General features: G+C 42.2%; 7 protein-coding genes and 1 pseudogene across 17 annotated transcripts; 7 read left to right on the top strand and 1 right to left on the bottom strand.

The window, feature by feature from the left end:
* The first annotated feature begins 19,538 nt into the window (after window positions 1-19,538).
* On the top strand, window positions 19,539-43,695 carry LOC149868943 (serpin B10-like). Of its 2 annotated transcripts, XM_090039402.1 has the most exons (9): window positions 19,539-19,678; window positions 32,071-32,209; window positions 34,645-34,822; window positions 35,731-35,844; window positions 38,402-38,536; window positions 38,852-38,969; window positions 41,399-41,541; window positions 41,958-42,125; window positions 43,217-43,695. In XM_090039402.1, exons 3-9 carry the CDS (start codon window positions 34,655-34,657, stop codon window positions 43,619-43,621), a joined length of 1,251 nt encoding a protein of 416 aa, XP_089895528.1. In that variant the 5' UTR covers window positions 19,539-19,678; window positions 32,071-32,209; window positions 34,645-34,654; the 3' UTR covers window positions 43,622-43,695. The 2 variants fall into 2 exon arrangements, with proteins under 2 accessions (XP_089895528.1, XP_089895529.1); XM_090039403.1 differs by lacking the exon at window positions 32,071-32,209.
* Window positions 43,696-53,995: 10,300 nt separating this feature from the next.
* On the top strand, window positions 53,996-61,703 carry LOC149868942 (heterochromatin-associated protein MENT-like; annotated as a pseudogene).
* A 6,017-nt stretch (window positions 61,704-67,720) lies between these two features.
* Window positions 67,721-82,885, top strand: LOC149868941 (heterochromatin-associated protein MENT-like). The gene is made up of 8 exons (XM_090039400.1): window positions 67,721-72,119; window positions 74,090-74,276; window positions 74,790-74,894; window positions 76,074-76,211; window positions 76,735-76,852; window positions 80,307-80,449; window positions 81,489-81,656; window positions 82,339-82,885. Exons 2-8 carry the CDS (start codon window positions 74,109-74,111, stop codon window positions 82,741-82,743), a joined length of 1,245 nt encoding a protein of 414 aa, XP_089895526.1. The 5' UTR covers window positions 67,721-72,119; window positions 74,090-74,108; the 3' UTR covers window positions 82,744-82,885.
* Window positions 82,886-88,632: 5,747 nt separating this feature from the next.
* LOC149868940 (serpin B6-like) lies at window positions 88,633-110,413 on the top strand. 4 transcript variants are annotated; one of them, XM_090039396.1, is made up of 8 exons: window positions 88,633-88,770; window positions 94,238-94,358; window positions 96,240-96,417; window positions 100,129-100,266; window positions 101,584-101,701; window positions 101,902-102,044; window positions 107,861-108,028; window positions 109,030-110,413. In XM_090039396.1, the coding sequence occupies exons 3-8, from the start codon at window positions 96,250-96,252 to the stop codon at window positions 109,432-109,434; spliced, it is 1,140 nt and encodes a 379-aa protein (XP_089895522.1). In that variant the 5' UTR covers window positions 88,633-88,770; window positions 94,238-94,358; window positions 96,240-96,249; the 3' UTR covers window positions 109,435-110,413. The 4 variants fall into 4 exon arrangements, with proteins under 4 accessions (XP_089895522.1, XP_089895525.1, XP_089895523.1 ...); XM_090039399.1 differs by having other exon boundaries at window positions 88,728-88,770; window positions 94,266-94,358; XM_090039397.1 differs by lacking the exon at window positions 88,633-88,770 and adding an exon at window positions 91,142-91,164.
* Window positions 110,414-114,377: 3,964 nt separating this feature from the next.
* Window positions 114,378-128,675, top strand: LOC149868939 (leukocyte elastase inhibitor-like). Of its 3 annotated transcripts, none has more exons than XM_090039392.1 (7): window positions 114,378-114,667; window positions 116,704-116,880; window positions 122,104-122,241; window positions 122,555-122,672; window positions 123,471-123,613; window positions 125,337-125,504; window positions 126,404-128,675. In XM_090039392.1, the coding sequence occupies exons 1-7, from the start codon at window positions 114,440-114,442 to the stop codon at window positions 126,803-126,805; spliced, it is 1,374 nt and encodes a 457-aa protein (XP_089895518.1). In that variant the 5' UTR covers window positions 114,378-114,439; the 3' UTR covers window positions 126,806-128,675. The 3 variants fall into 3 exon arrangements, with proteins under 3 accessions (XP_089895518.1, XP_089895520.1, XP_089895521.1); XM_090039394.1 differs by lacking the exon at window positions 114,378-114,667 and adding an exon at window positions 114,964-114,985; XM_090039395.1 differs by lacking the exon at window positions 114,378-114,667 and adding an exon at window positions 115,138-115,158.
* A 6,514-nt stretch (window positions 128,676-135,189) lies between these two features.
* WRNIP1 (WRN helicase interacting protein 1) lies at window positions 135,190-167,273 on the bottom strand. Of its 4 annotated transcripts, none has more exons than XM_090039389.1 (7): window positions 166,625-167,270; window positions 156,407-156,598; window positions 155,226-155,470; window positions 146,874-147,103; window positions 139,914-140,069; window positions 137,876-137,923; window positions 135,190-135,954 (listed from the first exon to the last, which is right to left on the bottom strand). In XM_090039389.1, exons 1-7 carry the CDS (start codon window positions 167,003-167,005, stop codon window positions 135,770-135,772), a joined length of 1,437 nt encoding a protein of 478 aa, XP_089895515.1. In that variant the 5' UTR covers window positions 167,006-167,270; the 3' UTR covers window positions 135,190-135,769. The 4 variants fall into 4 exon arrangements, with proteins under 4 accessions (XP_089895515.1, XP_089895514.1, XP_089895517.1 ...); XM_090039388.1 differs by having other exon boundaries at window positions 137,844-137,923; window positions 166,625-167,267; XM_090039391.1 differs by lacking the exon at window positions 139,914-140,069 and having other exon boundaries at window positions 166,625-167,273.
* On the top strand, window positions 155,394-260,044 carry MYLK4 (myosin light chain kinase family member 4). Of its 2 annotated transcripts, XM_090039387.1 has the most exons (16): window positions 155,394-155,532; window positions 163,581-163,678; window positions 176,095-176,293; window positions 235,155-235,245; window positions 235,768-236,188; window positions 237,098-237,399; window positions 240,805-240,910; window positions 242,300-242,393; window positions 243,371-243,480; window positions 244,882-245,023; window positions 246,805-246,875; window positions 247,615-247,743; window positions 248,448-248,600; window positions 249,140-249,218; window positions 252,098-252,173; window positions 254,414-260,044. In XM_090039387.1, exons 3-15 carry the CDS (start codon window positions 176,150-176,152, stop codon window positions 252,143-252,145), a joined length of 1,890 nt encoding a protein of 629 aa, XP_089895513.1. In that variant the 5' UTR covers window positions 155,394-155,532; window positions 163,581-163,678; window positions 176,095-176,149; the 3' UTR covers window positions 252,146-252,173; window positions 254,414-260,044. The 2 variants fall into 2 exon arrangements, with proteins under 2 accessions (XP_089895513.1, XP_089895512.1); XM_090039386.1 differs by lacking the exon at window positions 163,581-163,678 and having other exon boundaries at window positions 155,400-155,532.
* On the top strand, window positions 222,884-224,728 carry LOC149868937 (uncharacterized). Its single transcript, XM_090037169.1, has 2 exons — window positions 222,884-223,546; window positions 224,591-224,728. Exons 1-2 carry the CDS (start codon window positions 222,884-222,886, stop codon window positions 224,726-224,728), a joined length of 801 nt encoding a protein of 266 aa, XP_089893295.1.
* Window positions 260,045-265,552: the final 5,508 nt, after the last annotated feature.

The raw sequence follows: 265,552 nt of genomic DNA, 5'->3' as shown, positions 1-265,552 counted from the left end.
AAATTCCTGTTCCCCCTCCACTCCCCACTGCTCCTCTGGATCCTCCCCTCCTCCCATACCCCAACAAAAGACTTACTAGACTGAAGCTTTCCAAGAACCATTTTGCCTTCTAGGACCTCATCACGGAAACATGATCAGCTCAATTGAACTAGTCCAACATGCCTGAAAAACACTCTTCCTGCTCACTAGAAGATGCAGAATAGTGTCTGGAGATGTATTATCTGGGATGCTGTAGATGAGGAGCCCCACCTGGCCTTCAATATCTTCAAACACCTTTTCACAAGTGTTAAGGAGATTCTCAAACATGTCATGCTAATACCACTGAGTTAAAGTGATAAAGAAATACGGCTTTTGGTCTGTCAAGACACAGCCCAGGATAGCTCCAGGATAACCATAGCTATGTTCCATGAGGATAATGGATCTAGATAGAGCCATGCTTTACCTGTCAGATAAGGAACATGTCATTTGAGATGACAGAACAGTCTGTGTCAAAACAGCTAAGACTAAACCAAGCCTGATGACCTGAACCTTTTTGGATTAGCTTTTCTCCAAAATCAAATTCTTAACTTAGTGACAACTGCTTTATCAGTAGTCCATAAATTTCAGTGGCCCACAGACAACACAAATGAGCAAGTAATGCTCTACAAGCTATATCATACTTTTGTTCTCCCTGTCCACCGTGGAGAAGCATGTGTCCCTGGAAAGCAACATTTCCATTTACTGTGAGCAACAGTGAAGGATATCATAGACAACAGGTGACTTGCAAGCCATGTGCTGGGCTCATTGTGCTATATAAAAACTTTAGGCCTGGTTGGTCAAAATACTCTTCTCCACAGAAGCCAAGATCATAAAAACTGTCATGTGTTTGATTCACTGGACCATATCAGAGATGAGTCTGAACAGGAAGCCTGGAACATCCTGGTTTGTGTAGGTTGGGAAGCAAAAGTTGAAATCTGAACCTCAATTTGTATCTAAATCATGATCAATCCCAAAGAGTTACAATATGTACACAGAACACAACTAGATTTCCACCTCTCTCCCCCCACATAGGTAAATATCTGACCAATTAAATGCTTTCTCCTCATACTTGCAGAAAAAATAATTACTAAATTGGTATCATCCTATAACATCTTCTCTAGAGTGACTGACCATAACTCCAGGCCTGACAGTTTCTAATTTTAGTCTCTTTAAGGGCTGCAAAAATAATTAATTCCTCTCCTTTCAAAAGGCCAGAACAGTTCTCTAATACAACACAGGCTGATCTGAAACAGATCCCATTTCTATTCTAAACAAGGCAGGGTTCACTGAGCCAAAAGTTCTAAACACCATTTGTTTTTAAAAACAGTTTTCTCTGAAAAAATGAGTTGGGAACATGGCTGTGCATTTATTAAAATGAAATGAGTTCCTTCACATATTTTTCACCTTTGTGATGTGATACTGTAGTATGCGAATAGTAACTTACAATTTTTAAAAACTCCATAGAGAAAGTGGTTTACTGTTAAAGTTAAATCAAAATAATATAGACTGAGAGGTAAATCATAGCCATGTCTATTGCACAGAACCTAGCTGCACAACAGATTCAGTAGCATGACTTTCATATAGGTTGAGCATTCACAGCAGCAGGTGACCTCAGTAGGAGCTGTAGATGCTCAACAACTTTACAAGCAGCAGCATAACTAAGATGGGTGACTGGGACCTCAGTACACGGGAGTGCCAGAATGGAGTCAGGAAGGCTCAAGGCTCCAGCCCCATAGAGTAAAAGAAGAACAGAAGCCCCCTGCTCAGCCTCTCAGACCCTGCAGCCACTGCCAAATTAAGATTTGTGTATGTTTAATCACCGTATAAAACTAAGCAGTTGCAGCACCAGAGGAGGTGGCAATATGGCTGCTAGCAATGACACCTCTCCTCAAGATCAGTATCCTGCACCCTTCTTTGCTCCATGTAGTTGGAGCCACAAGCCCCCCCAGCCTCCATTCTGGTGCCCCAGAGTACATGAGTGCCACGTACCCCTGGAGGCTGGCAGGGCATGGCGAGCTCCCACGGGCAGCAGCGGCACTGTCGGTGGTGGGAGTGTGGCAGCAGTGAACGGTGAGCTCCTACAGGTAGCTGCAGCACTGTTAGCAGCTGGGGGGTGGCAAGCACCGACCAGCGGTCAGCAGCCACCTGCAGACTCTGCCAGCAATGTCAGCGGTGGCCAGGAACAATTGGTGACCACCTGCAGACTATGCCAGCAATGTCGGCGGTGGCCAGGAACAATTGGTGACCACCTGCAGACACCATCAGCGGCAAGGTGGTGGGGGGTGGTGAGCAGCGACTGCCCACAGGTGCCGCCAGCAGTGTCGGCAGCACCTTTTTGCAGGGGATGCACATGCACCTGTGTGCATCCCCTATGTGTTGCCAGCATGCAAAGCTGCATCTTTTCTGCCCAGAATGGAAACTCTACCTGGTATGCCTCTGTTTAAATGCATATTACTTTTCGGCCAACAGGAATCCATTCAGGGATGGATCCAGAGGGGGTGCAGAGACACAGTAGCAGCCACCTTTCTGACCATGCTGCAGGAGAAGCAGCTGAGGACATAAATCCCAAAAAGGGTAAAAATCCTGTCCCCCAATCACTTCCCCTCTGTGCTCAATGGCATGTCTCCTCCCATCCATTCCTCCTTCTCCAGCCTACTGCTGTCACTGTCCCCACTGTCCCGGAGATGAGAGTAGCTCAGTTCCTCCAGCTGGACCGTGCAGGGGCTGGACTCAGCTTGGGACTATGACAGTAGGAGCAGGTGGGCATATTCCACCTCCCTGCCTACTCCCACTAGCCTGCAAGCAGGCTTTTTGTGCAGGAATGCACCCACCCACTGCTGTGGTCCTGGGTGAGTGCAGTTCCCCATACATGCCCAATTGGAGTGGGACAGGAGTTCCCCTTGCCCCAGAACAGCACAGGCACCAGTAGTTGAAGGCAAGAAATGGGAGGCAAAGGAGAGGGCAGGGATTGCATAAGTCCCCAGCTGCCGCTCCTGAAACATGGTCTGTCAGCCCCAGTAGGTGGGGTAAGGAGAGGAGGGCTGGGAGTAGGGGTTGCAGCCAGTTCTGCAGCACTAGTCACTGCAACACATCTCCATTTGTAAAATCCTGGATCACAGATTCTGAGCCCATGGTATAACTTCGCCCTGATTCTGCAAAGCATTCCAGATTGCAAACATAAGGATTTGCCATGGAACTACACTGAAGTCAAAGTTAGAGTGGTTCCACCTGTATAGATACATTTGCAAGATTATATCTGTACAGAAAGATAGTTTCACTCACCGAAATGCTGACTGCTCTGGGGTGGAATGCAGCAGCTGTTCAACAGTATCACAAAGCTTTTCTGTATTTTTCATCATGGTTAAAAAAAAAAACAAGTTCCCTTTTGCTAAATAAAGGCTAACTGGAAAAAAAAAATCTTTGCCTGTAATCCTTTTGACCACACTAGTTATTCATTATATTACTGCACCTAGATAATTGAATAATTCTGAGAACATCTGGGTTCTGTAGCAGGCTTATGGTCACACAGATAACCATATGCTCCCTGGTGGCCACATGGGTCCTGCTCAGTTCTCACTCTAGTATTGCCCTCCCTACATTACTCACTCACCACACCTTGTTCTTATTGAAAGTTGTTTGGGGGAGGCTGCCCACAGGCCTTAGAGTGAGCCTCAATCTTGACAAATCCCACACTGGGTCTCTCCTGGATGCTACTGGTCTTAATCCAGCCCTCAAGTCTAATAGGCCCTTCTTAGCCTGCCTACACCTCTGCAGAGCACTTGTAGCTTTAAGGGCAAATTGTGTGTGTCCGTTCCTCCCCTACACCATGCCCCAAGCCTTGCAGGTGTTCTTTCTCTCCCATGTCCCCTGATCTCAATACTCAGCCTCTGACCTCCTGGCCACACACTCTGCTCCTCTCTAGGCCTGAACCCTCTGGTCCCCCTATCTGCCTTTCTCTAGGCTCCTCAACTCTCTGGTTGCACCAACAGCCCCTGCCTGGGCTCATGGGTTTTCTGAGCTACAACTCAATGGAGTAGGCCTTGAGCCTCCTTAAATGAGAGTCTGAAACTTTCTACTCCTTTAAAATGAAAGCTGAGATTCTCATTAAATGGCACAACTGGGAGCAGGGGCATTCTTTTGCAAGTCTTAACAGTAAAGTCACAAAAATTGTCAGTGCTGCTGAACCAATGCATGATCTTGCAGTGGTTCTCTTACCTGGTATCTTTGCATGACTAAAAATTGATTCAAACTTGGAGGATCTGACCTAGTCACACTATTTTGTTACCTTAGGGATAGACTTCTAAAAAACTCAAGCTTCCCATTTCTTTGAATACCTGTGTTAGTAAACTCTCATTATAAATGTTGTCAGTCTCTGCTTTTTCTTCCCTTTTGCTGTAGACCATTGATAGTGCACACTTCATCCTTTGCTGATTTTGCTGCTCCCTGAATGCCCAAGTATTCACCCTCTTCAGCTGAACATTAGCCTCTGCTATTCTATGAAGAAGCAGTTAATCATGTGAAGTGATAAGGCCAACACACATAAAAACCAGTTAGTGGAACAGACTTAATTAATGAAAGACTATTAATTGAACCTAACCTTACATATTAAAGAAAGCTCTTACCTGAGTAAGCCAAATTAAAGTTGACTGTTAAAAATGCAAAGATGTTGGCTGCTGAAAGAAATGCCTGGTTCAGAGGAATCATTTGTATTAGGAAAGGTCTGGAAAACAGGATTCAAATAGGAGACATGAAATGTAATGCTTCTGCCAAAGGCATTACTGTTGGAAGTCAAAAAATCCCAATCATATTTCTGTTGAATTAGCTCGCTAATGAGAGCAGTCCTACTAAATAAACAGGGTCTAGCTAGGAGGGTCTATAGATGCAGCAAAACATTTTCTTGCTCATTCTGTGTGTGGCCATCTTTTCTCATGAGTCAGTACTAACATTATATATTAATCTGTTTTTTGATGGCATGGAGCTGTTGGAGATGCTATTCTCTGGTTATTAAATTCTAGGACTGCACATGGGCACCACTCCTAGACAGATTATCTTATATATATTTAAGGGTCAATATTTTCAAAACTTACTGGTGATCTTTGGTGCCAGTTTGACACTTTAAAACGTCCTGCCCTCCAGACAGTGGTGTTCTATGCTTCCTGAAAACTGGTTTCCATTAAGGAGTCACAAATTAGACACTCCTGTAAGGACAGACTCATAGGTGATCTGATCTATTATTTAGGGCAGGTGTTAGAATCCAAACTACCAAATCCAAATGCAGAATCCAAATCATGGGACGCTTTCTAGAAAAGGTTGGATAAGCATTGGTCAGGGGTTACTTCAGAGTGCTAATGGCTGGAGAGTGCTTTAAAGAGCAAGCACTGGAAATCCAAGAGACCCCCCATACACAAATCGTTCATATCCTGAAGAGCTCTGCAGCCCTGATCAGGTAGAAAGTGGAGTGGATCCAGCTTAGCAACAGGAAAATAAAGCAGAGCTCCACAACCAGATTGGCTATAAAAGATTTAAAAGAGCTGCAATAAGTTTACAGGGGGTGCATCTACATATGTAATTAATGTGCCTAAACAAACTCTGGTAAAGATCACACCAGTTTATTGCTCCTTGTCACAGCATTTACACGTGCATCCAGGACCACAGCACATTAAACCAGGGAGGTACAGCCAAGGTGGGGTTCAGCCTGCCAGTCCAAAGCTGCTCTGCCTCAGTTCAACATGCTGCAGAGGGGCTGGCTGGGTCACAAGGGTGTTACAGTGTGGGGATAGCCAGCATGCAGCCCCTATACCTTGTGCCCCAGTCAGCTCTGGTTACTGTCTACATGTGCAATGCAGTGGAGTAAATAGCAGTACTAATGTACAGCAGGGTTAATTAGTTTACTCCAGCCTAAAAGCTCCACACATACAGATGATGATACTTTACTGTGGAGCTAATTAGACAACTCCGCAGTAAAGCGCACATGTAAATGCCCCCAGAATGGATCAGATAACAGAAAGGGGAGTTTAAGCTCTCCAGTCAGGTTTCATGATGCATAGAGTTATGTTTATAGCCCTCAGATGCAGAATGCAGGGTGCTGTACCTTAAACACAGTGCTTCTGCACTTAGCTGGTCACCACATGTTGCTGAGATTCATTTTCCTTTTCTCCTCCTCTTGTTACAGGTGTTTTGCACAAGTGTGCCTTTTGCATTGCCCTGATCCCTTGAGGAATACCAAATAAGGCATCCCATGGAGAGGGCTTTCTAGTCTTGGCTCTCTGTAGTATAGGAACTGGGCTTTCAACCTGTTCCTATACTACTTGTCTGGGTTGCTCTTTTTCCCCCATATAAGCCTAGCTGCAAGTTTCCAAGCCCACCTGACTACTGGCACCTCTGTGGGACATATACAAGGTAGAAGAGATCCTTCAACACAGGTTAATGCCTTACCAGGTATGCACCCTTGGCACCAAGAAGTTGGGAGTCAGCAATTTGGAAAAAAATTATGGAGTATTAAATCAACACCAGCATCTGTAGTAGGATTGCTGTGTAGACGCTTTTTTAAAGATGCATATGAATGAACGTAGTGCCCAATTCTTCCATCTTTATTCAACAGCAACCTGCTGAAGGACATTGGCTCTGTGGCATCCTTCCAGGAGTTTTGGCTGACCTGGCTGGAGTAGTGGCTGACCTTTTCCTTGGCATAGAGATGGTGGAACCTGAGGAAGGTACATGTAAGGCTCTTTTTGCTGTAACTACAGCCTGAAGCATACCCAGAAGAGGGACATTGTCAGAGAGGAGTTCAAGAAAGGCACTGGAGCTGGAGAAGTGCCTCACCGCTGACCTGGACACCCCATTCCTCTGTGGCATCTCTGGAGAACTGGGAAGAGCTCCAAGCCCTGAATGAGTGCTGCATCCACAACACATTTATCTGATGGTGGACCCAACTCCTCCAAGAGATAGACCAGCTTCCACTTCTTCTATCCCTGGAGAAGAAGTGCATTGCCCAATACATCACACGACTCCCGGCAGAGGACAGCACCCCTTCACAGATCTCAGCAACCTGTGAGAGAATGAGGGCCTTCTATGCCAGACTTTTCTTGATGGATCTGAGCAATGCTGATGCCTGCCAGGCCCTGTGGGAGGAACTGCTACAAGTCAGCTGGGGCAACCAGGACCAGCTGGAGGGTCCTCAAACCCTGGCCAAGTTCTGGGAGCCCTTTGTCTGGTGCCCACCAAGAAGCCTCCAGGCATCAACAAGTTGACAGTGGAGTTCTACCATGCCTTCTGGATGCCCTCAGTCCAGACCTCATCATCTGGGTCAAGTCAGAAGGGGACAGAGAGCTCCCCCTGTTATGCAGGAGGGCCATGCTAACTCTGCTACCCAAAAAGGGGCCCCTGCAGCGTGACAAACTGACACCCAGTCTCACTCCACCACACAGACTACAAGGTCACAGACAAAGCCATCTTGCTGTCACTGAATTACAGCCTGGTAGGTGTGATCCACCTCAAGTGGATGTACACGGTTCCATGGCACACCATTTTCAACAACTTGTACCTGCTCCAGGACCTCCTTGAGCTTGCTCACAGGGATGTCATTCACCCTCCTGACCCTTGATCAAAGAAAAAAAGTGTTTGACAAAGTGGATCACAAGTGGGCACTTCGAGGATGTTTAGCTTCAGTCCCTGCTTCTACAGTATCTCCAGGTGCTATACACCTCCACAAAGCACATAGTCAAGCTCAAGTGGATGCTGACAGATCCCATCCTCTTTGGGTGAGGAATGCATGATAGTTGGTTCTTGCTGGGTCAGCTCCATGCCATTAGCTTCCAGTACCATGTGTCCTATGCAAGCAGATGACCAAGTTGGTGCATGCAGAGCCAGCCATGAGAGTGGTCATCTTGATGCAAGCCAACAACACACACAGCTCACCATCCTGTACCTGGTACAGGTGAAGGCTTCCCAATCCATCTACTCCATAGCCGCCACTGCCTGAGTCATCTGGATTCAGAGCTCTGATCGCATGGTGGGTGAGAGGTGGCAGGTAGGCCTGCTCCTGCCCATGTTGCAAGGCATCCAGTAGAGTGTGGGCTCACTGCTCTATGTGAGGGAGCATCCCTCCCTGCCAGAGAAGGGAAGCCAGGGTGTCCGAGTAGCTACAGGCATGGATGGGTTTTTCTAATGCCTTTCCTTTCTAAATAAAGATAAGAAGGAAACATCATGTAACAAGTAAGAGTATAAAAGGGACAATGAGAATAACAAGATGGCATAACTGACCATTTAGTATTCAATCATGAACATATAGCATACTTAGTGATACTTAGTGATTTCATGAGACCATACTTAGTGATTTCAGCATACTTAGTGATTTCATGAGACCATACTAGTTTCCCTTATATCTTCCCTTATTATTATACAATCAATGGTATGACTTAGCAGAGAAATCTCCTTTACCAAAGACTTCAAACCTTTTTTCAATTTTTCCCTAATCAGATCATCCTTCATTATCAAACCAATTCACATACTAAGGATCAATAGTGTACCCTATGAACTTTTCCTTCAGTTTCTCAAATTTATACTGCTTGTATATAATCAAGAAAATGACTTAGTACTAGCACAAGGTGGCACTTTTGAGCACATTTAACTGGGGGGGTTTTTCTTCTAACTGGCTGTATCATTGAAGATCTTTGGGAGGGCAGATTTTGTTTGCTTTATTATTTATCAAATTATCCTACCAATAATGCTACTAAAATAATTATGTATATGATTTAGAGCTGAAAGAATAAAATTATTATTCACATTCACAAACTCCTTAGAGCAGTAATAGATACTTTTAAGCACCACATTCCTTCTAAACTCTGTGATCAGCCTACCCTTAATTTAATGGGACTAGGTTGTGTGTGTGGTAACACACATGTTCCTTTTTCTATTTTTTCATTTAAAAAAATAAGATTTAACATATTATATTTTTAAAACCTAGTCCTATTAAAGATACTTACATTGATGGGCTGATTTCAAGGTTTAGAAGGATATCCTCCTTATTGTTTCAGCTTCTACTGAGAGACTCAGCAGCTCCAGCACCTCTCCCAAGATCCTTTCAAGGGTAGTACACAATGTTAGCACTGTTAGATTTACAAATACGATTTACAAAATAAACCAAGCGGTTTCAAATAGAATCCAAAGTTGTGGTCTGAGTACTTTTTAAGAGAAAAAAAATGCTCTATTTTTTGTCTGGAGTCAAAAACCAGCCAATGAAAAGTAAGAGATGGCATTCTCCAAGGGGTGCCTTGAGAATCACCGATCCAGCTAAAACAGCAACCTCATATATTAAGAATTTGGATGGTAGACATTGCTGACTTCTACCGCAAACATGGTAGAGAAGCTCGAATCTCCAAGATGTTATGTCAGAATCTAAGGACAAAAAACAATAGCAATGCCCTGATCATTGGTCCAAGCTTGTTATAGAACAGGCAATTTGGTTTGCATAAACTATTTGGAGGCAGGCAGGGGACTGAAGATGCTTAGTGTAAATTGAACATGTTCAGGCTGAAAATATTGTGCTCTCTGAATGTCCAAAACCCAGCCAGCTTGCTCTGGCCATGCTTCTTTCTTTTCCCATTCCACCCCTGCTTGTTCTGACACCATTACCAGGGATGTGCAAGATAAACAGCTAAAGCTAGATTTAACCTCCAGCTCATAGTGGCTCCTGCAAGTGCTTTCATTTGAGCACCTTCCACCTCATATTTTGTGAAGCAGGAAAGAATATCTAGGAAATAGCCTCAGTCATTTTCAAGGGTCCCAGGCCTAGCTGCTGAAGTCTGGCTGAAACAGAAGGCCCCAAACCCTGTTTCTGAGTGACAGTAGAGTGAACCTTTGTAGACGTGATAACCAGCACAGTCAGCAAAGTAAAGGGAGCCATCAATATGTCCAGCTAAACCAGTAATGTGATAAGATTAAAAGAGTACCTGAAGACTGAAGGGAGACAATTAAAAAAAGAGAGTCAGGTATAGCTTTATCTTTAAAATGAAGTGAGTAGATGTAACTTTGTTATAATAGATTTGTATAAGTTTTCTTAGGTAAGGATGCACAAATCAAATATGCATAGTTGGTCTTAAGGTTAAAATCTCAGGTAGGATACTAACTTTAAGATGGGTCCAGGTTCAGTTTGAACCTAATCAGGAGGAAAACAAAGAGATGTAGTAAGTGACTTTGGAAAAACTATAAGTACTACAAAAGTGGACCTTTATGGTGTTCAAAAATACATACACATGGATTTCAGTAAATGACAGCAGCTTTGCAATCATTCCCTTCCCCACAGAAGGTGCCAAGTCACAACCAGTTTAATTTTAGTTAGGCCCCCTGTAGCAGGGCACTAGGGTGCCTGCTACTGAATGGTAGTGAATGGGCTAAGCTGCCACTCAGCAGGGCAGCAGGTGAGAGTTACCATGGTAACAGAGTGGGTCAGCTGACCACCAAGGGGCAGGGCCTGGCCTTTATAAACAGAGAAGGCTAAGGTCAGAGCCAGTTCCCTCCTGGCAGGGGCAGGGGCAGGGGCAGGGGCAGGGGCAGGGGCAGGGGCACGGGCACGGGCAGGGGCACGGGCACGGGCACTGATCTGATCTGATCAGACAGAGTCCAGGGTTACAGCCTGGCTGCCCTGACTGGCCACATGATGAGATGGGGTCTGGTGAAGAGCTGAGTGAGTACGGACTTTGGGTTACAAGCCAGGAGGCTTCTTGTGTTTGTGTTATAGCCGTTTGGCTCATGGTTTAGTTATGGTTATACCGGAGGACCGGGTGAGGCTGTAGGGGAGTGAGGAGGCCTCACAGGAGCTCCCCAATAATCTGGGGATTCCTGGTGCCCATTAGGGGCACAGCGAGCGGTGTCAGGGTGGCACGGCGTTTGGTGCCACAGTGGGCACGGCGGGAGAGCGCCAGAGAAGCGCTTGGTGTGTGGGGTTAGGACCCCAGCCTGCAAGGGTGGTTGCCCAGTAAGGCGCACGACCCGGAGGAAGGGTCAGGGGGCCAGGCACGGCTGTGGACCACCTGAGCACAAGAGGCATGGCGCAGCGCGGGAAGCACGGCATAGGCCCCGAGAGGGCGAGGGAGCGCGGGAAGCGTGGCACAAGCATGAGAAGCACTACACAGGCCTCAGAGGGGGTGAGAAGTGTGGGAAGCATGGTACAGGCCCAGAGGGCGCGCGGCACAAGCACGAGAGGAGCAGCATAGGCCCAGAGAGGGCGGGAAGCCCAGAGGGGGCGAGAGGCCCCAGAGAGGACAAGGAGCATGGGAAGCGCAAGACAGGGCCCAGCAGGAGCGTTGCCAGGTGCATGACCAGCCCAGAGGTGCCGGTAAAGGGGCGCAGGTTGCGCAGCAAGCCCAGAGGTGCCGGAAAGGGGCACCAGTGAGAAGCCCCGGAGCCAGGGGGAAGCAAGGAGCCCCGGAGTTGGGGGGGGGTAGTGAGGAGCTCAGAGTGAGGAGGGGCGACAAGGAGCCCTGAGAGGGAGAAGGGATGGCAAGGGGCCCTGAAGGCAGACAACGGGCCGTGGCATAATAACATGGCCCAGGACAGATTACACCAGCACCATCAGCGAGGCTTGGGCTGTGGTGCAGGGGAGGAAAAGGAGCCGCAGACAGTGCCCCCCATCATCGGGCCACACACGAATTGGCAGCTTCCCACTAATTCCAATTATCCATTGTTTATAAATAAGATCAAGGCATGGCAGGCGAGAGTAGGCGGGCAGTGAGCCCATTAAAGGGGGGCAAAGCCACGTGTCCGGAGAGGCTCTGGAAGTGGCACCCCTGTCACACTCCCTCAGGATGGAACACCAAGCCCTGCAATTCTGAGCCTTACTTTGATCCAACAAATTAGAGAGTCTATGTCTATGGCTAGCCAAGTCCAGCAAAAATCTTGGGCTATTAAGCAGGGCCTGAGGTCTGGCCCATTTCCCTGCAAAACTGTTGGACTGACTCTTACCTTCTTTGGGGGCTTAAAGTCCCCGGCCGCGGCTCCCACATCATGGTCTGGAAGTAAGGGCACAATCACACCACCACGGCCCCTCTGGATCTGCCCCTGCTTAAAGTAGTCTCTCTCCATACTCCTCCTGCCAGTCTCTTCTAGCTCTGATCCCCTTTTCAATAACTTACAAGATCTTGTGGCTTTGATCTCCTTTTATTTTCTCTGGCATTTTCCTCACCTTTCAAACCAGTGTGTCTCTATGCAGGGCCAGCCCACAATTTTTTGGTGCCCCCTGCAAGAAATAGTTCTGGGGCCCCATGACATGAAGAAGCCACCAGCAGCAGCCAGGGTGTGGTGAGCAGCCAAAGAAGCCAGTAGCAGCATCAACAGTGTCTGCAGCAGGAGGGGTGGCAAGCAGACAGATGTAAAGCTGGCAGCGGTGTCAGCAGAGGGGTAGCGGGGTGGCAAGCATTTGGATGCAGGGGGCCCGTAGGCTGCAGGGCCCCCTGCATCCACAGGTTTTGCAGGATAGGACGGGCCGGCCCTGTGTCTAGGTTCCTATATCCTGTCTGTGAGACAAGGTGTGCTGTTTCTTTAGCATTCCCGTCATGAAGCCAAGTCAGGAAGATTGAAAAGGTTCTTGACAGCATATCTGCAATGAAAGAGAGAAAGAACACATTGTTAGACTAATGTTGTTTTCCCTATTTAAGATAACTCCTTTCTTAATGTAACCCTCCGCCAGCACCAGGACCAGTCGCTATACCAGATTCAAGACCCTCAGGGTGTCAATAGTTTTGGGCTCTCCCTCAGGCAACTCAGCTGGGTGAGATGTCCCACCAAAAAGAAGGGTGTGCTCCTCACTCCCACCTTCCCAAGAATCCACTCCAGCCTAAGTAACAAATAGGGTTCTTTATTTTTAGCTATAACTATTTACAGACAAGAATAGAAAAGTTTAATAACAAATATAATACACATATATAAATATATGCATTACATAGGTTCAACAACACCCATTAAAACCTATAACCAAAATATTATCTATAAACCCAACATTAGGGAATAGTCCATCCAACAAGTGATCCCACATACAACAGACCTATCAATATGTCCATTCATAAATTAGTTTATAAACCTCAGTTCCACTAGGAATGCAATAAAAATGAATGACAACACTGCTGTTGGTCACCAGATGGCAGTGTGCAGCTCCTACAGGCATCTCGTAGAGTAGTGTGCAGGTCCCAGTGTTTTTTTTCAAGCAGAAACCTCTGTTTAGATGGCAGCGGGGTGATTCCTTCCCTGTAAATAAATTTCTTACAAGCACTAGGAGGCTAATGCCTCCCCACATTCCCTTTCCTTGTGAAGCTAGGACTGCTTCATAGAGACTGCCTCCCTTTACAGGCAGGTCCCCTGTTCCTGTAGCCTAAACTCTCCCACAGTTCCCACCCAGCTGCAAGCACAGACTTCCCACCCCCACACCCCCTTCCCAGGGCACCTGAGTTTGCACAGCTCCTCTCTAAGGTAAGGGACTCAGCTCCTTAATGAGCACCACAGGCTGTCTGTCTTTCCTGGTGTGTTGGCTCCCTGGAGCAGGTTTTCAGTCCCCCACCTGGTTGGAGAGACTGTCCCAATCCTCTCCCTCCTCTCTTTCCTGCCATCTGCTGTGTTTATATCCTAGACTCAGCCAAACAAACCCCGCCATTGTGCTGGCAATCCAGTCAGCTACATGCATATCTTTAGGCTTGCACCTTTTCAGAGCTTCTGCATGCAAGCCCTTCCCACCCTTTCTTTGGGCATTGGCAGCTGTTACATTAGCAGTACAAGAAAGCATCTGTTCATAGCATTGTTTACTATTGTTACATGATGCTCTATGCCAATCTAGTAGCTTACCTAATTCAAGTGTGGGAAGGTTGGACCTTTGATGTTTTCTTTTTTCTCTTGGCTATATTGCTTTATAAAGAAATGACTTGCGACCCAGAGTGAAGGAGTACTTTCAGAACCATAGCAAAAGCAGAAAGTTATGATGTACATTTTATATTACCGTATAACCTCATAAATCCAGCATCCTTGGGACGTAGCACCTGCCAGAAATTTGAAAATTCCAGATTTTTGAAACTATCCTTAGGATAGGGAGTTTTGTTGTGGGGGGAGGGGGGGTAGTAGCAGACGGTCCTGAAGCAGTGGCTGCACACACAGCAGCAAACTTCCATTTCTGCATGGGGGGAGGGGGGTGGGTATCAGCAGGCAGTCTTGGAGCAAGGATGGGAGAGAGTGAAGAAGAGTAGCAGTGGCAGGTCCCAGAGCAACAGCTGCACATGAAGCGGTGGCACAGGGTGATGGATGGCAACAGCACCCACTGCATGCAAGCTTCCTTCTCCGCATCTGGCTGGCCGGCCGGTGCCTGCATGGCCCACAGAGGGGCACTACTGGCCTTGTCTCACTGCTGCTCCATGATGTGGCATATTTTTAAAAAGTGCTGGATTTTTGAAAATTCTGGAATTTTGAAAAACAGATTTATGAGGTTATACTGTACTCCTCCTTGAGCTGAGAGGTCTGCACACCTGATGCAGCGTGCAGGGCCATGCTCTTCTGCACACCAGGCTCCCCATTAGTCCTAAAATTTGGCATCAAAGAAGATGTAATTAGATGTTCACACTGCTCCCCCACCACTAAGTTTTCAGACTCATGGGAATCCCTGTAAGCTGGATGAGATGGCTCTATGGACCAGATCTAGCCTAAGGGGGGGGTGATTGAGCACCCTGGTACAAGAGATCATTTTTCTCAATGTTCAACTGATAGTCCCTTAAAAGGAAAAAAAGGTTAAGTAAAAAAGTGTAATACTATTTGCAATCATTAAAAACAAGGAATGTCAGAAAGTAAAGTAGAGAGTATGTAGTCCAAGGAGAGTGGGAAACCCCTCCAAATACAGACCAGCCTCTGGCATTAGCTTCACTTCTGCAAAGCTTAAGGTAAGAATTTCTCCAAGTTTTTTGTTGTTGTTGTTTGTTTGTTTGCTTTAATACGCCCCAACCATATTTAATTAAAATGTCAGTGAATTATGTTTAAGATCAGTACAGTAAAAATAGTTGAAGTGATACTGCCTACACAGACTTCCCTTCATCTTCCTTGTGTATATTGTACATTATTTTATTCCTGTGCATTGCAGTGTTTCTTGTCTGCCTGTTTTTGGGAACTGTGAGTTTCTATTCATTTAAAACTTCAGGTAGAATGCTAATTTTAAGATAGCTTTTCTCCCAATATATTGCCAGACCTAAGAAAAAATACATACTGGACACTCAGATTCAAGCAAGTTCATTTGGAACATTAATTTGTGCTTGCCATGTAATATTCCAAATCCAAATAAATGTAATTAAGGTAATTTTAAAGTTTTATTTTAATGCCAGGTCTAATTTCAGGCTCGTCTGGCCAAAAAAACAAAATTCCCAAAAAACCCACCCCTGAAACACAATATTTAATCTATATGTATTTTCAGAGATTTTTGAGCATCTACACACTTCATTTCTTTCATTGCAAGATAAGCCACCTTGAAACAAAATGTTCCTAAGGCATCCTGTCACAAGGACTGCTCTTCCCATGATGAGACTGGCAGTATGGGAACTGTGTCACTTTTCCCTTAGTAGCTCATCGACTGACTGTAACAACCACTTAGGGAACAAAGTACATGTTTGTGTTAAGTTGTGAAACCCCTCTGTGTGGGCAGGGGGAATTCCATCTCTTCAAAAAATTCTGTCTGCTTGCAATTTGAGCTAAGCCATTTGGACAATGTACATACTTTGTACAGTATTATTTTTGGTAATACTGTATTTTCCATTAATTTCTTACTTTACAAAGTGGATCCTTTTTTCATGCATCAGAGGTTTTTGTAATAACATTTTGAAAAAAAATCATTTACATTACATTTTTATCCCTTTTGCAAAGAATCTACAAGACCTTCCTCCATATAAACAGTGAGAATGTGTGAGTTCTCAAAAAAAATTTCTGAAATAAACAAAGTATTAGAAAATGCACATGCAAGTTATTACATTTATTTAAAAATTAAGGTCACAGGAAGGCAATTATAAAATTTGAGCTAAAAAAAGTTTAAAAATAAAATTAAGAACAATATTAACAGCAGGACAAATTAATTTGAATTATACATCCATCTACTTTCCCATCTTAGCTTACCACAGACAAGTTATTTTTCCACTCTGCACCCCAATTTCTCCCGATTTTTATAAGAGGAGGATAACAAGGCAGATGTCTTATGCAAGCTTGAAAAGTTTTTTCTAAAACATTGAGTTCGCAGTGATCACGAGTCGCACCCGCTATGCTGGGGTGCATGAAGTGTTGCACAGGTGTGCGGGGGGGACCTCTACTTGCTCAGTGGGGAACCTGGAAGTGGACCAGAAATATTTCCAGTCCACTACTGGGTCTGCCAGGGAGTGCATGCTGGGCCCCGCCCCGCACCTCCTCGGCTCGGCAATCAGCCACAGGGGGACGGACCCCAGGTGTCCCCCAGACCCAGGTGACACCAGTCACGGAGCTGGGGAAAGCATGTTCCTACTGGGCCAGAAGTGCTTCGGGTCTACTTCCAGGTCTGCTGCTGAGTGTGCTGGGGAGCCCCCCATGCTTCTTTGGGACACTCCATGTGCCCCAGCATTGTGGCACTCGTGAGCCCCTGCTACCTGAGGTATGTAGAAAAAAACATTTAAAGCTGTCTCTAAGTCTCAATCTTTCCAAATTGATTCTGAGGGTTCCAATTCGATTTGGAGAGATTAAAGGGTCCTCTGAATCTATTCAGATTCAGGGATTCAGCCACTGAATTGGGCTGAATCTCCACCAAATTGAATCAGGAACCAAAGCTTCACACAGCCCTAGTGATCAAATCTTCCTGCTGTGTCCTCTGGCCTCCTCAGCACCCTCCCATTTCCCACCTGTCATGATGTTAAGTGTTCTGATGACTTTCTGGGGGTTGCCTATACAGGCTGGAGGACCCCTTCTAGGTGATTTATCTCTTGACACAGTCCATCTGGGCTATTTGGTGCTTGGCACAGTCCCTCTAAGATTCTTGAGCCCTCAACACAGTTCACTGGGCTCTCAGGCAGCCTGCTATCTCTGTCATAAGGTCTTAGGCAGCTTGCTACTTCAGTCTGAGCCTCTGGCAGCCCACTGTTACTGCTTTGGGACTTCTAAGGTCCCACTACCCGTCACTCCATGCCTTCCTGACATTAATTGTAGCCTCCAACCTCCCCCATAACCAGGCATATGGGTGTAAACAGTCAGCAACATAAAATGTGAATGAAATACTTATCAATCGAGCAGTCCTTTGCAGCATCTCTTTGACTCTAGGATCTGCAAGGCTTTCTCCTCCTTCAAGATATGTGAGCCCCTAACCCCCCCCCCCCCCAAGTTCTCAGGTGCTTCTTCCCAGGGCATGCAGAGTCCTGTTCCAGCCCAACCAGAGCACACATTGGTCATCCTACTCCTGGGCCTGGCTTATAAGCAGGGATCCTGGGTTTTCTCTGATTTAAAAATATCCCCAATTTTTGATTAGGAAAAAGTAACCCCAAATCCACATTTTTCCATGATTTAAATAGAACACCACTAATAGATATATAGTGGTGTTTCGTTTTAAATTAAGTGTTTCAACCAGTGACATAGCAACTGATAATCCATGGATATACTTCAGGGAGAAGTTAACATACTCCAGAGATGGGCTTCAGTCAAACATTAAAAACTCTGTTCTGAGATTTCTAAAGCTTGAGGTCATTCCAAGGCTTATGGTTTTACTTGTCATAGAAATGGGCGTGTTGTGTAGTTGCATGGTTGGGTAAAGCACAAAGTGGGTTTTAAGCAAATCCATTTCTGGACTTGAAAGTTGCCTAGTAGAACAGATGAAATCTAAACACAGGACCATAATAAAAAAAAATCTCAGAGTTACTTGTAGAATAGAAGGCAAGGATTTTTAAGGGCAGTATATTTTATTGGAGCAACTGTCTGGTTGAATAAAGTTAGATAAGCTTTTGAATGCAAGACATTTGTCATCAGATCTGAGAAGGGAAGCAAGCACAGTGGTTAAGAACAGTAGGTAAAACTGTAAACTTGGAGGGAAGGAAAAAAAGACAAGAATTAGCTTGATTACTAGGATATCAACACCAGTCAGAAGGGAGGAGGGCATTAGCACCTTTAGGGTGTAGGAAGAAATTCAAGAATCAGGTAGATAATTGTGTGTCCAAAAAAAATTCAATATTAGTCTTCAGTATTTGGTTCTAAGCATCCAGGTAATTTATTAATTTGTTCCCAAACTCATTTTTTAAAAGCTTTTGACAGATTTCCTTTGAGCACAAGAGTAGTGAGGTCAGAAAGGAACTTTCAATTTATACTGATACCATAACAACCCAGTAAATGATTACCACTAACAAAAGGCTTTCTATAAATTTTAACTTACTCTAAAATCATCCTCAGAGCTAGATAAGCATTATCACTCCATTTTACATAAGGGAAGGCAGGCTCAGAAATTATTTGAGAGGCAAGGACTACTTGGGGTTATCACAGCTACCTAAAAAAACATCATTCTTAACACTTCTTCAGTATCTACTAATACTCTACAAGTGTGCCATGACAATCTCTACTCTGAAGCAACAGTGAACCTCCTGATAAAATGTTTTATTTCCTGCCTGGATTATGTCCTACACTCAAGCTAAATCACATCTGTGTAGTATTTTTTCTTCTCTTCTTGGGAATTTGGTCTACTCTTCCTAAACCAGAAACAGGAGACAAAAAGATACTAACAGTATACAACATGCATGTACTCAGATTACTCAGTGATAAGGTCAGTGCTAATAGAGACAGCAAAACTTGAGACAGCACCAACAAGAGAAAATTATTCCATTACTTTATGAATTAATGAAGCTGGTAAAGAGAATTAGATCAAAAGCTGACAACATCTTCAGGGTATCTGAACACAGGATTTCATCTTGACCTTTCAAAAGAAGTTGTTAATAAAGCCAGCCAAACAAAACAGACACTATGCATTTCCTTTCATCAGAAATTTAAGTTTTCCTGGGAATAGGAATTGCATCAGTGAAGTATCATTAACATTATAATAAAACACTCTCCAAGTAAGGAGTCTGTCTTATGTGAGACAGGATGAGTGAGAGAAATATTGTTTCCAAGAAAAATTAAGTGAATAACTGCTGTACCCTCTTAGCCTCAGATAGATACTTATCCTCTCAAAAATGGCGAAGTTGTCTGAACTGGAAAGCAGGCAGTCTGTATGCAGGCAGTCTGTATGAAGACGTGTTTGAAACAAATTCATTTCTGAGACCACGAGCGAAGGAAACAAACTAATGTACTGTGTGAATTGGATACATAATATGAATGTGTAACAGAAGGGGGTAACTCTATGGAGTCCTGTGAGCTGCAATTCTGGACTACAGACCCCAAAGCCTCCAGAAGGGGAAAGAGGAAGTGATAAGACGTGACAAGCAACCCTCTGAAGTCCTGCTGGCTGTGACATTGGACTTTGACTCCCAGAGGGCTGGGGTGGGGAGACGGTTCCAAGGTCAGCTGGAACCAACTGGAAGACTGGAAAGGGTACAAAAGACAGAGGGGGAAGAGACACAGCAGCACAGCTGAGCTACAAACTGAACACGTGGGACCGTCCCCCCCAACTTGGAAACCCGTACACAGTGACTCTGGAATAAAGACTGGTTCTCAGGTACATCTCGAGAGGCAGGGGGAGGGGGAAAAACTTTAGGTGCTGAATGCATGTGTTCTAGTGGTACTTACCACTCGAGTATATGTTGTTATACCATTAATATCTATTTATCCGCATTTGTTCCTCCCCTTTGGCCCATGAGTCATGACCCTAATCCCTAGGACTTTCTACAAAAATGAGAAAACCCCTTTCAGCTGTGGTGCTCATTCCTGACACTGCAAGGATTTGGGACAAGCCTAGCTCCCTTGTGGGGCTAGGGTTTCTGTCCTGTTGTTGCAGCCATCAACTTCTGGGATACCAGGGTCTAGCTCTTTAGATAATTAGGTTTGCTGTTTTTTTTAAAAATGGGTTGATTGCATCACCCAAACTTTGCAATTGCAATAACACATCTCGATTGGGTAGTTACATTGGGATGCCACTACAGGACCAGAAATAGGACCACCCCTAAATCGTGCAAGCTGGTGCATATAGATCAAGGTGAAGTTCCCCCAGGTCCTTTTAGCATTCTGACTTAGTAGCTGGTACCTGGAAAAGAGTTATATATAATAAACAGTTGATCACTAGGAGTAGTTCTCTCTGTGAGCTGCTACCAAAAAAAAAATACCTCACACTCCAGTCAGAAATTCCTGATTCTCTACAATCTTAGTTTCTCTCACCTACATCATCCTCTTCCATTTAAACCATACTGTATCTTTGTCTCTTGCAGAGACAGGGGCTGCTTGTGAAATACCAGTTTAGCTTTGGACCTACACACCATGTTTGAACCAATTTTTCACTATTTCAGCATACACAATTTCATCAGGTCTTCTGAAATAAGAGTAGACAACAAGTTTAGGAAGAAGGCTATATACATAGTACATTAGATGTTATTCCTAATCTTGATATTTTTCCCAGCGCTTATAGTTTTTCAGGACTTATATTTAGAACTGTTCACGTTTTTTATATTAAAAATGAATCCCTTGTTAATTCAACATTTTACACACTACATTCCTGAAAAAGGACAAGAACTTTATATATGCACTAGCGAATTGCCCATCAAGAATGACATGGGGAGGGGGGAAGCAGGCAGGGATGGAGCGCCACTACCCATCACCTTGCACAGCCGCCGCCTCCCAGAAGCAGAGATGGTGGAAACTTGCACACGGCAGCTGCCACCACCACTCAGTGCTGCTGCTGCTCCATGTCTGGTGGCGCACCCCCCACCCCTGCATCCAGGCCTGCACCCCACTCTGCATCTGGCCCTCCACACCCCACCCCGGCATCCGGCCCTGTGCGCCCTCCCTCCCCACCACTCCATGTCTACCTGGCCCACTATGCTGGAGCCATACCCTGCCCATCATTCTTGATGGGCATTCCTGACGCAGCACTGGCTAGAGCCACACCCCCAAGTGCATTACAGACAGATCAACCAACCGACCCCTTATGTGTGTATGTATATATTTTACACATACACACACACGTAAACTGGCAAGGTACTTCCTAATGATTTTTCGTGAATTTTCAAAACAGCTCTAGAAAGTGTTCCCATTAGGGCAAAGAACTTTAAAAGGAAAGAAGTTCAACAGGTTATAATTTCAGTCTTTGACTGGCAACAAAGACTGTTGACTTAGGGTGAATTATCCAATTAGACCAGCAGAGATGTAGTGAAGAAAGTTAAACTGGAGATGTATCACTACAGAATCCAGCTGGGAAACACAGTTAAGAGATCAAGCAACTCAGCACTGCATACATTTGTGAAAGATGCTTCCAGTCTACACAGGGAAGATTTCAAAAGGGAAGAAGATTTTTGGTATAATATAGTTTAGCCAATTGCTTCTTCTCTTCCTCATCAGATTGAACTTGAAGATTGTCTTTTCTGGCATTTACATAGGAAGTGTAACTGGCTGTTATCAAACAGGATCTTACAGAAATAGGAAGGTACTATGGGGATATCTTCTTCAGTGTCTAAATATTTTGGGTATTTTGCCTTAATTTTTCTGCATCTTGGTCAATCAAAAGTTAGAACCGAACCTTTTTGTGCATTCTTATCTGCTATCTTCCAAGTTGTGAATCTCTGTTAAATCTGAAACTATTTCAAAGTGCACAGTCATGGGAAGACTGATGCTGACAGCTTAAACACTGAAACTTCCAAACACCTCAACACATTGAATTTCATGTTTCGTCTTGGAAGGAAGAGCCAGAGAGAAGCCTGAGGGCATGCAGTCATGCTGCCTAATTTGTTGCTTGATTTCATATACTCTTATGTATCCAGTCATTCAATTCCATCCTACTGAGCTCAGCAACTTGAATTAAACAAGGGGCAGATCTGGAACTGCGGGGAAGAGGGGGTGCAGAAGGGCAGAGGCACCTCCCTTCCCACCACCACTGCTGCTCCTGGCTGAGCAGCACAGGGGAAGCCACTAAGCTGCTCCTGCCCCATTCCACCAACAAGCTGCAGCTGCACACAGTGCCAGGCTCAGCTAGAGACAGCTGTGGTAGCAAGTGGCATAGGTGACTGGTAGAAGGGGCATGGGCGGAGGCACATGCTCCCCCTGGCAGAGCCATCCCCCACTGCTGGCAGCTTCTGTGGGTGCTCACCAGCCCCATCCCTACTGGCCAACGGTGGCTTCTGCAGGTGTCCCCCCCCCCGACTCAGGAGGCACCAGTCACCCAGGGCAAGTGGGTTTCTTTTTCCAGCAACTGTCTCCCACTGGCCAGAAGCAGTTGCTGAAAAGAAGAGTCTGCTCACTACTGCTCTGTCTCCCTCTCCCCACCCCCGCTAAGGCAGCCAGGGACAGTGGTGGTAGCAGGCAGGCTCCACCCCTTTCATATACCTGACTCTCTACCTGGCACCAAGGTGTTCTCCACTGGCCCAGGGGCTCCAGGCATACTTTGCTCCCACATTTTCATTGTCTAAGAGGTAGTGTGCCACATCCCCATTTACCAAATTCTGGATCTGCCCATGGATTACTGTAGCATTATAAACAAAGGATGATTGTGGCATCTCCTAGTGGCTACCCTAATCCTGCTACTCCTCCAGACTCTCAGTGTACTCTTACTGTCATACCTTGATGTATATAAACTGGAAGGCAGCCTCTGAGGCCTGGAGTGCTCCTAACTGACCAAGCTGGATGCCTGGCCCTGTTCATCTCTCTCTGGGCTCACAGTCTGACACCACAACCAGTCTACACCATTAGCAGTTGTCCTGTCCTCCAGGCATCCCTCATGGTCTTACTAGCCCTATCCATGGCTTAGGGCAGCATTTCTCAACCCATGGGTCACAAGAATGTGTGAAAGAGTCACAAACAAACTCTAAAGGAAAAAAAAAAAAGCTTGGGAAACTGTGGCTTTTCCCTTGCAGGCTGGCAGAACTCCAGCTTGCAAGGGGCTACTTGCCACACCCACACCTCACACAGAGGGTCTGGGGGTCAGGACTAAGGGGCACTAGATCAGGACTGGCCATGGATGTTTACAAGTGGGTCCTGGTGCAAAAAAAAAAAAAATGTTGAGAATCACAGCTTTAGGGCATCACATTGCCTTGGGGGCATTAAACTTGGCCTCCAGCTCTCCCCATAACCATACCTATGCCTCACAGATCTCACTCACTCCTTCCTTTGGACCCTCTGGCTCTGTGTTAGCTTCCAGTCACCCAGGGCCCTGGTCCATTTCTGTCAGTATCAGCCCACTCAGGCCTCTTTTGCCCTGCCTCTTTACACTGGACCCCCCTGACCCTGTTCTCCCTAGCTCAAGGTCCTTTGTAGGGGAATGAACTCACTGCTCCTGCATGGCTTGGCTTCGGCCTGTGCAACCCACAGGTCCTGAACTCTTGCAGGCTTCTGCCTTGACCTCCACCCTTGACAGTGGTGACTGCCTGCCAGGAACCCCACCCATAGCCTCCACTTCACCTGTAGGTACAACTCAGTCTTCCAGCTCTATGCCAGAGAATGATCAAACATACCCCTCCCCCCACATCTCTATGAGACCCAGCAGACTCCTACCCTTTTGCTGATGACTCTCTGCAGCTTCCACAGGTGCCTGCATTGTCTGGATTCCCCCCCTTGCAGCCCAGACTAGCAGGACCTGTGCCCTTAACAGAGGTCAAAAGCAAATTGCTTCCTTTAGCTCAGGAGATGGGTTTTTAGTAGGCTGGAGCTCCACCTCTTCCAATCACATGGCTTCCACCTTGTCCAGAGGTTTCTAATCAACCCAGTACTCAACATCCTCTGATTTACTGCAGGCTGGCCTCAGGTACAGCAGCTTCAGTCATTTCCCTCTTTCTGCCTAGACCCCTTTCTGCATATGCCCTTGCAGCTAGCACTCCAGCAGTCCCCCGCTGCACTTTAACTCCTGTCTGTAGCTTCCCCTGGCTGCTTACTACTCTGCAGTTGACCCTTGCTCAGCTGCCTACTTAATTGCAACTCTGATGCTGGCTTCCTATTCTCCAAGTAAAAGGGGTTAGTGGACCCTGCTCTGATTATGCTATGGTATTTCAGTCCCCAAAAACTAAACTGCTGTGATCCACAGACTGAAAACAGAAGAGACCAAAGTATGTCTAATGCCTGGGCCCCCGCAACAGCAGGGAACTGAGTAGGCAAGATACAGTTAGATGAGCCTAGCAGCTGATCCACACTCCTTGCTACAGAGGAAGGAGACAACCCCCAAAGTCCTTGCTAATCTGACCAAGGGAAAATGTCTTCACTGATCCCAAATTATGGTCAAACTGACCAAAACACAATAAAAAAGACTCACCAGCCTGCATCCAATTCAAAGGATCTTCAATCTAACCTTGGAGCGCTGCTCCACTCAACACGTCTCAACTTTACCTGTGACCAATACCAGATGCTTCAGAAGATAGAAAAGTCAGAATATCTCTGGCCAATCACACAACAGGTTAATACCTTCTCTTCTCACTCTTGAAAGCAGCCAACTGAATCCTCGAAGCACAAAAGTTGATTAGAATGGTTGTCTTAATTCTTATAGGTCTGCATTAATGGGATGTTGAGGGCAATGGAGGAATCCTGTTCTCTCTGCAGCTCGTAAAGAAAAAGCATAAATAGTGAGAATTCAGAGATTCTAAAGCCAGAAAGGATCATTTAAATACAGGCCATAAAATCTAGCCCCCAAAACTGGATTAAAACACATTTTAGAGTCTAAATGAGGAGATTAGTTAACTGTCTAAGTCATGGCAAATCTACCTTGCTCCCCTCAGTAAGGTCTTTCAGCATCTAATTACCCTCACAGCTAAAATACAGTATCTTACTACATCTGTCTAGCTCCAGCAGTCCTTGGGTCCTGTCATACTTTTGTCAGCAAAATTGAAAGCCCCTCTCCCCACATGCAATTACTCTGTTCTAGGAAGATAATGCGAAAATATAACATGGTGTACACTAGACAGTTGGAAGGAGGTTGACACAAAGTAAAGGCTTTGAAGTGAAAGCAGCTGGTAGGCTGGGGGCATTTTCCCTCTCTGAAATTCTTGGGGAAAAAGCAAAAACCTGCCACTACAAAAAGAAAAAGAAAATCCATCTGTTTAATGAAATCCAGTTTATTCTAAAAGGCAAAAGTGTTTGCCCTCAAGGAACATCAAGACAAAACCAGTGTTTTCTCAGCAGGGCCCCAGAAGACCTCTTTCTGCCATAGGCTCTGAGTATGAGGGGGCCTGAGGCCTCTGGCCCCCCTCAGAAAGATGGTCGGGTGACTATCTGTCCCTAATTGAGTAGGACAGTCCCAAAATGGGAACATCAGGTCCCAGTCGTGGGCTGCATGACTCCATGACAGCATTTGTCCTGGATTCCCAGCATCATGCAGGGATCCGAGTTTTCCATTCATGGCACAAAAATAGAGGAAATGGTGAGTCATGCAGGGTGGTAAAGTTCAAGCCTGGAAGGGGTTGCAGGAGGTGGGAGGCAGGGAGCACCACATGCATATGGCCAGGAATATAGCCCCAGGCAGCGATGAAGAGCAGCTCCCCCAGCTGCCTGCAGGTAAGTCGGGGTGGGGGGGGCAGATTGAGGCACCCACAGTGAGGGAGGGAGTGGGAGTGGGGCTGGGGCCAGGGCTGCTGCCCAACCAGGAAAGTATAGCAGGCCGAAGGCTGGATCCAGGAGCAGGACAGAGCCACAGGTGGCTCGGCGGATGGCAGCTCCCTGTCACTGCACATACTCCCAGAGAGGGGGAAGTGGGGAGGCACACGCCCTGCAGATTTGTGCATGGGGTGGGGGCGGATGCAAGCTGCCCACTGTGGGCTCAGGGGTCCCCAACCTTGTTGTCCTCTCCCAAGAAGCCCTGTGCCAGCCATGCCACCATGGCGTCGCACCCCCTGTCCACCCAGAAGCAGCAATGGCAGTGGTGCAGAATTGTACCCCTGCTGCTGCTGGGTGGGCAGGGGGTACCTTGCCATGGTGGCACAGCCAGTATAGGGCTCCTGGGAGGGGGAGGGCAACAGGGCAGGGAGCCCTGAGACCGCAGACTGCATCCACCCCCAACCGGCTATTTGGCTCTGCCCTGCCTGTGCTGCTGGGGGGGGCATCATCTGAGGCCTGTCCCCACAAGCAAAAAATAAAAGTCAATTGCCCATGCTTCCTACTCCTCAGTTGATCCTTATATATATATCCTTATATATAACCAGCATCTATTTCATATTCTCCGAATATTGGACAGATTATTCTTAAGGTCTGGACAGGAAAACAACTGACCAAGAGGTAAAAAGGGAAGAGAGGTTTATTGTCATTTTCTCCACAGTTGATATAAGTGGGTGTGTACTTCTATCTAAACTGTGATAGTTTAGCTCTTTCCATGGGGTACGAATATACACACAGACAGTTACCACAGGGCAGCTGAGACGTGATAAACCTCCACTCCCTCTTTAACTCACATACGTAGGTCATCTTCTCATACCCATTCTTTGACTAGATAGTCATGCTTTTCACTTTATTACACAGTGAAACTCAAGGTACCCACATATTAGGAATGTTGCTCACTTATAGAAGCAGAAAGCTTTCTGATTCAGTGGTAGGGCAGCTGGCACCAAAGTTATAACCTTTGAAAGATCTGTTCAGATGAGTATCTGTCACATTTCAGTACACATGTAGGACCAGCATGCCTGTCATTAATCCCAGTGCATTTTAGCCTTACTCTGAGCTGTTCCTGAGAAATGCAAGCAGCCCCTCCTACTTTTGGCATTAAAAGTTACCTGAAAAATGTCAAGACTGTTAATTGGAGTCTGAAACATAGCTGGGTAAACTGCATTTTTATGAAAACCTAAGAGAGGTATGTGTATATCAATTAATAATTCATTTAGTATTGCTTAGATATAGCTTGAAAACAATGCACTTCTGGGGAAAAGTGCAAAATTGAATCCTTCAGAACAGCAGTCAACAACCTTTTCTGTCTTATTGTCATTGTCAGTGTTCTTATATCCTACCTAACAGTTATTTCTGTGAATAAAGTCACCTAAAAGCAACAGTGAAGCATGAGGTGGTGTAATGGTCCTGTCCAATTCCACCACACCTTACATAGTTGCTAGTGTGAAACAAAATACCCCTAAGCCTTGGTGATGTTTGCACAAAAGAATCACCACACCCTGCAATGCCTCACTGCATGAAAGAGTAACATACGTAAGGAGAACACGTAAGTGTGGATAGCTCCAAATAGGTAATCACTTGCAGATACATTGGTAGGAAGCTATCTTTTCTGTTCTATGTATGGAAAACAAACAAAACAACAACAAAATCAGTTTTCTGCCAAAGTTTTAAAAGGTCTAAAAGCTCATCCTTTCAAGGCTAGACACCACCCCGTGAGTTCCTTATAAACACAAAATTATCTTTCTTAAAGTTGTTATAACATGGGAGTGTGCAGAGTAGTTCAAGCATATACAGTACAGTCTTACAGAAGGAGGACTGGTACAGCTACAAAATGTCACAGCTTTCTTTGAATGCCATGATTATATTCCCAAAATAAGGGTGAGTTCAGCAAGCCAGCAGAGCAGACTCAACAGTATGCACACCTCAAGAAACTCCCTTCACTCGCACACCTCCTCCTCTCTGCCTACCCCCCAACTAAGTCTGAGTGTCCAACTTCAATAAATATTGTTAGTGTGTGAAACCCAACATAAAATTTTAAGATGACAGATGACACAGATTTGAGAACCATCATGGTATATGTTCAGAACAGCAGTCTCAGATTTCATAATATCCCAGTCTTCCTAGCGTCTCTGAAAAGGTTTTCTGAGCATTTACAGTCCTTGTAATTTTTGAGTGCAATGGGAAGCACTAAAGAGAATAATCTCCACATAAGTGTCAAAGTTTAAGATTCCAATTGACAAACAAAACCCCACAAAAAAGTGCTCAGACAGAAAGAAGCATGACTTGTTCTTTACCTCTAACTAAAATCCACAATATAAGTCACTGTCCCCCGAATCAGCCAAATCCAAATCTGAAGCAAATACTAGCTGCTTCGCACAGGCCTACAGGGTAATACTATCCAGTTTAGAAAAGGAGGGACAAGACTACTGAATGTAATTTAATTGCAGTAGGATGAAGTACACAGAATGCAGTTACTCAGATGGAAATTTTATCATGGCATTGAGCTTGTTAACATTAGATCTGCTCTAAGTGTAATGGAAACATGACCACACCATGAACCCCCTCATTTCCCTCCTTCCGAAAAGACAGTGCTTCTAATAATACAGTGCCTTCTTACAACATGCTGGTGTGTTTACTTACTAGTTGCTAAGAGTACCCCAACAACTGACTCACCAGTATCATTTCCTACTGTTATCGTGTTTTCCTTTAAGGGCTTAAGCTTGTGAAAATATTCAAATAGTTTTTAAAATTTAATTTCTCATTCCAAGACACAGGTTAAATATACGTTTTCCTTTCAGCCAGTTGCAATTTTGTGAAACATCTATAAACTTCTAGTCAAGTGAATTTCATAAGATAATAGGATTTTTTTTTAAACCAGCTTTAAAATATTACTCAACTACACAAGCCTTTAATTAAGGTTTATACTACACCTGTGTATACAGTGCACTTTGACTACTTGCCATGTACTGGCAAATAGATTTACAGGTCAATAGACCAAACATCCTGGTTGTAGCACAGAAATCACAAGAGATGGCATATGTAGATTTACCCAGATGACTGAATCAACTTATTTTACACTTCTGATACCACACACAAGAGAAAAAAGAGTATAACTTTCCAAAGTGTAACCTAGAACTACTGACACAGCAATCACATACAGTAGGACTTCTCCCACACTTAAGTTCTGTGGAAGTAATAAAAGAAAGCTCAGAGCTTTGCATCCTGAATACAGCTTGCATTGACTCAGCTTGCATTGACTCAGCTCCTGGTAAATAAATATTGCTGGATTTTCAACATTTGAGGTTAGCAATGGGTGGGGGTGAATGATATGCAATAATAGCTGCCAAAGATAGGCTGATGCTCTCTTATAACAGGTTTGGAAACAGGAACAGTTTTTGAAAATCAGTTACCATTTTATGAAATACAATAGTGTGCACATACTCGCTGAACTTGTGTCTGACCCCTAGGCAGAGGAAGGCCTTGTGTGTCAGGAGGAACTTTATATTTAAATCACAGGGGAAAAGCTCCACAAGACTTCACAAGAACTGAGAGCCCCACAGGACTGGTAACAAGGGCATGGCCTGGTGTTGCAATTGTTTCAGGGGCAACAGACACAGATGGAAGAATTAATTCGAGTACAAACCAAGGAAGCAGAGGCATAGATTATGCTGCTGACCTGACAGCAAGACCTGAGCAAGAAAATAGAGGCTCAACAGGCAGCAATTCTTTGAGCCACCAAGAGTATAAAAATTCCAAAGATGATGCCAGAAGATGATCTGGAAGCTTATCTGGAGTCCTTTGAAAGAGCTGCCTTGGCAGTTGAATGGGCTTGGACTTGTTGGTCCAACCAATCAGGCTCCCTGTTGATAGGTCTGGCCCAGCCTACCTACCAGGCCTTAGCCCAAGGTGGAGCTATGGATTACACAGAAGTAAGGAATATGATACTATATCAACTAGAGATCTCCCCAGAGCATCAGCAGCAGAGGGTTCAGGCCAAGAAGAATCCAGAGGAGCAGAGACTGGCTCAGACACTAAAGGACCTGTTGTAAAGATGGATCCAACCTCAGGGAAAGACCATCATGGAAGTTTTGGATCTATTCAGTTTAGAGCAGTGCCTCACTTATCTGGAGGAGAACTCAAAAATGGGTCCAATGACACCAGCCCCAAACTATGGTAGAGGGTTTACATTTGGCCAAGTCCTTTACTGTAGCGGAAGAAGATGCTGGAAGGGGGAAAGTTACAAGAAGCTGTGAAAACAACAATCACCAGATGGAGAGAATGGACAAACACTGAGTGAAGCACGCATCATGTGGGATGTAAAAGAGTAAATACGAGGTAACCCCAACAGACCATCAAAAGATGGGGAGCATGTAACAGGGAGCCACTTCCCAGCCCCTGTTACTAGAGGTATCCCATCTACAACTGGGGTCTCTGCTTCACTCACCTGGGAGCCATGCCGGGCTTCCACAATTACTAGAGGGCTCATCCAGATGTCGCTGGGAGCCGGCCACAATACCAGGGACAAGTGGAACCCAAGAAACTATGGGGTCCCTACCCAACCCAGTCAGGAGCCACGCCAGGTTCCTGCCATCACCAGCCAGCTTGTCTGGGAGAGAACCCAGAAGTGTTGGCAAACCCCAGCTCCTGGCAATCATGTGGCTGGGGAGCTGGATGTGACTGGACCCCGAGTAACCCAACAGATTGAAAAGTAAGAGGACTAAGGCCTATAAACCCCCAGAGAGGGGAGTGCACGGTCTCCTGGAGGAGAGAGGTGCATTTCTGTGAGGAGGCACAGAAAAGGACCAGGAGCATGGTGAATCTGGGTCCCAGCCCAGAGGCAAGCCTCAGGTAGTTGGAATGAACTGGTGAAGAGAAGTCAACCACTTAACCTACTGGCGCCAGGATTGGGACACTGAGGAATGCCTCTTCACATAGGGAGCAGTTGTGAGGCTTCTCAAGAGTAGCTGATGGATGGAGCCGATGGGCTGGTGATAGTGCTGCTAGTCGGTAGGATACCACCAGGGAAGGTGCAGATTCAATAAATCTGTAGGGCAATAAATACATAACTGATAAGACATAAATAGGAACTAATTGATTGATGAAAAATCCCTCCTGAAAAGGGCACACAGGAGTTAAACAGTTGGTGCTTGACTCTCATGGTGAGCAGCCATAAACAAGGGCCCTTTTGATTGAGAGCATGCATAGAAGGCATTCATAAGAGTGGAAAGGGGCATAAACTAGGACTGATTGAGCCCCCAGAAACTCATGATTCACAAGGGGCTAAATACGTGTTGAATGACTGGGTGAGCTACTGGTAGAGACTCAGGCACACCTGGTAAATCATAGGTCCAACCCAGCAGATGAGACAAGGGCAGAGTATAGGGGAGGTAGACCCCTGTGAAGAGGACATACTCCCATTGAAAGAATGTTGTTTCAACATTCAGCTTCTCTTTATTTGTTTAACATCAAGGTGTGGCAGGTGAGCATCCTCCACAAGGATATTTTCCCTTTCAGCAAAATAATTACAGCATTATGAGTAATCTATCCATGCAGCTTGCTCCATGGGTGAACAGTAATAAGCCTCAGAGATGCAGTGAGTGCTTGACTGGGTCATCTTTGGGCAGAGGTTAAATTAATCATGATTACAAATCTGATAAAGAACCAACTTCTCCATTTAGATCTGCTTGCCTAACTGTGGAGTGTGGCAGGAAGGACATGAATGCAGAAGAAAAAGGAACCTTGAGCAGGAGTTCAGAAGGAGTGTTAGGACATAGGGGGTGCATCTCCACAAGATGTTTACTATGGAGTTGACCAATTAGCTCCACCATAAAACAGCACTGCCTACATGTGTGGCGCTATTAGGACGGAGCAAACTAATTAACTCCACCATAGAATAGTACTGCCAGACACAAGTACTATCCCATGGCAGAGTTATTTACTCCACCGCAACAAATGTGTAGATGCTGATAGGGGTGGCTGGGGCACAGGGGTGCTTCAGTATAGGGGCTGCCTCCCAACTAGCCACACAATGAAGCATCCTCATGCCCCAGCCAGCCCCTCCACAGCCTGTTGAGCTGGAGCAAAGCAGTCCCAGGCTGGCAGACTGACTCCCAAACCCTCCAGCAGCCGGGGCTGCTCTGCCATGACTCAATGTGCCATGGTCCTGGGGTGACTAAGGAGCAGACGTGATGCCTGGGAGCAATAAGCTTCATCCACAGGACTATCGCTGCAGTCAATCCTGTGAAAGTTTTATATGATTTTGTTCCCTCAATTCTCTGACATCCTCCATTTGATGATTCAACACCTCCACAAGGATATTTTCCCTTTCAGCAAAATAAATTACAGCATTATGAGTAATCTATCCATGGAACTGGCAAGGCACACTATATATTCAGCTTGCTCCGTGGGTGAACAGTAGTAAGCCTCAGAGATGCAGTGAGTGCTTGACTTCATCACTGAGAAAGACAAGGTACTGTACATATTTCTAGAGATTATTTATTGTCATTCTTATTTTTATTTTTGCACTGCTGTGTTGGCAACTGTACAGTAAGTATAGACAGAGGGGATTTGAATAGGAAGTAATGTATTTCATCGGTATGATGGATACTGTCAAGTGAGGGTTCAAGTTTATTTATTTCTTAAAGAAGAAAAACCACAGCAAGGTCAAAAATAGTCAAGGTTTACTCCAGACAGTATAATGTAATGCAGGCTCAGATATGGATACACACACACACTCTCAAGTCACAGTGTTCTTTCACAGATCTTTTGAAGTTTCTCTTTATTTTGCTGATATTTGGAAGTTTGTCTTTATTTTGTAGTTGTGTGGCTTCTAGCACATTGGGTCCTTATTTTGGCCTGGGATGTCAGGTTCCTTTGCAATGAAAATATAAATAAAAGTTCTATCATTATCAGTTAAACAACCCGCAACAGAAGCCTTGCTCTGATAGCTGAAAACTATGTCTGTGCGATAAAGGTGCTTGCTGAAGGCTCTATGAAGATTAGATCAAGTGTTTTTCTGTATTTGTTTAGATATTAAGCTGTATGTTGTTGCTAAAAGCCTAATTAAATTTTAAGATGTAGTAAGGGCTTGTATAAAGTAAGGCCTAAGGAATTTAACAAAGCCTTGAAGTAGTAAGGCCCTGTGGTGTAGTTAAAAATTAACCTTATCAAAGGAAAGCAAGGCTTCTACTGATATTGGTCAGTACAGGGACAGTTGAAGTAAAAAGAAGCTGATTGGCTATATCTTATCAGTACCATTCAGAAGCTATGACTTGGCTGGAATATCCGGAAATCATAATCATTCTGAAGGAAGATAACAGCCCTGTAAAAAGGGTTAGTTAGCTGTTAGCCTGGATCTGTGGAGCTTGAGGAGCCCAAAGACTAAATTCCAGGGTCCTTCCCAGTACCTCTCAGAGACTGCTGATCAGGGAAGTCGGACTTCGCTGAACTTTGCGGAAAGAGAAACTTGTTGTACATCAGACATCAGAGGGAACTGTCGCTAAGTTGCCGACACTAATTGTTCTTGTCTGTCAGTGTTTGTCTTGTTATTACGTGTAGTTGTGTTTTTGTTAAGTCAATAAACCTTTCTTACCTTTCTACCCCCAACCATACTCTTAATCCCTAACTCTCTGCAGGTGGCTGATGCACCCTGCCATGAAAAAAAGAACTGGAAATCTAGTGACACAAGTAAATACTAATCAGAAAAACACCTTTCAGAGTTCAGACGGTGTTTCAGATTGTTACAGGTAGAAGGTTTCACAGAAGGAACAGGCTTTCAGGAGGGAAAACTGCAGTACAAGGCACTTGACATATATTAGTTCATAGTACAGCCTGAAAAGACTAGAAAGAGGGTTCATTATCATCTGCCCATATTCTGATGGGTTGATTAGTTTGACCATGTTTATTTTCACTCTTAGACAAATGTCCGAAGTGCTTGGATTTGCACAAATAGGAACAAATAACAAACCATGAAAGATCGTATAGGTTTTGTTTTGTTTTTACCTGGTCTGGTACCTGGTGTCTAACAAAGGCCAATATCAAATGTTGAAAAGGCAGGCAGACATAGGTTAGACATAGTACAACCTGCACTAGCCTCTTCCTAACCCTGAAAATATCTGATTAAATCACCTATGATAAAAATATTTTTATTCTAGGTAAGTTAACTAATTTTCTCAGTCACCACAATCACAACTAATTCTCTTTTGAATCATAGTAATCTCTTTATGACTTCATAATAACTTTTGACAATGAAGTCCACAAATTAATTGTGCTATGTGTATTTTACTTAATTCAGTGTAATTGAATTTTCCTTTCCCCCCTCCTTTTATAAGGAAGGAGTTGTTCTTTATGCAAATACCTATATTCACAAACACATTAAGGTATTCTCTCTAGAAAAAGAAATGCTGTGTAAATTAGAGTGGCTAATCATACTTCTTGAATAACAAACAACAAACAGTTGGTTGAAGTGAACAGTCCATAGAGAGCTGACAGACCAAAATGTATTCGCCCAAATCCCAGAAGTTTTCAGATATAAAATACTTCTTTGAAAGGCACAATTAGTCTTTGCCACAAAAAAGATCAAGTTAACTATATTTAGAAAGATAGTGCTGTATCAATGATCGTTTAAAAGGGAAAGTTTTTTTTTAAACATTTTTAAAGGATTTTAAAAAACAAAAAAACAACCCACATACACAACAACAACAGCTGTACAAAGGAAAGAAGCAATCCTCAACCAACATCAGCTACTAAGGTCCAAATGACTATTTAGCTGCCTGTACTATAAAATTTAGCCCTTCAGGGTAGCTGTGCCTCAGCCATTTTCAAACCAAGTAGGAAATAGCTTATCATAATCATTGCCCAAGCCTGTCATCTTAACGTATTTTTCCTCCCTATCTTTTCAAGCAGATTCAGAATAATGGAAGCTTTGAGCATAGCAAACACTGGGTTTGCTCTTGACTTTTTCAAACAGGAGTGTAAGATGCAAGCCAACAGAAACATCTTGTTCTCCCCTTTGAGTATTGCATCTACTATGGCCACGGTGTACCTGGGCGCCAGAGGTAGCACGGCAGCTCAGATAGCAGAGGTAAGTCAGGACTACAGGAGCTCTCTGAAAGAGCTGCTACTGTTTAAGGAGAGAAAAAGCTAACTTAGCCAGAACCATACAAAGCAAGCCAGGTGCTGGCTTTTGAGGTGTACTGCCCTGTCACTATGCTTAAAGATCTGCCTTTCCTGACCCGCTTCTCCCTCCAGCACATAACTAGTCTCCTCCAAAATCCAAATGTCAGGCTGGGACCGTTTCCCAATTGGCCCCTAAAGGCCCAGGCAAGGTCCCTTTTCACCAAATTCACACCATTTCCTTTCAATAAACTGTGTCTAGCTCTGCTGCATAGTGTTTGCAGAGCTATAGGTGTTTGCAGCATGCGAATAAGAGAACCAGAGGCAGAGACCAATACGTCAAATCAGGCAGGAGCATCAGTTAAAGGTCCAGAAGTAAAAACTCAAAAATGAAATACTGTCACCAGGAGGTAGGAGTAGGGGCTTCCCAACTCAGCATGTTGCTTACCACTTTCCTTCTATTTCATTGTTCAACTTTAGCTCTGATCATATTCACAACACATTGCCATAAGAAGTCATTCCAAATCAGAGCAAGTACTGAAGGCCAAAAGTACATGCCTCTTTAGCAACCGTGTGTGTCACATGTATTGCAGAAGACTGGAGCCTGGGTGCTTATTTTAGGGCTGTTTGATTCTGTTGTGGAAGTCAGGCACATTCAGGTTAATCAGGAGAATTTTCAGCGTCACAGCACTTAGGTTCACAAATTAGAAGCGGTGAACCAGAGTTTGGGAATATATAGCAGGCTAGTGGCAGAGGCAAGAATAAAATCCAGGTGTAGGTCTCCTGCCCCCTAGTTCCATGAGATAATCACAATATCTGACATGTAGAGCAAGTCATCTGCCACAGCAATTATTCTGTTTGCAATTTTGATTGTAGGTGCTTCACTTTAACGAAGTCCAAGGAGTTGGAATGGCCACTACCACTACAAAACCACAAACCTATTACAAGATGGAAGAGCTTCTGACAAACCAGTGTATCAGCCTCCAGAAGGTACCATGTCCAAACAAATATCTATAGTTTCCAAGCTATAAAGCAGGCTTACGTCTTTGCTAGGCTTCCCTTCCTTCCACGTTTGCATTTGCTTTAGTTTGTCTTGCTGGCATGAAATATTCACAGTGGGAATACCTACTTGTGCCATTTACTGTGGAGTAGCCTAATTAGCTCCACAGTAAAAAGTGTCACTGTTAATGGCAATGCTATTAAGCCACTGTAAACCACTCGGCTGTAGGATAGCACAGTCTGGAACAAGTACTGTCCTACAGCAGAGTAGTTACATGCAGCAAAATGGACGTGTGGATGGTAATAGAGGTGGCTGGGGCACGAGGGTGCTACTGTGTAGATACTGACTCCTAAATAGCCCTGCACTGGAGCACCCTCGTGCCGCAGCCAGCTCCTCCACAGCACATTAAATCTGGGTCAGAGCAGTCCCAGGTGGGCAGGCTGACCCCTGGGTCCCTTGCCAGCCAGAGCTGCTCTGTCCCAGCTCAATGTACTGCAGTCTCAGGCGTATATGTAAACGCTGTATCCAGAAGCAATAAACCATGGTGCAAACTGTTCCAGAGCTTATTGTTACATGCTAATTGCACATCCAGTCACTGGGTGCATCTACATACAGTCTTCTGAGAGGTTTCCAGTAAATACTGCCTTCTTTACTGCAAACGTTAAGACAAACTTCTCTTTTTTTAAAAACTGAAAAATAATGCTGTTTTCTCATCTGACTCTGAAGAGCTATAACCATCCTGTGCTTCTCCGACTTCCCTTCTCTCTTTAGAGTTTTAGTGGATTTTCTCTTGCTTACTACTTTCTGCTTATTAAATAGCTCATTATTAAAAAAAAAAAAGAGAGTATGCTTTGTCCTGCTGAAGACATAATGCATACAACAATTAGGGATGATCCCACATGAAAAGAATATTGGTTTATACAAGCTGCCTGACACATTTTAGAGAAGGAGGGTTAGTTCACGTCTACATGAGAATGCTCATGGATATACTGAAGTGCTGAAATTCTGACATAGATCAAATTCTTGTTGTGGGAGTAGAAAAGCAAATAAAGCACTTAACTTATGAAATACTTTCCACATGTTAAAGGAATATTGCCCAACAGAAATGTTATTTCACCGTTGATTTCAGTAACATTGTTGGTGCAAGGGAGAACTAATTTCAGCTCCCCACAGAACATCTACACAAGATGCTAACTGTGCAGTAGTTGAATAATACTGCACAGTAGCACACAGTACTAACATGCTACTGTGCAGTATTATTCAGCTACTGCACAATAGCATCACTAAAGAGGTGTTAACTAGTGCTACTGTGCAGTAACTCCAGTTACTGCTCATTTATTTAGTACTTGATTATACAAGTACTAAATAAATGTGCAGAAACCACTGTGTTAGCATCTCATGTAGATGTGCCCCCGAATCAGTAAGGGCTACTATATCATGTCCCCATAACAGCTTTAAAATGTATTCTCTCCTAACAGAGAAGAACACACTTGGGTTCTGATGAATCAGTACAAACCAAGCCAAAGCCATACTCTTTCAAAGATAGCAGCACTCACTATTCTAACTGCCTTCACAAGCCACAGGCTATGCTAGTGGAGCAGGGACTGTTAACTTTCTGCCTAGAGGAGCCTGCCATAGTGACAAAGCATCAAGCCCAGTATTGAGTTCTAAGGTTCCCCATGTGCAGTTGAACAGCGGTCATGTCAGATTCAGTGACATGTCTGCATTTGAAAGCTGTGGCAGCTCTGTGGCTGGGCTGAAGTGTTAAGGAATTTCAAATAGCTTCCAACTGCTTTGCACCCAATATAATTTTATGGGGGAGTACAGCATGGGCCCAAGTTGTACCTTCACCCTGGAGCTTTTAACTTGGGTGCAATCCTGCCATTCATTTTCTCTAGTAGCTTTCTGTATAGTACCTAAACTTTTGCCTCAACTGCCATAGTTCATTACTGCCTTTTAATACTGGGCCCAAAACTACTAGTTCTCTGATTAATTTTCAGTTCATGCAATTTTAATGCACAATGTTTCATGTATACTAGCACAAGCAACTTTCGAGTTTACAGTATTGGTAGTGATGGGTTTTCAATACTGGAATCAACAGGTCTGTGTATTAAAGGTCAAACTTTTAAATGCAAGAATTTTTCAGTATTAAGTTTCCATGGATATTAAGAGTCCTGCAACCATATTGCACAAGCTGTGCTATTACTTTCCATGCGTCTCCGCTTTGCTTTGTATAATTTCTGTAGATGCGTGTAATTACAAGATGTATTTCAGCCCTATTCAAACCGTTAGTAATGATTTTGCATCTCTTAGCTGCCTGCTGGCTATGTTCATCCACTAAATGGAGATTTTCCTATAATGCATTAAGCATGTTGGCAAGAATAAGGTAAATGCCTAAGACACAGCTGACAAAGAATAGCTTAAATGATGCAATATTACCTGTAATTATCACCATCAAGACTATGTGCAATGTGTCATATGTGAAGTATTGAATCACTTGTCCCAAGTGACAGGTAAACAACCAGAAGTTCTCCTTTTTCTTTCCAGACTAATCTTGATAAATCAAGTAATATCCATGCAGCATTTCAAGAACTTAGCTTTGAAATCAACAAACCCACTAAAAATTACCTGCTTAGAAGTGTCAACCAGTTATATGGAGAAAAATCATCACCTTTCAATACAGTAAGTACAGAATCTGTTTCAACTAAGAGAGACCATTTAATTTTTATAAGTACTGCTTGTATTGTATATTGACAGTCTAATAAATATGCTAATTTCAGCTGCAGATTATTTTGTTCTTTTAATATTTATTTCCTACTGGCTTTTTGTGGAAATTTATATCAAGTTCACAAACCTTTTATGGTCTGTACAGTATCTCAGTTCACTTGTTTCTTTGAGCATAGCAGAATCTATCATAATTTGAATTATTTTCTTTGTTGGCCCATATGTACGGCAAAATATTATACATGTAAGACCTTTATCCATCTTGCCTCACAGGAATATTTACAGTCAGTCAAGAAATATTACAACACAGATCCACAAGCTGTAAATTTTGTGGAAGCTGCAGAGGAAGTCAGAAGAGAAATCAATGCCCAAGTTGAATGCCAGACTGAAGGTGAGCCCAAGGACGTTCCTTTTACACATATTACAAAGAGGAACACAGGTATTCTTCCATCTTCAGTATTTGTGACTGGAGAGAGAAAAAACACAAAACACAAAAACACCACACACACTGTGACATTCTTCACTGGAATCAAGTTACAAAATGGTTGCCATCTGTTTGTCAGAAAAGTTATTTCTGTTGCATCACAAAAGGGGGGAAAAAAAAAACAATGACCATTAACCTCCAGTCACACTAATATGTATGATAGCAGTTTGACCTTTCTGCTCCTGAAGACCATTACCACAATGGTGGGTATAAACTTAGATAGCCAAGTATGCCTCAGAATGGTGTGTTACCAGATTTGCCCATTACTTTGGGATGTGCTCATTTATTAGGGACGTTGTTTAGGGTCTTTGTAATTTTATCAAATGTGCTGCTTGTGTTTTTATATGGAGCTGTATAACTCCCTTCTACAAGTCCTCACCCCCAATGGGGCCATCTTGCAGGACTCTGTTTCAATGGGGCTGGGTTCCTCCAGTCACCAAATCAGTCATACACACAAACACACAGAGATTAACGTGACACACCTGACCCAGCTGGGTTGATCAGCATGGAGAGGCTGACACCCTCATATGCCAAGAATCAGTTCATCAGAGCAACAATAAACTGCAGTCAGACAAGCATACAGGTAAACAGAAAACTTCTGAATCCATCTGGGTGTCCAGCTGACACCTGCATGGGCCAGCATTCAGTTCATTAGGGCACATCTGAGCCAAACGGGTCAATCAGCCTGTACAAGCTGATTCCCTTATGTGTTTTGAACTCAGCACATCCCAGTCTTTAGCTTCTTGATGAGCAGACCCCACAGGATTTCTGGGCTTCACAGGGATCTTTGGCTTAGGTAAAAGAAGGGTTGCTGCAGAGCAAGTGGGGAAGGAGACGTAGAGAAGGAAAAATATACCCAGTTACTTCCAGTTTAACTATAAAAGTTATTTATTGCCAAGTATATGAAATATATAACGGTACTAGTAGTAATAGACATGCAAAGGAAAACAAACAATTACAATACTATCCTGGTTTCACTAAGTATTTGGGGAAACTTAGCTCAAGCTTAACTAATACAATTCAGGTTCAGAAATGTATGCCGAGAGAGAGAGCGAGTGAGCTTTGTAAATCCAGATTAGAATTGGTCTGATAAATGCCAAGCTGGGTGTGTAAATGTGGGTTGATTAGCATTTGGAGCACAGATTCCCCATCATGCAGTGCTCCCCTGCTTTCCTGATCCCAGAATTCACCATGGTCTTTGCTTCGGGCTTTCTGTTCTCCATCTTCCATGTAAATGAATTGTTCCATCTCAGATGCAAGTGAGACCTAGGGCAGTTGCTCCCTTACCTGGAGGGCTTTAGGTGCGTCTCCCACTGTATCTTCATTGTCTTTCGTAGTTAGTTTTTGTTTAGGTGGTGTTTAGGTGGGGGGGGGGGATTCTTTGCGAGTCAGACAGGCTGTATCCAGTGCCAGGGCTCATTTTCTGTGGTAACTAATATTAATAGAGTATGACCAGGGCAACTCATGGACTGGATCCGACCCTCTGAGCCATACCATCTGGCCAACAGATCCAAAAGTGTGGTGGGGTGACAAACAGCAGTGTTAATTGCCATAGTTCATCCCACCATCAAATTTCTAGCCCCATGGACCAGGTCTGGAACAGAGCTGTATTGTCTTGGCAGAAGGATGAGCAATACCTGCTGTGCTTCTAGATCTGGCTCACAGAAAGCCATGCAGTGCTCACCTGACCCATGGGACCAGATGAGCTTGATACACTTGGAGTATAAGCAAAAGAAAAACTGTTGACAGAAAACTGTTTTAGCATGTACATCTCCTTTAAAATAGAAAGAGGTAAAGATATTTCTATTCCAGCTTGGGTTTCTGGAGTCATTTTAATAAACCCTAGGTTTTTTATCTCCTTATGCTTTCATTGTCTCATCTCTCCCATACTCACTGTTGTATCTGTGAGTTTGTTTACATGTACAGGGGTTTAATGCTGTATAGTCCACTTAAAATTAATCTGAATTAAACTTTTAGAGTGAGGATTTATCTACCTCAAGTCATCAGGAAAGTTAGTTTCCTTTCTTTGAGGCCAATGGACATTTTTTTTAAAACCCTCCTTTATCTACCTCTTTCCTTCAGGTCATTTTTCACACTATTATGGTAGAAAAGTAGCTTTAATATTCTGTCACTTAGGGTTCCTATTAGCAAGAAACACCTTGGACAGTAAAAGTTACTCTAGGGAATTACAGAATCCTGATGCATACTTTTGAGGATACTGTTGAGAAGTCACTTAAGACAAGAGCTTACCATAGACAATATATTCTCCCAATGTCTATTTATAGCCAAAACAGGAAAAAGCTGTATAAATACACATGTCTCATTACTTCCTGTAGGCAAAATTCAGAATCTGTTGCCTGAGGATTCTGTTGATTCACTTGCCCGGCTGGTCCTGATAAATGCACTTTACTTCAAAGGAAGCTGGGCAAAGAAATTTAAGGATGGTGTTACAAGAAAACAACCTTTCAGAATAAACAAGGTATGGGCATACCCTGCAAAATATGGCTGGTGCAAAGGGGGTGGTGGTGGTGGTGGTGGGGGGAAATAAGCTCTTTTACTCCTTTCAAGGTTGACAGCTCTAGATATGTTAAATGATCACAGTGTAAAAGTTATTTAAACCATAAGCAGTCCCCTTCTACATCTCCAAAAAAAACCTCTCACATTGTTAGCTTGCAAGAGCCAGATGTGAAAGACACAGAAACCAGCAGTTAACAGTAGTAATCTATTCTCAGTGCACAATATGTAAACAACCTGATAAACAGTACAATTAAAACTAATTCTAGATATTTTCATTTATAAATAACATAGGCAAAAAAAAAATGTTATTATTTGTAACCTGATCCTTTAAAATTTCAGTTACCACACGTGTAATGTTTGTCCTTTTGCTTGCTACAGACTACAACAAAGCCAGTGCAGATGATGTATCAGAGAGGAAAACTTAACTGGAATTACATACAGTCATTGCATACCCATGTCCTTGAACTTCCATATGTCAACTGTGATCTCAGCATGTTCATTCTGCTACCAAAAGACATTAGTGATGACACTACTGGCCTGCAAATGGTAAAGAACATAAGCTCTTGATCACAGTAAAAAGATTTTTTCTTTATAAAAATTAATATTAATCTCCTCCATCAGAGCTGTCCAACTTCTAAATCCCCTGGGATCACATGTTGCATGGGCCATAGCAGCACACCATGCAGATGCTCCTTCCTGCCACTCTACATGCTAGTACAGGCACTCCCCACCCCAGTGCTGCCTGTACATGGACCCAATCCCCTCTTCCCCCACCCCTGGCTCAGACTGACCTGAAGAGCAGGACTCACTTGAGGGCAGGAAGCAGCAGATGGAGCAAGGAGGGGTAGCCTACAGACTTTGGCTGTTGTTGCAGCCAGAGCGATGTGGGGGACAGTGGGGGGGAAATGGCAGCTGGGTGATAGCCCAGGCACCTCAATGTAACCCCTTGTGGTTTACACACAGCTTGCAGGCTGCCATTTGGATAGCCCTGCCCTAAGTGTTCAAACAGCTATAGTCTGATGCTAAGTCAAACTGCTTTCTTATATTCAGAATGTGCAAACTGAACTGGTTCAGGAACAAATGAGGGTAGGCCCCAAAACTTTATGTAATTTGCAGCAAAGCTGCACCTTTTCCAGCTGTGGCTATATTTCCATAAAACTTTCATGGTATCATCCAGTCCTAGAAGCTCCAGACTCTTGGCTGATCAAAACCAGAGAGTACTAGAAACCTCGGCAGAAAGCCAGGATCTACTGAAGTTTCTAATCCAATACAGATAGATGTGACCTAGGTGAGTTTCAAACCTAGGCCAGGTCTGTACTACAGTGTTGCTAGGAGAACACAAGTAGTTAGTAGCTTCTACACTTACAGCAACTATGTGGAGGCAGAACCTGTCTTTCTTCCAGGACAGTATTATCAGCTCTGTAACAAAAGGCTTTTGCTACCACCCATACCTATGCTTTCTGCAACTCGCAACAGCAGCTTGTACTTCCCATAGTCCACTAGGCAAGGCACACCCTGCTGGCACAGCTACTATAGAGATGCTAAACAATACCATTGGCAATTTTTCTATAGAGTTTGATAAAGCACTAATACTAGGTTTTTCATTGTGTGATTTTCCTTTTATTCACTTACCGTAGCTTGAAAGAGACTTGACTTATGAGAAGTTAGCTGAATGGACCAACCCCAAAATGATGGAAGAAACTGAAGTGGAAGTGTTTCTGCCCAGGTTCAAGATGGAAGAGGGATATAATCTCAAATCCACTTTGAGCAGCATGGGGATGCCAAATGCCTTCAGCATGGGCAAAGCAGACTTCACAGGGATGTCAGAGAGAAATGAGCTGGTTTTGTCACAAGTTTTTCACAAGTGCTTTGTAGAGATCAATGAAGAAGGCACTGAAGCAGCAATCGCCACTTCAGCTACTATGATAGCACGAAGCCTTATGTCTACTGTTCAGTTTGTTGCAGATCACCCTTTTCTCTTCTTCATCAGGCATAATAAAACCAAGAGCATCCTCTTCTTTGGGAGGTTCTGCTCTCCCTAGAAACCCAGATACCCATTATTAAAACAGGATCTTACAGCAAAGTAGCTTAAATAAATTAATCTCAAGTTTCCAAATACTTTGAGTAATTTTTCTTCATTTTTCTGTACCTTTGGCCAGTCTCTGCTGGGCTTGGGGAACAGCCAGTAGGGCAATAGACCAGGAAGTCTATTCTCCTATACATGCAGTTAAAGGACCAGATCATGGTGGTGGTAGGCTATCACACAAGTGCCTGGTAAAAATGTATAAATTCCTTTCTACAAAAAGCCACCAGTTGTATTCTTTTTCTAGTGCAGTTGTAAAGCAGAAAAACAAATCTAATACAAGGAATTACATCTGAAGAATAAAATTAAATGTCTGTAATGGAATACAAAGATAGCATTCACATGTTGGGATAGATCCTTCAGCTGAGGCAAATTGAAACATTTCCCTGGAAGCCAATGGAATTATCCTAGATGAGGCTCTGATCCACAGTCTTAGTGTCCGAGCCATCCATGTATGCCGTTCCAAAATCTACATATACATACTGCAGGATCAAATAAAATGCAGACTGCTTGAAGATATTCTGGTTTGCCCTGCTTATATCATGTCAATGGGCACAAGCTGTGCAGGAAACATTTGAGAGACAAGCAAAATGGAACACAGGGAACACATGCTGGGCATGGCACAGAAGGCGTACCACACATGGCACCTCTTCTGACCAGTCCTAGGCACATGCCACTCATTCCAGAGCGCACCATAGTCCTGGACTAGGTGAGGCAGCAACATGTGTGGCAAAGGTCCTGCAATGGATGCTGCATGTGGCACAGTCTGGCCAGGCCAGGCACCACTTGTCACATATGGTATATTCTCCTGGCCAGTTTGGGACCCTTCCAGCATGTGACACCCACCTTGACTGGACTATGCTGCCTGCAGTACATACTCTGACCACTCCGGGATCTGTATCATGTGCCTTGGCCAGTATGGAACACATGCTGCATGCTGTGCCCACTCCAACTGCTCCAGGTCTCATGCTGCAGTGCAGCTCTCAGACCAGCTGGAGCACGTGCTGTGTGCAATGCATGTCTTGGGACAGTGGGAATGGATGCCATGTCCCATGGATCCAACATGAAGGGGTAAGAGAGGTCTGTGGCCCTGATCCAGCCCATGTACTAGCCCTGTGCCACGCATCTGGCCCACAGTGCTTCAAGAATTTAACACCCTAGGTCTAGTGCCATGTCTATTTAGAATCCCCATCTTCACAAATATGGTTGGACTGAAACATTATTTGAGCCAGGAGTATAAACACTTGAAACAGAGCTTTCTGGGCAGTTTTGTAGCTTTGGGAGATGCTACAAATTCAAAGAATTTGGAGGAGATGAAAAACAGAAGGGACACCAAGTAACCTGCAGATACATGTTCAAAGTATTGCCATCTGTCAGCAGGCACTTCAGAAGCTCAGTTTCCTAGAGTGGGCCACACACCTGTTCTTATCTTTTCCTCTTTGGTGAGTAAACATGCCAGCTTCGTTTAGGATCCCAGTCAGCAAATAGCAAGTGTGAAATGTCATAAAATAGACAAAACCAAACACACTCCCTCTTAAATATGGTCTGGTTCAATATGCTATGATAAAACTGTATGCTAAATGTAATTCACAGTAGTCCCTATTCTGCTGTATGTCCACAAAGACAGAGGCACCCTCAGGAAAACTACTCTTTTGTACAGCCGATAGCTTTAGATTTTCAGAATACAAGGCTAGCATATGTGGGATTGTGTCACAGGGCACCATCTCCAGGGGTGGCTGTAAAGCCCCACGAGGCCAAAAAGAGTTCTGTACCCTGCTCTATGGGCAATCTGTCCTGCTGTCACCCACCATGCCTTGATGTTAATCGTTATAAATAATGAGGGAGGCTGCTCTGGTCTTATCATAATAAAAAGGTTTGTGGTGAAGACTTTGAGCTGTTGCATGGCTCCATTCCACCCTACACTGCACCCCAAGCCTCACAGGTATCATCCTCATTGATGTTTTCTCTTACTGAACACAACCTCTCTCTGGACCCTCAGACCCCCTCCCCCTGCTCCCAGCTTTGCTTAACTCCACTCTGAGTTGCCAAACCCTTTGGTCTCCCAAGCGGCCCCTCAGTCTCTTATACAACACTGTCCTGGGATGCTAGGCCTCTCAGTCTCTCCGTACCCCCTCTCTGGAATGCCAGGCCCCCTGTAGTCTCTTCCTCAACCCTTCTGGTCCCCCAGTTTTCCCCAGCAGCTCTCTAGGCATCTGGCTGGGCCTCGCACTGTTCCCTGGCCCCTTGCAATCTCACTCTTTCCTGGCCCTTCTTATCCCACAGTTCCTTTTTGCTCAAGCTGGCGCTTTCTGCCCACACCTAGGCACTTCAATCCTCATGACTGTTCCCAGATGTGGCCTTGGATCCCTGCTCCTCTCTGCTTCCACCTGGGCCAATTAGCCACCCTCTCTCTATCCACACCCTGGGTGCTTCACCCATCAAAGCTACTCCTAAGTGCAGCCTTGGGGCACTGGTCCAATCCCAGCTTCTCAGGCACTTTACTCATGGATCCACTGATCCTTTCATCCTCTCTAGACCCTTGGATCCTCTGATCCCACTCCTTGGCCCTTCTCTGAACCTGCATGGTCCCACTCTTTCTTAGCCTATCAGGGCCTCTGGACCCACATGGTCTCCCTCTTTCCCCCTTACTTTTCTGTTAGGGTGTGGTCCCTTACCCTGGGGAGGGTAAAAGCTAACCCACAGGCAATGGGAGCCAAGGCTTTAAGGTACTCTGTACTTGCCTTTCACTAGGTGGCCCATGCATGGCATTTCACAAAGGGTGCCCCGCTACTGACAACCCCACCATGCTAACCAGCCCCAGTAGGGTGCACTTCTAAGTCATACTCAGGACTAAGGTCTAAACCATCTTGCCCTAGGCAATCCTGATGTTACACATCTGTCCTGGCTCATGGGCTTCCAGCCCCATTCATTGTCCCTCTTGGACTACAGACCTTCAGGCTCTCTGGCCTGGCTCCGGCTTCCTCTCCCCTCTGGGTCCCCTGGTCCTGGCTCAGCCCCTAGTCTCTCTGGGGTTACCTTAAGCCCCCATCTGGACTCGACTCCTCATTTGGTCTGCACATATTCATCATCTCTCTAGGCTCCTGGACCCTTCATCAAGTCTCCCCTACTCAGCCATTCTCTAGGCCCCTTGGATTTACTGGAGCCCTCAATAGGTCCCTTATATCCAGCCCCTCTCTCTGGGGTCACTCAGACCTTTCACTGGGTCCTCTACATTTGGCCTCCCTTTCTTGGCTCTGGACCCTTCAGGTCCCATAGATTCAAACACTCACTGGGTCCCCAGGAATCTCCTCTAGCTCTTTAGTTCTTACTCCAAGCCTCCAAACTGCTTTAGGTATTACCTTCCATGTCAACTTTCCGGAGCTGCCACTATCCTGCTGAAGTGGTGCCCTTTCGGCAGGCTCCAAGATGTTACTTCTGGATTTGTCTCAGAGCCTGGGCTTATACTGCTCTCAGTCCAGCCCTCCTTCTGAGTCAGATGACTGTCTCCATCAGGCCTAGCCTCATCTGCAGGCTCCCTGGGTCAGCCTATTCCCAATTAGCCCACACCTGCTGGTGGTTTCACAGGACACCTTACCTCTTAAAATAGCATGCATCCCAAATGCTCTGCCATAAAGTTGCACATTTCAAAATCCCTTGTCTGCCATTTCTTGGCTCCACATCCATTATGAATTCTAATCTGCTTTTTTCCTTCATGAATAAGATGACTTAAAATCTATTTCAGAAGGTAGCGCAATAAGCTTGGATCATTTCATGCATTAGCAGTCATTTTCCAGCTCAACATTAAAACAAAGAGCATGGTAGATGGCAGACTGATATTATTAGTCTTCAGAAGGAGACACGGACCACAAACTGCTTTGGTTTAGAGAAAAAAAAAATCCTACATGGGAATGTTGGACCATAGGAAAACATTCTTCTGCAAGCCCATTATGAGAATCTCACACAATTCAATTAAGGTTCTAGTATTGCTTACTGCTGAAGACCATGTTAGATTGAATAGGTCTGATCTGACATTCTGCTTCTTTCACCCTAGAGCATCTTTGCAGACACTTGGAGCAGTACAGCACTGTTATTTATTCCTGGTCCAGCACTTAAGCCCAGCTCAATCATGTCTTTGTGCAAGATGTCCAATCAGCTAGTCAGTGGTTGGCCTCTAAAGCTGAACTCACTGTAGTCATGTTTGCAAAGTGTCCTTTGACACAACATCATTGGTCTTTGACAGCATTTCCACCCTTTAACCTTTTCAATTGTACTCAATCCAGTACTTTAGTTGTTCATCCTGCTCTTTAAGACTTTTAAATTTGTCTTGGAGTCATTCCACTTCATTCATGCCCAGCTTTTGAAGGGCTCTCATCTCAACCACCTTCACTTTTCAGATCTCCACTCTCCCATTTCAGGGGGCTGCTTCCCCTCCACAAAGTGTTGTTGAGGGATGTCCGCACTGTAGCAGCAGCAGCAGCAGCATGTTCCAGCTGGGAAGTTCTTGAATACACACATCTGCTCCCACTCCCACACCTGGGAATGCACTGTTTAGGCCATTCTAGGATCATCCTTAGGAGGTCACTATCAAGTACACCAGAGGCTTAAGAGAAACACCTTCAAGAGACCTCACTAGCCAATTTTTACTTTTGGAGTATGTGATCAGGAATGAGGTATGCTAGAAAACATCTTAGGTTGGACATGTTGCTATCATTGTGGTTTGAACTTTGCTTAGTTACCAAAAGCAGGACTACAGTGATGTTGCTATGATTGTCCAGGAAACAGAAGAAGAGGTTAGTATTTTTAGTTATAGTTGGAAAAAATCGGGGGCATCAGGTGTCAGCTTAGACTTGATGCCCAAAAGCTTATCCAACAGCTCTCCCAACTATACAGCTGATCCAGTACAAGATATCACTGAAAAAATCCTCACCTTATTACAAGTAGTGTTTCTATCAGTCCATAATGTCATGAGTTGCACTCTAGCACTTGATGCTAACACACACATCTCATTTTATACTCGTTCTTGATGATCTTGAGTTTCCAAATACTTTAAGTATTCTTTCTTCATTTTCTTGTACCTTAGGCCACCTCTGCTAGGCTTGGAGAAGAGCCAGTAGTGCAACAGATCAGGAAGTGCTGATCAAGGGTCTTGTGCACACAGAAGGATGTAGGACTTCACTGCTTCTGAATTTCAACATTTTATCCATTGGTCCTTTTCTGAGGAACAGCCACTTCATCCACTTGATGTAGTCAATCTTGTCTTTCAATTAAAAAAAAAAATTTTTTTTAATTAACAAAAAGAGCTGGCCAAGAATAACCTACTTAATTCAATGTTTTACCAGTTGTGTGATGTTTACCACTTTATATTTAGGAGCTTATTCCATATAATTTATTGTTATGTTCTCCAAATCATCTAACATTCTAAAAGTCCAATTTAAGAACATGATAAAAAGCCATGGTGATTCCATGCCCCACTGGCTTAAGCCAAACATTCTTTTAAACCCACTGCTTTGTTTTCCAACAGTTAATATAGAACCAAGAGAGTCTTTGTATTTAGCTTTTAAAATGACATTATCTTATCTAAAATGCTGTATGGGTTAGGAGCCATAACAGGCATCCTGGTTGCCCAAGTGAGACAGCAGGGTCCATAATTAAGCCCGCCTTTGGAAATAGTCTGAGACAAGTTTTGTTGAAAAGCCTGCAAAGTGCCAACAATCCTAGTTTTGGACATTTCTGCTCTTGACCCAAGATCCTGGGTTCCAAACCTTGGATCTTAGTCTCGGACTTCCACACCCGATTTGATTTCATTTCCCCTCCCCTCCCCAAAGCCTGTGCAATTCCAATTTCAAATCTTTACTGTTGTCATCAGGTCTGGCTGCCATGTCCTGATAATGTAACAATATAGTTTGTGACTTTCCATAATGCTTCTCTTAAAAAAAAATTGCAAATCAAATGCCTTTATAAAATCAATTAAAACAATTAACATTTTTAATCCCTGTTCTTAGTTTTATCGTTTTATCAAGAGTCTCAGCCTAAGTACCTGATCAATGCAATTTTGGCCTAATCTGAAGCCATGATCTGTTGACAGTTACTTTCAATAGTTTGCCAGTATTGACAATAAACTTGTCTCACTATATTTTCTCACATGAATAAGATTTCCTTCTTTCAAGATCTGAAAAACAATTGGTCCTGATCCTATTCCATCTATGAAATGCTTAAGTGGATTTAGGTGCCAAAGTGTGACCCTATTCTAACCTGCTTGAGCAACTATAACAATTATTAAGTACTTATAACATTGCCTGACTGTTTTCATACAACTCAAAGGATTTTTACTATATTGTTTATCTTAACTATTGCTCTTCTTCTTTCCAAAAACTTAAGCTTGTCTATCTTTTCTGATTTCTTCACTACCTTATTTAATGCTGTTAATTCTTCCATTTTCCCAGCAGCCTTGGATCACTGATGCTTCTCTTGTCAAAGGAAAGACATAGGTTTCTTTTGCCTGCTGTAAACTTAAATATTCATTCGAATTAATTTGAATTGGTTTGTCACTGGCAGTGAAGAAAAGCTATGATGGACAGCCTGAACATCAGTCCTAAGAGTGAATCACTTAATTTTACTGTCCTTGCAAGTACAAACCCAATAATATTAGTGTTTAAATTCATTTTCTCCATCTCCAAGATGGCAACCCAGAAAGCAAAGAGCATATCAACAATCCAGACAAATATTACAACATAAAATTTTGGCAAATGATGGGGAGGTGGGGAAACAGAGGGTGGTTAGAAAGGGAGGTACAAACTATTTATATTTCTAAATTATGTATTGCCTAAAATAGGCACAGAACCTGACACAAGACAAATGAATTCTTCTTTGACACAGGAACTCAAGGTAGTGCGAGTATTTCAATAGACCCAATTAGCTTTGATGGAATTTTTTTATTTAGACCCTGCAAGATAAAGGCAAACAAGTGTAATTGCCTGCATTAAACCAGAGACTGCTAGTTTTTCCTTAGAAGGTATGCTTGGAGTTTAGCTCTTAGAAACCATGTGGCTAAAAAAAGATGCTGATATATGCAAATTTAAGGGAGAAAGAATTTTCTTGAGCAGGTGACATTTTACTTGTTAAAGTCCTAAATAGGATAAATTAGCATTATCATAAAAATCTCTGCAGATGGCATTTTTCCTGTGACATGACACAGCACAGGTTAGTGTCCTGGAGACTAAAATGGGTGCAACTAGGGGAATCATTCAATTTGCTCTACAGCCTATCAGTCAGATATATTCAAAATAAGTCTAGAATCATTGCTACCTAGCTGAGTTTTCCAGGCCTTCTAAGAAAAAGTATTTTGTCATGATACAAAGATGCAACAAGCTAGAGACCGGGGCAAAGACTTGGCTTCATTAATGTCAATAGGAATTTGGTCTTTAAATCCAACACCAGGATTTCATTCCAAATCCACTCCAAACTCTGACATTCTTATTGAAACAAAAAGAGTAACTCAGTCCTTGAATAGGACTCTACCTGGCATAAGATATTATTTGGTGTCAGAAGAGGCCTTTGAAATCAAATGGCCTCTGTTAAAAGCAAGGTTCCCTTACTGTAGTCTCGGTGTAGGTATTACAAATCTAAATCCTAGTATTTATTTAGGGATAAATTCACAAAGGGCAGTAACAAAAAAAGTGACTTTTTTGTGCAATCAGCCTCCAGAAAGTGCTCTGCAGTTATCCCCCAATAGAAGGGCATGGCTGCAGAGTGCTTTACAAAAAAAAAAAGTGGCCAATCATGCAACAAATTCAGAAAATTCTGTCAACCCCTCATGTGATTGGGGCTAGGCCAATACCCCCCAACATCACCCCCAGTGGTGTCTGCAGGAAGGGAGGAAGAAAGATATAGGCTTGGGTTTGCCTAGCCCCAGCTGCAGGTGGGGATGGTGAGTGGATTGGAGCCACCCCACCTCATGCCCCACCCCCAACCTCCTCCACCTCAGGCTGAACAAACCCTAGCCTGCCTCCCTGCAAATAGCCTAGCCCAGATCCCATAAGGGACTGACAATTTCCCCAAGGTGCTCTACTTCAGAGCACCTTCATCTGATCCCTCATTAGTTGAGCTAGGGTGGGGGCAGGGCTAGTGGAAAGAGGGTACAGGTAGGCTTCTCCACTGGATCAGCTCTGAAGTGGAGCTTTCTGTAAAGTGCCATGAGTTAGAGTAGGGACCTGCATAGCTGTCAGCAACCAAAGGGAATTTGGTGTCACAGCGTAGTACAGCATCCAATGTTTACGTTCCTTGCCACTATAGGAGAGTCCACAGCCCTGAAGTGCCTAGATTCCCTCAAAAAGTCCTCAACTCTTCATACATATTGTAAAGGGTGATATCTTCTGTTGGACCAACTGCATGGTTAGAATAAAGTTAGAGAAGCTTTCAAATGTAATGTATTCTTCATCAGATCTGAGGGAAGAGCTGAACAGATAAGAACAAGATTCACAATAGTCCTTTCTTTCAAAGCAATACTGGAAGAAAAAGTACATTTAGTCCTCTCTATAGTTCATTCCCTGGGAAGAAGGTATACCTCTTGGACGCACAATCCAGCTGCTTTGGCCTTTCCTGAGCAAGCTGCTCAGACAAACTGCCAGTCTCTAGTGCATTTTAGAGAGTACAAATAGGGGTTGATTTTTTCAGTAGTGAATGTGAGGCTGGGAGGGAAGAGAGAGAGAGAGAGAGAGTCCAATTCACTTTTAAATTTACGGGTAATGTGCTAAAAATGCCCAATTACAACGTTCCATACATTTAGCTCAGCTGCCACAATCTCAGAGGGACTTAAAATCTCTAAGTTCCCATTTTGGCCATAAAAGCACCCAAGACCCATGAAGATCTACTTCTGGGCATGTCCAGCAGTAAGTCAGCCTTTATGGCTCTAAGCATCTATGAGCCTAGCTAACATACAAACTCTGTCAAGTGCTTCCAATTAAGTGTTTTTCTCTGTGGGAATGTTAAATTAATGCACTTGAATAAACTCTGGCACAGTTCATGCCAGAGTTTATTATTCCCAGGTGCAGCAGCATTTACGTGTGCGTCCAGGACCACAGTATGTTGAGCTAGAGCAGTGAAGTCCTGGCCGACAGGATTTCCCAGGGGTCAACCTGCCAGCCGGGAGCTGCTCCATCCTGGCTCAACATGCTGCAGAGGTGCTGGCTGGGGCATGAGGGTGCCACAGTGATGGGCTAGCCAGTGAGCAGCCCCCACACTGTAACAACTCTTGTAGACAATGACAGAGCTGGCTGGGGCACGTATGCATTGCAGCACACTTGTGTCATGCACGACTAGCCTATAGCAGCATTAATTAGTTTACTGCAGCCTATAGAGCTGCATGTGTAGACAATGATACTTTACTGCAGAGCTAGTCAACTCTGCAGTGAAGCACACATGCAAATGTTCCCCCCTCTGTGTTGCATACAGAATCCAATCCACTGGGCCTTCTCAGAACACAAGCAGTGCAATGGGCTCTGCCCCAAAAGGAAAGAAAAGGGAGGTAGTAGTTCTTCTGCCACCTATTTGTCTCCATATTCACCTGTTACAGTAGTCCCTCAAAACATTGGAGACTTGAGTTTCTCCATCTGAGGAAATACATACCTACATCTCCCACCTGCCAGAAGAGCACCCAAACTACCAGGCTATTATAGGTGGGCTCTCTTCTTCCCTCACTGCCTCTTGTAAAGACTGCCATTTTAATGGATTAAATCAAAGCTTCATAGACTCAGAGAAAAAGGTAAAGAATTCACAGGGTTCTACAATGTCAAATCAGCAGGAAAAACAAAACTAAATCATAGCTGGGTAAAAGAGGAACCATTTGACCTCAAGAACTATATAAAGCTGGAGGCATTAGCTGCTTAAAAATAACCAACTTTTTAGATGGGTATCAGGGTAGAAAGGAAGATGGGAGGCCCAAAGAGGAAAATAAGAGTTAAACCAGCATATTCAAGAGCCCTCTTAGAATCAATAGTCAAAGTTAACTACGCCAGGAAAAAGAGCAAGGGGTTTCTTCAAACCACCTACATTTTCATTTAATCTATTAGAACATCTTTATTCAAAATATTGCAAGTTGTTTAAAGGAAAGAAGCGAGCCAAATCAGCTAGAAGAAACACTTAGGGAAAATACTGACAGAATTCTTTGCATGTCTCTTTACACAAAATATACAGTATTTGTTTTATATCATATCTACAGTTTTTTGCATGTTACATGAATATTAATAAGTCATATGGGAGCCAATACATGCCACCCCACAGCAGGTGTTCTGCCTGCAGCTCTTTACAGTGAAGAACAGAAGAGATAGTGACAACAATGGACTCACTCTCTGCATCAAAGGCAGCTTTGCCCTTGACCTTTTCAAGAAGCTAAATGAGATTCCTAAAGGGGCAAACATTTTCTTTTCCCCTTGGAGCATCTCCACTGCTCTGGCCATGACCTACCTTGGTGCAAGAGGTAACACTGCAACCCAGATTGCTAAAGGTAGGTTTGGAAATTTGATTATCATTATCCACAGTATGCTGTGACATATATAGGAACCAGCTATAATGCAAACTAAGTATTAAACAGGATGCAGGTACACACAAATGCAGGTAGACTATAGAGAGTAAGAAACTAACTGGAAACTTTTCATACTTTATAAAAGATACCTTTTTCCAAAGTGACAAGAACCTCTTTGCACACTATGCTGTGCAGTTGTCTGTATTCTGGGCCAGATTCTGTCCATTGATGGAGTCACAGGGTGCATTCAACAAGTATAAGTAGCTTCTAGGTCCATGAATGGGGTTTACATGGGTTAAAAAGGACTTGTTCAGAGCACACGGAACCTGGGCCACTTAAAGTTCTCAGGAACTTCTCCTGATGCTGTGTTACTTTCCCTGGACAGAGCTCTTTTCTATACTTCATTTAACTACTTTTTGAGCAGTGTAAAGCAAAGGAAAAATAAAGGGTTTTTCATTTATGCAATGATCTCTCCACACCTCGGCTGGATCTTAGAGATAACTTGGTCTTGTACCTCCCCAAGAGCAAAGTAAATGATCTACCATGTGACAGCAAAAGGCAAAGCAGGGTGCCACCTTAGAAATTAACCAGAGAGACATAAGCTTTTGTAGGCAATGGTTATTCAGTCAAATGCCATCAATTCATCTGAGGTTACATCTAGAGTTTAGCATATGAATGAAGAGATCACTGGGATCTTCAGCACAAGTGAGGAACTCTGCTTTCCTTCATTCAATTCATGGCAGCTGATATTGATTTCACAGCATTTCATAACACACACTTAAAAAAGTCTTTCTAAGCTAGTTAGTTTCCAAAGTCAAATGCCACGGTACCTTCTGCTGTCTGGCTTTAGATTAGCACAGCTAAATACCTCTCTACTCATGCAATAGCTGCAGTAAACAGTGCCCACCAATGGCCAGTTAGCAAATTTATTTTTCTGTTTAAGTAAAACATTCTGCATAGGACTAATTTTAAAACATGCTTCTCAGATGTCAATAATCACTATTCTATGCATAAATACATGCCTATATTGGCATCATGGCCTCATTCTTCCATGGTCCTCCTCAAACAGTCCACTAATTTTTACAACTGTTATAATTGTCCATCTATATAAAATCTTATTGTTGGAAGACCTTAAATTTGTTACCCACCAGCATTAGTGGGGAAAGCAGCGATAGGGAGGCATTGGAGAGACAGAGGGGGGGAAGGCAGTGGGAGACAGTGTGGGGGACAAGAAGACTTGTCCCCTGCCCCCTCCTCCCCACTGTCTGTCCCTTTGTGCCTGTGCCCCAAGCTCCTAACAGTCTCAGTAGATGCTGCCACCACTGCTACTGGACCAGTCTGGCATGCCATGTCCCAGGTTGGCGCAGGGATGCAGCCCTCCAGCCCGGGAGCAGAGGTAAGTGAGAGGGACAGGGAATATGGCATTTTCCAATTTTATAATTACACTTTCATAACTTAATTCAGTGTATACTATGTAGCCAAAGATACTGTTTTTCTAATTAGGTGGTAAGGTGATGGGGTAAACACTATATTTTTATGATTTGTGCAGCATGAAGCACAGCAATTATTCCAATAATACTTAAAAAAAACAAAAAACAAAAACAAACCTAATAAACAGTTCCATGGCCTGAAAGAAAATTTCATATAGCTAGCCATAGGTTCACCTTAAGTGCAAGTTAATTGTGAATTAGATAAAAATGAATAACTAGTGACTAATCTGTCATTTAGTCACTGCTGTGGAGGTCTTAACATATGGCATTGCTCTCAGTTGTGAAATCCAAGTTGAAAAATCCTAAATAAAATTCTAAATATTCCTTTCATAAGCAAGTTAAAGCATAATCAACATTATTGATTTAATACAATAAAGCAGTAGATATTGATAACTGTCAATGGAAACAGATACAGTGTGCATTTGCCTTTTTTAAAAGTTTGTTTACCTACATTTACCATCTTTGTAAATTTGTATTGCAGGTTTTTCATTTTAATAAAGCTACAGAAACTGATGGCATGTCTCAAGCAGCCAAGTCTTCTCATGGGAGACCAAAGAAAAGGAAAGTGGTATTTATTAGAATACAGAGTCTCAAGGAAACAAATCTCCTCTATTGATAAGGAGTTAAACCCTAGCACGTATTTGTATCCAGCTACTGTTTGTTTGATTTCTACATTTCTCTCCTTCTCCCCACACTCCCAAAAAAGGGGGGGGAGGGGGAGAGGGGAGAAAGAGACCGCAAATGACTTGCCTCACTATTTTCTAGTCCAAAAAACTCAGACACTGAAATCTTCAAAAGCAGGAAGATGTACAGTTAAGCAAGCAGACAATCTTTATGTTCACTATTGGTCTGTCAGACCTTGCTAGCTAGAACAACAGTTGACGATTCTCTATTCCTCCAATAATTATTGCAACAAAACCTCTGCTTTTCCTGTCCTCTGCTTTGCGAGTGCCAGTCAATGGAAAGATAAAGTTGTTCACCTTGAGGATGTTTTAGGAAACGTAAGGCTAGCTCCTGAACTTCCTCAACAGGCAAGTTCCAAGATTAAGCCTGGCCTGTCAGCACAGCCCTGCAGAATTTTATTAAGGAAATTAAGTTTTCTATTTCCTCCTTCTAAGCCTCCTATCCTGCTCCATATTTCAGTCCCCTGGTAGTGGAACCTAGTACTATCAGCTGAGGGAAGCCCTGACACAGGATATTCATTAGAGAAGGCAATCGCCACTCCTAGAGCTATGATCCCTGTATTCATGGTCTTTCTCCAATCAAAAAACTGGCTCAGACACACATTTTAGACTCCAGGCTCCAATCTTACTGATGCTGTAGCTGCTTCCCAGCTGAGCTTTAAAGATTTTCATAGTAAAAGGGAAAAATGACTGGTCTCACTAGACAGTGAAAACAACTCACTTTATACTCACCATGATGCAAGTGCTACTCAACAAAACAGAAAAGGAAGGAACTTACCACCACCCTACATTAATTCTGTCAGCTATGCAAGTAGACTTGGCAGAATTTGATATTTATTTTTTTAACAAATTTCAATGGCTTAAACATTTATTTTTTTTTAAATAACAAAAATTATTATTTCCAAGCATTTATTTTTATTATCATCTATTTAAGTTAGCAAACACAAAGATCTTTCACCTCTAGGACAGTGCACGTGTGCACACAAAAAAACCACAACACACCAACAGAAAAGTCAAGAAAACAACAGAGCATATACCCTTCTTAATTAGATTCTTTCTCTCCACATACCATAGTGGCTCCCTGCTGCTTTGCCTCTTTTTATAATCTCTCCCCTATTCTCTGCAGCTGAGTTGTCCCACTCAGGCAGCAGGAACTTCCTTTGTCCACAGCCACAGCTTCTAGCCTAGTTTGAATAATCCATGAACCCTTTGGGTAGGGGTTTGAGTAGCCTACTATCTTCCTCCAACCCTGTTCATGGCACCTGTGAACAAGTAGCTAACTAACTGCTTAACTGAAAGTCATTAAGCCACCTGCTGCTTTCCTCTTTAAAGAAACCAGCCCTCTATATTCTGGTCTGTGACTCCCTTTTGTTCTTCCTTTCTTTTTGATTGTTAGCGGTGGAAATATTTTTTCATTGGGCTGTGGGGGTGAGATGGAATTGATGTTTTTCAAAGTTTACCAATAAAACATCAAATCCTGCCACACATGTATAAGTTATACATGTATATACATTATATAGCTTAGAAATATATGAAGTATTTATTTTGTGTGTGTGTACAAGTTATAAGGAGCTATGTAGGGTATCAAATTTTCTAATAAAAGTCTGAATTCCAAGTTAATAGTTTCCCTTTTGAAGGAACCTGAACTGAGTGAAGCTGAAGAAATCTATGCTGGGTTCAGAGCACTGATAACTGCAATCAACAAACCCAACAAAAACGATAAACTGAATATTGTTAACAGACTGTATTATGAAGAATCATTTCCTCTGATTTGTGTAAATTGGACACTTTTAATTAAGTTGAAAAGAAATTGTTTTGATAGTGTATGTGGCAATAGTTCAGATTATTAACAGACCTCACTTTCAGCACTGTATTCACCCTGATCAATACCATTCACTTCAAAGCAAAGTGGAAAACGAAGTTTAACAAAGAGACATCTCAGAAAACCTTCAGGATAAGCAAGGTATGTTCCAGTGTCCTTGTTAATGAACAGCAAGAGCACAGTAGTCTTCCACTACATTCTGGTAGCTAGACACGTTATCTGAAGTAAATTATAGCAACAGCATTATTTCTACTCCATCAACCATTGACTAAACAAAGGTTTAATAACTGGGTTAACTTTAAGTGGTGTTGGCTAGCTTCCAGAATAGTAGAAATTTTTAGCAAACATGCTAAGCTCTCTTTCTGGAAAAATCAAACAGTTCATTTGACTATGGTTATTATTTTCAAGAGTACGTAAGTGACACAAGTCTAAAATGCAAAAGTGACCCGTTAGGTAGTTACGGACAGATATTTAAGCCAACCCTTGGGAGCCTAAACCTTATTGACAGTTAAAGGCTGTTTGCAGTTGTTTAAAAAACAAACAAACCACACTTTACCAAAAGAAGCAACGTGTTACTTCAACCAGGCGCTACGGCATCTGTATAGATTGGACACTTCAGCCGGGCTTTTTAGCTCTTTTAGCTAAAGCTGATTTAATCTGCTATCAGATAAAAGTGCCAAAAATGCCCCATTAGAGCATCCAATCTTTACAGATATTGCAGAGCCAAAATGAAGTAATGCATTGCCACTTCTGGGCATGTGTAGGCCTCCGTGTGGGAAAGTGCCTAGTTTAAAGTGCTATTTATTTTTTTAATATTGACAAAGATTCTTGGGCTTCTCAGTGCCTGGGCCACTTTTGACAACAATATTTTGGCTCTTCTAAGTACCTGCTTATTCACTTTGGAAAATTATTTTCTACCTGCAGGGTCATTTCCTAGCCTAAACTTTATACTCTGCCCTTTTGCAGCAGGCTCTGGGTTTTGGATTTTTACAGGACTTTCCCCCTGTTGCTTGTTCTAAGAAGCTAGTCAGGGGCACAGAGAGCTATCTGCAGCACATAACAATAATAATTTATTATATTTATTGTTTATTTATTTGCACTAACTGGTGCATGGAGAAACTGTTGTTCAAGGAGGCATTGACTCAGGAGGGTTTCAAAGTGGTACTTGAAATAGGGTAAAAGTAGGATCTTCAGTTTAACAGAGGTGGGTGCAATGTGCAGAGCCAAGTGGATGGATAGATGATAGCAATTTGAACCATTCTAGGATTTGAAAGCTTGCATGTGAATCCTACAAAAAGGATTATTTGGTATAACGTTTGGTATAACGTTTGCTGTTTACTGCTTTGGATTTTACTATTTTAAGTTTTTGGGTTCCTTTACATACAAAGGAAGGGAAATAGTGAAGAACTTCATGAAACCCCTGCAAACCCAACATTGCATTGTACCCTTTGCCCGGCACTGCTTTGTACTTGGAACAAAGTGATTTTCCTCCGTTAGTACAATATTTCAGACACTGAGTTGTTACTGATAAGGCATCATTAATGCATGTGGAGTCCATTTAGTTGCTGCTGATAAGCTACAGGAGAATGAGCCAAAGTCAAAATGGCCCTCTCTGGTAGGGAACCAAAAATGAACTCTCCCACTTACTCCTCCCCAACAACCTCTGTCTCCTTGTCCCTAGGAGTTCCTCGCCATCTGAACTGTCAGAAAGCTGTAGTCCATACCCACTCCATACCTAGAAATTCCCCTAGCTAAATCTTCTGCAGATGTATATGATATACTGGGTGCATCTATGCAAGATGCTAGCTGTGCAGTAACCTAATAACACTGGGCAGTAGTGTGCTGGGCGTATTACTGTGCTGATATATTACTGAGCAGCAGTATTAGGCGACTGTGCAGTTAGCATATGTAAAAACCCATGCACTGACGCTACTGCGAATAGCACCAGTTACTGTGTATTGATTTAATACTTGATTATCCAAGTACTAAAACTTAATGTGCAGTAACTGCAGTGAATTAATGACTTTGTAGACACACCCACTGAGGAGGAAATGGAGGTCAGTCCAAGTCAAAAGAGAAATGGATCCTGGGGGGCAAGGGGGGGAGGGAGCAGGACAAATATTAGTCCAAGAAAATAACCTTGAAGAAATCAGGCAATCAAATTTGATGCTTAAAATCTTTTAAACTTTTGCTCTTAGCTTATCTGAAATGAGTCATTTTTATTGGTAACACATACATTTCAAGGAAAGTAACAGTAATATGCATCTTTCACAGACCAAGACTAAACTGGTACAGATGATGTTTGTGAGAGATTTATTTCAGGTATTGTTAAAGGACGAAATGCATTTCAAAACCATTGAGCTCCCATACATAAAAAAGGGAACTCAACATGCTCATCTTGCTACCAGATGACATGAGTGACAGTACTACTGGCTTGGAACTGGTAAGACCATAGATATATTAAGGTAGAAGCCAGGATTTATTCATGGTAGGAAATACTCTGTCTTATCTTAGCAATCTCCTCCACATCGGGACATGCAGTTATAGGTATCTTTATAAAAGGGATATTAAGCTGAGTTGTTCTGAGATACTCTGTTAGTAATGGAACAACCTAAGCGATATCACAAGGTATTACATATTGTTATTTATATAATGCCCAAGAGTAAAAAGTATTTTCCAGAACAGATAGAAACACCAGGCTTGCATCCAAAAGAGATTTTGATGTAATTGCAGTTGTAATGCAAAGAAAAAGATAAACCAAAAAGGGGAGAAAGGGCAAAGTTTGCAGCAAAAGGATACGTTGCTACGAAATGCACTCAGAGGTGTGTCCCCCTCCATGCATATTTCTTGTTTATTATATTAATAGGAGGTAATCTTGTGCAGAACAAAAAATGTCCCATTATCTGTTGAAATAACAGCAGATAAAGAATTGTTCTATCCATCCAGTTCTGCAAGGTCCAATGTAACCTTACCTGTTATTGAACTAATTGGGAGCAACATCACTGAGTAGTTTGTGGGGTTAATAATGCATTTGTAGCACTTTTCCGATTGTGGGTGGTAGCTACGGTATATCTTATGCTTTTTATGACAAGTCTGAGTTTATCTAATTCACTTTTTTCTTTTTTTGACTAAATGTAGCTAGAAAGAGAATTGACTTATGAGAAATTAGGTAAACGGACCAGCCTAGACAAGATGATGACAGAAAAGTAGATTTGTATCTGCCCAAGATCAAGTTGGACAAGAAATATGATCTCGGTGATATTTTGAGGAATATGGGGATGTCAGATGCCTTTAGCCAGAGTGCAGCAGATTTCAGAGGAATGTCAGAAAGAAAAAATCTTTTTTTGTCTAAGGTTATTCACCAATCTGTAGTTGAGATAAATGAAGCAGGCACTGTAGCATCAGGTGGATCTGCAGTTATTCCTGGGTTTGTAGCACCATCTATGATGGCAGATCATCCTTTCCCCTTCTTCATCAGGCATAACAAAACCAAGAGCATCCTCTTTGGAAAATTCTGCTCCCCCTAGAAGGCTAGCAAATAGCATCAGAAGTTCACTCTGCTGCTGGAAAATACCTGGCTACCCAACTATTGCCTTAATTATAATCTTACTCATAGACCTGTCCAAGTGCCCTCTTCAGTTCCAACATGGCAGCCTCAGGAGCTACTGTGCCTCAGAGACAACTGCTGAGGAACAATTCCTCCTGAGCTCCTTTGTTGTTCTGAGGAGACCTCCTACCATAGCTTCTGGAAGAGTGCAGTATACCGTGGCCTTGCATCAGGCCAACTCTCCTGGCCAGTGTTTGGGAAGAAAATTACATCTTGGTCCTTCTCCACTCACCTGTTCATAGAGTGGGTTAGAAACTGGTGAGCTCCCAGGTCGTAATCTCACTCCTGTGCTTGGAGCCAAGATGTGATCACGTCTAAGCCAATCATGCTAAGTATATTAATAAAGGTCTTAATGGCTGCAACTATACTGAAGGGACACACAAAATTTAACCTGCATCTAGCACTTGAAATTACCTCTTCTTGTGCCTCTAAATAGAGGTTGATTGCATATTGTACATCAAGTGCACAGTGTGTTGCTTTAACAGGTTTTAAAATAACTTTAATCACAGTATATAGTCAGCACATACTTTGGGATTATGTCCTTTTGTCTGAAAAACAAACACTGGACCCCTTGGCGGTTTGTTGCATGTACCATGTGTATCCATACGTACTGAAAGAGTTAGTAAAACAGAAATAAAAATGCTTACAAGGAAGCTGACACAGAGCCGGATGTTTTTGGCTTCACGGCAGTGTAGTTTTGCCACAGGAAATCTTATCACACAGAACACAGAGGGTGCTTCCCGAAAAGCATGCACATGAGGTTTGTCGCACCTCAAAGCAGTTTGAGGTACTGCAAACTGCATGTGGCGCACATAAACCTATTCGCCATGCTGCTAATTTGCAGCACGGGGAGGAGGGATTGACACTGGAGGTTTGCACCGTCAAAAAAAATCCACTGCTGAAAAAAGTGGCATAGCGCATGTAGCAGCAGCCTGCACTGCCACAAAGAGAGCCTGGAGAGCCATATTCTGGCTGCCCAGGACCCCAGGTAATGCTGCTGGGGCTGGCACGTGCTGGGCCCAGCCTCCCCTATGCCACCTGAGTCACTTTGCCACATGCTGGAGTGAGAATGCAGGGGTGTACCTGGGGACAAAAAGCAGCCAGCCATACAAATATGTGCCACTGCTACTTGTCTTGAGGGAAGTGCATGTCCCTGCATGTGCATATTCATCAGGACAAAGCCAAGAGTTCTTCCAGGATATTCTTATCTGATATGTGATAAATGTGGAAGTAACAAAAGGATTACATTTCTTCTTTTAAATTTTCTCTTTGCAAACTGTGTGAAATCAGTTGTCTCTAAAAGTTCTCAGAACTGAACACCTCTGTTTATTGAGACCATCCTTCATCATCTTAAGAACCCCAGGTAATTTCACAGATGTCAAAGGAAAGACTGGTTCAAGCCCTAACATTTTGCCCATGTCCTCTGATAACACTGGTGGTGAGTCAGAGAAGTAGGGCTTAAAGGTCTAGTCTGGCAGGTCTAGTCTGACCACCTGCCTCATTAAAGCAGTCTGGTTTATGAGACTAGGGAACAGATCATCCTTCCCTAAGGTGCAGTTAATTTTTTGTCACTCATAAGTTGCTGCTATTTTTATATAGATACAATAAGCTGCCACTTTGCTTATATTCAGTTTTGTTCTTGATGCTAATCTTTTGATAATTTTTGCATGTTAGAATGGCTAAGAGTTCTGCTTAGCCCAAGTGATATGAAAATGATCACCAGAATACTTACTATCTGGTGGTAGGACTTGGTCATGTGCTCTAAAAACTGCATTTTTCAAAACTTTTATATTATTAATGTAATAAATTGCTGGCTGTGATTTGTACCATTTCCTTAATACAGTTTTAACAAAGCAGAAAAATAAAATTTAATTTCATTAAAGCAGTTTAGCAAAGATGGGCCTGTTACTAACACAAATCCCAATTTGCTTTTAGGTCATATTGTACTCCCCAAAAAGCTACTATATGTGCGTGTCTACACATGCAAATAAGCACAACTAAATTTAACGGGTATTAAGCTAATGGGCATTAAGCGATTTTTGGTAGGTGTCTACATGTGCAGGAACTTGGGACTAAAATCAGTCCCAAGTCCCTCCAGTCCTGGTATGTGCCCTAGTGGCCACAGAGCGGGGAAGCTCCAGCCACCTGGCTGGCAGCATGTGGCAGCCATGTTGAAGCCAGACCCAACTGCCAGCAAACTTTGGAAACTCTGATCCCTGGTTAGCCCCTTCCCTGCCGAGATGCTGCATGCCCAGCATAGGGGCAGCACATGTCAGCTCCCTCACCCACTCTGCCTCCCCATGCTAGGGCTGCCCTTACCCCTGGCTCTGCAAGAGATGCCCAGCACTCTGCTGCTCCAGCCTGGTCCCTGCCAGTGATGCCCAGCACACCACACTCCCTGTCCGCGGTGCTGGCTCTAGCAGGCCCCCCACTACCCTGGCCCCAGGACAGCCATGCAGCTGCTAGCAGGGGCCTGCCCCACCACCCACACACCCCCTGCCCACCCCCAGCACCATTCTCAGGACATGAACATGGATAAAACAAAAAAGCTTTATTTCCATCACAACCCCCACGCCCATTTCTCCTCCCTCCCCCCTCAACAGTGTCTCTCTACCACACTCAACACCCACCAACAGTAAAAACCTGCTTATAAGTGGGAAACTATATAGAGAGTAGCCCAGCCCTGGGGGAGGGGAGGGGCCAAACCAGGAGCCCTGGGGCTGGATGCAGGCCACCTCCCTAGTGACTGGGCACTGACACTAAAGTTAGTGTGGAGTCATGTCTACCATGTGTTAATGCACTGTTACTAATCATGCCTAAATTTGATACTTGCATTTGCAAATTGAAGTGTGATTAGCCTAATTTTGCTAGTTTTAATGAGCATTAGGGATATGCATGTGTAGATGCACGCCCATAATCTGAACTAAATTAGGCTAATGCAGCTCACATAGATGCACGCTATGATTTGTGTTTAAAGCAAGAAAAGTATTTTAAGATGATCTGTCCAAAATGCAAAGCTGTGATTTAGTAGGTTCTAATTTATCCAGAAAGAGTATCTATTCTGCTGTGTTATGTGATTCAAAGCACTTGGTCTTCACAGGTATTTTCATTCTTGCAACTACACGTTGATTGTGGCGGACAAGCTATAAAGCTTTTTATCATACCACTGTGTTGACTCCATTTAGTAGCAAAATGGCATTTCAAAATCTCTTTGGTAATATGTTAGCTGCTCTGTTGTATGCATCAGACAGGAAATTTAACCTGAACAGAACAATTCAAATCAACCAAGGATGACCAAGTGCAAGCTTCCCTGCACCCAGGTAACTCACCAATAGAAGGAAAAGTACTCTTACCAGTTTTTGCATCTACCTAGGTACATATGTTTAGAAAAGATTACGGACAGCAAAGAGGAGGTATGGAATTCAAACTTCGCATGGGTCAGAGGGTGCTTCTACACATGCACTTAAATGTTCCGTAGACTAATTTGCTGTAGTGTAAAATGTCACAGTTTATATGTGCGATGCTATTAGACTACAGCAAACTAATTTTCACCACCATAAGAGAGTACTGTTGTGGACAGTACTACCTCACAGTGGCAAAAATAACTGTCCTGCCACACCAACCATATACCTTGTTCAGTCTTCTGCTCTACAGCACACTGATTTGGCAACTGGAGAGAAGGCCATCCTGCAATGCAATGGCAGAACTTGGAGCACTTTCTGTGTCAGAAATTCCATTCTAGGAGCCCTGCAAGCATTGCTGGAAGTTTGTCATGCTCTGAGTGCCCTTCCCTATAAAGGGAAGTAGCATTTATGACTTCTTATTTGGAACGTGCTGTATTTTTGTAACAGGGACATGTGGATAGCTTAAGTTTTCTACAGGACATGGTTCTGTTAAGGGACAGCTGAAAAACAGGAATTTCTTGGAAACAAAATGTTTATGGAGCTACTGAAAAGATGCACAAGATCTTTTGGCCAGATTCACCCTACCAATGCTGTGCTGATTTTCTGGTGCAAAAGGTTTCCTCAAAGGTTCAATACGGAATACCTGGAAAGCCACAGCAAGGCAATTATACTATGAATTAGGCATCTGAATTTTGTACACAGGTCCAGACAAGCTCTGTTTCCAGCACCACTGGTAGTTGTGCACAGCTCTGCCTGCCCACATCTCTGATTTCCCACTTCCTCCTGTGCTTCATCAGCCCGCGACTCACTGAAACCCTCCCCCCTGTTTTCACAAATACTGTGGAGCAGGTAGGCTGCCACTATAAAGGCCATTATGTTTTCTGGCTCCAACTCAAGCCTGCAGTTCACCTCATGCCTCACGCTTTGAGGCAGTCAAACGTGCATTCAACAGCCATCCTGCATTTGCTGAGATAGCAGTCGAAAGCCATTTCTGCAGATCACTAATGTGCCCTTCATAAGACTTCATGTGCCATGGCTTGAGGGGGTAAGCACCATAGGCTGTTATAAGTGAGGAGACAGGAACACCATGGATCACTCTGCCAGGGACTCCGGTTGCATAGTGTCCTTTCTCCATCAGTCCAGGCAGCAGAGCATTTCTAAATGCACTTGTGTCATGCACACTGCCTGTCCATCCTGTATAAATGTTAGTGAACTGGCCCTGATGATCCACCACAGCCTGCAGGATTACCGAGGCAAATCCCTTCCTGTTCGTGAATGACCAGCTCACCAGTGAGGGGGATTGCACAGGGATGTGTGTACTGTCTAAAGCTCCCATGCCATTAGGGAACCCTATGGCATTGAAGCCATCATTGACTTTGTGGGGGTTATTGAGGCACATGAAGCTGTGTACCATAACATCCTGCAGCAACGGGCATATTTTGTAAGTCGCCAGCCCAGCCGTGCAGGGAGCCACGCCGAACTGGTTCACGATGTAGCGGAGGCTGGTGGCAGTGTCTAGCCTCGGATACAGCATGTGGGGTTGCAGTGGGGAAGGAAGAAGACTAGGGATAAAGTATTAACACCGCCCCTTTCAGCTACTCCTGTTGCTGCAGTGGGAGAACAAAGAGAGGGAGCTCAACCTAACTGAGTAATAATTGTACTCTTTGAAATATGAAATGGTTGGGTAATATCCTGCATCGACAAGGAAAGGCCCAGCCCTGAAAGCATCAGCAACTGGCAATCCTTTGACAGAACAGTGAACATAGAAACAGTTTTTCTTCTATATATTTTCTTAATTAAACATAATTTCTATATACAGCAGACATAGGAAGCCTGAGAATGATGCCCAGACAGATAGGATTCTCAGCGCCATTAGTACCTGCACGCTGTGATTGTAGGAAGTAGAAAGATAGGCATGCCAAATGCGTGATGCTGAGTGTGTGACCCCTGGCCACTACCAGGGCCAGGGGTGCCCTGGTCACAAGTTAGGAACAGGTGGATGGCTCAGGGTCCTGAGTCCTACAGTGAGGAACCCTGGCATTCTTTCAGGGGCAGGGGGAGAATACGGGGTGACAGTCCATTGTCACCCTGCGCAGGGCATGGCTGGGGGAGTGAGTGGCGGGGGGTGCAGGCATGGGTCTGACTGTGTGGGGAGACAGTGCAGTCATGACTGGCTACGGGCTACTTGCAGTTGGGCACCAGTTTCTCTAAGGGCATCTTGCCTGCTGCCATAAGTCTCACTGCAAGTGGTGCAGCAGCCACAGCCAAGGGAAAAGAGCAGCATTCTTTCAGCGGCAGAGGCAGCAGGTACAGGGTAATGGTGCCATTGTCATCCTGGCCGGGGGCATGGCCGGGGGAGTGAGTGGCAGGGGTTGCAGGTGTCCACAGGTACACAGATGAACATAGATAAAATAAACACTTTGGGTTGGGTGGGCCACAGCATCTGGCATGCAAAACACCTGGCGTCCAGAGAAACATATTACACCCAGTTATCAAAACAGGTCAGCTAACCTCATCCATTTATCAGTGCAATTCAAAGTGACAGCCGCTGGACAAAGGGGTGAACTACAAAAATGTTGCAGCGCCATCTAGTGGATAAAGGGGCTCATTACATGGCTTTGAGTGCATTTGTGTTTGCAAACAAGGTTCTTACGGTGAATCTGGTATTTTTTATTAGACGAACTTAAAATAGTTGGAGAACAATTTTTAAGCAAGCTTTCAGGTTCAGAACCCCTTTTTCAGGCTAAGAAAGCTTCAGAAGTTAGTGTGTGCTCTTTCTGGATGGAATGAAAAGTAAAAAAGCCAGAGGCCAGGCTGGTATGCATATAAGATAGTCAGTCAGTGAAAATGTAGATTGAGGAGTCAATGGGTGAGAGACAGGCTGGGTGCAGGGGACAGAAGATGGATGAATAGTGGAGAAGTACCTGGGAAGTCAGCTGTCAGGCAGGTTATAATGTGTCATAAATCCAATGTCTATATTTAGTCCATGATTTTTAGTAACCAGGTTGATGAAGTGAAGTTCATAGGCTCATCTCTGAGAAGTGTTTTGTAAGTTTCCTTTGAGGATCAGGACTGAAAGATTGGAGAGCGAGTGGTTTTCTTGTGAGAAATGTGCACCCACAGGTCATTGGGTATTCCTGTCTTTGATAGATTTTCAGTGTGCAGTCATTCTGGTGTGCAGTTGTTGTTTGGTCTCTCCTAAGTATTTTCCATCAGGGCATTTGGTGCACTGGATGAGATATATTACATTTCTGGAGGTGCAGCAGTAAGATGCAGGGATGCTGATGGCTCTGTTGTGGAGTGTAGTAATTGTGGGGGTGAAGGATATGTGTTGGCAGGTTTTGCATTTCTTGTCATGGCACGGTCTGGATCCATTCAGTGTGTTCTGGGCCTGAGGAAGTTTGCTTCTGGTGACGAGGTAAGTGAGGTTCAGTGCTTGTTTGAAGGCTAGGATGGGTGGCTTTGGAAGATCTCTTTAAGAATAGGATCTCTTTCTAGTATGGGTTGCAACTGTTTGAGGATTTTCCGTACGAGTTCGAGGGAGGGGTGATTTGTGTTTGCAAGTAATGAATCCATAGACGCGAGGCTTTAATTCCTGGCAACCCAAAGTAAACTACGTCCTGATGAATTTTACTTTAGTGCACCAGAAAGACTTTTAAAGTGTCAGGAAAACCCATATGTGCAAACAGTAATGCCACTGGAATGCAAGAAAGGACAAAAATTATGACGTGACAAGAGCCCATTCTGTGTACATTTCTAGCTCTTTTCAAGGCAAGGCTGGGTGAAAGAAGTTTATGTGCCAGGACCTCCCCAGAAAAGTGGGGAACAGACAACCCTGTGCCAAGAAAAGTGGTATGTAGGTAAACAGGAAGGAGGCAGCTCTGCCAAGGGTGGGGAGAAGCTGTTAGTAAATAAAAGCTGGATTTGGTGTATGCTGGTCATCTAGAAGGGTTGAGATAATCTGGATGAGAAGCAATACTCTGAAGCTTTGGAGTTGGTCTATCACTAATTAAGGACTATACTTTTGTGGGACACTTTCTCCTTTCTCTGTCCATTTTAGTGCCACCTCTTCGTAACCTTATTCCAACCAGAAAATATCTAATTTATCTTTCCCCCCTCTGCTGACTTCTCCAGTTTCCCTGTCAAGAACTGCCCAGTAGACAATTGAGTGGGTGAACACGTTTGTAGCAATGTTATTCATCTGAAGATAAAAGGGGAGATTACTGTCTTCTGGTTGAAGATGAAACCTTATTCTGGTAAGATATTCCCCTATTATAGCTATGACACAAGTAACCAACTGGCACAGAAACCAGCAATAAGCAGACAGGAAATTTATCGTGCTAGAGCAAGGGTGGCCAATCTGCAGCACAAGTGCCACAAGTGGCAACCTATGTGGGGGTGGGGAGGGGTAGGAGCCACAGTAGCAGATAGGTCAAAGGGCACAAAGCAAAGTAACAGACTGGGGAGAGAACATATAAAAGGAAGCAGAAAGTAGATCAAGCAGAGTAAGTGAATTGAAATGGTAGGGTGCAGGGCTAATGTGTGCCAAGTTTGTCCTCCACTGTGCTAGAGCATTCCCCATGTCCAAAATAAGGGATGTCATAAAGCAAAAAAAACCAACAAAAAAAACCAGCAGAAAGAGTAAAATTAAAAGTCCAAAGAAAATCTATCTGACTTTGTAGCGAGGCTTTCTTAAAGTGCCTTGTGGAGTGCTGTGAAGGAGTAGTACCTGCTACTGGAACCATCATGACAAAGCAGTTTCTCATTTCTATAGCTGGTCATTCTTTCTTCTTCTTTTTTGACATGTTCTGCTAACCCCAGAATCCCAGCTGTCTGTTACTAAATGGGATCTTGCATCAGCAAGAGAAATGTACCATAAAGAAATCATCTTGAATGTCTAAATACTTTGGGTAATTTTTCTTCATTTTCCTGTATCTTTGGCTAATTTCTGTTGGGGTTGGGGGAGAGCCAACAGTGCAAGTGACCACGAAGTCTGCTTGGGGTGGTGTTTTAGGTATAACTCTCAAATATGCAATAGAAAGGTAGAGTTCTTTCCTATATAAACTGTCAACTGCACTCTTTTCCTAGGGCAGTTACAAAAAAAAGTCTGATGTAAAGAACTGCTTCTGAGGAAAAAAATAAAAAATCTGTAATGGACTAAAAGAGTTCATATGTAGGGACAGGTCTTCAGCTGGGACAAATAGGAACACTTCCCTGGAAGTATCATTCAATCATTCAAAAAGATTCTTGCTTTCATAACATACATGCATGACTGCAATAAAAAAATTAAATTTAAAAACTGCTTCATGGTCTCTATTTTAATACTGGAGATGTTTCCCCTGTATTAGGGTTGCTTGCAGGTATTGTCTTTGCATTATGTGACCTGTTGGTAGCTAACTGCTGTACAAGTTGTGTAACACAGAATGTAAATAAAACATGTCTTTTCTTGCAGCATTCTCCTTTATAATGTTGAAATGTCAACAGTCTAGTAGAGTTTGATTCTCCGTTGTTTTCTCTGTTCCAACGATGGTTACAAGCAGCTATACTGGTATAAAACAAAGTTACAGAGAATCCAGATCTAAATATTTTCTCATAACTGTCTTGTAGTCTGGCTGTGCATAATCCCCATCTCCATACTTTTTCCTGTTGCATTGTTTGTTCTATTGCAACCAACAACTTCAATGGACTAAAATACTTAAACCGAGTTTTCTAAATGGTTTTGTGGTTTGGGGAGATTTCTAACTTCTTGAATACAGAGGATAAATGAAATAGTGCAGGTATCTTCAAAATATATCCACCTGTCAGCATATGCTTTAGAACTCCCATCCAATAGATTATTTATCATGTTTGCCTCTGTGACTATGCTTCTTCCAGGCTTTATTCAGGAAGGGGTTCCTGATTGGGAAAGGTGAGCTATCCTGAAGTAAGTATTTCATTTGACTTAATAGCTATGAGGATTCAAAGATATTCCTCTTAAAAAAACTGCCTTGTAGAATAAGACAAGGAAAGGGCAGTGCATTTAGGAGAGGTGTACACTTTAAAATTCCTTTCTGCCCTCTCTGAGAGAGGGAACTCTTGGCTACAATATATTTTCCTTCATGTGTCAGTGTGAACAATCTGGAGCTTTAAAGTTTGCTTTAATACTTCGGTAGCCTGTGCAACGAACCTGGATCTTCTTGTGTAACAGCTGATGCTTTTCAGTTCAAATATTTAAAGAAAAGGAGGAACAGGGACCATGAGCGACTGGTGCCTCCTTAGTCAGGGGGGCCACGTGCCCCCCCCCCCGTGACCAGTCCCACCAACGAGGTGGGGTCCCCCCACAGGCAAGCCTGCGGACCGGGGGGGAGGGCAAGAGAGCCTGCGGAGGGGGGGTGGGGGGGGTTGCGTCCAGTACCGCAGCCAGTACTGGCAGTGGCTGCAGTGATCATAGCAATTGGCCAGCACTTGCAGGGGGAGCACCGGCACTTCTGCCTGCCCTCCCTGCCCATCACCTAAGCAGTGAGCACAGCTGGTCAGGGGGTGCACTGGTACTTTCAGGGGGTGCACATGCACACCTGTGTACCCCCTATATATTGCCACTGATAGGAACATTTGCCCTCCTCCTTCTGTATGTGTTGAAAGCACAAACAACCTTGACTTAGAAAAGCTTCATTGTTTGCACTCATCCATTAAATCTCACAGACTGCTGTTTAGATGTTGTTTAGTAGGCCAACAAGCTATTCAGACTTGCAACAGAAGCTCTGAAAATTGGTGGGGAGGAGGAATATTGCTAGTGGGGAAAACATCCAGGGAAATAAGGGTGGAGGATGTAGGGGTAGAAGGAGAGGGAGGTGCAAACTGTTTTATATTTCTAAACTTATTCGTTGCCTAACAAGCAGACCCAGAACGTGACTGAAGACACAAGTTAACTCTTCTCGCTCACAGGATCTAAGGTAGCGTAAACATCTGTATGGTTCTATTTAGCTTTAATTGAAACCTCTTCTTAATTAATCCCTACATGATAGGGCAGACAACTGATACATTTTATGCCATGCAATGCAAGAGAGAGAGAAAGAGAGAGTTTTATTTCTCAGGAAGTTTATTTAGATTTCAGAGTTCTTAGAAAATAGTGAGCAATAGTTCAGTGGAAGTTTAATGTGCAAGTCCTGGCTTAAATTCCCTCTTCTACCTTTGAGAAGCCTAGCCCATGTTGTCCACCTGCCAAAGGAGAGCCCCAACTCCTAGGAAATGTGTTATTCTGGGGTAGGAAGATGGGTCCATCCTTCCTGTTGAAACATGTTCAATTTCAGTGCAATAAATTGTGTCATACAGAGTATGAGTGGATGACTACAACCAAATGAACAGAATATTCACTGGGGAAGGGGGGATGACATGGGGTCCAGTAAATTTAAGTATTTTATGTTAAACAATTATTGTATACAACTCTTAAATTGCTCCCTGGTCTCTCCTCTTCTAGGGAAAACTATTCTCAAGCTTGCTTCCTCTCATTGAATCTATGAAAAAGGAATAGCTTCCACATCCAAAGGGAAGGAAGGAAGAAATCCCACCTACAGTAGTTTAGTGATTTCAGTACTCTTCTGGTGGGTGGTAGATGTAAGTCTGAATAATCTCAAGCAGAGGACCCCAATTCTCCAACATCTTGAGGGAAAGCTTCAGCTACTAAGTATGGGAATTAGTGAATGATGGTAGCACCTCCTGCACCTGCACCACCTTCACCTCCCTACTTCGGGCACAGACCAATCTGTCACCTGTGCTCCAAGAATGTGCATAGGGTCAGGCTCCCTGGACAATATAAGTGGAGGAGCAACTAATTTGAAGCACCTGCCAGAGCCCAGGTGTCAGTTTGGCTCCTAGTTGCTCAGCACCATAAGAACTGAAGACAGAAGCATAACTTTATGGGTCTGGAGAATTTTTATGACAAAAACTGAGGCACTTGGAGATTTTAAGTACTTCCAATAATACATGGCAACTAGCCAGGAACTTAAATATTGTATTTTTTAATTTTAATGTCCATAGTGCAAGTTAAGAAAAATTTAGGACCATGAATCCTTTGGGGATGTAACTCTATTAAGCAACACTCACACTCACTGCAGTGAGTTTTGCTTGGGCAAAGGAAGAGCCTCAGAATTCAACCCAGGATTTCTTTCATAAAACTATAAGATTCAAGAGATGGTATATATGTTGATGGGGAAAAAGTAAAAATGTGGTGAATTCATGTATGACGAAATTATTTTTTAAAGTCATGTGGATATTATTTTAGGAGGTAAAGAGGGCACAGGGGGAGAAATAACAAGCTAGAGAATTTATTTTCCTACAAACCTAAACCAGGAAGAAAAATAGAACTAAATCATGATGCCTAGAAGCTAGAAGTTCACAAGACAGGAGGTGTTACTTGGTTTAAATAACTAATAAACCCAACTGTTGTTGTTAGGTAACTCACCATGTCTGTATGGAGAATGAGAACATATCATTCATCAAACTGATGGTTCCTTTAGCAGGTATTGAGGTAGCAAGGAAGTTATGAGGACTAAAGAGGGAAAAAACCTAGCCCATTCATGAATAGTCCTCCTCCTATTCTGCCATCTCAGAATCAGGAGTCGAAGAGAATTATTCCAGGAATCAAAAGGAAATGGTTCCCAGTTAGTCTACTGGAACATCCTTGGGCAAAAAAATAAAAAAGAAGAAAAAAGCAAAATCAGCTAGGATAATACTTAGAGGGGAAAAAAATCTGTTGGTGTGTGTCTTCACAAAAGTTTGTATTTGTTTTATTTCATGCCTGCACAATATTTTGCATATTATATGAATATTAATACACTACCTCTAAGAGGAAGCATGGTACTCCACGGCAATGACTCAGCTGGTCTTTAGAATTAAGGAGTAGTGACATCCTGTCTGTCATCAGTTTGTCCTAGGTTATAACAATGAATTTACTTGCAATATCCAATGGCAGTTTTGCCCTTGACATTTTCACGAAGCTGAATGAGTCTTGTAAAGGAGAAAACATTTTCTTTTCCCCTTGGAGCATCTCCATTGGTCTGGCGATGGTCTACCTGGGTGCAAGAGGTAACACTGCAACCGAGATGGCTGAGGTTGGTTCTGAAATTTGACTACATACAGTACATACATAATAGCGGTTCCTAAATATGCTACAGCAAGCTGATTGTACAGTGTTAAACAGAATGGTGAATAAAATGCATGTAGACTTTAGGGAATAAATTGACTGCAAATGTAATTTATTTCATAGAGGTTCCCACCTTGTGCCACTAGGAGAAAATATCTTGTAGGTGTCATATACTATGCATATTTCTTGACACTCTGAGCCAAATTCTGGTTATAGATGAGCCAGATTGTAGGCCAGCCGAAGGCCTCCTGGGAACTGCCAGGTTATTACGTGGTTCCCATCTAAACTGAATGATTTAAGATAAAATTGCTAAGTAGCTCTTATTAGCAAATTAAGAAATAATGGGCATTGAGAATTGATTATAATAAGTAAGATTTTAACTCATGTCACTAGAAAGTACTTAATATTCATTTTACTCTAAAATAAATACTGTGTATGTGTGTGTGTATGTATTTATTATCTTTGCAAACTTTGCTTACAGGTTCTTCATTTTAACAAAGAGGAAAAAACTGTTGTTTCCCCTCGGTCATCGAATCCCTCTTGTGGGAGACCCAGGAAAAGGAAAATGGCATGCATTAGAACAGAGGTGGGCAAAATCCGGCCTGGCAACTGATTGTATCTAGCCTGTGGGTCAGCAGCCACAAAGCCATAGGATCCAGCCTGTAGGGAGCCAGCAGTGCCGGCTGCTGCATCGTGCTGGGCAGGCAGCCCCGTTCTGGCCCCATCCACAGCTTACGCTAGCTCCCACCCCATGTGCCAAAAGCAGCGCCAGTTGCATCCTGACATCAGGTGTGGACACTGTCTGCAGATTCCTGGTGGGGACTGGGCAACTGCCTGGGATCATAGCTGATGTGCTGATGCAGCAGCATCACCTGCAGACCTGAGAGGATGCCCCAATCTCCAGGGGGAAGCTGCTGCCTCTGTCTGCAGCTGATTCTGCTTCCCACTCAGCACTGCTTCCGGTGCATGGGCCAGGAGCTGGTGTAAGCTGCAGGGCTATGCTGGATGTATGGGGCAGTTGGGAGGGAAAGGGGAGACAGAGAAAGAAGTGGCCCTGCCCAAGATAAGCAGCAGCGGCTGGTGCTGGGTGCTAGGCAATTGCTGGAGGACCTGGCAGTGGGTGCGCTTGCTGCTTCCAGGGCCGTTCTGGTTGGGTTGTCCAGAACCTGTTCTGGGGCTGCCCTGCAGCTCCTTCCTCTCACCCTCACTCTATGATCTCTTTCTCAGTTATAAAATAATAATTAAAAACATTAAAATATAATAAATACTTAATTACAAAACGGAAAGAAAAAATGTTTTAAAATATGTGTATTAAATTATGACATTAATGAAAGTACTGAAATGACAATATAATTGACATATGATATGACATATGATTGACAATGTCAATTACACCTTAAATTTGTCAATCAAACTAAACAACTGTTGCTGATTTGCACAGATCAGCATTGTGTGAGCTATAGGTGACCCCTACGGTAATTTAGCAATAAGAGATCAGTGGTGTTGAATTGTTATGTGGTGCCCCCTACCTTATTTAACCTTGAATAGTGCATGGAGCAGTTTTGGAGATTTTTGACCTGTCACATATACACACTGACGGCATAAATTGACATCCAGCATGTCAATTTAAGGGATACAGATTGAGACAACATGGAAACCCCCTTCCCCCCGGTCATATGTTCACGTGCCCTTAGATGTTACAAGGAATTAGAGGAGGTACAACATTTTCAGATGCAAACATGATTTCCAGGTGTCTTCTTTAAAGGAACCTGAACAGAATGAAACTCAAGAAATCCATGTGGGTTTTAAGACACTCTTATCTGCAGTCAACAAACCTAACAAAAACTATGAGCTTAAAACTGCCAACAGATTGTATGAAGAAAAGACTTATCCCCTGGTTCAGGTAAGCTATGGAGCATTACTAAGCTGAAGGGAAAGTTCTGAAAAATGCTTTTGGTATTAACACTTTATATGGACAAAATTTTTCCAGTGGAAGCCTTTTATTTCAATAGTGTTAAAATGTTTTCTTTCTTCTTTATAATTCTGACTATTATATTGTACTGAAGCCTACATTGTAAAGCAGCAAGCAGCATAAAGTTCCACATTATCAATAAGTTCATTTTCAAAATTCATTCAAAATAGCTGGATTTTTCATTCCATAGTACACATCAAAATTTTGACTTCTTGGCTCTAATTAGTGATTAAAAGAAATTTTGAAATGACAGAATTTCCCATTGTGTAGATGACCTTACTGTTAAGGTGAATATTTTTTTAAAACACTGCTTTTAACATAAATTGAATTGTGCTTCCTTTAATAATGTAATATTGTTATACAACAATCCAATTTCTTCAGCAACACTAACTTGAATTTATTGTAGTACCTATTTTAAATGGAAAAACAACATTTTTCCTGTTCTGATTTTCAGAGGTACTTACGGCTTGCTAAGAAATTTTACTGTGCAGAGCCACAAGCAGTTAACTTTAGGACAGCTGCTGAACAAGCCAGAGAAGAGATCAATTCCTGGGTCATGAACCAAACCGAGGGTAAGCTAAGGGGCAAATCCAAAACCTCTTCTTTCTGCCACCACAATCTGCTATGCCCTGCAATGGATAGCTTCATTTCTAATATATACAAATACCCAAGTAGCTAATATGGAAATAGCAGAGAGAGAGGTAGCAGGCAGACAGATAGGCAATTGAACAGCTTCAAGTACTTTATCAAATAACTTACTGAATACAGTGGAAAGACTCCCATAGGTAGGAATGAGCCATGGGGAGAACTGCTAGAAGACAGCAGCATAGCCCTCTAACCTTGACTTCCAACCCTGCAAGGTTCCTTTCTTCACAGGCCCCAGTCAACCCCAGAACTACAAGCACAGGATTTTACCCCAAGAACTCTCCATTTCACTGTCCTAATTCCTTGCAGACCTGTTCACTTGTGTTATCAGTTACTCCAGATCAAAAGGCTGTAGAAGCGGGAAGAAAATCATGCCACTCTTGACATTTATGCCTACGTTCAACAAATAAGACTAGCTTTTACAAGGGAAAGGCAGTGAAGTATCAGGCATCAAGTGTTATGTTTTGAGGCTCTTTTTATGAACCTTTCACACTGTAACTCCTCTCCAGCATGTCCTTGAGTAACAACATTTTTTTTAAAAGAAGGAAAGAAAAAAGATTAATTTGAGAGTTTTTTTAAAGGGAAAATGAATTAGGCCTTAAAAATCACTTGGTGAGAACAGATGCCTGTAGATGTTTGTGACTCGTGTTCTGATATGCTGTAATTACTGTGTGTTGGAGCAGACTCGATTGATTAAATGATAAATTTAATTGAAGGATGGACCTGTCACAGGGCAGTGAAGTGCCCTGCTCCTAAAGAAGGACAGGTGTGGGTTGCCGGGGCAACCCCAGAGGTCAGCTGACCGGAAGGGGGCAGGACCTGGCCCATATAAACAGCCTGGGCAGGGGAAGAAGGCAGTTCCCCTCTGGCAGCTGTGAAAGAGAGAGCTCTGCTGGGAGAAGGCAGAGGTGGGAGGCCTGATGACTGGAGCAGTTCATGGGTGAGAATACCCAGCAGAGGAGCCCTGGCAGGGATGGAAATAATGATGAGCCAGAGGGCTTTGGGTTTACGTTTTAAGCCAAGTTTGAGTTGGGGCCGATTGGCTGTACGGGTTGGAGGAGGCCTCATAGGAACTCCCCAGTAGCATGGGGGTTTCTGGTGCCAGGGAGGGCACAGCAATCTGGTGCCAGAGAAGGCACAGCAATTTGGTGCCGGAGAGCGGTGCTGTGTTTTGGGGTGTCCAGACCCCGGCCCAGTGTGGGCGATTATCGGGAGGAGCCCAGTGTGGGGGTAGGCAAGAAGCCCCAGTGGGGCGTAGGACCCAGGAAAGGGGTCTGGGGGCCAGGTAAGGCTGAGGCTGCCTGACCCCCAATTGGGAGAAGCCCAGTGGGCATAGGACCTGAGGAAGGGGTCTGGAATTGTGAGCAAGGCCCCAGTGCGGGCAGGGAATCGCATAAAGGCAAAGGCAAGCCCAGGAAGGGCGATTCGTATAAAGGTAAAGGCCCTGATGGGGGCAGGAGCGTGAGCAAGCTCCCAGGAGGGGGCGAGTACATTGAGTTGAGAAGCCCCCAGGAGGGGGCGAGGGCTCGGAAGGGCGAGCGTAACAAGGACAGTTAGACCTAACAATGTCCAGGACACCTGAGAGGCTTGGGGCGTGGTATTAGGGGTGGTAGGAGCCACAAGTAGCCCTGTGGCAGGGGTACACAGAATCAGCGGTAGACGGGGTACCAGCGGGAGTATGCCAAGGGGTACTGTGCTCAAGCGGGTAAAAGGCAGTCTCTCTTACAATACTTTCACCATCAAAGTCGTGGCAGGAGAGATAACGAGAGTGCATGGACACCCACTTGGCACGGTAGGGGGCACCAGGAGAGATCACGGCCGCTCCTGGGTCCCCGCCCTGTGACAGGACCCATCTTCCTACCCTAGAATCACACATTTTCTAGAGGTTGGGGCCCTCCCATCAGAGGTGGGAAACATGGGCTAGGCTTCCCAGAAGCAGAGGAGGGAATTTAAATCAGGACTTGCACATTAAACTTCCACTGAACTATTGCTCAGTATTTCTTAAGATCACTGAAATGTAAATTAACTTCCTGAGAAATAAAAGTAATGCCACTCTCTCTCTTGTTGCATAACATAGAATATATCAGTTATCTGCCCTATCATGTAGGGATTAATTAAGAAGAGGTTTCAATCAAAGCTAACAGAACTATACAAATATTTATGCTACCTTAGATCCCATGAGAGAGAAGAGTTAACTTCTGTTTTTGGTCGCGTTCAGGGAATTTAAGCTCATTAGCATGCTCCAGCAGCCTTGGTATTCATGTATTCAGTGTCCCCATGCTTCAGAGTGGCGGTGAGGGCACTTTAACTAAAGCTGATTAAACAAGCTTTAGTTAATGCACCCCCCCACTGCCATTTTGAAACGCAGGACACAATACATGAGACACTGCAGCTCTAATTAAAGTGCCCTTGCCACCTGTTGGCAATAAAAACCTAGGATTCTAGACTAGCTCAAGGATTGACACACCTTGTTCAATGAATAACAGAAAGGCTTTCTTTACTACAAGCATTTAAAATCAAGTCAAGTGAGCCCAAACCAAATCAAAGTCCAGTAATTAGCTATAAGGTGATGATTTCTCACCAAACAGGTGACGAAGAGGTGGTCTGTTTCTCTTCAACTTCTCAAGTTAGTTGGGTGCATCAGCAACTGGTGTCAAAGAGATTTCTCACTCTTGAAGCGTGCACACGCTGTTTGCTGTTTTACTGCCTTTTTATACCTTTAGTTTAGCATCTTCAAAGCATTCTTTTAGTTGTGTAAATCAAGAAAGAATCCCAAGCAGTAATTGACAGGAAAAACCTGCTCATTACTGGTTATCAGAAATTTTTAATTTGAATGAGTTATCTTCTTCGGTAACAAGAGCTTATCCAGTTTGAAACATATCAAGAAACTGATTAATAGCCAGGGAAAACTTACTAAATCATGAGGAGACATCTATTACATATGGAGAATGTCTCTTCCTGCACATAAACACGAGTTAGTTGCAAAAGAAATATTTACCATACTAATTAATCAAGGATAGACATTTCATATGGTTACACACCAGACAACTAAGAGTCTGCTTGAAATCATTCTGAATATAGCGAGATGAGCTGGAAGAGATACTTCATTATTCCTTCTTAGATGGCCTAGCCATGAACTCGCATCCTGTTGCAATATGCAGTTAGCATTATTATTCTGTATTTTAATTTTTGTGAGTAGGCCCAAGCTTAGCATGAGTTTCAGAGTCATCACCCCCCACCCCACAGCACATGTAAAGACACAGTAGGGTTTTGAGACTCAGACACTGGATAATTACTTGGGCAAAGAAGAAACAAATTTATAACAAGTCACTTACCGTATCATATTGGAATAAAAACCTCAATTTTTCTGATATTTGAAAGGGAGAATCCAGGATCTGCTGCCTACAGGATCTGTTGACTCGCGGACTGCATTGGTCCTGGTAAATGCCATTTATTTCAAGGGAAAATGGGAAAAGCAGTTTCTAAAGGAAAACACATCTGAAAGACCCTTCAGGGTTAGCAAGGTATGTTTCCCAAAATTCCTTGTTAACTAACTGTAGAAAACATCCAAAGAGCACAGTAGTCATTCACCTGGACTCTATATGTATTTATAACTGTATGGGCATGTCTACATGGGGCCATATGGTGCCTTTGTTACTGTGCTGTCATTTATTACTTCCTTTTGGAAGTACTAAAAGTAACAGCCTATACTACACAGTGCCAGCCGCACACTGTTATTTTTGGCTGCTATGTCACTGCAGCAACATGCTATGTGGGAGGACATTGCTATGGCGAAATAGCAGCAGCATCATGGTTTTGCCAATGGACACTGCGGCACCATAGTATCTTGTGTAGATGCATTATCTGCATTTAAAAGTACTGGTAGCGTTTAAGTAATTTGGGGTGACAACTTTATTACCAATTCCATCAGCTGTATAGGTTAGGTCAGTGTTTGAAACGTGTTTTGCCTTCAAGGAGTGGCTGCTGGGTACCAGAAAACTAGGCAATTTTAATGAACACACTGTGACACTTAACTGGATGACAGATGTGAACAAATCTGGGCTCCATTTCCAGAGAGTATGTAAAAGACTATGTAAGGGTCAAAGTCAATGGCATTGTATCATTTCCATTGACTTGACAGCTTTGTCTTGACTTTCCCTTTAAGAATTTGTGTTCCTTCATTTATGTTCCCCTGGAACTCAGGGGTTATAAACAAAAAGTGAAATAGAAGAAAATATTGTGAAACCCCTGTAAATTTCTTAACACCCCTTGAAAAGCACTGCTTTGTAATGGAGCAACTTTTCAACACTGAAAAGAGATCTCCCTTTCTGCCAGGGTGGGGAAGGGAATGAAAGGAAACCCTCCCCTCAGTGACCTCTGACTCGTGCCTAGGAGTTCCCTACAATCTCAGTGTCAGAGTGCTGTAGCATTTACACATGCCTGAAAAGTTCCCTCTCATTATGAGAACAAATGTCATGGTACAATGAGGTGAACCTTACAAGTCAGCCTTAGTGATAATGCAAATGTTTAGTAATTATTTCCTTTTTTATATATCTCTGACAGACCAAGACTAAACCAGTACAGATGATGTTTTTGAAAAGTATGTTTAAAATACTTTGCATGGACACAATGAAACTCAAAATCATCGAGGTCCCATATATCAAAAACGAACTCAGCATGTTCATCCTCCTACCAGATGACATAAATGATAATACTACTGGTCTGGAACTGGTAAGACCATTATACCATAGTTCTGATAAATTAAAATGGAACTTAATATTTCTGCCTTGCAGGGAAATGCTTATAGTTTGGCAATATTTTCTATATCAGTACATGCAGTTGTTGGTGCTTTTATAGCATGTAGGAGCCTTCTAGAGCACAGGCTGAAAACGGTTAAATAAGGCTGACCTATTCTGATGACAGTATTAGCAATGGTACAACAGAAGTGGTATGATTGGTATCATGTATTGTTAGTGATACAGTGGCTATGACTGAAAGGTATTTTCCAGATTAGATGGAAACAATAGCCTTACATCCAAAAGAGCTTACAATATAATTTCAGTTGTGATACAAAGAAAGAGATGAACAAAAAATTGGGGGTGAAGGACAGGACAAAGTTTGCAGCAAAAGGATGTCACTTTGATAGGTACACATCTTACATATGTTAGGACAAGAGATATGGGTCCCTGCCATGCATATAGATTATTGTTAATTGTTATGATTATTATTAATATTACATGAACTCAGATATTTCTTTATTTGTGAAAAATATCAACGATAAGGAATGGCTCTGTGGATGCAGTTCTTCAGGAAGCCAAGTAACCTCACCTCCTATTGAAGTAAATGAGAGCAAAAGTCACTCAGCAACTTGCACCTTAAGTTTTTTAATAAACTTTTTCTTGATTCACTGTAGCTAGAAAGAGAATTGACCTATGAGAAGTTAGCTGAATGGACCAGCCCAGACAGAATGGCAAAAGTTGAAGTGGAAATGTATCTGCCCAGGATCAAGCTGGAAGAGGGATATGACCTCAGATCAACTCTGATTAGCATGGGGATGCCAGACGCCTTTAGCCCAGGCACGGCAGATTTCACGGGGCTGTCTGACAAAAAGGATCTGTTTTTGTCAAAAATTTTTCACAAGTCTTTTGTTGAGGTCAATGAAGAAGGTACTGAGGCAGCAGCTGCCACTGGAATTGTTATAGCAGAGAGAGCACATCTAAAGGCTATAAAATTTAAGGCAGATCACCCTTTCCTTTTCTTCATCAGGCATAACAAAACCAAGAGCATCCTCTTCTTTGGAAGATTTTGCTCCCCCTAGAAGGTATTACTTTCTGCTAACAAAAAGCATCAGAAGTTCACTCTGCAGCTGGAAAATACCTGGCTCGCCAACCATTTGTGTTGATTGTAATCTTACTCATAGCCCTGTGCAATCGCCTTCTTTAGTTCCAACATGGGCAACCTCAGGAACATCTATGTCTTGGAGACAACTGCAGAGGCACAATTCCTGCTGAGCTTCTTTGTTGTTCTGAGGAGATGCTCATCTATCACAGCTTCCGAAGGAGTGCAGTATACTCTGTCCTTCCATCAGGCCTACTCTCCTGGCCAGTATCTGTAGAGCAAATCATGGCTGTGTCCCTCTCTACCCACTTGTTTATAGGGTGGGGTAGACGTTAAAGGATCTTGGGCCACGTTCTTACTCCCATGCTTGGAAACAAGATGTGATCAGGTCTAAGCCTGGCCTACCAAGTATCTTAGTATCATAATTGCTGCCAGCATGCTAAAGGACCATTTTACTTCTAACTACCATGTAGCACTTAATTATTAGCTCTCCCGGTGCCTTTAAAGAAAGGGTAATTGTTAATAGATTATGACCTGTCTACAAATGCTAGGCACAGCATAGCCAATTAAAGATAAACATCCAGCCCTAGCTCTGAATGTAAAAATATTTCCCTTCAGGCTTTTATGAAGTTTTATGCTATTCCCCATGCATCTTCTTTTGTTTCTTTGGCCACTTTGAAATATGAATTACATCTTGTTTACACAGAACCACTTTTGGACGTTGCCATCCTGTTGAAACAACAAACAGTAACTGTTTGTGAATGAGCTGCACCTAAGCACCAAAGGTGTTTAAGACCCTTTTATCCTTTTATTTTTTTTAAACCAACTGAAATTTGACAGATGCTTCCCCTTTTGACTTAACACCACTGTGGTTTGTCCACATTGGGTGCATCTACACATACTCTTTACTGCAGACTTGACTAATTAGCTCTGCACTGATGTGTCACTATCTACACATCCACCATTATGAGGGTGCAGTAAATGAACTAGCTCCGTTGTAGCTTGGACATGATCCTATCTTATGTTGGAGTACTTAACTCTGTCGAAACAAATGTGTAGATGGTGACAGGGGCCAGCTGGGGCATGAGGGTGCTAGAGTGAGGGTGACTGCCTGGTGCCTAGCCCCGCACTTTTTAGCACTTTTGTGCCTGAGTCAGCCTTTCTGCCATCCAATGCCACCACCCAGAGCCTGGAGATGACTCTCTGGGCTCCTCCCCAAATCAAGCTGCTATGGTCCTGGGTACACATGTAGATACTGTACTCAGGAGCAGCTGGCTCTGCTACAAACTGCACCAGAGTTTATCACATCACCTAAATACATATCTAGATGCAGCCATTAAGTCTTACCACATGAGCCACATGAGTTCTTTCAAGCTCTTCACATCAGGTAAGTGGTGAATGTGAAAGAATACAAAAATATCAAATTTCTTATTACAAATGTTCACTTCGGTAAATATTCATGATTTCAAGCAAAGCCAAACCAAAACCATGTGAAACCCCATCCTTGACACAGCTTCTCTAAGTCAAGCCTTCCATTTGAAGATCATCCCTCACATCCTTAAGAATTCCATATAGTCTTACTTATGTCAAAAGAAAGACTGGGAGAGGATCTAACACTCTACCAACACCCACTTATCACACTAACAGAATTAAAAAAAAACAGTCTGACCTCTCAGACTAGTAAAAAGATCACCCTTTCCCATGGTGCAATCAACATTTTATTTTTTGTCATTCGTGTCCTGCCAGTATTGTTATGAAGCTATATATGGAATGTCGTATTACTTGGACTCATGCTTGTTCTTGGATCTAATCTTCTAACAGTCTTTGTAAGCCAGAAAGGCTAAGAATTATAATTAGCAGAATTGATATCAAAATTGTCATTGATGTGTCCCGTTTAACGGTCATGCTTATGAAAATATGGTATAAAAACTGCAATGCTCATACCTACTTCTTTTAAAGTATTGTTAATGTAATTAATAGCTGGCTTTTAATTTGTACTCTCTCCCAAATCCTGTTTTTAGTAATATAACAGAAAAATAATGTATAATCTTAAAGAACACAGTTTAGCAAAGATGTTCGATACTAACATATATCCTAATGTGCTTTTAGCCCATATTTTACTCCACAGAAAGAATACTGTGTGTCTTGAATTCAAAGAAATAAAAAAATTGACATGAAAATTCTAATTTGTGATTTAGCAAATTATACTCTATTCAGGTTTGTCTGTTTGTTGTGTTTTATGATTCAAAATGTTCTTGATACTTGGCATGCTTTCCTTCCTGCACTTGCAAGTTGACAGCCCTCTCCTTGGTTGACCACAACCAGTTAAGATTTTTTAATATATTACTCATAACTCCATAGGGTAGCAAAATGTTTAAGAACCTGTTAGTTAATGTTAGCTGACTCATTTGCTAGAGGTTATTTTTTCTGAGCATATCGAGACCCTACAGATCTGCTGCTAGGAATCCGCTGCATGCAACAGATAGAAAATGTAACCTGAATAAAGTAATTCAAATTAGTCATGTATAGGTTTCCCTGTACCCAGGTAATTCACTAAAATAACTTGTTTCTACATATGCATATTAACTCCCTCCATGCCCAGTCCCCCAAAACAGACCAAATTCAAGTGTGGCATGAATCAGCATGTGCATTCTGAGGTCAGTGCACTTGAATACTGTTACAGTGCTAAATTTAGCCCAGGTTAACTGCTGAAATCAGTCTGGTTTGTGCCCATTGTTTGTGGCTCTGCTGGACTTGATTTTTGATTTGCTCAGCTGCCAAATGTGCTGATTTTTATATTGCGGACATACTGGTAATACAAATGTTGATCAAAATGATTTGGCTAAGGCAACAGAGGCTGATTCAGATAGAGAGAAGGACTATAAACCTGTTTGCTCCAAGCAAAACTGAAATAATGTACTTGTGCAGAAGGGTGCACACCTAAAATTCCACTAGGATAACTTTGTACCTCTCCTCCATGAAAAATTATCTCTTGGTAAATGCAACCAATGCCTTCTCATATAACCCATTTGCCTCTCTTTTCCAGGCCAGGCATTATGCTGCTAGTAAAATTCTTCTCCAGGTCTCTCCTAAAATAACATGCTACCCCCATCACACTACTTGGCAGGGGAGATCCCATGACCACGATGGTGGTGGGGGAAATACCCTGACCAAGGTAATACAATTAAAATGGCACTGTGTAGTGGAGGGTTGCACCCGTGTCTGCTTGCGGACAGGACCCACTATGAGAGTCTCTATAGTTAGTGTCCCACTGGCCAGCTTCTAGTGGGAGGATCTTGGCTACATACCAAGTTTATGGAAATGGGAGACTCCTCCCTAACTTGCTTCTGCGACCCTCTGGCTGAGGGCAAGTCAAACTCAGGGGCATCCAAACCCCAAGCTTTTGGGCTTGGGACTGCACAGAGGATGCCCGCCAAATGGTTTGGAAGCATCTGAAGCTCCAGGCAGAGGTGGAGGATGTTTGCCAGTAGTAGAGCCACATTTGGTTCTTGAATGACTCACAGATTTGGAATTGATTTGACTGATTTGACTTGGAACATGAAAAAGGCTCCTGATTGGAGGATGGAGCTGAGCATCCTCAGTATAAACCCAGGCCCTGAGAGCTGAGCAGGCAGTTACTTCAGGGAGCCAGGAGAACATCACTTGCTGAAGCTGCTGCTCCCAGAACACCTGGAGGTTCAGGGTAGGAACTATGGAGATGGAGGAGGTTCCTGGTCCTGGGGAATGACCTAAAAATACAGCCTTCTGGGGTTGGATGGTGTGGTAGGGCTGCCTGTGGTGGAGTGGTCCCCAGGAAATGCCACAGCAGTGCCTCCCTAGTGAAAGGTGAGTGTGGGGTGCTGTATAGCCTCACCCCCCATGACCCATAGAGGGGACAGGTGAGGGGTCCAAGCATTGTTGGACCCAAGGGGCTTAAGGCCTAGTGACCCTGGTGAAGGCGTGTGAGAAAGCTGCATTGAGTAGGGTCTGCATGGGCGGGCTTGCAGGACTGTGCGTAGACTAGCCTTAGAGACTGACTGAGCTGGGTATGGAGGGCCCGAGAAGACCCGTATGAGAGAGAGAGAGAGGGCGAACAGCTCATTAACCTGACTAGAGAAACCCTCGACTGGTCAGTGTTGGGGCCAGGACCAGAATGGTCGGAGGGCCAGAGCGCCCATCATGAGGGATGCCAAGAGCCAGGGGTCTGGGGCTCTGACTGGCCTAGAGATGAGGCCAGGGTCTGTGTGGCCAGAGATCCCAGAGGGGTCAGAGAAGGGAGAAGGGATCAGGGAGCTTGGCAGCCCAGAATGAGGAAGGAGTAGACTGCCTGAGAAGGAGGGATCCAGTTGGGGTCCAAATGCCAGGCAGGCATAGAAGGAGGTCCATCGTGGGGCTGGAGCCATTTAGTGAAGCCATCTGTGAGGCATAGGACACGGTATAAGGGGAGGTTTGGAACTGTGTATTACATACACCCTTGGCATCAGGCAGTAAATGGGCAGCCTCTTGTCTTATAAACAACTACTAATTAGTTACATCAAAGGTGTGGCAGATGAGGCAAGTGGGAGGACTGCCCTAGGCAGGTGGGCAGGCCAAAGATTAGACCAGCTGTGAGGCAGCCCCTGTAACAAGGATGGTCCCTGCGTGGTCCTTCCAGGGTGGTGGAAGGCTGGGGCGAATGGGGCCCTGACTGTGAAGAAGTTTTTCCTAGACTGCAGCCTGAAGCGGTTTTCCAGGAGTTTGCGGCCATTACTCCTGGCCCTCCCCAAGGGTGCCCTGGTGAGCAGTTGTTCATTGACTTCTCCAAAACACTTAGAGGTTTGATCCCTCTAGATATGAATAGCCTTTGCCTGTCTTTGACTTCACGTGAGTGGAGGAATACATCCATATCAAACACCGTAACTCATGAAAACATACAAAATGAGCTGTTTATAAACATCAGATGCCCTATCTCAGGAAACCTAATTCAGGGACACATGGATGACCTTCTGTGAACACCTCAAAATATTGTGGGTTTGCAACCTATATTAAGATATACCTAATTTACATGCAGTCAGGTATTTGCAAAACTAAAATTACTGATCTGGTCCTGTACACCTATTTTTTCTATCCCAAAAGTTTCTTTTCATCCCTTTCAAATATTGGCAAGCCTGAGTGAAACTACATCAGAGCCTCTGTGTAAAAAGAATGAGATGCTCGGGGGCGGGAGAAAGGGCATACAAGGAACGGCATACCTTGAATGAAACTGGTATTTCTTGTCCTCTTCTTTCCTGCCCTCAGCAGGGAGGAGAATAAATGGTAAATAGAGTTCAGAGGAGCCCTCAGCACCGGGGCAGATTCATTGTGTGTTAAGTCTGCATGTGTATGGGTGTTGCATTATTGCATGGTAAATCCGTGTGCGTGAGTATGGAATTGTCATGTGTTACGTGTGTGGCATTACTACAGGTTAAGTTTCTGTGTGTGTGGCACTGTCATGTGTTAATTCTGTGTGTGTGTGTGTGCGTGAAGGTGGGTATGGAATTACTGCATGTTAAATCTGTGTGTGAAAATGGGTATGGGATTATCACGTGTTAAGTGTGTGTGGCATAACCGCAGGTTAAGTCCCCGTGTGCGTGTGTGACGTTGTCGCATGTTAAGTCCGCGTGTGTGCGTGCGCGCGCGCGTGTGTGAATGTGGGTATAGAATTATCACGGGTTGAATCCGTGCATGTGTGAACATGGGTACGGGATTATCACGCGTTAAATGCGTGTGGGGGGGGTGGCATTACCGCAGGTTGAGTTCCCGTGTGTGTGTGGCATTGTCGCGTTAGGTCCGTGCACGTATCCCCGCGTGTGTACGTGTAACCACCGCGCGAAAACCCGGCGCGCGGCCCCTGCAGCCCGGCGCTACGCGCTCCTCCCCCGCCCCGCCCCGCCGCTCGGCTCCCGCCGCTTCCGGGAGCGGGGCAGTCCCAGCTTGCAGCCGCCGCGGCCGCCCCTCCTACTCCTCCTCCTGCTGGCTGGTCGCAGCGGTAGGGTCCCGGGGCGAGGGGGACTCTTGTGGCTGCAGGGGCGGGGGAGGCGGTGGCAGACATGGAGGGGGCTTCCGAAGGTGTCCTGGGGAGAGCTGCTCTCTCTGGCATGTAGCAGGGCCTTGTTGGGCCCGTGCGATGGTGCTGCTGGGCACCGAGCAGGTGGGCACGAGGTGGCACTGGCCCCTGCTGCTTGAGCCGCCTGGCGCCCTGCTTTATCTGCGTCCTGGCTGGGCAAGCGGCAACCTAGCTGCCGTGCATGGGCAGCCTCCGTGGCAGGCGCTCCTCAGATCTGGGTGAGGACAGCCACAGATTGGAGATCAGGGAGTGAAGAGCAGAGCAGCAGATCAGACAGGGGGTAGGGGGTTGAGTGGCACTGGGGAAGGCATGGGGCTTCATTTGTGACAGGCTTGCCTGATAAGTAGAGACCCCGACTGCTCTAAAATTGAAGCCTGCCGTGCTGAAGCATAGGTGGCAACCGACTCTTGCAGTTAGCTTTCTTCCTTGGTATAAATCTATGGTAAGTCTTAAAAGGCTTGCCTTAAGGTAGGATTTCTCTGCTGATGATTTTGCAATCCAAATCCTGGCAGCAAGCTATCTCACCTGGAATTTCAGGAAAGTCTGTAGGCTGACAACTGTACTGGAAGATATTTTTGGGGGGGTGGGCCCACATGAGTAAAACTGCACTGGAAACTTAGAGGTTAAATTTGGACTCACTGCATGCCTTGCATGTCGCCCTGGTTCCCCAGCTTCTGTTTTCCTCTGTTCAAGCAGAGTTGGGTGTGTTGTTGACAACATGGAAGGTTCAAATACATCGGTAGTCTCTGGTGTAAGTGCGCACAACGAGAGAAGTAAGGTAGCCACAAGTACTGAGAGGTGCAGAGTGGGCCCCCATACAAAACCCTGCTGAATTACAAAGCTGTGTTGAACTTGTTGTAGGATCAGGGATTTTGTTATCAAAATGTTTGTAGTGTAAAAACATTTCCATTCAAAGGAAACAGATGCAGAATTGCATATACAGTTCTTAGTATCAGATGACTGTTTAAGATACAGAAGACACTGGAGTACAGAAAAGAGAGTGGCTTTGACTTTCATCCAAGAGAAGATGAATGTGAATTGTTTGTTACAGTATTTGTTGTTCGCTTTCGACAGCACTGTTCTAGGGTAGGCCCTTTTTATAACCATCAAGGGGTGTGATGTGTCCCATGGTGGATTTTTATAATGCAGTAGACAAGAGGCTCTAACAGAGTTAAGTTGTACGTCTTTTTAACCAAAGAATTTAAGAACACAATGGCTTTCTTGTTCATTTCCTTTTTTTAAAATGAATATATTCTCTCTCCTTATGTACGACTTCGACATAATCATACAAACTTAGATGGTGAGGCTGGGAGTGCAATGCAGAATCTGAAAACAAATGATCAGTCAATTAACTGGCTTCAGCAAGACAATATGGTAAAATAGACCTTTGGAAAGGATTTAAATATGAAAACTGTGAAAACCTCTTGTTTTGCAAGAGGGATAACATGGGGAAGGGGAAAGCCATGTTCAGGAGAAGATTTTTGGTGGAAGTGTCTTTAATCTGGCAGACAAAAGCATGGCAGGATTCCACGGTTGGAAGCTGGAGTTTGACAAAATGAGGCTGTGGGTAGGATGGCAGTTATGAAGCTGGGGCTACGCAGAAAAGGAAAAGGAACTGTTCAGGATGTGAAATTATTAAGGGACAGACCTCAAGAACAACAAGTCTCAACTTAGCCTGGTTTGGAGGAGGAACAGGTTTTCTCCTTAATGGAAAAGTCTGCTTTGTGCTCTAGTGCTACTCCAAATACCTCTCATTGCTTTTTGTGGATTTCTTTAAGGGTTGTGACTTCATTAACTGTGGTATTTCAGCAGAGGCCAGGATTTTATCACTGACTGCCTGTGCTATGCTGTAATGTTGTTCTAGCATTTTAGAATCTCAGTGTGTATTTTTTTTTAAGTATCTCAATCCTAAAAAAAAAAAAAAATGGTGGGGGGTATTATTTGTTATCAAGTTAATTCTAAAATGGATTTGATTTTTGGTTTTGGTGTTATTTTTGGGGGGTTTTTCCTAGCTCAGTGCTTGGTGAATGGAAGGAAAATATACTTTTATGAGCAAAAAGCTGGTGGCCGTTGTCAGAATCCATTCTGCAGCATTTCCTCCAAAATATTTACTTGAGACCCCAAAAATAATTCTAATATAAGCAGCTCTCAGGAAACTTGCCTTGTGATGTACTCCACAGAACAAAAGGAAATATGATATTGCTTTGGAGGAGGTCCCAATACCTGTCTTTCTGAAATGTTTCATCCTCTTTTGGGTTATGTACAGACTTGCTGTTTGACCAAGGAAGAGGAGCTCCCATTATGTTGCTGTAGCAGGTATCAGATTAACCAGATCTAAATGAGCGGGGGACTAGTATGCCTAACTTCCCATGGCACAGAGGCAAATGCTCCAGTGTTTTGTTTTGGTTTTCCCCCAACAACTATAAAAAAAATTATGCTTAAATGGAAATTTAAGTTTGATGGAAAAAGCGTTCTTCTAATAGGATTATTGTAAAGAGGAAACAACCTAGGATTGTTACTTCCTAACATTTGCCCTCAAGTTGTTTGAAGGGAGCTTTTAGTACATATTGTTAATGGTTTAAAAATAATTTCAAAATCAAATAGCATCAAATATTTCTACTACTTCTAAATGACTGGCTCATTCCTAGGACTGTGAGTGTCATTCGGTAACTTGCTTACCCAAAATATGGAGGGTTTTGACAAACTTGTTTTTCCTAATCAAAAGGCAACGTGATTGATGGGCTTTGGGGAAAAAATTGTCAGTGAGGCTTAAGGTCAAACAAGCCTGTAATTTGCTGTCTTGTGTCTTCTACTTCCATGGAAAAAAGAGCAGGTACCAGCACTGAGATTTTCCCTTTTTTCTGCACTCTCACTTATATCAAGCATGTATCATTTTGTATAATGGCAGAATAATATGTGACCCCAAAACCACAGGACTTTAAAATGGTGACATGTTTATCACATTCATTCTGATGGTAGGGGCTAATTCCAGTCCAGGGACTAGGGGAAGTGGCTTGTACATCCTGCCTTCTCTTGCTGCGCAGCATAGATTACAGTATTCTATAGCAAGTCCCTAGTTTGTGTCCTGTCTACTCTGGACACACAAGATTTGTGTCAGCTAGGGAATTGCTTCCTCCCACCACCAGCATGCTATTTTAATGCTGGAACATCAGTCTCTTATTCTTTATAGCATGGGTGAGCAAAATGGCAGATTTGGCTGGTGGCTGGACTCCATTTCCCAGCAGCCCCTGACTCAGCATGTCTCCCTTTAGACCCTGGAAGCAGTGGCGCTGTGACATCGCCTGGCCACAGAGCTGGAGCTGTGCCCCAGTCCCGCACTGTCATGGCCCTGTTGCTCCTGGGATCTCCATGGAGAGTGTCCCAAAGTGGCATGGACAGGGCAAATGGCTGAGCAGGGAGCCATTCTGGGGCTGGGATCTTGCAGTGGTGACAGCACAGGGTCAGAGCCGTGATCTGCTGCCTGCATGCCCCTGCCTGCGGAAGCCGCATTTGTCACAGTTTTATAGAAAGTGGATCATGACTCTGCCCTGGCCCCCTGCAAGATCCCAGAGGATCCTGGCCACCTGCCTCGCTCCAGGCTGTGACCCCATCCTGGCTGCGTGCTCCTGCTGCATGGGTTCCACCCCCCAGCAGCAGGTGCAGGGCAGATGGGCTGGGCTGCCCAGGCGGCGGGGCTGGGTCTGGTGGTGGCAGCCGGAAGGAGCTGCCACCACAGACTGCTGGGAAATGGAATCTGCCGCAGGCCCAATTTGGTGCATAAACCGGCATTTGCCAGCCCTTGCTTTATGGTAGAAAGTAAATGGAAGATACATTCTCTGGTCCTGCCTCTATTTCCATAGACAAGACAGGTGTGAGCAGCCCGTTTGAAAGGAGTGGAGTGCTTGCCCAATGTACGCACTGCTATAGGATGACTAACCATTTCCTAATCATGATTGCTGAAAGAGTATGAACCAAGAGCTGTTGTAATGGAACTTTGGCATTCAGCATATGGAGTGAATCATGGCAGATGAGTCAAGCCAGATTTATATTAGTGATTTCACCCTGTACACGTTAACCTCTGTGTGTTATTGGCCATGAACTGTAACTTTTCAGTCTGGCACTAAGGGTTTTCAGAACCTTCTAGGAAGATCTGTTCCATAACTATTTTGCTGCAAGTAGTGATAATGATGGGTTGGGCAGTAAGTGTCTTGCAAATCATAAGCAAGAAGTTTCAAACTTGGAATCAAGTGGCACCACAAAAAAACCCTATCATTTGCCCTGTTCTAATTGTTTCTATTAAAACTTCTCATTTTAAACAAAATAGCCTTCCTCACAGTAAGCAGCTAACTCCTAGGACAGCCAGACATGCTGATGATGAATGTGTAAGCCTGAAATTCATGTCATGGCCCTGTGGAATGCACTCCAGGACAATGAGAGACCTTCTAAAAGACTAAATAATCTTTGCCTGACTTAAATTTATACTTTTTTGTCATGACAAGTTTGGTAATCTGGTGGGTTTGGCAGCTTTTTCCTCACCTTTCAAGATTTGCACCTTGCGCTTGATTCTCACGGTATGGTATTAAAACTGCCTTGCTGGCATAGCAGGATACCTATTAGTACAACAGCTGTCGGGAACATAACCTAAGAATCCCAGAATGTTAATAAAAGACTGGGAATAGGTAAGTTAGTTTCTGGTAAAGGACTAGTTAGTGCCAGTAATTAATAATTTCACTGCAGTTGTTCTTTGTTGCAAACAATTTAATGTCAAATGACAATTAATAACACTTAAATAGCCCTCTTCAGATTTTGGTTGCAGGTTTTTTCTGGAGTCTTGTCTGCTTTCTTAAAGAAAGTATCCAAGGAAGTTCGGACAGATGTTCTCCAGGGAGATTGGCAACGCAGCGAACTTGTTCGCTGGCGTGGCATGGTGATGGATCAAGCATCATAAAGTCGAAACTGATGTCAGGAAATCTAAACAGGGTGTCAATTTATAAACGTTGTAAGTGCTGTTCATTGTAACTATAGACATTATAAGTCAAGCACTGCCTGTAATAGGTTGCCTGGCTCCCAGCCACGTGCATGAATTCCTGAAACAACAGGGTTTTTTAACTGAGTTAAACTAAGCAGGATCTAACTCGGGTGGGCAAAATATGGCCCATGGACAGACTTTGTCCAGCCTGCAGCGGGTCCCTCAGTCCCACCTGGCCCAGGCACCCTCCAGCCCATGACACATCCTGCCACCCCCTGGGCACAGCCAGGCTAGGGCACCTCCGCATCTGGATGTGATGCTCTCAGTTATGAAACATGGACTGGACTGGATTTGAGTTTTTCCTTAAACTGCAACCAAATTACTAAAAAAACAGTTTATTTTTTCGTATGTATCCAATAGGGTAACTTATTCCTGCTGACTTCTGTAGAATCCCTGGCACAGAGGCTTGTATGCAACACATCTTGTGTGAACACAAGTGAGCTGAAGATACACGCAGCTTATAAAGAGCTATTTATATAAGGTGAGAATTCATACTTCTGCCTGTTCATAACTAAACTTTCTCTTCTTAGACATGTAAGCAGTTGACTTGGTGTACTCAAAGGAAAGATTTCTTTCAAAATGAAAGCAATTACAAACAAGGTACAGCAGCATCTTTTGGGTCTTAAAAGCTATTTGTAAGTGTGTGAGACAGTGTTCTTTTCCACCTGTGAAGTCTTAATGGCTCCATCACCAGAGCCTGCAACATTGTCAAAACCTCTAAGGTATTCTTCAGTACCCCTGTGAGGTAGGTCAAACCTACTCTTGCCATTTTGCAGATGGGAACCTGCAAACAAAATAGTAAGGATTAGATCCACCAAAGGACTTGGATGCTTAAAGCAGGATTTACTTCTTTAAGAACACTGTGAGAGGAGGTAGGACTCCCCTTCTACTGACCTGCTCAGTGGTCAGAAAATTTCCCCAGGATGTAGGACACTTGGGCTTAATTCCCTTCTCCTCTTCCTTTGTCCTCCTCTGACTAGGTGCGTCTTTTAATTCTCTTCTTCAAAGTGGAACAGTTTTTCAATTGGAGGGGTAGAGAGTGCCCCCACTCCAAACTAAGCAGCAGACTATATAGGTTGAGCACAGCTTTGAGGCAGAAGATGTGTGTTTGAACCCCTCAGGAAAAGAAACTGTATTTCCTGAGCTAGTGGATAAAGGGGGCACCACCTCCTCCATTTTGAAAGGAAGTAATGGTTACGCTTTACTTCAGCTTTTGAACGAACCAGCTTGAGTAGATACCTGCAGAAGGGGGTGGGGTTCAGGGTTATGAATCCTGAACAAAGGAAGATGCTGACTAGTAAGACACCTAAGTTTTCTCCCCCTTTCCAAGGCTTTTAACACATCCTCAGCATTTTCTTTGGAGTCCTACCTCAGTATGCTAATAGATCTCATTCTGAAACTCCCAGCTTTCCAGATGAAATATATATATAGCCTTGGTGTCTGACTCAGGTTGGAGAGTTCACTCTCAGGACCAGACCCCTAACCAAGCTTAGTTGTGGCTAGAGCCTAAATACCTTGCCCAATCCTGCACAGGAAATCTTTGAAGTATCTCTTCCCAGGAAAAGCAGGGAGCTTAAACCATGTATCCTGGCTAGTGCTGTCTAAATAACGTTCTCAGCTCTGCAGCTGAACTAATAAAAATAGGGCTGTTTTGGGTCAGATGAAATATTTCATTTTACAGTGTGTGTTACCTTTAAAATTAAACTTAGCTGCTGTTGACAGACATTCCTCTAAAGGGACCTGATCCACAGTCCCAACAATTGCACCTCCTGCCACGCCACATGTGGAGACATTAGTCCCCAGTTGCGCCTTACTTGCCAGTGCTGGGGGAGCCTGGATCATTCGCTGACACTGCCAACCCTAGTCCTGTCTGGCACTCTGCACAGCTGCTAGCCACAGTTGAAGCAGCCAGGCCAGCAAGGGAAGGAGGAGAGGGAGGGACAGGAAATAAACCAAGACATTGTGCTGGCCTGGCACCCTGGCATTCCCTGCAGCCGTCAGCCTGAGTGGGGCAGGAGCAGTTTTGGGGCTTTCCCTGCCTCTGGGCCAGTTTGAGCCAACAGCTGCAGTGGGCACGCCCCCCCTTCTTGCACAGAGGTAACCCCTGCTGGAGCAGGGAAGAGAGGGAGTTGGGGGGGCAGTGCTGGCACTGGAGTGGGGGTGCTGGTGCCAAGATCAGTGGCAGTGCTGGGAAGCCTTACCTTTTTTGAGGACTCTAAAAACTCCCTGACAACAGCTGCCATGACTCAGTCTGTCTGCAAAGGAGTGGGTAAGGGTATCCATATAAAGTACAGATTCAAATAATCATGTTTTGCCATTTGGATTAAAGCAAAATCCATTCTTTTTTTATATTCTCTTACAGGTTCTGAACTATGGATACCCTCAGTGCAGCTAGTACTTCTTTTGCACTCAGTCTCTTCAGAAAGCTGAGTGAAAATGCCAGCACGAAGAATGTATTCTTTTCTCCCTTTAGTATTTCCTCAGCCTTGTCAATGGTTTTTCTGGGTACAAAAGGTAATACTGCAGCCCAGATGAAACAGGTATGTTTGGAAGAACTTGAAACACTAAACAAACTTTTGTATTTGAATCTGAGCAGCAGATCCTCCATGTGCTCTGTACTTATGTAAAGCTCTTGTCATCCTAGTGTCCCTGTATTCAGAATTCTGCATTTTGTATCTCATAAGCACTACTTTGTAGAAAAGAGCTCCCTAGTTGTATTGGATACTCTCTTCAGCTTAGTCCTTTGGATATGTTCTTCATCTTGGTATCAAATTGCACCAATAATCCAGAAATGTAAATGGGCATAGCATTTTCTGGAAATCTATCCCTTTTTAAGATGTTAAGATGAACAAATAAAAATAACTACTTGCTTCTGCAAATCGTGGGTGGATTACTAAAAATGTAATGGCAAATCCTGATCTAGTACTCTAGGAAAAAAAGAGGGCCTAAAGCAAGAAGAGCAGGGGGCCAAGTATGGAGCTCCAAAATTCAGCTGAGCAGGTCAGCAAAGACATGGGCAGAATTCAAGACTTAGAGTTAATAAGACATAGAAAAGACAAGCATACTTGAAAGTAGCAGGATCAGTTGAGGTCAGGGATAAGGCCAATCTGCCAATCTCTCTACAAAAGGCTATTAGAGAGAGGGAATTTGGTATTGTAGGTATGTGCAATGTAAACCATGCCTCAGGTAATTTTTGCATTTTGGGATTCTCTTAATGGGGATTGGGAGTGGAGAGGGGGGGTTAACATAGTCCCTATAGGTTTTCTGACCTAAAAATTATGGCTGCTTGCAGAGGTTTAAAAAAAAAAAAAAAAAAGCGGCAGTTTATTTGGGCCCAGCTCACCCAGTGTCTTTACAGAGCACTTCAGCGGGGCTTTTTTGGCACTGTTATCTAATAGCTGATTGACTCAGCTTTAGCTAAAAGGGCCAAAAAGCCCCGCTGAAGTGCCTGAACTGTACAGATGCTGCAGAGCTGGGCCGAAATAACACACTGCTGCTTCTTGTAAGCTGTTTTTTGTTTTAATGTGTGCAAGCAGCTTATAAATTTAGAAATTAGATTTCAGGCTCTCCAACTAGAGCACTATTCAATACTTGGCTTCTGGGAACGTGTCTAAACTTTCACCTTCTATAATGTGCATTTTAACCCCACCTGAATTCCTTAGGATTTATCCCCACCTTAATTCCTAAGAACTGATGCTCATTGTATTTTGTAACGATTCAGTTGCTACCATGCTTGCAGATTTTGCTGAACTTTACGTGTCCTTGTAGTAGAATATTCCTACTCTCATAGTGGAACTTTATTCACAATATTACTTGAAGTCAAGCTGAATTTGAACTTTAAGTACTGATTCCAAATAATAATAAACACAAAGGCACTTTGCTTTTTTAATACTGCTATAGATCTGAAATTCTTCCTTACACTTTGTGGGACTCGCCTCAGATTGACACCTCACTTGAAAGCATAGACATGCAGGGTACCTGATCTAAATCACATTAGTTTGGAATCTTGCCAGTGCTGTTATGTCCTGTCACAGACCACATTTGATTGAAATGGGTGATTAAATGCCCTGTGAAGGTCATTTCGCCACTGATCTGTCCATCTCCCTTGTTGATAAAAAGGGCTCTTTGGGAAGCCTCCTTAGGTCTTTCGCTCTTCTGACTATTTTGGCAATCTACTACATCCCAGTGCAATGAGCTGTTTTTTTCCTTTGAAAAGCCTCTTCAGGATGTTTTCATTCACTAAAATGTTTAATACTAGGAAACTTGCTCATGAGTTCTGTTCTATTAAATTCCGATTATGTTAAAAAAAGAGGGAGGTGTCAGAAAAAAAATGTTCTGGAGTATTATTTCAGCTTGTAGCATTTTTATGGTACTTCAGTGCAGTTGTCTAAGATGAAATGACAGCCAGAGCTATTCTTGAATATATTCCCAAGAGACTTGCTAATTTTTTGCAATATCAGCTGCTCCTTTTTATTAAGGAGAAGATGGACTTGGGGATGGAACAAAGCAAATACAAAATAATGTTACAAAAAGTTGCTTTTAGAAGGCTGAGACTGACCCTCTTTGAAAGAAGCAAGGACAATAGTAGAGCCCTATGGTAATAGTTAATTGTAGGCTGGGTTATAAAATGAAGCTGGAAGCTCTAGGTGAATGACTGCTTACAAGCATAATGTAAATAAATCTCATACCTTGGTTAAAAAGAAATCAACCTACTAGTTTTGGAAAGTAACAATTATGATTACAAAGTAAAAAAATAAGGGATGTTTGTCCCCCACACTATATATAATAAGCACCTTTTTCTTTCCTCCTGCAAGATGTCACTGTCCTTGTTTATGTCTGTCTTGTGGAAAATTTACATTGTCTTTTTACATTTGTGTGTCTTTTTTTTTTTTATTGAATGTGGTGACATGCTTGGTGTGGATATGAAAAATTATTCTGTGTTTCTTTTTGGAAACGGAATAATTTTCAAGTCTATGACAGTTGGTTAAACTGGAAGCTGGGGCCTAATTAGAGTAGTGGAAAATCCCTGAAACATAGATGATAGCTGAATTGCTGCAGCAAGCACTCGCAGACCCTGAATTGCTGAACCAAGTAGTACCTAATAAGGTCCACCTTGGAGTGTAATAACTACCTGAGAGTTGCCTTAAAAATTAGAACCAATTACTCTGTGCCTGGCTGATTTGGTGTTGGATAAGATGCTCTAGAATGTAATAAATGAATGATGTATGTATGTGTGTAATGTGGAAAGAGTTAAGTTACCAGAAGACTCCTGTTTGGAGCAGGACTGCCAAACTTCTAAGTAGCCATGAGCTACACCACAGGTGGGGGTCATGCGCCCTGTTGGTGCTGCATCCCATACGCAGGCACCGTACCCTCAGCTGCAGCTGTGAGCTCCCATGCTGCACTGTAGGTGTCCCAGCTCCACCTTCAGCTGTGCCAGGCTTCCTGAGCTCTGGGTTCTCTGAGTGTTGTGGGCTGTGCCACATGGCACTGCCCCACCCTTTGGGGCAGAGGCAGGAAGCAGAAGCTCATGGAGGACAGGGAGTCTGTAGTCCTGGGCTACTACTACAGCCAGAGCAATGGGAGGAGTGGCAGCTGAGTGGGAGTCTAGGGGCTGCAAATTAACCTCTCATGGGCTGCATGCTGCCCTTAGGCAGCCAGTTGGACAGCACTGGTTTAGAGCCTGATTGATAATTTGGGTAGTATCTGCAGGAACAGAAGAATGTGTCTGTATGAGTAAGTGTGGATAACGTTGATTGGAATCGTGTAGATAGAAAATGCATTTTTTTGGAAGCCTTAAGATCTTTGTGCCCTTGCACTGATCCCCATATCGGTTGGTTTAGTCACCTGAATGATAGCGAGTAAAAGCTATTTGGGTTTATACTTGGTGCATTTATTCAAATCCACAGCATTGGGGCTGCATTAAGTGTCCACGGAAGTTGCAGAAATGCCTTCTCTTTAAACTGTCCAGAAATGTTAGGCTTTATTGCCTGAAAGTGCATAAACTCACTCTGAGTGAGCCGAGCCCTCATGTTGCTGACCCTTCACAATGACCGACTGTATAATGCTTTATAATAGTGTTTCCTTTTCCTTACTGGGAAAGCTTCTCTCTTTTTTTATAGGGCTTCCTTGAATGTTCAAACTACAACTTTCAACTGTTACATTGGTGAAAGGATTATATTGACTTCTAGATAAAGTAGTGCCGATTAACTTATGAGCCTTTCCAAATACAAATCTCTCTCTTTCTCTAGGTGCTTTGTTTGAGCAAAGCAGAGGATATTCACAAGAGTTACCAGTCACTTGTCTCAGAAATTAACAAACCAGACACTAAGTACATACTTAGAACTGCCAACCAGCTCTATGCAGAAAAGACATATGAATTTCTTGCAGTAAGTAAACATTCATTTTGTGGGTCTTGTACTATTAGGTGCATGCTATCCTTCTGCTTCTGAGTGCAAATAAAGGTGCTGCTGTTTGGCTTGCTAAAAATGAAAATTGTCTCCAAGCATTATCCAGACATTTCAGTTTAGCTGAGGTGTCTCTGTTTGGTAATGCATAGATCTGAAGTCCTCAGAACTGGAGCAAAGTGCTCTTGGTGAAAGAGTCCAGGTATTCAGGATTCCATTAGTATTTGTTATATTTTTGGCCTGGGTTCTGGATTGAAGGCTTTTTCCCAGTTGGTGGTTGAGAAGGATTAAATAGGGAAATGGATATTGTTGTGGGTTATGAGAAGTATTGTGTAGTTTTAGGATTATTTTACTTAACTTGTCTCACTCAGGAGGCTCATCAAGGGCATGCAGTTTTTAGCAAGACAGAAGAGGGACTGAAAAGTTTTTGAAGGCTTACCTAAAAATGATGTGGACTCTGATTCTCATTTTAAAAGGGGAACCTATATAGCAGAGGCACATTTCTGAACAAATGTTACTCTGTTTTATTGTGCCCAGAAAATTAAGAAGTCCTTTGAAAATTTCTAAAGATGTAACAATATTTGTTTTTCACCAAGACTCGTCCCACTAGCTTCCCCAGTCTGTAGTAACTTATTTACTAATGGGCATTTTGGTAGGCATGAACTCGGATCACAAGTTTCTTCAAAGTTTAATTATTTAGTTACTGTAATTTTAAAATTGGCATAATTTTAGTGTTTAGTTGCTAAAACAGAAGAACTTAGTATGTAAATTGGAAAGGCAAAGTACGTTTTTGATCCAGCCATAGAACAACTGACCTGATGGCACTTGCACAACAGGCCTTTCATAAGGCTTTTTCTGTTTAAAAGGATTGCACCTGATGACTAGATGGTTATAGGCCAGACATATCATGCAAAACCACTTTGGAAGTAATCACCCTGGGTTTCACCTGACCTAGACCAGGATTACATTTGGAAGAATCACAAAAGATGCTTCCATAGACAGGAGTTTATACAGCTTTATGCTGTGCCACTGCAGCAAAATATTTGTATTGTCTATGCCACTCTATTGATCTCAGTAAGCCAGATGCTCGGATGGAAAATGTAATGACTAAAGACCTAATTTCAAAAGTGAAGGGCTGGCATAGAAACAATTTGCATTTATGTTAGAGAGAACTATTTTATGAAACTTTGAAGAATATCATGGAGGAAGAAATATATACTCTCAGTGAATTTAAGAATCCCTTATAATTGTTCATCTGAAAATTATATTGTTAAGATATTATCTGATTGTTTGTCATAGTCATTTACAGAGTCCTGTCGGAAATTCTACCATGCAGCATTGGAACAACTTGATTTCTCAAATGCTCCGGAAGACTCCAGAAAACATATAAATACCTGGGTAGAAGAAAAGACTGAAGGTGCGTGACTTGCAGAACTCCTAGACAGCCAAAGCTTGCATAACAAGCAATGGACATAGCAAGTTATAGGAAGGATTTAAAAAAAAATGGTTTCCTACAGTTTCTTCCTTTATGAATGGTAGAAAAGATTGTGTGTCAGATGTTGATTAGCTACATGTATATCAATTTAAAAACTAGTCTTCTTTCAATGTATCCTAAAGGTAAAATCCAGGATCTGTTGGCTCAGGGACTGATTAATTCATTGACCACACTAGTTTTGGTGAATGCCATCTACTTCAAAGGCAACTGGGAAACCCAATTCTGCAAAGATCGCACAACGGAAAGACCGTTTAAAATTAACAAGGTATGAGATAGGAAAATATCAGTAAGATGCACTGCCCTTAACTCAGAAAATGAAATATAATGAGTTAAGGCTCCCTTAACCAATCTTTACAATTCCATCTCCTTTTTTATTCCCTAATAAACACATTTGACAGGAAGCTTTCTAGCAAATACTTAAATGTAATGTGGCCTTTCTGTTGCTGTCATTCTGTCATCTTTTCTACATCTTTTTGGAGTTGTGGGGAGGTAGCTCAGTACTTAATTATCAAACATAAATGCCAATAATGATCTCTGGAAGAAAAACATGGATAGATAAAACTGTTGAACATTTGAAGAATTCTACAAAATGCTGGTACACAACATTTTTCAGTGATCAGAAATGCTGGGAATCATTTAGCCTTTCTGGTTTCTAATATCCTGGTTTTTTTTATGCACAGAATTTCTATCTCATTTTTGCTACAAACTAAAATTGCAAACAGTAGTTGTAAACCTCACATCTCATTAGTGCATTTAGGATTTTGTTTGCATTAATGTCTGGGTAGGTTTTAATTCTCTTGCTTGTATAAGTAGGAATAATTGCACTGAAATCATTAGAACTGCACCAGTAAGAAAAGAATCTGGCTCTTATTCGGTGTAAAGTGAAAAGACTACTCACCCACATGCAAAACTTTTAAATATAATGTCTCTAATCAGAATAAGATTACTCTGTTTAAAATAGATTTCCTGTATTTGGTCTCCAGGCAATTTAGATCAAAAAATAATTTCTCGTTATTGACTAATCCTGCTTCATACAAATTCCCACATCTGAAAACATAATATATATGCTACTCCAGAGTAGCAATTACCATGGTGACAGACCAGTCCTACTCCTGGCAGAAGATCAGCCATAGTTAGGAAGTTGTCTCCAGGTGACATTAACAGCGACAGGCAACTTGATCCTCTTCTAAGAATTCAACTCATTTATAGAACAAGAAACACTGAATGAAAGTGGAGCCCCACATGGTTGTTTTGTGAGCCTTCCTTCCTAGAATGAATGCTGATACTCCCTCTTAAGTTGTCAAAGGTGCACTTTCTTGTAGAAGGAATTGTATTGTCTACCTTGGTTCATTACACTGCTAAGCAGTGTGCAGGTTGCTGTGCATGCTTACTCAGTACTCATGTGGATATTTAAACATCAGTGTTGCACAGGAAATAGAAATGTGAACTTTGCATAAGTGCCAAAACTGGCAGTTACACAGTTGAAAAATTGCTATTTTGATGTGTAAAGTGAAATACCTTAGGGTATTACTGCCAAACCTTCCTTCCAAGCTTTTTATGAAAAGAGCCTTAAGTTACATTGCACAGGACTTCCTCCCCCCACCCCACTTTATTTGGACAGCTCAGTTCTACTGTCCTTCTCCAAAGACTATTAGGCCACAATGAGATCATGAACCAAACTTCAAAACTGGAGGAATTGGCTTGTGCTGCCTAAGACTGACTTTTTTGTGTGGTATGTTCCTGAGGCACTATACATCTCTCAAATAATGCGAGTTGAACACAGCTGTTATGGTAGCTAGCCCACAACTGTGGAACTCATTTTACAAGATTTGGTGTTGATCTGCAGACCTCTGTCCTTGCAAGACTTGCTTTTGTATCCTTAGTCTATCTTGGATAACCTGTCACTGGTGAACTGAAGAATTGTCAAGAGTTGATTTCAGCTAGGTAGTCCCAGATTCACGGAAGTTTAGGGCAGGAAGGGACCCCATGAGATTCAGTCGTGCCCCCCTGCTCTGGACAGGAAAGACTGCTAGGGTCAAATAGCCCTTTGGTGTACATCTGATCTCCTTTTGATGCTTTCCTAAACTTTCTGGCAGCCCTTTAACACATCAGTGGTTTACTGGCATCCTGTCTTTTTTTCATCAGCTTCCTACTGTTAATCTTCTTCGAGAGTCATTTTTTTTTTCTTCTGTTTCTTTCCCAAGACCTGGTCACATCATCAGAAAAAGGTGGTTGCACTGTTCTTTCTCCACTCCTGCTTCTTCCTGCATTGATAGGTGTCTTGAAAGACAATACTGACAGCATTCACATATGATCATGTTTGCCATTTCAAATTCAAATATTCAAACTCTTGTTTAGCAATCCTTAAATTTAAGGTGTGGGTTGTTAAGGGCTGTAAACTTATAGGCCAAATCTTTCCTTGAATGACAAGGAGGGAAAGAATAAATTAGCATATTGTTTTGATTGTCAGCTCTTTTCCCCCTCAAAGAGATCCATAAAAATTACAGACCAGGTTCTTGGGGTAAATCCAATATCTTTTTTTAGACCAACTAAAGTAGTTGGAAAAAATCTTCTTTGCAAGCTTTCAGGTACAAACACCCTTTGTCAGGCTGAGGAAGGGTGTTTGTACCTGAAAGCTTGCAAATAAATTTTTTTCCAACTATTAATTGGTCTAATAAAAGATATCAGATTTACCCAAAGAACCTTGTCTGCCTATGTCCTTAGACCAACATGGCTACAACCTATACCCATCAAAATTACAGTTGATTTATCAGCAGGGTTGACCAATCCTCCAATCAACGTGATCTGACTGTAAAGCCAGATAACCCTGCGTGGCACCCTTAAGGGCTATACGGGCTGATTGTTAACCATGCCATTCAGGGTCATCTGCTTCACTGGGGTGAGCTCAGTTCACAATGGGAAAATGCACAGTGGCTTGTCAACCCAGATTGCCCCTACCTTGCAAGTCCCTTGGGGATCTCCCATGTCTGCTCAAATGACGGATCAAAGGGGGCAGGAGGATGCAAAAGCCCCCATGGCTGAGCAAAAGCATCTGGGAACGTCTCCTAGGTAAAAGGGAGGCATACACCCAATGGAAGGGAGGGGCCATCAACAGGGAGGACTATACTGCTGTTGCTCGGGGATGCAGGGGGGCAGACAGGAAGGCCAAGGCAAAGATGAAACTGGGACTAGGGGAGGCGCACCCAGACCAAGGGTCAGTGAGGATATAGCCAGGGAACTTCTGGAGGGACTAGACGTATTTAAATCAGCTGGTCCTGATGATCTCCACCCCAGAGTACTGAGGGAATTAGCTGAGGTCATTGTGGGACCCCTGGCACGGCTTTACGAGCACTCGTGGTGCTCTGGTGTGGTGCCGGAGGACTGAAAGAGGGCCAACGTGGTTCCCATCTTCAAAAAAGGGAGGAAGGAGGACCTGGGAAACTATAGGCCAGTAAGTCTCACCTCGATCTTGGGTAAGCTTTTTGAGAGAGTTATCCTGGCACATGTCCACGAGGGGCCAGTGGGAGAGGTTATGCTTAGGGGCAACCAACACAGATTCATTAGCGGCAGGTCCTGTCAGACCAACCTGGTGGCCTTCTATGACCGGGTCACCAAATCCTTAGATGCAGGGGTAGCAGTACACATAGTCTTCCTGGACTTTCGGAGGGTCTTTGACACTGTCTCTCACCTCGTTCTCGTTGAGAAACTGGGGGACTGTGGTGTCGACACCTACACAGTCAAATAGGTCACCAACTGGCTGGAGGGCTGCACCCAGAGAGTGGTGGTGGATGGGTCATTTTTGAACTGGAGGGATGTGGGCAGTGGGGTTCCGCAGGGCTCAGTCCTTGAGCCCACATTGTTCATCAGTGACTTGGACAAGGGGCTAAAAAGCACCCTGTTCAAATTTGCTGATGACACTAAGATGTGGGGGGATGTGGGGATGCTAGAAGGGAGGAATAAGCTGCAATCAGACCTGGACAGGTTACAGGGGTGGGCAGATGAGAATAGGATGGGATTCAACACTGACAAGTGCAAGGTGATGCACCTGGGGAAGAAGAACCATCAGCATATCTACAGGCTGGGGAGCTCCCTTCTTGTCAGTGCAGAGGCAGGAAAGGATCTTAGAGTCATCATTGACTCCAAGATGAACATGGGCCAGCAGTATGGGGATGCAGTCAGGAAGGCCAACCGCACCTTGTCATGCATCCACAGATGCATCTCAGGCAGGTCCAAAGAGGTTATCCTCCCCCTCTGCGACACTGGTCAGGCCGCAGCTGGAGTACTGTGTCCAGTTCTGGGCGCCGCACTTCAAGAGGGATGTGGGTGGACAGCATGGAGAGGGTCCAGAGGAGGGCCACTCGCATGATCAGGGGGCAGCAGGGCAGGCCCTATGAGGAGAGGCTACGGGACCTGAACCTGTTCAGCCTCCATAAGAGAAAGCTGAGGGGGGATCTAGTGGCTTGTTACAAACTAGTCAGAAGGGACCAGCAGGCATTGGGGGAGTCCCTGTTCCCCCAAGCACTACCAGGAGTGACCAGGAATAACGGTCACAAGCTGGCAGAGGGTAGGTTTAGGCTAGATATCAGGAGGCGCTACTTCACGGTCAGGGCGGCTAGGGTCTGGAACCAACTTCCAAGAGAAGTGGTGCTGGCTCCTACCCTGGGGGTCTTTAAGACAAAGCTAGACAAACACCTTGCTGGGGTCATTTGACCCCAGTACTTTTTCCTGCCAAGGCAGGGGGTCAGTCTTGATGATCTGCTCAGGTCCCTTCCGACCCTACTAACTATGAAACTGACAGACATTAATTTCCCCTCAGGCCAGGTAGCAGAGAGCTGATCAGGTCCCTAGTTCTGGGGTAGTCCATGTGGGACGTCACCACAGGAGCCACAGAGCCTAGAAACAATCCATGGACTGAACTGGCAGGAGACCCTTTCTGTTGGAATCGCACCTGTTTCATTGGAAACTGGTCAAAACAAACAGAAAAACACTTTTGATTCCACAAATGTGTATTTTCCAATCAAACAAAATACAGTCGTAAATACAAAATACAATTCAGAAGATTCCTGTGTGACCACTCTTTCTTTCTCTTCTTCCGTGTCCCTTCAAAAAACTAGAAAAAATTGGATATTGAAGCCCTAAAACTAGGGCAGTTTGGATTTAGGGTGTTGGTTCTGTATGTCGTATGGAATCTGAATGTTGAACTGCAGTTCAGTTCTGCTTTTTCAATTAGGGCCTGGCATTATTTAAACTAAATGGTTTCTGTTCCGTTTAACTAAAAATATTTTGCTTGACATGAAACTAGGCTGAAGACAATATGATGAGTCTTGGATTAAATTTGTCTTTCTATAGAGTATCGTCTTTGTTTTTAGTTTGGCTTGTTTGGTGTATTTAACTTTTTAGGTCCTTTCCTTGCTTTTGATTCAAGAACCAGGTTATATTGGGAGAAAGGTGGGATTGTTTTATTTGCTTGGGTTTTTTCCTAAAATTGAGCCTGAAAACATGGAGGGGACTTTTATGCAGAGGTGACTTCTTATTGAAATAGCATGCTAATATTAGCTTATGCACCATAGGAAAATGGCAGGAAGTAGTAAAAAATAAAATAGGTAAGTGAAGGGAAATGTGATTGTGTTTGGCATTAATAGCCTCAAAACTTGAATTTAGTTGTTCTTATAACATTAAACATGACGCACATTTTAGACCGTGCCTTTGTATTTCTGTGACATCAGGGCTTAAATAAGAAATGGCTAAACATAAGTCATTCCCTGCCTATTTCAAGCAAGTACTAAAACAGGTCAATAAAATTGATTTATTTGTCAAGAATAAACAGCATAGGAACACAGAAAAATGCACATTTGCCTAAATGCAGATTCCACAGAAAGATTTCATATAATCCCATTCTTAATTCATAAAAGTAATGGTTTCCCCCTCTCCTTTTCAAAAGGTCAAAACAATGATAATTTCCCTACAAAATATTATTTGAAAACAGACTGGACAAAGATCTCAAATGATGTCCCACTTTTCCTTATCAAGTACCAATACGCTAGCTTTGTATTACTTATTGACATACTTACATATTTTTAGAATGAGAGCAAACCAGTGCAGATGATGTTCAGGAAAGCTAAATTCAACATGACATACATACAAGACTTCCAAACCAAAATCCTGGAGCTCCCTTATATCGATAATGAGCTGAGTATGATCATTTTGCTTCCTGATGACATTGAAGATGAAACCACTGGCTTGGAAAAGGTAAGGCACTTTTACCACATGCAAATACATTTGGAATATCTTGCTAGGGAAGTGAGTTTGGTTAAGTCTTATTGAAACCTCATAATTCAAATCTCAGTCTCCTAAATCACCAGGTTTAGCAAAGGAGGCAGTGGGATACAATCTTTGTGCTTAGCAATGGAAATACCTTGTGTCCCAGTTGAATAAGTCTCATGATGTACAGTTCCTGGAGAGAGAGACACACACACCTTGACAAGAGGGCCATGTGGATTCAGGCTAAAGACAGAACATAGCAGGCAGTTTTTCAAAGGGGTTTGTGGAGTAACTGCTGTGTTCACAAAAAAGCAATTAATGTTTGACACATCTTCTTTTCTAAAACTGTTGCAGGTTTAGGAAGGTGTCCCCATGGTACCTAATAGTCTGTCTGAAGGCTGCTTCATATGACAGTTTTAAAGATACTCTCCATTCCAGAGGTACATGATAAGGTTGCCAAAGGATGATTAAATAGTAGGGTAGCACTGACATTCGCAACCTCTGCTACATGTTAAGTCAGTGGAGTCTTGTCACTAACATGATGCCAGGATGATCATTTTTGTGGTTAAGGCAGTGGCCTGTGATTTAGGAGGTCTGGGTTTGATGCCTAGCTTTACCATAGACTTTAACCAAGTGTTGGCCCGTCTGTGTCTGATGTTTTCCATATATAAAATGGGACTATTCTCATAGAGTAAACACTAATGAGATAGTACGGGTAAGGGCCAGGGACTGTTATTTAGTATGGATGTGTACCATGAAAACCACAAAGAGGCCTTAATTTCACTGGGACTATCTAAAAACAAACGTGAATCTTTGCTAAGCGTTACTTTTGGCTTCGTAATTCAGCAGCAACATTTAACTACAGCCCTGGGGAAGATGCTCATCTCTCCTGTGCAGGTGCATGAACAGTGGTCACTGTTCACTTCATTTAGTGCTCATGGTGTTTCACCCATCTGGGTTTTGTTTTTTTGTTTTTTTCCTCTCCTTAGCTGGAAAGAGAACTTAGCTATGAGAAACTTACGGACTGGATAAATCCAGAAATGATGGACTACACTGAAGTGGAAGTTTCTTTACCCAGATTTAAACTAGAGGAGAATTATGACCTGAAGACTTTGCTGAGCAGCATGGGAATGCCTGATGCATTTGACCAAAACAAGGCGGACTTATCTGGAATGGCAGGCAACAAAAACTTATATCTGTCGGAGGTGGTTCACAAGTCCTTTGTAGAAGTGAATGAAGAAGGCACTGAAGCAGCAGCTGCTACTGCAGCTGTGGTCGTGATACGGTGCGCAATGTTTGTACCCAGGTTCACTGCGGACCATCCTTTCTTCTTCCTTATCCGCCACAATAAAACTGCCAACATTCTGTTCTTTGGCAGATTTTGCTCCCCGTAACAGAGAAATGCAACAGGTACCCCAGTAAAATTATCGCTGCTACTATTTAAGGTCTGTTTTGGCCATGTGCAGCAAGATTCAAATTCATAATGAACTTAACTACATAATGCCTCTTCTCTGTGCTTTGACCACTTTCTACAGCGTTCTATGCAAATACAGTCAGAGCTTTAACTAACAGGTTCTCTTGGGGGACTTTTCATGGCTTTCTGGAAGATGCCTTCCTTTTTTTTCCTTTTTTTTTTTTTTTTTTTAATCTGTGTCTAAGTTCTGAGTACTTTCACCTTTAGCAATATTTGAGTTAGCCAGAATTTCCTTGCCCAGTGCTCACTTGCTTTTTCATAAGAAATTACACTTTCACCAAGATGGTTCTCATCCATGGGATTGCTAAACAGCAAGTGACTTGTAAAATCTAAGACGCAGAAAAAAGATTGTTTGCTTGATTTTTTTTGATTTTTTTTTTGATTGACCTCCAACTGGTCTTTGCTCTCTTCCCTTCCAGAGTAATTGCTGCATGTTGAATTTTGTCCCCAAAGAACAAAAGGAACTTTGGCAACTAAATAACAGATTTTTATTAAATGAACAGTTGTGTCTGCACTTGGGAATGGCTAAGCATCGACTGGGGCCAACATCCTGACTCCACTGATATCAATTCTAGAATTCCTTATAAAAGTCAGTGGAGGCAGGATTTCATCCCAAGTTTGTGTACCACGTATTGCTTTAATTTGTTTTCTTGAATTCTCATAAAGTTACTTAATATTTAATATTTGAAAAAACCTTACAAGATATGTTATCGTTTATTATATCACAAGTGCTTTGATATTTGTATCTTTAATATGACAAAGCAGAAAGAAAAAAGATTTACTTAAGCAGTTTGTAAGACTGATACTACCAAAGTGTGCAGTTGAAGTGTCCTTACTAATCCATCAGTTTGTGCTGTTTATATTCCTTGAACCAAGAATAAAGAACTGATACAAAATGATGTGGCATTGTTGCTTCTCTTTAACTAATAAGTTGTGCAGCTTTTCATCTACAGTGTGACCTAACCAAATAAATATTATATATTCCCCAAACAGCATGGCACCCACTCTCCCTTCGGGAAAGCAAAACTGAAAACGGTAGTAACAAGAGAGGGACACAGTATAACTGCTGGGATAGGCAAGTCCCTTATGATTATGAGCCAAACAGATTATATTCTGCATGCAAGAACAAGAGTAGTCAATAGAGCTGTGCAAAGAAAGCTTCAGTCACTGATTCGATTCGTCACAATTCGGTGGCTGAATCCGAATCAAATCAGGAGATCCTTTAATTTCTTTGAATCAATTTGGACAATAGACACAGCTTTAAATGCTTTTCTACATACCTCAAAATACCAGTAGACCCAGAAGTGGAAGCACTTCTGGTCCACTTCCAGGTCCATTGGGAAGTGCACTGGGGGGGGCCCCCACAACCCTGGGCTCAGTGACTGGTGCCTCCTGGATCTGTGGGGGGCACCTGGGGTCCGCTCATGGCTAATCACTGTTTAAAGAAAAAATGTTTAAAGCTGTATCTATGACCAAATCACTGATTCTCTGAATTAGCATCAAATCTTCAGATTTGGATTTGGCTGAATTGAGTCGGGATGGAGATCCAAATCAATAAACAAATCGCCCTCCCCAGTCTGGGCCGAATCCAAATCGAATACAGCCCATTTCGCGCACCCCCAATAGTCAAGAGGACTTTGTTAGCTAGTATTCATTTCAGTTGTGTGGCTTCATTGGGTATACTATAGCCATTGAACTTGACTAGCACTCAGTAAGTGCCAGGGAATATCTAAGCCTTGACAGAAGTCTGGGTGGAGAGAAGGGGTGGCTGGGAGCCTGTATTGTAGGCTTGTAGCTACAAGCTGTATGTTTAAAGGGTTTTATTTTGCAAAAATGTTATTGGAGTAAAACAAAAAGTTAAGATGATGCCCAAATTGGCTTTGATGCCAATCTTCATGCAAATTCTTGTTGGGAAGGGAGAGTGTTGGAGGAAAAAAAAATAAAAGGTTTTGTGCTTTAAAATTAGAGGGGAAAAGGTTAAGTGCAAATTGGTAATAGAGGAAGGGTTGGGGAAAACAACAGAATGAAATGAGGATGGCAGGTGGAGTGGGGCTGAGAGATGAATGGGCACTTATAGGCTCGAAAATCACTTCCTACTTGGCCAGGGAAGGTGTAATAGCCATTTTGAAGAAAGGGGTGACTAGGTATACCAGGAACATGGCTGGGAGATGTACAAGGGAAAGGGAGCCCAGTTCAGGGTGCAAGAAGCAATTTTTTGTGTAGTTTAAGCTACATAATTTTAAGAAGTGAGAGCCCTGATAAGTGCTTCTGTATATGCATTCCAGGAAGCAAGAGGCACCAAGCACTGGCTTCTAAAATTGTCCTAGCTTGATGGGATGTATAAGCTGAGCCAGAAATGGGACTAAGTGCCATGATTTCTCCCCTCTACCTTTTCCCCCTTTCCTCCCCGCAGCACTGCCCCTACCATCATCCTTCCAGGAGCTGCATGCTATCAATTTGGTTAGGCTGGCTCCATGGGGCTCCTGCCGCTGCAGCTGGGAGCATGTGCCATCAGGCCAGAGTGGGCCGGGCTGGCTTCACGTGGGGCTCCCAGCACAGCAAGCAAGGATCTCCCCCTCCCACCCACTAGCTGTCCAGTTGTGCGTCATTGCACTCTGTGCTTCCACATGAGGCTCCCAGTTAGAGTGCTAGGAGCCCCACGGAGGTGGAGGCACAGGGCCTGCCCACCCTAATGGTACACAACTTCTGAAAGCCCACCCCCACTGGCTTTCCGGGGGAGGGAGGCAGCCATGAGCCTGTAATAATTGTTTTTTGGAGGGGTCCTGTGGGCCACATAGAATGGTCTGGTGGGCCATAATTTGCCCACCTCTGGTATACAGCCTACAAAATGGACAAAGGAAAGGTAACTGGGTTGTGTTAGGTAAGCATAGTAAGAAGGCATGTATTTATTAGTCCCAGGATAGAAGGCCTTTTTCTTTTTTTTTTTTCTTTTTTTTTTTCCAAATGAAAATGTTCCTTGCTGTCCCTTCCACACAATTTCTGTTGTTAAAAAAAATTAAATAAATATCTTAGTACATTCCTGATGCCAGCTGTCCTATTACCAGCAGTTAATCTGGACTTCTCCACCTGTTCCGCCTTTCTATTTTGGGCTGAAGAAAATATTGCAGCCTATCAAGAACTCTTCAACGGCTGTGCAAACTGCAAAGTCCTTGAAACTTATATCAGCTGGTACTAAAAAGTTACTGTTTTTAAATATTCATTGGACTAGGTCTGTTCTCTCACTGGAGACCACTAGCATTACACAGACTAAAGAGCAACAAGGTGTTTTTAAATTTAACATAATATTAGCACTCTAAGATGTCCAAACAGCTACATGTGATTCGCAAAATAAATCCAGCGATTTTTAAATAGAAACCCATAATGTCAAAAATATTCTGACCTGTTGCGGTCTTTCTGAGGTTTTTTGCAACAGAAAAATTGTTCTGTTTATTTTTTCCATAGTTCAGTTAAAAAAACCTAAGAGTTGGCATTTGAGTCTGAGAGGTCAAGAACCACTGCTATAGAGGCATGCTTGTTTTTGTGTGCGCTCACGCTCTGTAGCCCAGTGAATTGCTGATTGTGCTATGCAAAGTTGAACAGCCTCAATAGGAAGGAACTTACTCTTTGCTTCGTCCCTTCTTTTCAGAATATCCTGTATCTGGTGGTTGGGTTGGGTGTTCTCCTGGGAGGTGGGGGTTGTAAATCCTCGGGCAGAAAAGGACACTGAATGCAAGAGACCCATATCCTGGGTGACTGCTCTAGCTATTGGATATAAAACAAACATGCAAAAAAACATCCAGAGGGTGAGGGCAGACAGCAGCACCTCTGCCGAAAGTGCTTTTTATGTGGCAATTTTTGAGGCAGCTAATTCATACAGTATATGCAAAACCTAAATCACACTCAGAGAGTCTTACTGACTTTGGGGGTGTCTATATATATATATAAAGCATATTTCATGTTCTAGATCAGATTAGCCAAATCAATTCTAAATCATATTGATCGAGCAGAACTCAATCATTCCCAAAAACGCATCAACTGAGCAGGCAGAACTCAATCACTTTAGATGCCATATGGCACTACAACCGGTGAGCATCCTCCATCCCAGACCTATCACCCTGGCACTTCAGATACTCCCTACTCCTTTGGCAGGCATCCTACATGCAGGCCCAAGCCGGGAGGTCTTGGGGTTTGGATGCCCCCAGATAGAAAAATAAATGTTTTCGCTCGGTCTGAGCCTTCAAGAGGCCGAGAAGCGATTACTACATGTGTCAGGTATCCAGGTTGTAGCTGTATTCGTCTAGACGTAAAAGGAATCAGAACTCGTGGTAGAGGTGATATCTTTTATTAGCCCAACTAGATATTTGCAAAAAAAAAAGGCTTTATTTGCAAGCTTAAAAGCTTGCTCTGCACACACACACATACACACACGTATGTTTTATTAGTAGATGTTAAGAGATATGAATCCCCAAAGATGACAAAGCCAGTGGGGAAGCAGGCAAGCATCCTCCATCCCAGACTCTTTAGTCCCCACGTGAGATACTCCCTACTTTTGTTCTTAGCCCACAAGAGATGGAGAAACAGATTTTGGGGTTTACTGCCTGCCCTTTCTCCTGACTGCGTGTCTTGAAATGAAGAAATGCTTGAACTTTCATGACCCACTTCTCACTCACTGCCCAGTTATAATGAGCAATAGAAGGTCAATAAGGCGACTTGTTTGCATGCTTATTTGCACACGCAGGCGGGCCAGGTTCTTCTGGTAGGCGCGATCTCTCCGATTAGACCAACTGAGTAGTTGTGCGGGGAGAAAAGCTCTTTGCAAGCTTTTGAGCAAACACCCTTCTTCAGACCTAGGAAGGCTCCCCCTGCTGTTCCGACATCTCCCAGGAAATCTTTGCATTCATCATTCTTCAGCACAGCTATCAGATATGATGAGGGCGATGCTGAAATGCATAGATCATGCTGAGCTTCCACTAGATCACTTCGTGTTTCAGGACCTGGCAATGGGGCTGGCAGGCTTCTTAATTCTCCAGCGCTTTCCGCACTGGCCAGGCTCCCCCCGGCCCTGGGGGACTAGCAGATGCAGAGGCCCGCCCCGCCCCGCCTGCCCGGCCTCCGCGCCCGCCCCGCCTCGCCTCCGGGGACGCAGCCGCCAGGTAAGGCCGGACGCGGCGCGGGGCCCTCGCGGGAGCGGGGTTGGGGGAGTCTAGCCACCTGAGGCACCGAGGAGGAGGGAAGGGGAAGGGGAAACCCAGCCTGGCTGTTTTCCGGAGAAAGTCAGAGAAACTGAAAGCAAAAGTCTCCCCAAGCCCCTGGGGAAAGGGGGAGGAAGAAACTGACGCGGCTTTGCCTCCCCTTCCCGGCACAGGCGGCCTCCTGAGCCCAGGGAGAGCAAAGCCTGGGCCTGAAGTCTGCCCCTTCTTCCCAGGTCCTTGGCCAGAGTTAACCCTGGACACCACCTCCGCCTGGTAGTGGTGAGCTGAGTTGGGCTGGGTTCAAGGCAGAGAGGGCCAGAGGTGCCCCTTTCTTTCCTAGATGAAGAGAAGAGGGGCTGGGGTGCCCCCAGTACCGGGGGGAGACATTGGGGAAACCAACAGGCACAATATTCCCTTTCAAAAATGTGTCCAGCTTCTATTCCAGCAGCAGAGTGAGTCCACGAAAAGGCATTTTAAAGACCTTTTGCTCCTGTATGCCCTGCACTGATGGGGCCGGAAATCCCCTCGGTTTTCTTCCAAGGCCTTGCTTGAGGAAGTACTGTTTGTGCTATAGGAACCACCTGAAAACAGGGCATCGTGTGATGCTTGTCATTTGTTAGTCTTTTTGTCTGTGGGTTTTAAGCTGCTGTATGAGGAAGTTCTATTTAGTATCTATTTGAGCTGATTGAAATTGAGAAGACTGCATGTATTTTGCTGATATTTTGATGGAAAAGGGAATATTTATATTAATTTCCCCCCCTGCAGTTTTGGACAGCTCCACTGTCCCCCAGTGTTAGAGTTCTGGCACCAAAAGTAGTGCAAAAATCCTTCCTTTCTTTTGCATTCTGTCTTTCTTCATGCAGTTTCTTGATCTTTTAAAAAAGAGTATTTTTCATTATCAGTGAATACCTACACCTTTTTTTGCTTTAAATGCTTTAATTTTTACAATTAGGCAAAGGCAAATTGCAAAAACTGAGTACATATCTTTAAAAACAATGTGTTCACCTGTAATCAAAGGAGATAATGATATATTATACAATTCATGCAGAATTGCATTGTGCAGGATGGCATGGATATATTACTAATAATAAGATTAAAGATGAGAAGACAAAATTGTCCATTGACTGTCTCTTGACTGTAAACTTAGCATAATACAACTTTTGTCTTCATTCTGGCTAGTCCTTTGCTTTAATCTATTTAAAATTTAGAGGTAGGGGTCTAAGGAAATGCATTACTAAGGTTAACGTAATAAGGATATATAGCAGACAATCTATTTGAAGCTGTATCTTTTTAACAGTAAATTCTGGTTAATTTGTAAATTACTCTTTATCACTAGTTAATTTTCAACTTCCATATATTTTGCATGCCATATTGAGAGACGGTAAAGAATTATTTAGAATTTTTCTAATATAATTTGCTCCGTTATGAGTGCAAATTGCACTCACTCTGGTTTTATGTAAGAAAATGGTATGATGTACGGATAAGTGCCTAATGTTCTTACTACAAAAATTCAGAGTGCTTGCTATGATTGTGATGGAGTAAATAGTCAATGATCTCTGCTTTGCATTGCACTCATCACCAACATAGAAGATAATTCTGCAAAATGGAATAGTCAATTCTTTATGTCTCATTAAGCCAAGAAAAGCTGCAAATGAATGATCACACTTAAAAAGATGTACAGAAAACACTTTGGTTAATTCATCAAGTCAGTAGAACTATGGCAGGAATTCAGTGCATTAAGACCATAGTGACAAGTTATCCCAATGATTAATTAACCAGCATATGCTGCATTTATGTGAATCAGTTAATTTCTGAGGAAAGTAATTGAAGCTAATATTCCTGATATTTATGGAGTCTAAATGCTCTTTTATTAGTCTCAGTTTTGGGTTGAGGAGTGCAGGGATTTAGGTTTCTGAAAAGGTTAGTTCCTTGAGTTCTTACTGAGTTCTAGTTTTTTGTATGTCTTGAGTTCTTATGGCACTTGTTTTATTTTTCAGCTTGTAATGATGGAGAAGCTAAGGAATGCAAACACCTGTTTTGCACTTGATCTACTTAGAAAGTTTAATGAAACCAATCCAATGGGAAACATCTTCTTCTCTCCCATCAGTATTTCTGCTGCACTGGCCATGATCCTGTTAGGGGCCAAGGGTAACACAAAGACACAGATGTTGAAGGTCAGCTAAAAGTTTCTGTCTCTCTTGTACTATATTTTCTCATACATTAAAAATCAAAAGTTTCAAACCTAAAATACTCTATTATTTTTCATTATCATTCTGATTATTACTTAAGTCTATCATTGATTAATTTAATCTTCCATTCAGTTTGCTCAGAACTCATTTTTTGTTAGTTTTCATGCCTCCTGATGCTGAGAGCTGCCATTTTTGTAACACGTGCTTAGTAATATTGCACACACTGCAACCATTTCAAAATCCCCAACCAACAAACCATGCTTTCAGCTTCAAGCGGTAGCTAATGATTGTACATGATAGCATCTTAGCATGAGGCCATATTTTTTTTTAAACAAGGTGAATACCATATCCCAAAGCATATGTAGAAGAAAAGATGAATTGGAATAAAATTCAAGATCAAGCCACTGTGAGGCATGACCTGAGATCAGTCACAAATTATATTCAGTGCATACCAATACAGGTAAGATGTTTTAAAAAGCAGTTGCTCAAAGTTAACCTTCTAAGCATTTAGAATTGCAAATACAGCTCTGGTTTGGAAAGCTTTCCTATTTATGTTACCTTTTAACCATCGGCTTAATCCCTGATATTTGAGCACGTGCTTAGCTCTAAGCATCACTGCATTGTTATCCTAAATATATTTCTTGGGGCCCCTGCTCTGTTACATATAATGCGCAATTAACTGATCAATTGCACAGTCATTTTAGACTAGCCATGTGATAAAAATGACTGTTCAGCTCTAAAAAGAGCCACCAGCTATAAAGTTACTGCTTAAACATGAGTAAAAATTCTATAGCTGATTTCTGTCCAGCTTTCATTTGAATTAAGAGTGCTTATAAGTTATATCTTCTGGGGCTGATCCAGACTCACTAGAGTCAATGGAAAGTCTACTACTGAATTGATAAGCTCTGAGGTACCATGGCTCAATCCTCAAAAATATTAAGAGACATAAAGCTTCAGTAGGAGGTAGGTAGCTATGTACCTTTGACGATCTGGGGTCATGTGTCTGTTCTGAACCCTGGCCTGTAAGCCATATTGTATAAAAAAGATGCTTTAAAGTATTCAAATCCGGTTTTCTTGCTGTGGGTTATTGGTATTTATTTTACCTGGAGCTTTTTGCTTAAGAGGAATTCAGCTGTTAATGCTTTTCTATTTGATTAAGAAGTTTCCCACAGCTGTGAAAAGGTGTATATGAATTCCCTTTGTTAGTCACAATAAATTTGTTTAAAAAAATACCTTTTACCTTAGGCTGCTTTACACTATTGAACACTGCTGAGCTCTCCACTGGTACAATAAAAATAATCTGTCACCTCATATATGACCTGAACTTTGTACGGAAGTTGGCTAACACCCATTCCATCCCATAATTAAAAGCCCAACCCAGAAATAGCATTCTTCTAAAAAAAAAAAAAAAAAAAAATGCAAACACATGTACAAGTTCCAACATGCTAATCAATTTGCAATGTTCTGTGTTCCAGTTCAGAGTACACCAGGGGGATAGTGATTTGGGGAAGGAAAATTACCACAGTTGCATGTATAAGGGTATTTTATTTTTGTGGTCATGGACTCATTTCAAGTGCCTCAGGACTGCATCTGTTCAAATATTTCTCTTCAAATATTTCTCTCTACAGTACTGTGAAGTGCTGCCCATGGCACCTTAAATTTTTTCTCTTGGTTTCCTACTGAACGGAGGATTCTAAAATGCATTTTCTATGTGGAGTTGTGGTTAATAGAGCTTTACCCAGAAGTTCCTGTATTCATTGAAGGTCTTAATTTCACTTTTAACTGATCTGATCCTATTAGCAGATAAATCTCACTATAATGCACATATTCTTTGTTGGGTAATTTTGTCTGTCAGAATCATATAAGTATGCCCATAAAGAGAAACTACATTAATGTATTTGTTTTTTAATGCATTATGAAACTAACAATAATATAGGGAATCATTTACATTATCTTTAATTGGAAATAAAGATAATTGCCCTAAATCGGGGCTCAGCAACATCTTTGCCTCATGCCTCAACTTGGTGTGCTAGAGGCAGATGGCAGGGGAGCCATGAGGAGCCTGTTCCTTATTGCTGGCGGTTGGTGAACACGTGTCTCTGGGCAGACAGTGGGGAAGGGGCTGGGGTTGCACTGCTCTGGCTTCTTCCCCACCATGCACCTTGAGGCATGTGTATAGCTGCTGCTGCCACAGAGCCAGTCCTGGGGCTCCAGTTCCCAGTGTAGGCTGGCTGTGGCAGGCAGCAAGGAGACTCCAAACAACTGCATTGGGCTCCCCAGCCAGGTTCTGTGGTGGCGGCAGCTGCACGTGCCCCTCAAGGCACATGCCTGGAAAGGAGCCTGAGGTAGCACAACCCCAGCCACTCCCCTGCCTCCCCCCACCAGACCCTCCCGCGGCACATGTACAGCTGCCACTGTCATGGAGCCCAGCCATTAGGGCTGTGCAAAGCTTTGGATCATGATTCGGATTCAGAGATGATTCAGAGGCTGAATCTATGAATCCAAATCAAATCGCTAGAAGCTTTAGGCTTTCCAAATCGATTTGGAGCTTCCGAATCGATTCAGTGATTTGGAGATTCGGCCATAGGGTAGAGTGTGGAATCAATGAAATATCTATAACTTTGTTGCTTTTTGGCTGATTCTGATGAAACTTGAAGGGGTGGTAGCCACTGCTGAGGGCATGAAGCTTGCCAAGTTTCAAGGTGATAGGTGCAGGGTTTCTGGGAAACTGCACCTCAAAGTCCTGAAAGAGAAATTCGTGTTGTGTGTGTGTGTGTGTGTTAAGCCACAGTGGGGTTAAAACTGCAGAGGTGGTAGCTCTTGCTGAGGCTACAAACCCTGCCTTACGTTAAGAAGATAGGTTTAAGGGTTTCTGGGAAACTACACCTCAAACTTCTGACAAGCAAAACTCATGGCATAGGTGACACTGTGTGTGTGTTAAGGCACAGGGGAATGAAAACTGCAGGGGTGGTAGCCCCTGCTGAGGCCAGAAAGCCAGCCAGCTGTCAAGGAGATGGGTGCAGGGGGAGTCTGGGTTCTAGGGCCCTGCACCTCTGGCCGCAGGCAGGCAAAACTCATGACATGGGTGCTTGTGGGACTGTGTATCTATTCTGGAGCACCCTTCCTGGCACTGGGTCCTCTGTACAACATGGCAGCACGCCCCTGTTGTGGCTTAACATGCACACATGACATGAGTTTTGGTTTCAGGATTTTGAGGTGCAGTTTCCCAGAAACCCCTGCACCTGTCACCTTCAAACGTGGCAAGCATCATGTCATCAGCAGAGGCTACCACCCTGCAAGTTTCATCCGAATCAGCCAAAAAACAATGTTATAGATATTTCATTGATTTCCCCATTGTACCCTATGGCCAAATCTCTGAATGTCTCTGAATCGGCTCCAAATCTTTTCTGAATCTATTTCACTGAATCAAATCGGAAAAGCGATTCAAGTCTCCGAATCCAAATCAGCCAAATCCGACTCAACTAGTTGCCTATTCGCACAGGCCTACCAGCCATGGCTCCCAAGCCTAGTTGGAACCCAGTGCTGCTGCTTTGCAGCCTTCTGGCTACCTGCCACAGCCAACCCAGGTTTTGGACAACTGCAGCTGAGAGGCTGAAAAGAGCTGCATCTGGGTCCAGAGCCCTAGTATCAGCTCTGTGGCAGCATCAGCTTTATGTGCATCTTGGGGTGCACAGCAGGGGAGGAGCCAAGGTGCTGTCCACGGCCTCTTCCCAGTCACGCACCCCGAGGCATCCATGCAGCTGCCACTGCCATGGAGCCCAGCTGGGGTTCCAGAGCCTGGTGCAGCTGTTTGCAGCCTCCTGGATGCCTGCCACAGCCAGCCCACGCTCTGTAGAAGGGCTTGCCACCTCCCTACCACCTGCTGCAAGCAGCTCAGGTTTTGTGGCTGGATGCAGCTGCTCATCACGGCCAGCTGTGGCATGCCAAGCAAAATGGCCTTGCTTGCCATGGTCTGTCACGCATGCCAGGGGTTGCCAACCCCTGCCCTAAATCATCTTACATACATGATTAAACAAAGTTTGAGAGAATAATTAAGTCCTGTTGCTGAAGATCAGCAACTTGGGCTTTTTTGGACCAAAGGGAAAAGTAAATTTGAGAGCTAAGGATCCTTTTCCCTGAAAGATCCCCTTTCCAAACTTTTTATCAAGGAATTAATAACTAGTATCTTAGCTGGATAAGGGGGAGAGCTGCCAAGCAGACGTTAATGCAGTTAAAGCCTAATGCACTAAAACTGTAGTCTCCACCTTTTTAGACTCCAGGTACCCCTTGGAAAATGACAACTCTTAGCTTTCAGTCATTTCTTGACTATGGAAAAGTAATAGAGCAGTTCTCCTGTTGCAAAAAAACTCAGAAAGAGCACAACAGGGCAGAATGTTTTTTGATGCTATGAATTGAAGTCTTTGGACATGTTCAGATGAGCACTGCACATGCAGGTGCTCCCATGCTGCTAATTTGCAGTGCCGGGGAGGGTTTGAAACCAGGAGATCCTGGTGTCAAGTAAACTTGTGCCTAAAAAAAGTGAGCTGGCACATGTGGTGGCAGAACATACTGCCTGAAACCAGAACCTGGCTGTTCAGAGCCATGTTCTGGCTGCCAGCCAGGCTTCCTGCTGCTGGATCACTGTGGCTGCAGCCCCCAGAGGCCCCCAGGACACCAGGTAAGGCTGCTGGGGCCAGCTCTCTCCCCTACCCCACCCCAGGGCAACATGCCACCTGCCAGAGTGTGAGTGCATGGGCATTCCCTGGGGACCAGCAGCAGTGGCACATATTGTGCTGCTGCTTTTTGTGCCTGGAGAAATGCATTTTTCCTGCTCATGGAGACATGCTCTCTGGGTTTATCTTGTGAATCATGCGTAGGTGTTTGTATACCTATCTGCTAATATTGTGCAGGCTCTTTCAAAGGTTCTCACTGCACCCTGCTATGGCACTCAGCTTGAAAAACACTGCATTAAAATCAACAGCTTCAATTACACTCAAAGTTCTCAGTGCAAGTGACTGAGCATAAGTGATATATGTTAACATAATCCTTGCATTCTGCCTTTGTTTAAGTTTTCCAGGACCTTATGTCTAAATGCAATTTTCCTTTTCATTTCCCTTCCTGAACCTAAAAGCCTGATCATTCAAACACACATCCACAGACATACCATACAACTGATATACATTGGCCAGTCCATTTCTTTTAACCCAGGCACTTCATTATGATGATGCTGAAGACCTTCATTCAAGATTTCAGTCCCTGACTTCTGATGTTAACAGGCATGGAGCTCCCTATCTGTTGAAGCTCGCCAATCGTCTGTATGGAGAGAAGACTTACTTTTTTTTACCAGTAAGTTCATGATATCTAAGCCATGTTTGGACCTTTGCACAAAAATGACTCTCACCCAACTCAGAAAGACCGATACCAAACCATCTGTAATAGGCAACCAGGTCAGATGTTCATGTGATAGGAGCACTGAGTTAATTAGTGTTGCTGACTTGTAGATATAAGAAACATAAATCATAAACTAGCAGGTGTATTCCCTAGCACTAAGACAAGAGAGAATCTACTAGAGCTACAGCTTCCCTGAGTAACAGAGATACCTTTACAATTTTATTATCATTGTGCAATGAAAGTTATTCCCTACTGCTCCATATTCTAGGACTTCTTGGCTAACACTCAGAAATTTTATGGAGCCAGTTTGGCTATGGTTGATTTTCTCCATGCTTCTGATGAAGCACAGAAGCATATTAACCAGTGGGTAGAAGAACAGACTGAAGGTAAGATATTTTGATTAGTTAAATAAATGTTGTCTTTCCATGGCTATGAAATAAGAATGTTTTTGTTTTCTGCTGGCATTACAACAGTCCCATTTTGCCAGAGAATATCCAATAATAAACATGTTCAATAAAATCAAAGGCTATATTGGAAGGATATTTACAGCATAGTAACATCCATCCCAAGCTATCCGTAACTATCTAATGCTCTACGTTAATGCTACTGATTGCCTAAACATGAATTTAGGAACTTAAGTTTAAGCTTCTGGTTTGAAAATTTCTAAATCATATACTCCTAAATGCTAGGTTCTTGAATGTTTTTGAATGCCAGACTTTGAGTTCCTTAAAGAAGCCTGACTTTCAGATGATCTCCATTTAGCACTTTCTGTAATTCAGCTTTCTTTAGGCTGTCTTGAATTGGGCACCCAAAAAGCAAAGAACCACAACTTGCTATATTATAGTATGGTTGGAGTGTTGTTCTAGCCTTAATGTGGGAGAGGGAAAGAAACCTTGTTTCTCACAAATTGCCAGTCACTTTTGAAATTTAAGCTAAAGTATTATACTGGGGTTTAAATGATTGTGCATACAGAATTAAAATAATGTGTCCTGTAACATTGTACAGTACGAGAGAGAGAATGATGCTGAAATACACTGCATTTTTATGGGGGGAGGGAAAGCTGAAATTTTCTTAAATGAGGTAGTAGAGGTTTTTAGTATTTTTATAAAATTGGTTGCTAAATAAAATATTTTTAAGGTAGAAAAATGCTTTGTAAAATTTGAATTTTTTTTTTCCTTTTGAAGGTAAAATCCCCAACCTGTTGTCTGAAGGCTCACTTAATAACACAACCAGACTGGTGCTGGTGAATGCTATTTATTTCAAAGGTAGATGGGGAGAAAAATTTGAAGAACAGAATACCAAAGAAATGCCATTTCACATAAATAAGGTATTGTATATACCTCTGCAACATTCTTGCATATGGTATAGCTTTAAACAGGAAGTTGTGAAGTAATTTGTTTCCCAAATTAAAGTTTTATTTAAAAAAATATAGTCAGTATCAATAGACATATTTTCATGGTTTTTTCCTTTAATTTAATGCAGCTTTTTGTTTAAATATCAAGATTTTCATACAGGCAATAGGCTAGATTCTGTGTTCCCTCATTCCTACATTTGTGCCAGATTTGAAGAATGGAAAAAAATGGGGCATTAACAAACTTCTGCTCCATTTGTTTTGCCTTTGTCTTGTCCCTCAAACCGTTTAGACCAACACTGCTCCATACTGTGCTAAATTATAGTGCCTCCTTTCGAGCATTTGTAGCACTTGAACATAGTAAGGCTGCAGGGAATTTTAGCTAAGCTCCTTTTATATAATGGCACTCTGAAAAGCTATCAGTTAGCTTTATACTGAGTGAGAATATACTTCATGGACTTTGTCTGCCTCTCTCTCATCTATTTTGCAACTGGAGAAATGCCATGAAGAATCTGTCTTAGTTCATTGTGTCAAAATAGTAAACTAAGGCTCCTGCCACACGTTACATGTATTATGCAATTAACTGGTAAATTATGCATTACATTTAGACCGGCCACATTTGCAAAGTAATTATCATACCATAGTTTCATAGTTGGTAGGGTCAGAAGGGACCTGAGCAGATCATCAAGTCCAACCCCCTGCCATGAGCAGGAAAGAATGGTGGGGTCAAACAACCCCAGCAAGGTGTCTATCTAGCCTCCTTTTGAAGGCCCCCCCAGGGTAGGAGCAAGCACCACTTCCCTTGGAAGTTGGTTCCGGGTCCTAGCCACCCTGACTGTGAAGTAGTGTCTCTGTGCTGATGCAGAGAGGTGTGTGTGTGCACGTCTGCAGGCACGGGGCAGTGTGTGTGCGCATGTGCGTCTGGAGGCACGGGGCAATGTGTGTCCATAAAAATGTCTATCCAGCTATATAGAGCCAGCCTGTCACAAAGTTAGTGCTTGACAATATGTAACAACTTTATAGCTGGTTTCTGTCCAGCTTTAATTTGAACATGTAGCAGGGCCCTGGAACAACCCACCTCCAGTCCAGCTTGGGCTGGATGGGTTCAGCAGTGTGTCTGTAAAGAGAGAGGGGGTTTCCCTGTGTCCATGCCAGGGCGGACAGCTGAGATGTGCCTGTGACACTGCCAACACTTCTTCTAGCCCCTCACCCCCACTTGTGGCACAGAAGCAGCTTCCAGCTGGTGGTAAGCTACACCAGGGTCAGGCAGCTGGAAGTTTTGTCTGTCCTGCTGCCAATTCACCACTCGGTCTCCACCCCTTCCCCACCACTTCTCAGCTGCAGCTTGGACAAAGATGGAAGCCACTTGACCCCTGCATAGCTTTCCACCAGCTGCAAGCTGCATCCATGCTACAACCAGGGAGCTAAGGGTTGGAGACAGGTTCCATCTGCCCAGCCCCAGCACAGCTCTTTCCTGCCTGGCCCAAGTGTGAGCACAGACACAGCTCCAAGCATAAGCAAAACCGGACTGGATTCAGCCCATGAGCCCCATGTTGCCAATCTCTAATGAGCGAGGTTGTTAATAACATGTATGTGAAGAGTATCTCATGTTAAACTTGGCAGTTCTCTGTCAGTATCTTAAACCGAGTATGTTTTGTGTTTGTGTTCCCTTTTTTTCTATATTTCTTGAACTGCTCAGAATGAAACAAAGACAGTGAAAATGATGTATCAGAAAAAGAAATTTCTATTTGGGTATATCCGTGAACTGGAGTGTCGTGTGTTAGAACTTCCCTATGATGAAGACGAACTTAGCATGATCATCTTGTTACCTGATGAAATAAAAGATGATACCACTGGATTACAACAGGTGATTTGTACAAGCCAATCTCAGATTGCAACATTACATCTATTTTATACTTGTATTTACTTATTACAATAGCATAACAAACAGTAATTAATAATGATTGTGGAAAACCCCTAACTATCATTGTCCTAGGAAAGTCCTCACAAACTTGCCAAGGATTCCAAGCCAGGGTTCAGCTTTAAATGTGGTGTTGGAGGAATTTGACAATTGCTCTTACATAGCTATTTTACAGGAGGCTTAGCCTAGGGTAGAGGGATTATTTGGGGCTGAAGAGAGGATGTAAAGAATTCAATACTGATTTCTTCTGTACTGGCAATGTTAGGGGTGAGTGTCTGGATCCCAAAGGGATAGGCAGCCAACATTCAAGTCCTAGGAGCCTTCACATTGCTGAAGTGCTTCATAAAAACACTTTCAAACTAATAATCAACCAGAGCAAGTCACCATGCTGATTTTTTGCAGTCCTTACTCGTGTGGAGTAAGATGTGCAAAACTGCAGCTGAGGGACTGTAACAAACGTTGCATATGGTGGTTGACTTGAATTCTTTTATTAATACTAGACTTCACCTTCCAGTAGTTCTGAAAACCTTATTTTCTCTGCTTTCAAACAAGAAAGATTGTGGTTCTTCTCTGGTCTCCTTGATCATTTATAATTGTTGTTATTGGTGGATACTTTTTCAGGTTCTGATTTTCATTACCTTAGTGTCACTTTGGAATAACTTCACTGCATTTAATACAGTTACTACGACAATAGAAATCAGTATGTGTACATTACTGTTCTTGTATTGATACTTCATGTGTATTTGTACTTAGAGTGTGCTTTCAATAAAGCACTTCAAGAGCTTTTTGAAATGGGATACTTTTACGGTGGTGATATATAATGATTTCTGTATTTGTAATTCCAGTTAGAGAAGCAGCTCACCTTTGAAAAGCTTTGGGAATGGACAAAACCACAAAATATGCAGCCCATTGATGTTCACGTGCATCTGCCTAAATTTAAGCTGGAAGATAGCTATGACCTTAAATCCGATTTGTCAAGTCTGGGCTTTCTGGATATATTTGATAGTAGCAAGGCTGACTTGTCTGGAATGTCAGGTGCACAAGACCTCTTTCTGTCTAAAATTGTTCACAAGTCTTTTGTGGAAGTGAATGAAGAAGGCACAGAAGCTGCAGCTGCCACAGCTGGTATAATTGCACTCTGCATGTTTATGGAAGAGCATTTCACAGCTGACCATCCTTTCCTTTTCTTCATCCGGCATAACCCAACACAAAGCATACTTTTCTTTGGCAGGTATGCTTCCCCATAACAGAAAAACATAGCTTACTCTCTGATTAATTTCTACTGAAACCAACAGAGATTTTGCCTTTGAATTGAAAAGAATTTAGGTCCAAAGGTTAAAATCTGAGGCTCATGTGTTTGTGTCTTTAACAATTTTAATTTAAATCTGCATTTCATGATAAAATGATTACCCAATAATTGATTTATTTTTCCTTCTTGGGAACCTTTACTTAATACCTTTTAGCCCTAGTACTTGTTTGTATTCCATGAAATCTCTTACATGGCCCCTCAAGTCACTGACAAAAAATAATTAATTTTCTATTATTAGAGAATTATTGAAGAAAAGTAACTGTCAGGGTCCTGACAAGTTCATTTAAAGGTGCTATGGGATCTGAACCTGGATCCCAAAAATTGCACCTCCTGCCATGCCTCCTTTCTGCTCACCAGTGCAGAGGGAATCCAGAATCATAATAAAGTTGAAAGAGCCTGCTGTGACCCAGGGGTGTCCTGAAGCCAGAGCTGATAATCAGTGGATTGTTGGCTGCAGTTCAGGGACAGCACTGGGACTGGCTTACGGTATGCCAGGTGTTTAAGGTGCCATACAAACCAGAAATTAAAATTTTCTATATTATACATGGAATGTTTTTATGCCTGGTTTATCTTTGGTGTCTTAACTTGGGTGTACATGTAGCACCTTTGCCACTTATGCTGCGATTAACACTTTAATTGCGGCATAAATGTAACATGTAGACAGACCCTCATACTCGCATATCTAGGGAATAAATATATCCCTAAATACTTGGGTCTGCAGCTGGAAGGAATCTCAGCCCCAATTGTGCCCCATGCAATAGTGGCCTGGCTTTGAAGCTTCTTGGGCATAGAGAATTCTCTCTCTCCAGAGTGACCTTTGCTAGTAAAATATTGGAGCAATTTTTTTTGCATTCGGTCCCTAGGTGCCATATATGGAATGCTTTGAAAAGCAGCACCTAGACTGGTATTGTTCTCTGTTCTTGTGATATTTTATTAGGATTTTTTTAAATATTTTATGTTTCCTTCCTGTGTCTGGGATCCAGAGCATATGAATACACCAGAATCTCAGCTTTCTTTAAAAAGTTTCACTTCCTGCTGTAACTGTTTTATTTTTTTTCTTCTGTATAACTGCCGCGCGGCACTCTCTCATTTATGTAACCTTGAAGTCTTAACTAGTAAGCTAAATGAGCACTTTGTATTTTTCTCTGTTGGCATTAAGCTACACATGCACATTTTGTAGATTTTATTTCTTATCTAGAAGTGTTATTTTTGCAGAAATGAAACATGTAAAAAGTCTGCCTAGCAATTACTATGTAAAAGAAACTATCCTATCCCTGTATGCTCATAGTTAGTGTCACAGAGGCAGTCCAACCAACATCTATAAAGAGGCAAAGAAACAGAAAACAGCAGAGACGACGACCGGAAAACTCTATAGGCCCGATCATCCTATAGCCCGGTTCTCAGCCTCTCCATCTGGGCGTACCCCAGCGAAGACAAAGGCCTCGAAAATCCGACAACTGACAACGATTCACCGTGTTACAGTTTTGTACTGTATATCCCATTCATGAGCTGTTGACCAGTTCTGGGACTACAGAGCCGGCAGCCGCACCTAGCTTTGGACTAGCTCCACTGTTGGAACGCAAGGGCTGGCTCTGGAACCCCGTGAACCAACAGACCCCCTTTGTATCCAGCATACTGTAACTGAAGAAACATCGGAGACTCCACTCCTTGACTGCCTCTCATCGTAGCTTAGACAGCATATCTACGCTCGCTATACTTGTATTTACTGCAGCTTTGTTCCAACCGGCCTCTCCTCTTAAGAGGGTGAGGCCAGGGGAGTGAATAAAATCTTTTTGTTTTATCCTATATCTACTCTGTAATAACTTCTATTACTAACATCCCATCTAAATGAGCCGTTGACCAGTTTTGGGACTACGGAGCCGGCAGCCGCACCTAGCTCCTTCTAGCTGCTGCTGCCCCCAGCCCCACAGTAGCAGACAGAGACCTGTGCACAAAATCCTGACCTGGTACACCCTGCACCTGCTCTGGACTTGCCAGTCCAAGCTCAGTAGCAGCAGCTGGGCAAAAACTGTTGCTTGGCATAGGGGAAAAGCAGCTTCTCTGCTGCTGCTAGGGAGTTCTTGGTGCAGCTAGCAGAGCTCCTTCCAGTCCCCTCCCCTACTGTGCATTCTGGGCCACCTCCTGTGCTATCCTGTCCTCAGGACCAGGGCAGGAAGTAGAGGCTGGAAAAGGGAGGAAAAGCCTGAAGAATCTGGCTGCCATAGCAGAAGTGGTGGTTGGGCAGGAACCCACAGGACATATGCTAACACTTTGGGGGCCATATACAGGTTGTTTATTAAAATACAAATAGTATACATCACTGATAAGACAATACAGGTAAGGTCTCTCAAACCACTAGTTAAAAGCAATTCATTAACCTAAAGGAAAAGCAGCATCATTAGTCCCTGAAACAAAAAAAAATGAAATTTAGTGAGTCATGAAATCTTAGGCCAAGCACCTATCAGTGGTTTTTACCAGGGAAAAAGAATATCTTACTTTAAAAATGTTAAAAGGTTTTAAAATGTATATATTTCAGTGCTCATCTTGGTTTACCTAAAGATGGAAAGTTTAACAAGAACCAGAATTCAAGAGTGAAGAGCAAAGGTTTTTATGCTCTATTACCTGTCCCAACTTCAAAAGCTTGCTAACTATGACTAGCAAATATAAAATTTGTGCCTAATAGCCATAAGACAGAATTCATATTAATAAAGTATTAATCTATCTAATTTCATAGATTTCATAGACATTAGGGCTGGAAGGGACCTCAGGAGATCGAGTCCAGCCCCCTGCCCAAAGGGCAGGAAGTGGTCATAGGATCCCAGCAAGATAAGCATCCAATTTACTCTTGAAGGTGTTCAATGTAGGTGCTTGAACCACCTCCGCTGGCAGACTGTTCCAGACCTTGGGGGCTCGGACAGTAAAGAAATTCTTCCTTATGTCCAGCCTGAAGCGATCTTGCAGGAGTTTGTGACCGTTCGACCTCGTCATCCCTTGGGGCGCTCTGGTGAACAGATGTTCCCCCAGATCCTGGTGGTCACCCCTGATAAACTTATAGGTGGCCATCAGATCACCCCTGAGCCTGCGCTTTTCCAGGCTAAAGAGTCCCATGGCTCTCAGCCTGTCATCGTAAGATCTGTTTTCCTGACCTCTGATCATGCGCGTGGCTCTCCTCTGGACTCTCTCAAGCTTCTCCACATCCTTTTTGAATTGTGGAGCCCAAAACTGGATGCAGTACTCCAGCTGTGGCCTCACCAAGGCCGAGTACAAGGGGAGAATGACGTCCCGGGATTCGCTCGAGAAGCATCTATGGATGCATGCCGGCATTTGGTCGCTTTACTAGCCGCAGCATCGCATTGGAGGCTCATGTTCATCTTGTGGTCAATGATGACCCCCAAGTCTCTTTCTTCTGTAGTGCTAACCAATGTAGCACTGCCAAGCCTATAAGGGTGCTGCAGGTTTTTCCTCCCAAGATGGAGAACCTTGCATTTTTCGGTGTTAAACACCATGAGGTTCTCGTCTGCCCATTTGCTGAGCTTGTCCAGGTCAGCCTGGATCACCTGCCTATCTTCTGGCGTGGATGCTTTGCCCCAAAGTTTGGTGTCATCGGCGAACTTGGCCAGTCCACTCCTGACTCCAATGTCCACATCGTTAATGAAGATGTTGAACAGTATGGGTCCCAGGACAGAGCCTTGAGGGACCCCAGTGGTCACAGGGCACCATGATGAGTGACTGCCATCAATCACAACCCTCTGGGTCCGACCACGAAGCCAATTTCCCAGCCAGCGGATCGTGGTGGAGCCAAGGCCACAACTGGGCAGTTTGGCCAAGAGGTGATCATGGGATACCAGATCAAAAGCTTTTTTGAAGTCAAGATATATGACATCAATCTCTTCTCCCTTGTCCAGGTGATAGGTCACCTGGTCATAGAAGGAAATGAGATTGGTCAAACAAGACCTACCCGCAACAAACCCGTGCTGGCTGTCCCTTAGAATGTTAGCCTGGGCCAGTCCCTCAAGGGTGGCCTCCTTAATAAACTTTTCTAAGATCTTCCCCAGGATAGAAGTCAGGCTAATGGGCCTGTAGTTAGCCGGATCCACTCTCCTCCCTTTCTTGAAGATCGGCACCACATTGGCCTTCTTCCAGTAATATTTCCTTGGTAACAAGCAAGGTATAAATCTACTTATGTCCCAGCTATGTTACTATTTTTAAAGTTAAATTAGATCAAACTGGTAGCAGATTAGTAGTTCTAGGCAATACAAAGCTGACCACACTAGCTTAGCAGATGTTTTGCCTACATCCTGAAGTCATCTTGTTTATGGTTTTCTCACCTGTTCCTTTCTTTTGCCTGAAGTGGGGTTTGAAATAGGATAGAGCTAGGCTATTCTCACTGATGACAAAACAAGCAGCAATGGTCTCAATTTGCAGCAAGGGAAGTTTATGTAAGATATTAGGAAGAATTTTCTCACTAGGAGAGTAGTAAAACACCAAAACAGGTTACCCGGAGGTGGTGGAAGCTCCATCCTTGGATATTTTCAAACCCCACCTAGATAAAGCTTTGGCTGGGATGATCTAGTTGAGGCTGCTCCTACTTTGAGCAGAGCAGGCAGTTGGACTAGATGACCTCCTGAGGTCCCTTTGAACCCTCATTTTCTACGATTCTTCCCTTAGCTTTGCTTCTCAGTCTAACTTGACTTAAACTATTTTGTAGTCCTTTTGCAATTTAAGACCGAGCATTCTTCATCTTTAGAACACAACCCATTAAGACCTCTTTGGTTTAATCAGAGTGTTGTTATGCACCAAAGTATACTATGAATGCAACGAGTGACCGTCATACAAGACATAACATGAACAATTCCTGCCATGTCTCATTCAGTGTATCATAAGAAAAATGCTACATAAACAACCACATTCAATAGATGGAAAAATGCACTGTAATTTATGCAAATGAAGCTGGTCAAAAGCTAAGCACAGGCACCAATTGCAATCAAAAACTTGCCCCAAATAGTCCAGTATAGCTTATGAAGTTTTGCTGCCATGGGATAAACAGAAGCTTTCAAAGATGCAGAGGCATGTTTAAAAGCATCTGCTAGGTTTGCTGACAAGCTCGTAATGGCTTTGGCAATTTTTCTATTTGTACATCAATTCTTAATCAATAGCTCCACTAAACTCTTGCTCCATACTTTCCTAAAATGGCTTTTGTGTCATTCTTGGACTGTGTGGGACCTAACCTCACAGGAATAACTTTTAAGATGCTACCCAGTAGGCAACATTGATACGCACTTAGCTAGGGTTTCTTCTGAGAGAAAGAAGCTGGGAACAACTAGTTTGTGGCATGAATCCAATTAACACTGCACCTTTTCTTTAGTTTCATGTGTCATGGCATTTGTCAGTGGCATCGGTTCACTTTGTACCACATAGAATATGCTGATTCTCTGGTTACACTTCAGTATCCTTACCTACCAGTGCTAATGGCAGCATGACAAGCAATCTGAACTCACATGTGGTGGGTAGTTTTAAACTTAATATAGTAACAGGGACTATCCAATGACATCACCATTAATCAGTCCATAACCATTACTGTTATTTTTGTTTTAAAAACTGAATATACCCAATTGAGCATAGGTATATTTTGCAAAGTTCAGAGTACTGCTCCTATTGCCTGCGAGAAAGCATCACAAACTAACTTTACAGGTAACAATGCACTGTAGCATGTTAGGGACTAATTGGATATTTTATGCCTCTTGGCCTCATCAGAAGCCTTTGGTGGGCCAAAAACCATTTCTGTCTATTGTGCAACAAATGTATTTGTATTAGGCAAGAACCATCTGTCCATTCCCAGAAAAAAAGAATGAAATTGTGATATATTTTGTAGCAGGATTACCTTAAGCATAACTTCTAATGTTTCTTGATATTTATGCAGCCAAACTTCCTCAACAGGTTGATGACAATACTTAAAAGTCTTTGATATTTTTCCCTGTTTGCTCCAAGCCATACCCAGACCTTTGAGCACCTCAAGAAGTGATTTCCAACACAAAGTCCTGGGACCATATCATCCAAGTAATAACAAGGACCAGGAATGTCCTTGAAACCTTGGTCTATGACTCACCAACAAATATAAGAGAAGGGAATGCTATTCCAAACAAATCTGCGCATTCATTGTTATGTACTTCTTGCCAGATTCCCCGTCACGTCATTTTTGAGCTAGATTACTTTTACATAGATACTTACCAACAGTTAAATGAGGCTGATTACTCATCTACTTTAGGCAAAGCTACTTGCAAAGTAAGTGAACGGCCACAGATGGTTTTTCCCTTTATTGGCCCTGTTGGAATATGCTATTCATTCTGTCACCTTGCATAGAAATCCAGAGTGCTGTTAATTGAGATTTTTCTAGTTTTGTTGTTTGCTGCATCACAAAAGTGAATGAACAAGCTTCACAAGGTGTAGACATTTCTCCCTCTTTACTTACAGATGTTTTACTTTTTATGGTTCCAACACCATCCTGAAAGAACATTAAAATAAAAAAAATAAAAAAAATCAGCTCTAAAAAAACTTTCAGGTACATTGTAGCTTTGCTAGGTCTCACTTATATTCAGGTTTAGGCCCCAGTTCAGCAAGTATCTTTAAACAGTCAATGAAATTGCATGATTGAAGTTATGGACACCTAAGTACCTGGGCTTATCTGGAACCTTATCCATTTATCTTCTCCTGTATGCTTAAAATGGACTGAATGATTTTAAAAAGTTCCATGATCGATTCCAGACTAATGGAGTTGTGGCTTGCTCTCTAAAAATCAGCCCATTTCCTACAGAAAGAGTAGTAATATACATATATTTCTAATACTAGCTGTGATCTGTATGCATCAGGTAGGTGACCAGCAGATGGCTGGGTTGCACCATACATACATTGTACAAACAAGCAAGCAGTTCAATAGTGTTGCAACAGAAGATAGTTTTCCTTACTTCGCCAATTAAGATTAGATTAAGCTTTTACTAGTTTTTAGTATCCTAGGTTCACAGCAGTCAGTTTCTCTTAAGGATTAACTAAAACAAGTAGACACAAAGAAGGTTTTACTCCATACTTCAAAAATCCAAATGTTCTTTTTAAAAAAGAATATTGAAGGCAAAAATTATCCAAACTTTGCCATTTTTTTCTTTTTGGATAAAAACAGATAACAAGTTGGGCAAAAATAGTTCATTGACCTGACACTGTATTTTTCAGTAATTAAACTGTTTATCTGAAATACTAGTGCTTGGCTTTATTCTGCAGCATTGGGAATTGTTCAGAATTGGGATAGCACAGGATCTTACTTAATATATTCTACGTGACCACAAACAGAACTCATCTTTTTGAGGTACATCATCTGAATTGATTACAGGAGGTAAAGATTTGTATGGGTGATAACTTTTATTGGGCCAACTGTCTACAGGCAGTCCTCGGACTTACAACACAATTGGTTCCTGAAAATGGCGTCAAGTCAAAACACTGTAACTCAGAACCGATTTTCCCATAGGAAACAACGTTATAAATGGCGGATTGGTTCCTGAACCAAGGCCCGTTACCCTATTTTCACCAAAAATAACCCAGAATTTTGTACTTGATCAATTATAGCTGAGTAATACAGCTGTATTTATATTGTAAATAGCAATCATATTATTTGGAAGGACTTCTTTAATGCGACTTTGCTGGACTTTTTGAAAGGCTCTTGGTTGGACTTTCTGAAGGGTTCTTGGCTGGAGTCTTCTTAGGAGTTTTGGCAGTCTTGCCTGCTTTATTAAAGGAAGTGTCCAAGGAAGTTTGGATAGATGTTCTCCAGGGCAATGGATGACACAGCAACTTGTTTGCTGGCATGGCGTCGCATCAGATCAAGAGTTGTAAAGTTGAAACTGACCTCAGAGTTTCAATTTAGAAACATTATAACTCAAAACATTGTAAGTCGAGAACTGCCTGTAGTTAGAAGGGACAATGAACTTTCAGGTATCTTGCATGGTACCTTTACCCAGGTGTCTCCCACACTCCACCCTACTGCTGATGCACTGTTTTAATAAAATGTGATAAAACATTTAAAAATGAAATTAAGCAGACAGTACTCTTGTTCAGTTATACTGTATCAAGCACCCTCCTTTAATGTTAGCATTAACAGTAACTTGCCAGTGAAACATCTAGGATCCATTTATCAAAGGTGTTTACAAATAAAGCATTGATTAGTGGCAGAAGAGCTACAATTAACATGAAAGTAGATAATTAAAAGTAAAAGACCCTCCCCAAAATGATGTCAAAAACCCCACTGCTAACATGAATGTTTAAAAATACACACATAAATAATTTTCAATATTTTGGAACAACTTTATTGGTTATGAAATCTTATAAAACAATTTCAGAAATAATGTATAATCATGACTATTACATTGTAATTACATTTTGTTTTATATTTTATAATTTTCTGCAATTTAATTTCATTATTGAAATACATTGAAAAAATGGAAAAAGTTATATCCTCAAGATTTGAAGCAAGTAAGGCAGGGTCTTTTTTTAGTAAGAAAAGTCTTTCATTGCACTTTTCTAACAGTTTCTTCTCTTAAGCCTTATGCATATTTTTCTTAATAGGCAAAACACATTGTTTGGGTATTAAGCTAATAAAATTCACCTTTGTCTTCCCAAATTGTGTTACTGTATATTTTTTAAACACATGGAAACATTTATAAACCTAAAGCATAAAAGGATCATCATAGGCCCAATGGCTTAATAATTTTGACATTGCATTTGAATGCAGACACATCCTTCATAAAAAGGGAAGATACTTCAACACATTTACTTCCTTCTTTCCTTAAAAAAGTCAATTCCTTTCAGCTCTTCAGGCAGATAATCTTGGTTTACAGGCTCCTTGTACATGGGGTTATATTTATAGCCTTTTCCATATCCCAAGTCTTTCATGAGTCTGGTTGGAGCATTTCTCAAGTGCAGTGGAACAGGAGGAAGTGGTCCCTGGTGGCTTCTCAGGCATTCTTTGACTTTGCTGTATGCTCCATATATCTCTATAGACTTGGGTGCTCTGGCAAAGTAGACTACACACTGAGCTAGTAGAACCTGAAACGTGGAGCAAAAATGGTATCAATTTTTAGATTGGTATATATCCTAGAGTCTTGTGGAGTCAAAGGGCATAAGCCAGCCAAGTGCCTGAAAACTGTGCACTAGCTAGGAAAAGCTGGACTCTGGAAGTCAAGAAAACTGGTCAGCTTAGCTTCTATAACCATCAGAAAATTGGAAATCTCTAAGACTTTGGATATTTGAGAACCTCCAAGACTCTTTGTTTAAATAAAAACCTAACTTCAAGGATCTCCATTTCTTCCTTTACAGTTCATCAGTCAGACACCATAAAATGGTATGACTTTTAGACTGCAAGGTCTTTTAGGCAGTAACAATCATCTGATTTGTACATTGCATAGCACCTTAACTTGGTCTCTGTGCTACAACAACATGAATGTTAAATAGTAATGATAAATTTCTGCATAATATGGGTATTTGAAAACCAAAAAAAGGAGTTCTTAACTTAGGGTTTGGGCAAATGGTACAATTACTACAAAGTAATTCTGTTTTTAATACTAATATATTTCATATTCCAGGTCAAATTAGCCAAATCAGTTCCAAGTCATATTGGTTGAGCAGAACTCAATCATTCCAAAAACCATATTACTACAACTGGCAAGCTTCCTCCATCCCAGACCTAGCACCCTGAGACTTCAGATACCATTGACAGGCATCCTACGTGCAGGCCCAAACCCAGAGGTCTTGTGGCTTGGATACCCCCAGATACTACAGGCAAGCATCCTTCATCCCAGACTCTTTGGTCCGGGGTTTCAGATACTCCCTGCACTCAATCTTAGCTCGCAAGAGGCCGGAACTACACTTCATCTTTTTCTTTGTAGTAAAGAACAGACAAACAATCAATTGGCTACACCAGGGATAAGCAACATTTTTTGGCTGGAGTGCCAAAAAACACCATAATGCCTACCTCGGACGGTGCCAGAGTGCCGGCATAGCAGAAAAGCAAAATGAGGACAAGGGGTACATGGCAGGATGCCCTGCTTGTGCCCCTTGCCCCCCACCCAAAGCCCCTTGCTCCCAGCCCTGCTGCCCCTTGCCCCCTACCCAAAGCCCCTTCCCCGCCAGCTGCAGCTGTCTAGAGCCCAGGCTGGCTACAAACAGCTGTGCCTGGCTTATCACCTCTGTACCGGGAGCAGGGGAGAGACCGGGACTGTGCTGCCTCAGGCCCCGCCCCCACTACCCACTCCGAGGCACACCTGCACACGCCGGTGTACAGCTGATGCAGGAGCCCGGCACAGCTGTTTGGAGCCACCTGGCTGCAGCCGCCCCGGCTCAGGGGAGCTGCTGCCAGCTGGGATCCCGGGCTACTCAAAACAGGCAGCTGGGATGCTGCAAGCCCTACTGGGAGCAGTCCAGGCTCCGTCGCTGGCAGCAGCTTCCCGGAGCTGGGGCTGGCTATAGCGTGCCAAGCAAAATGGCGTCACATGCCATGCTCGACACGCGTGCCAGGGGTTACCAACCCCTGGGCTACACAATATAGCAGGTACTATTAAAGGCCTAGCTTTCAAGAGCTAGACAGCCTGTTTACAGTGAGCAAAAAGGTTCTTCCCTGGATAAAATTAAGTAAGAGAAGACAAACGATACACCGCTGTAACTTACACTCTTGTACCATTTCTCTTTACTCTCAAGGAGTGACTTTACCCTGCAGTGGAGTAACTACATCAGTGTAAGGCAATAAATCATGTGTCTGCTCCATTTCTATCACAGAATAAAATCAACTTACTTCAGAGTAAACAGGTGTCCATATCATTAGAATATTAAACTATGTGGCTGTGTTTATTTAGGAAACAAATCAAGAGTGCCAAGAAAAAAAATAACTTAGTTAAAACAGGTATACATGTCTGGTCAACCAAATCACATGAGGATTTTACCTCACATTCAGGCATGCCAATAAAATGACAACCTTGATAAGCAGCAACAGCCTGTGGTAATGCCAAAGGATCTGCTAGTCCTGCAACAAGAAGATCAAGTGATATTACATCAACAATCAACAACAAGTACATTAAAATCAACAATCTACAAAAGAGGTCTCTAGCTACTAAATGGTTGGGGACCAAATGCCCCATAGGCGACACCAGCAGGGCTGCATACCTGTGGACCACAGCAATGTAGCCAGACAGGACCTGTGCCTCCTGCACTGCACAGACACCCCTGCTGCACTCCATGGGCAGCCACTACACTGCTGCACCCAACCCTGCACACCACTGCACTGTGCACACATACAAGCATTCTCCCATCACCACCATGCACCAGTGTGGCCCCAGCCTCACCTTCAGCTTTATCACCTCACTCCTTGCAGCAGGGGTAGGCAGCAAAAACCAGAGAAGGGAGAAGGAGCCTGGAGCCCCTAGTTCAAGGGTGGGCAAAATGTGACCCATGGGCTGAATGCAGCCCACCAGGCCATTCTATCTGGCTTGTGGGGCCCCTAAAAAATTTAGACAATTAATATTTATCTGCCTCTGGCTGCCTGTCATGAAATAATTGCCTGCCCCTGCCTTAGCTGCTCTTGCAGCCAGAGAGAAGTGAGAAGTGGCAGTCAGGCAGGAGCCTGTGGTCCACATGCCACTAATTGGACACCCCTGATCCACTGTAAGCAGCGCATTTTTTCAATTATATTACCAAGTCAGCCACCTACTACTGAAAGGAAGGTTGCATGTGTATATTTCAGAATTGCATTGCAAATACCAGAATCTCAGATACTGGAACTGTGGATAACATAAGGAGATGACTAATTCACAGTCAACAAGATTGTAGAATCACGGTGCATAAGCCATCTACGTGCCTCAAAGCTGAGTGCCAGCTAGAAAGAGCTAAATTCTTCAAGCCAAGAAGACTTGTTTGCTTAGCTTCTATAATCAGAAAATTAGAAATCTCTAAGGCTTTGGATATTTGAGAACCTCAAAGCTTTTGTATTTAATAAAAGTCTAACTTCTATGGTCTCAAGTTGCATCAAGGGAAGTTTAAATTAGATACTAGGAAAAACTCTCACTAGGAAGATAGTAAAGCACTGGGACAGGGTACCCTGAGAGACTGTGGAATCTCCATCCCTAGAGGTTTTTAAGACCCACCTAGACAAAGCCTTGGCTGGGATAATCTAGTTGGGGATGACCCTGCTTTGAGCAGTAGGTTGGACTATTTCAGCAGTTCTCAACCTTTTGCACCTTACATCCCACCTACATCAAGTCAAAAAATCCTGGTCCCACCAGTGGGCAAGCAGGGGGGCGTCCCCCCCCCCGAGGCCTGTCAAAGAGTGGGGGGGCACTCAGAGGCCAGTCAAAGAGCAGGGCAGGGGGGTTCCCCCTCTGGCCGATCGAAGCACGCAAAAGTGAAACCAGAAATCCTACCATGGCACTTCCAGTTTTGCCACCATGACCTGAGTCTCGCCTAGAGGACCTGTGTGTCCCACCAGTGGGATGCATCCCACTGGTTAAGAAACCCTGGACTAGATCTCCTGAAGTCCCTTCCAACCCTAATCATATCTATGATTTGAAGCACAGAAGACAGCAACATTGATGCAAAGACCAATGGCAACAGCTTGTGGTTACAACTGGTAAGTTCATAACAGCCATAAGAAAGAAAATAGTGAAGAGAAAAAGGAAAAGAGATCAAAGATGTCTTGTATTTATCCTACAAAATAGTACACATATTAGTTGGTCCGCTGATTGCAGTGGGAAACTGTTGCAAAAATAAAGTAAAGCATCTGCAGTGGGAACCAGATCTGACATACCAAAAGAAGACATGCCAACACAGTTGCCCAGAGTTCCTGGTAGACCACTGAACAACACCTCCAGAGGTTAAAATCCCACTTTACAAGTCGTGGTGGGCAAGTAGACCTTGCTGCAGCATAGCCAAGGAGGTGGGACATGCACATTGGCAGTATAGTAGTCATGAGCCTGTCACACTGGCTAAAACATTCCCATACACATAATGCTAATACATACCTATATCCTCACTTGCAAACCTCACCAGCCTTCTTGCCACATACAGTGGATCCTCACCACCTTCAAGCATCCGGGCAAGCCAGTAGAGGGAAGCATTTTCATCTGAGCCTCGCATAGATTTATGAAGTGCTGATATGCAATTGTAATGCTCTTCACCTATTTAGAGAGAGAAAAACTGTGGCAAAAGCCTACATGCAAGAATTTAAAATTCATAAACAAAAGTCCTACTCTGAATAGTATTTGTTAGACTACAACTATTAACATGGGAAGAAAGGCAAGGGTGGGGGTGTGGAAGTCACATTTTTAAGCCAGAATTGACCAACCTGGGAAACCTGGAGAGGTATGGAAAGAAACTTAGGCAAGACAGTGGACAGTATGTCAGATATCAGCTTGCTTTGTTATATGGCAAATAAATAAATAAATGAATAAGTCAAACCAACTTATCTTTCCAGTGAATAAACAGATGTAGTATATACATCACATAGCCTGGAGGAAACAATTGGTATATGCAGCCTTGTACAATTGCGTGAAATTCTATTCCCAGCAGTAGGCATTTGCATTGCCAGAAAGACTCAGACAAGCTGACAGGAGCTCAGAGGAATAAAACAATGTGATTAAGTAAGGGACTGGAAGGACTTATGATTGAAATTTGATATGTGTACCTTGGCTGGCTAATGACTTCAATGGGGCACAAAGGAGGATCAAAAGAGTTTCCTGCAATGCAAATGAGACTATGGAAAACAAAGGTAAAGAGATAATTTATATATGCATTTTTCCCCCCGTGACCCTGTGTTTCAGTTTCAATTGTTATATCTATATGTAAGCTTAGAAGAGGCTTTTGCTTAATTGTATTGGTTTTAATGTTCCTCATTATCTGCATTTCATCCCTCCCACCCAAATGCCTAGTATGCTTTGGCTTGCAGATGCCATAAATATAAAGTGCACTAGTAAGGCAACTGACTGCATACATGGGTATCTGTTAAATTTCTTTTCCTCCTACAGCCAAAAAGATTTACAACTATATCAGAACACATCATTAAAACTGCTAGGCATTGCATGATAAAAACTGTGCGCATTAGCTTGAGAACTACAGCCCAAAACCATGACCACAAATGCCCAAAACTATTACCACTGGGGACTTGTACACGTTTGCACCGCAGTGCGATGCTTTTAAAAGCACCCAGCACTCTGATGCATGCATTTGTATAAATGGCAAAATGCACATCAGCACTGAGAAAATGGTGGCAGCACACTTCTGAAGTAAAACACATCCAAGCTGTAAAAAAGTTCAAAAGCACACTGCCATCATTTTCTCAGTGCTGACGTGCATTTTGCCATTTATACAAATGCATACAATGCAGCACCAGGTGCGTCAGCTCGCGCACAGAACAGACTCGATTAATCAAGTCTGCTCTGATGCACAGGATCTCTGGCGTTTTGGAACAGACAAATGTATGCTTATAAACGCCCATTTAGCTGATCTGATAAATGCCGACTCATCGTCTCTTAGGGACATCGATGGCAACAGGATTGGGAGCCAATTCTTTGGTTGTTATAATTATCATATATTTTTATTCTTTCCAGATTTTAGGCTCACAAGTGTGGGGCTTTTGAAACATACAAGAATTCAGACATCTATTTTTAACAGTAGTCCACACAAAGAGCCCACTGATATACAGTCATTATCATGCCAGCATAAACAGTGCCTCTGTGCCCCGCCATAGCACTCAAGCTTTCAACTTGAGCTGGTATGTAGAAACTTAAGCAGCTGAACCTGCATCATGCTTTTGGAAGAGACACCTCATGGTCTCTTAAAAGGAAGGAAGAAGGCCTTTAAATATCTAGAAACTTTTTTTTATAAAAAAAAGTCATTACCCATTGGCTGGGTAATGACTTCAATGGGGGCACACTTGCCCTTTTTTCCCCCCTGGTCAAATGCTTTCATGTGCCATTTAGGCATTTAAATCCTAAAACTATACTATTATGATAAAGTACAGTAGTATTAGTCTACTGTGCATTAACCATCATGAGAAACTGATGGAATTGGGGTAGCCTACTGCACATTTATTTAATAATTCCTTTTGCAAGTGCTAAATGTAATGCTCAGTAGACACTGCACATTAATGAATGTGTAGTCATACCCAGAAACACTTAAAAATACATACCACAGAGCAGGAGACTATATTTTAAAATATGAAGGAAATTATATAATTATGCACACACACACACTTCTCCATTTCCTTCCCCATAAAGTTACTTTTGTCATTCAGTATCCCCCAAAATTTGATTAGACTGGCCACCATGAACCACCCTACAACCCACCTTTTTTTTTTTAAATGGTTTGGACAGTATCTAAGCCAGGGGCAAGCAAAATATGGCCCATGGGCTGGATCTGGCCTGCCAAGCAATTTAATCTGCAGGCTGGTGCCTACCAAATTCACTGCATCTGATCCAGCCCCAAGCTGCCCCAGCTGTGCTTGCATGGCACCAAGCCCTGCTCACTTCCATGGAGGTAGAGCACACTGCATTCCCACTCTTGCTCATAGGATAGCACTGACCCCGGTCCAGCAGGTAGGGGAATAGCGGCCAGCAGGGGGTAGAGGGAGTGGCAGCAGTGGTAAGCAGGAAGCAGTGGCAGCAGTGGGCAGTCAGGAGGGAAATAGGAAAGTGGCAGGGAAGGGTGGCAGCAGAGGCAGAAGTGGCAGTGGTGGCAGGTGGAGGAGTGGCGGCATCTGGGCGAGCTGGTGACCCGGCCCTACTCACCACCACGCATGGGACATAGGAAATGGTGGGGATCCCTGCACTATGGGGCTGGAATAGCTCTGGCCCTCTCCCTGCTGCCCTGGATGAGCCTCATGACCAGGACCACCAGCTTCATCACATGGGGGGCTGGCAGTGCACAGTTTGGGCATAGGAGCCCCACGCAATGGAGCCAGTGGGCCAGCCAGGTGCAGTCCTGGGGCTTGCCAGGACTGTGCACTGCTGGGATGCTCTGCCTGCCGCAGACTGTGAGCACCCCGAGATTCCACTGCCTGTTGCTGATGCTGGCAGCCGAGGCAATGCACAATGGTAGTGGGCCGTGTTTTGTAAAAGGGGGTCCCACAGGTACATCCCACCATACACACACATCCACTCTCCCCCACACCTACCTGATACCCACACATGTACCCACACACCCCTGACACCCTCTAGCCACCCTCTCTACACACCCCACTGCCTCCACAAACCTCATACCCACACATCCACACAAACCCCCCATACTCAGCCACACCTTATTATTCAAACGTATACCTACGCATTATTATTCAAATGTATTGAGCTTTGAATCATGTCAGAGTTTTCCATAATGCTAAGCACAATACAACAATCCAAAAGGACAGTCCCTGCCCTTTTGAATCAAAGGAAAAGCTTGTCAGCCTACAGATAAGGGAGGGACAGCAAACACAACAAAAAAACCAGAACAACAGGGCTGAGGAGATCTTTTTTATCTTGAACTTAACTGAAAGAAAGAATGTAAAACCTGTTTCTAAACAACTATGCATTCATGGACTTTGCTTCTTCATGAAGTATGAAAGAATTTAATAATTTGAGAGTATTTCTAAGGTAATAACCATATCTCAGACTAAATGAATTCAGAGACTGAAAATGCATTAACACAAGCTAGGGTTTCCTTACGTTTTATCTTTGATATTTTTCAATTAAATCAACATTAATAGTACATCAAAAAAAAATCAGATGACCACATACACAAAATACTTACCATGGAGCAGCTGAAGTACACCAAGGCCCTACCCCTTTTAACTCTTTAAATGTGTTTAACCCTTCAGATTTGTTTGTGGGTCCCCACACTCAATCACACAGAATACAAGATACTTCATGGGATAGAATCATAGAAAATTAGGGTTAGAAGGGACCTCAGGAGGTCATCTAGTACAACCCCTTGATCAAAGCAGGACCATCCCCAACTAGATTATTCCAGCCAGATAGGGAGAAAGTAAATTTTAGAAGAAGTATAATCCAAGATACACCTAGTAGAGACAACATTTTCATAGTCCAAATCCACATCCAAAAAAGTCAACCAGGTAAATGGCATGAATCTGAGCGTATTTGAACTTAGAATAAGGAAATAGTTAAGCTGTCTATATTTGAATCAGTCGTTACGAGAGAAGCAAGCTATGGCAATGGATGCCTTCCAAGAAGACAAATTGGACATAGGACTGGAACTTATGTATATAGGCAGGAACTGAGATGTTCAGAATTTCAGAGTATCGGGCCACAAAGAAAGAACAAACTGGCAAAGGATGGAAAAACTGGATGTAACACTGAGCCTAGTAAGTGAAATCTGACATTTCCCTAATCACAGCCACAAATTCTTCTGTATCTCCAATTCAATTCATTACTATTTTTTGTCTCCTGTTCTGTATCTTTTGCCTCCCTCCTTTTTCAATCAGAGCTGCTGGGTTAGGTGACCTTTGCCCAAAAATTGCTTTCATGGCCAGCATTTTCCCTTCATTTGTAACAGGAACCTTGAAAGCATCATATAAAATTTAAAAATAAACCCTACAAATCTCTCATCACAGTTTCAAGTAGTGACATAATTAAAGATAATCCAGCATATCTGATCTTCTGGAAAATTAAGTCAACCAATTTTCCAAACATTTCTTGGTTTAATCATTAGAGGCTAAGATGCATAGTCACTCAACTATTACCAAAGCTCTAGCATATAAACACAAGGAAACTCAAGTAATCCTTAATATTAAATCTGTAATTCCCATCACTACTGCATAGAACGGTACAAATGGACAGTGTTTGAGACCCACAATGTTGCCAAGTCATGAATTTAGTAAGAGCAGGTACCAAATTAGAAATCCTTTAACACCATTACACATATACAACCTGACATACATAAACTACAAAATGCATTACCTTATAAAGGAATTCTAAAAATAAAGTGAACTGTTCAGTTTCTTTAACCAGCATTTTGTTTGAGAGCTTGGGGACTTCCAAACAGAATGAATATGCCACTGAAGATTTCCAACTTCCCACAAATGAAAATATACATACATATTTTCAAAACCACAACAACCTGAAGTGCTAAATATTTTTCCACCACATCTGAGCGTCTCTAATGACCTGTGTACTGGCCAAAATTACCTATTGTTTACTGGAAAATAGAGATGCAACATCAGATTCAAAATGTCATTTCTGGATTCCAGGTCAGACATTTTTCATCCTCCACAATAATTACAATAAAATACAAACTACAGAGTCCGACTAGTTCAATATGTTAAAGAGGTACTACACTGCTCTAAAGTATCCTTCTTATCTCATTAGATACTCTTTCTCTCACTACATTCCTAAATACGAGAGGGATCTTAGCTAGAAGCGAAGAAAGTTCCACGGCATCTTGGTGTAGAAAAGGTTGGCACAGTCAGCATTAAAGATATAGAAATTTACTAGTGCTGTAAGAGAAAGTAGTCTTGTTACGTTAAAGGGGATATATACCACTTCAGAGCGCCTATTTTCTGTATTGTGTATTAAAATGTCTGTATTAAAAACGGTACACTGGTTCTTTAGAAAGTATCATCCGAGCCAAAGCAAAGCCCTGGAACAATACATTCAAGATGAACCATTTAAAGCTGAGAGTTAAGTAATTTATTTAACTGATATACTTCCCAGGAACATGTGGCATTTATTATTCCCCCCACCCCATCTACTTAACACCACCATTCCATGCACAACATCTTACAACTTTTCAGTAAGCAGCCACCCTCCACCTGTCCTCACCCACAGACTTCTTTGGTAAAGACAGCAGGGTTCTTCCATAGCAGCTCACATGAGAAGCAAACCTTGTCTGGACAGGTGTGTAGTAGCGGGTTCTACAACTACCTGCTATCCGCCTTTCAAGTTGAATCTATTAGGCCTTACATTGTGTCTATCACCTAAGAGGCTGTTTCTCCAGGGCTCAGGGGAGAACTAGAAAAGAAGGAAGCAAAGATTGTCACACACACTGGAAACACTTAAGTCTTGCTGGCCTTATGAAGCCAGTGCTCAGGAACCAGGGTATGACTCTGAACACCTGTGTTTCACAGATTGTGGTTTCTACCCAACCTACTAACTTCCACAGCAAATAGTGAACTAAAGGCTTTTATCTTCCCGAAGGCATGTACTGCAGCTCCCTGTTGAGAACAGCATGCTGATTTATTACACATGATGTGCTTTTGAGAAATCAGGAGACATTTAAAAAAAAATAAGGTTAATAAATAGCAGCACAAGTCTAAATGATTCATCTGAAAGGGGAAGCATGCTCTGTGACAGATGTGAGTATATGCAAGCTGCTCCCTACTTTCATGATCCTCACAATCTGAAACAACATCTAGAGAATCAGATCAGTTTGGAATGCCTCATGCGAATGACAGCATCCACTGTCAACTATGGCCACTCATCTATCACCATTTGGGGTTTAAATAGCTTCCCACTGGCTCTAGATGGAGAAGAGATTTCTGTCATGGAAGTTGAAGGTCCGTGACAATATTCTCCACCTTGGGTAGCTTGAGTGTAAACCAATATAATCTCATAAAAATGCATTCTGAATTGTCCCCAAAATACACTTGACTCAAAGAGCTGTGAAAGAGAGAAGAAAAAAAAACCCAACTCAATTTGATTCTCATTTGTGGGTGCCAGTAATTATAGCATAAATAAGCTGGAAGATGAGCCTGTTTGACTGAAGATGTAGCCAGGGAGCCCACTGATGGCTTTTTTGGTGGGGAAATAAATCCAGACCCTCTCTAAAGGTAAAAAACCTCTTCAAGACTCATTTTTAAACCCATACCAGCTAAAACAAATCATTCACATTAATGGGTATTCATATTTGTATTAAATGATGTAACCTTTAGTTATTAAATTATGTAGTTCTTGCTGGATAGCACTACCTTGAAAGCTGCTAATTTACATGCTCACCTGCTCGGTCATAAAGGATATGAGACCGTTGTAGTCCTTCCTTCACATGCTCTTCTGTTATAAGAACTGTATCTGCAGGATACGTGCGCATACTATTTTGATGAGAGCTTTTTCCTGCAGTTAATCTGGCCTGAACAGCCAGCTGAAGTCCGTTCAATCCAGTTCTTGCATCACCATCACAGAGGTAGGCAAGAGTATGGAGAGCTTTCTCCTCTATGCACACTGGAGACCTGCAACAGAATCATTCCCATCATTTCCCTTTTCAGATTGCATTTGTGCATAATAATATACCATGAAGCAAGGTAACACTTCTATACAGGGTTCATAGTTTCATAGTTTCTAGGGTCGGAAGGGACCTGAGCAGATCATCTAGTCCAACCCCCTGCCATGACAGGAAAGAATACTGGGGTCAAATGACCCCAGCAAGATGTTCATCTAACCTCCTCTTAAACACCCCCAGGGTAGGAGCCTGCAACACTTCTCTTGGAAGCTGGTTCCAGACCCTAGCCGCCCTGGCTGTGAAGTAGCGCCTCCTGATATCTAACCTAAACCTACCCTCTGCCAGCTTGTCACCATTATTCCTGGAATAATCCAGAAGCAGCTGGATTTAGGGTTTATCTTTAACTCATTACAATCTGTTTAAGTTTTGGAGGGACCTGGAGAACAGTATGTGACCTATGTGCTATGTGCATACAGCACTTAAGTACGATACATGTGTTCAAACTGAAGGGGGAGGTTTCAGCTATCCCTTAACTTCCTTGTTTTTTAAAATCAGTTGGAACAATTTAATAGAAGTTTAGGATGCATTTAAGATTCATCCTATCTACCTCATAGGAGTATTAAGAGGCATCAAAAAACTTTACTCAATCAAAATTTAATAAAACACTTTAAGTTCCTTAGATGGAAGGCATATATGAAATGTGACTGCCAAAGTAAGATGGATTATGTAATGAATATAAACTTTGAAACTATTGTCAACAAGGGAACTGCCACAAGAGGGCCATATTCAAGACAGTACTTAGTACGGCCATGAGAAATTTCACCAAATGTTTAATTTTGAAGCTGTTTCGAAGCGTTTTGAGCTTGAAACAGTGAAATTGAAACAAAACAAAAAGCTTCAAAACAGCTTCAAAATGAAATGAGGACACTTGAAACATTTCAAAACGTTTCAAGTTTCGAAGCAGCCCAGTGGCAGTAGGCAGGGGAGAGCCAGGGCTGCACTCCGAGTGGCTCCATAGCCCCATGGCGCTCAACCCGGCAGGGAGCGCAGCCCTGGCTCTCCTAATCTCCCACCCCCAGATCTGTGCACCAGATGAGACAAGGCTGCCTCGGACCAGCAGCAGCATGAAATCTTCCCCAGCGCTGGGCACATCCTAGGTGGCAGGGCAGCCTCCATTCATCTGGCATGCAGACCTGGGGGCTCTCACCCCAGGAGGAGTCCAGCACAGCCCCGCAACCCTCCCAGGGGGACAAGCCCCCAGATCTGTCCGCCGGATGACAGGAAGCTGTCACTGCCAACAAATATCAGTTATCCTTTGAACAGTTTGAGGTGTAATTTCCCAGAACCTTCTGTACCTATCTCCTTGAAATCTGACAGGCTTCATGCCCTCAGAACAAGCTACCATCCCTGCAATTCTCATTCGAATCAGACAAGAAATGACAAGGTTTTAGACATTTTCATGATTCCTCATTATAACTTACAGGTGAAACATCAAAACGTGTTGAAACAGGAAACTGCTTCGACAAAACAAAATGGAACAGTGCTTTGAAACAAAACAAACGAAACACTGTCCCTTCAAAATGGCGAAAAGGATATCAAGATGAAACGATGGTGTTTCACACAGCCCTAGTACTCAGGGCATTTTTCAAAGAATTTAAAGTTTGATTCATAGTGGGTAAGTATCTTGGACAACATAAAAGAGCTTAATGATCTGTGCAACTCAGGGCCACAAGTGTACGAATAAAACTAAGATAAGGGGAGGAAAGCCATTAAAATGCATACAAGTTATGGTACACAGTGTAATACTGCACTCACACTAAGTACATTGAGAGAGAAACTCCAGGCACAGAAAAGCTCATAATATACAGATACAAGACCAAAAAAAAAAAAACAGGAGAAGAAAGGGATGCACCAAGAAATAAAGTGACCAAGGCCACACAGCAGGTCCGTGGCAAGGCTGGGAATACAACCCAGATCTCTCAACTCTCCATCTAGTGCCCTGTTCACACTGCCTCCCACTTAATGGATACTGATGTTTGCATACTGTTGTTAATTAGATCCTCAAATTTTAATTCTGTAGACCAGAGATTAAAAGATGGAGGATATACCCAATTTATTTAAATAGGCAGAAGCTACTATAGTTAAAAGGCAGCATATACAATATAGCTATGCCATTACCACCCCGGACTGAAAAAATCAGCAGTTACATCCCTCAAGTGGAAATCAGTGTGAAGATAGGACTAAGACATTCTTACTGGACATCACAGTGCTCTAGATAATTCAGGATTTACTCACAGCTCTACACTGTTTACTGGAAGATTTACTGCATCATCATTAATAGTGTACAAAGAGGCTAGCCATCCATACCAGGATTTCCAGATACACTGATCTACTAATTATCTACTGATACACTGATCTACTAATTATTATTTGGTCTGATTCTTTATTAGGGTTGTGATAAATAATCTTAGTTAAGAGTGCAGCAGCTGTGAGTAGCTCTGAAATTACAGGTACACTAGCAGCAGTAATCTATTTTGTCCTCAGCTAGCCAATAGCAGTGCAAAATGCCAACACTAGACCTATAAAACTTTTTTGTTGTTGTTTGCATACTCAATGCATGCTTTTTGGTCTCATACAGGAGGCACATTTTTTTTGCTAAAGCAACAGACATGTACATCCTCTGCTTCAGTTCTCCTTCCTTTCATGAGGAATTTGTATTCAGTACGTAAGACAACACTACACAGGTGCTGCAAAAGCCTCAAGGATGCAGCGTGAAGCCTAGGAACTCTCCTGCTCCCAAATTAGGAGGAATGTTAGCAACAGAGACTAGTCAATCTATGTATTCTTCTACCTGTTCATACTCTTGAAACAGTTTTTTACTGCAGGTTCCCAAACCAAGGGCCATGATCCCAAGTGAGGTCATGAGCCCAGTAACCACATTTCCAGGGCTTACAAGCTGATCAGAAGTGGGTTTAGACCTGCAAAGACTGGAAACTACTGATATAAAAAGGAACCCCACAGAGCCATATCCCGGGCACACCACCTACTCTGCAGGCTCCACACCCTTTGCGCAGAATGGCCGCTACATTTTCCTGTCAAGGGACATCCTCTCCCCTCAGGTATTTGTGACAGTCGGGAATGGCGTAACTATCACATAGATACCTAGCTTTTCTAAGAGAAGGTTCCAACAGCGCAGACGAGAGGCAGCTGCATGTACAGTAAACTCACTGTACATGTACATCCGTCTCTCTAAAGAGCAGGTATCAAGATTCATCCTTCAGTGCTACAGTTGGTCACTGGTATTTGTTATGAGTTTTGAAACAAACCAGTAGATGCCCAATTGGTTGTATCTGGATAAAAGGATATTTTTAAAGCACGGCAGTCAGTGCAGGCACTTATGATACCACAACTGTTTATATCACTGGAGAGCAGGGGCAAATCATGCTGGATATTTGCAAAATGAAACGCTTTGGATTTCCAGTCTGGAAGATGAATGAAGAGGATTCACAAATGAAATCCTAAGGACTAGACACTTAGCTTGATTTTCAAAAAAGCGCAGGAAGTACTTCAGGCTTCTTTCTTACTCTGCCAATGCTAACTAAATCTCACCTTGCATCCAATGGCCCAGACACACGATTAGGACTCAAATGAGCTGGTAAAGACTGCAGATCCCCATTTACTATGTTTGCTAAGAGCCAATTTCAATCAGACCTTAACCTGGTTGAAACCTACAGAGCTTACTGCAGTTGTTGTGTTATATATTGATTTATCTGTTACAACAGAGCTGAATTATACCCTTGTGTTTGCTACTGACTCACTGAATGGAACTTAACTTCTTTACACCTCACTTCATGAAATAAGTGATTATACCTGCTCTACTGTAATAACAGAAATAATAATCCTTGTTTTTCTTTGTAGAGTGTTTTGAAATCAATGCAGGGCATTAAGAGCATAGGCAAGGAAGTAAGGGAAAAGAGCTTCAAAAAGGTGTGCATATAAAATTAGAAATAGATACACTATTCTTTCCCACATATGCTTAAAAACTTTTTTAAAAATCCAAGTTGTTTTTTTTTCAAAACTATTATTGCATACAAAACCAGAGATAAAACAGACATAAGTGAAGAAGCTATCGTGCATGGAAAAGTCATGTTTATGATACAGGACAGTCAATCTTTTCAATTACACATTCACATACAAAACCTCAATATAAAAAGAACACACTTCCTGATCGAAACAATTTTAATTCAGGAAGAGCATCTTTTGGTTTTTTATGTTTTAAGAATGTATAGTGTATTTAAGGCAATACTTTAGCAGTAAACCAAGGACACCAAATTATAGTTTCATTTACAGTGCATTTGCTAACTTTGTTTCAGCAAGCAAGATCCTATCTGACATTATTCTACCTGCCTTCAGGGCTTCAAGACAGGAATACCACTCTTCTTTTCTGATGCATCAGCAAGTTCATGCTCGCTTAGTATTTTGGTTGTTTCCAACATTAAACACAAAACATACTGGATGTTCTGCACTCAAAAATACTTGGGAGACAAAATATAAATAAAAGGAACAGATACCATGGAATCTATTACCCACTGAATATCAAATCTGGCATACTGACTAAAGTGAAGGAAAACTACTGCCAGAGGGCAATTCTTTTAAAAATGCAAAGCCATGACAATATTTCCATCACAGAACCCATTTAAATCCCAGCTCCTGTACTGAGCCAAATCCAAGATAACTTTGAATTTCAGTCAACCTCCCAATAATCAGATTCTGTACATGGAAAATGATAAATTTATTATAATATTCCATGTATACAATCTAATTATTGCAGGGTCATCTTAAATTCATCCTTCCCACTGCTCCAGTGGAGAAAGCAGTGGCAGGGGGGCAGGCGGTGGGGGCAGGGGGCCTTCTACTCCCTCCCAAACACACACACTTGTTCCCCCTGCTGCTGCTGCTGGGCCAAGACCAGATCTGGAGCCATGTGTCCCATGCCCTGGGTCAGATCCAAGCCCTGACACATAGTAGAGTCAGGGGAAAGAGGCTATGGGGGGTTGGAAGCTTCAGAAGCAGGCACCAGGAGGCCAGAAGGCTGCGACTCTGGCTCCAAGCATGAGCCTAGGCCAGGGCTGCAGTCAGAGCCACAGCAGCTGCCTGCCCTCATCTCATATTCAAATCCAAGACAAGCTGCACCCCTCCATGTAGAATAGGGAGAAAAAACTTTGAGTAAATATGGTATTATTCAAAACTGCTGTCAAGCTAAATTCTGAGGAGTACATCAAATGGTGAAAAAAACGTGGCAGGTGTGAGAAGTCTAAGTGAATGTAAACTATGTGCAGGAGAGCTGGAGGAGGAAATAATAGCAAAAAAAGAATCAATGAACACTAGGGCATAAATACTCCTTAATGTGTAATTGAATACCTTTTTCAGACCCTGAACCAGTGGCACCAGTTTAGACTCCCTTCTCAATAGGGAGCCATATCATAACATCAATTTTTAAGCACACATTTCTTTCTTTAGGACTAAATTAGTTCTGTATAAAACATGGAAAGGCAAAACAGGGAGCTTTGACTACATTACAACACATTTGAACCTCAACTCCTGTGTCTGCAGAAGAATTGGAGGATATATTTCAATAAGCTTTCTAAAATGACACACAAAGCTCGAGACCAAAGGAAAAAAGGTTTAATCAACACAATTATTATAGACTATAAAAACCAGCACCATGTAGGTGAAGGCTGAGTCCATCCATAGCATAACACTGCTTGGGAAACTAAGGGAGATTTTCACCTATTGAGAATCTAGTCTTCATTGTGTCTGCAGAGAGGACATTCCCTTAGGCTATGCCCAGATGAGTAGGGCTGTGCGGTATGTGATGTTCTCTGTGCTGCAAGGTAGCAGTATGGGGTGGGAGGGGTTGACCCAGGAGATCCTGGGGTCAAAAATACCTGTGCCAAAAAAAAAAAGTGGGGTGGCACACATGGGGACAGTATGTGCCACCCAAAACCAGAGCCAGCTCTGAGCTCATCCAGGCTCTGAATACCAGGATTGCTGCTGCTGCTGCAACCCCAGGAGGCCCCCAGGACCCCAGGTACGGCTGCCAGGGCCTGCTCAGTGCTGGCCTCAGCCTCCCCTACCCAACCTGGGGTAACCTGCCACATGCCAGAGGGCATGTGGCACAGGTGTTCCTCAGGGACAAGTAGCAAAGGCATTAGGTGTGCCGCTGCTTCTTTTCTCAAAGGAAACAAACGTCCATGCTCGTGTGCATGTGGCCTTAGTGTCCAAAAGGAACACCGTGCATTATATCAAGAGTATCTAATGAAATGAGACCAAGCAGTACACACATTTGTTAATGCAGTGTCCCATCTACTGAAATGTGAAATGGGGAATTCTCCTTAAAAAAAAAAAAAAAAGAAAGAAAAGGAACCCTGAATCCCCTGCGGCTGTACCTAAAGCAGTTGAGGCTTGTGCATTTATTCCCCAGAAGATCATGAGGAACTATCAGGTGGTTGCATCTAATCCTAGCTGTATTTTTGCAGTGGGAAGAAAAAGAAGACTGCTGCAATTGCTGATGGAGGAGAATGACAGGCAGAAATAAAATGAAAGCGGCTGGAGTGGGAGGAATGAGGGAAGAAGGATTTGCTGGGAACACAGAAAAGCAAACCAGATGTAAGGGACAATATGGACTGAAGGGAAGTGGATAAAAAAAGATTTTTTAACCACCACCACCACCCTCAATGCATGTCAATAGCAGATGACAAGCAGACTATGGCAGGAAACAAAAGAAAGGGAAAAACCTTTTCAAAGCTTGATTTTTATCTGTACTTCTAAAACATCAGGTCCCATTTTTTTTCATTCCTGAGAGAATTATGGCACTGAAATAGTCAGACAGTGTTTGCCAGGCTTCTTTGAGCTCTTTGATTAAGGAACACATTTTGCTACTTAAATCATCCCTGGCCTAGTGGAAGGCTACAGAAAGGGCTTATGTTTTGCTTGACTCTCCCTAGAAAATACAGCTTAAACTATGCCTTGTTCTTTAATCCCATACAAAAAGGAGAGTCTTGGAAGCCCAGTCAGGTTGTAGCTGCAAACACAGCTGTGCTATTACATTAACACTGACATGCAGCAGTGCCTTCCTCCAACATATCCTAGTGCAGTATAAAAGCTGCAAGCGGGTAAGCAATGTCAGGCATGATGCCCTAAATAAGGTAACAGAAGCCCCTCATTCAGTGCCCTAACATGTACAATCTAGTTAGGAATTTCATGTTGCATGATAAAACTACAAGACAAAAAGCATTCCCTAGTGGTATTTCTTGTTCACCGCTTAAACTGGCACTCTTGTACGGTCACTCATTTTTATATGACGGATTTTAATTTTGATATACAAGAACTACTGGGAAAGCAACTGAAATAACCCACATAAAATTAAAACTACACTCTGTATTATTTTGTTCATTAGTTGCCCATTTTAAAAAAATGATAAATAGAAAATAACTTTGATCGTGGGGAAGAGACAGGAAAATATTATAATAAATATGAAGTCCAGAGGGAAATTTCACAGTTTTTCCAAGTTCTCTAAAATACTTGTGTGCTTTTATTTCAATTGGCTTAATTTTGACATTTAGAAGAGGGATTCAAGAACTATTTTTTAATATTTTATTTGCTTCACACAGTAAAAGAAAAAAATCCCGTGGCATGGAGTTAATTTGCAGTATAAGGTTACAGTTTTTTTTTTTGCTTGGTGGACCTAAGATAAGTAACAGGGATGTCCTATCCACCATTTCACAGTAATATGATGCTTTCACAACCAATAACAAGAAGTTATTGGCTAGAACAGGCTTCCAAAGCAAATCTTCAGCTGCATAACAGATTTACATATCCTATGGATGAGTCAGAAGCTACCAATCCAAGTATAAAACACTGTCCTAATCCAAACAGCAAGATAATTTTTTGAATGCACCAGCAATTGATGCTTTGTATTCCCTGTCCTGCTATGCAGCTACTTCTGTTCTTTACCATTAGAAGTGGCTAATATTTTTCCACACCCCCTCAACACTTTCTCCCTCAAGCAGTCTGTCAACAGATCCTTCGGGTTGTCAGTGTTAACACACTGCAGTCCCTCAAGTACTTACTCTGAGCTGTTGCTATCACTGCCAGTTGCAGTGTCAGTGTCTTGTTCATCCTGGCGTAAAACCTGGATCCCCAGGGACCTGACAGCCCGCATCAGAATTGCTTCCATCGCCTCCACTGAGATCTTCTCGAGAACAATAACACGACATCGACTCAGAAGAGCAGAATTCACCTGGAAGGAAGGGTTTTCTGTGGTTGCCCCAATCAGTGTCACAGTTCCGCACTCAACGTGAGGAAGAAAAGTGTCCTGAATATGGGAGGCAAACAAAAGAAAGTGACCCCAATCAGTGACAACCTGAAGCATACTGGGTAAGTAGGTTATATGGAATATGGTTATATGGCATTTTCAAGTATATTTTTCATGTGTTGCAGTTCTCCAGATTTCAAAGGTAATATATGCCATGACTCACTAATAAGGCAGCTCAGCTACCAGCTTCCTAAGTGAATTCATTTAATTCATAATGTACATGTGTGGTTGATCTTCTTAATAACCTGTGTTTTCACCAAAAATGAACACACTGCTGAAAACAACAGCACTGGGAAAGGGCAGGTTATTGGGGTTAACTTATGTGACTGCAGGTTATTCTTTGGCAGACAGCAGGTACTGTAAAGAACTGCCTAAATGGAAAAGTGCAAAAGAATCTAACGAAAAGTAAGGTTAATTCTGTAATTCTTTGTACCAGGCTTTGGAATTGTAAGAGGTTCTACAGAAAGGCTCAAGGAACTACAGAAACAGAATAGCAGTTTGTATTATATTTTATAGGTTTTAAGAAAAAATATACAGAAGCTTATTTCAACTGGTTTCATGCCTAACGTTTCTGGAGAACTTTTCCGTGGGGATGTCTGAAATTTCCTAACTGCAGTACATAATAAAAACTTCCATGAATAAGAATAAAGGAAATGATGCATAAGAAGGAAAAATGCACATTGAGTGTGATGATGTACTACCCCTAAACAATTTTATGATTTCTCTCTCTCTCCTCACCACACTCACACAAAAAATGAAAACAGGTATGCCTGCCTTGTTGGAGAACAGTGCAACATTATCACTGTGAAAAAGATTTCTCTTGGTGGGCAGAGGTCTACCAGATAAGAGAAACATCATTGTGTTGTACAGAGGTTCACTTCAGGCAAAACGACATGTAACAGAGGTCTTTTCCCTGCTGCTCAAGTGGTACAATACCTGCTGAGCTTTGTTGAAACGGTGAATTTCATCAATAAAGAGAATGGTCTTCCTTTTGAAGAGTCTCTTTTCATTCTGGGCTTGGTCGATTACCACTCTGACATCAGTTGTCTTAGCACTTGTTGCTGATAATGTCACAAACCTTATGCCATTTTTCTTGCTGTTGTTGGCTATGATGTGTGCAAGTGTAGTCTAAAAGAAAGAAGAAAGGCAGCTTTTAGAAAGGGCTGTAGATGCAGGTATTATTTGTCTAACGAAAAGGAGCAAAGGGGATGGTCATATATTCTGGACTTAGCAACCGTGTTGACACTTTAGAGAATAAGATGTTTTGGTTCATTTTGTTGTAGCATAGGGCAGACATTAAGATATTCTGCTACAGGTGTCTGCCATCCCCTGTCTTGCACTTCATAGGACTGCACTTAAAGTGTAAGACATACTTTGGTATAAGGGTTAGAAAGGGTCATGTGTCCTGATTTAGCATAGCTTTGGTGACAGGTGTTTTCTTTGCCCACTGAAGAAAAGACTTCTCCCTCCCTTCAAGTGTGCTGTTGCTACCGAAGACAATATCTTCGGTACCTCTTTAAAGGATGTTGTCGTGTGTTTTTGTTATGCAGCTGCTGGTACCAAAAACCTTGTAGTAAAAGTAGGCAGTAATTTGAGACATGTTTGTTTAAATTCAATCACAATGCATTATTCTGGTTGCAAGGGAAATAATCAAATAATAGTATTAAGCAAAAATTGTTATCCATTGTATTCTGAGGCAGTCAATAAAGAAAAGATAGAGAGAAAAGATTTAAAAGATTTTTCTTTATATAAGCTAAACAACATATCCTAATCAACCAAAACCCAGCCCAGATAAATGGAACACAATCATCTGCTGCATGCTAGACAAACTTCTGACTTGTACAGGGCAACTGTTATATTTTCTTCTCTCCAACCCTTTTCTATACCAAACACTTCTCCTATCAGTATTTACATATAGATTTTATTGCACTCACTCTATTATTGGAACAGAGTGTAGGGTCACCCTGTAAGCACAGACTCCCTAATCTGAGTATGTATGCTTGAGCATAGGGATTTTTCAAACCCACCTTCACTTCCTCTATAAACAGCATACATACTGGTAAGCCCCAAATAGAGCAGGCAGCTGTGCTGAAGAATTACAAGGGGATGAGTATTCAGCTGCCTGTGTTTCCGTTAAGAACCTAGCTCAAGGAAGCTGAAGACAGCAGTGCCTTAGCAGCTGATGAGGAGGGCAGGTGCTGGCCAGCCCAAAGTCTATTTGGGATGATAGTCCAAAAGACAAGATTAATACAGCAGGTGCACTGAACCTGATCCTCTTCGGACAGCTATGGAAACCACTACCTATCAGACAGCTCCTTGTGGTGCTGGCAGGCACCTACTGGCTCCTACAAAGGCAGTATTCTTTTCCTTTACTGTCTCTTCTCTTCATCCGTGTCTCCCATCCTTACCTGCCCAAACTAGCACAGGGACAGCTACAAGGTAAAATAAAAGCCCCACTGCAACTAAAAGCTCTAGCCGATTATTTCCAGTCATTGTGCTGAGGAATGGGATCCCGTTTTCTTTTAAAGAGTCTACTTTTCAGTATGTCTGATGTTCTACAACCATCTCACGTCCCAGATTTACATCTCTTTCTTCAGCCCATTATTTTCTGGAGTTCACCTCTGAGAAGCAGGGATCCTGGTTTTCTCTGATAAAAAATTGCCATTTTTTTTATTTAAAAAAGTAACCCAAAATCCACTAATATATAAATAAATCAAATGAAACCACTATGTATCTATATCTATAGTGGTTTCATTTTAATCAACCCCAAATCCACATTTTTTTGTGATTAAAATAAAACACTACTAGAGTATGTGCATGTGCACGTGTGCGTGTATGTAAAATCATGGGAAAATGTGGATTTGGGGTTGATTAAAATGAAACTACCACACACACACACACACACACTCAGACATTTTATTTTTATATATGTGTGTTTTATTTATCTTTATTTTACTTTTTTTTAAAATCAGAAAATTTGGGCCTTTTTTTTTTTTTTTTTAAACTAGAAAAAACCAGGTTCCCTGGTTAGAAAACAGTGGGGGACAGAGAAAATTGATTAAGAAATATTTGTTGCCTTGTTGGAATGCTCAACAAAATTATACCAGAATACTGTAAGCAGTCCGTTCTGCTCTCCTCGGATGATCTCCACCAGAGATGCTTAAAAGGAAAGCTATACCAGAGTACTGGTGTGGAAGGCAGCCACATTATCACCTGATAAATTTGACTTTCAAAGTAAAAACTTCCTAATCAAATGCCACTGCAATAAGCAGAAAGAGATTTAAGATGACACTTTACTTCCTCATACTGCCATGATATACAGGTATTTCTTGTTTAGATCATGTTCTCATGCCCACTGAATTCAAAGTATCTACATCAATGAGAATATTGCAGTAAATTATCTGAAGTCTATCCTGCTGAATTCAACGCATCATAATTTATAGGGGTGAAAGGAAAAAAACAGTTTTGAGTTCACTTCCTTCACTCCAATTTATCTGATCTGTATGGGTCAGTCACCCTATTCCTTCAGTTCCAAATGTCAGCTGAGCCAGGTTTCAAGAATGCCCTTTGAAAAGGTGCTTCTGAGATTCGTTGATGTATATCCACCAAGAAGTATGTAAAAAATACAGGGACCAACCATCCCAGTCAAAAAACAGGAAAGACTTTTATTTACAGAAATCTGTATTTCCCACTGATTCACTTCCTTGTGAATAAGTAGGCACAAAAAACCCCCAATCCAACAAGCATGTGATACCAGCTCTCCAAATCTCCCTCCTCCCTTCTAAAGGGACCTTTGTTCCCTCAGCCTCTCCACATCAGATGGTTGCACAGAACTCACTCTGGCTGTAGGCGACATCATTCAAATATACAAAACCTGATGGAATGAACTTCTTATTTTACCTAATTAAATCACATTCCACTGTCCCAAGTGGTGTCAAAAAACATGAAAATTAGACAGATACATCCAGTAAGTATGAATAACCAGCAAGTTATTAAGAAGTAAAAGCATCCCTACAGCAAATACTACTCTGCTCTCAGAGAACTACTCTACCTATCAACTAGAACTAATACTTTAGTCAACAAATCAGAATTCCTTGTATGCCCAGAAAGCTTCAAAATATTTAGCACATATTACCTTCCTGGTTTAAAACTAGTAAGGAACAGAATGCTATTTCAGTTGCAGCATGGAAATTCATTCATTCATCTAAAGCAGAAGAAATGAAACTCAGAAGAAATGTATTTAAAACCCCTCACTGTCACATGTATTAGAGTTTGCTAAAGTGATACCAACCTTCTATGTTCTGACCCACATGGAAATAAAGTGTTGGGTTCATTTCTGCCCCATTTCTCCTAAACTGTTTATGCTTGTGACTACCATATCATCCAAATGCATTCCAAATAGTAAAAGAAAATAAGAACACCATCTCCCTTTCTCTTCCTTTTCAGGAAAGAAAAGTGAATTATTTGAAAAGACTGTTGTTTTTCAGTGTACATACGGCCCTTGCTATGGGAAAGCTCTATCAAAAGGGGAGGTTATTACACACACTTCAGTAATACTTGCCTAATTAAGTAACATGCCACTATCACAAGTGGTGTCCCTCAGGCAGGCAAGTCCCAGGGCATAGGCTAATTTCCTGCAGAAATTCCATTTGCTACACTCGCACAGTCTTCCCCTAGCCAAGATCAGTGCCATTACCCAAGCACAGCAGTTGTCAAGGTCTTTAGTCGCGCCAACCCTTGCTAGACTCAAGGGGTGCCTGCTTATACATGCACTCAGGAGTAGGTAGAAGGAGAGAGCATTTTAATTAGAGCAGTTCCCAGAAAACCCCTCTAATTAAAACCCCTCAGTATCACATGTATTAAGCCCTCACATGTTCAAGACTGGCTGCGGGATGCTTTAACTAAAGCTCATTTCAAGCCCCAGCAGCCATTTGTAAACCTGCAGAGGCTTATGTACATGATGCTGCAGTGATGCTAGAGTGCTTTAATTAGAACACAGAGCAGACTCGATTAAATCTGCTCCGATGCATTCTAATTAGAACACGTCAGAGCACATGTATAAGCACCCAAGGCACCCCTCAGAAAATACCAGCTCTTAGCTCTCGCTCATTTTTTCAGACTGCAGAGAAGTAATAGAGCAATTCTTCTGCTGCAAAGAACTCAGAGAGACCACAGCAGAGCAGAACATTTTTGATACTATGTCAGGGGTGGGCAATTATTTTGGGCAGAGGGTCGCTTACCAAGTTTTGGTAAGCTGTTGAGGGTCGCATTTCCCTCTCCACTGCAGGGAAGCAGGAACAGCTCCAGTCTGAGACCAGAAGCCTCTGCTAGGCAGGGGCTTCTGATTAAGGGGGCAGGGCTGTGTGGGCCTTGCTGCTAGGTCCTGCCGCTGGATTTCCCTGGGTACTAACGCCCCTGGCTCCTGTCATCTTTGACAGGCTGCCAGGAACTAATAAATATTAATTTCCTAAATTTTTTAGGGGCCCCGCAGGCCAGATAGAATGGCCTGGGGCCAGATCCACCCCCCGGGCTGTATTTTGCCCACCCCTGCTCTAGGTTTATCTTGTGAATCATGTGTAGGTGTTCACACACCTTGAGCAGCACCCTTTAAAGGATCTCACTACACCCCGACTGAGAATCACTATTCTAGCAAAGCATAACTGGAGCCAGAGATAATAGTTATAGTTTCATAGTTTGTTGGGTCGGAAGGGAACCAAGCAGATCTTCAAGTCTGACCCCCTGCCTTGGCAGGAAAAAGTACTGTGGATGCATGACAAGGTACGGCTGGCCTTCCTGACTGCATCCCCACGTTCATCTTGGCAATGATGACTCCAAGATCCTTTTCTGCCTCTGCACTGAAGAGAAGGGAGTTCCCCAGCCTGTAGGTATGCTGCTGCTTCTTCCTCCCCAGGTGCATCACCTTGCACCACCTATAGAAGAAACACAGTTGCTCAGACAGCTCTAGGGCCTTGAATATCAGAAAAAGAACTTTGAACTGGGACATCTTCTTTTTGCTTCCTCCAACTCTCTTACAGTGTTTGCACCTTCCTTTTCCTATCTCTCCCCACCTTGTATTCTGGCCAGCACTCCTACTTCTTTGCTTACATACCGCTGGACCCAACAGCTGCTTCTCATCTTCAGCCCTTGCTGTTGAGCCCAGCAGGGGCAAACAGTGCCATTTTACTAAGAGAGGCAGCCACTGGGCCTAGAGGCTGCTGAACATCCAGGAAAGGAGCTCCTGAGTTCACTTCATAGCCCTGCTACAGACACCTGTGCTGCCAACAGTCTGGGACATCAGCCAGGAGAAGAGTTCCTTGGGATGAGTTAACTATCCCAGATAAGCTATGGCTCTTCACAGCTACCTTGTTGACCTGACCTGGTACTACCTCATTCTCTCATGGGTCAACCTGACTAGAGGAAGGTGGCAGGGTGTGTGGTAAATAAGAATCAGAGGCACTGGAGATGGGTGGTCAATAATTAAAGCAAAAATGATAACAGCTGACATTTATGAAAAAACAGAATTCTACTATTATTCACCCTGTATGCGAGTAGCCTACAGTATGTAAGGTAGAGAATCAGGCTGACACTACTTATGTAGCCAAAGCAAACCAAAGAACCTAAAGCAAATCAGGCATAAGGCGGGCCAAAGCCACAGTATTACATTTACTGTAGTAAATGTCTTAAAACAGGTCTGGATGTATATTCAGCCTGCTTTAAGAAGCACAATAGGCTGATTCCTAATCTTACTTCCACCAATCACTCCTGTTTCTGCACCACTGTAAACAGGAATTTAGCCCATTATATTTGGAATCTATTTCCAAATAGCAGCAGAAATAAGCAGCTATGGAAAGACTTCTGATTTTCAGCTCTCTGATAAAATATTAACCAACTTGGATTCTTAGTTAAAATCTCACTGGAGTCAATGGACTCCCATAGCATCCATGGGGTTTAGACTGAGCGCCCAAAAGTGATTAAAAAAGGGGACAAGGAGGAGCACATAAAATGTAACTAATTCAGATAGTCACTCAAACTCTTTTGGTGGGGGACCAGAGGGAAATCTATAATGGCAAATTGTATGTCCAAGCTATCTAAAACTCCATCTTCTAAGGTTGTGTGTGTCTTGCCACAATGAAGTTTTGAAAACACACAGAGAGGAAATTTTGAAAAAGATTAAAAATAAATAAATCTAAAGAAATTTAAAAACAAACTGCATGAACAAGCTGTGTTTTGATATTAGGCATCTTTGTCAACCTTACATACCTTAACTCAGTATGGGATTCCACAAACTTAAGGACTAATAGGAGGGTATTCTTTGCCCTCAACTTTACAAGCGATACTGTCCTAAATATTCACCTATGCACTTATTTCTTCCCATTGGTTAAAATGGCTTGAAAAAGAGGATAATTACCATACTTAAATTAAAAATTGCTTAGGTTTCTGAAGGTCAGTGAATCTGTGGGTGCAAAGTTATTCTAGGTGCATCTACATGTGCCATTAAGGCAACAGGCAGCCCCCGCACTTCAACACTCTCATGCCCCAGACAACCTGTTGCCATCTATACTTGGGTTTCAGCACATGTAATTACTCCACTGTAGGCTAGTAAGTACTATTGTATCATGGAGTAACTTACTGCACCCTAATATTGCCACATGTGTAGACAATGATGCTTTATTGCAGAGCTAATTAGTCAACTCAGGAGTAAAGTGCATGTGTAGCTGCACCCTCTGTGCTTAAATTACTGCTGTAGATGTCTCTACTAAAATTGGCTGTCCTGTGGCAGACAAGCAAAAATCTAAATCCCCACATTAAAGTATCATAAAGCATAGCATAGCTTTCTCATATTGCAAACTAGGGATTTAAGCAGCTGGACCACTGCTTACATTTGAAAGGCCTTTTTATTTTTTTTTTTAATTTGCAGAGTCAAGGGAAACATACTGGCAGTGGACAACCATTCCTTTGAGACAGTCTCTCTAAGCATGCCCTGTCTACTCAGCTTCTTATGACACTTACATAGCATACATGCATAGTATATGTGCTATAAATTTTGCATAAATTATAACCAAAAATAAGGAATCAAAGAAAGACCATCAATATCTTTCTGTCTTCATAGAAGAAAATCAGGAGATAAAGCAGATGAAGAAACAGACAGGCTTATGTCTGTGATCTAAACCAGTGTTTCTCAACCAGTGGGACACGAAGGTCGTGTAGGTGAGAATTCCTCATTTGAAAATTTCCATTAATGATTAATATCACACTACAATGCATGTAAATGCAAAAATACACTTCTTGGAAAAGTGGGGTTTTGTTTTTATCATGGTGGGACCAGGGTTTCTTTGACAAAATGGCTGGTGGGAGATAGGGTGCAAAAGGTTGAGAACCACTGATCTAAACAAGCCCAACAGAGAAAACATGATTTTAAAAGATGCGGTGTTTAAAGAATATATTGGTTTATGAAGATTTTTCAGCATTAGTGAAACTTGAAAGGAAAAAAATCCATCACAAAGGTACTTTTTGGCCTCATTGCTCCCTTAAACGTACGAATTCAGTCAGAGATAAATTTAGCTTGGTTTGTCTGGTACTGGGCAAAACTGCTTTTACTCAGTTTACTATTCCTGTAATCAAGATAGGGATCCTCTGAAAACGTCTTAATTGATACTTTCATAATGGTTAAGTGACTTCTAGAAGATTTTTCTGGATGTTTCTATAACTGGAAGGCAGCCTAAATTGGGTAGCAACAACTAGATTGCGTCAGACATGGATGGAGTGAATGTAAATAAGGGAGTCTAATTTACACCACCTTACATATCACTTCTGAATATAGAAGGTGTCTAATTCTATTCCTATTTCAACACCTAAACTTTCACTTATGACTATTTTATCTGGCATATGGAGCTTAGAATTAAGACTTGAAACTGAATTAGATATAGTATCTGCTAACATTTCTCCCTGAGGAAAACAAAACTGAGATGATGGACAAAATTAGTCAAAAGGAAAAAAAACAGGAAAAAAAAAAATCACTGGATGGAAACAAGACTAAGGAACTAAAGGACTGGATAGTTTAGACAGAAGTTTTTATTTTTTTAACCCCACAAAAAGAATTTGAAAACTTCAGTACAGCATTTGAGTTTCCACATACTGCATTTGCATTTGAAATTCAAAAATGAAAACGTTGTGATTTCTTTAGTCTGTTGACATCGCTAGGTGATTCAGGATTTGATCTGGTGGACTGAGCCCAAGGAGACAGCAGAACTCTCACCTCCTAGTAATACAACACTTGCTTAAACAGAGGAACAGCAATCTCTCCCCCGTTCTTATACACGGCTTCCTGCACATCTTTTCACAGCATCGGACAGTGAGATTTAGCCCACAAAAGTACTATACATGCACACCAAAGTACTATACACACACACTGGTGATATAAATGTGTGTGTATACATAGACACACATACCCTAGTTATTCTGTAAGGTGCAGACGTGTGTATGTATGCGCGCACACCCCCCCCCTTAGGTGATCCATATGGTGCAAACGTGAGTGGGCATGTATGGGTGTGTGAGCACGTGTATGTATGTTTACATGCATGTATGTACCTTAGTTGGTCTATAAGGTACAAATCTGTGTTTGTACATACGTACATGCACATATACCTTAGTTGATCTATAAGGTGATAAATCTGCATGTGTGCATGCACACACGTGTGTGTATGGGTTTGTGTCTACACACACATATGTCTAAGTTCAGTGTTTCTCAACCAGTGGGACAAGTACCACTGGTGAGACTCAGTCACGTAGGTGGGACTTCAACTCATTGCCTGATTGAAAAGAATCAGTTGTTTGTATCTCAGATAGATGAATCAACAGATATCACAAACAGTACAATTTTGGGGGGGTTTGGTCTTATCATGGTGGGACCAGGGTTTTTTGACAAAATGGTTGGTGGGACGTAAGGTGCAAAAGGTTGACTACTACTGCCTTAGCAGTATATAAGGGATGTACACACACACACCGAGTGGGTTTATAAGGTGCAAGTGTGTGTACCTACATACATAGGCAGGCAAGGTTCGTTGGGTAGATGCGATCTCTTTTATTAGACCAATTAAATGCAAGCAGTCCTCGACTTACAACGTTTTGAGTTACAACATTTCACATTTACAACGTTTATCCCAAAGGGTCCTGGCAGGCACACAGGGCCAGGGTTGGCGCCCAGTGATCCCTCCGAGAGGAACCGGGCGGCAGCTGACCTGGGCTGGGGCGGCAGGGGCATGGGCAGCCCTCCACGAGGCCATGTCAACCTGGAGGTCCAGAAGGGGCCAAGCTGGGCGACAATTCCAGAAGCCCGGACATAAATCCAGCTTCACCCCGGTGACTTCCCTGAGGGCAGGGAAGGCCAGGGCTACCTTAAAGGGTCCTGGCAGGTACACAGGGCCCCCAGGGTTGGCACCCAGCAAGCCCTCCGAGCAGAACTGGGGGCAGTTGACCTGGGCCCAGTTTCAACACTATGACATCAGTTTTGACTTTACCACGTACCAGCAAACAAGTTCACTGTGTTGTCCATCTCCCTGGAGAACATCTGTCCAAACTTCCTCGGACACTTTCTTTAAGAAAGCAGACAAGACTCCAGAAGAACCTGCAGCCAAGTCTCCTGAGAAGACTCCAGCCAAGAACCCTTCAAAAAGTCCAGCAATGTCACCTCAAAGAAATCCTTCCAAATCAGTATGATTGCTATTTACAATATAAATACATTAAAGCAGCTATAATTGATCAAGTACAAAAATCTTGGATTTTTTTTTTTCAGTGAAAATAGGGTATCGGTCTTGGTTCAGGAACCAATTCCCCATTTATAACACTGTTTCTTAGGAGAAAATTGGTTCCGAGTTATGTTTCGACTTAAGACACGTTGCAACATTTCGACTTAGGAGGTGGATGGAGTCTCTGAGTTAAAATGTTTCGACTTAAGACCAGATACGTTTCGACGCTGTTTTCCGTTTTCAACCAATTATGTGGCAAGTCCGAGGACTGTCTGTATCAGAGATCGCATCTACCCAAAGACCCTTGCCTACACATCTCCTAAGCCCAACGCGGCTACACCCAGCTCCCCTCCACATACACACACATCCATCCATAGGCGGAGAGGAGAAGGGCCGGGTCGGCACTCACCTTGCCGCAGCCGGGCGGCCCCCAGAGGATGAGGGACGGCACCTCGCGGCTCTCCAGCAGGGAGCGCAGCAGCGTGTCCTTGCCCACCACCTGGTCCTGCCCCACGTACTCGCCCAGGCTGCCGGGCCGCAGCTTGTCGGCCAGCGGCTTCCCCTCCAGCTTCTGCGCCAGGCTGTCCCCGCTCAGCGCCGCGGGGCCGGGGCTCCCGGTCGGACCGGCCCCTGCCAGGCGCGGCTTCTTGCAGGAGGGCTCCGGCCCCGCGCCCTGCAGGCAGCCGTCCAGGTGCGCGTTGATGTGCGAGGCGGGTAGCTCCAGCGCGCACACGGGGCACTGCACCTGCGCCTCCGCCCCGGCCCCGGCCCCGGCCCCGGCCCCGGCCATGCCCCTATCCCGAGCTCCCGCACAGGCCCCGGCCGCAGCGGTGAGAGGATTTGCGCGGGCAGGAAGCGAGAGGGGCCTGCCCCGGGGCCGGCGGAGAGCTGGGAGATGTAGTCTTCTGCGTCCCGCCCCCACGGGCCTGCAGAGAGCCGGCCCGACCCGGCCCGTGGTTTCGCTCGCTCGTTCACTTCCTTTCACAGGGTTTCACCTGTCTGTCTGCTTCTGGCATGGGGCACCTCAGGTGAGAAGACCACCAAATCTGCACCTCGCTCTGCACAAAAGGGCGCTGAGATAAGGGGTGGACGTTTATTACCCTGGGTACCGCCCCTGCGCAAGATGGAGTTTCTTTTCTATCGAGGAGGACTTTTACAAGCTTTGATTTCTCCTCAGCCTGAAGAAGGGTGTGTGCTCCCAAAAGCTTCCAAAGAAAGGAATGGTTTTTGCTACTGTTTTGTTGATGTAATAAAAGGTATTGCCCAAGAGCCTTACGTAACTCGTATTGGAAGCTCAAAATAATCGTATTTTCTGAAAAGGTATTGCACACTGAAAAAATACACATACAAGTCATCTTTCGTACTTTAGATTGCGCCTTATAAGTCGCCACTGAGTGAGTGAGAAGTGGGTCATCAAAGTTGAAAGATCTTGTCATTTTGAGGCAAACAATCATGCGAAAGTGCTGACAGCAAACTCAAAAGTCAGTTAAGATTCCCCAAAAGTGACTTGGGTTTTGGTGCGCTGCATCAATTAGCTGCCTCCAAAAATGCTGTATGTTTTGAACACTTTTACTGTTGCTGATCGTACATTGTATGAGGGTTAAAGTTATTGAACAAATGCAAGAATTACCATATACCTGGCAACACTGCCTCCCAGGGAGAAGCTGGGCGCCCAAATGTCACGGTGGGTTCCAGTGATTCTCCACCAGGGTGGCCTGAGAGTCTCTTGGGGGGCACACCTGGCAACACTGCCTCTCAGGGGTCCCAGCACAATTCACAGAATAAACCCAGGAGGGATCTCAAATAGAAATGCCCAGCGGCGGTCTGTTGTTTTTTCAACAGAAAAAAAAAGCTGACCTATTTTTCTGTATGGAAAAGAGGGAAAAACAAAGGGGCAGCATTTAGCAGGGGGTGCCTTGAGTCTCAAAAAGGTTGAAAACCACTGGTGTATTCTCTCTCCCTCATGAGTGATAGGAGTTTGCTCTCTCTGTCATGACTAAAGCCCCAGCAACACCACCATGTGGGGAAAGAATCCACATCCAGTTGTGCCAACCCTGCAGCCCGAGGAACTGACACAAGAACAAGGGGGAAGTTCCCACTTCCACACAGAAAATCATAGGGGTTAGGGTCACAAGCCGACAGGTCAAAGGAAGGAAACAGGTAAAAAGGTAAAGAAACCTTTTACCTTAATTTCCCTCTCACACCTCTGGAGGGGCCTCCAAACAAATCTTTAGTCCCTGGAGTGCTCAAACAGCAGCCTGCAGCTGCCCCCCAAGTCTGAGTTATGTTCCTTCAGTCTACAGTCCTGCCAGTGAGATCTCCAGCTCCACTCTGCGCTCCGCGATATAGGGCTGACCAGGCTCCAACTTATATGCATATAATTTTGTAGGATAAGTACAGGACATCATTGATCTCCTTTCCTTTTTCTCTTCACTATTTCCTTTCTTATGGGTGTTACGCACTTACCAGTTGTAACTACTAGCTGTTGCCGTTGGTCTTTCAATTAATGTTGCTATCTTCCATGTTTCAAATCATAGAAATGATTAGAGTTGGAAGGCACCTCAGGAGATCATCTAGTCCAACCCCCTGCTCAAACCAGGACCATCCCCAACTAGATCATCCCAGCCAAGGCTTTGTCTGCCTGGGTCTTTAAAACCTCCAAGGATGGAGAGTCCACAACCTCTTGGGGTAGCCTGTCCCTGAGCTTTACTTCCCTCCTGGTGGGAGAGTTTTTTATAATAGCTAACCTAAATTTTGCTTGCTGCAACTTGAGAGCACACTCCTTGTTCAACTTCAATCAGTAAAAAAAACTTGAATTACATTAAATATCCTTATCCTTAAGACATGCACTATCACCACTCAAAAGTGCAAGTTTTAAGGGTAAATGTAAGAACCTTTTTAAAAAATTAAATAGAACCTGAGACTTTCAGGCAAATTGTGAGGTGAAACACCACAGCATTGCTCCAGTTTGACACTGGGCTTAAGCAAAATAAGAATTTTGTGTTCCTAGATAAAGTCTGTGTTCCCGATAGCCTACACTGCACAGAACATAGCTTGGGTTTTATTTTTTAGGGAAGCATAAATATTCAATTAGCATTGCAATTTAGCAGCTGAAGTTGACTAATTAATACTTCCTTCCAGGTTACATCTTATTTCCCTCCTTTAATTATATATTTAATTTTAATTATCTGTTATTACATACTGTTCCTAGGTTGTAAATTTCCAAGTCAATCTAATGTCAGGATAAACTATACCAGGGTACTCAGATGTAAACAAGTCTAGCTACCATGTAATAGTATCCAGCTCCTTACTTAAGTCTTGTCAGTGGCTGGCTCGTATGTGGAAAACCACAAGTTTCATAGTTTCATAGTAGTTTCATAGTTTCATAGTAGCTAGAGTCGGAAGGGACCTAGGTAGATCATCTAGTCCGACCCCCTGCCTTAGCAGGAAAGAGCACCGGGGTCAGATGACCCCGGCAAGGTGCTCATCTAACTTCCTTTTAAAAATCCCCAGGCTAGGAGCCTGCACCACTTCCCCTGGAAGCTGGTTCCAGGCCCTAGCCACCCTGACTGTGAAGTAGCGCCTCCTAATATCTAATCTAAACTTACCCTCCGCCAGTTTGTGACCGTTATTCCTGGTCACTCCTGGCAGTGCACGGGGGAACAGGGACTCCCCCAATACCTGCTGATCCCCCCTGACCAGTTTGTAGCAGGCCACAAGGTCCCCCCTTAGCCTTCTCTTGTGGAGGCTAAACAGGTTCAGGTCCCGTAGCCTATCCTCATAAGGCCTGCCCTGCTGACCCCTGATCATACGAGTGGCCCTCCTCTGAACTCTTTCCATATTGTCCACGTCCCTCTTGAAGTGTGGCGCCCAGAACTGGACGCAGTACTCCAGCTGCGGCCTGACCAGTGCCGCATAGAGGGGGAGGATCACCTCCCTGGACCTGCTCGAGATGCATCTGTGGATGCATGATAGGGTACGATTGGCCTTCTTGACTGCCTCCCCACACTGCCGGCCCATGTTCATCGTGGAGTCAATGACGACTCCAAGATCCTTTTCCGCCTCCGTGCTGGCAAGAGGAGAGTTCCCCAACCTGTAAGTGTGGTGCCGGTTCTTCCTCCCCATGTGCAACACCTTGCACTTATCAGTGTTAAACCCCATCCTATTCTCATCCGCCCACCGTTGCAACCTGTCAAGGTCAGCTTGTAGCCTATTGCACCCTTCTAGTGCACCCACATCCCCCCACATCTTAGTGTCATCAGCAAACTTGAACAGGGTGCTTTCTACCCCCTCATCCAAGTCACTGATGAAGATGTTGAACAGTGCAGGCCCGAGGACCGAGCCCTGCGGAACCCCACTGCCCACATCCTTCCAGGTCGAGAAGAACCCATCCACTACCACCCTCTGGGTGCGGCCCTCCAACCAGTTGGCGACCCATTTGACCGTGTGGGCATCGACACCACAGTCACTCAGCTTTTTGATGAGGACAGGGTGAGAGACAGTGTCGAAAGCCTTCCGGAAGTCCAAAAAGACTACATCCACAGCAACCCCTGCGTCTAATGATTTGGTGACCTGATCGTAAAAGGCCACCAGGTTGGTCTGACAAGACCTGCCACTGCTGAACCCATGTTGGTTGCCCCTGAGCATGCATTCCCCCGCAAGGCCCTCCTGGATGTGTGCCAGGATAATTTTTTCAAAGAGCTTACCCGGGATTGAGGTCAGACTAACTGGCCTGTAATTTCCCGGGTCCTCTTTTTTTCCCTTTTTGAAGATAGGGACCACATTGGCCCTCTTCCAGTCCTCCGGCACCTCGCCAGAGCACCACGAGTGCTCATAGAGCCGTGCCAGGGGTCCCGCAATGACCTCAGCCAGTTCCTGTAGAACCCTAGGGTGAAGATCGTCCGGACCAGCGGACTTGAACACGTCCAGCTTCTCCAGAAGTACCCTAACTAACTCCTCGCTAACCCTTGGCCCAGGCGTGTCTCTCTCGGGGCCCGAGGGGGGCCCAGCAGGGAGGTGGCTGAACTGGTCCCTACTTAGGAAGACAGAGGCAAAGAAATCGTTAAATATGTTAGCTTTGTCATCTGGCGTGATGACTAAGTTGCCCATCGTGTCCTGCAGGGGCCCCACATTACCCGGGACCCTCTTTTTACCCCCTATGTATTTGAAGAAGGACTTCTTATTGTCCTTAATCCGGGAAGCTAGTCCTATCTCCAACTCTGCCTTGGCCCTCCTGACTGCCCCCCTACATCCTCGGGCGACTATAACATAGTCCTTCTTGGCGATGACCCCATCTCTCCATTGGGTATATGCCTCCCTTTTAGCAAGGAGACATTCCCGGATGCTCTTAGTGAGCCATGGGGGTTTATGTGCCCTCCTGCTCCCTTTGACCCTTGTTGGGATTACCTCCCTTTGGGCATGGAGGATCGTCTCCTTAAGGAGCAACCACTCACCTTCGACATCTGATTCCCTTCCCCTCTGGGTCCTCAGCGCTTCCCCAACTATCCTCCTTAGCTTGTTGAAGTCAGCCCTCCTAAAGTCTAGGGCTGTTGCCTTGCTGCAGCCCTTTGCCACCTTACGCTGGATGGTGAATTCCAGCAAGCGATGATCACTGTCTCCCAGGTGGCCCATCACCCGCAGCCCCCTCACCAGGTCATCACCCGTGGCCAGCACTAGGTCCAACAAGGCGTCTCCCCTGGTGGGACTGTGCACCTCCTGGGTTAGATGGAGGTCCTGCAGTCTGGCTAAGAACCGACGTGAGCGATCAGACTTGGCTGACTGCTCCTCCCAGCAGATGTCTGGGAAGTTCAGGTCCCCCATGATGACCACATCCTTAGCCCTCACTGCCTCTGTAAGCTGACCTAAGAATTCCAGGTCGAGCTCTTCTCCCTGGTTGGGAGGTCTATAATAGACTCCCACCGTTAAGTCACAGATGAAGTTCTGGGCAGACCTTAAATTAAAGTTTATGAATTAATAGTGCCCTGCTCTGTGAGAAGCGCTTCTTTCGCCCTATCTTAATGTAACCACCAACAAAAAAATGTGGCAAGCACCAATTTCAACCCACAATATCAGCAACCACAGTAAGCTGAGGCAGGGAGGAAAGAGCAGCCTTCCCTCTGCACAAGACAGGGAGCCATGCCCTTAGTAAAATGGGGGTTGCATCAGAAATTCATGGGCTAAAGCCAATCTCTTTGCAAGCAATAAGCTGCCAACTTCTGGTATATTCCTGTCCATCTCTAAACATACTTTTACCTCTATTATGCATGCATCATCATTGTGTAGACCAAACGACAGCTTTGCTCCACACAACCAGGCATGATGGCTCCATCCAGTAGAAAATATTTGTGCCTTTAGGGGCTGGAAGTCATAACTGATGTATCCAAAGTGTTCAAGCATGGAGATGTATGTTACAACTGGAGAGATTCTGTTGTCATTGTGCTGGTGTTGGTATTGTAGCAGGTGAGAGTGAGGTCTGAGTCTGGCTTTGTTGTTTTGAGTGACGACAGTTTGAGGATTGCATTGTAATAGTAGAAATTGGTGCTTGCATCCCAGGCAGTCAGACCAGAGCAGATACAATTGTAACATAGAGCTTGGTTGTAGATGATGGATCTAGTGGTGAGTTTAGGATGAAAGCTGGCGGCATGTAGGTAGTGGTGGTGGTCAGAGGGTTTCCAATACAATGTTGTGGCAATGTAGTCATTGCAGACCTTCATTGTCATGTCTACGAAATTAATTTTCTGGGTGGATTACTCAGAGGTAGTTTGATGCAGGGGAGGACATTGTTGAAGTCCCGGTGAAATTTCCCTAGATTCCTTCCTGTGTGTCCATACAATCAAGATGTCATCAATGTACCTTAGTTATATCAAGGGGATAAGGGGACAGCTGCAGAGAAAACAAACTTCAAGGTCTGTCATAAATATATTGCCATATTTTGGGGGTAGGTGGGAAAGGAGCATACATGTCCCCATGACAGTGCTATTCATTTGTATAGGGAGTCCTCAGATTTGAAATAGCTCTGCATGAGGACAGAGCAGGAAAGTGCAATGGAAACAGAGCAGCATCCTTGTTAATGTTCTTTTTTGTTTGTAATCCATCCTCATAGGGATGTACAGACATCCATAGTAGTCAATATGGTGTCTGCTGGAAGCTTGTCAACCTATTGTGGTCTTTTTGACTTTTTGCAACAGAAGAATTGCCCCGTTATTTTTCCATATTCAAAAAACAAATGAAAGGTAAGAGCTGGCACTTTCTAAGGGACTCCCTGAATCTGAAAAGGTTAACAACCCTTGGCATAGAGAGTTAGAAGATACAAGCAAAAGAAATAGTCTCCTTCTGTGGAAAGAGCTAGCTGTAGGCCCACTAGTAGGCACTGATTTCTGAAAAAAATAAGTCAAAGGACTAGAGGTTTCCACTTTTTCACGGTGCCAAAGACATAGTAGCTTTACCACTACTGTAGAATGCTCTTTGCAGTCAAATCGGGCAGTCACTTACTCCCTCAAAGACTCTGCCTATTTACTATGGCTGTTTATAGATGTTATGTTTTTATAGGTTTAATCCAGACTACAGCCATCACCATATACACGTAGTCACTTGTAGTCTGAATTAAAATTGGCTACAATCTAAATTAACTAATCCTCATTGAATAAGGATTGAAGTTAATGCATACTACTAGGGCAGTCCAAATTAGGCAGTTTAAACTGTGTTAAGGAGCATGTGTATCGAGTGTTGCTTTTAGTAAAAAACAGTCCTTAGGAACTCAACAGAAGCTATCAGGCACAAAGTAACAGCTTTACAAAGTCATATGTGCCAACATCTCACCCTAAGTAAGTATTCTAAGTATCAATATCCTGACTAAGCCCCCAGCCCTGCTCAAGCACATGGGCTACTGGTTGGGGCAATTCCCCTTGATCATCTATTAACCCTTAATCTGAATTGAAATTTAATTTGGACCATAATGCAAATCAGTCAACCAACTGTGAGCAGGTCTACAAACAGCTAGGAGTGACACTTCCAAGGAAGTGCTGAAGTAGGAGTAGACTAACACATTTGGTCAATGACTTCTTACTTTCTCCTTAACTGCCTTCTGAAACCCAGCTAATTACAATAAGGTCTTTGGGCTTGCCACCCCCTTCAGTCTTTTTCCCCCAGTTGACTGTGAACATCAGCCAGCTGGAGAACAACAGGCACTTTCTTTAAGGCTTGTAGTTCTTAGTAGGCAGACTGGTGCATTTGCTGTTCACAACCCCAGGGAACTGTGTGTTCATTAAGGAACTATGGAAAAACTATTCAAGTTTTCCATGGTCACGAAGGAACTCTCACACAGCTGGAAGCCATCTTTGCAGCCACATAGTTCAATAATGTTTCACAGCCTCTAAGTAATCACTGAACCCCAGGCGTGATTTTTACTTGGGTACCACCAGTAGTTTGGTTTAATGACTTTAGAATATGCCTCACCACAAACATGGTAATCAGAAGATCTACAAAGTCTGGGTTATGCTAACTGAAGTAGTTAGTAGATACAGCAAAGGTAGAAAGCCTGCTCAGTGGAATTTTGCACAGGAAAGGGGCTCTAATAACAACTTTTCCCCTCCTGAGGGCTATGTTGTAGTCAAAGAGTGGATGTTGCTGATTGGAAGGAGGTTGGGTAACTATGAATAAAATGCAAATAGTCATTAGTATTACAGGACTGGTCATTTACACCTGTCAAGGGCTCATGCACTAATCCACTGCTTTTGTATTTAGGCTTCCAAAAACGGTAGTGTAAGGTTTACAAAAAAATCATGAAAACCCTTCAGATTCAGGTTAACAAGTTAAGAATGTCCCTTTATCACTGAAATTTTACAATAGGTTTTTCCCCTCCCCCTTCACTATCTGTTGAACCAGGGGACAATTTGTCAATATGTAACGCATTGTTATGGAGCCTTACCTAGGGATAAAATTTTGCAGAGAACTTAAGTCACTTTGGAAAATGGATTGGGTTGAAAACTGACTGGAATAACCTGTGAGGATGCCATTCTGACTTTTATTCCAGATTAATTCCAAATTAATGAGCTTTAAAAAAAAAGACATGTTTTTGGAATCAAATCACATTTTTTCCTGGAATAGATAATAAATAGTCCACACAGCTATTCTAATATTGTCATTAATATAGTAATTGCAGAACATCTTAATTTGTGACCTAGACAAATTGGAGGATTGGGCCAAAAGAAATCTTATGTGGTTCAACAACAAGTGCAAATTCCTGCATTTAGGACAGAACAATACCATGTACCACTACAGGCTGGGGACTGACTGGCTAAGCATTAGCTCTGCAGAAAAGTACCTGGGGTTCATAGTGGACAATAAGATGGATGTGAGTCAGCAGTGTGCCAATAGGACTAACACTGGGAAAGCCTAGGTAGTGTTTCAGTCTCATCTACCTCCTTTAATGCCCCAAACTCTCATTTACTTAAGTAACAGCATGGTAGGTTCTTGTGGATCTCTTGCTGAACTCATAGTAGAGACAGACAAAGAAAGCATGAAGTCTTAAAATTGGTAATGGTACGTAAGGCAGGCCAGTGTCACTAATATATAATACACTAATATATATACATATATTTTCTTTTTTGAAGCCATGGTTCTCAACATGAAACTAAATGACCATAATGTATAATTGAAATAAAATTCAGTATATTGTAACCCATTTAAATTACCTGACATTCTGAACCTAGAACATTTCCCTCTTAATATCTATTGCTATTAATTCTTCATTTTGATAAGAAATAACCACATCCACAATTTTAAGAGGAAAAATATTTAAAGTTTATATGGCAAAGTTGACATTTTTCCTAAGATAAATGAACAAATGACATTAATGTGTAACATTTTGTCTCATTACAGACAAGAAAAGGGAGACACAAAAGATCACGAATGCTCATTGATTTATGAAACTAAGATGGAGAGAAAACAGTCTACAGACCTAAATGGTTTTGATACGAAGGTGATTAAGTGTAACAGGCTGGAAGAAATCAACATACAATACAGTGGTAGCAGACTGGGAAAGATGGCCTTTTTTGAGTGCTTGAAAAAAGTGGAGAAGGTAAGACTTTTGGGGAAGAAAAAGTCAGTGAATCAGACCCTGGCATTTGCTTTATTTAGCTGTGTGGCCACCCTCTGTGTTAAATAACCTTGTCCTAGCTAATGGTATGAGTATCAAACAAAGAATCTAACCTGAATCTTCCACATTGCATAATACAAAGCTCTTTGCCAAGGATAGATCTCAGCTGTCTGACATTAGCAGTCTAGAGTGGTTGCAAGATGGTATCCGATTCGTTACCAAGAAATCTCTATAAATCATCGAATTGGTTTCTGCTTTATCCTTTTAATATATTTAAAAAATCAGGGTTTGGTTAGAAATGTTGCAGAAACATATGTAGAAAGGGCTTTGGGGTTGGTGCAGCTGAGTGTAGGCCAACAGGCAGAAAACAAATGCTATATGGAATAAACTGCAGAAATAGTTTATATATACCCACTCTAACTTTGTGTGCTAGCCAAAATAACTCTCTCCAATGATAAAAGCTAATGAAGTTTATCTTTCCCAAGCTGATTTCCAAACACGGATGATGTTTTTCCAGATACTGATCCCAAACTAATTTACAGATCCAAGATCCGTTGCAAAATTCTAAGATCCTGATCCAACAAAACAAGCCCATGTGTTTTGCTGACCTGAGGCCTCACTGACTACCTGGTATATAGGCAGAGGGGGAAAAAAGAAGATAGATATGAATATGAAAGCTTTTCTTTTTTTATCTGATAACCTGTGAAACCTCCCCAATTTTTGTAAACTCTTAGGGGTGGAGACATTAAATCTGTTGCAGGAAATAGAACTATTTATTGGGGTGAGAGAGATAGAAAGAGAGTACATTGATTTAATTTCAGTGGGTGGTGTCCTACTCCATTTATAAGTGACAATGCCCTTTAAGTCAATTGAAGAGCAGTATCAAGCCCAGAGAGAAAAACTTTTATATAGACACTCAGAAAAATTATGGGGAAAATATGCAAACATTGTAAATGCATGTGTATTCACTTGAAATATAAATGTGCTCAGAGATGTACTGAACATAATTGCAGGAGAAAATACACTTTTGGTCACAATGGAAACAGCTGTTTTTCTAGACAAATTATTTTTCTAAAATAAACACAAACGGTATCTCTTAAGTATAATATATTCTCAAATCAGATTCTGAAACTGAGTAAAAATGGAACTGTGGAAAACAAATAATCATGCTGCAAACTCAGCTGTGTTTTTAAACAATTTAGAGGCAGCAAATACTTGCCAGAAGCTGTGGTATTGCATTCCTCTAGATGGTGCTCTTTTCCACATTTGATTGACAGTTTGAGATTCTTCCCCTGGAAAAAAGTAATTAGTAACCAAGTGCAAAAAAGGGCCATGGCAAAGCAGGTCTTACTTTTCTCTCCCACCCAATGTTGATAACATGTCCTTTTTTAAATTTTTTTTAAAGAAAAATGTTTAAAGAACTACCAGCTACTGTATCATGGTAATCATATTTTGTGCAAAATGGGGGCCACAGAATAAAAGACAGATAGCCTAAGAATTTTTTTTTATAAAAGGAGTACATTTTGTGATCATTTTTTATACCTCGCACTTTATGCTGTCCTTCATTAGTATTGTTTGCAAGTATATATCTAACTGTGGGTTTAATTTCAGCTGTTAACACAAAGGTCATGTAGTCTTCAGTTAAAGCTGCAAGACAGAATTTCCATAGAAATTATTTCTATATCTGAAAACCTCCTGCAACTTGGTAATTATTTATACCATGAGAGATTTCAGGAATTTTAAAAGTAGTGGAATGACATGTGTCCTCTCCCTGAAATGACATATTGGTCATTTTGGCTATTCACAGTCAACTTCATCCCTTCTTCATTTGATTGTCTTCAGACTGCTCCAGTTACATGATGAAGTCATATCCCACTGAAGTCAGTTGAAGTGGGACCAACGTTCCACTCAGTCTGTACCCCTTGCAAGGCTAGGGAACAAATTTTAACAGTAAGTAGAGCTGTGACCCACATGTTCAAATTGATCCCAAAGGTCCAAAAAGACAACACTAAAAACAAGAGAGATTAAGATAACATGGAAGTAGTTTCTTTAATGTCAACAACATATTAACTTCAATTCTATGATTCTGTTGCAAAATATATATTTACAATTTATTAGTAGGTTTAACTGATATTTAGCATGCTATTGCCAAATCAGCTAGACACTTTACTAAATTAATAAAGGCACACACAGTGCATAATAGATTTTTTCAGGAATGTGAAGCAAGATCAGCATCATATAAATACTAAGCACCATTAAATTGTGCTTTGAAGCTCTCCAAGCTCCAGCAGACCACCTGGCTCTAAAGGCCAGAGAAGAAAGTTATTCTTTGATGCTGGCATCCACAGAGCCTGCAGGGCTGTCACGAAGCCCAGTTATTGTTGCTATGGTTTAGAGTTGTAGCTGTTACCAGTTAACATATTGGTTGCAGGATTTCTGGACTCTTTGCCTAGGGACAGAAGTTACACATCAACTGAACTGGTTTAAGTGGTCATAAGTTGGTTTAAACCTGTAACAGAACATAAGTTCAGTGCACATAAACCTGTTTGAAATGGCCCAAACTGGTCTAAGATAAACCTCGTTGAATGTAGTATCAGATATAACTGATTTGGGTTTAACCAGTTTATGGAACTTGCATCCCAGGCCTCTTCCTGATAGAGTCCCCCAGCATGCCAACGTGCCTTTCGGCCCTGGGCTGGACTGTCTGCTTCAGAGAGCAGGGCTGGCCCCACCCTGACCTCCCTAGCTAGAGCACTATCACTGTTCTGGGTGGCTGAGCAGGGGGTGGGGAACTGCAGGCACAGCAGTGTCTGCCTGCCTTCCTCCTGCCCCCTCCACCTCCCCGTCGCCCTTGCTACTCAAGCAGGGATCCTCCTCTCTCCCACAGCACAGACCCTAACCAGCATCTGGTCATGGTCACGGTCACACTACCCCCATGCTAGCTAATGCTCAGCAGTGTCTGTGTGTATGTCTTCAACTTCAGTAAGACAAAGGCAGGCAGGACAGTGTCCACTTAGGGCTGTTTGGAGTTAATCAACAGGTTAGCTGGTAATGTATAATGGGGGAGTATGCCACTACAATGAAGTAGCTACTAGTCATATATAGACGCACATGATTGCAGTGTCACCATAGTGTATCACTACAGTGATGTAGCATGTTGCTACAGCTACATAGTGTGACATATAGGCACACCCTTGCCTTATATTAAAAAGAAAGAGTAAGATGCTCTCATTATTGTGGAAAAACACTTAAAATTCAAGATGAATATACTCTAAAGGCCCAATAGTCAAATAAAAAGAAAATGAAACTCTTGGGATAAAAAGAAACACTTGTGACTGTTGAGTCAATCTCAATTTGGGGGAGAAAGGGACTGATTCATGATTTTTAAGTGTTTAGGATTGACAGTAATCAAATTGTTACTCAGTCCTTAGAAAGATATTTAAAACTCTTTTCCTGCCAGTCTCTGTACAGTTGTATATACACAATCGTAGGGAGAATTATATTGCATCTCATTCACAATGTTTCACTGTTCACATTATATCTTCAGTCATACTCTTACACTTGCTGTACAGTGAAAGTATAATCCTGCAGATTATACCTCAAGTCTGGACAAATAGACTGCAACTATTAACTCTGTATTATACCTTTTGTCTCTTAATTTTGTTGTTGAAAACTAAATGTTTTCTGCACTCTATTTACAAGGGGAGCTGTTTTCAATTGCTTATTGCTGTATGTGCTTAGGCTAAACTCTGAAGTATCTGCTTTAAACTTAATTTATTTGGATAATTTCAACTAAAACAATCTAGCCATTACTGGGAGTATTAACGAAAAATGCGTTGCTTGCCCACATTAAAATGTTCCTACAACTGTTTTCTTGAAATAATCTAGCATCTCTGTATTTTGGATCAGGGACTTTACATTTGGCAGAAGTTAAGGGTATTAGATATGAGGGGAGGGACAGCATGTGGACAGATATGTGGTGGACTGGGACAGAGTGGAACGAAGGGACAAAGGCAGACTGGGAAGGAAAGCAGTTAATAAATCCATTGGAACACACTCCTTTCTAGAACTTGAAATGAAACCAGGAGCAGTTTGAATCTACATTCCTCTGCTATCAAATAACTGAGAAACCTACCAGGATAGTGTATGTTTCATTCCCTTTGGTCCCCAAATATTGCTTTTTGTATATATTTTTTCATTTCTCATTTATTAAAAGAAGAAAGCAGCTAACAGATGACTGACAGTATGAACTGTTAAATGCCAGGGATTGTGCTAATAGATTTGACTCATTTGAGAAGCTCTAGGTTGTCAGAGCAAATTACCTTTCAAGCTATGCTATGCACATTTTCTCTGTAGGCTCTTGCACCTGCTTCACACTTGTCATTACGCCATCACTTTTTTTCCCTTATAGGTACAGGGAATGTGTTAAATTGTGGGACTGCATTCACTCTTTCTTGCAAGGGTATCTATGCTTCTCTAGCTAGGTACTGCTTACAGAGCTGGGGAGGGCATTGAAAACACCTACAAAATTACTTTTAGTAAACCAAGAGACCAAAGTAAATAAAAAATGGATCTACCCTTGAATGGAAAATCTGACTGGATTGCAGGTAGTTTTTGCATCTTAGCATCATTCTTATGGCACGCTTTATGGACTGTGCTTACCCATGGAAGAAACAGAAAGACCTCTGCAACTGGAAATATGCAGGTAGTAGAAATGCTTTTAAATAAGGTCAATTCATTTCACATGTTAGCTTTGATGTTTTTAAGGAGGCAAATGCTGCTTGTAAACCCAGTTAGAGTGTGTACATAATGTTTGTCCTCTTAATACATATGGCCTTTCAGGGGGAAAAAGACAAATAGAGAAATGTAAGAGCATTTTTCTTTTGGATCACAGTCATCTCTTCCATAATTTGCAGCAACTCCCAGTCTAATGTTATTACTAAAAAAAAAGTTACATCTCCCCATGGATGCTACTTCTAAGTTTCCATTGAAACACTTACTTGACTGACCTCTGCTGGGTGAGGTAGACAGGATCACCTCAGGTTTATCATTTGGCACCTACTGGTTGAGTAAGTCAGCCATCCAGTATTATTGTCTCATGACCAGTGCAGGAACAGAGAAGATCCCAGAAGAACCCATATACTTAGATTTCCACAAGGGTTGACATTTATTCTTTCCCCATTATTAGCAATGAAAATATTCCCCTTCTCAAAGATCCACAAGCTAATTTGGTGATTAGTAGGTTAGTGTTACATTATTTGTTACAACCCAAGGACTGTATATTAAGTATACTATAATTAAGAGATAGGAAATGAGTACAGTGCTGACAGGATGTATTTTTTATTTTCAGAATTTTTAAAAAGAATTTACATCAGAAAATGTTTCATAAGAAAAAACACCTAAGAATTTAGTTTTAGAAGACACATTATTTCTTAGCATATAGATTGTCAGGCTGATTAGACTGCCATAGCTGCAGTTCTGTTTCTGTAAATTGAATTATTTAGTCTTAAATCTAACTTCTGGTGTATAGTATTTAAATTCTGAAATGTCCCTAAATTTCAGTTTTTCATATTCTCCTTTCCTAATGTTATCCAGAAAGAACAAACAGCAGTCTGTGCAAGAGAGTAAAGGACAGTGATAAAGAATAGAAAAAATAAGTAATATACGATCAACTGATTGATTACTGTCTTGATGTTGCTGTATGCATAGTCATAAAACAGTACAAAATTGGAAAGAATGAAATTAAACAACAAAATTAAATTCTTCAGAAAAGCATTATTAACTTCTTTGACATTCTTTTAGTTATAAAATTTCTGAACAACAACTCTGATCATATTCATGCCTTCCTCATCACAAAAGTTGTTCTTTCACAGTATGGTAATGGCTTCCTCAGTGAATTCCATTTATAAGAAAAACATGGCTCATATATTGTGAAAGATTTCTATTATGTTTCCATTTATGCTGGAATAGAAATAGATTATTTAATGAAATTGTATATGAGCTTTATATGGTATGGTTTGATACTTGTGTGAAAAATACCCTTTGAATAACTTGTTAAATAATATATTATCCATCACATATAGCATTCATGAATCCAGAGTTCAACCAGATTTAATTACTAAAAGCTCTTAAACCTTTATTTACTTTTCAATTTGTACTCTTCTATTTTCATCTTTCATTCTGTTAATCAATTGAAAACAATTGATCTTACTCTGGTTTCCATTCAGACTGTAGGCAATTAAGCTTCCTCAAACATTATGACAGTACTTAAATTTTGGGGGTTCAAATAGTTTAGAAAGAAAGATTTAGAATCAGGAAAACTGTTTGCCTTGGCCTTGGACTTTGTAAAATCTTTTTCTGAAATATACAATTTTGGGCCATATTTGTTTTGATAATAATACTTTACAGCTGGGATGCTCTTTAACTTGTGATACCTTATATATTGTGCTTTAGTGCTTTCCTTTACCTCCAGGCATGTAATGTAGGGGTGCTGGTGTTAGAGAAAAAAATGGAAAAAATTGTTTGGGGTAGTTAGAATGGTTTAAAGAAATTTATACCTGCCACTCCCTTGGTACACAAGAGAGAACATCTGACTGGAAAACTATCAGTGTTGGATATCATAGATGTAAATTATGCTGATACAGTGCCCACTCTTGCTTACATACAGCTATTTTAAGACGTCTCAGTTTAGATTTCTAACTCTCACATTTGAGAATATATAGAAAGTGTTCACCCTTCTGAGAACTCTGCTGTTTCTTAAATAAGGCTCCTCCAGGGAGACAGGAAAGCTTCTGCCACTCTGGTTTTTGTCACACTTTGGAATGTTCTTCTACTTACTTGCACAGGCTCTCTTGCTTTCTTTCTCTCTCTTTTTCCTCTTCTCACACATATCCACATTTCATACCTGTACCAGCCCTTACCTAAACCTAGCTTCAGAACATCAAATCTTCAGATAGATTGATATACTTCTGCATCATTCAACAGTTACTTCACTTGGAGAAATCTGGATTAGGAGGGCGGTCTAGTTCTCTCCTTCTATACACATGTGTAGGTCTTACTGAAGTTGATGTGAATGGTACCTGTCTATATAAAGGTCAAACTGTTTCTAGAATTTTCAGAGAAGCCAAGAAAGAAGAGTTTTGTTTTCTGTTTTTGTTTGTCTTTGCTTTTCATAATTTGCCATGATGATTTTAAGTCAGTTATCCTCTGGCTCTCAAGAGCTTTCTCTGCAGTGGGTGTACAGAAAATGTCACTGTTATCAGCACTGGCATGTCAGTGGGAACACTTGAGCATTGAACTCAGTGGGTAGCAAAGGAAGGGAACTGGAAATGGAAAATTTCAAAATATTTTACATTAATCTTGGTATCTCCAAACAGCCACGTGTGTAATCCCTCCAAAATGATCACATAGTCTGTGCATTTTTGTGCATGGAATTGATAGATGTCTGTAAATACACAATGACAAGTGGGCTGATACTTTGTGAAGAGCTTTCTGCTACCTGGCAGCTTAACAAAGCTCCTATTTACAGTGGTGTCACTTAAAATAGGTTAGATTCCCCAATGCATATTTTTATGGAAACCTTGTATCTTTTTTTATGAATTTTACAAGATCTTTAGGAATACCTGTAATGATGGCTAGAGCTCTTTGTTGCCTATAATTCATGCAGTCTAAATCCAGCTCTGAAGTTCAACCCCGTGCCATTGGTTCTCTACATGCATCTGTGCTCTGCATGCTTTGAATTTTGGCTTCTGAACATGTAACAGTCCAGAAATCCTATCTGAAATGCAAGGTACAGCTAAAAAGAGCAAGATAACCTGAGACATCACTGAAGTCATATTTGAAGATACTGCTCTGCACTCCCAATGAGACGGGACGTGATGAAAAGATAGATAAAGGACTTCCTTGCTTTTCTGTCCTCTGTAGGAAAACTTGGTATGCCTTGATTTCCAAAAACAGGGCATGGAGGAAGCAAATTCCCTCATTTCCTAAGCTCTTCCCCAAAGCAGCAAGAAAAAAGGGAACAGAAAATAAGGAATCTAGAGCTATACATGACAACTTTCCGTTGCCCCTTTTCCATTCTGTACATGGAGCTACAGCAGATATACTAGGATCAGATCATGGATGACTGAGATAACATGTGAGATGGACAAGACTGATTGGTAATATGGATGGAATAGTGACCTTGTGGTGGCTATGCAGACACACTGGCCTATGTATGTCTTGTTATGTATATTTGTAGGTATGCAGGTTGAACATATGGGTACTGTGCTGTGCTTGCCCTCATCACCTTTGTGTTTGGCTGTCTATTCAGTAGGTGTAATCGTCTTGGTACTGAAGGAGCTTTACTATTAATTGTACTTCATCTGTATGTTGAGCCCTCAATTTGAGATTGGGTTGGGAGAACTGTAATTAGATAATGTGCATCCTGAAGAATGTATAGTCTAAATGACAAGCCAGAAAAATAATGGAAGGATATGTAAAGGGACTTCCCTAAGGATATGCTGTAGGTCAGTGGCAGAACCATAAAATAGAATCCAGTTATCTGTTTCTCTGTTCAGCGTCCTAGTCAGTGGACCAAATTATTTTACAGTAAGCCTGAGAAATAAGCATTCCATGTTGTCTCGGAGCCGTCAACCTATCAGATCTCAGCTTTCCTTCAAGCCACTTCTTAAATATCAGTTAGTCTGTAGAGCTCCCTCATATCAATGGCATAAGGTTATTGTGATTTTTCTTAGTTAGTGAAACCAGTATCAAAGCAGGGAAAATAAAGCTTAAACACACTTAACCATTTCCTAGATGTTTTTCAGAACTTTCTGCCACTTAACTGGTACACAAGTTTCCTCAATCAGAGTATCTCTCTCCTTGAGCTCCCAGGGTGAGTGTTTTATCAGCAGATAAGATGTAAACAGGGAAAATCATTTTCATCTAGCAAGGTTATCAATATTTATTTCAAGACAAACATTAAATCCTGGCCTTTGCTTTGGGACAAGGTACTTACTTCTATGCCCATAAAATACAGCCTGAATTAGAAAGAAAGATAAATGCCCTGAGTCATCTTGTGATATGTGATCTTGTAAATTCATTCTTCTTCTAGAACATTATTCTCGTGAATGTGTTTGTTTATTTATTTATGGCCATAAACATTCAAAAGTGTCTTGTTGCACTTATCCAATCAGCCAACCTGTCACATACACTGGAAGATATATCTAGATGGCCCACCATGACCTTTCCTTCTGGCACTATCATCATATGGTGTCTCAGCAAACATGCGGAATGATGGTCACAGTGCAATGCAGATGACATTCTGATGCTGGGTGCATTGTCAAGGATCATGACCTATGGGCTTTTCACCTCGGAGAGGACACATTTCAGTTGCATCAGACCAGAAATGACTCTTCTCATGTAATAAACATCCTAAGAAGATGGTTTTCATTTTCCCCTTAAACAGTCAAGTCATTAGAGTTCTTTGTTGGGTTTTTTCTCCTTCTACACTTTTACTAATCTTAACTCCTCCATTAGGTTTCTCATTCACCCCCCATTAAACAGATTGGACCAAATTCTGCCCTCAGACGGTCATGCATGTCTCCTGAGTTGGTAAAATTTGCTGTCATGGAACACTATATAATTGAAGAATTAGCTTGACCAAGACAGAAGGTGGACCATTATGAGTTACTCTTCAGCTCAGAGTATGGTTTTGAGCAGGAGATCTACCTCTTCTGAGATGGATGGGATACTTAAGCAATCAATCCTTGCTTTCTAAGTAACTCTTACTGTTCCAGATACTCCTCTTGATTAACTTAGTATTAATAGCTACATACCTACAAACTGGAGCATTTCTCTAAATCCTTTCATTCTGACAGAAACAAAGAATTGGGATAAGTGATGTAGTAATGTGTTGATATAACTCACCTATGCTCTATATGGGCTTGGACCCATAACATACTTAGACCAGGTAACCAATGTTTACACTAGTGTAAACAAGAAATAGACAAATGGCAGTGTCACACACATGTAAGTTACTTGAATCTAGTGCATAATTACCCTGTAAAAATCCGGTGTAAAACCATACAACTGTAAGTATTACAAGCCCAGAGCTATCCTGGTTTATCATTTCCCCATCAAACCTAGTGGTGAAGTACTACAATAGCAAGCAACTACTCTGAAACAATCTGTCCATTTTAGACACTGATGTAAATTCTAACAGTGTTAATGCTCTGTATTCAGGGTCTGTGATTAGAATTTACAAATCTAACTATTATTCTGGAGTAAACAAAAATAAAATTGGACCAGTACTCTCAAGGTAGAGAAAGGGTAGGGCTGAACTGAAATACACTTAAAATTATTCTTTTTTAAAGTTCCAAGACCGAAAACTCCGTATTTCTCTCTATCTCTCTTTGGTTTCCAGGCTAACTATGTGGATATAGGGCTACGTAATGTTAGCAGACAAGATCTCCCTAAATCAAGCCTGTATTAAGTATTCCTATAAAGGACACGTGTATAACTCGACTTAATTTCAATGGTGCCCCTCATTTAATTCTGTTGAACTCATATATTAAATGCTGACTGCAACTGAGGATTATAGAGGAAAACTGTGGCCTTTTTGCTTAATTAATAATTGGCAGTGAGGCTCTGAAAGATGCAGGATCATTTTCATTTGACCTTTCATGGTTGCTTAACTATATAGCTCCTTATACTATAGATTCACAGGGCTGGAAAGCACCTCAGGACATCATCTAGTCCATCCCCTGCTCAAAGCAGGATCATCCCTGACTAAATTGATCCAGACAACTGTTTTTTTATTATGCATGCAAAATCTTCCAGTGACTGAGAGAGGGGAAATCTGTCCAAATGCCCAAACGCCCTTGCAGTTAGAAATGTTTTCCTAATATCTAAAACAAATTTACTTCATTGTAATCTAAGCTTGGTACTTCTTGTCCCATCCCATCCCCTTTATGAGCACAGAATAGTTGATCACTATCTTCTTTAAAACAACTCTTTTTGTATTTGAAGATTGTTCTCAAAACTTCCTATCTACTCTTCTCTAGACTAAAAAATCCCAGCTCTTCTTTTCATTTGTCATGTTTTCTAGACTTCTAATTATTTTTGCTGCTTCTCTGTGAACTCTTTCCAGTGTGTCCACTTTCTTCCTGAATTGCAATGACACAGTACTCTAGGTGAGGGCATACCAGTGCTGAATAAAGTGGAAGAATCACTTCCATTGCCTTGTGGGCAGCATGGGTGTTTATACATTTGGTTAGTTAGTATGTGTTGATAGCTTTTTTTTTTAACAAAACACATTATTGAATTATAGTCACCTTGCTATCTACACTAACTCCCAGTTGCTTTCCTGCATTACAATAGCCTAGCCTGTTGTTTCCCTTTTGTATTTGTGCATTTGATTGTTCTAGCTTAAGTACAGTACTTTGCACTTGTCATTGTTAAATGTCATTGGATTTATTGCAGAGTATTTCTTCAATTTCTCCAGGTCATTATGAATCTTAATACTTCATTAAATGTCTGCTGCCCCATCAGCTTGGTATCCTCTGCAAGTTTACTTAACATATACTCAATTCCATTGTCCAAATTGTTAATGAAGACATTGAACAGGATAAGACCTAGGACATAGGACAGATCCCTTCCTTCTTCTTCTTCCCCATAACACTTCCTTCCATGTAGCCATGAAGCAATTCATGACTACTCTTTGACTACAGTAGGTGTATCTATACCAGATGTAGTGCTGTGCAGTAGACTAATCTAATGCACAGTAAAGCATCACCATGTAACCATGCACAGCAACTACATCTGGTATAGATACACCTAGTAAATTAGTCTACTGTGCAGTTAGCTAGTACCTTCAAATACAGGTAGACGCGAAGTTGCTCCTGGTCAGCCACACCAGCATGGGGCCTGGTCCTGGCACCGCTCAGCTCCCAGGTCCCCCCAGGAGCCAGGAGTTGATCATAAGTGCCAGGACCGGGCCCCTCTCTGCCACTGGGGCTAAATAGCTCTTGCTTCTTCACTCACCTGGGGACTTGGTGAGAGCTACCCCACCAGCTGAACAGGGCACAAGCTACTATGCAGCCAGCATTACAGAATAGCTATTCATACAAGTACTAAATGACTGTGCAGTAACAACTGTACAGTTAGCATCTCATGTAGATGTGGCCACAGTCACTTATTATAGAAGTACTGATATCAGGAGGTTATATCAAAGAAAGGATATTAAAATCCGTAGCTAGGAATTTACTCAGAGGTTTAGACCACACATCAAAATAAATATATTTGGTAATTTTATCCAAGTTGCTAGTACATTTGTCAACCCCTCACAAAAACAATTAAGAGTTGGTGCAGATGCTAGTGTCTTCTTAAGTGATGTCCAGTCTGGAACTGTATGGGGAAGATTGCGTGATGCCTACTTGCACTGCTCAGGGCTTAAGCCAATGCTGTTATGTAGTCTCTCACCCTCCTGAGCAGAAATTTCCCATGAAAGCTTCAAGAAGATGAACAAACTTCTAAAACTGATTACGTCTACATTAAAAGATCCTCCATGGTAGCAGAAATCTCCTCTGCGCCTGCCAGCAGAATTCCACTACCCTTCCCAAGCTAAAGGTGGCTTCTGCTGTCATGTGTCAGCCAGCACAAAACACGTGTAGGCACTCATGTACTGTCTGTTGGCTTTAGCTTTCCTTTCAGCAGTTGGTGCTTTCCCAGGGAACACACTGTGTTGTGCCAGCACAGCTGCTAAGAGGAGCCATGTGAAGCTACTAGATGCTCATGGACATGCAAGTGTTTCTGCTGGGCCGGCTGAATCAGATAAATATCAGTAATGCTGTCAGGAGGGCCAGTCTAGGAAGGAAGGAGCTATAAATGGCATTATACCTCCCTTACTTAGGGCTCCTCCAAAGGCCAGTACTATTCCACAAAGAAGTTAGAGCATCTATTACCCTACTTACTAGGCTGCATGTAGATTGCTCTGCAGTTCAGATTTGTTTGAATGCTGAACGCTCCAGCTACTTGCCTTTCAACTTCCAAAATGAACCTTCCCACCTCAACACACAGCTATACCAAGGGGCTTCACGGAGTGGGAGTAGCATACAAGGTCGTGTATAGATGTCCTATATTTTCTTTGCCTTGGGGAATTCCCATGGCACAAGGGAGTGGAAAGAAGTTATGTATTTATTACTTCAGTAATACAAATCCTATGATAGGGTGGTAATTCAGGCCTTTGCAAATGTTCATGTCAATCAAATTAAAAAAAAGTTAAAGCATTTATCTTGAATTGCTCTAAGATTGGCATACACTCCTTGCTATGTGTTATCTGCTTGTTTGCTAAAAAGATAAGATGCAAGAGTTTCCTAATTAGTCTTGTAAGCCTGGATTTTTCATGTAGTGTCACTTAATACTTTAATTACATTTTCTCACTATGCAACTTGGATTCTTAAATAGTTTGAATTACACAACTCTTAAATAGCACCAACTGCAGAATCTGTGAAAGCCAAGATCTCCCAGATGCTTGGCAAATTCTGATGAATAACATAAAACCTTTTATTTGATGCAATTCAGAGAATCTTTGTGCAGATATAAGAAATAGGGTGATGGTTAAGAATTTTACATTGTAAAGGGAACATGTTTTGGTGTGATGGCCTTAGTTAGAGTGAAAAGATTCAAAGAAACAGTCTCCTCTACTGGCTGGGGCATGGCCGGGGAGACAGGACACCTGGGGCATTTAGAGATATGCTCTGTTAGGCAGGGCCTTTTAATTAGTGCAGCTCTGAAAGCTGCACTAATTAAAGCACCCTGACTATCACATGTGTGCCTGCACTGAAATTGTGGCAGGGCACTTTGAACTAAATGAGCTTTATTTTAAAGCACCCCACCACCATTTTTCAGCATGGGGACACTGATTCTTATGACGCTGGAGTCTGCTGGAGCACAGTAATTACAGTGCATCAGAGCAACCTCCTTGCACGTGTATATTATTTATGGCTGTGTCACTAATCTACTGCATGATGTTGGGTACCCCTCCACTGTACCTCTGTTCCTCCTTCTGGCCTTTTACTGTACTATTTGAACTCTGGTGCCGGGACAAAGAGTTCCACATAGGGGCCTTATTTGACAGCAGCCTTTAAATGCATTGTAATAATTATTTTACAAAGCACTGAAGCATTTGATTTTACAAAACAGGCAAAATTTCACCTTTAGGCAACTTTGTTTCCCACATAGGGCATGGTCAGACACTCCACTACTTTTTCCACACACTACTAAACCTATTCTTAGAGTATCTGTTTCACTTGCTGCCTCTCCATTCAAGGAAGCATGGATGTGACTCTCTTCAAAGCCCAGAGCTTTTGGTGTGTGTCAGACAGATGAAGTTGCAAGGGCAATGTAAATTATCATCTCCTCTTGGAAATATGCCACCTCCTCAGTCTTTCAAGCAAGTCTAGTCCTTGGCATCTTTGGTATGTGTTTGGACATAGTTAAAAGATGAAATCTGATACAGAAAAAGTTATAGGGAAAACATGATGATATGCATGTTATATCCTTCCTCATAAAATACTCTTTGGAACATGAACCAGTTTTAATGTATGTGTAAAGTACTGGTTATGGGGAGGGGAAGGTTACACTGCCCCCTTGTAGATTAAATCATCTCTGCTTCAATATATGAGATTATAGTAACTGCATAGCACAGGAAGCCTTAAATCTACCAGCAGATTCTCCATTAGTTAAACTGGCAGAAACAATTTTTTTCCCAGAATAGAATGTCCTGGTTCTTTCTCCCCATGCCCAGTATACTGGTGAATGTGGTGTTTGCATAAGTACCAGTACAGTCTTGTATCAAACACTTAGCTAATCTGGTACAAATGTGTAGTAGTATATAGAAATGTAAAGCTGAAGAAAAAATAAGGGACAGTAGAAGGAGATAATGAATATTTTCACATTTTATGAAGGGATGGAAAAATATTCATCCCATAGGTTAAATGGCATTGCTATTGAAGCCATTTGGCCTGTGTCTCTTTGCTTAAAGTATTGCTCGTCTGTGACTGTCCATAATCAACAGAATACTATGTAACATAGCATTCTGTTTTTTCCCCTAGGCTTAATTTTCACTTTATACTGAGGCCACTCTACTAGTCTAGCAGAGTAACGTGGCCTTCCTGTAAATGAGAATCTAACCTTCTGCTTCTATCTGCATCATATGAGTTATGGAAGAGATTTTATGTCACTTCCTTACAAGTGGCTCTGAAACCAGTGAGGCATCTTTTTCCTTTGGAAAGCAGCAAACAAAGTGGTATGCATGAAGTGGCTATGCCAGTTATCATTTTTAATTGATTTTTTTTTTGTTTGGGATCAGTGAAAATACATAGTTAAAGTTATCTGAAGTGACAGAAAAATTTTGAATGTCCAGTTTAGTACATTTTAAAAGAGCCAAATATTTAAAAAATATTAATAAACTTCTTTTGGAAAAATCTAGCTCTAGGTTGTCTCAGGCTGAGCAGGCAAACACTGAGGTGCTCAGGTTTCTAGTGACTTTAAAAAGAGGATCTATAAACCCCTTTATTATTTTTGCTTTGCACAGTGCTGTATACTTACAAATTAATCTCCTTTGAAAAGCTAAATGTATATCATATTCATGTATGAACCCTCAACTAGTATCTAGGCACCCCTGCAATATACACTGTGTTCACACCCAAGTTAGAATAGAACACTGTCATATGCTACTGAGTAATTCCAGATTTTTTAATCTGTCGTAGTACTCTCTTCAAGGTAACTAACTCTTTCTGAATCCGAATAGTATCTCTGTCTACATGAGGAAACTGAATCATTGCTGAAAATGGTTTTCATCAATGGTTCCTTTGAACTGGTTTCATAAACTAGGCCAAACTGTTTTTTTTCAGGGTTTCAACAAGTATGATTGAGACTTGTTGGAAGCCAGCAACAGTAAACATGATTTTCAGCAGCAGTTCAATTTTGACTCACCAGCTGTCCATGCTGAGACAAAATTGAGTTGCATTCTTCCATGAAAAATGTGCAGTGATTTCTGAAAGGAGATCTGTCTCCAGTCACTGTGGTAGGAAATCTGGTTTCTTCACTGTATCCAGGCTCCAAAATCAGTAGAACGTTTAATTGAAATAATATGTGTTGGCAATAATTACTTAATCCACATCGCCAGACCTGCCAGGTTTCCCTTATGTCTCAGTCACCTCCTGCATCTGGAATCACATCCTAAACTTGCTCACTGTTCATAATTACTAATTGCCAAAAACCCTTTCACAGACACTGTAACAGAAATCAGGGTTTCAAAAGTATAAAAACATTGTTTTCCACATGTCTTCAGAAATAATGCATTTACATTTTGGTCTTTTGTAGTCATTTATGAGTGGATCTCTGTGTGCATATAGATGGAGAGAAAGTGGGGAGGTTCTCTTAAGGGAATTATAGTGAAATCTGTGTGTTTATGCCATATATTACATGAGAAAAAAACCTATTTTTAATTTGCTGTAGAAATGTTTGCACATTATTTGTACCAATTTGTATGCATATTGGTATTTTTTCTTACCTATCCAAAATAAGTGCTTCTTTAGGGCTTAATACAACTCCTATTGAACTCCACAAGAGTTTTCCCTTAACGCTAATAGGGATTAAATGAAGCCCAGAATTACTACGTAGCAGTGTCACAGATATAAAGTCCTGATATTAAAGCATGTATCAATCTTGAAGTGTTCCTGGTCCACCTAGAAATTAGAAATTCTCCTCTCTCCAATGGAATAAAGTTTCCATTACCTGAAATTCTCCTCTCTCCAATGGAATAAAGTTTCCATTACCTGGTATGAGCTAAGGATGAAATTACACATTATACTTGGACCATACTAAATTGGTAGACTGTTAAGCAATGTTAAAGTTAGAACGTGCTGTGAGCAGTTGCATGTTAAGGATTAATACCATTTCTTTCTTGCACAGCTGACTTATCATGAGAGGGCTGGTGAGTAGGGATGTGGCTGGGAACCAGGACACCTGGGCTTTATCTCTGTTCTGGGTACATAGGATGTGGGAAAGAGGGGTTTGCAGCGGTGGAAGCATGAAGCTAAGGTGAAGAGGCATGGGGGTGGGCTATGGCTTCCCTTCTCAGGCCCCCTGCAGTCCTGTCCTAGGGTGGGAGGTAGGGCTGGGCTGCAGGGAGTTTTCCACCAACCTTTGCCAACCTGATCCTAGTCCCCACAGCCCAGTATTAGCCCTTCAGCCTTCCCTGGAGGGGGCTGCATATTTTTCCTGGAAGCTGAGCAAAAGCCGCAGAACAGTTCAATTAACTTTGATTACTCAAGGCCAATTGAAATTTTCCTGTGCGGCCTGGACCATTTTCCCCTCAGCATCACCAGCTGTCCCCTTGCCATGTAGTTTAGTTGGAGCTTTGGCTTCACTCCATATCCTCCACTCCCATCCTGGGATTGGAGGGGGCTGTTCTACCAGCATGGAGCCACTGGGAGCTATGGGTAGCATGCTATGGGGTAGCATGCTTCCCCACTCCCCATGATCTGTGCTGGAAGTGGAGCCTTCAGAGTTTAGTGTGGTGGCAGCACATGTTCTTCAATGGCTTGATAGATGTGGGTCTATTAACTACTACTATTAACTAACTACTAATTAACTATTAATTAACTACTACTATTAATCTACTGATCTATTTGTACTGAAGCTGTGACAAAGAGTACCAATTCTAGTGCAAATGCTTGTCTCTGTCCCTCTATCAAGGACCTCCATCTAGATAATGACAAGGCTTTGAAATAAAATGATGGAGAAGATGGCAGATTTAAGCAGACAAGCAGAATGAGTATAGTCTTCATCTAGCCACTGTCAGTCAGTTATACTTTGCAGGCATCATACTGCAAAGTATAATGCCTGCAAAGTAGGTATTATCTTTAACCTTTGCTCTGTAGGGCTGAACATTTTGCTATGGGGAGAATTCCACTGACTGCACTCTCAGGGCCCTGCATGGATCCCAACTGAGGCTTTGAAGGAGAATGTAATAAAAAATTATAAAGAGAGCCAAAAGATAATGCAGATCACAGACAGGAAGGCTGTCACCTATTTCTTTATATTGACAGGGATCCAGATTGCCCCTCTCTCTTCAAATATATCGTGATGGGAGCCTCCAAATTTCCCTCCATGTTTTCTATGACCTTCAGCAAATTCAGCACCATATACCTGGTGTCTTTGCATATTAAGGGCACAGTTGGCACTGTCATTTGGATAATGAATTGGCAGAAATATGTTCTCAGACACAAGATGTGGAAAGTCCATGCATTATCTTCTGTCTGTCCTGGCCTTGACTTCCTTGCACAGAATTAGTCTGCCCCTGAAACAGAATGTTCTTGGAACCTCTCTGAGCACAAGCCAAACTAAAGACTGACCCTTGGACTGGTAGTGGCATGAGCAGAATGATTCATTTTGTCTGGGCTGCCCTGACTGCAGAGGAGCTCATATGTGAATAGATTGGATTTTGTTTGCCTCATTGTAGTGGGGCAGCAACTGCCGAGGCAAATGTTATCTGCATCCTTTGTGGAACTGGTTGAGGGACCAGTCCCTCCAGTGATGAAAATCACTGTAAAGCCAAGGAAGCTATGACAATTTATGTGCTGCAGGTCTGGTCTACAGTATTGTATGTGGGATAACATGAAAAAATTGTATTTTAAGATACAGCTTTTCATGCAGAGAGCAATTTCAGGAAAAACTGCACCACTTGCCTGACACCACACACAAGCTGGTGGTGACACCTCTTCAGAATATTGCAGGACACTTCTGTTTCTCATGCACCAGCCTTTTCTGGTGTTCCCAAATGCCTATCATTTGAAGCATCTAATTATCCTGTATTCAGTTCTTAAAAAGATAAGAAACTCATGGGTTTCATGAAAAAAAACTTTTGGTTTCCTTCACATCTTCACTTCTAACTAGCTAGTACTGAAATAATATATAGTATGCCTACGGCGAACAAAAGATAGAAACGAAGTCTGGCAAATGCCAGATCATGGTTAACTGAGTGCCACATATACATGGCCACTTGTCTAATCTCCAGTAATGTGCCAGTTGCTTTGCTTAGAATACATTGGAGCAGGGATACAGTAAAAAGAAGAAAATCCATCTGCTTAATCAAGCATTTGAGAGATGCCTGCAAGTAAGTGATCCTCTGATGGATCACCGCTGATGCAGGCTTCAGGCTCCGACATCTGATTTCCAGAGAACCGTGGGACTTGTAAGGAATAACCAACATTTACAGTGCCCTCTAGTGGTGAAAACCATTTTTGTAGGAAAACAACACCACTGTGAAGATTTGCAGAAAATACAGGTTTCAACCTCAGAAGGTATTTTATATTCAGTTTTTTTCCTTGGGTTTTCCTTCTGTTTTCCCCTTTTGCCTGGCAGCATCCTGTTGCTGTGTGTGCATATATCCCAATGAGTGAAACTGGTATCACAGCATTGCCATATATTGTCCTAAAGCACAAGGCTTGCTAAACGCTCACTGATTGTATCCGGCTACTTTTATATTATGGAATCTGTTTTTATCTGTATCTATTTCTCTCCTATATCTTCATCTTCAAAGAAGGATGCTGCTGCACAATTTCTTGTAATTTCCCTGAATACAAACCATCTTTTCCCTAATTTTCTATCCATACAACCTCCTTCAGCTCCTCCTCCTACCTTTGTATTTTCATTCAAAAGCTTCCTTATATTTGTATAGTTTCCCATCCACAAAAGACTTGTTCTTTCCTTCTTAAAGTTCACTCACTTCTTCCAGGAGTCTGTCACACAGTGGCTTATGATTCTCTCTTGTTTTCTAGATTTCCTCTATTATGAACTCAATCCCACAAAGTCCTATCATGTAACCCCACATACATAGTGTGGATGACTTAAGGAAGTCCAGATGCAAAAAGTCATGTAAATCCTATTTAAACAGTTAAATGCCTGTTAGAAGTCAGAAAATAAATTGATTAATAAATAGGAACCAATAAAATATCAATAAAAGGAACCCAGATGTCTAAATGCTTTATTGGGTCTTGCCCTAACTGTCTGACATTAGAATATAAGCTTATTGCAACCAAGATTTTTCTATGTCCTACAAGGTATCATGTGCATTTGGATTGTTTTATGAATGTTTGTTAGTAAAGTGACTGTTATTGCTGTCTAATTCCTGGTTATTTTCAAACCTTCTCCAGTGTTTACATGTCACTCATTAGCTTCTTTGTCCCTTCCTAATGAAAAAATGCAAAGCTGCGTACAAGCCCAGTGATAAAAACCAAAATGAAAATGGCGAGGAATTATACAACAAAATGTTAAAATTAGTAGCTAATTCTGAACCCCTGGTCTCTCCGATCATAGTTTCTAGGGGGCTTTGTCCCAGTGGAATTTTACATAGCCATATGCTACAGGAATCATTTGCCTTTTGCACATGACACTCATTCCTTTACTCTGCATATGTCAAGAAAGTTTGCTTTGCAGTATGTATGCGTAGGATCGAAAATAATCAGATTTCAGGCAGCTGTTGTGAATGTAAAATTACAAATGCACAACCCAACATTCTGAGTAGCAAGTGGAGACTGTTTGTCTCACTGGAATACCCTGGCAGAGGAGAAAACAGCACCCAGAGACAAGGAACTAGGCTTAAAATGCATAAAAGAGGAGTGGCAGCTACTGCTGATTTTTCTAAGCACTTTGTTGATTTTTATCATAGGATTTAATATCTGTGGAATGAAAAATACACCTTTTGTGAGATAGGGTTACACGCTTTACTAAACCTGAAATTAATATCTATGTTGCAAGTGAGTTCAGTTCTGCTGTAAAAAAAAAAAAAAAAAAAGGTGGCTACAACATACACCCTCAGATTCCTAGAAGAGATCACTTTCTTGTGAGGCACTTAAGAGAGCACAAAGTATCCTCAAACATATTGACCACACCTTCATTAATAAAGCAAAAGATTTTAGTTCATCCTTCAAGTAGCCAATGAAGTCACCAGGCTGATCTGCCCTGTGCAACGCTCTGAAACTTAAGTATGAAACTTGAAGTACTTGTACTCCATAAAATCCTAACAGGGTTGGCTCAGCCTTAAATTCTTCCAAGATAGATAAACTGGGTATTGTAGACTGCATTGTGTACATCTCTATAAATCATTGCCCTGACTGGTCTGTGTGAGAATTCCCGGGCACTTTTACATATGCTCCAGGGATGGGGTGGAGGGCAGGCGTGGCACTTTAATTAGAGCAGCTCTGAGAGCCGCTCTAATTAAGGCACCACTGTATCTCTTGTATCAGTGTCGCCATGCTTAAAAATGGTGGCAGGGGCGCTTAAACTAAAGCTTGTCTGATAAAGTTCAGTTCAGTTGCTCCCACCACCATTTTTAAGCCTGGGGACAGTGACACATGAGACACAGAAGGGTGCTGGAGTATGTCACTTAATCCAGTCTGCTCCAATGTGCTGGAATTCCAGCACGTCATAGCAGCCTCTCCACTTATGTATAAGTGCCCCCAGATACTTTGGTTACTGTTGTGACAGGATAGGGTTAATACAGATTTCTTGGCCAAAATTTTACCTTCTCTGAATTTGAATTCAAGAGAATTATTGTTCTTGTGGATGGGTGCATCTACACATGCAATTAATTTGGAGCAATAAACTCCAGAGCAGTTTGAGCTAGTAAACTACTACTAGGTGCAGTGTCTACTAGGGCTGTGCAGAGCAGGTAATATTCAATTCAACAGCCACATCGAAAATTAAACTGGGTCCTGCTTCGATTTGCTGTCTGCTTCAAGTCAAAGTGGATCCGCTTCGACTTGAGGTCAAAGCTCAGTCAAATATTCGAGCTGTTTCGACTTCCCCATAGGCTATAATGGGGAAGGTCAAAGCAAGCTATAACTTTGGCATTTCTTGTCCGAACTTGATGAAACTTGCAGAAATGGTAGCTCCTGAGGAGCCCACAAAGCCAGCCAACTTTCAGCAAGATAGGTTCAGGGGGTTCGGAGAAACAGCACCCCAAATTCTTGAGAGAAAACCTCCTGTGACTTCTGTGTGGAAAGCCATAGGGAGCTCAAAACTGCAGGCTTGCTAGCCCCTGAGGAGCCCACAAAGCCTGCCAACTTTCACAGTGATAGGTGCAGGGGTTTGGGGGAAACTGCACCTTAGGCTGCTGACAGACAAAACTCGTGCTTCAGACAGAGGGAGGAGGGCGGCATTCGCGCTGTCTGCACCTGGCGCTTGGGGACCCTGGCAGCGGGAGGTTCACCTTGAGGAACACCAGCTGCTCCACTGAACCAGGATCCAAGCAGGTGCGGTGGGGTGTCACAACATCCGCAGCCATGCTGAACACCCTCTCGCTTGGCACACTGGTCGGTGGACAGGACATGTATTCCTGGGCGACTGTGGCCAGATCCAGCCAGATCGGGCTGTGGGTTTCCCAGTAGGCCAGGGGGTCGCAGTCCAGGGGCTCCACAGGCTCAGCAAGATAGGCAGACACCACAGTGTGAGGGCTGTCTGCCTGATTCTGGGGTCTGGTGGGTCTGGACCCACTAATGTTTGCTATAGCCTTAGCCCATATTGGCAGTGCCTGTGGTGGAGGGGAAGACTGGCTCGTGGATGGCAGGCTAGGTTCAGACAGTGGATCCCCCTGTCCCACTTCACCCCTGCCTCTGCCATTCCGCCTCCATCACTTTCTTAATAAGTACTTCCCTCCAGTGACTCAGTGTCTCGCTGCCACATATGGGTCACAGATGGTGGCCAGCATATCCACTGTGTTGGACCCCAAGGGTTCAAGCCTTTTCCTAAGGCCTCCTTCAGCTGCCTCACCAATGCCTGCACATCTGCCTGCCTCAGCCAGGAACACTGTTCCCCAGGAAGCTCTCCGTTTGGCTGTGGAGCTCCTTCACTATGGGGACCACCTGGCTGAGGAAGGCATCAGCAGCACTGAGGGTCTCAGTGGCCTCAAGGAAAGGCTTGAGGACTAGCAAGATCTGGGAGATAGCATCCCACTCAGCTTTGGTCAGGGGGCCACTGATCCCAATCTCCCCAAGCAAGGCCAGCTCATGGATGACCTTCTGTTGCTCCACCGGCCTCTCGAGCATCAGGTATGTGGAGTTCCACCAAGTCTCCGCATCCTGGATGTTTCGGTGCTGCAGGACATTTAGCTCTGCTTGTTTGTCCCGCAGCATCTTTCCCTCCTCTATGCTCCGGTGGAAGTAGCCTGCCACCTTCCTGCATCTGGAAACGAGCCTCCTGGTGTTGCTGGCGCCATCACTGGCAGCCCTGTCCCCCTCCAAGGCATCCCTCACAATCAGATGTAAATTGTGTGCCACACAGCGAATACCAGCAAAGTTGGCATCATGGACTGTCTTGACCATATTGGCCCTATTGTCGGTGACCATGAAGCTGCGCATGAGCTCAGCCTGCCCAATGCCCAGCCACGCCTACACCATGCGGTTCATGGCCCCCCTTATCTCTGCTACTGTGTGGGACTCATCCATCACCTTAGCCTGAAGGAGAGCCCACCGACGGCCTGACTGACCAGCCAGTGCCCTGTGAGAGTGAGGTACGCATGATCTCCACCCCGGCCGCTCCAGATGTCCGAAGTGAAGTGTATGGTCACCTGCGGACCTGCCTTGTGCAGCTCCTCCCTCAAGTGCTCCCTGCATGCTTCGTATAGGGAGGGCACCACCGTCCTGCTGAAGGTGGTGCGTGCAGGCACCTGATAGGATGGAGCCAGCAGTGCCAGGAGCTGCCTAAACCCTGACCGCTCAACAAAGGTGAAGAGCTGGCCATCCAGAGCAAACATCTCCCCAATGGTCTGGATGACCTTGCATGCATTTGCAACTGGTCCCTTTTGTCCCCAGTGTTCCAGGGTGCCCTGCCTCTGCTGTGGGGGGACGGGGGCTGTGGCATGAGCGGGGCCGTTCCTGTGGCAAAGGGGTGGTACCTGCAGAGATGATTCAGCATCCCCGAGGTGGTCATGCACTTTGTTTCCTTGCCCCGGCTGATTTTGGCTCGGTGGTGCATGCAGATAGCAAACGTGGGATCATCTGCCAGCTCATAATGATCCCAGACCATGCTAGTACTAGCCCTTTCCCTCTGGCATGCAGGTGCATCTGTGGATGCTGCTGAACTCTCCCCCTCTTCAGCAGTCAGAGGCACAGCAAGAGAAAGAGCAGACTCAGCTGAGCTGCTTGACTTCACCTGTACAGAGGCACCTTCTGAAGTGCCTTCTGGGAAAGACCTCGTGGCTTGAAAGGAAAAAAATTTGAGGGGTGTCAAGCATAAACTTGACTGATTCCCCCTCCCCAGAACTTCCCTTGCCAGGGCACTGAGATCCAGATCCAGTGCAGGCTCTTCCAGCACCAGAAGGTCAGCATAGGCAGTGACATAGGTGTGGAGTGCATTGCTGTGCTGGTTGCAGTTATGGTGGGAGAGGTTGTTGCTGCTGTGTCTGGACATGAGAGAGTCTAAGGCACTGGCAGTGGCTCTGGTGGCGCTGCTGCTCCCCTCTCTTTACTGCTTGTAACAGCCTCATCCCTTGTAGCGAGAGGAAACAGGCTGCGTCTGTCTGAGTTTGGTGGGGGGAGAAACTGCAGCTCTCCTGCTTGCAACACCCCTTGCTCCCCTTCGTGCAGGTTGGCCAGTGTGGCCACCTGTCTTTCCGCCCTGCTTCACAATGTGTTCCTTCGTATGTATACTGGAACCTCTAAGTGTACTGTGTGCCGCGGATTAGATTTCTGGATGTTATGTAAATGTGTTTGTGTGTGTAGATAATATATTGAGAAGCGTTGGTGTGGTGGAAAGAATGAATGTTGTATAAAAAAATATATAATATAATATAATATATAAACTAATTCCTATATATAGAATACATCCTAGGCTACTACTAACCCTATCCAATGTAAGCGTAAACTAATATGAAAAGTAGTTATAAAATAAAAGCACCAAGTTGTCAGAAATCCCTGTTGTTAGCGTTGCAAGCAGGGAATCTGTTGAAAATCAGGGCTTCCAGCTGTCATGGTCTGACGCAGAGGTGCTGGAGAGCACGAACAGCTCAGAAACTGACCCCAAGGCAGAAAGCAGGGGAGCTGAAAAACTGCTGCCTTTTATGCATTTTCTCTGGCCCTCCCGCAGAGTGCTGGGATTGGAAGGGACCTCAGAGAATGCTGACAGGTCACTGGCCAGCCACACATGTCAGTCATGAAAGCACTCCTTCCCCCTCTCCCCCTCCATCCCCTTACTTTCCTTTTTCTTTCCCCCCCCACAGGGAATCCAGTATAGGCAAATCGAATATTCGACCCTTGACGAATATTTGACCCTTGTCGAATATTTGACCTGCGCTGTTAATATTCAACTCACACTGTTAATATTTGACTTCTGGTATTCGATTCGACAGCTATTCAACCAGCTGCTATTCGACTCGACTTTCACTTTTCAAGGTCGAATATGTTGAATATTTGTCGAATTGAATATTAAGTTGAAGCTTTGCACAGCCCTAGTGTCTACATGTGCTCCCAGAACAGCAGCAATTTGAGCTGAGGCAGAGCAGTTTACTCCAGGGTCGCTTAGCTGCAGGCTCCAAGTGTTGATGTTGGGTAGTGGAGGTGCTCACTGGAGCATGAGAGTGTTGCAAGTGTGGAGCTGTGTGACTAGGTGGCAGGCAGAAACCTGGGTCCCTGCTAGCTGGGCTGACTGGGCACAATTTACACCCAGGGTCAATGTCTACACATGCATTTAATCACTATAAATTACCCCAGCCCAAGATAGTATTGTTCTCGACAGTACTATCTTACAGCAGTAGAAATTAGTTTACTGCAGTCTAATACCATTATGTGTAGATGGTGATGCTTTATTCCACAGCCAATTAGTCTACTTCACAGTAAAGCACATGTGTAGGCATGGCCAAAAAGAATTATTTAAAACCCTAAGAGAGGTGGTTAGCCATGTTAGTCTGAAGTCAGACAAAAGGTAGGGTGGGATAGCACCTTAGAGCTTCTATACACATGCAGGGAGGCTGCTCTGATGCCCTGTATTTACAGCACATCGAAGCTGACTCGATTAATTGAGTTGGCTGATGCACGATAATTACCGCACTCCAGCAGATTCCAGCAACATAAGTATCAACGTCCCCGCACCGAAAAATGGCGGCAATGCGCTTTAACTAAAGCTTGTTTGAGCTGCTCTCAGAGCTGCTCTAATTAAAGCATCCCCACTCCCAGACCATGTGTATAAATGACCTTAGAGGTTAACTGTTCAAAGAGGCATAAACTTTCATAGGTAGCAGCCTACTTCTCCAGGTTTTGTTCATGAGGCAATGTAATATTGCAGGCAGATTGCAGTCTGATGGTATTTGACAAAGTAAGTTGTTGCATCTGAAAGTTCATGCCTCTCTGAACTAGTTGTTCTCTAAGTTGCCCTACCTTAAGACCCTAAGTACTACAAAGCTTTTGATGTTATCTTGGCTATGCTTCTTCCACCTCCTCAAATTTCTCAGGTCCATTCTCCGAGTGAACCTGGAGAACAGTGCAACCCCTTGGAAATTAAGCACATATTTCTTGCATGCTGCAAAGCCTAAGAATAGCCTGTTCATTTGATTTGAAAGGCAGACAAAAAGGGCTCATGCTGGTGTCAGGCTGATAAGCTAACAACAGGCCTAGTCTTGGTGGCGGCTCCTGAAGTGACAAACATGTGCCATTCTCCCTGTCAAGTTTCACCAGTAATCTCTGCATAGTGTAACACAGACATCAAGTTTCATGACCATGTAAGAACTATTGGACCTCTGAGGAGATGCTGACTATGTTAGCACAGAATGAAAATTAAGGAGTCTATAGTTGTCAGCAGAGCAGCAGGTGGGGTGTAAGGAAGGCCCGAACCTGTGACTCAAAGCACAGTGGCGCAGCTTGTGGCTGACTCCTGCAGCATGGGTTGCAAGCATGTCTATATATAAGCCCATTGGGAAATGACAGTAGTTGCAGGAAATTAAGTTTTAGGCAGATTTGTATACATGATGTACAATGAAATGAATGTCAGCCATAACAACTCCACCTGGTTCCTATTGTTTCACATCCATACATGGCTTCAGGCATGCTCTTTCATCTGTGCTAATAATAGGTGGGATTTATAGATGGCATATGCTCCCAGTCCTAAATACCAAGCACTAGCAAAATGCGTCATAGTCTTAAAACATAAGTCTGCATGCATGTTATGAATGTAGTGGGCTGAGAGTTTCACATGAGTACTTCCACAGGGTTATACTGGCTGTGACAGGCAGCACCATCTTGAAGTTTTCTGAGAATTGCAGGATAATCTGCAATCCATAATGCAAGAGATTAGACCATATGCATATGATTATAGTGGACCCTTTTGGCCTAGAATTGACAAGTCTGTGACTAATGTTTTTAAAATAAAGTTGAATCTTAAAAGAAAGCTGTCTGAAAGCTCTACCTACCTGAGTTTTGTTGGCCAAGTCGAAATGAAGCACTGCTGAAACAAGGCCTGCTTCCCTTGGTTATGCAGAGAAAAAGTACGGCCTCTCATCAGAGTGACAGCTCAGACGACTACCATTCAGCCGTCCTTGGATGAAAAAACATCATAGCAATGAAGATGATGTTTACTATAGATGCACACATCATTTTGAATAAAATAAAAACTAACATAGACCATGGCAAATTGTGCTTCCCCATTATGGCTGAGTTTGGAAGCAGAGATATACTGAGAAAGACTTTAACTGCAACATTGCCAAGGCAGCAAACCAGTGAATCATTGTCCATCTTAACAAAGCTTCCAAGGTTTCCATTTACAGTTAGCAGAGGCATGAGGATGAGATAAGATTCTCAGGTTTTGAGTGCTTACTGTATTGGTCTTAAAGAAGAAACTGAAAAGCATGAGTTGCTTTTTGTCTCAATCCATCCCTTTCTTTTTTACACTTGTGGCCTTGATGGCTTTTCTTCTTTTTGCCATTCAAAAACAAATGGCTTTTTTTTTTAATTGAAAACAAGCTTATTCAACAAGACAATCCTAAATTTTAGTAAATGGAGACTGTAGCTTGGTGAGGAGAACTTGGGCATCATGCATTACTACTGGAACACAGAAGGCCATCGAGAAGAAGTACGGCACCCTATTCCACCCCACATCACATTCACAATTGTGGGATCTAGTGGACATCTGCCTCCGTGTCATTAGATGCTCTGAAATCCTCAGAAGTGTCCAGAAGACCTGAGAAACCTCAAAAAAGCCAGGTGCAGTACTCATCCAAACCAAAAGGTTTCAAGCCTTTCTTTGGTTTCTTCAGTCCCACAATGTAAGCCATTCCCCATTAAATAGTCAAAGGTTTCCCCACTGGCACTGTAAGTGATGGAGGGAAAGAGAAATGGAGACTGTATCTCTGAGAGGCTTATAGTAGAATGCAGAATCTACATTTTAGGACAACATCTTTTAGAAGATGTCAGGAGTCAGACCTTTCTTAATATTTGTAAAAGTTATCTGGCATTTATCATGCTGTCCCTCTGCCACCTATAGTGACATAGGTGTGCTTCATTGATGAAGACCCTGTCTACAGTAGGAAGTCAATGTGAGGTAAGACAGTGTGTGCAAATAGCTCACTAACTTCTCTGCTCTAGTATTCATGGGCACTCCTTAGCATGCAGCAAGGTATGTTCCCACAGTGGAGGAGGCATCCCCATGGAGAATCAGGTCCAAATACAAATTCACCTGTAGAGAGGTAAAGAGTAAGGTTCTAAGCCTCCCCTTTATCCAGATGGAGTTTGAACCTTGAACATGTCCCATTTCCTAGCAAATCAACCTGATCATGGGTCAGGCATTATGGGAAGTACCTTCCACCTGTCATTTTGCAACTGATCCACTCAGCAGCCAAGAGGGAAAGATGTGTGGGGCCAGGAGGAAGAGAACAAGCCAAAGGAGAGTGGCTCAGTGATTATGCTCTGGAAGGGGCTGGGGGAGCTCTGTGAAGGGGGACAGAATTATTCCACTGCTGTCTATTCATTTCGTCTAGAGCATATTAAATACAAAATGCAGAAAAAACTTCTGAAGAAGAAATAGGGTCCAGAAATATGTTCCAGTACTATTTCCCATTTTCTTTGTTTTATGGTTCTCTGCAGCGTCCAGTCCCACCTGGGTCTGGGAGTCTAAATACACTATGATGTGGACACAGAGGATGTCTGACTCCAGAACTGGCAGTTTGGGACTTTTTGCCAGAGCTAGATTTAGTCAACGTACATTTTTAGTAACATTTTAAAGTTTTTTGGAGACCTGGGTTAATTAATATAATCCTTGAAGCGCTATCATATATGCTGCCTAACCAGATCCATGTGTTTTACAGGCCAAGCCAGTTTTGGTATTCTTTGGGATTGTGCATTGCTCCTGCCTAAGTAAATTGGCATTTACCCACCTGTGTGTCTACACAGTTCATTAATCCTAAATTCCCAGTGCTGGAACTCCTGAGATTTGCTGTCTTGCACATCTAATCTCTGACAGTTGATATCTTCTCCCCATTTACTTCTTTTTTTCCTTTTGATCCCTGCAAGGTAAAGTCCCGATCTATGATGCTTGGTTTCTCAGAGCAACAGTTCTGACATCTGATCCTGGATGCATGGTCTCTAGTACTAGATCCCTATCAGGAAATGTACTGGTATCTGATCCTGGTGATCACTGACACCTGATACATGATGATCTACCCACTGTGGTATGGTATACTGCCAAAAGTGAATCTGAAACAGCCAAAGCAGGAGAACTAAAGAACTGTGCCCTGTGATAAATGTGGTGAAAAGGAAAGACATTCTATTTTTCACGGACGCAGGAAAAAGAAGTGAAAGTGATGACAGAATAAGGGAGAGAGAGGTGAGAAAAGAAGGAAAAGAGACTGAAGGGAAAAAGAGGAAGGATAGAAACATGAGAGAAGAAAAGAACTGGATTTGAGCAAAGCCCAGCAGTTTCAGTTTGCAGAGCTTCCCACAGATATTTTCTTTGAAGCTTTCACACTAGTTTTACTCTGCCTTTTGGGTTCAGTTCAACATAAGTCAAAACCAAATGTTAAAAAATCAAGCTTTGCCTAATTTCCATTAAAAAAAAATCATCTGTAATTCTGAATTTTAGATGACCAGTTCAGTGCACAATTATAAATGCCCTCAGATTCATTCAAGACATGTGAGAAGTCGGCAATTCTGACTTTGCAAAGAAATCTGAAATCAGGCTCGTTTCATATGGGGTTTTGTTTCATTGTAAGCTTTTTGCACAGCTGTAGAGAATCCCAGAAAAAGCAAAGTTGTTTTGAAATGAAAAACTGAAATGTGCTGTTCCAGTAAGGTCAAAACATGTTTTGATTTATTTTTGTTGTAAATGAATTTTAGTTAAAACTGACATTTCCTTGGAATCTTTCCATTTTGTCAATTCATCATTTTCAGCTAGCTCTAAAATCAACCTTGTGTGACCCTGTGTAATCATGTCATGTGATTGGTCCCGGGAATAAAGATTAGATTCTTATCAGTTCTGCTGTATGTTGCAACTTTGTTACGTGGTGTCAGAAGAAAATTAATTTTTATGTATAAATGCAGCAGTTGAAGCCACTTGAATCCTCCAGCCTGGACAGGAACCTATCTGGGAGGTTGGTGAGGTCATTGAAGGCTTCCACATTTTTCCAGGTTTAAGGACTACTGTGAAGAACCAAAGAATATTAAATTTTCCATTCTGCCTGATGGAGCAGATGCCAGAGGCAGTGCATATCTCCAGTATATACCAGTGTCAGCAGAAAGAGGCCTGCAGTCTGTTAAAGCAAAAGACTTAAAAAATACTGAGATTCCCACAAGAATACCACTTAGGAAAGCTGTATTTTTTTTAAAAACCTTGCACAGCTTCATGAGACTGTTGAACTTTGTTGCGCTGACTACTTGTCTAAAACCAAGTCAACATGCTAATTAGAACTATAATAATATCGTAAAACTGAAAAAAGTCAAAGCAAGATTATTGTCTGAAATTGTCTTGACTGCAAAGAAAGTGTATGACTGCCAACTAGTGACAACTCTTTTCAGATGTTAGCTCCCGAATAAATTAATTAGCCCTTTTGTAACTGATCACTTTCCAGAAACTAGCACTAGGAAATAACAATTAATGACTTACCCTCCTGCCTGTCATTTTGTTGCTCAAAGTATAATCCAATATGGTTGTTGCTAACACCACTTCCCTGCCTAGCATCAGTGGACATTTGGGAGGTTATTTAACCATGTGAACTAGCAGAAACCATGCCAAAGATGGTCACATCTTCCCACAAAAACTGTAGTCCTATTTGGTTCAGATTTTGAACCAAGATTAAACTGCCTTGTTGCTCACCTGCAAAAAAAATCATGATTTAGCAAGCCAGTTCAGAAAAGCCAAATAGCATTACAAAATCCTGGTTGTAAACCAAGATTTAAGCTAGTGCCTTAGCATATATGTTACTCTTAGGTTACACTAAGGCTATACTAAGAGTAATGTGGAAGTGGCCACGATGGCATCGGTGACAAGGGCAGGCCGAGTAGGGACTGCCCACAGGTGGCTGTGGTGGTGTCGGCGGCAAGGGGGAGAGGTGGCGAGCAACGTGAAGTGAGCAGAGACCACATGCAGCTGCCAATGGCCATATTAGCAACGAGGTGGGGGTGGCGACCACCCTCAGAAGCCGGTGGCAGCCAATCTCAGGGGGGGCACATGACTCTCTGCCTGCTCTGTGTGGATAAACTTTCCACCCTCAGAACTCTACTGCCCAGGGGTGGTACTGGCACCAAGCCAACTCTCCTTCCAGCCCCCCAGCAAAGCCCAAGGAAATGCATGTGGCCCAAGCAAACTGCACTGAACCCAGTTCAACCACAACTGAATATAAACTGTGTTTAGTTGGAAGTTCTACCTAAAACATATTTCTTAAACATGACTGCAACCGTTTTATATGTGGATACAAAATACATTACAAATTCTGCATCTTGAGTCTTCTTGCACTCAAATTAGTTTTATACCTGTGTAACTGGTGTGAGTGAAAAGAACCAGATTACTGCATCAAGAAGCCTCTCCCTGGGTGCATCTACATGTGATACCACATTGCCATAGCAATGCACTATGGCAACATAGCATCCACAGCTGTTTACATGTGACCAGCAGCTACTTTGCCATAGTGGTGCACTGCCCCATTATAGAGTGTCGCTACAGCAGAGTAGCTGCTAAAAATAACCGTGTGCAGCATGTGCACCACAGTACAGGTAGTTACTGTGCTGTGCTTTAGTACTTCCAAAAGGAAGTACTAAAGCATGGTGCAGTAACAGCATTGTTGCAGGGCAACATGTAGATGTGTCCTCTAGCTAGGTCCCTCCAAACAGAAAGGAGGAACATTGTATAACTTGTATCTGTGACCCCAAAGGGCTACTACATAGTATAACATAAAAAAGCTTGATGAAACAGAACCCCCGATCTCATAGGTATCATAAATTTTAAGGCCAGAAAAGACTATTATGATAATTTATTCTGACCTTCTACATAAACAGGCCATAGAATTTAACCAAGCAATTCCTGCATCAAGTTCAGCAACTTGTGATCAAATAAGGCTGAGTTACATTATTGTAGTTCTGCAAATAGAAGAAGTGAACAGACAGGGATAAATCAGAGGAAGGGAGAAGAGGGCCTCTGAGGTAAGAGGAGAGTCTGTTTCATAACAAGACTCTGCTCTTCTCATGTTTCCCTGTCCCAAGAGTAGAGTCACTAGACACTCAGGCATCTAAAGCTCACTCAGGCATCTTTAATTAACATAAATACAACAAATAAAATACATTCAAAGCAACATTAAGTTTACTCTTTATCTCTCCTAAAACCTATGTACAAATTCATAATTTGTGCTGAAAATGCATCAGGAAATAAAAAAGAGCTGGCTACTGAAGCAATGTTACTCCTTATATTGCATATCTATAAAAGACCTTAATTCTTCTGATGTTGGAATGGTAATTTCCTATATTTCTGAGTTTTTTAAGTGTATACTTAAAATAAACAGGATATACATTGTGACCAGATGTAGGATGCTGCAGAGACCATTAAGCTTTCTATTTCCTGTCTCATATTTTTATAATTGTGAAAAATTAGAGACTGAGTGTGGCTAACTTGGTGCGGATGCATAGAAAGGATGCTGGTGTGAGAAGCATATATGTGTATAATCACACTTTTGTATGTTTAAGCTATTTTGCTCACCCAGCACCTTTAATGCAGCTCTTAGAATAATGTTTCCTGTTAAGGTCCTGTATGCAGTTTTGAAACAAAGAGAGCAATGATCTGGCTCTCTTAGGAATGGGTTCAATAGCTGTGCTATAAGCAGTGCTATGAGATAAGTAAGTGGTGCTCTTATATTTTCAGTGTCAGTAGATAGTACTCCTCTATAGGTGGGGTGGCCATACATCCTGATTTAATCAGGACAGTCCCGGATTTCAGAAGCTCATCCTGGCTGGTAAGAATTAAAATGAGTGTCCCAGAAATGCAGGGGCATGAAGCATAGTCTGGCAGGGAGGCAGAGTGATGTGGAGCAGCAACATACACCAGGCAGGCAGGCAGACAGGCCTGTCTGCCTGCCTGGTGCACCACATTGCCTGCCCCTGCCTCTGCCTGCAGCAGTGCCACTGACTTGGGGGGTGGGCAGTGTCCCAGGTGTCCCAGATTTCCTTATGGTTAGCATATCTATAAGTAGTACAGAAGAAAAGGCAGGAGTGATCTCCTGTAGATTGCAGCCTAAGTCTGAGAAGACTGCCTCCCCCCTCCTCCCCACAAACAATTTCCCCTTATTCTTGTAGATCTACAATTAGGAAAACATGCAGACTTCATCACTGAAACATCAAGGGATTATCTGGGACTCCTTTTGGTTTACTTTGGATTAAAGAGGTTCTGTGATGTCAATGTACTTTATCATTTGTTTGAGCCACAAATGTACCTAGGTTTATGTATCTATACATTCTGCAAACAGCAACCTGCAGCTAGAGAGGACTTAGTTTCAAATTGGCCAGAGCAAGAGTAATTTTTTTCCTCAGCTGGCTCAGCTGTTGCGAAAAGGTAGGTAGGCTAAATCTTCGTGTGTTTATGTTCAGGGTGGATTTGAGGCACCAAAAAAACAACAACAACACAAAAACCATTGGTTCTCAGGACTGGATTCAAGTGCTGTGCCTTTCAGGCCATTGGGCTCACCTTGTAGAAAGCTACCTTATGGAATTAACCGGGATGGGGTACTAGTGTTGATGTAAAAACACAAAATAAAACAGGATATTTCAAAATAAAGAATGCAATTTCCAGCATTTTAGGACATTTTAATATAGTACAGAAGTCATATTTCTGATAGCATCTCCTCTTTGCAATTTCTACATCTATCTGTCTGTCTATCTGTCTGTATACATATATCTACTTTGGTTTGTCTGTAAGGTGTAAATGTATCAGCGCATTAGTTGGACCCAGGTCACCCAATGTAAGTATAGATCAAGCACTTTAGTGGGGCTTTTTGGGTAGTTTTATCTAATAGCTGATTCAATCAGCTATTATATAAAAGGACTGAAAAGCCCCACTGAAGCACTTGATCTATACAGACACTATGGAATCAGGTTGAACTAATCCGCTGCTACTTACAGTAAAGTGAGATGTTTTTGTTTTGTTTTTAATGTCTGTAAGTAGCTGTGTACTTTGGTGTATGGGGCTCTGGCCCCCTCTTCTCTCTTGCAATTACATTCACTAATATTTCTATTAAATAGGAATGTGCCATTTATTTCAATATTTCGGCACTAAATTCTCTACAGAAAAATAAAAATGGGTTATGGCACTTAAAACTTTTTGTAGGCAAACATTTGCACCAACTTAATTAGTTAAACCAGCTTGATAGTGATGCTAGAATAAAGTGTTTGTATCCTTATAGCTTGTTTCAGTGAATTAACAATCCTCTTAACCAGTGCACCTGAAAGATGAGTGCATTTCTACTTTTGAACCAAAGCATATGGGTTTAAATGTGGACATACCATTGCAGTAGATATACCATTGCAGTGAAGCTGGGGTCAATTCACCTCACGTAGCAAATAGGTTATGATTAAATATGCAAGAAAAGTAGCCATGGAGAAATATTTTAACTAGCACCCAATTGCTTCCCAAGTCATTCCCATAACATGGTGTCTTTCAGCAAGGAGAGAGCAGAGAATATTCTACCCAAAATGAAGTAGCACAGCATTTGCTAGAAAAGCACTAACCAACCATCTCAAATTTCCTAGCATAGTATTGCACCTCCACTACTGCAGGTATTATGCTATATTCACAGAGGTACAGATCTTGGAAGAGCTTGTCATGAAGCCAAAGATAGCTGTTCCTAAGCTAACTCAGCAGAGGTTGATAACTGGAAATAGACTGAGGTCATGTTATTCTCCATAGTTCTGTACCATCCTCACCTGCTAAGACTGGCTGTGAGTGTGAAAAGTCATTAAGTATGCATAAATTCTGACCTGGACTGCACAGTTATGGACTACAGAGTGGATACAGTTTGAAAACAAATGAAATGACAGTTGGTATTCATCACCATATCTGTTTGGAAGAGGAGGAAGATTCCCAGTAGAAGTGCTGCCTCACACAGGTTAACTGGCAGTTTTGGAGCTCTTCTCCCCAACTCTTTAAAAAATAATTTAATCAGTACAGCTTCCCTTCCCACTGAAATCACATTCACTGTATTTTTAGTATGTTCTGGTGAAATGAAAAGCATTACTTACATCCAATTTTCCACATAAGCACTTCTGATGACTGTCTCTTTTAAGTCTTTTCAGGCTATCCATCCTGAATTAACATTTCTGTAAGAAAAGGTCTTTTGTGGTTTATAAATTTTTAATACAGGACGCTAACTGCCAGAAAAGTTCTGGATTGCAACCAAAGATTTTAAACAGTCTCCCCAGCAGATGAAATGAGGTACAACCCCTGGTGCACCTGGAGACAGTGCTTCTTTCATTCCTCTTTCAAAGTTATGACACCTCTGGCTTCAGCCTCAGAATGTCAGAAATTTTCCTTTAAACTTGTTTCCTGGAAATAGAGTTTTATGCTATTAATGGGTAATTTATCACACTGTATTTTTCAGCCTCAGAAATTTTTCTTTTTTGAAATGAGTAAAAATTACACGGACAGCTAAGCAGAGGTAAGGACTTTCATATGAGGGGGGTCAGACATCTTGGGCAGCAGAGGACAGCATCAGTTGAGGCCAACCAGTAATAAAGAATTTGCCGACTTTGCCATTTATGCTTTAGCCAACCTCAGACATTAAAATATTCCTGCGTATAAGACTGCTGATTTTGGGCCTAATTTTACAACTTGTACTCCAGCTGTGCAGAAGTTATTCATACAAAGAGTCCATTAACTGCAGCAAAACTCCTTGTGTGAGCAAATTATTATTGACCTTTGTAAATGCTGTTCAAGGTGACTTCAGTGGAAAGACTTACCTGACTAACTACCATATCAGCAAACGCTTGCAGTCGAGGATGATTGTCTTCCATGATTGCTTTATCTGTGGGTCCAAAAGTGACTGACGAGGCTGACCTGGGATCAAACAATGTTGTTGCAACTTGGGCATGTGTTTTTGTGTGGGGTGGGTGGCTGCGGAGGTCTACCACCCACAGGTCACAAGGTATCCTAAGAATACAGGCAGTGTCTTTTGTCATGATTTTAATTTTCTAGAAGCCACATATTTTCTAGAGTTAGATGTGTTTTAGGACAAGTAGACATTTTTAAAAAGCTTCTGGAGAGATCCAGAAATAAAATGCAGTATGTTTCCATCAAATGCAGCCTTAATGGATTAATTTTTTGTATGTCTTATATTATACTGCTTTTTCAGTCTAATTTGAGCCAATAAGGACTTCACAATGGTCTGAGGAGACCAAGGCAAATGTGTTCAAAAAAACTGTTAGACGTGACTTACTAGTGATAGAAGCTGAGCACATTTTGACCCAATTAATTCCCTGTCCTTCAGGTACAGCATTGGCAATACCCTACTCCCCCTCCTCTACACCCATGCCCTGTTGTTGAGGGGTTTTTTTAATAGGTTGCTTCATAACTGTGGTGTTCAAAGGGGACTGATGGAGATAGTTCTATATACCCTTGCAGAGAAAAGGTTGCCTGAAAATGCAGGAGACTGGAACTGATGGCCTGAGAGGCCCTTTCTAGTCCTATGTTCTCATGTAAGACAAGAGACCCCTGCAAGTATTACGTGGTCTCCAAAGATTTACCACTGAACTCTGATAATGATTACCTTTCAGTTTGGTTCAGAGATTTACCGTCATGATTTATCACTAAGGCTTACTCCAGGATGCCTTGTTGCCAGGGAGATTATGCTAAAGGTGGAGAAATACATAATTAATTAACAGGTTGTAGAGTAGCTGGATGCAGAGAGCCCCGTGGAACTATAAATTTTCTAGGCCTACCTCATGAAGTTCATTGCCAGAACTTTCTTGCTATATGTTCCTAACTTGTATAAAGCAGCTTCTTTTTTTTTTACCCTAAGCAGAGTTCCAGACTAACTTTCTGGGCGAACCCCTTGAGATCCATAAACCTACAGCAATCCATAAACATAGATCACTTATGACACAGTATGTCGCTTAATCTTGGGTATACAATTATTTCAGTCCCCACAGTGAGAAACTTCAGCATTACTGCTGGCCTTAGAAATGAGCAGGTTTGGATAAAATCCCTGATCCATGTTGATCTCTGTCTTTCTGGGGGGTACAGTGGGAGAGAAATAGTGTGTGTTTCCGGTTCCACCATCCCTGACATCTGGGAACTTTCAGTAAATAGCATGACTTCATGAATCTGTTTCATTGCTTTCGTGCTTTCTTTCTGAATCTGTTTCTGAACTCAGCAGCTGTAAGTTTATATTGTTTCTCAAGGGAGCTCTTGTACTCTGCTGGAGCAGGAGCAAACATGTTTCAACCCAGTCTTTCTTTACAGTGCCACCATGCACAATACCGCGTCAACTCCTGCTCCAGCACATTAAACCTGTATTTCAGGATAGTGGCTCTTTTGTACATAAAAATATAAACCCTAGGGGCTTCAACAGTAAATTCAGCAAATCACAGGAGGGGACCATGCAGAAACGCTTTACTTTTGCATCTGGATAAAAAGAGACACTTCCCTTGTAAGTGACCTATAAAATTGGTGATCAATATCATCTAGAAAAAAATTGCCCAGGACATAACTCATCTATGAATCACAAATAAAAATTCAGACGTTATTGATATTACTAAAATTTATTCACTGAAAACAACAGCAGCAACAGAAATACCACCTACTTTATCAGACAAAGATAAAGATATTGAAGGGACTGTGTATTTCCATATGGTTTTTAAATCATATTTCTCCTTATTTATAAGAGTGAATTTATACAGCATTTTGCCATGCTGTGTTGAAATATGTACTCTCAATCTGGTTTTTTATAAATGAGTCTTCACAAAATGGACAAACATAGACAAGAGTCAGAAGAGAAAAGAAAAGATGACTTTCTGAAAAACTGGATTTAAGAAAGATGGAGAAATATTGTCCCAGGTAGCATGAGAGGGGACAGCACTGACTGACCATGAAAAAAGTAGTAAAATGAAAGGATTAGGAAAAGTAATATAGATCATGGGAAAGTCAGCAGTAAACAGGAACAGAGATATTAATGAGGTAACAGTACAAGAGTCATGTAAATCCTTAAAAATATAAATCAATATAAATTAGTTTATATGGCTGCACCAAGCTCTATGTTTCTAGATTGCTTGTCACATATCCTCCCTGAGATTTTAGTCTCAGGATGAGTGATTTGCTGAGGGGAGTATTCTACTTGTACGTTATTATATAATATGTAAAGTACAAAATAATTTCACAAAAACTCCATGAAACATTTCCACATATTTTTCTCCAAAACAGAAATAAAAATTTGAAAAATTTTGACCACGTCTAGAAAATAGTAATATACTGGGTGTGTCTACACATGCATTTACACCAGCTTAAATTTACTACACAGTAAATTACTGCACAGTAAGTGGGAAGAGGCTGGCATCTACATGTGCAGGCATTAAAGTGCATTAACACTGTGTGTGGATTGACTTGGGACTAAAGTTAATCCCAAGTCAGTCCATACTCACAGCATTACTGTGCAATAAAGCATCTACACATGCATTACTACACAGTAACTAATTGGGCATAAATTTGATACCTGCATGATGCAGATATCAAATTTACGCTGAAGATGGCATAAGTTACCATATTTACTGCACAGTACAGGCATGCACATGTAGACACCCCTGGACTGTGCAGTAATTTCAGTTACTGCACATTAAATTTGCATGTGTAGATATTCCGTGTGTGTGTGTGTGTGTGTGTGTGTGTGTGTGTAAGTAGGAATATACACATATGTAGTGTTCTGTATACAAGCAAAGCTATTATACACATTATACAAATTCAGAAACTATAGTTACTCTATGATGTCTTTTAGCTTCATAAAAAGATAGTTTTGCACTGGCATTCTCCCCAGTCAGCTTAATAATAAATATGCACTATAGGCCTTAGCTTGTGCGAGTTGTGTCTTCAGGTCATGTCTTCTCCAACATGAATATCAGAAAATACCAGTGAAGGTATTTGCAAATGAGCAAAGTTTCTAAGTTGCTACTACTCTGGCTGCATCTACACAAGACACTGACTGCTCAGTTGTTACTGCACAGTCATTTAGTACTTGTATAAAAAAGTACTAAATGACTGCACAGTAACCTGAGTTACTGCACAGTAGCACCAAGGAATGGCTTGTTTGTGATGCTGACTGCACAGTAGCCTGAGACTACTGTGAAGTCACATGGTGTCACATCACACTTTCTACCATGCAGTGCAGCTGTGCAGTAGTCTTGGGCTACAACACAGTCAGCATCTCATGTAAACGAGGCCTCTGAGAGGTAAAAGTCAGAGGTCACAGTGGGCCATGCTAAATTCTTGCAAGTCAGAGCTAGTTGTACACATGTTGATTTTCTTAATATATACTCATCCTGAACCCTGCCAGAACTTGAGAACAGAAATGTCAGGAGGATTGTCCATTGCTTGTACATGTGACTAAGCCCTGGCTGGAATGTGCTGTGGATACCATACATGTGCTGGAAACTCGTAAGTGGCAGGCTATTGCATTTTATTTGGGGGTAAACATAAAAAGTCCTCTCAGAAAATGAAATAGAAACAATATGTGTCAAGGAGGATATGGAAATGTAAGAGATGGTGTGCAAAACAATTTGGTATTAATGACGAAGCATTTTGTTCTAGCCATGCTAAACCAGAGTGATAGCAATCTTACATGAATTATAGCATATCCTAACTCATGGCATCCAGCCAGAGAAAATTGGAATCAGTCTCTGCTACTCAAACATTTTCACTTGAGTTCTTGTTTATACTGTTTGATGCCAGCAGCCATAAATTTATGAGCTGCTCTGTCTGGACCTTTAGTGGATAGGAAATATGAAAGAACTGAACTTATTGAAGGGGTTTGGCCATAAAAATAATAATCATGAGGAGGGGGTGGAATGGGAAGAAAACTTGCTTTGAAGTAGTTCCTTCAGAGGACAAAAAAGAGAATGCAAGTAATTCACCATCTCCACATTACAATCAAGGAATTGGTATCACTGAAGAGGATGTGAGTAGCTTGTTAAGAAGTTGTTATTTAGCTTTCTTGATCTTTGCACTAGAAATACAACTATTGTAGATTCTCAGGATTTACTGAGATATCAGTATTTTTAATAGTATAGTTTTTTCTGATAACTATGAGTCCGATCCATATCCCAGTTATAAAATGGAAAGGCTTCTCTTGACTTCAAAGGGCTGTAGATCAGAGCCTAATTCAAGTTTGTACTGGGCAACTCCAGATCTGAAATTCAAAATGTAGATATGATGGATATTTTTGATGTCCTGAGGAGGCAGATTGAATCAACTGATTCTCAAACTGGGGCCATAGACTACTAGGACTTAGTACAGGCAGTCAAAAAGCCTGAGGCAAAATAGATTCAATGTAGGCAGCTTCCTCTAAGCTGTGTAGGTTGAACTGATAAACAACTGAAATGACATTCAGTTTTCAATTGGGCAAGGCCTACAGAGGCCTGCACTGACTGGGTCACATCTCCCAGCTAGATGGCCACTTCCAGCCCAGCCAAGCGTCACCAATTGTCTCCTCAGTACATGCTCCTACTCCCCTGCTGTCCCTCCACAGGTGGTTAAGGAGCCCCCTATCCAGGTATTGGCCCACTTTTTGGGGGGGTTTCTCCAGCCTGGGTTCCCCAGCCCAGGCAGCCCTGGGGAGCTCAGAAGATTCCCCCCGCCTTCTTCCCAGCTCCTGATTGCTTCAGCCGCTGCCCCAGGAAGGAAGGAGAAGGAGTCATCCAGGCTGGGTGCCTGCCTATGCACCCCAGTATGGGGCACTGGAGAGCCCTCTCCTTGGGGGTCTTCCCCCACCCCAGCCCATGGTCTCTCAGGGAACTGAGGAGGAATTCTTCCCCTCCTGAACCCCAGAGCTGCCTGCCTGAGCTGTTGCAAGTCTTAGGGATAATGTGGGACAACCCTCAGGGAGCAGAAGGAAATTCTTCCACTCCCCTACAAAAAGTTTTGCCTCAGATTCACAACAGCTCAGCCAAAACCAGGTGCAGAGGAGCAGGAGAATTTTCCTCTGCTCCCTAAGGCTGTCCTGGGCTGTCCCTGAGACTCTCAGCAGCCAAGGCAAGCAGTCCTGGGATTTGAGAGGGGAAGAATTTCCCTCAGCTCCCTGGGGCTGCCTCAGGCTGGGAGACCCTAGGCTGGGGTGCGGGGGAGCCCCCCAAGGCAGAGGCTTCCCAATTCCCCTATGCCAGGCTGGGTGGGCAGGCACCTGACTGGGAGGACTTCTTCTCCCTCCCTCCCTCCTGTGACAGCTAGCAAGGGGGAGTAAGAGAAAGGGTTTCCCTCCTCCCACATGCTGCATTGACCCTGGCTAGGAGGGCTGGGGGTCTGTTTCCCTGCCCACTCCTGTCCCCATAGGCTGACAGACACAAACAGAAAACAGGCAGAGGGGTGAGGCAGTCCCTGCTCTGCTAAAGTAGACAGCATAGCCCAGGGCTGCAAAGCATTCTGGGATGCTGAGGGACTGTGAGTTAACTTGAACCAGGAAGTTCTTCTGTCCCAGATCAAGTTCTGTGAGTTAACTTGATCTGCGACAAGTTCAATAAACCAGTTTGACCTAAATCAGTTAAGTCTAATACTACATCCAACCAGGTTTACCTTAAACTGGTTTTGCCCATTTTGAAAGCAGTTTATGTGCACTGAACTTCTGTTCTGTTACAGGTTTAAACCAGTTTCTGATCACTTAAACCGTTTTATGTATAATTGTCCCTAGCCTAGAAGTTCACAAGGCTAAAATAAATAGTATATGCATGTACTAGGTATTCCCCTCTCCCTCACCACTTTTCAATTAAAACTGATGGCAACTATAATGATCATTGGGTTCAGTGAAGATGGTCACTCTTGAATGAGAAAAACTAAATAACAAGTTTTATTGCAGAGCAGTAGAAGAGCATCTTTAGTCTCTAACTAACTACCACCCAACTAAGGGACCATCTTCTAATTCCCAGATTTCTTAGTCCATTGATTTAGGGATAATTTCTAAATTATGACTTCTGTCACTAAAATAAGGAGGCATGACAGTCTACAAGAAGTTTGAGACACAAAAAATCGGGTAGAATAATTTCCAAAACTCTAGCAACAAAATTTCCATTGAAATGAACTGGGACATTTATCACAACCTTCACAAACCCATTTTGTACTATTCACTCCTGCTGGCTGAGGGTATGTGTACTGTGTGGATAAATGAACAACTGGAAGTCTCTGTAATTTTGTCTTTTCCCTTGTCATAGCATGCACACTTTTTTATATTCCTTCCAAATTAGGGGGAATTTCTGTGTACCCTGCCACCTGTTACTTTTTATATGGGTGTTTAGTAACATGGTAGAAACAAAGGGAGAAATACCAGAGTTAACCTTAAGTAAATTTCTAATGCAACAAAACCCAGTGAAAAAATGCAATATCAACAGACAAGCAAATACAAATAAATATTTTTAGCAGCCTATTAAGTACTCTGAGTTTCTACAGTTGATTAATGCAAGAAGATTTAGTACACATGTTTCTTAGACTGTGGAAAAATTCCCAGTATTCCACAGCTTTCCAACCAATATTGTCATCTCTGTGGTGTGATGGCCTAGTGTGTTCAGTATTTTGAGCTGTGAGAGAAAACATATGGTAATTCATGTCTTGTTCAAGACCTGCAAAGCAAGTTCTTTTTACATTATGTTCAGATAAACAAATTTCTTTGTTTATACAGCCAATTTAACCATTTTCAAAATTCATACTGTTAATCTCCAATAGCTTCTATGCTGAGTGAATACATATATATTTTTGTTTCACTAGAATACAGTATTATTGGTAGCTAGGGAAAAGGTGGGAAGTTGAGAAAATGTCACTGAGTTTGTTGCCATTTTTTTCCATCAAAAGCAGTTTTGATGAAAATGCTCATTGACATTTCACAATGCAGAACTTGTCCACCCACGTGGATAATATTAAACCAAAGATTCAAGAAATCCAAAGCCAACAATGACAGGAAGTAATAGCCTGTTTGAATAGGCACTGATACATCAACAGCTGGAAAGTTGCATTCAATTCTGGGCATCTCATTACAAGAAAGATTCTGAGAAATTCATGAAATGTAGATTGGAGCAAATATTGTTGAAGGGCACACACACTTTGATTATAAGGACTCCTAATGAATAGGATTAAAAAAGAATTACAGGTATATTTTGTTTGACTTAGGCTACAAGACAGGTTCTTAACCTTTTTTAGACTGAATACACCCCTCAGTAGATTCAAGGGACCCCCATATAGACTTGAGACACCCCTTAGAAAAATGCCAGCTCTTAATTTTCACTTGTTTTTTGACTACAGAAAAGTAACAGAGTAGTTCTTCTGTTGCACAGAACTCCATGACAGGTCAGAATATTTTTAACACTATTGATTCCTATACGAAATCTATGTTTTTATTATGCGAATTATGTTTGCATACCTGACAGTGGTAATATTGCAGTGGCAGCCTTGAAAGGATCTCAAGACACGCCAGGGTGTCATGGAACCCTGGTTGAGAATCACTGGGGCTGGACGGGCACCAGAATATAATGAAACTTGGCTTTTCTTGTGCAGAAGAGAAAATGCTGCAAACCTAGAATTGTGAACCATGTTGCTGACATTTCAGGCAAGATGCAACATTCTCCAAGTCTAGCCATTTTACAGATGATGCAGACACTCTGCTAGAATATTGTAGCTAACACGGACTTTTACAGATGTGTAGGTGCCCAGAGAATGTAATTTATGTTTCTAACAGAGAGAAATGGAGCAACTTTGGGGGCCTTAAACGTGACAGTTCTTTGCAGGAGGCTCCGTGATGCTCTCTCTGTCGGTATTTTTTTCTCTCCGATGTCTCATGTGTTATTCTTTCTGTGAAATAGGGATCCCTAATCTCCATTTTTTTTTTCATCCAGTTTCTTGCTTTTAAATCACTTAAACTTCTAAATCATTGTGTGGACTATGCTATTAACCATAACACTTGTTAGCTACCTCCTGATAATGTAAGTTATGTAAGAAAGAGATCTGAATCCAAGTTTCAGGGACAGGCCTGGACACAGTTCACATTTCAACCATGGTGACAAGCTGCTGTCACAAAGTGGCTAATGTATTATGAAATCTTTCTTTTTTTAACCTGCAGTAATCTGAAAGCAAAATACAAGTGCTTGAATTAGCTTTCAGCATATTTCAATACTAAATGCATATTGATTCATGATGACTACTTTAGGTTTCTCTGTAAAGCTCTTATAAACAGTATTGGTGGTAGGAAAGATCTGAGGCAACTGAGAGAGAGAGTGAAAGAGAAAACACTTTAACCACTTCAAGCAAAAACCAGAATTTCTGATTCCCAACCCCATGAGGCATCCTGTAATGGCCACTTTATAAAAAATGAAAGCCCTTCAGAAAAACATTTGTGATAGTAATCAATGATTGTTTTTAAAGAAGAAGTTTACAGGCAGACCATATGGGGATGGCACTGAGGCAGTGCTTCTAAAGTAGTGATTCTGAAGCAGGGTGTTACAGCACCCTGGGGTGCCTTGAGCACCAAAGTAAGAATGTGGCTGAGTGCCCGGGGTGGCTGCTGCACACAGGGGCAGTAGCAACTTCTGTTTGCTGCTGCCATTGCAATCACAATCACATGGCTGTGGCACAGGCTGTTTTTTTCACGCCCTTCTCTGTTGTTTGCCCCTGCTCTAGTTATGCCAGTGGCCTCAAGATACTTTCAAAGGTATCCCAATATGCCACATAACATTATCACTGTTAGGTGTGCAAACAGAATTCACAAGCTAAACCGAGAGATTTCAAATAGATATTCACAGTGTTAAAAGTATTTTGTTCTACTCTGGGCTTTCTGAGTTCTTTGCAACAGAAGAATTGCTCTATTGGTTTTCTGTAGTCGAAAAATGAGTGAAAATTAAGAGTTGGCATTTTCTGAGGAGCACCTTGAATCTAAGGAGGGGTACCTTAAATCTAAAAATGGTTGAGAACCATTGATCTAGAATAGTAAGAAAATGGGTTTGGAAGGGACCTCCTGTGTTCCAGGCAGAATCATCCCTTTCTAAACTATACCAGATGTTGCCAATAAACTTTATTTCCTACAGTATATAGTCAGATCATTGAAGATCCTAAAAGTGTCTTCATTTGTGTTATATTTGCTAAAAACAGAAGTAAATGGAATGTGTTTTATGAGGAAAAGGCCTGTGCTTGTTTAGACTTTGGTTTGATTTTGTACACTGTGTCAGAGGTGGTAATCATGCAGTGGAGAGGAAAGGTTGTGACTTCCTGCAGTGTCTGTATACCAAGACCTCTCTTTCTCTTAAGTATTAATTGCACAACACACCTCTCTTTTTTAATGATGTCTTTGGTAATAGGTTTCTCAACAAACTGCACATTTTAATCAGAAACACTGACATTAAAGGCAATCATTTCAAGTACCGAAGCGTAGCCATCCATTTTGGACCCTCACTATTTTCCCATTTAAGAGCAGAGTCATGTTTCTGAAAAGAAATAAAGCTGGTGTCAAAGTATCTTCACCCAGCAAGGCTTCTCAGATGTCTCATAGCCTTTTCACTGTCGAATTCCATTGGAGTGCAAAGAAATCCATCCCCGGAGGCTGACGTCATGGAGCAGAGTGCATTTAGGATGCTCAGCAAATGTCTTTTACTATATTTATTTCACTTTAAAACTGGTTAAAAAAAAAGACAGGGGTGTTGTGCTTTCTCAGAAATCTGGGTGTCCCTTTACTTTATCATAATCAAACATATTTGGATGGCTTTTAAATAGCTTGAGCTTGAGCTTGATTTGCTGAGCCAGGGTATGTGCTAGAGAAGACTGGACAAAAATATTTTAAAACAGAAATTGTCTTTAAATTGTTGACCATTAGAGCAGTTCCTTCCTGACTAACCCAGCATAATGACTACCTCCAGCAGCCATAGTTCTGCCACCTCAGTGGTAAACTCTTTGGTCAAAATATTTGATCCTAATGCTTTGCAAAATCAGGAGCCTGCTAATGATATGGAAACTACACAAAATCCCCATGCTGCAGTCAGACATATCAGCTTCTCTGAAAATATTAATACCTTGGATATGAAGTTTACCTTCCTTGGTCAGAAAGTAGACAAGTTGTTGGCTGTGCAGGACAATGTCCTTCAGAAGCTAAACAGTGTTTCCTGGGAAATCTGTTGCATTGAAGAAGACATTGGGATGTTAAAGGCAAACACAACTGAACCTGGATATATCAGAGAAACAAAAGAAAAGCTAAAAAGTTCTGAAATCCAGGGGGTCTACTTAGCAATAAGCAATACCCTTGCTGGTATGAACAGGAGTGCACATCAGCAAGCTAAAAAATTATATGAAATGGAACAAGTAATTCTGGGGTTGCAGCAGCTGCTTGGGTTTTTTATCAAGATATTGAAAACTTCTGGACTCAGTGTCTTAGTTTTCAAAGACCAGGCTTCTCCTAAGCTTGGCAAAGGTATTGGTTTCTTAAAGAAAGATGAAGTTGGACACGTTTTCAGGACACAAATTTTGCTGGACAAAAAATATTTCAGTTCACTCCAAAAAAACAATAAAAAGGTGAGTGTAGGTTTGCTTTTAACATTGCTGAGGAGTGTTATTATCTGGTACAAGTCTATTTTTTGGCATGCTCAGTGTTTTAAGTCATTAAAGTTAAGAGAGGCAAATCCAGATGCTTTAGTCTGTAACTTGTTTAGACCTGACTAAGCAACTTTTAATGACAACAATGTAGAAAATCATTGTGAACTGCAGGATTGTTTCCCCTAATGTTCAGTTTGCAGCATAGTGATTTCTGTTAGAAGACATAATTAGGGGCCAATTCTCTTTCCGTTGAACTCAATGACAACATTTACACTGATTTCAGTGGGAGGAAATTCGGACCCTAGGTTTTTTCTTAGACGTTCTCTGGATTTATAAACAATTGGGAAAGAGACAATACAATGCAGATATTATATGACCTCTTCCAAAGCTCACTGAAGTAGACTGAAATTCTCCCACTGATTTCAGTAGGCTTGGAATCAGTCAGTATAAAGTAATTTATTTCACAAAACAGCTTACTATATGTATTATCCTGCAATACTTCTGCTTCATCTGATATCAGGATAAAGAAAAGGTTGATTTAAGCAAGATTCACAAGACTTGGCCCTGTTAGATTCACTGTAAATAGAACTTTATTTTATTTTATGGAAACTGAAGTTCTATTTACAATTAATCCAGCAGGGCCAAGTCTTGCGAATCTTGCTTAAATCTACCTTGCAGTGACTTTCCAATGATATTGAAATGGGTTGAAAATATTTATTTTATTTTATAGAAACTGAATATTTTCAACCCATTTCAATATCAATGGAACTTCACTGCATTCTCTGTAAGCCTGATACAAAAACCATTTAAATATGTGGAAAAACTTCCACTGACTAGAACAGACTTCATCATCAGTCCTGTAAGCTTGTTGTACTGCACTTAGTTCGGTAAACCTTACCTCTGCATGTTACAATGATACAGTTTTACAAATTAATTTCAACACATTATTTTTTGTATTAGCTCAACTAAAATTGCTGTTTTTCACAGATCCTTTGCTGCTTGTTTTTTACATTTTGTTTAAAGGTGCAAACATTGTTTCATGCATTGGAGGAGATGTTCTTGAATAGCTCAAGCTTCAAACATTGTGTGAAAGTGTTAACAGGAATGGTGCTACCTGATTTAGAAGTACCTAGCATTTATTCAGAGGCAGATGCCTCTTAATCTGGTTATCCTTAAGCAGCCCCGCTTCCTAGTTAGGTAAGAAGTGCTGAAGCCAACACATGTAACTTAATAGGGTCTAATGGAATCTGAGCTGCAGAAAAGGAACATCTTGTAAAGTTCTTTCTTTCAGTAGATCAGGACAGTCCTCTTATGAAAGTTATATGATTGTGCATGCTTCTTTCCAAGGCATCGATCATGGGATGGAAAATCAACCACTGTATATAAGAATGAAAGAAAAAAGAGATATCCTCCATGTTTCGGTGGTGTTGGTTGTAGCTGTGTTGGTCTAAGGATGTAGGTAAATGAGGTTCATAGAATCATAGAAGTCAGGTCAGAAGGGACCTTGTAGAACTTCAAGTCCAACCCCCTGCCTGGGCAGGAGAAAAAAACTGGGCTCAAATGATCCCAGCCAGGTGGCATCAAGCCTCCTCTTAAAGACCCCCAGGGTAGGAGCCAACACCACTTCCCTTGGAAGTTGGTTCCAGATCCTAGCCACCCTGATAGTGAAGTAGTTCTTACGGATGTCTAATTTAAACCTACTCTCCAACAACTTATTCCTTGTTATGCCAGGGGCGCTAGGGGAAACAAGGTCTCTCCCAAACCCTTCTGGTCCCCCCAGTGAGTTTATAGATGGTCACCAGGTCCCCCCTCAGCCTTCACTTGTGAAGGCTGAACAGGTTCAGGTCCTACAGTCTCTCATTGTAGGGTCTGCCCTGTTGTCCCCGGATCATGTGGGTGGCCCTCCTCTGGACCCTCTCAATGTTGTCCACATCCTGCCTGAAGTGGGGCACACAGAACTGAACACAGTACTCCAGCTGTGGCCTGACCAGTGTTGCATAGAGGGGGAGGATCACCTCCTTGGCCCTGCTAGAGATGCACCTGTGGATGCACGGCAAGGTCCGGTTAGCCCTGCCAACCGTGACCTCACATTGTCAGCCCATGTTCATCTTGGAGTCAATAATGACTCCAAGATCCCTTTCTGCCTCCGTGCTCTCAAGAAGGGAGTTTCCCATCTTGTAAGTGTGCTGCTGGTTACTACTGCCCAAGTGCAGCACCCTGCACTTACTTGTCAGTATTGAGGCACATCCTGTTTTTGCTAGCTCACCCCTGTAACCCCTGCTGCAGTCTTTCCCTCCCTACTGGCGTGCTCATCTCACCTCACCTCACCTCAGGTTCTTTGTGTAAATGTGATATCTTTTATTAGACCAACGAAGTAGTTGGAAAAACTGTTCTTTGCAAGCTTGCAGGTGCAAACACCCTTCTTCAGGCAGAGAGAGAGTCGCACTAGGTCACCATTCCCCCTTCCCCACCCCCCCACCAGTCACTCACCCATTGTCTCTCACCCCCTCTGATCCTCACTGCCACACATTTGCATTTTCACTGACCTGTATTCTTACATACTATTGTCTATCCCATCTAGGAGAGCACAGAACAACTGCAGACTCTCTGCCTGAAGAAGGGTATTTGTACCCAAAAGCTTGCAAAGAACAATTTTTTCCTGCTTAGTTGGTGTAATAAAAGATCTTGCATTTACCCAGAGTACCTTGCATGAAAAAGGGGGTATTTTTATAGGATGTCAAATCTCAAGATATATTGAACTCATAAAGAAATTCCAAAAAGTCTTTCTTTTCTTTACTGTCCTTTTCTTCACCTCCTTTGTTGAGCTATACTCTAGTATGGAATGGAACAAGAATTACTTATTTGAAATATCCATCTTTTATTTTTAATAAAAAATTTTAATAAAAATATATCTGTTGATAAAACGGTATGAAAATCACATGAAGTAAAGCTGGACATAAAAGTTTGATCTACTTACTATGTGGGTAGAAGTACAATTCTACTAGCGTCAGTGGAATAACATATTCATAAGTGATTGTAAATAAGAATTAAATCAAACCCATTATGTTTCTGAAGTTTGAATAAAACTAAGCCTGATGTAGAGGAAGGAAGTGGTGGCAATGGAGGCAGAAAACCTGATGAGACAGAGTTTTTAGGTTTTTTGGGGTATGTCAACCTTGTTCCCACAGTGCTCCCAGAAGGGCTGTTTTCAGACTGAAGCTCCCAGAAGCCCCAAGAATCAGTACCCCAGGGTCTCAGGTGCTGTAGAAACATAGTAAAAGGAAAGTTTACTGATTAATTCCTAGAAGCATGCCATGTATACTGGAGAGCAAGGAGAATGGCACAGAAATTAGCGTATCAGAAGAGGGCAAATGTGCATACAAAGCTAGCATCCACGGCAGAGTAAAGCAGGGAAACCCAAATGACACAGAGATGAGTGCAAAGAGTTGGCAAATTCTTTTGGGAAGTGGAGAAGGAACATATCTACACCATTTCTGTGGGTCCTGTTGGCGCAGACACTCTTGAGGACTTTCGTTCCACACCCAATCCAGAAATGCAGTGGTAATGCCATTCCAAGGGCATCTCCCTCACCATGGCCAACATCAAACCTGTTGTCTCTGGTGTGTTTGAGAGTGACCTTGTGATATGCACTTCAAATCAGCTTCACTTCTCCATTTCTTGGTTTTGTGCATGGGAGCAGGTGTGTGATATGTGTTTGAAAACAACCCTTCTGGGAGTACTGTGGGAAAAGTGTTGACATACACAAAAAAAACCCTAAAATCTCTGTCTCATCAGGTTTTCTGCCTCCATCACCACCACTTCTTTCCTCCACCCCAGGCTTAGTTTTATTCAGTCTCTAAGGGACACTAATTGGAATTGGTAGGCATTTTGCTCAAGTACATGCTGAATAAGCAGTTCTGGAACTGCCCTGATGATATTATTGCACTTTTAATATTTTGTTTGTTTTACTACATATCCCACATATGTTGGCTTGTCATTACCTCCTTGCATTTGCATGTGATTTATTATAAAAGGATCATCATAAAATTATCGTGCAAGTCAGTGAACAACAGCTGGATTTAGTAAACACATCCCAGTTTTAAGTAAAAACAGACTTAATTCAGTTCTGCATTGAGAATAATGGGACTTGGTATAGTATCCATCAGCTGAGACTGCTGAATCTGGCTGCCACTGCAGAGCTGGCAGCTACTGGTGCTTGGGCAGACACAATCCCTTTGCCTGAGTGAGAAATAGAGTGCTTTCTACAAAACTAGAAACCACTCAAGTAGGCGTTATATCAATGTTGCTTATGGCCTTCCCCTCCCACCTGCTCAGTATGGGCTATAAAATTTAGGCTTAAAATGTTCCTGAAAAAGCAAAGAGAACATTTCCACAGGAAAGAAGGGAGCCAGGGGGGGAGGAAAGGGAGAAGAGAATAACAATGGCTTACTTTCACTTATACCCAGTGTCCTGGATTATAAAGAGGTAGCTATGAATCTCTGATACAGAAGCAGAAGGATGGTATATATCTTGAATGAAATTGACCCATTAGTAGATGATTTGTGCACAAATAAGAGTCCCTGCTGTTTTCCCCACACTGGAGGTTAGGGAGAGCAGTCAAATACAGATACAATGTGCTAATAAAACTCAGGGTTTTTCTTACCTGCTTTCAGGCTATACTCAAGCAGCTTCACAAGTACCTTTAGTTAGTCTCTAGTGATCCTCAACCAGGGTGTCACGGCATCCTGGGGGCAGAGCTGGCCTTGGGGAAAATGGCACTCTGGGCAAAATTGTATTTTGGCAACCCCCACCTTTTTACCTCCCACCTCGCTGTGTGTGACGGCTTTTTCCTGAAACCTAAAAAAGAATGCACTACATTCGAAAGTGTATCTAACTCTATCCCAACCAAACATAAAAGCTATCACCCATAAGCATCCCCGCCTTCCATTGTTCTCAGATAAATTCTTGCCCTCTGTTAATGAAGTAAATATATTCTCTATTCTAAGTAAAAGATACCAGTGCACTCACAAACCTGGGTTGTAAGTAACTTTGAAATTATCTCAGAAAAGGACAACCCCATTCTTTTTCATTATTGGCTTTGGTGTCCTCCTGGCACCATGCTTGATCTTTCACACATATGCCAACGACGAGGACCAAAGCCTGGCTGGACAGCAGCCCTGGTGGAGCCTGGGCTGATTCCAAACACATTCCATTCAGCGTGTGCTGCCTTCATGGTGAGGTACCACAGGAAAAAGCATGTCTATGAAGGTGAAATAAAGAAATCCCAGATTTTTTTTTTAACCCTGCCTGTTAAATGAAATGTGTTATTAGGAAACCCGTGTTTTGGAATCCAATTAAAAGTGAGTCATCAAAGCTGTAGGGGATAATTTTGAAGTTTGTAACCATTTGGAAATCTCCCAGCAGCATGATTTCCCAAAAACAGCTTATGAAGTACAGTTCAAGAAGTCTGGACATACTTGCCATGCATATCACAGTATGGTTGGCTCCAATGAGTCAGCCAAGCTGAGAAATAATTTTCTGTTGCTTAATTAATGTGGTTGCAAGATTTTGCCTAAGATTTGACAGGTGAAACTCAGAGCTAACTTGTTCCATATCAAGAAAATGGCCACTGTTTGGCTCTCATGATAGATCCCTTCTCCTCCTTCTTCTGAGATGCCAACTCTGACAAAGCTGATGCCCACAAAAGAAAAGAAGCTATTTTGTATAAATATGAAATTCTGGAGTAGTTTACAGATTGACCTCATCATGACGTAGGTGCAAATGAAGTATACGGACCCACAGTGACAGTGATGGAAGTAATTTCAGACCAGGACCCCATGGTACTAGCAGCTGTACAACAGAACAAAAAGATATTCCAACTCCTGAAGAGATTACAAACTTAGTATGGTAAGAAGTGAAGAAAAGTACAGATAAATACAGAGTCGCAAGGGAGAACAGGGAGACATACTAGTCAGGTTTTACCATACCAGCCCAACCTTTGTCATGGTTTCCCAAAAAACATCTCATGAAGACATCTCAACAAAGAAAAATTTTAAGAAGGACTTTGAAAGACAGCAACAAAATGGTTCTGCACATATTTCTGGGGAGCTGCTCTTAGGATGAGGGTCAGAATGGGAAGAAGTATGAAGACACTCATTTGAAAATGTGCACAGGAATGATGGAGATGGGCAGCATGGGCCAGTCAGAGGTGAAGTTGACTTCCTGATACTGAGCATTGATAGGTAGAATGGTATTTGATAAGAGTCTTGATGAAAACATGCTTGCATCTGTATCTGGATAGTGAATTCTCTTGCATTTGCTAAATGATTTTACATATGGATTTTCCTGCACATCCTAATGAGGAATCATAATTCTCATGGCATTTACTTTACATTTTTGTGTGTGATTGATTAGGAATTACAACTTGGACTTAGTCATGGGCAACTGGTGTCTCCTGAATCGGGGGGGCATGTGCCCACCCCAGTGGCCAGTCAGCAACGGGGGGGGGGGGGGGGGTCCTCTCACAGCTGATAGCGCTGAACCAGAAGCACAAGTGGGGCACCCAGAAGTGCCATCAGTGCTTCTGGAAATGCCAGTGGTGGTTTTCCTGGTGCTCCCAGTCCTTGGCCAGCACACGCAGGGAGGGCACTAGCACTCCCACCTGCCCCCCCACCTGTCACCTAAGCAGGGAGCGCTCGCTGTCAGGGGGTGCACCAGTGCTCTCAGGGGGTGCACGTGCACCCCTATACACCCCCTGCGCATTGCCATTGGACTTAGTATATATAGGAAGATTTTGTTTGAATGAACTCAACCCCGCAGAGAACGAGAGATACAAGTCCTCTGCCCCAAAGTGCTTACAGCCCGTAGAGACAAGCAATAAATAATGACTTAGACACAATGACCACTATGAAACCTAGAGGCAGTGGAGCAGAGTTCCTTGGTGTGTGTATGTTTTGTGAGAAATAAGTATCAGAATGTGATTCAAAGGTCATTTAACACTACGTTCTTCAAAGAAGTATATTTCAAGGAGGAATACAGTGGTGAAGAGGACAGAGGCCATCCCTACTGGGATAGCTGAGGATTTACTTGAGTAAAGCAGGCATGAAATGCATTTCTGATGCCAAAAGTTAGTATTTTAATATTTCAGTCACGTGCAAGAAGTTCTCCCATCTAGAAATACAGATACACAGAGAACATCTTACATGTTGGCTTAGTGCATGACATAACTCTGGGTGTTAATTACCTGCTCAAGTGCTCCATATCACCACACAGATCAAGTAGCAAAATTATATCTATTAATGCAGGATGAACAGCTCTTATATAAGAGCTGGATAGCTGATCCTAATAAATCCATGGGAAATATCCTAGGCATCTATGAAACAGACACCAGATGAGTACGCAGTGCATTCTTTGCATATGCAAATTCTATATATTGCTATCTGTTGAATGAGATTGAAGGGAAGCCATGGAATACCTCATTTTGACATCAAAAGAGCTGCAACAGAGTAATAAAGGAGCTCTAAACTATAACTTCTGGGCTGCTTCATGAAGCCATTCATTATAAAATTGCCTGTGTGGGAAGAAAATCAAAGGGTTTTATTAGGTGAATAAAAAAAAGTGGAAGGCTTGCTAGAAAAACATTCCAAGGTTAGTCCTGGTGTAGTAAAAAGAAAGAATTTAACTAAATACAGCTCATTAAAAAGGAGTCAGATGTCCATCAAAAAACATTAATTTTTATTGAATTTGCAATTGCTATTAAATTATATTATATTTATACCTATGGTTGCTCAATGCTTAATTACTAATTTTTTTTTCATAATGCTTCTAAAATATATCTATATAATTTCTGAAAACAGTCTTATCCATCAGCCTGTACTAAAGGCTTTAATGACCCTTGAACATAATGCTTTATTCTGCTACTATTATATCTCGTACACGCTGTGTATTATGTGTCAATGTCCAGAAAATATCTTTTAGAATACATGATAATTTGCATTAATGCACCCAGCCTCTTGTTTTGCTAAGTTTGCAGGCACATAAAATGTAACCCTTAATGTTTACCTTTGGGACAATTTTGAAAGAAAAAGCAAACTATATTGGAAGTTCCATCTCTGTATGAATAAGAATGTCCAAGCATATAAGCCTAATAGTATTATATGTATACCCTTGAAAAAAAAATCGTGTATCATTTCCATTCTGGACAGCTTTAAACATTAGAATCCCATGACTAAGAAAAATTGTTTCATATGAGTTTAGAAGCTGTAAAAAGAAAGAATGTTACTTATCCAAAATCAAGGCTAAAAAATCCTTATGGATAGGTTTGGATGAAAAGGGTCTTCAAAAGCACCATAAAAAGGCTGGATGCAATATCGTATGGAGCAAATAGCACATGCATCTGTTAATAAAGTATCTATGATATGCCCCTGGGGCAGGGGGCTGGACTCGATGATCTTCCAAGGTCCCTTCCAGCCCTAATGTCTATGAAGTCTATGCTTTTAAGGTCATATTGTCAAAGGAGACTTGGAGATACAAACTATGCCTCTTATTTTCTAACTGTTTTCTTCCTTCTCTTAGAATATTTTATTTCTCATTGTTTCCCTTAGATTTAAATGTGCAGTGAACTTAGCAGTTTTAGAGGTGTCCCAAGCTTTTTTTGAGAGCACACTATGCACAATCCTCTGGTCTCAACAAATTTCACAGGAACCACACAAAATGTGTCCCCATAGAAGAAGCTCTGATTGAATATCCATAAAGTGTCCCTAGGCTAAGATTTGACAAGTTAAACACACCATTCATGAGTTACCCATGATTAGGAAAAACCTCATCAAGTATGAAACTTAAACTCACATATTCATGATTATTCCTATGCTGATGGGGAGTATTTATCAAACTACCTGTCTTACCAAACATACCTACACTTTACCTTAGTGTACTCACAACCAGCTCCTTAATTATCATGAACAACCTCTGTTTATTAAGTCTGAAGAATATAGGTAGAAGCTTCAACACATTTCATTTTATTCCTGCTGCAACAGGTTTGTTTTTTTTAATTTAAAATAATATGAACTTCTACATCTGCTGCTAAAATATAAGAGTTCAGAAATGATGTTTGAATAAATAGTGTAGTAATTTATTTAACTCCCTGGCATCAAAGACACTTGGCATCATTCAAAGTTCCACTGGGCAGATTTTCAAAAGCTGGCTTCTGTTTTTCACACCTGCAAACTGCAAGAAAATTTTATGAGAAACACTGGATGCCTGCAAAAATGAAATCTGGCCCTATGTATCAAAGGTTTTGGAAACACTTGCTTGGTTATTTGCTCAGCTGACTATATTTGATTATAGGTAATGTCATCAGCAACACGGCGAGGATTACATGCTTACAGGAATCTGAGTGCATTAGTAATTGTGGTAACTTAACAGAATGAATCGGTCCAAAGTTTCACCCTCCTCCTTTAGCACTCTTCACCACAGAGCAGAAAACTAAGGCAAGCCCTGAGTGACTCTTTGTGATATGGGTAGACATAAAGAGATTAGCGAGAGATTTATGGAGCATCTTAATTTGTGCAAGTCTCCAATTTATATTATGAAGGAAATTAAGCTTGCTTCATATCATAGCTGGAATCCTGTAAAGACTAACATCGTTCACAATCTCTGTCAGTCTCAATTCTCATGCTCAAAGCAGTTTCCATGACTGCTATGGATTAATATTTTTAAAATGGACTTGCTAAGTGAAAATGCAAACTGTGCATTTTATTTTCTAACTCAGTGGGTGCATCTACACATGCAAATAATCCAGGAACAGTTTACTGTCAAGTAAACTCTCCCAGGTATATGTCCACACGTGCAGTGCTGTGGGAGTAGATTTGCTGCTTCTGCTCTCTGTGGCCCTGCACTGGACCCCTGCAGCAGCCAGGGGGAGCTCTAGGCTCCCCCTGGGTGCTAGCTCAGAGACCAGGAGACAGAGGGGCTGGAATTGTGGAGCTGGTGCTGGGCAATAAGGATCTCCCAGCCTGGGCCGATGTATTGCCTCTACATTGTTCCTACCTGGGCTTCAGTGGTGGAGCCTGCCCCAGAAGCAGGCAGCTCCCAAGGACAAGGAGCAGTCTCCTGCCCTCTGCTGCCGCGCTGACTGGGAGCACATTTGCTGCGTAGTAAGTAATCTCAAGTAAACTTGCTACTTGCATTTGCAGGTAGAAAATTTAGTTGCGATTAGAGCCAGTCACTGCTCAGTATGTGTCTTCATGTGTAGACGTGGACGCTTACTGCATAGCAGCTAGCTCTACTACACAGTAACGCATCTCGTGTAGGTACACCCAGGATTTTTTGAAATCCATTCCATGGAACCTGGAGGTTCCACGATAGGTTATCAAGGGTTTCACAAAGAGATATGGGGTAATAGTGGAGCAGACTGGGTGACCTAGCTCCATGGCAGCTCACACAGCCTGTGCAGCCACGGTTGATATGAAAGAGCTCCATGACTTTTGGAAGTTTGAAAATGACTGTTCTAACTCATTTCTTCCTTCTCTTAGAATGCTTTATTCCTGTTTGTTTCCCTTAAAGTTAACTATTCAGTTAACTTAGTAGTTTTAGAGAGTACATGTGGTTTCCACTTAGTACCTATTGTCCATATAGTTCTATTAAATTTTTGTAAATAACCAGCAAAGTAGTTTGTGTGCATGTGTGTTGTGTGTGTGTGTGTGTATAAACATAACATGCTGCTTTCATTGATGATTCAGAGAGAAAGATTCATCACAGTAATTTAAGTATCTCTATTTTTCATATCCTTTTTGACCCATTTCTATTATTAACAATTTGTATAGTTCATTGTATTAGTTTGACATTAGAAAGAAAGTAGAGAGGAATGGAATTCTGCTGAACATGTTATGGATTGTTATAGTCTAGGAATGGCTGATGGGAAAGATGCCAAATTCCACTGGGATATTACTAAATAGCTACAAATGCATGAATAATAGTTACGTTTTATGCTCAGTACAAAGCTCCTCTAGATGTCAGTATAACATTATAAAATATAGATACAGTAGGCTACAAAACTAATACTGTGATTTATATGCTCACATTTCTGGTAACTTTTTCATCATCTTGCAATAAATTATATTGGATCATTAAAAATGTTGTTACCAGATGCTGATTAACAGCAAAAATCTATTTGAAATCTGTCAGTAAGGCTATTATTGAATATTTTAATAGAAAATTAAATCTTCCTAGCTTTGTTTTAGACTAACCAACCCAGTTTTTCGCAGCTGGTGAGGCAACAGCTAATTTCTTGAGGATTATTTTTCAGTCCCGACAGCTTAATTCTGTTCTTTCATGGGCTATTTTCACACTAATATAGTTCCATTGATTCCAACTGAGTTCTCCCTGCTTTCTGCTGATGCAAGCAGCATCAGGCTGCTAGTGTCTAAACCCAAGAGCACTCATAAGTAGAGTGAATAATATTTAAAGGTGTTTTTTTAATTTACACAAACTGTTTGGTTTTGCCCACAAGAGAAAGTGTGATTTCACAATGAGTAGCAGAATATGAAAGCTGTGCCGAGTGACTAAAGGATCATTTGTATTCCCACAGTTGATCACAGATCAGAAAACAATAGAGAAGTCATATTTAAGAGTGCAAGGAACAAAGAATGTAAAAAAGCAGAACTTCCCTGATTCCACAGGTAAGAGAATTCACATTGCTTCAGCTCTAACGCGTAGTCCAACTGCAGTACCTTTAGTTACTCACACAGAGACAGACTTACTCATATGACCAGTCTGACTGAAGTCCACAGGCTACTCCCATGACTGGGTCCTAGCCAACATGAGTAACGGTTGCCCAATCAGCTTCTAAACATGTAAAGATCATTTGCCATGTCATGTATAGTACATTATGCTTTGTATGGCCATAAGTACTCCAAGGAAGTGCTTTACTTAAAAATATATGTTATATTACCCATAGCTTGAAACAAGTTTCAGTATGAAAAATGTTTATAAGGAGAATATCTGAATATGTAGCTCCATTACATTCTAGATTAACATGTTACTTTGGTTGACGCTCATGACCATTACCATTGTTTAGGAAACATGTACATAGACCTTGGAAACCGGAGGAGAAAAGCTGGAATTGACTTAGAAAATAACTGAAATTATACTAACCATGAAAGACTTTGTTAAAATCCTTGGAATTTTCTTATTGTTTCTAGAGGGAGCCATCCAGAAGAATGAGTCCTTCTCTCACACAGAAAGGGTTCATAAGCTCAACAAGGAAAATGCTGAAAAGGCAAATGGCTTTTTGATTCAAGAGCCAAAGAACAAAGGGAAAGGTTTGGAATGCTACTATCAATGTAGAGGGAGGTTTGTTCAAAACGGGGAAGAGGATACTGTTGATGGCAACAGTCAATGGATAAAGGTCAAAGAAGAAAGAGAGGAGAGTAAATCCCTGGAAGGTGGGAAGAGGCTTGATGGACAGGATGCCTCTACTGAAGAAAGGCAAGAGGAGGAAGATGGAGAAGCAGAAGAAGAGGAGGAGGAGAAGGATGCAGCAACTGCGTCCCAAAGTGAAGCTGAGAGACATGGTGATGGGGATCCATCACAAAGCCAGGGCCAAGATGGACTGCCCCAAAGGTCAGGTTTAAAACTGCATACAAGTTTATTTTTAAAGAGCCATACAGTAAAAATACATTTAATTCAAACATCAATCAAGGTGGCTGCTAAATATATGAACATTTCTTATCTGATGAATGATGAGGTAAATTCACTTCACTATCCAAATAAAAATGTTTTTAACAGACTGGGCCCCAAACAATTTGCTACAGGTGGGCTGTTTGCTCAGAAAAAAGTTTAGGCATATGAGATGGGCAATTGGATATGAAGCAGTTCTATATCTCTGTAGCCCTCTACATCATGATTATATCCCAGCACTATTGCCATGTGAGGGAGGTAAGGTTAGTTTAGGCAGTGTGATGGGTTGGAATTGTACCACAGCAGTGACTAATGTAAGTAGTAACATGGAACTATAACATCTTGCACAGGGAAATTAACTCATTAACTTGTTTTCTATACTTCCTTCTGTGCTGTATTATTTGTAGCCCAGGAGGCAGACTAGATTTGTGCCATCAAAGATGGATTAGCAAAAGCTTTTGAAAGCAGAGGGCTTGTTTCATCAGACACTGTGAATGGACTGCAGTAAGTAGAGGTGCTAAATAGAAATCAGTGATTAGAATATTTGTAGTCCATCAGTCTTAAAGCAGGGATCTTTAGAAGCAAAGAGAAATCCTAATATTTTTTCACTACTTTAAAGATGCTGTCAATAGCAAAATACCAACTCCTTAGAATTTGGGCAGTTGTTTCCAAAATAGGGAATTTGATAAAGTTGGAATTAACATAACCATCATTTCATTCCACAGGGCAAGCTTAAAATAGTTTGTTTACTCTTATAATTTTACACAATGAATTTAAAACAATCGCTTATTTTTCACCTATTCCCTTCAGCTGTAAGTTTAGACTGGTCTAACATAATACTTTGTCCTGCAGGTATAAAGGAAATGAAAAAGTTATAGGAAAGGAATCTGCAAGAACAGACTCCCAGAACACTGAGCAGAATTGCCAATTTGAGCACAGTATTAGCAGCAAACTTCAAGTGAATGAGGAAGGCTTCATGAAAGATGACAACAAAGAGAGCCGAGTAGATAAAGAGAACGCTGGTGACAAGCAGGAACCTGAAGCTATTAAACCAAATGCCCCACAAGAACTAGAACCAGCTGATTCTACTGGAACAGAGAGTGAGACCCACGCAGAAGCATCTATAGAAGATGATGATTCTGTGGCTGTGATTGGTAAGAAATTGCACCTGGGCAGAAACCTCCCCCCCCCAGCCCCAGCCCCCACCATGTACCTATTTACATTCACTGACATGTTGCCCAGGCTACATGCCCTCCCCCACCTTGCTTCTCTCAGTTCTTGGAGATCTCAGAACATCAGAGACTCCCTAGACCTGAAGAAGGGTGATTGTGCCCAAAAGCTGGCAAAGAGTTTTTTCCAACTACTCAGTTGGTCTAATAAGAGATATCACATCTACTCAAAAAACCTTGCCTGCCAATTGGGAGTAGAAGCATTTATTCATTGGCTGGAGCTGGGTGTAAATTAGTGTAGCAGGTTTTTAGAGGCTTCTGTTCCAAGAGAAGGAAGTAAAAAGTGGCCTGGGAAAATTAGGAGGGACTCCTTGCTTCTTGACTGGCCACCAGGGGTACACCAACCAAAAAAGGTTGAAAACCCCTGATGTATGACATTGGATGGCAACAAAATAATTTATTTAGTTTACCTTTAGATGCTTCTGGAGTGTATATTACCATAATATCCACACAATTCTGGATGTGGGTTGAAAAATCCTGTTGCTCACATCAGAGCCACTAAAATCTGAAGTGGGAACAACTGAAGCTTTTAAATTAGATTATATAACTCCTACATAGAACCTTTTTGATGTCATTGAGCACCTACACAAGTAGTGCCCTTGATCTCAATAATGGAGTGCTCACAAGGGAGAGACAAGTTTCCAGACCTGGACTGCTGGTTTATAATTTCAGGGCCTGATTAATGCATATGTAAATGAACAGATGATCTGAAGGACTTAAAAGGACATATATAAATATATACACATACACACATATGTGTCTGAAAGAATGGAAGAACGAATGAATCGTATGCTTTAAAAAAAATGCATTATCATACAAAAACATTCCAAAATAAACTGAAAGATGTTTAGATCATATAATATTGCAGTGTTCATAAAATCTTAAGCTTGACTCATACTTAACTCCTTACAGCAGTTCTTTTAAAACTGGAAGAAGTTCCTTGTATGAGCAAGGGACAGGATCTCTGTAAACAAAAAAGGGTAAAAAATCAGGGAATCTCACAGGATGGAGCCAGTTTCCAGGCTTAGTATTTTACATGCACTTTTGAGTAAAATTTGACATTGGATCAGACTCATGATCATACTGGTCCCATCCATCCTTAAACCTATTAAATTAAAATATCCTAGCCAAGAGATGCTAACATTTTATGGGCTTAGCAATCTCTTTTGCAAACCTGTCTCACGCTGTTATCGTTTTTAATGTGGATTCCTGGAAGTTTGTAATCAAATCCTGCCTAAATGGTAAGACAGTCCCTTGGCATTTCTATAGGACCTGATAAAATGCAAGGGACTATAGAGGCCTGCCGTTTAACCAACGCAGAATTCAAAATAGATGCCAGGATTCCAAGAGACCTGGCTTTTCACAGTTCCTTGACCATGAACTAATTCATTGGCCATATAGGTTACAAACATGTTAGGTTATTAACATGCTTTTAAAAATCTAGGTACACAGCTGGTGTCCTGGAAAACTGGACTTTTTTGTAAATAGGGACAATCCATTATTACCTTAATGGGCAAAAGCATTTTAGCCAGCTGCATGCTGTCATGGATTTTTTTTTGTTTTTGTTTTTTATTTTTAATCATTTTCACTGAAGTAATGAACAGTTTTAAAATTGCTCAACAAGTTCCACACAAAGGAGAGCCAGCATTCCAGACCACAGAGATCATATAGAAATGTTGCCACTCTGGCCTTCCTTACTAGTCAAAGAAGTATTTGTCACCTTGGTCAGCCAAAGGTCATTCCCAGGAAAAAAATCAATCAACTGAACAACAATGTGGGCATGGAATGAAAATCTAAAGACAAATTACAGGCTAAAATATAAAGACAAATTATGGTCAGAATAGGAATTATTACACAAGTCAGGCAGTGAGGTGCAATGGATCGGGCACTGGGTGCACTAGATAGGACACTGAGTGCAACGCAACACTAGCATTTACTCTGTGTGACTTTACTCTGTGCCTCTTTCCACTTTTACTTTTAAAAGAAGGATTTTTCAGGGCACTTACCATGATTTTAGATGTCCTGGAGTCTGATTTCAGTTGGAAACTCTAAATGCGACTGTATAGCAGTAGAGTAACTACAAGAAAACAACCAGGGCACCAGCCCTATGCACTAACGTTGTGGGGAGGGTGGCACAGAAAGAGCAGCCTTTGAACTGCTGGCATGGCCAGGGTTACCAACAGCCTGCCTGCAGCTGTTGACCCTGTGGCACCACTGCTACCCAGGGAGCAGAACCAACCAGCTGTGCCTCTGCTACATGGATTTGCGCATGGGAAGCTATGCCAGTGCAAAACTCCCTAATGCTGACAAGCCATAAATCTTGCCTTTAAACACAAATGCCATGGAAGACGGAATGAAATATTGCATAATTCAGAAGCTAGTGGTTGGAAGCACTCTTCATCATGTATGGTGAAGGCAGGCAAATGGCCTAGAGAAGGTCATAGTGATTCTTACTGGCCTTTTAAGAAGTAGCAGTGGCTACCAGTGGCATCTATAACCGAGTGTGTGTGGTGACCCCAACCCTCTGTAGCTTTAAAATAGTGTTGCCGAGGCTACATGCCCTCCTCCACCTTGTGCTAAGAAAAGAAGCTCCCAACCCCTGATGTGGAATATGTAGTGATCAGTGGGTTCAGTAAGCAGGCATACAATGAATAAGAAGTAACAACAATGAACTTTATTGTGGAGCAGTTGGCAACTTCTGCAGACCCTGCCTCTCACTAACTAACTAATCTGACTCAGGAGCCATCTCCCAGTTCCCAGCCTCTCTAATCTTATTAGTTAGGGAGCATCTTTAAATTACAACTTCTAACACTTCAAAAGACAAAAATATTAATAGGTGCAGAAATCAGCAGTACCTTAGCAAAACAAATGATTCCTCACTGAAGTACAACTTCTCCATAAGATGGGAGGCTGTAGGAGGCCTCAAAGAGAAAAGAACCACAGCAAGAAAGTGCAGGATGGGAATTATAGCCTCTACACTGATGCAATGGAGTACTGATTTGGGGGTTGACCATGAGAGCCAGGAGGTTCAGTTTGATAACAGTTGACTAGCTGACATCCAGGGGCTGCATCTGTATATATATTTGAATGTATCTGTGCCTTTTTGGAAAAGAAGGGCTCCCCTTCTCTTAATTCCTGATGTAACATCCCTTCTGAGAACATCAAATTCATGCAGGCTGCATTCAGTAACAAGATTTCCTCCTGAGCCCAGCAGAAGATGTGACTTTGAATGAAAATTTGTGGTCAGTACATTAAATCCTTAACTATCTCGTTCCCAAGTGGTTTTCCTGTCAGTACTATCATACCATCTGCCTGTCTTGTGTTTCATAGATGATAGCCAAACTCTTCCAGCACCATTTGATCATCGAATCGTCTCAGCAAAAAGGGCAGGGATCAGCAGTTATTATTATGTCAACAAGAAGGACGTTCTTGGACAGTAAGTGGAATGAACGCTATCAGCATAACTTTAACTCAGCCAGTGGCATGCAAGAAACAAGGTCATATAGCCATTTTTCACTAGATGGATCTCAGGGAAGGGTGTTTTGCATTGTCCTGGCATCCAGTGGATGAGATCATACAATATAGTGTATATATTTTATTGCCATTTATCAATGTTGTCCAATAAAATCCAGTCATTACAGTAATGATAATGCAATATTTTGGACTTTTCACTATATTGGTTTAGAACAGCAGGTTCTGCCTTTATCTATTGCCTCCTAAATTGAAAGAGTATCTGAAGATGATGTAACACAAATATATTTCTATTTTTAAAGATAATTTATAGAAGGAAACAACCAAGAATATAGTCATTTAGAGGAGGAATAGCATACCATATTTTTTCACATATAACCTGTATTTTCCCCAAAAGACAGTTGGGAAAACTGGGATACAAGGAAAAGGGCTGCCCACAGGTCCAGAAATTTTTGGGGAGGGCAGAGGGGGTAAGGGGGAAACCAGTGGCAGCTAGAAGCCATGGCAGTTCATGCTGTTATCACTCTCACCTTCCCTCTTCCCCCCTGCCACCAAATTTCCAAACCCGTGGAGAGCCTCCTTCTCCAACTACACACTAGATCAGGACAGCACGGGAGGAGGGGGGCATGATCCATGGCTGGATGTGTGCTATGTCTTACCCAGTACATGGCCCTAGACCTGGCAAATGGCTCAGGAGCCAGAGTGCAGCCCCAAAGCCAACATGCTGGGTTGGGTCCTATTGGAGAGCCCCAGCTCCAGTGTACTGGATGAGGCCATGGTATGTGGCCCCTGCCACATCATGCAACCCCCAGTCCCAGTGCATGGCTGTAGCCTCAGTGTGCAGTCCCTAGCCCCAGTACAGCCAACAGCCCCCAACCCCAGTGCACAGCTCCCAACCCCAGAGACCCCAGCTTACCTGTACTCCAAGGTAATTTTTTCCCCTTCTTGGGGTGTTCTAAAAATAGGGTACATGTTATATTTGGGAACATGTTATATGAGAGAAATTTGATATTTAGGGTGAAATTGTTCTCCTGACATAAGCAACTGTTTTGAATACACCAGCTTGGGGCTTTGTATGGGTTCATAATTATGGAGTGAATGTTACTGAGTCAAATAATGTAAAGAAGTTCCTAAATAAAAACTGTGTGTGAGCTTCATATACTTAAATGTAGCAAGTGTTATTTCTAAAATCAGATAACGATCCAAAGATTCAAATAGAATATGGAAGGTTCATTGGGAGTCACCTACCTAGGCCAAGTGATAACTTTAAGTATATAAAATTCATACTACATGCTAAATGCAAGCTCTAATTGTTTTTACCAGAAGCTGAGGGTTTTCTTTTTTTTTTCCCTAGAGGGAGATTTGGTCAGGTGCACAAATGTGAAGAAAAGGCAACTGGTCTCCAGTTAGCAGCAAAAATTATAAAAGCTAGAGGGTCTAAGGAAAAGGTAGGTATCCTGTAATGTGAACATTTCCTTCTCCAATATATCGCCACTCAGGGCTTCAAACAGAGAAGTAAGGCTGGAAGGGACTTCAAGAGATCACCTTATTCCAACCTGTGATCAAACCTGCAACATCAGTATTATTAGCACAATGCTCTAACCTACTAAAATGTGTGCATTGACTGCATGGTCCACAAGCCATCATCTCTGTTTGATGGACTAGGTTACAGTTAGCTTGTCTATTTGTTTCCCTTTCCTTGAAATTATGCCATCACCAACCTTTTCTTTCATTCTTTCAGTATTTTTTTTTAGTACTCATTTTTCGTATCTTCAACTCCCCCACCCCTCTATCAATCTTATTAGCAACATTTTAAAAAGTAAGAGTGTTTACCAGCTTTCAGCTTAGCACATTCCCTCAGTAAAGCAATGCAGATAGGGGGATTCATTTTTCTGGATTTTGATAGCAAAGATAGTCTGGGGTCTATTTGCCAGTTCACAAGAATTGAGAGGGATTTGTCTTGACCTATGTATGGCACTTCTGAGTCTTGTATTCATGGCACAAAAGGCTATTACTGCCTGCCACAGTGTCACTGATGGTGCCTGCCTTTCCCCATTCCCCACACTAGCGTGAGGTGACTGCCAGTGACACCCAAAACTTCCTCTCCTCACTGAGTATCACTCTGAATGCCCTACTACTATATTTGAATGAATGAATATTTGATTTCCTGTGTTATACAGGAAATCAAACCAGATGATCTAATATTCTTCTCTTCTGGCTTCCAAAATCTATAAATTTGTGAAGATTCTTCTGGTGGCAGGAACAGCCAGAGAAAAAATGCCAGGGTTGGTGGACATGGGGCAGTGGTGAGAATAAGTATGATGTACTTATCCACATCACTCCAATTCAAACATTGACCTTACCCCAATTTGTTAGCTCTGTTTTATAAATGCCACAGGTATAATATATTCCTTACTTTTCACAGGATGAGGTTAAGAATGAAATCAATGTCATGAACCAGCTGAACCACGTGAACCTTATCCAGCTGTATGATGCCTTCGAATCCAAAAACGACATTGTTCTGGTCATGGAATAGTATGTGTCTCTTTCCCTCTCTTTCTGACCTTGTACCTTGTCTCAAGATTTCAGTTTTCCACATATATTTTCGGTGAAACTAGAGATGGAGCTTCTCTGAGGTAGAAAGGACATATGAAATATTTCACAAGTCACAGGAATAGGATTTAAGAAACGGTTTTCCATAGTATATATTTGCTAATTTTTTGAACAGTGCTCCACTTTCCTCATGATTTAAGACATGTCTACCCATTACACCATTGCCTGATACTCCACAGAGAGAGTATTTAGATGACAGTCATGTGATGTAGCCTCTGTAATTTCCATTAGGTGTTATTCTGTCATCCATGAAACAGACCTCTTGGAAAATCTCCAGTTTATGTGAGGCAAATAAAAAGGAGCCTTGCAATGGAGCAAGAAATAAAGCCAACCCTTTACTGACGAGCAGTACCCTTGCATTGGGTGCCTAGGCTGACTTAACGGTCATTACAGCCAGCTTAGAGGTGGGCTTAGACACAAATCAGCCTCAAGGCACAGGAGAATCTGGAGCAGCTTGTCTTAGAGGAAGCTAAAGCTGTTGTATCATGCACATGGAGGAGGTTGGGACAAGGTGTACATTATATTGACTTTGACATGTCTTAGCTTCCTCAGCCTTAGGTTCACCTCTGGATTTGGCTTGCATACTTCATATATAGTACAGTTAAAACAAGGAATAAATACAAGCTCCCATATAATATGACATAGGACACAGAACCTGGAGGATCCTGGGGAAGCTTGGATCTCTATTCAGGACATTGATTCTCCGCCACATGAGACTAATATGACTTCATTGATTTCCCTAGCTCAAAGCAGCATAGGACAAACAGTGACATAACTAAGGTGAGGCAACCAGAGTAGCTGCTTTGGGCACTAACTTTGGTGGGAGAGAGGACAGAAAAAATGGCTGCTGTTGCAACCATACAACCATGCCAACCATGTGAGGGTGACTGGAAATCGCTGCTGCCCATGCAGATAGCAGCTGCCCTGGCTACCCACCCATGTCATTGCACTTCTGTCTCCACTGCAAACTAACCATGCTCCAGAGTGGTATCCTCAAGCACACTGTACTATCCCCCTGTGAGATTCTTTTGGATATGTTAGCAGTGTAGTCATGTCCCCCAGGTCCTGTCAATCAGTGGCATCAACTAGCCCACCTGAAACAGTTCAAGATCTTGCTACACTGCATCTGATTCAAAAAGCAGTCCATCCAGAGCAACACAACATACTTGAGCACAGAAAGATTAGTTTGTAGACATGGCCATGAACGCAGCAGAGAATCAAGCCTAGACTTGGGACTAATGTCAGTTAGGTGGATCAAAGCAGGTAGATTCCCTGAAAGCCAACTTGGACTCACTCACTGTTCTACTATTTTTCTCTTGGCAGCGTGGAAGGAGGAGAATTATTTGACCGAATTCTTGATGAAAACTGCAATCTGACAGAACTGGATACTATCTCATTCATAAAACAGATCTGTGAAGGCATTCAGCACATGCATCAAATGTACATTCTTCATTTAGATTTAAAGGTACAAAACATGATTACTTGGCCTCTACCATAGAAATGCACTTAATAAAGGCTACTGGGGCTCTATAGACTCCCACAACATAGATGATAATGAGCCCCATATCGTGATCTCTCATCTCTTTCAAATCTGTGTACATTTATTTTAATTGCATTGACTCCAGTTGAATCATTCCAGTATAAATGAGATCAGAATCAGGGGCAGATCACACTAGTATGAGCTTTCTGAGGAGGACTTTTGCAGCAAGTCAGCAGCTACAATCATGTCTCTATATCACCTTTCATCTGTGGATCTCAAGGCACTATACAAACATGAATTATTTCACATTATTTCTCAATGACATTGATAAAATGAGGAGTAATAGTGTTTACCAATAAGGAAACTGAGACAACTGAGAAACTGTTGTCCTCTTACAGCTAATCCATTTGGCAGGTGTGGTTGTTGCCAATATCCCATAGGGTCTGGCCCCTGCTGCTTCTGGGGCTTCAGGGGCCTGACCCTGTGAAACAACAGCTTTGGGGCATACCTCTGCAAGCTAGGTGAACTTGCCATGGGGTCTCCACTCCAGGCATGCCCAGGGTCGGGGTCAGGCAGCATGAAATGTGCATCCCAGGAATCCTCTGCAGGACTTATTTGATTGCACTATAAGCACACAGACATCTGCCACAATAAAGCAGCAAAAACTGTTAGTAAGACAGTCAGACAGCCCTTTTTAGGCATAAAACGTTTTATGGCCAGACAAGGGTGAGGCCTTTTTGCAGCTTTAAATTCTTTTCTTGGAGCTGCTCAGTTTTGGCGTAGAGTTAGGAATGCTGGAAAAGAGGCACAGTTACATTCAGGGAGTTCTCAGCAGAAACCCTCCAGTTACATAATGGCCATCAATGGCAATTCCATACAGTCTTGCTGTCTATGACTAATGAGTTTATGGCAGGAAGTCTGTAAATTGAAGTGGCTCATCAGGGCCTCCAAAACTCCAGTACAGGACATATGGTTTTTCAAAATCCAAAATGCAAAGTGAATTTGTGATGGCAACAAAGGCTTACTAATGTTTTAAGTGTTTAGGGCTGTTTTCTTTCAAACAGGACTCAATGAGCAACAAGACAGGATAGCTATAAATTTGCTTGGAAGGAAACATAAGACTACAATTTAGAACTTTACACTTGAAAGACAGCAAGCCAAATTCTGCTCAGTTGCTCTAAGCCCACAGTAATTCTATTGAAGCTAATGCATTTATGCCAGTGAAAATGAGAGCTGAATTTAACCCTGTTGAAATAGAGGGATTTTAGCTTGCAAGTCTAACCTTTGGGTAAATATCTGAATCGAGCGACAAACTGATGTGACTAATGTAATGTATCTAAGTTGGGTCACACAGTTGTTCCCAGAACAGCAATGAAATGTAGAGCTAAAAGATAAACTTCAAAAGCATAGCAAAATCATTTTTAAAAAATCCAATGTTAGCTCATGAAGGGCTATAAAGTCACAAAGCCAACATCCTGAATCTTACTGTGGAAGCTTCCCAACCTCTGCTAATGAGTTCTTTATCTAAACTGCTGTATTATGTCAAACGGAAAAGCTGTGGAGAAGAAAAAAGTAGTGTTGGTGCAGCCTGCTACAGCCTCTAATACCATACGATTGCAAATGGGACTCTCCATAAAGAGAAACCTGCCCAAAGCTGAGAGGCTGACTTTATGTTTTGCAGTGGGATTTTTTTCATTCTAGCATAGTACCAAAAGCCCAGTTTGCACTTTCATTCCTCATGCAAGTTTCCTCTCTTCTCCTGACAGCCTGAGAATATCTTATGTGTGAATCGAGCTACTTATCAAATAAAAATTATTGATTTTGGATTGGCCAGAAGGTATGTACATGTAAGCATGCTATGTATAATAAACAAATTATGAAACATCAAAAGCATTACATGTCTTTGCAAGGCTCAGTCTGATCCATTATAGCTTTCTACTGCCTTTGAAACAAGGCAGATGCAGGCCATTTAAAATAATCACCCTTAGGGATAAGTGGATTCTAACACGAACATAAAATTAATAACATTTCAATGTTTGATCATGTTTGAATAATATGTCATGTCTTCCGCTCTTGGGGACGGGACACTGGGCTAGATGGAACATCAGTCTGACCCAGTATGGCATTTCTTATGTTCTTATATGCATATCTGAACACTGTCATAGATAGAATAGACATAACCAGTGGTCTGTCTAGTCTAGTATCCTATCTCCAAATCTGCCTCCAGAACTAGATATTTTAAAAGAAGGTGCAAGATACCAGTAGTGGGCAATTATCAATAACATATACTAGTATTAATTATTATAATGACCTGAAGACATTATATGTGGGCTGGATCATTGGCCCCATGGATCTGAGAGACCCAATTTTGTTCCTAAACCCTATTTATGTAGAGAATGGTTTGTACCCTGAAGTTTTACAGCTTGCTAAACATTTGTTTGTTTGTAACAATTACCATCCATGTTTTCCATCCGTATGTCCAGTTGTTTTCTGAATCCTATTAAGCTCTAGGCATCAGTGAGAGAAACTGAGTTAGAGACAGAATTACTATTTTCTCTCAACATTTCATTACCTAGATATCAACCAAGAGAAAAACTTAAAGTGAACTTTGGAACTCCAGAATTCCTTGCACCTGAAGTTGTGAACTATGACTTTGTCTCCTTTCCCACGGACATGTGGAGTGTAGGAGTCATTGCCTATATGCTGTAAGTAATACTTGCATCTCTACCATACAGACTGTTTCTTCTCTAATTTGTATCAGCTTTCAAAAGTTGATTGTGTAACACAAATATTCACAAAAGCTGCACCTGTGTTGAAAATTCCAATCCTTTTCTGAAGGCTAATTCATGGAAAACTCCAATTTGCCTTTCAGTTCTGTCACATTATACAGTTCTAGAGAATATCTTATGCTCACTCTGTGTGAGGAATTTCCATTAACATGGGTAGAAATTCTGAATGCTAAATGAGATCAGGACTTGCAATAGGAATCCGCAACCCAGAGAAGAGAATTGCTATGCAGATCGTAGAGCAATTTCTTGCTCTTCCAATATACATAATAATCTTTCCTTGGAGAACTGTTTTATTCAAATGCAACAAAGGTATTATGGGTTAAGGCCTAATCCTGCCTAGCATCCTAAATGCTGGGTAATTTGTGAGCACATTCATTATCATGTAGGAGATATTCATTACTGTATCTTTTAGGAGCAGTCCTTCTTAGGCAACAGTACATGGTGAGATGATAAAAGTACAACCATTTACAATGAAACAATCCCAGATAGAATAACAAAGAACACGGCTGAGGAGGAGGAATCAGACAAGTATTTAACTGCTTTAAATCAGCTAGCTAGATAGCATAGTTGTACAGTTTTGGATTATGGTCTATTTTATATTCCATGTGTATTTACTTCAGGCTCAGTGGATTGTCTCCTTTTCTGGGTGATGATGACAATGAGACTCTCAACAATATCCTGGCTTGTAATTGGGAGTTTGAAGAAGAGGAATTTCAAGAAGTCTCTGAAGATGCCAAAGATTTCATCTCAAAGCTTCTCATCAAGGAAAAATGGTACTCAAATCCTGTAGTTCCATGCCTTTCAAATGAACATTTGATCTCATCATATTGCAATACACTAGAAATGTTCTGTCACTTACACTACCAGACTCAGTGACAGTTTCAATCGCTGTGATTATTTATGCCAGCAGTTCCCAGCCCTGGGTTGCAACCCAAACGAGGGTCGTGGGGGCAATGCCAGCAGCACACACAAAAGACAAGCTGCTCCCCATGCCGGGAGCTGCCCCTAGGCCACAGCCACACTCCACTCCCAGCAGTGGGTTGCGGAATAAAAAGGTTGGGAACCACTGATTTATGCCCAAGTAGACTATAGTAAGTTAATTTCACTGGTGTCCTCTGTTAAATTTCATACATACTGGTGTTCTGAGATAGTGGTAATGTACTATTATTATAGCACCAGACTTAACACTCCCAGTTATCATATATCAGCAACCACCATTGCCAAAAGGGTGGGCAGCAAGCATCATCCATGAAAACTGTTGAATTGTAAGGTCTTAGATGCAACACTTACTAACATTCTCTCCTTCTCTTAGCTGGAGAATGAGTGCAACCTCTGCCTTAAAACATCCTTGGTTATTGAACCACAAACCTCATTGCACACTCCAAAATCAGGTCCTTGAATCTGAATTTTCTTGTTCTTTGCCTTTTTTGTTGCTTCATTTTGTTGTTCTTCTAAGATTCTCTTCTATTTTTGAAGGCGTGGTCAGACAAAACATTTTATCCTGGTATAATTGTCATTATTTTGGTGTAAGAAAAGTAGTGGAGAGATGACATAAATCCTTAAACTGAGTAACTTCACCCAACCTATTGGAGAATAACCCCTAAAGGAATCAAGGGTGATATTCTAGCAGCATAAATTAATCAGAATACCTACATATGTGTTTTTTTTCCTGGCCCCAGTGTAATTTACATTAGTATCCAAACCCAGTGCAAATCATACCCGGATATATGTTTATCTGCCCATCCACTGAGCATGCCCTGTCATTGGCATTTGTTTGCTTTGCTTTTTTATTTCAGGTGTGCATATTAGTGCATGTTCAATGGCTTTGTATGCCTGTGTGAAGAAGTACTGGTTACTGTATGTTGCTCAGTAGATCAATTTGTTACCAAAATAATAGACAGTACACAAAAGACTGTGAATCGCTGGGGTGTGCAAAGACAGTTTCTTCCAGTTTTCAAGCACACAAAGGAATTACCCAGATTCTCGTGTCAACTCCTGTCAAATGGCATGCTTCCCTATCCAACTCACACCATTTTTACCTCCTAGAATCCCAAGCAGACCACATTTTTTAATGTAAATGGCTTTTTGTTCCCCACCCCTGCTTCCCCCAACTGCAGTGTCCTTGGAGACAGCCAGCCCAGTGGGGAGGAGGTGAGCAGTTGATAGAGGTGAAAGAACCCGCTAGGGGCTATTTAGAAAAGCTGGACTTGCACAAGTCCGTGGGGCTGGCTGCAATGCACCTGAGGGTGCTTAGGGAATTAGCCAGTGTGATTGAAGAGCCTCTGGCCATTATATTTGAAAACCTGTGGCAATTGGGACAGGTCCCAGATGATTGGAAAAGGGCAAATATTGTGCCCGTCTTTAAGAAAGGGAAGAAGGAGTATCTGAGCAACTACAGACTGGTTAGTTTCACTTCAGTCCCTGGAAAAATGATGCAGCAGGTCCTCTAAGAATCCATTTCTAAGTTTTTGGAGGAGAAGAAGGTGGTGAGGAACAGTCATCATGGATTACCAAGGGCAAATCATGCCTGACCAACCTGATTGCCTTCTATGATGAGATGACTAGTTCTGTGGATGTGGGGAGAGCAGTGGACTTGATATACTTTGACTTTAGCAAGGCTTTTGATACAGTCTCCCACAACATTCTCACAGGCAAGCTAAAGAAGTACAGGTTGGATGAATGGACAGCAAGGTGGATAGAAAACTGACTGGATTGTTTTGCTCAAAGGGTAGTAATCAATGGCTCAGTGTCTAATTGGGAGTCAGTATCAAGTGTAGTTTGCCAGGAATCAGTCCCAGGGCAGTTTGGAAGATGGGAAGGAAAGCACCCTCAGGAAGTTTGTGGATGACACCACGCTGGGTAGAGTAGTAGATAATATGCTAGAGAATAGGGCTAGGATTCAGAGAGACCTAAACAAATTGGAGAATTGGACCAAAAGAAATCTCATGAGGGTCAGTAAGGACAAGTGTAAAGTCTTACACTTAGGACAGAACAATCCCATGCACCAGAGCAGGCTGGGGACTGACTGGCTAAGCAGCAGCTCTGCAGAAAAGGACCTGGGGGTTACAGTGGACAATAAGCTGCATACAAGCCAACAGTGTGCCTTTGTCACCAAGAAGGCTAACAGCAGACTGGGCTGTGGGAGCATTGCCAGCAGATCAAGGGAAATGATTATTCACCTTTATTTGGCACTGATGTGGCCACATCAGGAGTACTGTGTCCAGTTTTGGGCCCCCACTATAGAAAGGGTGTGGACAATTTGGAGAGTCCAGTGGAGAGCAACAAAAATGATTATAGGGCTGGGAAACATGACTTATGAGGGGAGGCTGAGGGAACTGGGCTTGTTTAGTTTGGAAAAGCGAAGACTGGGAGGGGGATTTAATAGCAGCCTTCAGCTACCTGAAAGGTGGTTCCAAAGAGGATGCAACTAAACTGTTCTCAGTGGTGGCAGATAACAGAACAAGGAGCAAGTCTCAAGTTGCAGCAAGGTTAGATATTAGGAAAAACTCTCTCACTAGGAAGATGGTGAAGCACTGGAATGGGTTATCCAGAGTGGTTGCGTAATCTCCATTCTTCGAGGTTTTTAAGACCTGGGTAGACAAAGCCTTGGCTGGCATGATATATTTTTGGATGGTCCTGCTTTGAGCAGGGGTTTGGGCTAAAAGACCTCCTGAGGTCCCTTCCACCCTTAATTTTCTACGATTCTATGATAAGATCCTTTTAAGGGCCCTGCACAATATTAACACTGTTAAGTGTGCAAACACCTACACATGATTCAAAAGATAAGCCCAGATTTTTCAAAAAGGGATCTATAGTGTCAAAAACACTCTGACCTGTTCTGGCCTTTCTGAATTCTTTGCAACAGAACTTCTCTATTGTTTATCCGTAGCCAAGAAATGAGTGGAAGCTAAGAGCTGGCATTTTCCAAGAAGTACCTTGGGTCAAACAAGGTTGAGAAGCACGGCCCTAGTATACCTCCCCATGATCCTCTGGTAGCAAGGATCTGGGAAATCAGGCTGTTTTGGCACATGCTTCAGAAAGCATGGGATGCTATGTGACTGAATAAGTTCCACTGCCAGTCATATGGCGGGGAAGCCATGTGCATTCCAAGGAAGTTCTTGCCTATGCATTTTGTGTCTGTGCTTGCACTGCTTTAAAAAGTGCTTTTATTTAAACTACTGATGTTGCAGTGCTTTGCCTTTACATTAAGCAGAGTTAAGAAGAGGTGGACCTTCAACTAATGCTTTCACTGGTTTTCCCCCTCCTCTAGGAGAAGGCTAACTGCAGCTCAGAGTCTCAAGCACCCATGGATCAATGACCTTTCTGAGAGGGCAGCCAAATGAAAGGTTTGTCTCAAGTCTTAGTTTTCCCCTCGGCAGTAAATAGCGCAAGCTTATCTGTGGTATCTGTGGAGAACCAAAACATATCACTGTTCATACTGTCAGCACACCAACACAACCCCCGGCACAACTCTGAAAAGCAGTGTCACCATCACCTGGAAAATACTGGCATAATCAGTAGGGCAAGTCTGTTGCAACCATGAGAAACAGGGGATAAATGATGAGGCAGCCTTTGACTACATATAAAATTGTACATAAGCAGCAAATCCAGTGGGTCAAATCCTGACTGAATAGAAGTCCATGAGAAAACTGTCATGGGCTGGAGATGATGCAGGAGTTTACTCAGTAACTGTTCAACACTGAAAACTTTTGGTTTCTTATAGAACAAGCTTGGTTTAAAGAGGGATAAAAATGAGGTTGCACTGTTATTTCTTTAGAAAAATAACAATAAAAAAATGAGAGGTACACCAGCATAAATTAGTATGGCTTTAGTAGAACCAAGCTGTTGTATCTGAGGCTACACTGAACCTGGCCCTAAAATGAAGCAAACAGGATAGTTCTTACAAGCCATCTCTCTCTCATTCCTTTTCCCTGTATTACTATCTATGCCCTTTAATTAACAAACGCTCCATTAGTGGTTCTCAGACTGGGATGGTCAGCTCTCCCCAAGGGGTGAGGGTGACATAAGTCTGCTCTCATTCTCTGTCTCCAGTGTTTGGCTGCAGCCTATTTGCTCATCTGCTTTGAAATCTGTCTACCTCAGATGGCAGGATGTCCTCTCCCACCCCCACCCCCCAAACCACTGCAGCAATTCCCACAGCACCTCTTATGAATCACCACAGGAACTGGTGTCTCTTTTGAAGCACCATGGGAACTAATGCAAAGGACTTTTGAGGCACATCTGAGGAAGACCAATTGTGGGTCATTAGATGAGACAGAGAAGATATACACCATAATAACCATTTCATTTTAGCTTTGCACCACAGATAGCAAAATAAAAACGGTACCACTTTTCACTACATGGGGATTTTTTTTATCATCATCATCCACATGCTAAAACAGAGTCAACATTATGAAATAATTTATGTGTGTGTTTTTGCTGGCCATTGTTTTGATTTAAAAAATGATCATCAATCAGAGATTGAAAACGTCAAGTAGGAATAGTCTACTATGATTTGGGATCTGTCTATAATGCTGTGTTGTGCTATATCATACCAAGATATCTAAGCTAACTTTAAACAAGGTACCTGGGGTACAGGAAGATGTCTAGCCACAGCAATACAAAGCTCAGGACAGGCTAATTTACCTTTATCATCACTTGCATTCACTACCAAAGACACATGATTTCAATGTATGTTAATGCAGCCACACCTAAGTTTGGAAGAAAAATATGGGACTTTGTTTGTCCTATATTCTCAGCATTAATACTCGCCTCACTGAATATATGTCAGTTAAAAGCAGATGAGGTTTTGGACCTATCACCAATTTTGTATTTTTCATAATGTTTTACCAGTCCATAAGGATTGATGACTAATGTTTTCTCCTGTATGTTCATTTAAGGGCTAGTAGCTGGGCAACAAACGCACATTGAAAAACAAGTATTACTGCAAGCAATAGACTGTTTCTTGCAATTAACTGTAAGGGAAATTCAAGTGTGAGGTAATCTGGATTAGTGATGGCTAATCCATTAAAAGAAGGAATGCAGTGCATAACAAACTTTTTCAAACTTTGTAAAATTATAACTTGGCTATAATCTAACCTCCAGGAATAGATAGGGCTTGGAGTTTTTCCCCCTAAATGAATATCAGTTTCTGTTTACTCTGTCAGTGGATTGATAGTTGTGTTCATGTTTTGATTTTGCCCATCAGCTCACAGTATTGTTCATACATTTAGATTGCCTTATTGAATTCATAGTAATATATTTACACACTAATTTACTTTAAAAGCGTCATCATGACAATAGGGGCAAAATAAGAGAGTTGTTACATTTCATGAAAATCCCCCTGTATCATTTCTCCAATAAAAAAACAGGCTTTTCCCTTTTTTATGTTGCAAAAAGCATCAAATGATGTTTTACACAGTGAGCAGCAGTGGGGAAGAAGTGCCCTTTGTAAGCAAAAAGATTCTGCGTGGTGCTGTCTTCCTTGCAGACAAAGAAACCAGCTTGTGGTTTTCCTGGGGAATTTAACCAAATAATTACAAAATGTATATTGCTGAATTAACTTGATTCTGGTTTTATGTTGCAGAAAAGCTGCTGTGTGGTTACTGCTGCTAAGAGTTTTGGAAATATCAGCAGTTCTGGTGCTTCCACTCCCCGTGATGACTTGAGGCTTTTACTAAGTGGACCAATACCACTTTAGCTGCAGGATAAGTCCCAGCATTACTGAGCTGCTGCTGCTTGATTCAGCTTTCAGAAGAGACATGCTGCTATCAAAGTTCACAGAAAGGTGTTTCTGCTCAATCACCATGTATTTCTGTCTGAGACCACTGTCCTAGTGCGGATTTAGAATTATATTAACTCTTGTCTTGTCTTGCTTTCCTGAATTACCTATTTGAGATTTTTGGGAGATTAAAGCTCTGATAGCTCTTTCTCATCTCAGCCCAGCAAGCAGAATATTATTTCATTGCAATTGTAACTGAGGTTGATTTGAAATTGAACCCTAAAAATAAAAAAGACTAGCAGTTACTTCAATACTGGAGATTCAAGATCTAATTCTCCTCTTCTGCTCTCACACTAGTATGAATAAGGATTAAGTCACCAAAGTTAAAGCTATACTAAGCTAATAACAGTGAAATGAAAACAAAGCTGTCTCTGTGTTTAGACATCTCTTTTGAGTAGGCTGTCTAAAGGATTACCTTTATCTTTTTCTAGCATGTAACCAGCAATGTAACTGGGGGGAGATTGATAGGGGAAACTGCCCCAGTCCCTCACTAAACCATCCCAGCCAAGTGTGTGTATAACCTGCTTGTAAACATTTCCAAGGACAGAGATTCTACCACCTCTCAAGGTAGCCTGTTCCATGTTTGACCACCCTCATAGTCAGAAAGTTCCTCGTAATCTCCAACCTAAATTTCCTCTGCTGCAGCTTGAGGCCATTGTTTGTAATCCTGTCCCCTATGGCCACAGAGAAAATCCCATCTCTATCCTCTCTATAATCACCCTTCAGGTATTTGAAAACTATTATCAAGTCCCCGCTTCATCTGTTCTTCCCCTAATTAAATAACCCTAGTTCTTTCAGCCTTTCCTCAATAAGTCTTGCTTCCCAGGCTCCTTATCATTTTTGTCACTCAGTGCCAAACACTCTCCAATCTGCTCATAGATTGGATGCATGAGCATACATCCAGTTACACCCTTTACTTCAACAGAGAATTATTTTGCTTCCATTACTTTGGAGTTATGCCAATGTGACCATCGTAATTCTAGTGAAGTCAATTAAATGGTATTAGTGTAAAATTAGTGAGAGGAGAATCAGTCCTCAATCACAACCTGGACTGGGGGGACTGGATTTTGAAACTTGACAACAATTTTCAACAAGTTTTCTTATGTCTTCATTGTGCTTCACAGCTCACAAAGGGGACTGGGAATGTTTGTGACCCTTGGCAAGTCACCAAAACAATCTGAGCTTCAGATATCTCATCTGTAAAGTAGTGATACTGGCTCGCCTTTGTGTAGTACTTTTTGGCTTTAATGACAACATAAATGCCAAGTATCATTATTATCTGACATATCACTGTGGCTTGAAATTATTTGGCCAATCCGTTTCTAATTAAACAATACGTTAGGGTATATCTTTGAACCCAATGGAAAATATGGAAAATAATTATAGTAAACGGCATCAGAGACAGCCCAAGTTAACAGCATTTGAATGGCAGTAATCCCCACCCAATAAGATGTTTGTCATACATTTGTCCATTCAATATAAAATATAAAGAAGAGAGTCTAATGCTTTATATTCATTGGACATCACAGATGTGATATCAGACTGACAGTCATACAACTCCAGTTCTGTCCAAAGTTGTGAAGCCATTTTGTTACATATTTTGAGTTCTGCCAGCAAATGAAGAGTATTACTCACCTGAGAGAATGCTGCAGACTAGGGCTTCTAATGAATGCTATTGTATTGTATTGACTGTTGCATTTACTCACATGCATATAGCATTATCAAACCAAATGAAGGAAGCTCTTAGGAAAGCAGAGAAAGCACTCTCCCTTTCTTACCTCCTGTTCGAAGTCCAAGGTCATACACCCAGTCTCCATCTTTATCCCTACTTCTAACACAGATAAACTTGCACTATCATCAATGGAAATGGGTCTGGGAAAGAACTGATTAAATCTGAGCAAGGGAACTAGGATGTGATCTTTCAAAGGGTGCAGCAAGCTGCTTGCTTTAATCACCATTCTCAATGGTCTTTCCCAAAGTATGATAACTACAGAACACCTTTCTGTAAAGTTGGAACTTATATGATATGCCAATATCCTGATGACCTGATATTGTTAGCTGCTTGCATAAACAACTCAGTGATGATACTGAAAACAGCAGGCTAAAATTGGAATAATAAGATTTTGCTACACATTTCAGTGCCAGTAACATGTCTTTCTTTACCTTAATGTTCTTTAGATGTATAAGCAAAAGTTGCATGTAATTTTGAATCTTGATACCTATACTAAAGTAACTGTGTGCCTATAGTCTTAGAACTACTATCTATGTAAATATTAAGTTGAACTGATGGTATTTGATGCTTGTGGGAAATGAAGAACCTATGAATACTGGAGTAATAAGTAAGAGCTTGATGATGCCTTTTAAGAAATAAACCCATGTTAGAAGGGTTGAAAATAAATTGCACCAAGTCAGCCATGTTCTAAGAGAACATGGTCTCCACTACACTCTTTTATAGGATGCAGTATATTGGTACCCCCACACAGATAGGTACACACCTGTGTTTTCACAGGTGTGGCTATATACTTCCACTGGCTACCACTAAAGCCATGGGACCCCAAGATGCCCACCCACTTTGGGGATTCTAGCACATCTGTCAACATCAGCCTTAAATTTTCTTTGGACGTCATAGACACAAGAATTAGGGTTGACTTTAGTCTCATCTTAGAGGAATTCTCTCCTTCATTAATGCATCTATACAGGGCCAGATCCAATATGGATCTATTAGTATACTAGAGGGACTTGGCTTTCACTCAGATATAAGATAAGGGTCAGCTAAAACGTTGTCCATGCTAGTCTCTCTCTTTACATTTCTCATTCTTGCACTGTTACCAATGCATCTCCATCACTGGTTAAAGATACGAGATAGCCCAGGCTGTTAACATCTGATGGATTTTAGCAAGATGTCCTTTGGTACGGTGAAATGGTATTGCCTGGTTCCTAAAATCTAATGCAAGTGTAATACTTGCAACAAAGATATCAGCAAGAAAGTGCAAGAAACATAACAGCAAGCATTATTGTTCCTGGTTATCATATGATTTTGTTTCTGTAGTGGAGTATAAGATGATGAGGAGAAAGGCTACCTGTACATAGTTATTATCAATACTTTTCATTATTATTAGCAACAAATGGCTTAAGTAACTTAGTGCTTATGTTAGTATGCTTGCTAAAAAAATGTCTCAAATGGTATTTATTTGTTCTCTGATCATTGTAATTTTAGTTAAAAAAAAGTACTTGACACGTAGCTGCATTAGTAGAGTTTTGGAAAGCGTAATTCTGTCTCATTGCACTTTGAACAGCATGATGTTTTGTTTTGTTTTTGTTCTGTTTTTTTTTAAATATTATGTACCATGTATAGCAGCTACAGATTGCTATATTCAGTTATTATTTTAACAAATCATTATGCATTTTCTACTAGGTTATGAACATTAATTTTCAAAAGCAAGTTGAATGAATGAGTGTGTTTGCTTACTGACGTTTCTTGCTGTGTACTGTTGTAAAGATTTGATTGGGAAACTGTGAATTACTGTAACTGAGAGAAGGTTTGGGTGTGAAGGGCACTTTATTAGCTATGGCTACCATGTTCAGCTGTATATTCACTGATAGGCAGAGATGGCTGCAACTGCAACCAGAGAACAGAGTGAAACAGAAGCATCAGTAAATGGGTAAGAAGGAAAAAGGTGTCAAGATGCAGTATCCAACTATAAATATTACCATATTTTTCTCAGCGCAGAAGAGTTATGGACCACATCATGACAGTACAGTGATTTACACAAACTGAGGCTTTGAGCCTAGGACTTATGTACAACCTCTCTGTTAGATTGTGTAAAGAAAAATAATAACTGTTTGTTCATGAGAGGAAATCTGCAAATATTTCATTACAATGTCTTCAAAGTGATGTTCAGTAGGAAGTCAGTGGGGAGTGAAGGCTCTCAGATGCTTAGAAGAGGTACTCAATATCTCAGAAGATACTGTTCTTGGAGCATCCACACTTTGCCTGTTTAGACACCATGTTGCAAACACCACCTAAGTAAATCTTGAAATGCCCATAAGAGTTAGGATTAATTTTTGCAAATAAAACAGAGAGATGAAGTGACTTGCCCAGGATGAAACATTGAGATCAGAATTAATTGATCTGAGATATAAAACATACTCAGTCCTCTAAATAAGATATGGGTAGCTTTTCAATTTGTTATGCATGTTGAATACTATGGAAGTTATGGGTAAGTGAGTTTTACTACAAACAACGTACGCAAAGTTATATATAAAAAGAAGCACATCCTTACATGATAGATGGTTTGAGACCATATGATAATCTAAATATTGCATCTGAAGCTAAAGTTATTTATTAAAATTCACGCAAGTCAGATGTTTTCAAGAGGCGCGCGCTGTACGTCACTGAGCTGAGACATTGGTCTCAGTTCTGCTTTCTACAGGACACACAAAATAACACCAATCCTATTCCGTGGTCACAGCGAAAGAAGTATGTGCCATCTTTTATGACACAAGCAGTATAGGAGCCTAGTATTAGAGGTGAAATGAGTTTCTGTGCCCTGAGATCAAAGGGGAAAAAACTGTGCTGCCTAATATTAAAAAAAAATCATCCTAATGTTTAACCAGTACATGCATTTTTCTGATAGTGATACCAGCAATGTAACAGTCTAGAAATTATACCATCTCTCCTACTATTTGTATCGCCAATTAATTATGGCTTTTTTCAGCAGACTGGCTCTCACCAACAGATGCCATTGAGAACCATTAGCATCATTAGCAATGTTCAGACAATAGAAATCTGAAAACAAAATTACATGGCCACATAGCTACTTCTGACCTTGTGAATTTTCAGAACATGACAATGAGCAAAATGAAAGCAAGTTTCCTTTAACAGTCATGCTTACATCAGTTATAAATGCTTACTTATGTTCCAAATGCTGTTAAAATAGCTCATTCTTTCTGCCTTCCAAAAGAGATGTTGCATCTTTACACATCATGTTTATTGTCAATCTATAGTTGCAATTATGTCTAGTGGGAATGCGAATAACATTGCATGAATCCATTTAGGGACATTAGACAGTCGATTTCACCTTCCATGAAGGCTTATAGATCAGCAAAACTACCTATTTAAAACTGCATCAAGGTATCGCTTTGTAAATATGTTGTGAAGCTATACTGTTGAAGTCGCTAAACATGCAATTGATCACATGTAGATGAAGTAGCAGTCATGTTTGTGTGTCTGACAGCAAATATTTAACATTAGAGGAATGGTGTAACAGCGCTAGGAATATAAAATGTGTGTATGTTTGTGCAATGTATAATCTTGTTCTTGGACAACATATTTTGTAGTTAACACTTGTATCAATGGTATGTATTATTTGTGAAAAACATATAGCAATCATGTATGCAAACTATTATAGAATAAATACTAATTCTTTAATCCAGGCTTTTTGGGTTGGTTGAATTTAATGCACCTGACCTTACCTTTCTTTCTGAGACTCCAAAAATAATCCAAATATTATCCAAATATTATCTTCATATTCATACCATAAGGTACAAAAAGGTGTTACTTCCATAAAAAGAGTTTCAAAGCCTCCCTCAGCCAGCACAGTGAGGGCTTGATCTAAAGCCCACTTAAATCAGTGAAAGTCTTGCCACTGACTTCAATGACCCTTTGATCAGGTCTCTACTGCTAGGGAGATCTCTTTATTGCTGTGGGTCTCTAGTGACTGCCCAGTAGAGCTCTCTTTTTTCTATAAATCAGCACACTTTGTGGTATCTGAAAAGTCCAACTCTTTATTATGTTAAGAGCAGATTTTAACCTTAAACAGACAAGGAGCATATCAAATGAATGACCTAATCTGCATTCAGAAGAAAGATTGCCATGAGAGGTGAATAAGCCTTAAATTGGGCTGACTGGACAAACAGGAATTTATTTATTTATTTAATTCAATTTATCTGCTGTCCTCCCCAATGGAAATATGAGAGCAAAAGCAAAATGTGCAAGTCTTACAGGAAAGAGGGAAAAGTCAGAAATTGTGATCTGCCAATGACACTGGCTTAATAGGTAAGAATTGCTTTTTCATATATAATGCTGAGCACAGCACTTTTACTACATAGTCGGCTTTCCCCAGACTGGAAAGTTCTTGTTTGAAGTCAACAAGCATTTTGGCCGAGCACTTTAGGACTGGGTTTTAAATGGACAATATAAAGTATCCAATTAATTTTTAAACTGTGGTTGGCTTAAAACAGGAGCCAATTGCCCATCCGTTATCAGTTCCACAGTGTGCTCAGGACGCTAATCACTTCAGCAGAGCCACACTGATTTATACAAATAGAGCATTGTTCTCAGTGTGGCTCGTCAGACCTCCCAGAGCAAGCTAATACAAGAAGTTGGCATAGAGGCCAAGAGAACTTTTCACAAATAATCACAAGGCCAGATGTGCTCTTTAAAATTAGAAAGAGTTTCTTCTTCCTCCCTTATGAAATTTATTTTTAGAGCATTTACAATAATGATCCCAAATGCTGCAGATGTTAAATGACAAAACAAAGTTGGGTAGTATAGTACTTATGTTCTGATTTTGAATTGTGATAACCTAGGATGGAGCCACATAGCCAGGCTGTGCACCATTAAATCAGTGGGTCTCTGTGTCAGTGTAGGAAGGCATATTAGTAGACTCTAGTGCACAACCAAAAATGTTTCATGAAGACTGTTATTGTGTCTCAGCTTTGGGAACCCTCGGCCCTGCCCTGGTGGACACCTTCTGGAAATATTAGAACCTCTGCAGCACTACAGAGTAATGACAATTGCCAAGACAGATGTTTGCCAAAGGATACAAGTTCTTTTAGTTAGAAACCCTAATAAATATGTGCATACATACATATATACACACATGCACCACCAGTGAAAGTAAAATAAATGTGTATAAAATAAAGCTCAGCTCCCTGTATGTGCCTGTAAAGCAAACACACAATGTTTAAATGTGTTCACTAAGTATATGTGGTTAAAAATATGTTGACTACAGAAAACCCCCCCAACAAGAGACATTCATCATTCTTCATTAATTAGTAGTCAAAGCTTTTTTCTCCGCTAATTATTTCAAACACCTGCTCACAGTAAATTTCCTTTGCACTTTTTATTACTACTTTAATATTACCCAGAACTTAGAAACACACACTAGGCTTCTCTTTAGTTTTAATTATTTTCAAATTAATTTTAATTTTCTGAATATTTTCAAACCTGCCCCTTTTTTCAATAAAACTGAATTTTAGTTCGATTTTTTCCCCCTTTAAGGGTCTCCTAAAGTTTCCAGAGAGTGCTTTATTGACTGTTTTAATGAAAGGTTTTGGAGAGGGACTGGATATTTCCAAATTTCTCTGCTGGAACCTCCACATCCAAAAAAAGGAAAAAAGAAATCACTTCATCAAGTGTGACTCACTCACATCTTCTGCATACAGCAGGTATTCATTTGAGAGTTAAGCCTTCTTGTACTTAGACCTAAGAGTGGAAAGATATACAGAAAATCTGGGCCAGAGCCTGCAAGGCACAGAACACCCACAACCCCACTTGACTTCAGTGGGAGTGGAAGGTGCACCTGGCAAATGTGGGTACAATAGACACTCATCTTCCACCATTTAAAGGCCTCTTATAAAAGATCACTGAAGATGAGGGAGACTCCCATTGCTTCCCATGGATTTTGAATTAGGCTCTAGATTAAATAATGTTTTCACATTAAGTTCAGTGAGTACAGGGCATGACCCAAAGTACTGGAACTAATTATAATACACGGAGGTGCTACAAGCTTATTCAGTGACTCAGAATTTTTAGAAGTTTAGAGTTTTCAGGATCCAAAAAGACCACTGCTCTCAATGGTGCTTCTGTTGTACCAGATTGGTAATTTGTGAATTTGGCTTGAATGTGTGGGAAGGAAAGGTTTAGACCTGCTAACATCACAAACATTTTTCCCTACTGTAAAATAAAATGCCAGTGCCAATAATATTGATAGAGCTAGGCCACATAGGGATGGACATTGCACAAGCTTCCTTTAATGACCCAAGCTCTGACCTCTACACTCAGACTACCCAAGGCTTTGCCATTTATACTCACAAATTATTTGGCTAAATAGTATTTGAGGTGTTCAGCATCTGGCTGAGGAAGTTCACAGAATTAGACCTATTACCCATATTAGTCAAGAAACAAGTATCAAATTTGTTACCATTGATGGATCAGGTAAGAACCAGGAGAGCTTCTCGATGGAAGATTATGGAATAATTATACCCATTCCTTTAGCAAAGACTCCACATCACCATTTAACCTAGTCAAACATTTGGCCGGACAGAGAATTTTAGTCCTTCCCAGTCAAAAGCATTGTCACAGAGGGGTAATATAAAACCTTTAGTGTGGGACAGGGGCAGTTATTTGAAGACATTTATGACAATTTCTGTGACATTCAGACTGTTTTGAGGTAGGGCATACTAGGTTTCCATAAAATGAGGGAAATTCTTAAAGTAGCCAAAACTGGATTGGTTTAATGTGACATCTTGGTGTTGCAGTGATAACAGGATGTTACCTACTAAAGCAATATTTCCCTGGCATTTCAGAATCCTCTCTTTCGCAGGCTATTTTGTAGCTGGCTTATGATTGCTCATCAGTATAGTTCACTTCTTGGGTAGCACCTAAATATGCCAAACCACCAGATTGCTGAAAAGGGCTGATTTCATTGGCACCAAAACTTGCTGGTCTCTTATTTTCTGTTGCACTTCAGCTGTGAGGACTTAGAAAAAAGACCCTGTGAGAAGCAGTTTCAAGAAGCTCAACCACTCTGTTCTTAAGACTTGCAAATGCCACCTTTGAGTGGGGAAGAGATTTCTATGGCAGGTGACTTTTATTTTTTATATGGTCACTGTCTGGAGGCATCTTAGGGGCTTGAAAAGTTAGAAATAGCACCTGAGGAAAAAGGATTGGTAAGCAAAGGGCTAATTGTGTTGTCAATTTAATTGATTACATGAAGCTGCAGTTCACTGCCTATAATTATACCACCAGTGAGTTTGGCACCAATTAATTTTCAGATGTTCTGCAACAACTTGTGAGTCTCTCTGCTGGTCTTTTTTTTACCCCCTCTTCCTCCCATTTTGCCATAGCAAGAGTTGTTTTTTGATTGCATGTTTAGCTGTGTAAGATGCCATAGTGGTTAGCCCAATGCATAGCAAAATGGCTATGTGATATCACAGGCAGGTAAGGATTGCTAATGCTTTCTCAGTCACTTCTCAAAGGTCCTAATTAGCAAAACACTAGGATTCTTAGTGGATGAGTCTAGAAAAATCACCTTAACTTTTCCTACTTTCACTAGATAAGTCTTAAGTATAAGTGATCAATTTTCTTAACTGTCAAATAACAAATACAGGATCAACGTGTACTCTTTGTTTAGAGAACCTCTAGCAGCTCCAAAAAGAGACTGCTTCCCTCATCAACCATTAGCTGGTTTCGGAGAGCTCCTTTAAGCATTCCTCACATCCTGTAAGTGGGCACAAAACTCCTTTGATGAGGCTTTCTGAGTGGCAGTATTTCTAATTGGAGGTAACAGCTGGGCCACTTACTGAAAACATTTGCTACCAATTTGTATCACTTCACTGGAGGGTTGTTACTCACATGGAAGTATCTTCTAGCCAAGGTAGCAAACTAAGTATCTGTATCCCAGACAGAACCATAACTGAGAGGTTTTAAGTTGTTGTCTCTCTCTAGCCTGTGACATAAGTTATGTCTTTTTGTTGGTGATGCCTTCCAAAAGAATGAGTGTTTAGATGCAGAGGATTGCATCTAACTCTAGCTTATTTTGTCTTTTGTATTTAAAAAAAATTAAGGGACTAAAGAAACAAGAAGCTACAGACCATCCGAAACATGTAACTCATCTCTGTTTACAAAGTCTGTTCTTCTTTTGGTTTTTTTACCCGTCTCAATGATTATTACAGAAAACTTCATATGTCTTATTTCTTCCTTCACCTGTCTTGGGTATGATTTAGGTGGCATTTGAACTGCTGACCAAGAAAAGTTATTTCTTCTTACTACACTTCAGATGGCACTCTTTTTTCTACATCTATCATGCAAAGTCATGTACCTCTCAGGGTTGCTCAGTGAGTCAGTGCCCAACTAGAATCCCCAAATGTTGGGTCAGGCAGCAGCACTAACACACTAGTCATGAACACTGTGAAGGTATAGGGCACTTCTGTGGTTGCACTAGGTGATATTTTTAAAGAACACCCCATGGTATGTGTTCTTTCACACTGAATGAAGTTTTCAGTAGAGGGTTTAAAAAAAAAAATGCTTGGTTAGGCTGCAGTACTGCAGAGAAGGTTATTGTAGATCATAAGCTAAATATAAACCAACAGTGTGCTCTTGTTGCGAAAAAAGACTAACACTGTACTGGGCTATATTAACAGGAGTGTCACATGTAAATCAAGGAAAATGAATCTTCCACTCTGTTCATCAATAGTGAGGTCTCACCTGAAGTACAGTATCCAAATTTGGGGTGGGGTGGGGGGGCATGTGTGAAAAGAATCCAGGGCAGAGTGGCAAAAATGATTAGGGGCCTGGAAAGCAAGACTGATGAGGAAAGGATCAAAGAACTAGGGTTATTTAGACTGGACAAGAGAAGACTGAGGGGAATTTCATAACAGTCTTCAAATACCAGAAGGGCAATTACAGAGAAGACAGAGATGGGATTTTCTCTGTGCCAGTTGGGGACAGAACTAGGAGCAATGGCTTCAAGCTTCAGCACAGGAAATTTAAGAGGAACTTTCTGACTATGGCTAGGGACAGACATTACACATAAACCAGTTTAAGTGATCAGAAACTGGTTTAAACCTGTAACTGGTTTGAACCTGATGTTCAGTGCACATCAACCAGTTTGGCTGAAACTGGTTTGAGAGAAACCTGGTTGAATGTAGTACCAGATT

This window comes from Crocodylus siamensis, chromosome 3 (assembly GCF_052110815.1).
Source record: "Crocodylus siamensis isolate JL-2025a chromosome 3, ASM5211081v1, whole genome shotgun sequence".
Lineage (NCBI taxonomy): Eukaryota > Metazoa > Chordata > Crocodylia > Crocodylidae > Crocodylus > Crocodylus siamensis.
This window is presented reverse-complemented; position numbering and strand designations above follow the sequence as displayed.

Coding starts and splice junctions, on each gene's coding strand:
- LOC149868943 (XM_090039403.1), top strand. CDS start 34,655: ATGGAAGCTTTGAGCATAGCAAACACTGGGTTTGCTCTTGACTTTTTC. Junction 38,537..38,851: donor AATCATCACCTTTCAATACA/GTAAGTACAGAA, acceptor CTTGCCTCACAG/GAATATTTACAGTCAGTCAA. Junction 42,126..43,216: donor ACACTACTGGCCTGCAAATG/GTAAAGAACATA, acceptor CACTTACCGTAG/CTTGAAAGAGACTTGACTTA.
- LOC149868941 (XM_090039400.1), top strand. CDS start 74,109: ATGAATTTACTTGCAATATCCAATGGCAGTTTTGCCCTTGACATTTTC. Junction 76,212..76,734: donor AGACTTATCCCCTGGTTCAG/GTAAGCTATGGA, acceptor TCTGATTTTCAG/AGGTACTTACGGCTTGCTAA. Junction 81,657..82,338: donor ATACTACTGGTCTGGAACTG/GTAAGACCATTA, acceptor GATTCACTGTAG/CTAGAAAGAGAATTGACCTA.
- LOC149868940 (XM_090039396.1), top strand. CDS start 96,250: ATGGATACCCTCAGTGCAGCTAGTACTTCTTTTGCACTCAGTCTCTTC. Junction 102,045..107,860: donor GACCGTTTAAAATTAACAAG/GTATGAGATAGG, acceptor ACATATTTTTAG/AATGAGAGCAAACCAGTGCA. Junction 108,029..109,029: donor AAACCACTGGCTTGGAAAAG/GTAAGGCACTTT, acceptor TCCTCTCCTTAG/CTGGAAAGAGAACTTAGCTA.
- LOC149868939 (XM_090039392.1), top strand. CDS start 114,440: ATGATGAGGGCGATGCTGAAATGCATAGATCATGCTGAGCTTCCACTA. Junction 114,668..116,703: donor TCCGGGGACGCAGCCGCCAG/GTAAGGCCGGAC, acceptor TTTATTTTTCAG/CTTGTAATGATGGAGAAGCT. Junction 122,242..122,554: donor AGACTTACTTTTTTTTACCA/GTAAGTTCATGA, acceptor TCCATATTCTAG/GACTTCTTGGCTAACACTCA.
- MYLK4 (XM_090039386.1), top strand. CDS start 155,477: ATGGGAGGCAAACAAAAGAAAGTGACCCCAATCAGTGACAACCTGAAG. Junction 155,533..176,094: donor GACAACCTGAAGCATACTGG/GTAAGTAGGTTA, acceptor GTCTCATTACAG/ACAAGAAAAGGGAGACACAA. Junction 249,219..252,097: donor ATTGCACACTCCAAAATCAG/GTCCTTGAATCT, acceptor CCCCTCCTCTAG/GAGAAGGCTAACTGCAGCTC.
- WRNIP1 (XM_090039388.1), bottom strand. CDS start 167,005: ATGGCCGGGGCCGGGGCCGGGGCCGGGGCCGGGGCGGAGGCGCAGGTG. Junction 147,104..155,225: donor AGTGATAGCAACAGCTCAGA/GTAAGTACTTGA, acceptor ATTCTGTTGCAG/GTCTCCAGTGTGCATAGAGG. Junction 140,070..146,873: donor TATCCTTTATGACCGAGCAG/GTGAGCATGTAA, acceptor CTCTCTAAATAG/GTGAAGAGCATTACAATTGC.
- LOC149868937 (XM_090037169.1), top strand. CDS start 222,884: ATGACTACCTCCAGCAGCCATAGTTCTGCCACCTCAGTGGTAAACTCT. Junction 223,547..224,590: donor TCCAAAAAAACAATAAAAAG/GTGAGTGTAGGT, acceptor TTTTGTTTAAAG/GTGCAAACATTGTTTCATGC.